The following is a 277,840-nucleotide window of genomic DNA, read 5'->3' as shown; positions in this document are numbered from 1 at the left end:
ACCCTCTTTAATTCTGCAGAAATGTTGAACTATCATCTGGGTGCCTTTCCTTAATAGGTTAACTACTCTGAGACCAGAAACTACTTCTCCACTAGTTGATACTGGCCTTCTGTGTTTCTAGAAAGCAAAATAAACTTTTGTATTTCACTCTTTTCATCTGGTTGATAACATGAATGTAAAAAAGTGACTTTTTTTTGCGTAAAGTCCTGTTAAGCTGGATATGAAACTATGGACCAGACTGAGGAGAGAGAACAAAGGATCAGAACAAATGTTCTTGAAGAAATGGAAAGCTCAATGTTGGACTGTTCTGTTGTGAAGCCAGTATGAATGAGGTGTCTGAAATGGTGAGCTTGCAATCAAATTGCTAGCAACACAATTGCTTGGGAATAGTGAATTCTAATAAGAAACTCCTGGTCACTCTTTGTGAGTTCTCCTCGTTGGTGATTACAGATTTTTAACACTGAAGGGACACGCTTTTATTAAAAGTGTTTTTACTTACTTTGATGTTTGGACTTTTCTACAGTAAACTTTCAGTGATTTGAAATAATGAAATGTGCATATTGTGGGCTGTTTAAATGTGATAGGGGTCTTGATTAACCTTGTGTTGCTTTTTGAGGGAAATAGGTAGACTGACCTACTGTGAAGAGAGGTTGTTTCCAAGTGGAGGATTGCTTAATATTCTGATACAATGCTTCTAAAGCTGTTCCTTGTATGCTGGGTTTCTGATCTGACATTCCAGATGTTTCTTTTATCACATTTTCATATATGTCCCTAGTATGCTGCCTAAAAAGGCTAAAATTTCTCTATGGTTCATGTTTTCTTGTACTGCTTACAGTTAAGAGAGCTTTTCCTATCTTTTGTTTGTGACTCCTATCTGCTGGAAAGTAAACTTACCTCTGCATATAGCTGTCAGCAGATACTACTCTATTCCTCAAAGTTAAGACAAAGTAAGAACCATAGAGAAGTCACATATTCCTAAACTACCCCTGTGATGGAAAATGTGTGTGCGCGCATGTGTAAGCCTACAAAACTGCTTCCCTGAATGTATATAGAAATCCTCATGTACTTTCTCTGTTCCATGACACTCTTAAATAGTAGCTGAGTTCATTAAAAGTCAGTTCTGGTTCTTTTAAGTATTGGGTTTTTATCTGAACAGACTCTGTTCAAAGAAATATGTGCTAATACGGAAAATAGGTGCTTTTGTTATCACAGAGTGCACTAAGGAAGTCAAGGGTCAGCCAACATTCAGTGATTGCAAGACTAATGCCACGATCAGTAACACCTGATTTTACTACATCAACTATTAAAATAAAATTAAATCTGACTTTGGGCAAGACTTCAAATTAGCCGGGGGGTGGCATGTGAGCCAGAAACACTTGGATTTTCTTCAGCCCAAGCTAAAACTTTATAGTTCTTGCTGCTTTCTCTAACATTTTGCTGCTCTTCAGAATTTACATGATGAACTATCTTTTTTCTCATAGTTTTAGTTTGGGAGAAAGAAAATCCAAGAAAAAGCTGTTTATTACCTTTAAAAGGCTCTGGACTACAGAAACTTAAATACGTATTTTCCCCTCCACCAAATATACTACCTCAGTTGACAGGATTCCACCTTCTAGGGCTTCTTTTGACTCTTAAGTCTTTAACTTGTTTTTGGTAGCATCTTGCTGTTTATGTAAATTAGTGTGGCATGACAGGGCAGTAAGTATTTACAGATGTGTTGTTAGGCATCTTTAGGGCATGTTTCTGTTTTTATTTTAATAGGATGAAAAATTATATGAATGTACAGATGTGTTTAAAATTGATAATGTAGCTTAATTTTCAAATATTCCAAAGTTGGCTTTATCAGTATTATGTATTTTTTTGTAAACTTAAATACATACTTTCTTGGTTAAGTGGGAATGCACAGTCTTTCCAAAATCCCACGTAAGTGCAGTTTACACAGTGCAATTTAAAGAATGTATGCTTTTGTTCCAGGCAAGGCTAAACCTTCATACACAGAGGCAAGGAGTAACTGCTAAACCATAGTGTTTAATCTAAATGAATTTTTTGACCCCAAATGATACCAAGATCTAAACATCTTAATTATCTAGGTACTCTCAGAACTAATTCATACAACTTTCATCTGCCCAAAATAAACATATAGACACTGGTTCTGTAATTCACATTTCTTATGGCATTCTCCAGAGTTATAGATGATCTTCCCCATTCCCTACTACATGCCTTTTTACTATTAAAGTCAAAAACCCTTTTCAGACACACCAAATTCTTGTATATAAAGTTTACACAAAATGATCATTTATCCCTCAAAGACACAAATCAAAATTGAGTCTGAACTGCTGAATATACTCTAGACTGGGGGTGGTTTTCAGGTCAGGTGGGCTAATTTGACATACATAGCAGGTTTTCCATAGTAGAAAAAAAAAAAAAAAAAAGTGTGTTGTTATTGCATGTTTGGAGCGCATAGGCTTTTTTAGGAATGACTGAATACCAATGTCGAGCTACGTGGATTTTTTTCTTATAGTTGTTTATGTACGCTATCATTTTGATCTATTTCTTTGCGGCATTTGGTGCAATAAACTTTCTGAAATGAACATAAATGGTATTTGGTATGTTCCTTTTTAAAACGTCTCAAGTAAGTGTTCTAGTTGTTGTAGATGTGATCTAATAGTGCATGGACATCCGATAACCGAGTAGTGGAGTAAGTAAATGTTGCAAGAAATCCCTTAACAGGAAGTCTTTTCAACATTTGGAACATAATTGAGCACTATTCCCATCGTTGGAAGTCTTACCCCACTCTACCTGTGAAAACAAGAGCTCTTATAGTGTGAAAACTGCAAAAAATAATGGAAAGGGAAGACACTGACTGCTGAAATAGGTCCTGCAGAGGTTCTGCACACCTGTGTGGCTGGCATTTAACTCAAATGCATATGAAAAGAGCTCTCTGAAAAATGTGTATATCCCATTTTGAAAATTACTCAGCCTAACAGGAATGCGTAACACTTTATGCCTGCTAGGTTATTAATTGGTTGATGGACTTGACATGAACGAGTTCAAAATAAAGAGGTGTTCATTTTATGTCCAACTCCATGACTTCAACTTATACTTAGTGTTCTGCAGCTTACTGGAAAGTCCTTATTTGTGGAACAGAAATGGAGAAGAGATGATCAACTGTAATTATGCTGAACACCTTTGAATGCATCTGAGGTATAACCCTATTTGTAGGGTGTAAGCGCTAACCTGTAGACTGAAACGTTTGAAGTTTGCTTGTTTGTTAGGCAAACAGAGATTGGAAAGAAAGAAAAAAAACAAACCCAAAAACAAACAACAAACCAAAACCAGAAAGTTATGCTCAAAGGTGCTAAATGCTTGCAGTCACACTACTTGAAATAAAGGGAAATGGCTGTTGCGTTGTCTACTATGACTCCTGTGTAATTTGTGCTCCTGTTACTGCTCCTGCAGAAATGGTGGCCTGTTAACAGAGGTTAACAAGATTTGGTGTTCATGAGAATGAGGTTTTTCAGTGAGAAAAGTTCATCAAGTGATGGTGCTGGTAAGCTGTAAACTCACCTCAGCTCTCTTCTTGCAAAATTGTGTAGCTGCCTCCTTCTTTCTAATTCTGTGATTTCATAAGAGGGCTTGAAACAATTTAATGGCAAATCCCTGTAACAAAGGGAAGATCCCATTGCCCTGTCCAGTTGCTCCCTCTGTCATGGTAGCTGCATCTGCAAGTCACTTCTGCTGTGGCTTGTTCTGTTGCTCATTGAATCGCTCGTAGAGTGGTGCAGCCTAAGTCTGGGGGGAAAAGAGCTGCTGATAGTTGCCTGCTGGGTTAACAAGTTTAATTTGGCTCCTGTCATTCCTAGTGTAAGGGCAAGGGAAGAGGTCTCCCGTAGCTAGGAACAAGAGAGAAAGGAGTAAGATTGTTCCAGTTCCTGCTGTCTTCCATACTTGTATGCTGTTGGGCTGTCTTAGCGGTTTGTACAACCTGGGCTTTCACCCAGGCTTTGTAAGACTCCATGAAGCTCCTCTGCTCTGACTTCACTACTTCTAAAAAACTGTAGTGAAGCAGTTCAGTTCAGTTGGTCATATCTACTGGTTTTGTCCTTTTCTGAAGGACACTTGCCCAGTCTCTGCCAGAATTCTTATGACTGGGACTGTGCAGATAAGCAAGAGGCAGATGCACAGGCTGACCAGTATGAAATGGCCAAGCCCTGGGAAAGACTGGAGACTTGTATTAATAAATCCTTATGTGGTATGGCTGAGAGGGCTGCCAAGGAGTTTTTGGAACTGACAGCTGCAAAGAAGAAAATAATACCTAGGTTTGAAAATATGAAACTCTGCAGTCAAATTTTGTGATTTGATCAAAAGATGTGACTTGAAATAATACAAATATTAATAGTGAGCAACTGGTTTAGCCATTTTCATTCCTACTTAAATGGCAACAAGGATCACCGAATTGAGGAAGAGATTTGCCCTGTATGTAATGAGGAGTTCAAGGCTACAGCAGATGTAAGTAATCATTAACTATATCACAAACTAAGTCTTGCATCAAAATTCTGCTAGTCTTCCTCACTCCTTTTCATATCAAAGCCTTCTGATAATCATCCATGCACCATATTCTTTGGTTTTCTGTATACATACAGTTGGAGAGGGCCTGACTGAACATAGGATGCAGGATTGTGGACATAAAGGACATGCAGCTGAGTGACAAACCATGAGACTGTGACCTATAAGGCTTCTGATCCCATATAAAATTAGCTTAAGTGGCCACATGCTAGTAATCCACATGCTGGAAAATGACTCTTATAATAGTTGCAGTCAGTTGTCTGTCTGGCACAATCCCAAAGCTAAAACTGTTTAAGCAGTACAAGCAGAATAGCATTTTGTCTTGAAACCCTAAAGGTCAATATGAGGCCAAAGGGCTTAGGAGTGACAGTCAATCAGTTAAAAATAAATATAATCTCATAAACTGGATTTCTTCCTTTGGGGGCTACAAGAGATTCCACTGTGATTGGACAAAATGCTGTTTGAGGCAGAGTAAAATGCCCTGAGGAAGAAGTTTCCCACCAAGGAAGAAAGCTCCCACTCCTACAAGCAGAGAAATATTGGTTGATGTGGAAATAGGAAGTGGTACTTAGGTTTGCTTGAGAACTTCCCAGGGAGTGCTTGTGCTGTCTGATAAGATTGCCGTGGGACCAAGGGCTGGGATATTTGGCACACAAAAAATGTTTTACCTTCAATTGAGTTGAATATCAGCCCTGTATATAACCCAAATAGGTCCTTACCTATCATTTTAGCTTTTACTACCTCATCTCTTTTTCCCTAGGCAAAATTAGCTTGGGGAGTTTTAAACTACTATTTTAGCTTTATTCTGCTACTTCATCTCTTTTTCCCTAGGCAAAATGAGCCTGGGGAGTTTTCTCCTCTTTTCTGTGTGTTATTGTCACATAAATGTTTTCATTTTTCATTTCCCACAGTATTGTATAACTTTTTTTTCTTTTTAAGATCTGCACAGGCTCTGTTAGCCTTAAGATGAACAAGTCTTCTAAAGTTGTTCACTTCAGCTTTGAAAATGCAGGGGTTTTGAACTGAGAATTTTTTGTTGAACTAGTTATGATTACCTAGAACATACAACTTTTTGGACCTAGAAACACAGGTATCACAGTATCACAGTATGTTAGAGATTGGAAGGGACCTCAAAAGATCATCTAGTCCAATCCCCCTGCCAGAGCAGGAACACCTAGATAAGGTTACATAGGAATGTGTCAAGGCGGGTTTTGAATGTCTCCAGAGAAGGAGACTCCACAACCCCCCTGGGCAGCCTGTTCCAGTGTTCCGTCACCCTCACTGAGAAGAAGTTTCTTCTCAAGTTTAAGTGGAACCTCTTGTGTTCCAGTTTATACCCATTACCCCTTGTCCTATCATTGTTTGCCACTGAGAAGAGCCTGGCTCCATCCTCGTGACACTCCCTCTTTATATATTTATATACACTGATAAGGTCACCCCTCAGTCTCCTCCAAACTATAGAGACCCAGCTCCCTCAGCCTTTCCTCATAAGGGAGATGCTCCACTCCCTTAATCATCTTAGTTGCCCTGCGCTGGACTCTCTCCAGCAGGTCCCTGTCCTTCTTGAACTGAGGGGCCCAGAACTGGACACAATATTCCAGATGCAGTCTCACCAGGGCAGAGTAGAGGGGAAGGAGGACCTCTCTCGACCTACTGACCACCCCCCTTCTAATACACCCCAGGATGCCATTGGCCTTCTTGGCCACAAGGGCACAGCGCTGGCTCATGGTCATCCTGCCATCCACTAGGACCCCCAGGTCCCTCTCCCCTACACTACTCTCTAACAGGTCGTTCCCCAACCTATACTGGAACCTGGGGTTGTTCCTACCCAGATGCAGGACTCTACACTTGCCCTTGTTATATTTCATCAAGTTTCTCCCTGCCCAACTCTCCAGCCTGTCCAGGTCTCGCTGGATGGCAGCACAGCCTTCTGGCGTGTCAGCCACTCCTCCCAGCTTAGTGTCATCAGCAAACTTGCTGACAGTACACTCAATTCCCTCATCTAAATCATTGATGAATATATTAAATAATACTGGTCCCAATACTGACCCTTGAGGCACTCCACTAGATACAGGCCTCCAACTGGACTCCGCCCCATAGACTACAACTCTCTGGCTTCTCTCCTTCAGCCAGTTCGCAGTCCATCTCACTACCTGATCATCCAGGCCACACTTCCTCAATTTAGCTATGAGGATGCTGTGGGAGACTGTGTCAAATGCTTTGCTGAAGTCAAGGTAGACCACATCCACCGCTCTGCCATCATCCATCCACAATGTTATTTCCTCATAAAAGGCTATGGGGTTGGTCAAGCATGACTTCCCCTTGGTAAAGCCATGTTGACTGCCCCTCATAACCCTCTTATCCTTGACATGCCTTAAGATGGCACCAAGGATAAGGTGTTCCATCACTTTCCCAGGGATGGAGGTGAGGCTGACCGGTCTATAGTTACCCGGGTCCTCCTTCTTGCCCTTTTTGAAGACTGGAGTGACATTTGCTTTCCTCCAGTCCTCAGGCACCTCTCCCGTTTCCCAAGACTTGGTAAAGATGATGGAGAGTGGTCTAGCAATGACTTCTGCCAGTTCCCTCAGCACCCGCGGGTGCATCCCATCTGGACCCATGGATTTATGGATGTCCAGATTGCTCAGCTGGTCTCTAACCCATTCCTCATCGACTAAGGCAAACTGCTCCAGTGACCTGACTTCATCTGCGGTCTCAGGGGTACAGGGCTCTTCAGGACTGCCTCCGGCAGAGTAGACAGAGACAAAGAAGGCACTCAATAACTCTGCCATCTCAGTATCTTCTGTCACCAGGGCACCCATCCCATTCACCAGTGGGCCAACCTTGCCTCTGGTGTTAGTTTTATCAGCTATGTATTTGAAAAAGCTCTTTCTGTTGTCCTTGACCCCTCTGGCCAGATTTAATTCTAAGGAGGCCTTAGCCATCCTAGCTGCCTTCCTACATCCTCTAGCAGCAGCCTTATATTCCTCTCGAGTGACCAGCCCCTCCTTCCATGACCTGTAAACTCTCCTCTTCCACTTGAGCATACCCAGCAGTTCCTTATTTAGCCACGCAGGTCTCCTGGCCCTCTTCCTTGACTTCCTACGTGTCGGGATGCTCTGCTCTTGAGCTCGGAATAAGCAATTCTTGAATGTCAACCAACTATCTTGGGCCCCTTTACCTTCAAGCAGCCTTGCCCATGGGATTTCTCCTAGCAATTGCTTGAAAAGGCCAAAGTTTGCCCTGCTAAAGTCCAGGGTTGCAATTCTACTTGCTATTGTACTGGTCCTACCACACAAGATCCTGAATTCCACCATCTCGTGGTCGCTGCAACCAAGGCAGCCCTCAACCTTTACTGCTTCGACCAGCCCCTCCTTGTTAGTGAGGATGAGATCCAGCAGCGCTCCTCTCCTGGTTGGCTCATCCACCATTTGCATGAGGAAGTTATCATCCATACACTGGAGGAACCTCCTGGACTGTGGCTGGGTTGCTGAGTAGTCCTTCCAGCAAACATCAGGGAAGTTAAAATCCCCCACGACGACCACGTCCTGTGACTGTGAGGCCGCTCTCAGCTGCCTGTAGAAGGCCTCGTCAACTTCCTCACCCTGATCTGGTGGCCTGTAACAGACACCCACAACAGTATCGCCCCTGCCAGCCTGCCCCTTAATTCTCACCCACAGACTCTCAACTCGCTCATCCCCTGTCCCTGGACAGAACTCAGTACATTGCAGCTGCTCTCACACATAAAGAGCAACCCCACCACCCCGCCTGGCTGGCCTGTCTTTCCTGAAAAGGACATAGCCCTCCATGACTATATTCCAGTCATGCGAGCTGTCCCACCACCTCTCTGTAATTGCCACCAGATCATAATCTCCTGACTTAACACAGGTCTCCAACTCCTCCTGCTTATTTCCCATGCTGCACGCATTGGTGTACAGGCATTTCAAGGAGCGAGCTGAGCTCACCGATTCCATCCTAGGATTATAGGAGGCCTCCCAGTCTTCATCAATCCTAGAGTGCTGCCCCACTGGTGCCAGCCCAGTTACAACCCCATCCCAGGTGCATCATTAAAAATCACATTTCTAGATCATCAGCTTGTGCCCTCTGGAAGGGACTGGTTCGTGTAAGGGCACTACAGTTGTGGTACAAGCACTTTTATTCTTAATGTTTATTTTTAGTAGGGAAAATAGATCACAGAATGGTTTGGATTGGAAAGGGCATTGAGATCATCTAATCCCAACCCCCCTGCCATGGGCAGGGACATCTCCCACTAGACCATGTCACCCAAGACTCTGTCCAGCCTGGCTTTGAATGTACCTTACCTTTTGATTTGGAAGGCAGAGGTGCCTGGGATGCCTGAATCATTGCGGCCCATTTGCAGTGTGGGTGAAGGCAACCCTCCTGGCTGCCTGAGTTGCAAGCCTGCCTGGCCCTCATACCGTGGCCTTGCTGTTCAAGAAGACAGAGAACAGGGGGGTAAAACACAAATGGAAGTAGTGCTGAGGGTAAACAAGCTTTTATCCTTTGCTCTACTGTTTACCATAATTGTGCTTCTGTATTCTCCTGTAAGGGTTTTATGTTCCTAACATGAAAAGATGACTGAATCCAAAGGTGCATTGAGCTGGGCCTTTTCATGCCTTCCTGATGTCATTGCCAGAGTGGGCAATGGTCTGACCTGTTTCAGTGCAATACAGCTGGGGACGTAACTCAGACACCAATGTTCCAAGTGAGTTTGTCAGGCCTCTGCTATTTAAAGCATTTGTGTTAGACCTAACTATGGCTATACCCCAAGGCAGACAGCTGCCTCTGGTTTTCCATGTGCCATTTTCTTCCCACAGGAATGCAGAAGTCTCCCCTGTTGCTCAGCAGTGAATAAACACCAAAAGCAAAAGATGCAAAGCCCAGTTGTAATGTTGCTAAATAAATTCTGAGTGTTGTAGGTAACTCACTGGTTAGAGGGAGTGGTTGTGCATTATTATATGTTTGCATTAAATAAGCTGTGAAGAATACCTGGTGGCTTCCCAGGTGTGAGTGGCTATGCTTTTGATAAACAAGGAAGCTAGTAATTCAGGGACACTGTCCTCACCTTCAGAAGGCTTCCTGTCCCAAGCCTAGTGATGTTTAATCTACAAGCTGCCAAGGGCCTAGTCTAACTAGTTCATCTCTGGGATCATACTAAACCTTTCAGAGAAGCTGGCTTGCCTCTTCCCCCACCCCCTTGCTTCTTTTCAAATTAGTATTGTCTTTTCTTCTAAACACATGAAGCTTTTTCTGCATGTCTGTTTTTGTGGCCAGCAACTGCCCTGTCGGTCTGGAGAAAGCTGGTATGGACTTTGTGATCTGTGCTGAGGAGATTTCAAACCTCAGTCTGGTCAGAGAGTGAAGAGCTGAGTGGCCTTACCCTGGGAGGCAAAACAGTTGAAGCAGGGATTGCTAGAAATCGCTGTCCCGATGAAGCCAAGTGGCAAACTGCGCCTGCAGGTTGCTTTGCTGCTGGTGGCCGAGTATCATGAAGTGTCACTCTGTCAGGGGGCTATGCTAAAAACCATGTAACTACCATTTTGTACATAGAAGAGGTTGTTAATGGTCTGGAGCACAGACTCTAGCATCATCAGACTGCCCTTTGCATTGTAACACTTCTAATAGTTTGATGATGGTTGGCTGCCAATGTGCCTTTTTTGTCAGAGCTGTGATGTTGAGCTGGGTTGTGTTGTAGTTGAGATTGAAACGAGACTGTGGAGGACTTGCTTAAGTTAAATGTGTTTATATGTGCTCTGAGATGATATGTAGCATACAGCTTCCTAATAGCACAGCTTGTCAGCATCATACAGCGCTGTGCAACAATACTGAGATCATCTCTGGATTCACTAAACCTGTCTCTAGTCACTCTGTAACACATCTTAATCCCAGCACCATGGCGAATTAAACACACTGATTAACCATTCCTAATGGTTAGGAATTCTTGACTAAGCTTCTTGACTAAGCTTGGCTGGTGGCAGGTCAGGAATTTTCACCTTGTGTCTGTGGCTCAGCATAAAATCAGCTTCTGTTTGTTTTCTCAGCATTCTGGTAATTACCACTGTTCATTACAGAGGGATGAGGCAGTTGGCCAAAGGTATGCGAGGAGGCTGCGGCAAAGGCTACTATCTGATCTTCTGAGTCCCAAAATAATCCCTTTGTCATTGAACAGGCCTACTGGCCAAGCTGGGGTGGAGGTGTGCATACACCTCCCTTTTCCCTTCCTGGCAATTGCTTTAAAGAGTCAGAGACAAGTGTCTGGCATCCAGACCCGTGTTTTGGGAAAGAAAAGAGAGTTCTCTCATTCATATATACTGCCCCAATGTTTATTGTGTATAATGACAATTGGGCCTATAGTTTAGCTGAAAGTATCTGCTGTGCAGATGCTGCCAAAGAAATGTATTTTGGCTTTCTAAACACCTGCTTCTTTGCTCTTATGCATCTTTATTTTTTGCTTGGGATGCATGAATGATGTGGGAAAAAGTAACTCATGACAAGCTGCTAAGCAACACAGTGAGAAAAAGCAGGAGTCAGTAATCAAGAGAAGCGCTAGTTTTCAGAAAAATGAAGGCAGAAGTGAAAGATCAAACTTGTCTCAGTGAGTTTCTTGTTTGAGGCAGTGGGAAGGTGTTACAGGCAAGCATGTGGAGTGTAGAAGATGTTAACTTACTGCTTCACAGAAACAGCTTATGCGCGAGATTTTGCACATTGGCCTGCAGGTATCTGTAATGACTGTTCTGCCATGGTGATGCAGTATCTTTATTCTGACTGCAGAAAATAATGCTGCGAAGTATGAGCTGAAATTCTGTAACCAGTGGCATGGCTTTAATCTCCGTGAAAGGACAGGGGCAGGAGGAAAGGTAAGAATGAGCAAAACATTATAATTATGGGTGATAAATGCCACTTGACTCTGTACCAGTGCCTGTTATGAGTTCCTGATTCACTCTTGGTGCTGCTTATTTTAATCCATGTGGTGGGAATCAGATGATGAAAATCAACCATGACCAAACAAGATGTGACTGTCATTCTCTGAGAGGATAAATTGCTATGGTAATCCTGCCCTTTGTTGGTGGGGAGCTGGCTGATTTTGGCCAGCTGTTGGGTAGCTGGAGATGGTGGGTCCCCTTTGGGATAAGGTGCCTTTTGGGTAATTAGACAAATGTACAAACTGTGTCTCAAAAGATATTAAATGATTCTGCTGCTTGAGATTTAGAGGTGGCTCTTATTGTAAAAATGAGTTATTGAGTGGCAAATGCCAAACCCAGCTGGGGTCTGAGTTTTTGCTACATGCCAAGGGGAAGAAATGCAAGGTTCGACAGCAAGAGAAAGAGAAGGCTGGGCACTTGCTATGAGAAGGAATACTGCTTATAGAATCACAAAATATTTAGGGTTGAAAGTGACCTTCAAAGGCCAACCAGTCCAACCCCCTGCAGTGAGCAGGGACATCTTCACCTAGATCAGGCTGCTCAGAGCCCCATCCAACCAAATAAGCACATTTATTTTGATCTTTGTGCTCATCAGATAAGATTGGGTCACCCAAGTGTGTGGATGCTACTGGCATTGCAAGGGAAGTGGCTGTGGCAGGTGAAGAGAGAAGATAACAGGTCTGTCTCTTTCAGGATAGTCTGCTTTAAAGCAATGATGAAATGGGCATTTTGGGCAGTGGGTTTCACATTAGTTAAGCCAATCTGATCGCCTGTGCTTGCTGGTGGAAATCTACCCTTACCTACCTGCTTGCAGTAGGGGTCAGATGAGAGCTGCTACTGATACCTTGAGAATCCGTAGCCAGGTGTGGAGGTTAAGAAGCACAACTCCCCTTTCCAGCATTACCTACCCATTCCTTCAGCTGAGCTGTAACATAAAAACTGTACTCTGAAGGACTGGTGAGCTAACAGAGCTACAGCTGGCTATAATGCCAAAACATGTGTTCTGTGGGACCGACGCCAGTTCAGTTCTTCTTTTCCCCAACTGCAGCTAGTGTAAAAGCTGGTTTCAGATGGCTTGCCTAGCTCTAGATTGACATCAAATAGCTCAGCTCTGCAGACCCTATTACCCTTCGCATTATGTCCTATTGGACCCGATTGCTATTCCACCAGATACTTAAGGTAACCTACTGAAATATATCCTAATTGTTTCCTTCCTCACTGCTAAAGCCCCATGTGAGGGTAGCTGATGCTATTTCTGACCTTAATACCACTCTAAGAAGGGAAGTAACTCCTGGGGAAGTGCAGAATATATTCAGTCTGTTTCCTGTTTGTGACTCTACACCCTTACCATTACAGAGCATTGGCACAGACATGGGGCTGGTGGTGGGCATCAGTGAGTAATCCAGCTGAGCATGTCCCTCAGCTGTGAAAGCTGTAGAAGTGCATTGTGTCGTTCCTGTTCCCTTCAAGAACGGAGTCCTGGTTTTGTGTGAATTACGACCATGATTGTCACTGCTCTGAGCACCAGCAAAGGCAGCTGCAGATAAATTAGGTGCAGAAGCAGCAGCTGCAAAATCACTGTCCTGCCTGCTGGGGTAAGGCAAAGTTATCAGAGAATTATGATGAACTGCTAAGCATATTTTGCACTCAGAAGGCATTTTTGAAGGCATTATAATGAACACAACACCATATGAAAGGTTTTCTAGCTTCTGCTGGAGCTACCCCTGTTGTTCTTCAAGCCTAATATTGCTGCACAGAATGAACCACCCCCACTCAGCTTCTCCAAATAGGATCAAAAGGGTCAGCTGGAAAAATCCATAACGAGGTGGAACAACTCAAAGAAGAATGCAAAGTCTTTGACCAGTGGTTGCTCAGAAATCAAGGTCAAATCATGCCTTAATCTCTAAGAGTACAGTCAGGAGTTCAGACATCTGAAATCAGACCTAACAATCATGACTGGGCAGAACACAAGAGTTCATATCTCTTTTTAAACTCCCATCTTGTGCAAGGAAAAATGGCTGTATGCTGCCAACAGAGAATAAGAAAATGTTGTTTTCCTCTTTCAAAGCTTTGTGCTCACGTGAGGTTGGGACTTCACACTAGCCATCCTATTAAAAAAAAAAAGTCACTAGGGAACCCCAGTGTATTAGTAACCACAAGCTGTGCTGTGTTCGGAGTCCCATTGGAACTGGCGTACTGACAATACCAACTTTTAAATGGCTTTTCAAACTTGTACTTCTGTGTAGCTTGTCCTCAGTTACTTTGCGTCTCTCCAGCTCACTACCTGTGACCACTATAGTGCTATTTGCACCTTTTCCAGTGCATTATTTCAGTTATACATTAAATGTAGCAAACCTGAAGGTTCTGTAATTTACTTTGCAGCTAGCTTCCTTTGCCCAGGCTAACTGGAAGCTATTGAAAACTTGCTCTAAAACTACCAACAGAAATAAAGTTGCCTTCTGTTTTTCACTGTTGCTGGGACCCAATGCTTCCTGATGCAGTAAAAATTCAACTTAAAATTACCTGTAAATGTGACTAACTGAACTTTGAAACACTAAAACTTTGAATTAAAAGCATTTTATTAACATGGCTCTGATACTGTGCAGTCTTCAGAAATAGCCCACACAGCCTGGCAAAAGTCTGTTTTTCTGAGCAGCTGACTTTTACCTGGTCAACACGAAGTAGGCTTAAGTAGACCTTTAAGACTAGGTCTTTAAGACCTAGCAGAACTTTAAGACTTATTCATTTCTCACTCTAGACGTCATGAGCGGGACTGGAACCCCCAGGCTCTGAAATCAAAAGACGGGACTCTTCCATATCAGCTACAAAAGCCTCTGCATCAGGTAGGACACAGTTTTCTCTTGCATGTTGCGTTGGTGTCTGCCGGGTTTCAACAGAGCTCTGGGATTAGGCTGAGTCTTTCTCCCTCAGGTCTAAAACCAGACCGCAGCTACCAGCGCATGGCCTGTTGTAAGGGTGTGCATGCTTCCCCTCTCTGAAGCCCTAGATGAATCCTGCTCTCTTTCATTTGCAACACTGCTCTCATAGCATAGAAAAAGGCAACCCAACTGCAGGCAAGCAGGTGGTGGCTGCCAGAGGCAGCTGCCAGAGGCACGTGACCGGAGCAGTGATTTACTCCGTTAACTTGACAGATCGAGGCTCTTTCACCATCTCCGGCTGCCCTGGGATTGTGAAACCTCTTAGCACACTGCAAAATTCCTCACAATAGTAATTCCTCTTTCCCAAAGGTATAATAAGGTAAAAAGCTGGCCTGTGGTTCAACATAGCTTCTGTGAGGCTACAGGGCAGAGTACGTGGCGGATTAATTTCTCTTTCACAAGACTGCCTGTGCCTGCCGCAATAAGAAACTGTGTTATTCCCAGGGGCTGGGCTTGCTGAAGTTAAAGACATGCCTCCTTTATCAAACTGCTTTCTGTGATTCCTGCACATTTCACAAGACAGTTGAGTTACTGGTGAGTAAAATTTACAATCAGAAATGGTGTTCCCTTTAGAAAACCCAAGAGGAGTTGCAAGGCATTGTATGCATTTCAAAAATCATTTTTTAGGTGTTCTGACACACAAGTGTAACTGATGCTAATGTCAATGGCCCTTTTTAATAAACTCCCTGCAGATGAAAAATGTGAAACTCTAACAAAACGAAAAGCTTAACCTGCAGAAATGAAGTGTCTGCAGCCAGCAGTTTGGCTGTTTAATAAACTCCCTCGGCAAGCAGCCTGTATCCGTTCTGCCTTAGTATGTGAAAAATGTGCTTGGTGCCACAGTGATGTCATGAGCTCCGGGCTGATAGCTTCTTATGGCTTCCAGCTGGGCTGCTGAGTGCTGGGAGGCACTGTGAGCCAAGCTGATCCCTGTTTAGGGTGGAAGCAGCATCCAAAACCTACCTCATTTCCAGCGTCTCCTGACCCAGATTCCTGATTAGACAGGAAAACATTGACCTTTTCTCCTATAGCTCAAAAGCAGCAGCTTTCTGTTCATTTTTCTGAGCACGCACAAGCCCACCCCCGTCCCTTGCTGACTGCTGCTGTTGGCTCAGCTCAGGTAACCTTTCTGTGGTGACTCAGAGTTGGTGTCCACTGCTGCAACTGCAATCTGTATTGTTGGAAAAGGTCTAATGCGAAGCTGGCTAAGAGAGAGGGGCCAAATTCAGGAAGAATTCCTGTTCTGATGAGAGGACAAACCCCAGGGAGATGCTGAATCACTGCAGATCGAGTGATATTAGTAGTAAAGTTCTTCATCTTTTGGGTTAGTATCTAAATGTCATGCTGCTTGGATGTCCGCTGATCGAGTTACTCAGTTCTCTTACTGGCCAGAATTCTTTCTTTGCTAACCCTACTTTCTCTATAACATTTTTTTTCCTCCTGTTCATCTTGGCATATCTAAAATTAGATGACCAGCTTTCCCAGGCAGACACCTGTCCATGCTCATAAAGTTTCTGGTGTAGTATTTGAAGGCCACGAATAGATTAGCTAGCTCTTTCCCTTACTGTACAGTCTTAAAAGGGAAACTGCTGAGACAAGATCTCGCAGGAATGTAAATGGCTCCCTTTGTCTATGCTACAAACGAAAAACAAAGATAAATGTTACCCAAGGCTGACTCCATTGGAGACTACTCAAGTTCAGCCAGATTGCTTTGGTTCAGGCATTCCAAACCGACACTGCTTTCATGCCTGAATTAGGAAATCGGGAACTTAACTGATGAATGCGATGCAGGTATTTTCAACAAATCACGTATGTATTTGGAGTTCATCTACAGTACAAGGTTCAGGGATTACTGGAGTGCTTCTCCCTGGTCAGGAGGATGGGCTGGAAGGCAGAAGAGCCTGACAGTGAAATTCAGTTTTGCAGGCTGGATGATGTGGAAAGGGCAGTGTGCTCTGTGACCTGCCCATGAGCAGGGCATGCAGGAGAGCAGGGCTTAGCATACGTGTGTGCACGCTAAAGCTGTCACGGTTTCTGACTCTTCTCCTGTGGTGGATGCTCTTCATTCACCTCTATCACTTCAGACAGAAAGATCCCCAATGTTTGTGGGTTTCTTCCTCTGAGATAGGCAATACACACACTGCGGTTGCGCATCCAGGCTGCAGCCTCACAAAAATTGCTCGAGTTTCATGTAGATGAAAATCTGATGTTCCAACTTTGAGTCAACGCGTCATGTGTCAGGCTTTCAGCAGCATTAACTTGCCAATACCTATAATAAAATCCTTATCCATCTGGCTATCCTTAGCCATAAAACCAACAAAAAAAACCCCTCAGCTACTATCCAACCCTGAACCTGTTTTCTTACTGAACCAATCTGGATGTGTCATATGCCATCTAAAAGCTCATCTCAATAACAGAGTTATAATCAGTGCTTTTATTTGAACATTTTGCCATTTTGAGCACTAATTTTCTCTGAGAACTTGCCTTGAGAAAGAGAGGACCAATTATGATAGTTTTAAGTTTCATGGATAATTGGTGTTTAAGATTTATATAGGCAAAAAAGTCTGTATGTAACTGATACGAGGAAGATTTTATACCCACGCAGCAGTTATTCTGTAAGGGGACCAGAATTTCTAGGTTGTCAACTTTTTGTTGGTTATTTGCATTCCTCCTGTGCTTTGGCCAACAGTCAAATCTGATTCTCTTCTAACGCTGCTACTGTTAGGATTTTTTATTACATTGAAAAAAAAAGAAATTAAAATAAAGTCAGTGTTGCAGATGGCAACATTGAAAGGTAGGATGTGAGGGGAATTAGAAAGCATGGTTTTCTCCATTGGGTATTGCAGCTGTTTGCTAGACAGCAGAGGTATGTGGAGGCCTAAGAGTTGTCTGTTCATTGTCAAATTCTGAAACAAAGTGTGAGAGGACTGACTGGAGACCTCTTCAGCTCCCACCTCTGCCTTTGTCTCCTCCTGGCTTGCTGACTTCGCCCCTGTCCTCTGCTTCTCCTGTTGGCTTTGGGATCCTCTGCTCTCATCTTTTCCCATCTTCACAGCCACTTTCTCTCACTTCATGTTATTTTCATACCTTCTTATCTTTAGACCTGTCCTGTCTTTTCCCTGTGTCCTGGTTTAGCAGTAGCAGTCATTTTTTCTACTGGTGCAGTGCTGTGTTTTGACTTTCGACCTTGGGAATAATACTGATAAAGCTGATGTTTTCAGTTGCTGGTCAGAATGTTTAGACTGACCAAGGACTTTGTGAGTCTCATGCTCTGCCAGGGAGGAGGAGAAGCTGGGAGGAAGCAGGGACAGGACACCTGACCCAAACTAGCCAAAGAGGTATTCCATACCACAGCACGTCATGCCCAGGATGTAGAACTGAGAGTCCCCGGAAGGGCTGGATCATGGCAGGGTGGGGGTGAGGTACCGGTTGGTGAGCGGTTGTATTCTCTTCCTTGTTATTTCCCTTATCATTATTATTATTGGTGGTAGCAGTAGTGATTTGTGTTATACCTTAGTTATTAAACTGTTCTTATCTCAACCCGTGGGAGCTGCATTCTTTCGATTCTCCTCCCCGTCCCTCCAGGAGCGGAGGGAAGAAAGGTGTGTGTGGGGGGGAAGTGGACTGCGTGGTTCTGATTTACGGCCTGGGCTTAAACCACGACACCCTGTTCAAAGGGCATGTAGCACATACAGTGCTGGGGATATTCACTGAACATAGGTGAAAAATTCTTATAGATTGCTTCTGAGCATGATGAACTGCTCGCCCCAAGCTGTAAGGCTTGATCAGGTGGAAACTGCAGAACTCGTCATGATGGCAAACTTGAGGAATTTCAAGTGTCCTTTCTGGAGTTACTAGGTGTAAGAACTAACAAAACCCATTCCCCTTATTTGTTTTTTTTATAATAGGAGGAAAGCAATGTACTTTTTCATTCCCATTATAGCTGAATCTTTAAAAAAAAATGAGACAGCTCATTCATCATCAACCATTTTAATTGATAGGTTTCTATGAAAAATACATAAACCACAAAAAAGCAGTTCCTTAAAAAGGAATAGTAATTACAGGTGCTTCTTCCTGTAATACTTGACATACAGAAACCTGACTTACTTTAAAATATCACTTCAGACAAAAAAAGAATGGATAAGATAGGCAGTACTATATTTCTCCCCATCTATCTGGGCTGATGAGTATTCATCTTTTTACTTGGACAACATTTAAAAAAGACAAAAATTTAGCCAATACAATCAGCAAAATTTTCCTCTTCCATTAGCCAAGTGTCCAAGAGACAAATGGACAAAGAGCGATGCTTTGCTATTCAAGAGGAGGTTGCAGATTAAATAGTGCAATAAATGTAGCCCTGAGTTAAAAGTGAATTTTCCTCTAGCATAAAAATCACCTTTCAAAGATGTTGGAAACTTTACAGGATGCAGACTAAAATGATAGGAAATAGCACTTCAGAGCTATGGATGAGATAATGCCGAAGTGGTGTGTATCTATGGTAGTATCCTTTACAGCGTCACTGGAATCACACTGCCATGACTGCAGTCATTTAGGTGGAGACAAGAAACTCCCTGAAATGGCAGTTTGTCTTTAAATATTTAAAGTTTAGTATTAAGTAGCTGTCTTCTAAATAAGTGCTGCGGTACACTGTGCACAATTATGTAAACTGCTAAAGCCCATAGTTTCCCTTTTTTCCAAGATTACTGTTTTTCACAGCAAGACTCTTAACGGTGCATTTCGCATATGTTATCCACTTTATGGAACTGTATGTCTTATTTCACATGTGCCTCATTATAAATATTCAGTAGTATGTATTTTTAGTTTATGACCAAATATTTCATCACCTGAGAAGGTAGGCAAATACTATTTTTCTCATTTTTGTAGCAAAGGCGGCTAGGGAACAGACAAGTCAATGCTTTGTGATATGATATATTGGCATTTTGCTTGTGACTAGTAGTCTTCTCAAAACTGAAAGCATGACCTTTTGTGAAATGGCGTTCTTCTCTTGAACAAATGTGTTTTTAATGTATTTTGTTATAGCTGCTTGCTGTTGTGATTATGTGAAATTGAACTGCCTTTTGCAACAGTGAAAACAGCAGTGGGAACAAAGGGACTGAGCTGGTTTTGACTTTATTCTCCTCTGCAAATCTGCGAAAGGATTTTTTTGTAGCCTGAGCAAATCAGTTGCTGCAAATATTAGATGGCAACTTCCAGCTTTGCTGCGGGGTAGCCTGAAGCCGTGAGTTAGTGACACGAGAAATGAGAGAAACCTGAGCTGCAGTGTTTCCCTTTTTTTTCCTTTAAAGTAGAAATGTCTAGTCGAGTCAAGCAAATCCTTACTCATTTGCTTACGATTTTAACTCTAAATACAGACCAGCAGCGGCTGAGAACAGGTTATGTGAGTTCTTTGTGAAGCCCCTTTATGCAAGGGACAACATCCTCTTTCCCTCAGCTGAAGACTGAGAAAATGGCAGGTCAGATTTCTGCTTATACCAAAGCCCCACTTCCCAGTACTCCTGCAGCAAGCACAGTGTCAGCAATTGTAATTCCTGACATTTCTAACTTGGAGGAGGGGAGTGAGAAGGGTAGATAAAATCTATGTATTTTAGAAAGAAATAGCAGATATGTTCATCACTGAGAAGGCATCAGCAGGGGGCACAGACAAGGAAATAATTGTAGTTTGTCTCTTAAAACAATAATATATTCTAGGTCTGGTACATAAAGAAAACCTTTCAGATTTAATCAGTGTGCAGCTGACAGTGTGAAGGTAGAAAAACTAACTTCTCTATTGGGAACAGCACCGTGTACAGTGAGACATGACAGCTATGAGCTGGAATACCACCTTAATCTCTGAACATGTCTGTGTTTCGAACTATTTTGCTGCTGCTCACTTTGATAGATATAGTTAAGTACATAGGCAGATATCAGAAGAGTATCACCATAGCCTTAGCACTAGCCTTGCTTGTATCCATGGAGGAAGAAGCTGCTGAGAATGTACATGACCGCTTCATTACAAAGAACTGTGAGATATTAATAATTGAGATATTTGTTACTCCTTTTTGTCTAAAAGGAAGATACCAGGAAAAGGACATTAACAAACACTGGGAGGAGAAGGACTGTCACTAGTAACTTCTGGATTAAAAAATTGAGGTAATCTATTCTGTTAGTACATGTGGAGGGAAACTGAAGGCCAAACAGACCCAGCAGGGGCTCCCAAAAGTGTATATGACTTGAGATCCACTTAGGACATAGCTTGGGTTGGTGGTTCCTGGGTCTGCTTGTGAGGATGTGTCTCCAGAACGTGTCTGGCTTTGACGGATCCTTTCTCTTCCTTTTCCAGAATAACTCACAGCTCATCCGGGGAGTATGCAGTCATAACTGACTTCTGCATAGCAAGGCAACTGCCAGCATTTCCTACAGCAACCAACCGTGTGATGGCTGGATATAGTTTGGCAGCTTTGTGTGTCTGACTCATGGTGGATCTGGGCCTGAGTTTTTCTTTCTTTTGTTTTGTTGCCTTCTTATGTCTTCATCTAAATTGAACACTGAGGAGTAAGGAAGAAGGATGGTCTTGTGGTTAAATGTATTCAAGTGGAACTGGTAACTATTTCTAGCTTCACTACATCTATAACAAAGGACAAATAATTTAAGTTTTCTGGGTGTCAGGGTTTTCCCATTGATGAGGATAAGGATGAAAGCCCTCTGTGAATGACTGAAAGACTTGAGTGCTTTGATTGCCAGCAGAAAAAGCTAGAGAAAATAATAAAAAAAAAGGATTTCCAAAATGATAGTAGCAATAACTAGCAGATAATTATTCTGTTACAGGCCCCTCTCCTCTCTGTCAGAACAGTTCTGGTCCTCAGTGAGGAAGAGGATGTCCTGCACTATCCATCCCACAGCCAGTTTGCCACAGTTGGTCTACTGCATGGAGAGACAGGCAGGTGCTGATTTATGTGCCCGTGAGATCCGAGTCAGAAAGTAGTATACGCGTAAAAGTTCTTACCTCACTCTTTAGGTGTATCTGAACAAGTAGTTTATCCTGTCATACCCTTGGGAACAGTGCCAAACAAGAACAAAGCAAGAGTACATCTCCCGTTTCCTCTGACTACTTCAGCAGGCTTTATAGCACTAACAGTGAATAGCAGAGAAATGGCATACTTATTCATTCTGATTTCACTTTCTCTAATGGGAAGTAATTCCCCTGAAGGCAATGGGATTGCAGTGGTGTAAGAGCTGTATCAATTTCTGTGCCTCAGGCTGATGAGAAAAATAATGTGTGACCATACCACAGCTTCAGGGCAGAGAAACATTCTGTAAATGCTATAAAAGCAACCTATTTAGCAGAGGAGCATTTAAAAAGTAGGAGCCTAAGGAAGGTTTGCTGCTTGGCCAGTGTACAGGGCTCTCCTCAGTATTTTACCTTCCCACCTCAGCAAGAAGAGCTTTAGCTCTTCTAGAAGCAAGTCTCCTTCACCAGCCATCACTGACAGGCCAAAATACCCCACAATAAGGCAAAAATGTTCAATCCCCATAAACGATGAATGTGTAGGAGAGGTAACTGGAAAATGTGAGCAGTTGTCTTTCTGGCTACTCCAGTTTCATGCCAGTGTGGGAAGGCAGACCAAACGTGGGGGGAAAAAGAGGAAGAAGGCTGAGGAACTGAGGAAGAAAAACCCATTGCTGTGGCAGAGGGTGATTCCCTCATACAGTAAACTCACAAGATCCAGCTGTGGCCCATGAACTTCCCCTCCCTGCAGCCACAGCCCCACATGGTGACCTCCCACCATGACCCTCCTGCTCTGCACCAGCATCAGCTCTGGTGCCCTAGCAGCTGGAGGTGATCGAGCAATGGGTAGGGAACCAAAGTGAGGGTAGATGGAAGCTGAGAAACAGAAGAGTCATTCAATAACTTGGGGTTATGTGATAAGGATGAAATGGGGAAGGTAACAGTGTTGTTTTCTTGGCTTCAAGAATGTGGTGTGTGTCATTATTCCTTACAAAATAAAAAAGAGATTTGATCCAGCTTCCCCAGGGAGACATGGCTGTGGTTATTCAGAGGAATTGAAGAAGCCACAGCTCACTAGGAGCAACCAGGATGATGCTTGTGTCAGGCAAGTGATGAAGCACAGGGTGGGCAGTGGGGGAAGCAGTTAGGAGACCATGAAGAAAGGTTTGCAGCACATACAGAACAGCCAGGTGATCAGACTCAGTCAGAATGGGTTTATGAAAGGCACGAACTGCTTGACTAACCCGATGTCCTTTGACAAGGTCCCCTGCTTAGTAAGTGAGGAAAAGGCTGTGGGTACTCTCTACCGAGACTTTAGTAAAGCCTTTGACAGCGTTTCCCACAGCATTCTACTGGACAAACCGGCTGCTCATGGCTTGGATGGGTGTACTGTTCACTGGATAAAAATCTGGCTGAGTGATGGTGGATGGAGTTAAATCCAGCTGGTGGCTGGTCACAAGTGGTGTTCCCCAGGGCTCAGTACTGGGGCCAGTTCTGTTGAATGTCTTTATCAGTGACTGGGACAGGGGATCGAGTGCATCCCCAGTAAGTTTGCAGATGACACCAAGTTGAGCAGGAGTGCTGATCTGCTTGAGGGAAGGAAGGTTCTACAAGGGGATTTGGACAGGCTGGTTTGATCGGTAAAGGCCAGCTGTAGGAGGTTCAGCAAGGCTCAGCGCTGTGTCCTGTACCTGGGCCACAACAACCCCATGCGGTGCTGCAGGATGGGGGAAGAGTGGCTGGAAATCTGCCTGGTGTAACAGGATTTGGGGGTGTTGTTCAACAGCAGCTGAACATGAGCCAGATTGTGCCCAGGCAGGCAGGAAGGCCAGTGACATCGTGGCCTGTGTCAGCAACAGTGTGGCCAGCAGGACCAGGGCAGTGGTCATCCCCCTGCACTGGGCACCAGTGAGGCTGCACCTCGAATCCTGTATTCAGTTCTGGGCCCCTCACTACAAGAGAGACATTGAGGTGCTGGAGTGGGTCCAGAAAAGGACAATGAAACTGGTGTAGGGATTAAAGCACAAGTCTGCTGAAGAATGGCTGAGGGAACTGCGGTTGTTTAGTCTGGAGAAAAGGAGGCTGAGAGGAGAACTTATCACTCTCTGCAGCTACCTGGAAGGAGGTTATAGTGAGGTGAGGGTTAGTCTCTTCTCTCAGATAGCAAGCAATAGGACAAGAGGAAATGGCCTCACGTTGTGCCGGGGGAGATTTAGTTTGGATATTAGGAAAATTTCTTCATGTAAAGAGTTGTCAAGCAGTGGAACAGGCTGGCCGGTGAAGTGGTGGAGTCACCACTCCTGGAGGTATTTAAAAGACATGTAGATGTGGCACTTAGGGACATGGTTTAGTGGTGGACTCGGCAGTGGTAGGTTAGCAGTTGGACTGGAGGATTTTAAGCGTCTTTTCCAGCCTAAAGTGTTCTAGGATTCTTCTACGCTGTCCATGCTCTAGTGCAGTAGGGTCTGCTTTGGTTCTGAGGGGGTGGGAGGTTTGAGAGTAAAAAAAGAAGGCAGAGTTCACATATCCTTTTCTTTGCAGCTGATCACTATTTTTTTTCTATTGGAGAGGATTTGGGTATATTCCACAGATAACTCACAGCTGACTAGTTAAAGGTCATTATATTAATGCAACTTTGACTGTAGGAAGTCTTAAATCAACTTTAACTTTACAGGAGCATATTCACCGCAGTGATTTTTAGTTTTATTTTATATATGTATCACTACAAGCATGTCCTCAGAGAAGGTTCCAGCAGTTTTACTGCAGTGGCTGAAACTTTTGTGAACGCAAACTGTGTTGGCCAGTTCCACACCCCACTCAGGAGAGTCCCTTTTAACTTCTTAAGCCCAGTGAGACTCACCCAGTAAATGACAGTAAGAAACAGGCTATTCTGAGTGGTGGCTGTGGGAGGAAGGGACAGCTTGCTCCAAGGAGCTGCGCGTGGAAGTTCTTCATTGGAAAATCACCGGGAAAAATACCAGTGCTGGGCTGAGAAAGCATGACTGGGAGATGGGGGAAGCATTTTTACGGTATTGAGGAAATAAGGAGAGCAAGCCCAGAGAAGTGGTTGATCTGTGGGATGGTGGTGATGGTGGATATTTAAGCACCAACATCACCGGTCCAAAATATCGCAGTTACTAAAAGCTGACTACAACTTAATTATTTGCTTTTTCCAGCAAGGAAAATATTATGTCTTGTGGGAAGTCAGGAGGATGACATATCCAAGAACATTGCATATTTGATCACTAATAATATAAAGTAAACATCTTTTAAATATTTCTAGCAACATCTGTCCTAGTTTAACTACTGGTTCATGTTGCATTCCTTTATGGGATAATATCCCAGAGAGCAGAGTGTGTGTCACTGCCACACAGAAGAATTAAACTTGCAGGCATCTTCCTGTTCATTGAAGCTGAATTCCTTTCCACCTTTAAAAGACGTTTTCTTCTCCTCATTTTCCACTATTGCATAATCCTGAATCTCCAAAAGTTTCAGTGCTTGACTATGATCTTATATATTTAACATTTGGCTTGCATAAAAAGGGAGCACAGTGAGATAGTGATTTCACTCATTGGGGGAAACATCCAGAAAAAGGAGCTGCACCAGTTTAATGGGAATATAAGCTAATTTTCTGAGGAAAAAAAAAATAGGTGTTAGCATTTTGAAGGAAAATGTTTCATTTTTTACTGGCAGGCACTGCCTTCCTGGTAGATTTACCATTTCTGCCAGAAAACTATATTTTTTGCAGCAGAATTGACAATACATTCTGTACAGTACTACATTTTCTGAGCAAAAGTGTAGGTACATATCACAAATAAATCTTTTTTTGGGGGGTGAACAACCTTTCTATCAGTGAAGAGACAACTTTTTGTTAGGATAAGAAAAACAGAAAAACTTCTTCTGTTACTAAAGCAGTAAAATTCCAGCAATTTAAAGAAATTCTGGATGTGAAGTCTCTGTGGCTTTAATTATGCACAAAAGACTTTGGAGGCCAGGGATTGCAGACATGTATTGGTCTTTGAACTGCCTTCGAAAAAGTAAAAGTTTTCTCTTCCAATGTACAAAGTGAGTGAGAAAAAGCACACCAAAGAAATGCAGTTATCTTATGTCTCCATCAGTGCTATGAAGAAACCAAGGTGTGTCAACCAGTTTCCTTACAGGGATGTCTACCTCTCTCGTATCATCCTGGGAATGTCACTGATCCGATTTTGAGTAAACTGTAAGACAATGGTAGCTGAAGATGTGGAGAAGGAGAAATGTTGGGAGGCAGAGAAAAAAACCAAATTTTGCAATAAGGCAGATGTCCTGCCATAAGATGGGGCCAGTCTGTTTTACTGAGATGGTACCAGATCAGTCACTCCTGTGGCAGCAGTGCTGCTTGTCCATGCTGTGGTAAATCCTCCCACTGCCAATCCACGGATCAGAAAAGAGTTGTTCACATTTAGAGCACTGGTGAGCATTTTGGCTCACTCACCCAATCAAGAGAGAAACAAGGAGAGGACAGCTATATGAGGCCAACTTTCCCTATGGGGTGATCTACCCCCAGATGAGGCTGGCTTGCCTGCTGATGCTCGTATGTCGATTGTCAGTACTATCAGCGTAAATCCCCTCACTTCTCATCGGCATTGAAACCAGTAACCTGGCTTTAGACTGCTGCTATCACAACCTCTGTTGGACTTTGCTTTTGGCTGCAGAAGTGAGACAAAGGGTAGCTGGCAGTGGGACTGAAAGACCACATAAACATTTCTCTCCTTCTTTCTTTCCTTCCTTTTTTTCCTTTTTTTTTGTTTTTCTTTTTAATTTTCATTTTTTTTAAGGTTAGATGTGGACTCTGCAAATCAGCAATAACAAGACTGACCTAAAGATACAGAGTTAGTTGCCATAGCAATGAGACCTATGAGTTCTCAAAATATTCAAGTCTCTATTAGGCTAGAAGCAGATAAAAATAATTTGCTTACATAAGGGCATGTCAGATCTCATCCAGCAAAGCGCTCAGTTTCAAGCACATGACTATCAATATAATGGATCTCCATATGTACCTGACTCTTTTGCTTGCCTGAAAAAAAAATACTTTTGTTGAAAAGTGCCCTTTTGTCTGTAGCTGACTCTCTTTCAACCCTGACCCTCCTGCCCAGGATCTTTGTGCTTTCTACTGTCTTTAATGCATACTCTGGGTTTTTTCCATGGGACAGATTGGTTCCTCTCCACTGAGAACAAGCAGAACCGGGCACTGATCCTTCCTTCAGCCGCCTCTCTAGCTCAGCTGGGGGGCACCTTGAACCTTCCACCTCGTGATTTGGGTGAGATCAGGTACACTTGTAAAGAGGAAGGACCACACTCTGAAAGTATGTGTACTAATAGGTATGTACTCACAGGAAAACTCCTTGTCCCTGCCCCTCCTGTCTCTTCAGCAAGGTCTAGGTGGGGTTATGAAGTCGTGACTGATCTTGTTCTGCATTTCCTAACCACAGACCCTGCAGCACCTGAACCAGGATGGCATGCGGGAAATGGAAAGTCTCTCCCACCACACCACACAGAGTACACCGCTGTGGTAGTGCATCAAGGAGGTATGTCTAGCCACTGTGTAGCTGCCTCCAGCAAACACCATACTGCTGTTAACTAACCTAATGTAAGCTGGATGGGACTCACCCAGAACAACATTGCAAGGGCAGAACCACAAATTCAAAATACTTACATTTTCAGTTGTTTTGCTGTGACAAGTCTTAAGAAGCCACCAGTGAACATGTTTGAGTTTAGTCTTTTGTAACCAGTGGTACTAAATCATATAATAGCTCGTGAAACTGACCTCTGAGAACACCGTGTTCTATTAGAAAAATCTGAAATATGTTCTTCGTACTCATGAACTGGCACTGGAGTTATTTAGCTTAGAAAGGCTTTTCACAAATTAGCACTGATTATAGGACTGAAGAGAATCAGGACTGAAAGGTATGGTAGAGAAAGCAAAAAGCCTTGAGTGAAAACTAATCTCCTGAATATTTCAGTTTCTAAAAAAAAAAAAGTGTTAATGGCTTAAAGAATCTCAGCATATTAGGAAGAATTAATTTAATTTCCTAATAGTGCAAGCTTTTGTGAGACACTCCATTAGCTAATTGAATGCATTTCATTTACTTGGTTTCAACTTGGGTGACTGTTTTCCTATCCCCATCTTCTTATGGTGAAAAGAAAATAAAACAGTCCCCAACAGCAAATTGCTGCTTCTTTGTTCAACAATCAATTTAAATTTGAACTAGGATTAGTTTCCAAGCGCTTAATAAGGTGCATGTTTTATGTATGCTTTACAGAAATGACAAAGCTGTAGCGCTGCCTGATGGTGCTGGCTGCCTTCCAGCGATGGACTGAGGACACCACGGGATCACAGGTTTTGTGAAAGGAATTCTTTATGTTGTAACTTGTCACCAGGCTACAGAAGCCTCAACAACACACTGCTGTAATAACCAAAATAAGCACTAAGTTGATAATGACTTCCGACTCCTGGCACACTAGGAAGCATACCCATGCCGTAGCTTAGAGTGCGACTGTAGCTTTTGAAGACCAGCTGGCCCATCTGTTCTCTGTACTGTTGCTACTACCAGCACTGTGGAGTTCAGCCTGGAGGAGCTCCTCAGGCTTTTCATGGGTCTGTTGCACTCAGTTGAGCCCTTAGCAGCTGCGGCAGCACTTCTGCTGCTCCAGGCTGTAGAAACAGGCAAGGGAAAAGAAAGAAACTACTAAATAAGCTGTGAAAGCTCCTTGAACTATGGGGTGCTGTGCAGGGAAGCAGTGTCTAAAGAGCAGCAGCTCCCATTTGCAGCGCATGGAGGTGAGAGTAAAAGGGAGGGAGGAAGGGGCTGAGCAGAGCTGTGTCCTTGCCTGCGTGGCCTTGGCCTCCTGCAGCACATCTGAGGCAATGCAGGGATGTGGTTACATCTGCTGAGCAGCGGCAGGACACAGACCTGGGAGCAGGTGGGCATGGTTGGAGACCCACTGTGACTGTGAATGCATTTCAGTCATCACCTGCTGTTTCCCAGGCAAGTTCTAGGGAATTTAGGCATTTCCATTTTCCAGGGGAGGTCATTATATATACTCATTAATATACTTTATTTCCTAGTAGTTTTTCTTGGGGGAAGGGAAGTACAACAAAACTCCTTGGATGGTCTTTCTCCATAAATACCCTTAACCCTTTCCACTGCTTTGTCTTTTACCTGGGTCTCCATAATGAATGCCTATGTAGTCAGAGCTCCTGGTTGTCGTGAACCTCTTCATGTCTCATATTGCTGATATGGTTATTTTCCCATACATGGTTTTGCTGGAAGAGCTCTATTGGTCTCATAAGGGCTTTTTCTACTGTCACTCTCCAACTTCTGTAACACATTCCTAGCTGAAGATGGTTATTGGTAATTGTTGCTTTATAAACCAAAATCTTCTTTCAAGATACATTAATCAATATAACTGAGAAAATTCTCACTCAAAACTAAATGGGGTTCTGTGAAACAGGGCTCTTTCTTCAAAGGGGATTAAATATTCCCTAGAGAAGTCTTCTAGCTGCTTGAAAAGCATTGTAGTTTAGCTCTGGAATTCTTCTGCTGATTTATGACAAAATAAAAGCTAAATATTCTATTCTCAATGGTTTTCTGCAGCAGTGGGTGCCAGCAGTGGGTGCCATTCATTAGATCTTCAACAGGCTTTCATTAGATCTGTTATGGCAATAATCTGCCTATTCCAGGAATCCTCAGAGAACTTCATCATAGTACACTGATTAAAACAAGTTAGAAAAATTAGTGTTTACCATGGACTTAGGTACCAATGTGTTGCTTTATCTTAAGCAGCTTATTGAACTGGTCCTCTCTGCCAAAGAGAAACGGAAACAAACTGTGGTACAAGGTTAACCTTAAGGCATACGTGCCACTCTCAAATAGTACTGGGAAGGAAGAGTAGGTCCCTTTCCACCTGGAAGATTTAGGTGGAGATATGACACTGAATCTGGAAAATGTGAAAAATAAAAATCTCTACTTGCATCCACATCGTTGCAGGGGTTGCAGAGACAGTGGGCTTGGCAGCTCTCTTGCTTCTTTAAAATTATGTAAGGAGGTAATAAAATGTCACTTAGAGAAATACCGTCCTGCAGATGTTTCAAGTGGAGGAAGATTTGTCGGAAGGTAAGGGTTTATTTACAACGCATCTAAAGGTCACATATGGAAAAGAGAAAAAGGATAAACCCGAAGTCCATGACAGACTGCAATTCTGAGATCATGCGACACAATGCAGCCAGGATAGCAAATATCACTGTAAACAAGTCAAGATTCAGCCTCCAGTAGTAGGCTGGTTTTCAATCTTAACTTGCCTCAGTGAAATAACCACATGTATTACATTTGTCTTGGGCAGAGAAGCAATAGTGGGGCGTATGTTTGTCAGCAACACCTACACCCTGAGTAGTCTTTAGCTGAATTCCTGTCATGCTGCTCTGCAGGCAAGACTTGGACCATATGCTGGGAGAAGAATTGATACGAATAGCTGAACCAGAGCTCCTTCGAGGCTCAGCAAAATAGGGCGGCTTAATTGGCCTCCTCGACTTCTTTGCTGCTTCATCCTATTTGCTCAGTGCCATTGTCCAGGTCCTGTGCAATCAAAAAACAAAAATATCAGACAGATTAAGCGGTGAGTGTTGCTTAGGCAATGTCTTTGTCCTTAGCCCACAGAATATCCAAGTAGTTCTGCAGTAGCTCGTGATTTGCTTGAGCTGTACTTGGACTGGTTCAAAGCTGGACAAAGGCTTTGAACTGGCCCATGTCCTCCAATTTGCCTCCTCTCTCACAACTGTCCTTTTCTTCAACCTCGCTGTTCTGTTCTCTCATTCTCTTTGTCTTCCTTAGGACTGTACTAAACCAATTGTGTCTGTCTTGTGGCCTCCTTCAACTGCTGAAGAATTTTAGACATGAACTTGAAAAAATAAGCATCCCCATTCCCAGCCAAGGGCTGAAAAGGACATTTTACATCCAAACCTGTGCTTAGTTGCAGTATTAGTGAGTCCGAGCATTGGGGAACAACTGCTCTAAAGGAAAAATGAATTTCTCTCATGTGGGTGTCACAGCCCAGTTAGTCAGAGGCATTATGAGGAGGCCCCTGGGTAGACACAGGTGCTTGGATTCAGGCACAGGGGTTTACCCTCTTTTCTCAGATGGAGAAAGTCTTGCCAGCACTCTTGTGGCTGTCACAGCACAGAAGAGGACACAAACACTCCTTCTTGCTCCGGGCACTGCAGGCTGGGCCGAGGTAGGGTGCAGGTGGCTCCCCCACAGCAGCCCCCTGAGCTGTCTCTGCTGACATCCTTGGGGACAGCCCCCACAGCGACATCCATCACAGCAGTCACTGAGAGTTATGTTTTTGTGTTTGTTTTTTATCCTGATAAGGCATGTTGAGAGATCAGGGAGCACATAGCAGCTCTGTTTCTCAGAGATGTCAGAGGAGATAAACTGAAGTTCTGTGGTTTTTCTGTGGTTTTCTCTGGCAGACATGAGCAATTCAGTGTACGAGCTCTAGTAAAAGGAGCAGCAGCAAACTGCTCCTAAAAACGTTAATTGGGCTTGACTCCACTGTACCATTTGCAGAAAAGGGAGATGATTCCTGCTTTGGAGAGTTTTAAGCTCCCAGGTCACTTTTGCAGCGTACTGTCACTAGTACAGCTTGTGAAACAGAACTCCCCCTCTGTACCAGCTGTATGTATTCAGGCTCCATTTTACAGACTCAAATGCCTCACATCAGTTGAATCCATATTGCCTTCAGGGGCAAAAGCACAAGTCTCTGACACTACTTACTCTATGCTTGCTTTTCCTTGTGTGGACAGGCAGCCTGGCTATTTCTAGAAAGTGCAAGCAACATTAAGGACTGAGTGATTTAGGCCAAGCGTGAGGTCAAAGCCAACATGACCAAGCAATTAGATAATCAGTTTCTGAAATCAGTGGCTATTAAGCATATGCAGCCCAGACATCATGGTGATTGGCACGTAGCAGTGTTGATGCTGAGGCTCTATTAGCTGAGCCAGCAGCTCCTTGCTCCAAATGCAGGCAGTCTTCGGGAAGAGCAGATGATCTGTCTTCAGTCCCTCTCCTGCTGCATGGTCATTAGGGGTGGCAGGGTGGTGGATTTTCCTCTGGGTAGGATTTGGACCACAGGTTACAGTGCAAAGGTTTCTGTGTTAGGAGAGGGCTTGTCGCTGCAGAAGCACTCAGATTGTCATCATTTGATAATAGCTTAATCAAATTGGTATTTTAAGGGGTTTTGTTTTTATGGCCCTAGCTGTCATGGAAACAAACGCAATTAAGAAAGAATAACCTAGAGTAAAAGCCAGAAAACAGAGGCAAAACTGTTTTGATGAGTACCTTAGGAAATGCTGCTCCTTGGGTCTAGCGTGGAGTTTTTTCAGGAGTAAGGCTGGGGAGGCCAACTGCACTTACACACAGCAAACCAGACTCCACTCACATGTTGCTGACCAGCAGAGGTGTCCCACAGTGAATAACCTGGTCAGGCTCAAATGTGCTCAGTCCAGAGACACAAGCTTTGTGTTGAAGTCCCTTTTTGTGCTAAAATAAAATATGGCCTTTGCTGTCATATATAATTTTCCTTGCTCTTAGTAAGCACTTATGCAGACTTATGAATGTGCATGGCACTTCACCAATCAGGGAAATTGCTTCCCTGCAGTGATTGCTCAACAGGGGGTGGGGGCAAGGTCTTCTTGTGGTAAGATTGCATAGCACGAAAGCCAGCTAGCTTCAGAATTTCAGCCCTTCTGCACTGCATTGATTTTCACTCTTCAGCTATTGCAAAATAGGGTTGGGTAGTTATTTTTGTAATTATTTTATTTACTGGAAAGCAGCTAACTGTATTTATGAATTTGAGCTCAATTTTGCAAAACTTTCTACTGGAGAAAAAAAGAAAAATGATATAAAATCAGTTTCTTTTTTTTTTTTTTTTTTTTTTTTTTTTTTTTTTTTTTTTTTGTAAGGAAAAAAAAATCATTTCGGTTTTCCAGTCCTAGAAAAATATTTTTGGTTTGATCTACCCAAAATATTTTTCTTTCCTGTGTTTTCAAGTTCATTGGCCAAATGCAAATAATAGATTCTTTCAACCTTTTCTGTGGAGACAAAGAGAGTGTCTGTTCTGTCTGTCATTTTAACTAAGGAATCTTCAAACTGATGGTTGTCTTCCTTCTATCTGAAGGGTTACTGTATTCTTTACCATGAAAAATTCATCATACTACAAAATAGTATTTATGTCTCCACCAAGGCATTATTTAAAACCTCATCTAGAGAAATCATCCTCAAGAAATCAAAAGCGTTTGTCTCTAGAGAGAGTATTTTTTTGGTGCAATCAAGAAGACATAAATAAGGGTTGTGAAGTGTCATCTCTATGGTGACAGCATTAAGGCCCTTTTTCAGCATGCAATGTGCTTTCACTTTCAGAAATTTGGGGGTGTTAACACTGGCAGAAACACTACGAGTTAAGGATCACCACTTTGTACAATGTGTTTGAAAGCATTATTCTAATAAGTCAGGATGTCTTAAACACGCTTGGTTAGAATATCTCAACAGTGAATCTATGGTGTAAAGGAGAGTAAATGTAAGCACTGCATTTTATTTAGCCTCTAACTTGTTAAAAATCATATGATAAATTATGAGCTAAAAGCTTTATTTTTCTAATAAATTGTTCTAAAAGCTATTCAGTTTAACTTCATGAAGCAGCTTAAATTGCTTTTATTTTAATCTGTGTTGAGAGCAATATCTGCAGATCAGAAATGGGAATAGTGAAATTATTTATTGATGCTTAGATGTTTAAGACAGAGACTTGAAATCCATGTCTGCTATTGATTTCACATGAAGAAAATGGTTCAGATCCATTTTAGTACCAGAAATAGCCCACTTAGAAATACAAAGTAGACCATAAAATCTGTACACAATAAGAAAGAAATCCCATTGAATACTGAACGTTCATTCTATATTGGAGAGCTCATTTATGAATAGATAGCTCATAATGGAAAGAAACCTGTGGTATTATGCTAAATTTAACTGCCCTTTGCCACACAGGGGACCAGGGGCAAGGCAAGAGAATCTCTGGTCACCTACAAAGACCTCAGCTTTTGCTGGCCGGAGCTGCAGAATGTGTCAGGTGCTGATAGCACATTTTAAACAGCAGCTGCTTGTGCAATTGACAGAGACCTAACATCTCGTTAGGTCTGGTGTATGCGTTGGCACATTTCAGTGCTCCTGGGATTTTTGTATCTGCTCACATTGGACAAGCAGCGTGACTGCTGCTTCCTATGAGCACACAGCTCCGCGCAAATGTACCAAAGTGCCCCTTAGTATGGCACATTGTTGCCTTTTTGTTAAGAGGGAAAAGAATTCAGGTGCACATCGTGAAATTCAAAGCAGCAGTATTGCAAATCTAGTGTATAGATATAACACACACACCCCTACACGTGGAGGTTATCTATATGTGTAATATAGATGCACAACCTTATTTGTGTTTTCACAAGTTTAGACTTATACCAGATTTGTTTCTGCAGAAGAGGTTTTTTTTGAGTAATGGCAGGAGATGTTAGTCAATATAATTCTTTCCAGGACCACATTCTATTCAGATTTTACAGAGAAATGATCAATGAAGATTCAGAGCTCGACCTAGAAAGGTGGTGTATACTGGGAAAAAAAAGCGCATGTCCTCAGGGATCAAATGAGGCTTGCAGAGTGTCTAAATGTTACTGACTTTCATCTTCCTGCATCATTGTCACGAAGGATCAGCTGCCAGAAACTAAAGATTTATAAGTTTTATACCAGATATCAGTTCCTTTCAGATAGATCTGGTACAGTTAGGCTTCTTATTTTCCAGTGCCTAGTTAACTCAGACAAAGAGCTCCATCCACTTATTACACTTCCACCTGCAGCTACATTCTTACTGTGAAACTGAATATATTCCTTTGCTTGTGAATAGTGGTCAGTAGGGGAAAACAAGCAGTTCTTTCTCTTCCTCTTCCCTGTATCCAGGTGGGAGGATCAAATAGGAACGTTATCCCTCTGTCTTGCTTTTCTCAACCCTGGGGAAGAGAGAAATAGCATATTGTGTATTTGGGAAGAAAACACCAGATCCCCAGGACCAGAAAGGGGCAACTGCTCGGAGCTGATAATCCAGGGGCTGGTCTTTAATACTTGAGGAGACTCCCAGTTAGCTGCAGATTCGAGGTAGCCCTACAACTTTTCTTCAAAGGTCTTCAAGAAGCACAAAAGGCCCTCTAAGCTCAAAAGCTGGCTTCACATGAGCAGACATTAAGTCAAATTTTATAACTGCAGAAAATTGGGCCTGAATCCAGACCCTGGAAGGTCTGCACACACACACCTAGCCCTGCTCACTTGGTCCATGAGGCATGGCTCCTCTCTTCTAAGTTCACTCCTGCTCTAATAACCTTTCACCAGCTTCCTAGGTTACAGCAAATGTTATGCACTGTCCTTTGGCTCCTTCAAATTATTTTTCTTCCCTTCAGGAGCCTGTGCATCTGCTATTCCCAGTATTTTTCTAATCTCAATTATGCCACAGCTTTCCAGTTCCCAAGAGTTCTCATTTCTACTTGTTTTTTCTAGCTGCCTTGCTCTGTCCTTGGGAAGCTTCCTCCTGGCCAAGCAGGCTCATTTGCTCCCAGGAGGGACCAGTCTCCCTTCCTCTTAGTGTGTCCACTTGATGAGTTACATCTATTTTCAACATGGTGTATAACAGACAAAACCCAGGAGTAACATACTTTCTCTACTTTTGGTGTTTTAAGAAGGGTGTACTTGGACAGATACACAGCATTCAATGTAGACACACTGCAGCACACCACAAGAGCACCTTCACTATTGAAAAATCTTATTTTAGGAAAAAAACGGATTGTAGTATTTTTTCATAGAACCCTAAAAAAATCAAACCCCTCATCTATTTGGGGCTTCCTGAAACTGCTATGCAATAAACATAGCAATGTTAAATATACCTATATCATCACATGTGAATTTGCATTTGTATGTATAAGAAAAATGTGATGTATATCAAATCTACATATATAAATCTAAACTGTATCAGGAATCAAGCTCTATGACTTTTTATTATAATGTAATGCAAATACTAATTCAGCAGTAAGTAGATGTGTAAGTAAAAAGGTTCAAAATGAGGCCTCAGAACAAGTGGAAAGAGGGGCAAATTCAGGTGTCTGAAGCTTGTTACCTACTTCTGCACCCATGCACTGCATGAGACTAAGAAACATGCAGGTTTGCAGAATTGCAGGGGGTCTTAAAGCATGTGTGAGTGCATAAACACATTGCTAGGTTCTGGTCACACAGAGGCTGCCAACCTGATGCTTTTGGTCTTTCTGCAGCATGTGGGAGTCGGGCAGGCTTGATGGCTTTGATCACTTGATGGCTCATGTCCTGCTAGACCTTGCTCCCTCAAACATCTCCTCCTGCATTTCTGTCTACTCCTAATCATGTAGGAAAATCCAGCCCACAACCACTCAGTTCTTAAAAGGCAGCTGTTGTATTATGTTAAGTAAGATGCTTTAGTCACATTATTTTTCAGGCAGCTTCATCCACCTGAGAGCCTGACTTCTGGCAAAATACTACACAAATATTTCTTGAAACTTCTCTAAGCCTGGGTGATATTTTTTAGCATAGTCTTTAATCTAACATCTGTATTCTCTTGTTCCTTCCTTAGTCCATGATTAGTCTTTACCTAACGATAACTGAGAATGAAAGTGCAAAGCAGAGCACAACTGTCTTCTGCCTTCTGCAACTCAGGTAATTTCATATATGAAATCTTCCTCATCTTAATCTGCACTCCACTCTGGAGATGTTTCCTGGTGAAATGGCTGAGCTCTGTCACGCTCCACCATATTTCACCAGGGAAGTGAGGTCTGCGAGGTGACACATATGAAGGACAGGGGTCTGGGTGCCACAAGTAGTTAGCATCGCTGGTAGCTTCTACTGCTGCCGCTTCTATGTAGAGAGGCTTCCTTGTTCTATAACCATGTATAGCATTTGGGCCTTATAGACAGAAAAGACAGAAACTCATTATTTAAATTATTTTTGCAACTGACCTATTTCAGTGCTCTTTATTTCCTTTTATCTTACTTATAATGCAACAATTTTATATAGCTGTTCCACTTTGCAGGAACATTGTACTTGTTCTACCTTTTGTTAGAGTCTGTCTCCTGGAGTGGGGCTTTTTCACGGAAATGTTCCTTTTCCCTGCTCTGAAAATCTGGCTATTGAAAAACAGCATGACATGAATCAAAATTAGCCACATTTTTCTGGTAAAAAGCAATCTCTTTTTATTTTTGATTGGGTGCCTACCTGTTAAAATGGTGCTTTCAGTTTTATTTATATAAACATGTTCAAGAAATAAATACATATTAGCCAAAGACATGAATTTAAAGTGGCTTTGATTTACTAATTTAAGTCAATATAGGTATTCTAATACAGAATTAAAGTGGCTTTAATTCATTTTAATTGATTTCAGTGTCAAGTTAAAATATTGTTAAATGCAAAGTCACTTGAAATAACTAGTCTAGTGATTTTGAGAGACTTTTCAGGTCATTCAGACCTGAATGTGTCTACAAGAAATTTTAGTACAGAATTACACAAGAGTCTGGATTTATGGAGTAAGATGCTGTCCCAGCTGATCAGGTACACATCGCGAAGGCACAGTACAAGAACAGCAAAGTGAAACCATATTCCCCGTTGCTGGTCTACCGAGCCTTCAGGTAGGACATCTGGCTGGAAAGCCTTGCAGCTCCCACCCAGACTGGGCACCTGAGTTTTCTTTGGTTGAAGTGCAAGACGATGGAAGGTGGAAGCTAAGGCACAGAGCTAATATCATTTTCACTCATGCTGAGGTTCACCAGTAGGCTCCACACTGCTGTTTCACAGTCAATAAACCACAGGCAATGGTGTTCTCTGCAAGGAGCCCTGTGCTTCTATGGTCTGCATGGACCATAGGTAAATAAGTAAATCAAGTCCTCAGAAAACTGCTTTTGCAACACAGACAGCTGGAAGCTTAACCTGAGGGCTCGTAATTGCAAGCTGTGTCTCTCATCTGTGCAGACAGGGCAAGAGTGTTATGAGAACTCATAAATCACCAAAGTCTCTGTAGCATCAATTTACAGCTTGAGATTAATATTGATATTTTTACTGCCAAAACTGAGAGTTGTTAGAGCTTGACAGCATATGAAGTCAGATTTTGCCTTAATGGTTATTCCAAGGCACTTGGATAATAGCTGCAAAAAAGATAGCCCAAATTTAGTATGACTAAGTTGTTAAGATCACAGTTGCCTGAGAGGGACAGTCTTGTTACCATTTCCATCATCACCCATGTGACTGGGAGTTCAGTTGTATGTATTCAGTCATCAAATATCATTTAGCCCAACAAACCCCAGCAGAGGAGGTAATATCTGTGGTCCACATTTGTGGGAAGGAAATTAAAAAAGGAAAACTCTAGAAATATTTCATCATTATAGTGAAAGACAAGTCTTTAGGCATCAACCAGAGTTCCTTCTGCACCAGGCTCAGCCCTAGAGCTTTGTCATACAGGAATATTATAAAGCATAGGGTGCGTTCAGGCCTCTGGAAAAGCCACAAGCCATATTTTTAGTTAAAAGGACAAACCATTAGAAGTGTGCTGACAAAGTCACCCACTGAAGAAGCACCTGATGATGCCAGATGACTTCATTGCTGGTATGGATTTAAATCAATTCTCTGCTGGTCTACTGATATTTATACTATTACTTTAGCCAGTACAGCTATATTGATCCAGGCTGAGGAGGAAGAAAAATAAATCATCCCTGAAATTATCATAGTTATCAGAAAATAAAAACTAAAGTTCCAAACAGGAGGGTGAGTTTTCAAATGCAGCAGCTTTTGAAAAAGGGTTGAGCAAAACAGGAACAGAAAGGAACTTTGTGAAACACTTGGATTAAATGTTAATCCAACTGAACTTTTAAGTGCAGATAATACTTGACTATTCCTGTTCCTAGGCAAGGGTTTTATTTCCAATCCATTTGTCTTCCCATTATCTATATTAACTGAAAATAGATCATTATGTAAAAATATAATTAAACCAAAGATGATTCCAGTTCAGTTCAAAATGAGGTTAGCCTCTCAGTAAAGGCTAGTGATTTTGTTTTGACTGTATTCCATTAACCCTTTAAAACTGGTTTCAGTCCTATTCAGCATGGGGCTACATTTTAAGCGTGGGTAGCCCATGCAATGCTTCCTTTAACATCATATCTGTATTTCCAGTATCCTGTAATCAGCAGCTAAGCTCTGAGGAGCAAGTGGTAACTGAGCCTGCTTCTCTGAGTTAATACCTCTTGCACAGTATGGTTCAAAGACCTCTGCATGATGGGGTCCTACTAGTTTGTAACATTTTTGACTGTTAATTACAAGTGATGAGGAAATTTTCCTAAGATTATTTCACTAATCCAGTTTACCGCACAGCCTTAAGACAGTCTCATCGGCACAATTGCAGAAGCAGTGGACTGCACCATAGGTGCAAAAAAGTAAAAATCCTCTTAAATCAACTTTGCTGTCAGAGAAAATACAGCTTGGAACTATGTCCTGATTTTTCCATCAGCTTTATTATTTTTCAACTCCATATTATGGACTTTCATGTCACTGTTCATTCCCTTTTCCAGAAAAGAATCTTCACTAATTACATGCGTTATTGTTCTGTCTGGGCTCCAGAAGAAACAATGTATTTGAATAATCAGTAAAAGTTGAATTGTAATTTAATAGAAAGTCAAGCAGTCTCTCAGTGCTTCCCACTGTGTGATTAACATTCTGTAAGGAATGCCTTCATGTATGTCATACAGAAAGCAAAGTTTAGACTTTCTTTATTCCTTGAAGAATAAAGGAAAGGGTAAACAAAGAAAATCAATTATAAATGTTCCATTAATACGGATGAAGATGGAATATATCTGTCACTGGGAAAAACCCTGGCTTGATTCCCAAAGGACTGCCTCTCAACAGTTTTGGCTTAGCAAAGGCGTTTTTGAGCAGGCTATTCTTGGTCAGATAAAGAGAGGTGCTGCTGGCAGTGCACACGCTGTGGAGACTTGAAATCTCTGCAGTGTGCTCCCTGGTTTGGTTCAGATGCACTGATTCTCTAGCACAGTAAAAGACATATTTATTTGATCAAGGTTTTGGAGAAAGCTGTGGGTATATTCCCAGAGTGATGAATTGGGGAAGAGATTATGGTAAGAATGACAATTATTTAAATAACACTAAGACTGGTTTTCCTTTTGTTTCACTGTTACTGCTAAAATATTAATTATAAGCCAGGGCGTTACATTTTATTTATACTAGTGTAAATAAATGATTACGTAAATTCCAGCAGTCTTATTCCCCAGAAAGCACATGTGCTAGTAAGGTATATTTAAAAGCACAGAACCAAATCAGTGTTAAATACAAAAACATTGCTTGAAGTTACACCATCATTTAGGGAATCAGTGTCCTCCCACTCCCTCAACAACAACAGAAATAGCTCATCCTACTGGCCAAACAGTAACTTCCAGATGATAATAGTTTGACCAGCTGAAGCTGTTGGTTAGGATCACTACTCATGGGGGGTATGGTAAAGCATATTTTATGCAAGGTTTCAGAGAATCAAGACCAAAATTGGCCTTGTTGTCTGTGTGATGAACAACTTTAACTTGATTTAAACTGTATAAACTGTATAAACATACAGCAAATGCTATGAGTTGTGCTTGGTGTTGCTCAGATTAATTCTTTTCAAATTAATTCCATGTGTGGACTTCTTTTTTTTTTTTTTCTGGAGTTCCTGGTTCCAGTTTAACTGGAACATCCCGATTGCTTTCCAGTATAAAATGGCCACAGCTGGCGTTATCTAGGAATAGCTATTTCATGATGGCTTAATGAAAAGCATAAGCAGGAGCAAGATGTGTATTTACCACAGAACCTATTAATTTCCACATGAGCTTGAGGTATTTTGTGATTTGCAGGAGTGAGCTGCTCAGAAAACAGAGCCCCAGGCCACATGATTCTAAATCAGCCATAAGGTTTTCTATTCTGTTTTATAACTGTAAATCAAGCCAGACACAGTGCTAAATATTAATTTGGGAATGAGAACTGGAGAAATAATGATAGGCTTAAGCTCTGTTACAGTCTATGACTTCAGACATTACTCCAAATGTAAGTATGTCTCTCTGGCTTATTTTACTTCTGCTATTTTCTTCAAAAGATGGAGGCAGAGTTTCAGCACCAGAAACTGCTTTCCACTTTTCATCTATTAACTATATCTGCTCTTGAAAAGCACCAGAAACTGCTTTCCACTTTTCATCCCTTAACTATATCTGCTCTTGAAAAGCACCAAATGACAGTCCGTAAACAAAGGGAACCACTTTTCAGCAGTTTCTGCATCTCACTGCTAGTTTTTTGCTCTTTTTTTTCCTGCCTATTTTTAGAGAAAAGGAGGTCTTGGATATCTCAGCCTCCTGTGTTTACCCATGCAAATGGCAATCGTAGCCTTCATCTGCTTGGTGCAGGAATCCACCTTCTGAGAACCACCCTGAGATCATCATCTAATAGGAGCCACCAGCACTGGGTGGGATGCCTCATGCCATTTGTTTTCAGCACTGTGAGCTGCAGCTCCTGTGCCTACCTGCCCAGGGCTGCCCACGGCACTAAAACAGCTGCTTCTTAACCCCATGGTAAAAAGTTTTAGTTTTATCCCTGGTTATTTTTGACACAGATCAGTTCACTAATCTTATTTGCCATGTGGCCTCAAGGGCGGCTTGGTGAGAAACAGTCATGCCAAAACAAGCAGTGTTAGATGGGAACAAGTGGCTGAAGGTCAGAACGGCTGAACTGGCATCATCCTGAGGAGAACTACCTCTGGAGTGGTGCTTCCACCCTGGCACGCACACCAATGTAAATGTCTTTGGGTCTCTAAGGGGATTGCATGCAAACTAGGGATGCAGCAACCAGCAGACGAAGGCTGGTGCAAAAAGATGGTATAAGTCTTTCAATCAGAGCCCTCTAGAGACTCTGAAATCACAAAAAGCCCATGAGTTGGGGAACTTGTGTAGGCCATGGAAGTTCAGACTCTTGTATAGTCATGGTTCTCCTTTGTCACTTTCCTTCTTTACCTATATGCCATGAAGACAGAGATAGCAGGGCCCATAGACACAAGAAGTTTCATTTTAGTACCTTAAGTATCTTCAAAAGCTAACATGTATCACCTACACAATAGTATTTAACTCTGCTTTTATTTGCTTAGCTTTTTCTCCTACATTTGATGAAGAGTCTGAGGCTGGAAGAAAGCAGAAGAAATAAAAGCAAGCTCTACCTTCCTGTCACCTGCTAACAGTCATTCAAGCAGCTGATCAGGATTCTCTGTGAGAATGACTGAAATGATATAGTAAAGAAGTCCTGCTAGGTGAGGTTTATAATTCAGTTTATCGTCTTTGCTTCCTTGAGAAGGTGGTTTCTGAGTCTATATGAGAAGGTCAACCCCCCTTTTGACCTTTTGCCAGTTGGATCAGGAGATTGGCAGAAATTCTAGGATGCAGCTGTGGAGGTATGTGAGTGCACTATCTTTAAGAAAATTGGATCATGAAAATAGAGTAATATATATTCTTGAAATCGGAACCAAGAAGCTTACAAGATACTATTACATAATTAAGAAATCCTATTTTATTTTTAAGGAACTTAAAAGATTTAAAAGAAGAATAATCTTCTAATCTTGAAACCACTGGAAATGGAACCATAATCGTAGGCCTATCTAGGATTTTAGGAAATTGAAACAAAAATGCTTAGCTCTTTATCTTAAGAATCCTGGAATGTATGTGAATAATATGCTAATTGTGAACCAATCTGCTAACTTGTAAATCTGCAATAACACACTTGCTCCATTACATGCAACAGAACTCTATAAATAATCAGGTGAATTTTACTTTTCCTTTTACAAGATATCAGTGTCACTAATAGCAAGCTGTGCATTCTTGATTAGTGATTATGTTGCTGCGATTAAGTTACTTCTGGTGCTTTAAAAATAACCTTGGCTATTCCTCTTGTCTCAGAATTGCCATGCAGAAATCATTCACAGGAGCAATGCCTGTGTCACACAATACCATTGCGACGTTACTGGATTAAGGACAGTCAGGAGGAAGGATTCAAAGCACTTCCCAAGATTAGTTTCTCAGGAAAAGTGCTTTCACCAGAAAACCTAAGCTCCTAAGGGAGTGTAATCCACCATCTACTGAGAGTAACAGCAATCTTACCGTGATATTAGTTAAAAGACAGGGTAGAAACGCTCTTTGGTAGAAAAACCTCTTAGGACAGCATGTAGCACAGTAGTTGGATCAAAACGGGTTTATGCAACTTGACATTTTTCTGAGACTTGCTCTATTTTTTAATGGTATTAGCAGACCTGCAGAAGAGTTGAGCAGGTAAACTGACAGGCTGGTTTTCTCACTGGTTGCTACTTATACAACTTACACTGTGCAATTTTACAGCTGTGTGCTCCTCCTAACAACGACTGGGGATGGTAACATGTTGGCTTGTATAGAACAGGAAACTAAACAAGCCTCCAGATATTATGCCACTGAATATGTTAGTGCTGCATCTGTATCTTGAATACTGTGTGCTGTTCTGTTATTCTTACCAATTTCATAAAATAATCTGTTAAAATGAGAAAAGATACTGAAAGTCGTTCATGTGAATGTACTTATCTACCCATGCCATTCTGTTAATCTTAGCAACTGAAAGGCAGCAGTAATCTGGAATTAAAGTCAATATATTTGAATTTATTTTTTTCAGGAAGTCTAAATAATTTTGCGTTCTGTCTTTCTGAAATGACTGAAGAGGCTGTAGTAGAGAGCTGTTAAACAATTACTTTTCTGAAGAAGATGAATAAGGAGCAGTTGCAACACTTCGTAAGTCATAACCTGGAATTAAGTTGCTAGAAGTAGATTTAAAACATCAAAGAAAATTCTTTTTCATGCAGTTCATAGCTAAATTTAATCACTTTTTTGCTGCAAAGCAGTTGCATGGCAAAACTGTGAATGAGATTTAAGAGCAGTTCTGGCAAGGATATTAGAAGGCATGAATCCTCAATCTGATCCCCAAAGGCAGTTTTTGCGTTCCTGTGACTTGTACCCCAACAGCAGAAACTACTGCTGCATGTAACTTGCAGAGCACATCCTCATATATTCAGTGCTACTAGAGTGCATATATTGTACTGTAATATGATTTATAGCATCCAGATATTGTTACTGGTATCTTGGCATTTAGGGAAAAAATAGAATATTGAAGTACATTTTGTACAAATCTTGTTTAATTATTGCAAGAGACAAGTGCACTGAAATGTATCAGCCTCTAAATCTGTACTATTAAAAAAAAAATCATTATTAGTGTGAATCTATATACAGACCATCACTATAATTTAAAAGCAGGCTTCAAGACAAATTCAGATTCATTTAATACAGGTACATAGATTTTAGTCCATCAATTTTATTTTTGAGTCTGCTCTTTTATACTGGTGCATTTGAAATTCAAATGAAGCTGTAGTAGAATTACATTTCTGTAACTGCTGATAACTAGAAACACTGAGAAATCCTTGCTGTCACTCAGCAGGAGGTTTTCATTCAGCCTCTGGACCAGAACCTTATTCTTTCCTTGAATAGTGCCAGGGTTTTTTCTTCAATATGCAGGTGTAGGGCACACTTCTTAAGTAATGAATGAGAATTGCTGAGCAGGGCACAAAAGCGTTCAAATTGAGAAGTACCTAGCTCACGTTACTGTCTCTGGGAGTATTTATTGTGCACCTAGCACACAATAAATAATCCTTTGTGGTTGAAAAATACCTAGATACTTGGTATGAAACATGTAAACAATGGAAGTAGGGGTTTTTTTTCTATATAGGCACCAAACTGTTCAATGAAACAAAAACAATGGTACCGTTTGACGTGCTTTTTTCTTTTTTGCCGCTAGTTAATCTTTCTTATCCGAGCTGCTTGTACTCCAGTCACCAATCTATCATGTTAAACAAGAGTTCACTGGACAGACACCAGCAGTGCAGATACGCAGTGCCTGCCTTTTCCCTGTCCTTTTAGAACCTGCAGTCCTGCTCCAGGCTGAAGCAGCATCCCTGCTGCGCAAGGGGCCCCAGTGCCATCACCTACTCAAGAGTAACACCCTTGCCTTCATGAATGCATCTGTGGTGGGAGGAGGGCATGGTGCAGGCTCTCTTTGCTGGGGAAGGATCCAGCCCCTGCTGCACCTGGGCTCCTGTGCCCACCACCATGATGGCTGCAGGCTGTTCCCCCTACCCCAGGTGCTGAGGACTGATGCACTGTGACCTATTGTCCCCTCGGCTCTGGCCTGATCCCCCACCAGCAGGGAGGTAGCCCTAGGAAGCAGTCCTTGGAGACCTGACTCCAAGTGAGGCCCACATCTGTTTCCATGGGTGCAACAAGTCTGCTGGAGACTGCCCACTGACAAGTAGATGATTTGTCTTTAGGAAACTAGAGTTGTAGACGCCCTCACTTTCTGGGTTTCAGATGCTGTTTGCTGCTTCAAGGGGTCTTTATCCAAAAAGGTGGCTCCTGGGAAACACTTGTAGGTCTTCAGGGTCCTTCACACCATGGAAGTCATCTGAGGACATGCAGGTCTTTTTGGAGAGTTACTTTTTCTGCGGTTCACCCAGTAATTTTGTTGAGATCTTGTGGGTATTTTTGGTGCTGGCAAAAGATACAGAATAAGAGAGCCCCAGACAAAAGTCTGGCTGCCGTGCCTGTCGGAGCTGTCTTGATTTCTGTGGATCCTCCAGCTGCTGGTTCCATCTGCTGTCTCCTGCTTTTTCTTTCACTTGTAAACACCTTAGGGCACAAGCAGTTTCTACGTGTGCAAATCCTAGGGGACTGGTATGGTGCAATACAAATCCTCAGTGCTTCAGCAATACATACAATCTTAAAAATGCTCAGCAAGAGGTTTCTGTACATTTCCAACTGCATCTGAAAGAAACTTCTAATTAATGAATAATCAAGGGTGGCACAGTGTTCATTAATACTCTGGTTAAACACATGTGGCAGCTCTGATTTGTGTACTGAGGATTTTTCTATTGTCACTTTAATAGTTTTTTTTTTCCCCAACCATCCCCAAAAGGCAGTATCTGAGTGTTTGATTGGCGATGCTTGCCTGTGCGTGCTTGCTGATGCATGCTGATCTTCTGAGTAAGAACTGAGCTGGTGGACACTGGCTCTGAATCACCAAGGGTTACTTGTTCAACAACATTTTGCTCCTGGCTCCTCCTCTTGACCTGCCAGCTGCTCCTCCTAGTGTGACTTGTCACCATCTCTCTTCCCTTCCCAGTCTGGAGTCCCATTTTTCACTCCTCCTCCCTTGTCTTTCCCAACATTCTTTCAGCCAGATTGTTTTGTGCTCTGTCATGCCGGTGTGGGAGCACACCCAGCCTCTGACACGCATCTCTAGGGCCTGGGTACAGCCTCTTGCTGTTGTCATCTGCAGTGGTGTGACATGCTACCTTGCAACTGGGAGGCAGCTCACACAGGCAGGCTCAGAGACTGGCTTCATCCTTATGCCATTGTCTTCACGGAAAAGTGTGGCTGTTTGGAATTGCCAGTGTGTCTGAAAAGGTGTTACACTTACATAGGTGGTGCTTGTTAGATGTGCTTATGTATTGTTTTTCATACAAGAAAGGGAATGAGCTTTTTCTTGCCTATCCTTACGCTACACAAAGTTCTTCCACGATTAACGGTACATTGTCTAATTATGAAACACTCTTCTAACTGGCATGGTTATATTTTGTGCAGAAAAAGCCTAATATGCTACAGAAAGATTAAAGTTGGGAAAATATGACTGCAGTGTCATTGGGTTACAGATTAAATTGTGTGGTTTTGACATTTTCAGCAGCACCAGAAACAGTAATGTTGTTAAAAAGGTTTGCAAAAGCACATCCAGTTTTGAAGCATCCACATGGTGGACATCAGGACTTCCTCAGGCCTTGCAAACAATGTCTCTTGCTAGCGGAGGCTCTTTTTGAGATGGAGGGAGATAAGAGGGCAACACTGCAGCTGCAATACATGTTCTGTTTTTTATCTACCTGCTTAGGCCTAGTAGCTTGTTTTATTTTAAAACTGGGTTTCTAAATGAACAGCTTTGATAGCTGGGTGCAACAGACTATGAATACAAGAACATAGGAACTTACTGCCAAGTTTTGCTGAAAGGCTGAGGAAAAAAAAACTTATGTTTTGCTTGGGATTTATTGGTAGCAGTGTTAATGATGCTATTTACTTGGTAGCAATGGCATTGCAGGTGGTGTGAAGATGTAAGACATGGTAAAGACTTCATTCTTAGCATGTGATTTTCATGCTTCCCAAGGTTTGAGTCTAAAGATTGTGCTTGGTCTGTCACTCTGTTTTTGTTTTGTTTTGTTGTTTTTTTGTTGGTTTTTTTTTTTTTGCTACAAGAAAGAATATGTTTGTTGGTACTTATGGCAGGTCTGAATTTGGTTAAAAAATGCCCTGGAGATCTCAGCCAAGTTATTGTTTCACTGGAGCATTTATTAGCTTTGTCTACATTTGAATCACTTCCTTCAAGGTCAAATTAGGGCAACTACACTGCAAAACGCATCCAAAATAACAGCCATTTGAGCATTAGTACTAAGTTCTCTTTTGCATGATACAGACCTCCAACACCACTGTTTCCAGTTGCCAGCCTCTCTGCTGCAGGTTGCCATCCTTGTAGTGACTGGATGCCATATATCCCCACTTAAGTGAATAGTGTTTACTTCAGTCCACAGCGTGGCATGTCAGTTTCAGCTGCAAAGACTTTGGCTTAGGATGCCAGGCTGTGGACTGGAACAACTGAGGCACAGACACATGCTCTTCTGCCATCCCTGCTGTGGAGAGGGGGAGGTAAGGAAATCAAATGCTGGGGTTAGTAACATGATGCACCATGGCAGGAAAATTCACCAGGGCTCATCTATTGGATCCTGAACACTCCCGAGATCATATTCAAAGTCTTTTGCTTTGATGTGGGGTTTTGAGTCCTTAAGATTGTGTTTTGTTTTGGTTTTTTTTCTATTATCAGTATTAATAGTACTAGTATTATTTCAGTTGACTGAGCTCCTTTATGAATTTTCCTCCACTGAGCCAGGGCAGAGCTGGCCTGTTCTCCCTGGGATTGTGGAATGAACTGCAGGAAGATGTTAAGAGGACTAACGGAACTCTGAAGTAGATAACCTGAAGCCATATTAATTATTGATCATGTTAGCAGTTGATGAGCTGTGCTAAATTGATCTGTGGTAAGGTATCGTGAATTAAAAGCTGCTTAAATATTTAATTGCAAGCTCTTTCTTTCTCTATGGCAGAAATTTGAATGAAAGGCTACACATGAGTCATGACTGGAATCAACTTTTCAGTAAAGACAAGCTCCCAGAATAAAATGTACTATCTAAATGTAAATCATGATTTATTACAGGAGAGATCTCTTGCATGTAAACATTGTAATAGAGGACTGGAAAGTTTTCCAGATGAAATTCTCTAAATATAAGATGATAGATGAGGATTTTCTTGTTATTGGTTCAACCCCTGCATGCTTCACTGTAATTAAACCTTCTATATCTGAGGTAGTGCATGAGGCACTGTAGGGAGGGAGAGAGAGACTGAAAGCCTGTAGGAAGTGAAGGAGGACTATTGGCTGAAACTCTGTATGTATGCCGCAGCATTGCAATGCTGTGCAGCTGGAGCACAGCTTGACTGAAATGAATCCGTAGATGACTGGTGAGAGGAAGTAAGGGGGCTAGTTCTGACACTGGAGATACATATATGCGTATATATATGTCAGGCAAAAGACTTTGCTGATGATTCTGCACAGGGGCTTGTAATAGTAGGAGAGGTCTCGGGGAGCCAGTGATGTGCATGTCAGCAGTACCAGCTGAAGTGCCTTCGACAGCAAGATAAGTCCCATTGAATAAAAAGGTCAGCATCGCTCCAGCTAAAGAAGAGCCACTCAGATCTCCTCAGCATGCTCGGGTTGTACTACATTGTCCCACACACTTTTTTGAAGGACTTTGTGGTCTCATTAATACAGTTTTGAAGGTGGCACACATTCTTGGTTAGCTTAGGTGCCACAGTTCCACATAAATCCTTCCAGCCTCTCCACAGAGGAACATCCTTAATGTAAAGCAGGCCTGGTCCTGAAGCAGAAACATGTTTTGTTTCAGCATTATAGCACATACAGGCTAGAGTTATCTTTAGTGAGGAGACTCCTGGCTACTGCAGTTTCTTCCTTCCTTTTCGTCTCACTTCATTCCTCCATGTACCAGAGAGTACTTTGGCAGTTGAGGGTATTTGTCTTGGTTTTTCTCACCCTTCACAAAGGCTGTCCTGTGCTTAACATGCACATTTTCTCCTTCAGAGCCATTTTCCTCTGTAGGCTTTCTGAACTGGCCAGCTGCCAAACAGTAGGGTGAGCTGCATGAAAAAGCCTTGATCATTGACAGGCTGTCTTACAATTTCTTTCTTGTATTCAAGATGCAGATGGATGTTATTAGAAAGGTTTTTATTTCGAATGTGCGCGGCTTGTCCACATGCCCGAGATTAGTGCTCAATACTCATATAATGCTTTTCATCCTCAAAAGGAGTTTAAAAGCACCAGCCCCTGAGAGGTAGGTGCGTGTGCTTTGTTATGTGCTTTGCAACAAGGAGGGACACATGTTAGTGACTTGTTCAAAGATGTGTCACACAGCAAGCATTATAAAGGAAGGAATTCTTTACATTTTCCTAATGTTCTTTTGTGATGTTTTCCTGTCTACAAAAAAAAAACCAACAAACCACCACCATAAGATTTCACCATGGCAACATGTTTTTCCATACAAAAGAAGTGATTAATGACTTCAAAAATTAAAATTCGTCTCAGGTTAAAGTGCTACTAGATGAATATGCAGCATTTCTAAAATTTATTTTAGGCCAAATTTCCTTCTGCACTGAGCTAAAATTAATACAGTGGAACAGGAGCCTATGGGGATTATCAAAAGAGACCCAAGTTTGATGAAAGTTTTGGAGCGCTTGCCTCAAACCATACTTAAAACAGGGTGAAATTATTTCAGGAGGAGTGATGAAAAATGCCCATCTTATTTGAAAGGACAGTGCAAGATTTTTAACCCTCTGCTTTAACTGCGTGGTTATGATTAAAACAGCTACAGTAACAGCAACAGTCCGAGTAAGAAGTCTCTTCTATTGAAAGTTCTTGTAATATTGCATCTCATCTTGGTGAGGAGGGCTGAAATAAGCTGTAGCTGTGAAAGACATCTTTATAATTGCGTGCTCTCACTGAGCATTTACTGGCATGACTATTCTGGCATGCTTCACCTTGCACAGACAAGCCAATGAAAGTTTCAAGCGTTGACCAGCATGCATAATCTGTCTAGGGCCAAGATCACTCTGTGAGATGTGGTTTCTCAACTGGGTTGGCAAGTCCTTGAAGGGTGTCTAATAATCGGCATTAAGGGTCTTTGTAGCCTTGGTGAACCTCAGGGCCTGTGTAGGTAGCTGGAGGAAATTGGTTTGGAAGACAATATTCAACTTAGACCCATAAGGGATAGTTACTAAGGATGCAAGATGATGAGGCACTTGTCCTGAATAAACGAGCAGGGGTTGGCTGGGAGGAGACTATAAGCACAAGGATTTGCTTGATAGACATACACCTACTTTATGCTTTCTGCGTAAATAGGTTGAGAATAGCCTGTCTTGCTCAAGTCACAAGGAGGGTAAAAGCTAGATAGGCTAAAGCAAGTGTTTATTTTAGTTCTGCTCCATCTTCCTTATTTTCTTTCTTTTTTTTTTTCTCCTCCAGGGAGTAAATAATCACATAGTTATGTCCAGGCAAAAAAAGGGCTCAGCAGCTTCTCAGGAAAAATGTTGAGAATTAGTTACTGAACTTTCAGGTGTGGCAGAGAGGACTGCATGTTCATGCTGCACAGAGGAGGGTGAAGGAGTGGACTGGTATAAACTAATCATGCTTCTTTAACCCCCAAAATCAGATCCTTTCTTTTTTCCGGATTAATTCTATGTTTGGATCTTAGCTACCTCTTCTAGCTCTAGAAAAGGTATCTGGCACCACAAATTACTCCGGAGAAAAGTGAAATGTGAGTTCTTTTCTGGTTCAAGAATTTAGAAACCAAAGATTTTCAAGCACTGTGGAATGGGTTCATGCCACCTGTTCACCAGTTTTTTTCAAATGCCATCACATCTCTATCCACCTACAAATCCTGTTTTTATTTCCCACAAAACTACCCTTGGAACCGTTGGGTTTGAAGCTCCTGTCAAGTACAACTTGACTCCCACATGTACAGATCTTTTAAGATCTAGCCACAGTAGAAAAATACTTCCCCTCACTTCAGTGTTGGTCTCCAAGTTCAAATCAACTGAATGTTTGTACTGTTATTGCTGGTTTCCAAAAAAAAAAAAAGTGATTTCTTTTTTTTTTTTTTTGCTTGAAAGGCCCCTCTTTGCACTTTGAAGATGTGTTGATGTGTGTTTTTAAGTGATTGTATTTACATTGCCCAGGAGTATCAACCCACTATCTGGCTCACAGATTTACATATATGGTGAGCGGAACCCTTACTGAAAGAATGTTAGTGATGAGTGTGGGATAAGAATTACAGATACTTCAAATAAAACTTCAGAAAGTCTATTTGAATATATCAAAACATCCATGCAAAAACTTAACTTCTGGAGCATTGGCATCATTTTTGGAACACAAGGGACCAAGAAAAATTAATTAAAGATGAAATTTTCTCTTCTATTTCCAACTACTCCCTTCCACACAAGAGGAATCTAACTTCATACCTGAACGCAATGGTAATGCGAAGGCTTGAGGCAAAATTGTTAGCTGTTCACATCAATGGAATGAGGTTATACTGCTCACTTCCCACCTGAGAGGTGATCCATTTTAAAAGCTGGTGTGTTCCTAACCAGACACAGATGTTGCCATTGGGCAAACAGGGGCAAGATAATTTTGTTAATTGTCATGAACCCTTTCCCAGGGGCACGGCTGAGCGTGTGTTAGAGAGGTCTCTTTTTCTGGGGGTTTAGAACAGTGCATCAGGTTTTCAGCTAGAGACCAAAAGGGGCATATCCATCCTCTGCCACAGCACTGCAACAGCTCCCTGCAACCCTGACAGGGATCAGAGACAAGAAGCTGTTTTAAACTGAAAGGATTTTGTTGATCTCAATGAAATACATGGTTTTTAATCAGCTGAGGACCTGGGCTGTAACATGAGGATACACCGAAGCAGGAGAAATGATCCACTCTAGCTCTTCTCCTGCTGAAGAATCTGCTTCCTCACATGGATCCTGTTTGCACATGAACAAGCATATGTGGGTGCCAATCCCCACCCTCCAGTTTATTTGCAGGAGGGTGCTTCTGAAGTATTTCAAGACTTCCTTATTCCGAGGACTAAGTACACTGAGCTGTCTCCATTCCAGCTAGCTTTGAGCTGAAAGAAGAGAAATGAAAATTAAATATGGATAACATGAGTGTGCTTATTGTGGCAGCATACAGGGCTCTCGTCATGCCGATCAGATGCCAGCATATGTCTGCAGTCTTTTAAGTTGCTAATAGCACAAAAAAGGGAAAATTTCTACCAAGAGCTTTCCCCTGACAGAGTTGAAGAGTTTAAGAGTTACTGTGTTTCAAAAATGTACATTTTCAGAAGTCACTTGTTTTCCCACAAAACACTGATCTCATTCTGTACAATTCTGTACAATCTGTATAATTGCTTCTTACTTTTCAGTTTCTCTTCCTGACTTAAAAAACACATTTGCAAATACACTTGGTTGGCTACAGATCTTCACTGGCAACTTCCCTGTGGTAGTTGCTCTGCTAAGCACAGCAACAAAAAGAGAGCTCATTTTTAACAGTTTTTTGCTTAATTTGTCCTGGAAAAGTGAGCCAGACCACAGGTTTCCATGTTTTTCCAACAGTGGTACAACAAGGCAATGGTGGATGTTCTCAGCAGAAATCAGTTGTTACAAGCTAGGAAAATAGTGTTTATCACAGCTAGCTGCTGAATTTTCAAAAAGTACTGTAAGTATCTGCTTCATAAATGAAATGAATAGCAAAATTAACACAAAAATAATGAGGGAAAAGGATAATTTATTACTGTCTGTCTTAAATAGACGTAACACAAGGAATACATTGTGGAAATTTCTACCACACAGTTAGTGACTTCCTAGCTGTGCAGTACTGCTTATTTTTGTCTGTTCCTTCATGCGTCTGTTTTTGTATTAGTCAAGGATTTCTTGCTTCAACTTAATTTAATGCTTGAATTTGTCATTGTGTATTTGTACAGAAGCTGAAGGTCCTAGTGGGAATAGAGATCTCTTTGTAGTTTGTTCTTTACAAATAGAAAGGAACAGAAGTCTTAATTTTCACTGCTGACATTACTGGTGATTGTAGAGTCTGTGTGAAACAAGCTTGGTCATAACGATGCTTTGAACACAAACTGTATATGTGTTTTCTTTGATCTTTCTAGTAAGAGTGTTCTTGGACTAGGAATGCAGTGAGCAGCTCTGAACACACAAGGTTAGGCATAACGTCGCTAAACTGTCCAGAACGAACATGGCTGATTCTATGATAAGCTTACTGGCAGCTCATCTCCGTGTTGATCTGTTTGGAATATGCTTTTGTGGGATAAGGTAAAATTAGATTTTAATGCCATTTTATTCCAGATGCTGGATGTTTTTTTCTTGGAAAATGAATGGAATGTAAACACATGGAGTGTGGTATCACTGATTTGTAAGTAATAAAAATACTAACTTTCCTAGCATTTTCTGAACTCAAGGTTGATTCTAGCCATTTAAATTGGTACCTAGTAGTTGTCACATTATGATATAGGTGTGAATATGCTTTGCCAGGATATGTATGCACAGCACAGAAACATTCACTTCAGTTCACACCCACACATCCCCATATGCTTTGAACAGATCTAAACGGTGACTGAAGGATGAAGAATGCTGAACCGCATAAGCATTATCCACAATGACTATTAATTTCAAAGCAAGGGAATAATTTATAAAGGTTGTTAGGAAGCAATGTAAATGCAAATGCTCTTCTAATAAGTACCAGTAGTATCATGTTGGAACATATTTGTGATGCAGTATGTAGCGTGTTAAAGCAAGTGAGAAAGAGCATGGATGATTTCCGCGGAAGATGGTGACTAAAGAGGTGGAAGCTGACGGGAATGTAGCACTCGGGGACTCAGCCCAAGGAATAGTTGTAGCATGAGCTGACTTAGCAGTGCAGCAAGCAGTGCCTGGTGGCTGAGCCAGGACAGGCAATATCTGGAATAATTAATCAATAATTCATTACAGAAAAATGCTACCAGCTGTAAACTTAATTTGTAGAATAATGGCCTGTGGTAATGCCAAAAGTTATAAATATAGTCATATTTTTTGAAACAGTTAGGACAGACTGAAGCCAAACACTTCAATCATATATAATAAAGCTCACTTTAATAAAAAAAAGAGTTTCTGATGGTAGGCAGTGAAAATCAGTCAATCAGTATAGAATCCTAATACTGAAAATAGCACATTTGGAATGAAAGGTCTTAATAACAATATTAACAACAATCTTTTCTCTTATAAATATTTCATATCTTTGTGCAGGAATAAAATTCCTACCTCCTATGTAGGAGGTATTATTTTCCTTGCAGAGCTTTACATGTTTTATTTATCATTTTGCATGATCTGTTAGATAACTTCATCATCTTCTAGTGTTTTATGAAAAGCACTATCGCTGGATATTAATAATTATCTGGCTATTTATCATTAATAAGTATGAGTTAAATTCTTTTAAAGATTTGGCCAGCTTTGAATAAATAATAATCCTGCCTGGACTGACTTTTAGACAATTTCCCCTTTTCATACTTTGGCACAATCACTTTACATTAAAATAATCAAAAGATTATTTTAAACAAGTCAGTTATAGTTATTTTAGTAGAAGTTTGCATTTTCTTTTAGGAAATATATTGGTTTAAAAGCAAACCATCAAAATATAAATTTGGGCTTTAATCTGTTCCATAAGGAAAACTTCAAAGGCAGATAATAAGAATGAAATATTTTTTCCTTATTTAGGATGATATTTTCTGAAATAGAATATTAGAAATATATGTGACAGTGAATATATGGTTCACAAAACTGTGTCATGATATACTTTGGGCAGTTGAAATCTCTCCTATGTATATTTTACCTGTATTAGATCATGCATGACTATTTGGACAGTAGTGGAGTGCATGATTTAACTTATTTATCATTCAGAAAGTGTTGTCTATCTAAAAAGATCCTGTTTTTAGCCTGTCTGATACTTTTGCACTGTGTAGTGGGCACCTCTCCTTGTTGGCAGCCTGTCACAGAGTGCACCAGCATGGAAGCACAGACTTATTGCTGTGAGCTTTGCGCCATTTCACTGTAACAACCTCTTTTACTAAATGTCCTGATAATGACAGAAGATGTTATTTGACTGTTTCTATGTCTGTGATTAATTTTCTTTTTTAAAAACTCAAAATGCTGTTTGTTAGTGTTATTAGTAACTGCACTTTGCAGTGCTTTTCTTTTGTCTCAGGATACCTAAGAAGTATCTTTGTGCCTCCTTTCACAGGAGAAGCTGGAGCAGATGATTGCTGAAGCAACACAAATTTTGGCCACCTTTCCTTTTTTCTGGGCACCTTTATCAGTGCAGCTGAAGGGAATACTGTACGGGCTGTGACTTTCTCTTCAAAGGCCATGTAAATACTTGGACAGTTAGCTTATTCTGGTCCCTAAGCTGCCACTGTTAGTATTAAACCAACTAGCTAAAGCCGGTTTGCATACATTTGCAGCTACAGCAGGAGTCAAACGATAAATATTCCCAAATGTGGCTATGCAAAGAGTGGCAAATTCTGAACAAATGTATAAAATGCATTATAGTAGTCACAAATTCATCCTGGTTTTCTTAAAAAAAAAAAAGCAAAAACAAAAAAAAACCAAACACACAAATTTGCTTTATGGCACAGGCCAAGTTCTCCTTTATAACCTTCTGAATGTTGTATTGCCTTACAAGTACAAAAGGACCATAAATCTATAGTAAAGGTTACTATATTCAAGGATTATTTTAGCATGGACTTCGTTAAGGCACTGACATCTTTCTATCCTACCCTCTGGTTCAGGGACACAGAATGATTGTTATATACTGTGCCTGTACATTAGTGATTGCTAACTGACAAATTGCCACATAACTAGAGGATATTGTGTAAAAAACCCTAACAAAGCAAACAAACAGCCCCACATGCCCTTCATCATGTTGTAAATGACAATAAAAGCTGGAGCTACAAATGGTAATAATCCCTTCCGTGTATAAATCCCAGAAGATGAGAGGCAGCATTCTTGGAAACGTTGCCATTGCAAAAGACAAGAGCATAGAGGCTAATCTTGTTCGAAGGAGATAGTCTCCACTTGGTAGTAGCCTTACTTGTACCTGAAATCATTCCTCTTCGACTTAAAATCCAACAAGATTGGCTTCTGCCCAGACAAGTGGGAATAGCTACTGCTCTCAAGGTCAGCTCTGGAGTGGTTTGCCAGGCCAGAATCTCTGTTCCCTCCTGCTGTCCACCACCACAAGTGGTTATGTAAGTAACTTGGTTGCTGAGAAGGTGCTGGGTGAGAGCTGGGAAACAGACGTGCAGTTTTTAGGGCTGGAGCTCAGCTGCTTGTATCTGCTTCATTTGCCATGCTAGCTCCAAAAGATAGATGAGAACAAGTATTTATCCAAAGAAGGGACAAAAGGACATCCATGGGTTTATATCCATACTGACTCTATCTAATTTGCTAAACTCCCCAAAAAGGCAACGTTCTCTTTCCCCACCAGGGCGGATTGGCCTCTCCTGAGCAAACCAAGTGTTTAACTGTGGGTGACTTATAACCGTTGTCATGAACTAAAAGCCATGTGGCTAAGTCAAGTGCAAGACTTTCAAAGTGTGAACATCCTTCTAAAAATGAGGGTTAGCAATTGAACAAAGAGCTTCCAGAAATGCTGAATTTGTTTCCTTGGCATTTTAGCAGCTGTTTGACCTGACCACTTCAATTTATCTCTTAAAAGAAGCGGAGATATTCAGGAAGCGAGAAACTGCATTTCTAAGGCAAAATATTTTTCTAAAATACTTTAACACGGTGTTTAGTTACAGCTATCTGAAGAGATATTATGCTGAGCTGTCATATTTTGAGTTGCAGCCTTTTCATATTGCCAAAATATCAATATTCTATGTACTGCATGTAATGTATATGCTTAACTCTTTGTTTCCTAGTGTAATATGGGGTAGGAAACCCATTAATGCAACAATATGATGACCAGTGCAAATAACCGCCTCCAAAAATGCATTGTAAATCAGGCTGGATAATGTGGACTGAGGAATAACCGAAAAGCAAATGTAAAATGAATGGCAGGTCCTGGTGCATGTGTGCATTCTAAAGCATGCTGATTTAGTATTGAAGCTAGGAAATGGGAAACTCAGCTAGACTAAGAGAATGTGAAAGTTGCAAAAGCATTGTAAATTTTATTTTATTGAATATTTTCATGAAAAATAGAGGTTTTCAGAGCTAATTTCATGTGTTCTGTAATAATTATTGTCCTTACTCTGTATGTCGATGATTATTTGCAGGGTTTTTCTGTGTTTCTATTCAGATGCAAGAACTATTCTGATTTTAGCTAGAAAAAAATAGCATAAAGGACAGACTTGTATCCACCATGGAGAATATAAACAATCAGAAGCATCTACACTATACAGTTACGACACTAAAAAGGTTTTGATGTGACATGTCCTTAAATATTACTAAGAAATTGCTGAGTGTATTTGTACAGAGTTCTCTAGCTTTCATTCACCCCCATTTCTAACAATTAACATAGTGTGTGATAGGCCTTTGACATATGTCTATAACCATCAAGATTTGTTACACTACTCAGCGTACAACTGCAGCCCCCCGAAATCCGATTGGCTGAAGTGAAACATCGCTGTGAATCACAGGTATTGTGTTACCAGCTAGCACAATAAAAAATTAATTGGAGAGAAACACTTCACTTGATGCTGTTATAGCTAATAGCTCTGAAATGAAAGATAATTGCATATTAAAATAGAGTGGGTAGCTCTGTTTTGATGTAGAGATATGAAGATGTCAGGCAAGCAGAAGGGAATGGGTGCCCTGAAGTGATTGAGGAGTGGAGCCCAGGAGAGCATTCCTTGCATTCCTGCGGCACTGCCCTATACATATGCCCCACAAAAATCAGGGAATTTTAGCACTCTGTGTTGGTAAGCTGAGCTTCAGTAAAGCTGGCACTTCCCTATAGCTGCAGGCCTGATTAATTTGAAGAAATTATACTCTCTGGATGATGAGTGCGAGGCGTATTTAACACTGTTATTTTTTAGGGCAAAGGATGGTACATTTTCAATCTGTTAGTTAAAAAAAAGTCCCTCGTAAGGACTACTAATAAGCACGGGCAAGCAAGATGTAGCTGGGATACGGAACCCTCCCTAGTCTTTTTCCATGGTCTGCCCAGAATTATAGGTATTAGCTGAAAAAATATTTTGCTGACACATACGAGTGGGATTAGCCCAATGAGTTATCTTTGTTAATGAGCCATACCTACAAATTCAGTAGGTTTAGTAGATTACTGTCTGACAACACAGCCTGAGAGCCGTGTGCCTCTAAAAGCGTAAGATTTTGTCTCCTGAGACCAGCAGTGTGTGTTTTGTGAGGGAAAAAATGGTTATCCCTGTGACTTTTCACAAATAAAAAATACAAATCTAAAATTACACTACCTTATTTGTGATTAAAATGTGTAAACCCCTGCTAGTGACTGGAAATCAAACAGATTTCTTACTGTGGACATTATTTGCATTGTGTGATCTGTATCAGCAAAGGGTACACATCTCTTGGAAAAGCAAATACATTAATAGTGTTACACGGCTGTTAATGGCACATTTAATAATACTTCCATAATGCGCATTTGTCAAGCTGCTGTTGAGACACGCTCAGTGTGGTGGTAAATAAAGAAAATCAGCCATGTTGCAAGACCTTTATCCTTTACAAACTTCAGTTCGTGTGAGAAGAATGCTTAGAGGGGACCTTTTTGCTCTCTACAGCTACCTCAGAGGAGATTGGTGTCAGTCTCTTCTCCCAGGTGACAGATGGGACAAGAGGAAACTGCCTCAAGCTGCACCAGGGGAGGTTTAGACTGGATATGAGGAAACATTTCTTCACCAAAAGGGTGATCAGGCGTTGGAACAGGCTGCCCAGGGAGGTGGTGGAATGACCATCCCTGGAAGTGTTCACAAACCGTGTAGACGCTGCCCTTAGTGACATGGTTTAGTGGTGGACTTGGCAGTGCTGGGGTAATGATTGGATTTGATGATCTTAAAGGTCTTTTCCAACCTAGTTGACTAAATTCTGTTCTATTCTAGTCTAATCTAGTTTAGTCCCTTCTACTCTCCCCAGAAAAGTGTTGAGCTAAGGGTTTCAAGCTCTTCCTTTTCTCATTTTCATCCCATATAGCAACGAGCGATGGGACAGCCGGATGGTGGCGATTACTTTTGAGGACAACAGGTGGCCTTCGTAAAGCGCTAGATACAGCCGATCAAGTCTTTATTGTTTGTTTTTTTTTTTCCACGTCCTCATCAATACCCACAGGATGCATCACCGGAGCTGTGCTGATGCGCGTCTCTCGGGGCGGTGGCCACGGCCCGTCAGTCTGCTTTATTTTGGGGTTAAAAACGACACGGATGCCTTCGGTTTGGGGGGAAGGATGCTGAGGCATTGCTGTCTTGGGGGGGGGCGGGTCGCTGGGGGACGCGCCCGGCGGGGGTCCCCCCGCCGGGCGCGTCCCCCAGCGACCCGCCCCCCCGTCCCGCTCCGCCCCGTCGCCGCTCCGCCTCCCCGAGCCAGCAACTTCCCCGTTGCCGAGGCGGGCGCGGAGCCCCCCATCAGCCCGGATGGGAGGAGGAGGAGGAGGAAGCGGCGAGAGGCGGCGACGGTGCCCGGGGGGATGCGGCGGAGCGGGCCGGCGGGGCGCGTAGAGCCGGTTACAGAGGGAGCGCCGAGCTGTTGTCGCCTCCGCCGCTGCTACCGGCGGGGCTCGGCCGCCGCCTCTTAGTCCAGGCGGCGGCGCTGCTGAGCCCGCGGAGCCTCCGCGCCGCCCCTTCGCCCAGCGCTCCGGCCGCGCAGCCCGTAGCGCCAGGCCGCGGCTGGCCCTCCCCCATCACCTCCCCGGGCGGCGGCGCCGGCAGCGGAGCCCGGGCAGGCGGCGGCGGGAGGCAGGAGGGGCGCGATGGCGTCCTACGTGGATAACAGCTTCCGCCAGGCAGTGATGAAGAACCCGGCGGAGAGGAGCCCCCAGGTAGGCGGACCCTTCCCGCGGACCCCGCGGCGCCCTCCCGCCAGGGGGGTGCGTGTGTGTTTAAGCCCAGGAGCCCCGTGGCCCCGTGGAACAGAGCGGCCCCGTCGCGGGTTTCACCGCCGAGCCCCCAGCGCTGAATTCCCGGGCGGCAAGCTCCCGTTTAGGGGAGGGAGACAGTAATGCCAACAACTTTCCTTCAGCTCCCAAATTTTTTTTGGGGGGAAGGGAGAGAGGGAAACGCCAGCTGAGTCGATTTTTAAGGTTGCTTCCGGTAAAAGGGAAAATGTGCCCAGAGTATGATTTTTGGGGTATTTTTTTTGTTGCTGTTGTTGTTTTGTTTTGTTATTACCCCGCAGAACGCTGCGGCTCTGGGTTTGAATTCAATGCCTACTTTTACATAGCTGGCTGGAGCTGGCAGCGCTGTTTCATAATGTTGGGACTGAGGTCAGTGGTATTCTTGGCAAGCTCTTGCTCTTCAAAGTAGGGTGAAATCCTTACACAATGGCACCAGGCAGAGATTTTTTAGATACCTGCGCTGGGCTCTTGGAGCCCTCTTTGTCGGAGGAGTGCATGAGTCGAAGCTGTTTGTAAGTGTAATCGCGCTCTGAGGGACTAAGAAAGGTTAAATTGGGGACTGGAGTGTGTACAGAGACGTTTTGACTTAACATGACCTGAAAAACAACCAAACTGAATGAGTTCCTTCTGCTCCCGAATGGTTGCTGCAGTGGCTGCTGCTGCCAACTGTCTAAAGACTAATAAGCTTTACACTGATCCCCGCATCAAGCCGCGGTTCAATAGCTAATGATACAAGGAGTTACTTTGCTTGGAGTTGTAATGCCATCTGGCCTATTTTCTAAAGGCTTGTCCTGCTCTCTGAGCAGTGGCTCTGTTCTGGTTTTGGGGAAGAGATGGCTTTACTGATTATTTTGGCAGGCGGCTGATTGGTTGGTGGCGTTTTCAAACTGGGGGCAAAGAGGAAACCTTGACTTTCCGTCGGCACCCATAAGTCATTCCTTCTACTATGGATACGTCATTGTGGTAATGTTATTTTTATCCTCATGCTCATGGAATATGTGTGAGAAAATAAAAACTCCCATAGACAAATATACTGACTGCATAGGCATTGTATTTAGTGTGTCTTTTTTGCATTTCTTCCCTTTTTTCTATTTTTATTTTTTAAATGTAAAAAAAAAAAAAGAAAGGATCTGCTTCTGGCATGTGTTTTGTGGTGCTAAAGTTGTTTCTCTGTCCTTGATTGACCCTTTCCAAATGTCTGTTTGCCTTCAGTGCTGGACCCAGCCCTTTTGTGTGTTGTGAAAGCTGAAGGAAGCCAAGTGTGCTCTCCTGGGAAGCGCAGTCTCTGCAAACTTGTAGCTAGGTGCCTTGCTTTGGTGAAGCAGTAAATTACAACTAGGGGAGCCTGCCAGCAGTGTCCGGCCTCGGCCTCGGGAGATGGTTATCAAAGGATGGCTGGGGGTTTGGGAGGAGTGACACTGACAGATGCTCAGGAACCAGTTGATCAGGTAGTGGGGCCACCAGGCTGGGCTTAGGGGATGACAATTCTCCCATGACGTGATATGTGCCATGTGAACTGTTAAAAGTTTCTCCTGTCTTTGCCAGTCGGCCCTGCTCTTTAGCAGGGATGACAAAATGAGAAAGGGGGCAGAAAGTAAGAAATGACGCAGTGAAGAAACTGGCCCAAATGCAGGGATAAAGCCAGTGTGGAGGGCATGGAGCAGAGAGCTAAATCAGGAACACTAGGAGCTGCGTTAATGCTGTAAAACTTCCTGAATCAGCAGACTGGAAGCCTGCTGTGGCAATTGCCACAGGAAAAGAAACCCACCCTTAAATCCACGAAGCACAGAGTGGCCAAAATAATTTGCAAATAAGACCAGATTTGTGGGAAACATAACGTGTTGTTAGCACTGGAAATACTTGAAACCAGTGGTCAGGCGTGCCCTCCTGTTGCTGCTGGGAGAGCAGGGCTTGCAGCAGAGAACTTGGTTGGCATTTTTGTGAACGGCTCATAGTGGATTGTGTGCATTCAGGAGTTTTCTGACATGCTGGTTCTCTGTTCTGGAAATTCAGTTTTACTTTACAACAGTGATGGAATTTGAAAGAAATGTGCTTGTGCATATCTTCTTTCAGTCATTAAGTAAAATTAAAAAAGATGTTTATGTAGAAAGACGCAAAGACTTTGTTTATCCTGCCTCCCTTAAAGTAACATTTTATTGTCTTTTTACTTGTATTTTCCTTTCCTTGCTATGCTATCTCATAAAAATATTTCTTAATTCTGGCTTTTGAGAAGTCATGAGATATCTTTAAAGTTGAGAGAGTCAACTTTAAAGTTGGAAAGAGAAAATATATTTATCATATTCATGTCAGTGCAGGAGATAAAAAGAGAAGTATGTTAGTAGTGTATTTGCTGCTTACTTGTGTTAACAGAGTCATTGGGGCTCAGCTTCTCCCAAATCACAAGAAGGCGAATACGCATGTAACATTACTATTCACCCTGGATTGTCATGGTGCAAATTTGGCAAAATGACTTCACTGCAGGCTCAAGAAGAGGAGTGACAGTAGGGAAGCAAGCCTGTATTTGTATGTACAGCTTTGAGGAGTGCCAGATCTGATGCTCATTGTCAAAGAAAGGACACCTAGCTTTGCATGAATTTCTGCAGTGCAAGAGCCTCTCAGTGATTTTGGGCTGGACTGATTTTTATTTTTTGGGGGGGTGGTGGGAGGTAAACAGCGTGTTCTGCAGTTGCTGTGGAAAATCTTCGGCTCCGTGTCTCTTTGGTGTGCACTGGCTTACAGAGTTTTTCTGAGTTCTGTGAATTACAGCTCAACATTCCACCGACTAAAGAAGCTCAAAAATAAAAAAGAATATGGCCTGTACTTTAACATGCCTGTTGTGTAAGAGAGCTCTGCTCTTTAATTGCTTTATTAAACTATTCATTTTCTCTTTGAAGACATGAACTAGGAAGTTAATTTAACTACTTTGGGGAATCTAACTTCTATGTGTTCATAAATTACAAATGGTTTTATGCCCTTAAGCTGTGACTAGTAGCATTGTATTTTTCTTTTCCTCCAAACATCATCTTATATGAACTATTACAGCTTTAAGTCTTTTCAAAACAAATTCTTATTGGTGTCATAGGCCATCTTAGAAAGTGTGCAGTTTTATACTGGTGTAGCTTAATCTGGGAGGAAAAAGAAAGTAGGGCCGCTTTTGTTTTCAAACAAGAGAAACTGAGCCCTAATCTCTTTCTTTATCCTAACAACTCATTTGCATGGCATGGTATGCGAATAACTAGTTACCTCAGAAACTCCGCATACTGGCTCACTGTTTTCATGCCACGTAGTGACGTCTGCAGGAAGAAATTTTTTTAATGCATGCTCTATATGTGTTACGTGCCTAAGGTTTTCTTCTGGAAACTGCTGGTGTGTTGCGTCAAGGCAGTTCAGTTCAGTAGTAATGAGTAGCAGAGAGGCAACAGCACCGGACCACATCTTAAGGGGAGAAATGTACAGTAGCCCTTAGTTTGATACTAATGCGTCATTTAATGGCAGAACACATCTAAACAGGATGCTACTGTTGAGCAGATATTCCCTTCTCAAGCACTTGAGAGGAACAATGGTTTAATTATAGGATGTACCTATGCTTTTTCCAAATAAACTTTCAGCTTGTTCCCCAGTTGTGTTCTTTTTATACTTGTAACCACTGATGGTGTAATTGTGTGCAGTCTTCAGATAAGCCAGAAATGAACATTTCCTTCTTGCTATAGTGATCTCTTAGTAAATAAATACCAGGATGTCTATTTTCATGGGATCATAGAAAATCAGCATTTTTCATGTGTAAAGATTTATACTTAGTCTTTAAATTCAGGCTTATTGTGTGTTTGTGTATCAAATAAACCAGAAGACTACAGTTATCTTTCAAAAGAGCTTATTTGCGATTTCTTTCATTTAGAAAACAAATATATATTGGAGCTTTCAGATTTTCTTCACTGTTGGCATGCTACCATGTTACCATCTTTTTGATACTAGTATTTAAAGAGGAAGCTAACACCTGCTATGCTGCTTCTAATAGCAGTATAATGCTGAGAAGTGTTTCTGTTGCTAAATTCTCCTGCTGGTTTTCCACAGCCCTGAAAAGTGAAGGACTGTGACAGCTGATGCCTGGTATTTGGCTGTGTTACATGGTTATAATGGTCTTTCCATCGTGCATCTCAGGGCTTTGTAATGTGGTTATTCAGGAGTAGCTTTAGTTTGTGAGGTTTGATGTTCTGTTTGTTGGGGGAAAGCCTATTTGGCCAATGAAATGAGATTCCAAACTGCACTTCCCATGGTGGTGTTCAGGCTTTCTGCTGTAATTCTGAGTGAGGGCATGAGCCTGTTAAGGTTTTGTGTTAGCATTGTGAGCATGGTTAGTAACACAACTTAATGAAGAAAGGCTGTTGTAAGTTCTTGGTTCAGACAGTTTTCTCTTGCTTGGCAGCTGGCTTGAGGTAAAGTGCTGCCATGGAGTTAGCTGTAAGGATAGCTGGTCTGAGCAAAACTAGCCATCCAGATGCTTTGGGGCTTTGAAAACTTGTTCAGAATAATTAACATCCCCACGATGTGTCTGATGAACTGTAAGTTAAGTGGTGTCTTTTGAGGTCTCTTGGGCTGTAAATGGGGAGATGCAACGGAACTAGTTCTAATAGACACGTATATGTAAATGTTTGGCCATAGGGGTTGGTTTTTCTTGCTGTGTTTCAGCACTTAACTGGGAGCGTAAAAAATGAGAATAACTGTTTGGAAAAGGTGAGACCTTTATCTGACAAAGCAAGTAATGTATTTGTTTAGAACAAAAATAATATTGGAGAATGTATTTTTGAAGTAAATATGCTTTTTTTTTCTCTTATTTTTTCTCAAGCTAGTATTACTATGCAGCATAATTCCATGCCCAGCAAACTTAATTGCATAATGTATCTTTTTGTGGCTGATAACTAAAACCAAAACCCCTTGAGTAGCTGAGCCTTACTCTGTTGGAAGAGCCCTGGAATGTCATATTCTGAACTTCTACCATCAATTTTCGTGTTCTTCCCAAAACTAAGGGTATGTATTGCAACAGGCTGCTTAGGATCCTGTTTGTTTTGAAAGAAACCATGTTTATTTCCCAGTCCTTCTGTCGGAGGGTGCATTTTCCCATAGCAGTTCATATCTTCGTCGCTAAGAGCTTTGAGAATGGAAAGAACATTGAATTTTTTTCTGCAGTAGCTCTCCCCTGTGATAGAGCTAGTACTTTCTGCACTGTTAATAATATGAGTTTCACCAACACTTGCAAAGACCTTGGTGTGATCAAGAAGCCTTCACCTATAGAGTAGAAATAGCTGATTTGAAACCTTGCCTTTAACACTTGCCTGCTTTCTCATGATGTCAGAACATTGCAGCTTGGTTAGCTGTATGTGTCTGAGCCAATTTGAAACTAGGTAACTTAGCACTGATAAACTCTGTAATTTCCTACTTGATTAATTATCTGTTTGGTAGAGTTTGCTTTTGATTTCTGCTCTGCTGTGGCTGCAGAAGTGTTTGCACTAGGTTCAGGGTGGGTAAGTTCCTGTGAGCTGTGAGCATGTTTTTGACAGCCTTGTGGACATACACTTTTGCACCTAAAAGTTGGGAGCGTAATGATACTGCCTTGCTATGCCATGGCAATCTTGCCTAGGAAAGTTGCTGAAGGGAGCAGTGCTGAGCCTGAAGTCCAGGGATCTTCTGCTCAGCCCAAGCTTTTGTATTTTGTCTACTTGCCTCTTAATGTGCTGTTCTGATGTGAGAGTGTGTGCCTTAACCCTCAGTGGTGCAGAAGGGACATTACCACCCCACCTGTCCTCATGCACTCCTCTGAGCCAGGGGGTAGCCAGTGATGCTGCTGAGGAGTCAGAAGTAGAGGAGAGTTATTGCAAGGCAAAACTGATTGCCATGGCTAGGCTTTTGCTTACACTAATGCCAGAAATAAGCAAAGTAATCTGTTGAACTTCTGATACAAAAAAGATTGTTAGTTTGTTCTTGTCTTGGGTATGAAAGTGTAGACCCGCAAATGTAAGTGACATACAAGCATTTTCCCAAAGTCATGTTTTTCTTTAGTAGAAGGATGCAGTGTTCCATATGTTTTCAGGTTGTTAATGGAAAACATTTTGTACCTGAAAAAAAAAAAAAAAAATTAAATATAATATCTGAAGATGCTTCATTTATGTCCTGCTTGCTACCACACAGGTTAGCAAAGGTTTTGTGAAAACAGTTATTGTTTCTTGAATTCTGTTATATTTTGTGTATGCTTAAAAGTCTTTAAAAGCGTGTGTGCTTATGCATTTTATTGAGTTGTAGCTACTAATTCACTCTGATGAATTGCTGATCTGAGTTTGGTAACTCTTTTTCCCCTAGATCAGAATGTGGTACTTAATCTGTTGGCGTGTTTCAAGAATAACCATATGTATACTGAACAGTCATTGTAAGAACTTTGACTTCCTCATTGAGGGTTTTTTTTGTATCCTCCTGAGAAAATATATTTTGGCTTGTGTTTTGGGAACTTTCCCACAGTAGGAGATCTAATTTTTGCGAGGTATTGTTTGGGAATTGAAAAGGAGCGCTGGCAGAAAGATAGCTCTACAAAGATTCTTTGTGAAGGGCAGCTGAGCCTGTGCGCCTTGTTCGCTGCAGCCAGTGTTGCAGATTTAATTTGCTGGATATATTTTGCTTGAAGGGGTACATTTGAATAAGTCTGGAAATGGAAGTGGTGCTCTGCTTCCCTTTTTCTGAAGTTGGTGAAGTTGACCACTTTTCTTGAAAAGGGAGAGAGAGGAGCCCTACTGCAGTGCTTTTCTTACAGCTTCGGTTTGGAGTTAAAATTAGCTATTTGTTCTCTCTGCGTATCTCTGGTATGCCCGTATATCTGTAGATGTATTTCTTTGTGTACCTCTGTCTTGTCTGGCCTGGGTAAAAGTGAATTGATATTTGATTTTGAGCAGTTCTAAGGAATTTTGGCCAGCAGTAATGAGCAGCCTCGTTACCTGATCAAAACACTGAAGAAATAAGATAAGGTTAAAACATGTAGGGGTTCTTAGGGAAACAAAAACAAAAAGAAAAACAAAAAAAAAATCATGAGCTTACTTTTCAGCACTGATAAAAATTGAAGGAATTTTCTTGTATTACTATTTCTATGGATAGCAAGGTTTCTTCATTTTACTCTTATTTGTGTGTACTCTGATAAACACAAGCCACACTATGAAATTGTATCTGGTATCAGTGTAAATTACCTGGGAAAGGATATTAAGTTTCATAGAAGACACATTGGTCGAGCATGCCTGTTGTTGACTGTCTTTATCAGGCTGTTTGTTTCTGTGTGCTTGCTTTTTTGTATGTCTTAAAGTGAAAATAATCTTGGCTTAATAAATAAAAACATTTATTTCAGTTATTTAAAGTTTCCAAAGGGAAAGATGGATCCTGTTCCCCGTGGGATGATGCTTTGAAATTTTTGATTCTGTTTGTTTTGGGTTTGTTTGTATTTTTTAGTTTATATTTGCAGTTCTGTATTTTGAAGGATACTCTTGTGCCCCATCTTTATTTTACTTTTTCTATAACTGGGGGGAAAAATATTGGTAAAGTCTTTTCCATTTGAAGTTAGCCATTCGGACTACTGGTCCTGTTAACCAAAACTTAAGAGGGTTGAGATAGGATGTTATGCAAATGTGATTTGTAAGCTGTAAGGCTGTACCACCAATATAGTTGGTTGAAGCTTCTCTTGATATTTGATCTGCTGAAACTGAAGGCTAAATTTTTTTTGTGGTAGATTGTATTTTTCTAGCAGCAAAGCTCATTTAAGAGCTTTGTTTCCTATGCTGATGTTCTCTGCTGCCTCATTGTGCTGATCCAACTGTTTGTGAGGCTACAATGTAAACAGGATAAGTGATAGAATCTTGTTAGCTGAACCAAAGTAAAGTGACTTATTTTCAAGATGTAGTATGTGAGGGTTTTTTCTTTCTGAAAATCAAAGTGAGTCAGTCTGGCTTAGATTATGACTCCAAATGTCAACGTTGGTACAGCTGAAGGTGTGAAGACTTGTGCTACAAGATTGAGAATAAATGCTTATGATTGTGTGTAGGAACCTTTGAAACAGCTTAACCTCCCCCAGAGAGTATGTGGTGCTCCATTTTCAAACACTATCTTGAAGTATAAAAAAAAAACCCTAGATGGGTTTTTTTCCCCTGATGCATTTCCTAAAGTGAGGATTCTTGAGAGAGGAGTCTTCTATTTTTGTTTGTTTTGAGGATTAACATCAAAGGAAAATTTTGTAATAAGTATCTAGCTCTAAGGTTTTTTTCTCCATTATAATACAGTAATGGTAAGAAACCTGGGTAGTAACGCTACCTTTGCAAGCACTGAAGTGGGTGGATCAGAGATGCTAAGGCCTGATGTATTTTTGTATTGCCAATACAAATTCTTGACTGTATTTATGTTGTACGGTAGCTGAAAAATGGATGCTGGTGGGCTCTCTTCCTTGGGGCTGGGGGAAGCAAGGATGAGAAGTGAAACTTAATGTTGCTGAGATATGCAAATCTTGTTGAGGTATCTGAAATCTATTGGGACATACCTAAAATATGTACCCTAAAATGTTTTTGTTTTGACTGAGGTAAGTGCTTAATATTGTCAGGAAACTGTTCCCCCACCCGCACAGGACATTTTCTCAAAATACGTAATCTTGCTGAAATCGGTAGCATGCTGCAATTGTGTGATTAGGCAGTGCTTGCTTCAATGGCTGCGTGGCTTTCCACTGCTTGTCAAAAGATATATCAGAATACACAACACATGCAGTAGTAAATATTTAGATACGTTTTGAAGGGAGAGTTCAATATTACAGATTCCTTTGTGTCTATTGTCAGTGTTACTGTGGGTGTTTAAACTGTCCTCCCTGGACTGTGCAGCAGGCAGAACAGTGATGCTGAGACAGACGGTACCCAGTCACTTACTTTTACCCATCTGTGTGCTGTAGCTCCTTCAGTTTTTGAAGGTGGCATAGCTATAGTAATAAAAGTGCACTTTTATTTTGACAGCTGCATCAATACGTTGAAGTCATGGTATTTTACTACGTTTATGTAGGATGGTATGTATGATAGTGTTGAAATAGCTTTGAACTTTCTAAGTTAACATCTGCAAAATCAGTGTTGTTAAAACGTATTGAGTTGTACTGAGGATGAGCTGGCCCCACAGTGGAGGAGATGATACTGTTAAAATGTCTTTGGATTCTGTGACAGCTGATTACAAATTGTTGCTATTAAAAAATAAGAGGAAAGGGGCTGACTGCACCCCTGCTGACAGTCCTGATGGAGAGCTCTGCCTGTGGAATCGTTCCTTGACTCAGGAGGAACCAGTGTCCAAAAAGATTAAAAAACTAGAGGAAAAATACAGGTGCAGGTGCTGCTGAAGCAGAGTGTGTGACAAAGATGTTCTGTGTGTTTGGGCTTTTTATCCCGGTTGCTAAAGTCATAAGATGCTGAAAGCTGAAGTGGTATAGTCAGTCTTGATGCGTGCTGTCATTTGCTGTTGAGGGTGGTTAACGACTGGAAGCTTCTTTAGTGAAGGCAGTAAGTGGCCCATCAATTTAAATTACATTAGTACTGTTGCTTGTTAAATACTAATTTAGCTTGTGGATGAAACAGGGTTTGATTGTATAGGTTCCTTTTTGGCTGTAGTCTCAAAGAAACAAGTAGTAAATGTATCTTAGGAAAACAAATAAATGGTATAGTTCATGGCGGATTCTCTCTCTGAGTATGAAGAAAGAAATGAGATTTTTTGCACTGGCTAATGATGGGTCCTGGTCAGGTGGACTGTCTCTAAACTCTTCTTTATTAGTGCAGTAGCTAAGTAGTTTGAATATATTCCCTGCTAAGGAGGTAGTAGTGAGCAGATGGTAAACACAGTGAGGCAGTTTTCACTCTGAATTACGGAAAGGTACTTGTGAGGGTCCCAGTCTGAGTTGCATTTCATGTTCTCTGTCAATCTATGGTATTCATTACTAGATAGTACATCAAATTGGTTGAGGGTCTGCAATGTATTTATTACATAAAGCACAAAAAATTGGACCTCTGGGTGAATGGCACACAGTGGTCTGATCTGAAGACTGAAGTATTTCACATGCACCATAGGTATGGAAATACAAGCGGCTTTGCCAGCTACATGCTGACCAGGAACAGGCGCTTGCTGGAATGAGGGTAATTGAGTTTCCATCTTTGTCATGGCTTCTCTGTTACTTTTGAAAGCTGCTAATTGGTGCTGATGCCTTGTTTTAATTTGCAATGATTTAGTTCAAAAATGCCAACTCCTTGGTCATAGGCCACTGAACAACTATCAGATGGCAGCACAACGCCAGCTCAGCTATTAAAAATGATCTGAGGTAACAACACCAAGGGAAGGATGATAGGTGTTATTGTTGTTGTTGTAGATATTTGCCAAGGTGGAGGAGAGGAGTGTAATCCATTTCAGCTGTATTTCAAGTAGCTGTCTTTTTTAGTGCTATTAGATTGTATTGAGTATTGATGGATAGCTGGTCTCCACTATTCCTAAATACTCTTTAAGAAGCTTGTAAGGCTGTCTTATTTAAGATGACTTTCTGAATATTGCTTTAGTAGTCAGAAAACTTCTAGACTATTGGATATTGCTAGAAAATATGATTATGTATGTGACATGGTGGTGTATAAATGCTTCGTTAGCTTTGTAAAGCAGTTCCAAGTACCTGGAGTAAAGAAATCTGAGGTCTGAGGTAGGATACTTCATTTCGATCCATGTGGGAAGATGATACTTTTCTGAATGTCCAGGTGAATTATTAATCCTCTTAGCATTCCTCCCTTCTTGTACTTGTTTTTTGTACCTAGCCTTGTGTTGTTGTTTAACCTCTGTCTTACTAATTTGATGTCTTGTAATTTCTCCTTTCTAAACCTCCATTGGTAGTGCTTTTTGAATTTTGTGCCTTAAAGTAATCTCTTCAGGTATTTTTCTTATTAGCAAAGCACTTTGAAAAAAATAGCAGGGTGGTCTTGGCTAATACTTTCATTCACGTGTCAATTTCTTCATACAAATGAAGAAGTAAACTCTTAATTTATAAATTGCAGTGCAGTTTACGTTATACAAGTTATTGTCCACTTACAAAACAAAAAGTACAAATACTCTCAGTATGTCCTCACTGGAATTGATGTATGTCAAATTTCTAACTTTTAGGTCAATAAATTAGCATTGCTGTTTAAGGTCTAATGTTCTTATGTGAATGAATATGCTATGTGAATTCAAATGTAAAAAGAAAATAATGGCGCTTTCTTACAGTCCACTTTGGCTTGATAGTTAACGAACATTTAGCCATGACGAAAGTAATATGGTTTTTAGTGACATAACCTACATTAACCCAGTTGGATTTGCTGTTGACATTGGCCCACATTCCAGTGTACTAGTTACCTTACATTTCTTTTGAACAAAGGAGGTTTGTTTGAAGCAGGTGCTCTAATGGTTACTCCAGCCTTCATGAATAGCTTTTAGGTGAAGTATTACTTGTGTTAGCTGTAGGTAATTTCACAAGGCATCTTAGTTTATTATGTGAGGTTTCTATTAAAAAAGTGCCATCTTGGCTATAGCTTCACAATGTTTACTGCCTTTTATGTTGCTGTTAATTTTTAGAGTGTGATTGTCACAATTTGTCAGCCAAAAACTGGCCTGTCACCTCTGCTGTTAGCTGATGAAGCGCTGCTCCCTAGATGACTTTTTTAAACTACATGTAATGAATTAGTATATATCCTCTTTGTTCTAGGGTAATCTTAGTTTCAGTAGTAAGTAATACATCTAGAACTTGCCAACTTTGCAAAATTCATAAGGAAACTGGTGGAAAAAAATTAGACTCTCTTATTAAGTATTGCAATCATAGCATAATGTTTTAAACTCAGTTAACGTGCTAAAATGTTTTTGAGACTCTGGTAAGTTGCCTGAGTGTATCAAAAGGTTTGAGTGCTATTTATGAATATTAGTGAAGAATATTTCCAAATAGGTTGTAAAATGAGCCAGGACATAACGAAGAAATAGCAGGACCACCATCTGGGCTGGTAAGACATGGCTGCTTACTTCGCGTTGCTTTAGGAAAACAATATCAGGATTTATTTTAAGGAAGAAGGAAAGTTCTGCTTTAGACAAGTGATATCTGATATCTTACTTGATTTCTTTTCCTGTTTCTTCTATTTATAGACGCCTTGAGTTTGGGATTTATCTGAAAGCTAAGGTCAGGAAGTGCCGTCCTCCAAAAAATGCTACTTGTTGTGGTTTTCTGGCATGTTCTCTCCCCTCTCCTTCCCAAAAGGCACTGTACAGAAAGTATTTTTCCACAGTGAAACACAGATCCTCAGCTCTGCAGATTTCATACTCTGGCTGGTTCACCTCTACAAAATGGAACCTTTAAGTCATCTCTCGATGTTTATATCGGTTATACGACTGCTTAATATGCAAAAGCCAGTAACCACTTTAGTTTGAATTATTACTGCTTTGAATAGAGTCTGTGTGGGTTGGGATGTGGAGGCAGAGGAACATAGGCTGCATCCTATTTGGTTGGACTTACTTCCCATGTGGATTTTTAGGTGACCTTAATGACTTTGTTTCAGACAGGAGTACTCGCACATGTCAGGGAGATGCTCATCCATTCCCTGTGCTTCCCTCAGCCGTTTAAGTTCATGGAGGACCTTAAATGTGAAAGGTCTCTCAGACCTTGGAGGTGATAAGAATAACGTGCACATGGTCATGAAACGCATCATACTTTTTGAGAGTTCTGGTATATGGAAGAGGTTCTCCCCAACTTGCAAACAAAAGGCAATTACTTAAATCAGTCCTCTGAGAAAGCATGGCAATTCTGAGGGCAGCAAAAATGTGGGAGTGCAATGGGTGCTTTTGGCTAAATAAGTGGTTTTGTTGTAGTCAGGGTTCAATGCAAGGTTTTAAATTCAGGATTGATCTCTCACAAACAGCGTGTTTAGTTATTAAAGTTCACTGTATTGTTTATGCAGAAGAGCAACTGAACTTGTATGCTTGTGCTATGACCACTTATAGCAAGTACTTTTGAGGAATAGCTATATGCAGTAAACTAAATTGCATTTAGAATTAGGACTGTCAACAGTAGTTTAACATTTTGTTTAACTTCAGATTCATGTATCTGGCTGTTGTATAACTTTTTATAATGGGTCTGATTTGTGTTTAGTACTTCGCATTTAGTTTGAGAGACTTTGCAATCTGTTGTCTTGAACATGTTTCAAGAAAACAGATTGAGTTTAATTGTCACTGTTTAACGATCTCATCCTCAGTGTGCAGTGTCAGTTGAAAGAAGCTTATGAAACCAGCTCTGTATGTCTGATATTTTCTTAGCTGTTGAAATTCAAAGTACTGACCAGACTGTTTTAAATTTATTCCAAAAAGTAGTGTGGCATTTGTTAAGAAACAACTACAAACAAAATCCTTTTCTATGTTCACCTTCTATCTAGCCTTCTTGGTGCCCTGAGAATTGGTTATAAACTTTTAATTCTGTATTTAACTAAGAGATGGGATAAAAACCCAAGTGCCATTTTGAGATAAGTCCCAGTGCTCAGAAGGCTTGTGAAGTGTTGGGACCTTGCTCATTTTTTCTTGGCCAAAATCTTCCATAAACTCTGCAGAAGGAGAGTAGCTTGTATGTTTGCAGAACTTTTCATTTGCTTTCTAACAGTCACCATAATAATTAGGTTTCTTTTATGTTTTTCTTTTCTTCCTGATGGCTTACCCTGTAAAGTAACAGGGACTTACAGTTAAGACAGAAAAAGCCCTTAACATCTACTGACTTCTGTGTCTTCCAGTGGTAAAATGTAGAGGGGTGGTAAGCATCTTTTCAGGTGCTTTGCTGTCTGCTGAAAGCTAACCTTGAAACCTTTGGAATCAGATTGCCTGTTAAAACGAATACTTTTGTGCTTAGCTGAATGAGTGGAATTGGTAGCTGTAAGGTAAGGCAAGAGGACATGTGTTGAGTGCAGAAGACGATCCTTTTTGCATCCACTATCTCAGTTTCTTAGTTTAGTATCTAAATGCTCTCTAAATGTCAAAATGGACATGTACATTTCAAGATGGATGGGGGTTTTTTTCGTCTTAGATTTTTTTTTTTTTTTTTTTTTTTTCCTCAGGAGAAAATGACAAAGTAGTGGCTGTAAGAAGTTATAAAAGCAAGATCTAGTTGTGTAGGGGAGCTGTGACTGCTTCTAGTGGCAGGCCATCAAATGTGCTGTTCTGCAGGCAGCACAATGGTGTGCAGCAGCTGCTTCTTGATGTTGAGGCATTTCAGCCAATTCCAGCTTTAGGGATAGGATAGCCCTTGTGCTACCTGCATTGCAGCTGCTCTGGAAGGAGAACCTGCTCAGAGTATGCTTGCAAAACTTGCAGATGCTGCAGCCATGAGTCATTTAGAAAATTTTAGTTAGGAGCCTGCTGTTCAGGAGCGTACATTCACATACAGTAGCTTTTCAAACAGATTCCAACTTAATTCACTTATGACTGTTTAATTTGAGAATATTTAATGGAAATTATTCCCTGAGATTTAATTCACCATTTTAGTTAATCTCCTGAGATCTGTGAAGAACTTGTTAAAGGCTTTTCCTGTAATAAAGGGGAGGAAAAGAAAGAGGAGAAGGTGGGGGTGAGTAAATAAGTGTGAGAGCACCTGCTAACCAGAATATTGTCTTTCGATCTGAGATAGATACAGAAGATTGAGTGAGGTGCTTCTAGGTAGGGGCAAGATAATGACCTGATAAAAAGCCAAATACAGAAAATACACTGGACTTGCACATTATGCTGCCATCATCTAATTCTGTTTCCTGGATGAGCAGGAGGCTTTTTCCCTTTCTCTATTTGAGAATATCCTGGTTAGTGTCAACTGTGATTTTATTTGTGCTTCTTTTTTTTTTTTTTTTCCCGCACCCCTTTTTTTTTTTTTTTTTTAATTTTTTATTTTATTTTGTGTGTGTTTGTTTTTAATTCTTTTGGCTACTCTTCTAATTCTACTGTTTATTCTCTCTGCTCATTCTTTTTGCAATTGAGGGCTTTTCTCTGTGTGGATCTTTATTTCTGATTGGTTTGTGCTGCCAGGATTCAGCTTTCTGAAATTCCAAAAGTATTCACTTTGGTAATGAATAATAGAAGAAAAATGCTTTAGGGGTAAAAGGGAATTCACTTTGTCATAAGCACTAAAGTGTCCTTGCTGTTTATGGACAGATTCCTTCCGCAACCTCAAAAAAAGCCCTGTTATAAATCCCGAATAGTGTTAAAATCCAAAGGATGAGAGAGCAGTTGCCCTGACATCTCTTAGTATGCTGAAATCTAAAAAACCCCACAAAGCACTAGGGTTATTTTTTTTCCTTTTTAGTTATGAAATTTCTATTTTAATCAATAGTCTATGATTTACATTTGCTTTTTATTGAAAAATTCCCAATGACAACTACACGATACCAAAATGACACGCATTAGAAATGATTTCTGACTGTGTTTATGTTGAAAAAATTCTATTCAAACATCTGTTTACAGTTGGATAAAATCAAGAAAATGTCCTTGCTCTCCTGTGGGGTGTGTGCGGTTTCTTTGGTTTTGTTTTATTTTACATTAAGGATAAATGAGTTATGGCAACTGAAACCAGCATAGCTACACAGAAATTGTATTGATTGGTAGCATGAAATGTTTGAAACAAAAGGAATATGCTCCAAATGTTCAGTTGTGGAGTGTTTTTTTTTTTGTTACTTTGTTCTCATTTTGATGTCATTCTCTAGTTAAAGTGAGTTACAGTGATTTAATTTAGATCAACATTTCATAGTTATCCTCAGTTTCAACAAATAAGGAAAAAGGAAAGAAAACTTCTCAACTTTGTGTAGGAGGACTGTAAAATATTATAAATGAGTGTAAGAATGGAGACATACTTTCCAAGTCAGTGTTTCGTATTTGGGGTTGTGGGTAGCCATTTGTCAGTCTTTCCTCTGGTCTGTTAAGGATGTAATCTGGAAAATCAGCTGGCAAGTACATTATTCAAATGTTAATCCAGCTTTAAAAATACTGATGTCATCCAGAATTAAGTACTAATTAATAACTTTTAGTGGAATCCTGAAGGTGTTTGGTTGGATTTTTATATAGTTTTGAGAAATAAGCTTTCTCATGCGTTTTCTGTTAGCTGCTACTTGTTTAGCACTTGACAAAGTAGTGGTGGGAAAAATTGTGGGTCTGGATACAAAGAAATACTTTTACAGTCAATGTAAACTTAGAGTCAGAGGTATATTTTTTTATGTGTGACTATTTTAATACTAGGCTATTTGCTCTCTGTTGTCACTAGAGCTGGGACAACAAGCAGAAGACTTGAGTGCCTTTTTTTCCCAGCCAATTTAACTTCTTATAAATAAACTTTTTGGCATGGATTTTTGTGTCCAGCTCCTTTGAGCAGCACTGGAGGTTACAGTACTTCCAATGATAGTAATGTAGAGCAAAAACCTTTGCGGTGTTTTACGACTGTACTGCACTTCTGTAATTGCTACCCTGTGGACAGCTAAAAGACATTGCCTTTTTCACATGGCAGATTTTAAGGCTTTTCTGTTGATGGGATTGGTGGTAGGCTGCTGTTTGGAGGGACCTGAGAGGCATTTAAATTAGCTGGGTCATTAAAAAGTTAATTTTACCACAATAGCTTTATCTCTCAGGAAAGAATGATTTTTGTGTATCTTCCAGTTATTTATGGATGATGAAAGCTGTTTCTGATACCCTGCAGTTGACTTGGTAGATGAACGTGTAAGCATCATGCAATCTTCAGTAGCTAATTCATTTAGAATGCATCTGTATGTTGGTTCTTAGATCTCCATAATTAGCTTATGAAAATATTCAAAATTACAGAGATGTGATAAAAGCTTTCACCAGTCAAACTGAATAGTGCCAAAATTGTTATTACTGAAACTATCTTTGCAGTCTGGAAGACTTAAGCAGACTTTTTGTTAGGGAGCCTGCTACAGTTTCAAGTCACTTTGACTCTCTTTCCTAACTACAGGAGGGGAGAGTTTTATCATGATTAGGCTGGTTGAGTCAAGGTGTGTTTGTAGACTTGGGTATTGCTAATGGAAGTGGATGTTTTTTGTCTTGCCCAGATGAGATGCTTTGTGTCAAGTGAGCACTGCTGCTGTCTGTGTAAGGCTTTTATTGAAAGAAACATCTGTATTTTATTTGTTTTCCTTCAAAATGAAGAGAGCATCCCAAAATTCTGTAGAATGCATTTTGTGTACAATTAGTGTTTTTCCATGTTAATATAACTTTTTCTTTCTAATGGAATATCCTCCAGTATCCAAACCCAAGAAGGACAATTTGGTATCAGTATTTTGTCCTATTTGTCTTAAAAGAAACTTAATGTAGTTTTACTGGGGGGCAGGAAGTGTTTGTATGCAAAAGAAATGTAATGGCTTCTTGAAAGTGTACTTTAGATCATATCTTGTGAACAGGTGCTAATAGTTAAGAATAATATGGGCAATAATTACTGTCTCGGACAACTTGGAAATATTAGCTGCAGGCATTTTGAAATGTTAATAACCTTCAGCCCACTAGTCCAGATGGTTCCTGAAGACCGAGGAAGCTGTTAAATAATGAAGTGCAGTGATGTTCACCAGAAGCAGCCTAACAGCCAACAGAGTAGGTACTACTTTGTGTGACATTTTAACATGTAGTAGATGAACATTAACCACTTTACCAGAATAATGTCTTTCTAAGAGCTTGGTATTTTTTTTAAAGGCTAAGCCCCAGATGGGTAATACAGGAAAAGGAATGAAATAGAAGAGGATAGGAGGTCAGAGTATGTGGTGCATGTTTCCAGGTAGCTACTTTTTTCCCCACTGTTAACTGTCCCCTCCAGCCACTTGGCACTTGATTTGTGGTTCTTTAGAAAACATATTGTTTCATTTATCACAGTGGCTGGAGAAAGTAAGTTTCAGAGGAAGGTTATATGAGGAGAAACTGGTGGACTTGAGCTTATAGAAACTCAGACTTTTTTTTTTTTTTTTTTGTTTTTGCTTAAATACAACTGAGATAAGTTTTAAGGTAACCTCATTAATTTTAATTTACAGAAGCAAGTATGTGACTGTCTTATTGCTAAATAGCAGGAAGGGATTTTTCAGTGTGACCAGATTTTTAACTTCCACTTTTTTTGGTATTTTTAATCTTCCGCTCTGCTATTTGTTGCTTTCATTGAGATTCAGGTAAAAATATGCTTTGATTGGAATCAGATTTTAGCACCTCTGTGATTTAAATGAACTGCTTTGGCAAAGCTGTTCAGCCACTGACTTAATGCCTCTAATGTCATACATAAATTCCATACATTTCTCTGTGTGCGGGAGTTTCTCATGTCTGGACTGGGATGCTCAGAAGGAAGTTAAATGTCAGCGATGCTTTTCTTTACAGTGCTATCAGCCTAACCTACGCTCTGATCAGTTTTTGCACCACCAAAAATGCTTTTGATCCTGTCAAATACTCATTTTGTTCTGAGCAGTGGCATAAGCTGTACTAGCAAAGCAGCTTTTGCAGTTGTCTCTGCTCGTGTCAGCTACGTTTGACTGCCTTTGCGGGCTGTTCTTTTTATAGACCTGTCTGGGGAGAGAGGGAGTGTAGGAGTGATAATAACAGCTTTCATTTTCATTAAATTTAGTGAAGTGTTTGCAGTCTCCCTGATACCTTCCTGTAAAAAATTACTTCACCAACGAATTAAATGACAGCTAAGCTAACTGATCTACAGGTGTTCCTAAATTTTTGGATGTCTGATGTAGAAAGGTGTGTGTCGTTTCACTGTGCTGCTATTCATAACAGAAATGGAGACAGATCTTTTCCCAATAGGTTAAAAAAATAAGGTGCAACTCATTACTAACCCTATTTGGAGAGCAAAAATGGTGAGAGAAAATGCTAAGATAATAAACACTGCTGTATGAAGCCGTTGGGCAGATTGACTTAAAGGTTGGACTACTGACTGCATTGCCTATTTCAGGAGGAAGAGCAGGGGCATGGGATGGCTGGGTCTTTTGTAGCATTTCTGATTTCGCTAGTCTGGCATATCTTTCAAAAAGAAAGTGCTGTTATTGTAAAGGTGGGGAGGAATCCATATGTTTGTGGTTGTATGGTTTGACAGGGAAGATAAAATTTTCCTGTGGGAAGACCAGATATACTTTTACTAAATGAATGAGACGAGCAAACTTTCCGTACTTTTATGCTTGGCTACAAAGCAGTGCTTACACGGGGAAAATCAAGTCACTTTTCATTGATGATACAGTCTCTGTAAATACAAGTCTGATACTTCTGTTTTTTGTTGCTTAAAAAATTGGCTGGGACAATTTGGACTTGAAAGCAACACTGCTAATATCAATTAAAACAAGCAACAGCTTAAAATTTTGATCCAGCATAGTTGCATGGAAGACCTATGCTTGTACTTTCTTTGCTTAAAAACAGGCAAAGAAAAAGGATGGAAGTTATCCATGCTGGCATTGGTGGATACACTGCTAGCACTGCTTCAAAACAGAAGCAATATCCAAAATTAATACATGAAAGAAAACTTGAAAGTGTGAAGACAGTAAATAACACTTCAAGATCTCCGTTAACTCCCAATTTATTCTTTTACAGTAAAGCTTATAGTCTCTTATTTTCTTTCCAGTAAAGCTTATAGTCTCTGTATAGAAACATAGTCTAAAACCGGACAAAGACTCAACCTCTTGTTACCATTAGAAATGAAATATCTTCATACATTTAGGACAGCTAAGCATTTCTCTGCCTTTAAATGATCTTGAAATGTTAAGAGTAGGATTTGTATTTGTGTTTGGGGTGCTCCTGTTTTCTCAAAGACTGTATTGTATACAAGGGGTTGAAATAAAAATCATGGCATGAAGTTCATAAATACCTTAAATAAAGTTTTCTTAATTCTTGGTTCCAAACTGTACTGGAAAGAGAGGTTGTATTTTGGTAATCTGAAAACAGATCTGTTTCCATCATAGCTAAACAGTAATTTTAGAGACAATGCTGCTTGTGTAAACTATAGTGGTAAAAAATAGACTTCCAGTAGTTGTAAGACTTGCTTGTTTTTCATAGCTGCATTGTTGCTCATAGGAAGGTTTGCAATTTGTTTGTTTAAAGCTTGCTCTGCAAACAGTGGGAAAAGGTATCACTTTTTTTCCTGATGATTCTTTTCATATCCTTTGAAAACTGGCACTCCAAATCTGACAGGAAAATTGACAGTGTGCTTTGAATGTTTGCTTGTTTTCCAGGTCTGAAGTTAAGAAGGAACTTCTTTAAGTAGTCATAATCTAGATTTACCAAACTCAAAAGTGAATCATTTTAGCACTTTTGACAGGATACATTTAACAGCACGTGTTGTGGGTAGCAAAGAGGGAGCAGCAAGTAGATGGAGTGGTCCTTCAGCAGCTGCCAAAACTGTACACTGGATTTAAGCCATAACTATTAATCAGTTCTGCTATGAACAGGAAAAAAAATGCATCCAAAGCCTTCAGGGCGTTGGGAGGGGAAATTCCTTCACTCTGCTAAGCAGAGAATTATACTTTATTTAGTCATACAGCAGCTTCTTAAGTTGTCTGAACTAGAAGAGTTGCCTTTAAACCATGTTTCTCTTTTGTGAGTTCTTTTGTTGCAAATGTGCTAATAAAAGGTTTTTCTGAAAATGCAGCTGACACAGTCAGGATTAATTGATTATCTTTTAAACAAAGCTGCAAAGATTTCATCTATTAAAGTCTCTTTCTGTGTTGCACAGAACAGAGAAGGGAGGACATGAACCTAAACTGCTTCTGCTGCTGCTTTCAGGCAAAGTAGGCATCTAACCACCTCTTCAGGCAACCCGTTCCAGTGTTTCACCACCCGCATCATAAAAAAGTTTCTTCCTTATATCTAGAAGATAATGCTGTAGTATTTCTAATTTCTAAATTGTGCAACATGGAAAATTACTGAGACAACATCCTTATGCTGTCATTAACAGAGCATGAGTTGTGCTGGATTTTGAAAGTAGAGCTCTAGAAATGGGTACGTTGGTGGAACCCGAAGTAAATGTTTTCTTTCAGATTTATATAAGCTACCCATACCGCATGACTTGCTGAGATTTAAAGGGATGTATCTGGCAAAACCCCCACAGTGAGTCACAAACTTTTTTTCTCTCAGGAAACTTTGAATTTCCATTTCAGGAAGTGGAATATAAATAACTGTTTGCAAGAAGACCAAAAGATCTTTAGTTAATATAAAATTGAAATAGTAGATGTTAGATCACTGATATTTTCAAGGTCCAGAATTAATCAAGTGCAAGTCAATAGTATTTGTGTAGCTTTCAAAATAACTTTTTTTAATGTCTAAGGTTTTTCTAGTTCCCTAATGCAAAAATAGTTGCGGAGATTGGAGATGGATGTAGCTATAGCAAGTCTCTGTTTTGGTTTCCTTTTTTTATAATTCTGAATTGGGAATTTGGAGCAGGGAATAAAGCTATTAAAAAACCATAACAAATGGCCTAATAGGCACAGTATTTCTTAGTCATATTTTTGTTGGTGAAGCTTGATTTTTTTTTTTTTCTCCTCATAAAACCATTCTGCATAGATAGAAGATTAAAGCTACTCTTGGGTGCTGTAAGGAATGGCTGGCTGCCGTTCAGTAGTCAAAATGTCACTTCTGTTGCATCATGATTTAAAGAATTCTCTGGATCTGCAATACAGATCACAACTTCAGAAAAATACCTATTATGCTGTGGTGTGCAGCTGTTGAATCACTTACATGTGCTTACATATTTGCTTGAGTGCTACAAGGGGTGGTATTATTTCACATGAGGCATGCAACTTAAAATTTCTCAAATAAATTTTGTAGCTAGAATACTGATGCTTTTGCTTTTCTACGTAAACTTTTTCTAAAATGTGCCCTCAATGTGAAAATAAATCTGATTACAGGTATTGTATACTGCTGCTAATTTGGAAGGAGCCTTGGGCAACATGGTCTAGTGTGAGGCATCCCTGCTTATGGCAGGGGGGTTGGAACTAGACGGTCTTAAGGTCCTTTCCAACCCTAACTATTCTGTGATTCTGTGATTCTAAGTCAGAATTTTCCAGTTATTACTACAGTATCTTAAAAGTTGTCTACAAAAGGGAATTTCGGATTGCGTTTTTGAAGGTAACTAGTAACGCTTAACAAGTTAAGGGGTTTTTATTATTATTCTGTGTTGTCACAGCCTCAGCATTTCTGCTGCTGCATAAACTCTCACAGCATAAGAGAAAAATGACTTGGCAGCAGCAAAATAAGAAGATACCATTCCTTCAATGAGATGCAGTTTTGTTAGGCATCCACAGAGGAAAACCTGCACATGTGTTTAGGTTGAGGGAGGGGAGTGTGGACCAGATAAGAAGTTAGAAAATAGATCTTGGAGCTAGTTGGAAAAGGTAAACCTGTTCTTGAAGGAAGAGGAGCCTATTAGTGAATGATGCTACTGCTTGGTTTTTAAATGAATAGGAATGGTACAAAACTAACTTATTTGACAGCACTGGCTTTCAAGGCCTTCTCAACATTCTACAGTTTGCTTTTTTTGCTGCAACAGGGGCTGGAGGGGAATCTTAATCAAGGGGAATCCTAAATTAGTACTAAGGTGAGCAAGGAGCAGTGTTGCTAGTATATCTTTAGTCCTGACTCTCCTCACGTTTTTCATGTTCAGCAATTATGCTGTCAGGGATGCTAACTGATTGACAGCTATGCTTTGCATTTTGGACAGTGAATGATAGAAAAAAAAAAGGATCTTTGTGGCTTTGAAAGGGGCCTGATTTGTGTTGGGAGGAATATATGCAATTTTATGTCGTTATTTAAAACACAGGATTTAATTGAAAGAGCTAATGCCAGCTCACTTGTGAGACAAATAGGAGGGAAGTAAACACTGTAAAATAAATATGCAGATATATTCTTGTGTTCTAGGCTTATTAACTTTCTGTGGTGTCTTTATGGTACTGCCTAGTAATAGCAAAATTATCACAGTATCACAGTATCACAGTATGTTAGAGATTGGAAGGGACCTCAAAAGATCATCTAGTCCAATCCCCCTGCCAGAGCAGGAACACCTAGATAAGGTTACACAGGAATGTGTCCAGGCGGGTTTTGAATGTCTCCAGAGAAGGAGACTCCACAACCTCCCTGGGCAGCCTGTTCCAGTGTTCCGTCACCCTCACTGAGAAGAAGTTTCTTCTCAAGTTTAAGTGGAACCTCTTGTGTTCCAGTTTATACCAATTACCCCTTGTCCTATCATTGTTAGCCATTGAGAAGAGCCTGGCTCCATCCTCGTGACACTCCCCCTTTTTATATTTATATACACTAATAAGGTCCCCCCCGAACCCCGTTCCCTCGGCCAGGAGCCCCTCGACGGGGCCACTCCGTACAGTGCCATGCCGTGTCGTGTCGTGCCGCCCCTCACTATCAGTCCTAGTGATCTCATTGAGATGGATTTTTTTGGCAATTCTTCCATTGTCTCAACTCATAAAGAATCTAGAGGGTAATGACATTGTGGGAGAAAAATTAGTAAAAGTTTAATATCATACTGTAATAAAATATCAAGTTAACACATGTCTCAATGGAAGACAAAGTACTACTTGCCTGCAAAGTTCAAAGATATGGCGCTGTCCTTGCTGATACTGACCTGATGAGAAAAGACTTTCTTATGGCAGCTTCCTTACTTTATAGTTTTAGGAGGCTTATTTGAAATTTCTGTAGTACTGAAATATTTTGTTGTATGTATATGTTGTATATGTAGTGGTTGGCATTTAGCATCAATCACCTTAACCCCTGAGCTGCTCTTTTCCCGAAAGCTTTTTTTTAGGGAGTATGTTTTCCCTCTGCTTCAGTCCGTTGTGGATATTGTGGGCCATGACAAGTTATAAAAAGTTGCTTAAAGCCTGTAGCTTGATTTCATGGCCTTGCTTTATGCCAAATGTTATAAAAACATAGATTTGATATGTGCTGAAAGTGAGGTATTTTACCCCAAAGCAAATATGTAAGTAATTCACACTGTCCAAGGGAACTTGGAGTTCATTAGAGGTCATTAGTCAAATATCTATGAAAATATTTCCATGTTGCTGTGATGTGTCTAAAAATAGTGACCATATCCCCATATTTTTGTGCAGTTTCAAACAAAAATACATCCTGTTGATCACGTAAAAAATATCCAGTGGATATCTACTTTAAAAAAAGAGCTGTGTTTTTCCTTGAAGACAAGGATGGGGTCACTGAGCAAGAAGAGAGATGTTTGCAAATGGAAACTCAAGTTTTTTGAAAACAAAGACCTATCTTTCAAGAAGGGTGAATTCTTTTATTCTGTTCTTAAAGTTTATATGAGCCTCAGGATGCTACACAATCCAAATGGAGAATAATATGATGGAAGACATTTTCTCATGGTGCTTTCTATCTGAAAACAAACAGAAATGGCGCACACTTCTCCTTTCTCAGGAGAAACCCAACAGTCCAGGAATCTAATGTGCTTAGACAAATTGCAGCTCATTACAGGAATGTGGCTATTCAAGAAGCTGTAACTTGCTTTAGGGTATGTTTATGCTCAGTCTTATACTTAGGGCTTCATCTTTGCTGAAATCATATTTTTTTTTGTTCCAACACTAAATCCAAAACTACAAGTTTATTATACCAGGGGTACTTGTTGGTTTTGTGTTTTGGGTGGTTTTTTTTTTTTTTTCCATAAAGGCTGATTTCTTGTATGACTTGACTTTTTTAGGAATAAGACGGGTTAACTTTTACTTGATACCAATGAGTCTTACAGAAAATATAGAAGGGTGGATTGATATTTCCCAAGGAATAAATAATGTTACGGTCAAGAATTGACTATCAAATATACATTATGATTGAGGAAGACTGGGATGGCATGAGTGTTGGCAAAAGATGTAAGCCTGAAATATTTTGGAAAACTTGACTGTAGCATCAGGACGGCACAGGGTGTGATGAGACATTAGGTTTGCACTGAAATATCCAAGTATTAGAAAACCATCAGTATGTGTTGGTGAGTAGTAAAGAATGTGAAATGAACACTTCTAACAGTACATTTTGGTATATCAAAGCATATCTCTTACAGTATGTGAGTTTGATAACCCTATGGGAACAGCATGGGTGGAGAGAAATGAATTTCTATGGAGTAAACCAAAAATGACCACTGATTCTTGTCTCACTTGAATAAGTTGCTGTCAAAGGTAGTTCTGCTGATGTGTAACCGTTCCTGGAGGTAGCCTTCAGGGGTTTGTCTAGCTCTTTTTCACCTAGCTTCTGTAATAATTTTTTTTGCTTCTCACCTTCTTATCATGATCCCTCACTTGCTTTGACTCCATAACTTAACATTTGCTATAACCTAGCTGATAGTTCTTGTAAGACATCCATAACCCCTCCTATTGAGTTTGAAATTAAAGGAGTTAGATAACTTCTGGATGCTTAAGCTTGACTTAGTGCTGGGAGGGAAAGAAGAGATGGTTGTGATGACTTGCAAGGTTTTTGACCTGGAATTGAGAAAGCCCTAGACATGGCAGTGGTGGGGAGAAGGGTGTTCATAGAAGTAATAAAAAAAGGGGAGTGTTGGGGGGAGACAAAATAGAATCAGAATGTTCAGAAAACATGTTTTTTAGCGAGGTACTGCACAGAGAAAGTTTCCTGCAGAAGGACACCAGAAACCACACTGAGTCAGGCACTGTTTGGTTGCACACAGTGGCCAAGGATGTGCTATAGAGGAAACTGCTGTCCATGTGCTGGCGGAGGATGTGCCGGTTGATGGGGTAGTAATCTTTTTGGCTCTTAATTTCTCTGATTCAGTTTTGCAGCACAGCTGCTGTGTGGTACCAGCTCCTACATGTGACTGTTGCAGTATTTATGAAGTGCAAATGAACAGGATTTGTCTTTGTTTGTGGCAAGGCAGGTTAGAGATAATAAATGATAATTGTTTGATAATGAGAGAGGTGTCACTTCTCAAATGAGCTCAAGCTATGCTTTTCTTTTAAGCAATTGTAGTCTTTTGTTTGCTATAGCAAATGACAACTTTTATGTAAAAGAAAAAGAATGTGCACAGAAGTTATCCTAACACTGAATAAATCTGTTCAAGTATGATCTCATTCCGTTCTCTAAATGGGTTTTGTCCTTACCTAAAGCTGGAGCTAGGAAGGTGGGAAGTGCGATAGCACAGAATACTGACCTTCCAGCAAGTGAGGCTAGTGAAGTTTTTGCTTGTAGCAGGTGGTGTTATTTTTAAATGAATCAAACAAAAACATGGGATTTTTTCAGATTATAGTGAAACTTGGGAAAAAATTGGATAATACATTTCTTTTAGAAGCACTAATTCTGGGTAGTTTTATACTCACCACTCAATGCCTATGCAACGGATAAACACTATTGCTCTTTATGTCAATATTTTTAAAGCTGGTTTCACTGTGCAGACTTCTCTACTGCTGAAAAATGAGTTTAATACAGGAAAGTTTGGGTGCCACTGGGAGGATGACAAAGGAATGTATTTCAGAAACAAACTCATTTGTCGGAACTAAGAGCTGGTTTTGAGCCCTGTTGGCAGACATTGATAGCTTTGGCTGTCTGGGTTTATTTTCTTTTCTTGTTAATGTTGTGGCTACTGTTTTCCTGTTACCTTTCTTGTATTGGCTTTCTTCTTTTTGAATACCATCTTTAGTTGGAACATCACAGCACATTTATGGAATTGCCCCTTTACATTCCAGATCATAGACTCTTATGAAATTAGAATAATGTCATTGGACAATTTTGAGCTGGCATTTTCCTTTCTGTACTCAGACCAGGGAGTGATTATTTAGTACATTAATTGGGGCATATGAAGAAAACATATGGAGGAAGCTGAGGTTCTGTTGAAATTATGCTGGAGTATACTGCATGCCTGACATATAGGCCTAAAAAGGACTACCCAAAAGGCATTCAAGGGAGCCACCTGAGTGATTTGAACTTTGGTAAGAGAAGTGGATTTTGTTTTTTCCCCTAAACGTTTACTTTGAGGTGAGATCGCTGATTAGCAGAAGCCTGTGGTCTAGTACATTGAGTATGAGGAGACCACAAGTGAAACGAAAGAAATTCATAATCTGAATAACCATGAAAATGTTAATTGTCGTGAGTGCTCGAGGCAGGGACTCTTGGGGTCTGAGTAGATTCTCTGGCTTGAAATCGTAGGTTGAATACTCTTCTGGATTAGTAGGTGTAGAAGTGAGTATGCTTCTGCATGTGCTGGTATGTGATCTGCTGCCTATGGGAGATTGGACTGGTGGTTCTGATGAATGGCAAGTACACTGCAAATTCCAGCTGTTACTCTTTTCTGGAATGCTTTGAGGTAGTTGGCATGATTTAATTGCAGTCCAGCTTTTTGTCATTAAAATGTGTGATGAAGATGGGCGATTTGTACTTGGTGTAGATTATTCTGATGTTCTCTAGTTTAAATAATTTCATAAACTAGTAGAATCTCTAAACTTGTCTGCATCAGCTGGCATCTGGATTTAGTGGCTGACTGTGAATTATATTCCTTCTAAATTATTAACTTTGGATCAATAGACTGAGTGCTTATAACAAATCAGAGCTTTTATTTAGCAGCTTAGTATTTAAATATAACTTTACGTTAGCTTTTCTAAGTTTATCATTGTGTGCAAGGCACAGAACTATGAATTTGCAGCTTCATCTCCCCTTCTCCATTCTTTCAACAAAGCAAACAACCTGCCATGTTGATTTCTTTTGAACTGTATAGCTGCTGCAAAGCATGAGAACTTAACATGAGCCGGCAGTGTGCGCGAGCAGCCCAGAAAACCAACCGTATCCTGGGCTGCGTCAAAAGGAGCGTGACCAGCAGGTCGAAGGAGGTGATCCTGCCCCTCTTCTCTCGTGAGACCTCACTTGGAGTATTGTGTGCAGTTCTGGTGTCTTCAACATAAAAAGGACATGGAACTGTTGGAACAAGTCCAGAGGAGGGCCACGAGGATGATCAGGGGACTGGAGCACCTCCCGTATGAAGATAGGATGAGAAAGTTGGGGCTGTTCAGCCTGGAGAAGAGAAGGCTGCGTGGAGACCTCGTAGCAGCCTTCCAGTATCTGAAGGGGGTTTATAAGGATGCTGGAGAGGGACTCTTCATTAGGGACTGTAGTGATAGGACATGGGGTAACGGGTTCAAACTGTAACAGGGAAAGTTTAGATTGGATCTAAGGAGGAAGTTCTTTACTGTTAGGGTGGTGAGGCACTGGAATGGGTTGCCCAGGGAAGTTGTGAATGTTCCATCCCTGGTGGTGTTCAAGGTCTTGGTTGGACAGAGCCTTGGGTGACTATTCTATGATTCTAAGGCGCTGAGAAAATGCTTAAAGTGGCTATTCTCATAACTTTAATTGGTTTTTCCCTTCTCATTCACCTCTTAGGAATGAGAGGACTAAATTGAAAGCTTAATTTACAGTAAGTATATTCAATAGCAAAAAGATTAAAGGATAAATTGGGGATGTAATTTTTCACCTTTAAAAGAAGAATTGAGGCTTTTCCTGTCTTGTTGATTGTGGTGGTTCATTGAATGTGAAACTGTGCTGTATTTGTATGTGAGACAACTGTATTTCCTCATTATCTCAGTGCTGATCAAAAAGGATGCAACTAAGGATGTAAGTTGGGTTTGATTTAGTTTTGAACTAATGTTGCTAAGTAATGTTTATGAACAAATTGATACCAAGTGTTATTCTTCTGTGTCTGAGAAAGGTAATTGTTACTGGGGCATCTTAATTTTTTTCTCAGGATTGGAGGCCTGCCCAGATACGTAGTTTTTTCCTGGTCCAATCCTCTAACTTTCATTTTTCTTGAGGAAGCTGAGTGTCTTCAGTGTGCTTTAAGCTAGCAAACATGAGTTAAATACGACTGTCACTTTTCTAAACTCTTATGAGTCATCTTAAAGAAGCCTAGTGCTGATGGGAGTAGAGAAACCAGGAGAAACAATAGTTTGTACCACCCAAATTGAGCAATAAGTTATTGCTGCATGTGGTTTCTGAGAAATCAAAATTGTGTTGGTCTCCAGAAGATGGAGCTTTAATTATACCCTCAGAAATATTGCCTGGCCTTATTTATTTGTTTGAAATTCTGGTCAGGGTTTTCTGTCCATCATTATTCCAATTTGAACCAAAAGAACATGCTCTTCTTTCACTAGTGTGAGTGAACTTTTATATTAAATATCTTGTAGAATCGGTGGTAGTTCAGAGTTGTAGGAAAAGGAGAATAATATGCTTGCCACCCAGACAGAGTGAATCTTGACACTGGCAGTTGATGAGTACTGGGGGGGGAGTGAGGAAGGGCATTTTAAGCTTAAAATTACACTCATTAGAAGAATCTTCTAATCGGCATTGTAAAGTGGAACACACACACCCCCCCCCCCACTTATCAGCTTTAGTCTTGACAGCTCTACTTCATGCAGTGAAGTTTTTGCTTCTTTCAACTGTTTTAATTCAGTAATCAGTGTAGTCTATGTAACTCTGTTTATGCTAGCAGCATTGGGTAGGCACAGTTTATTTAAAATGGGACATTTTAATTAATGGCAAGAAGAGATCATTCACCTATTTGTAATTTGTGGCTATCAGGGTGTAAAGAAAGGCTGAAAAAAGACTCTCAAAGCTATGCAAGACCTACAATTTCCCTGATTCAAATTGTGGAAGAAAATGATTTACGGTTAATCTTGTCACCTTCATTCTCCTAATTTAGATGCCAAAAGGTGTGAAAGATAATAGGGAAGGATGTGTGCCAGAGCTGAGATGAATATCAAAGACAGATTCAAGGGAACTCAACTTACTGGTTTGAGAGTCCTGAAACCAATTACGCTGTCTGGGCTGGTACTAAAGAATGAGGAACTGGGAATACCACTCTTCTTAGTAATATTGACTTCATAAGTGTCAAACTGACACACTTGAATATAATCCTAAGCGTCTGTCACTCATTCATCTGCTTGTCCTATTTCTTAAGCTGATACAAATAGCTTAGCTTGGGACAGACGGTGGGCAGGGACTTGTGAAGAGTGAGTGGTATCATTGGTAGGTGGTATTACCCTGGGTGAGTTATACAGACTTCCTATCTGTTAAATTCTGATTACTGTTCCAAACAGTAAAGTATGCATCCATAAACCTTACCTTAAACTGCCCCATGTAAAGCAGGGTACTAGTCTGCCTGCTAATAGGAACTGACTAGATTTTTTCCCCCCCTCTCGTCTCCTCCATAAATTGCAGTTCTAAAGTGGGCTGGAACATTAAACTTGAAGGAAAAAACCCTTGCTAGTATTTCAGTTGTGTTTTTTTATATGTTTTGTAAGCTTTTAAGTAATGCTCCTCAGTACTACAGAGAGTTGAATAACATTTCTTGGTAACCATAGGAGTTGAATTCACTGTGCTTGCTACTCTTTGATTTGGTAAAATGCATACATGCTCCCTATCTTCCTTTTCATTTCATGGTGAGAATAATCATCATCTTAAAAGCTAAGCATCCTAATTATTGAGGTAATAAATGGTTGAAGGAGCCATAACTCAGAGATGCATAGTCTTTGTACCATCTCCTACAGGTGTTTTCTCATAAAGGGCAGATGGCTCATATGTTACTGACTCCTTAGGGACAGCAAATTAGGAGAAGGCACATATTGCATACTGCTTCTAGAAAATAGGTTGGATGTATGTAATTTTATTCTTTTAAAGGTTTTTCCATGTTTCTGTCCTTGCTAGAAACTTTTAATAGTTTATGTAGCTTTTCTTAAAAGGAAAATTAAGAAAAATACAGAATTTTGATCTTGCTGTTTAAGTTACAAGTCTTTAGGAATTGTTTATGTGGGTAAGCATGTGTAAATTATTATAGTTTTTATACATAATTTATAGTGTAAGTATTACTAAATCTAAGCAATCAGAAATCGCATAGTGGGCCTCAACTATGAAACTGGCTTATTAATGAAATGAGAAGAGACTTTGCTTTGTTTTCCTAACGTGATACACTTCAGTCTTTTTTTAGGACTGAAACTGAAGAACCTCCTGGGTGACTGAATCCCTCATTTGCAGTTAGTTACAGGCTGTAATATATCAGAGTATTTCCTAAACTGTTTGTATTCCTTCCCAAATTCCTGTTGTGGTGGTGCTTATGTTACTAGGTTGGGTTTGTCTTTTAATCATCTTCTGTATGTTCTAGTTAACTTTATTTCTAGAGATGCAGTTGCATGTGACCTCTTCTGTCTCTTAATGGTCAGCTTTTTGGGAGTACTGTCTTGTAGAACAGTCTCTTTTCTTCAGGTCTCCTGGTTTTGAATGAATTTGAAGGAAATGACTACATGGGGTCTTGAGACCACTTTGCAGAAAGCCTTAAATAGTTCTGCTATCATATAACTTACCTCTCTTATGGCTACATTATGGCCTCCTAAAACTATCATGTTATTAAGTAGCATGCAAATGTTTTCTATTAGCTCATAAGTGGTTTTGCATCATATATGACTGATTTTTTTTTTAAAGTGATTAAGATCTGTTTGTTTATGTATGTATACTTTGTTTGTCCCCTGACTGTATCCTCCCAGTTTTGTACCTTTGTATATGTTTTTTGTCATAGGCATAAATTTGGAAAAGAAGTTTAATAGTTAAAAGATTGGCTTTAAAATCAGCTCACAAAGGTATTCTGGTAATGCCTTTCTACACTACTTTGCCATATTTCCTTTTAACTAAATCCTTTGGTTTTGTGTTCCTCTATAAATACCAGATTCTTCAGCTTTAGAAGTTTTCTATATGGCACTGTATTCAATGTGGTGTTCATTAAAACTATCTAATCTTTCTGGATCCTAAGAAAAAAAAGAAAAAAAATATATAACCAAAAAGTAACTAAAATGGTTTTGGTTATATTGTTGCCAGTGTGTTCTCATGGCTTATATTTTTCTGTCTGTGACATTTAAATTTGTTCAAAATCCCTGTATGCTTGGATATGAGAATAACAGTTGAGAGAATTACATGTCCTGTTTAAATTAAGTTACTACGTGTATTCTGTTGCCCTCTGTGTACGTGCCCATCACCTGGCAGACACACGGGGAAGTGTAGCATGGGCAAGCTCATGTTTGAGTGTTACAGGCTGAAAGTGATCCAACCCTTAGATTTAGCACATTAACCTTTTTGCCTTTTCCTTGCATTTTGTGTATGGTAGTTTACACTTCCATATTCCTCCCTCCTCCCGTGCCCCCCCTTAATGATTCTTGTTTTGCCCCTTGTGCTATGGTTTTTTTTTTTCCCCTCAGCTATTTGTAAAAATACAGTTAATTCTGAAGAATCTCCCTTTACACATTGCAGAATAGCTCCATTTCTTCTTTGTTTGCTCTCTTCTAAGGTGCTTGAAGAAGCTTTGGATGTTTAATTTGCCTTGTGAGCTTCAGCTCCGTTTGATTTGTGATGATTCTACTTTATGTCACAGCACATGTAACAGACTGCTGTTATGGAGCAAGTAACACAGTATTGAGAATACATGCAGGCTGCTGCTTAGCAAAGAGAGAGGAGATGAGTGTGGTGGGGTAGTAAAGATACACAGTTTTCAAAAATATCTGTGAAGGTTTGTTGTTGCTGTTTTTAAGGCATTGCTATAGCAGAATGAGTTATTAAACTGTATTGGTAACATCTGAGCAGCAAAACATCTTCAAATGGATATAAACACACGTAGTCTGAAAGTAAAGCAATTCTGCCAAAAGAGGTATACCAAAAGTATGGTGTCTTATTTTATTCTTGGTATCCAACAAACTCTTTCCTTTTGCCTGAGGGATAAATAAATGATCAGTCTGCATCTGTATGCTCCTTGAGTGATTGCAGACCAAATTTTTCAATAGGCTCCATTGATTGTATCAGGGTTCTTTTTCCCCAAACTATTGTTATCTAGAACATATAGGCAAAGTGATGCCAGTGTCACATAACAAATGTTGTAGGCTAAGCACTGGTGGTGCCAGATAAGGAGAAAAGTGTAGACTTGTTCACACAAATACTCGGTTTAGTGTAAAATGATTTCTGATGAATTAATCTGTTAATTATCCAGCGTCTGGCTGGGTAGGTAAAAGTAACAGTATGAGAATTGTTAAAATTATGATTATTCTTGAAGAAATTGAAAAACATTTAAATCTTTCATGCTGAAAAATTATGATTAACCACATTTCAATTAACAAGGTGAATGTAATGCATCTGTAATATTCAGGGTTCCAGGCTCATTGCAAAACCTTGAATTAGTTGAGCAGGCAGATTTCCTTTATATTGATTGTGTTGATCACCTTTGAGCATTGAGTTGATCACCACTGTGCACGTTGATCACCTTTATCCAACCCCCTTTCCTCAGAGTGCGCTCCTGCAAAATAATAGCAAATATTAAATCCTAATAGTCTGCACTTGCAAATCTGTGTTGCAGAAGATGAATGGAAGGAGAAAATTTTGAAGATCTGCAAAAGTCTGCTCAGGAGATAATGTCCCTTCTGCTCAAAAATAAAGAAAATAAGTTATTTTTATACACAAGGAATGAAAAAGTTGTGGGTTTTATTCCCATTCTGGAATAACAGGTTTTCTTTTTCATCTTAGGAGGCTGTGCCTATTCAGTGTGCAGCTCTTGTTAAATGATAAGTGTACAAAGAAGTATAGAAATTACAAATGCTTATTTATTCACCACAAATACAGTGAAAGGCTGTGGGACTAGTAACTATCTGTATGTTGTATGCACAGTTTTGGCATCCAAATCTCAGATGCATGTACGAAGTAAACTTCATCTTAAATGTTGGTGCTATCTGAAAGCCTATTAAATGATGACTTCTTAAAACAAAACAAAAGCAACAAAAAAAAAGTAGAAGCAATAACAATATATAAATGCAGAAGGTTGATTGCACGTAAACATTTGGATAGTAAGTGCCTGGGGGCTGGGAGCCATGCAGAAGAGAAGGAAGGAAAGCTGTGGCTCCCATAATTTGTGGGTACTGTTATACCTTTGGGAAATAAAAAGCAGAGAGAACAGTATAGGTCATGATCTTTCCTGATCAGATCTTTGCTGTGACGGAAATGCTCAGATGGGTTGCACTGCTATAGGTGTTCTTCCAGAGAGTTTGTTTTGCTGGGAAGAAGGGGATATTTCCTTATGCAGAAAGGAAGGTGCTTCCTTTTACTCCTGTGTCTTTGTGTTTGTGCTGCAGCTGATTTGCTTAAATTCCTGTCCCATTTTCAGTAGTTCTTTTTTTTACTAATATGGTGATGCTTTCTGTTGTCAGTAGCTCATACTTCACAATGCTTCTTCTATGTGTATGATATGTAGTTTTGCCTATTTTACTCAAATATTGGTTGGATTAGAAAAACAAAATCAAAACTGGAGAAGGAGCTGCTTTGTGCCGGTTCATGAGAAATACCTACATTAAATCTTCTCAGGAGTCACCTGGCAGCTTTAGTTTTGGACAGCAGATAATATTTCTTTCTAATGAGAATTTGGTGCATTGCCTCGTTGCAGGGAACAGTCATACAAAAAGACATCTAGATATTCAGCTCAGTCATATATGGTACCTAATACAGATAATAAATTGTGTGTTGCTATGGCTTATCTGGTATTCAGTTTAAGTAGACCTAGTATACTGTTACTGTGCTTTGAGCATATGCTAAAGAAATAATGTTGTTTCTTTTTTCCTTTGGTCTAATACAACTGCTGTCAACTCAATCACAAACTAGAAAAATACCTCTTTGTTGTTGTATGGTGTATGATGCTTCATAAACCTCATAGCATTGTTTTTTTAGTTGGTGAAATGTGTGCAGAGGGCAGTTGGAGAAAAACCAACATTATTAGACCAAAAAAATGCCGTTTTGAACTTTTTGTCCGAGTTTTTTTTTCCAAAAATAAAAATTCATTTTCCAGGAAAAAAAAAAAAGTGGCAGATAAGTATCACATTAAGGTAACTTTCTAATGTCAAGACTCTTATTGCTGTAAAAGTTAATGTGTTTGACTACACAGTTGTCTCTCTAATGAGCTTGTATAGCTACTGTATGCTAGTTTTTAATATGTCTGGAAGCTATTCCAAGTAGTTGAAATCCTTTGATTGATTGGTGCTCTGTTTTTTTATTTTTTTTTAAGAAGAATTGGAGAAAAATAGTTATTTCTGTAACATGGTTTGAGGACTTAATTCCTTGTTGCATCATGTAAATGTATATAGCATGTCCTCTTACAAGCTAGTAAGTGACTTAGCCTGTTTTCAAATGGGATTTTTTTATTATAGTTCCAGATGTTTGTAGACTTATGTGTTTTGACACAGAAATGAGTTTCAAGTGATTCTGGCTGTGACTGAAAGGGAACTAGATTATCAGTAGTCTGGGGCCATGTGAATTGGTGCAGAGTTTATTTAACTTTGAATCTACGCTTGTTTCTTAATTTGAGCATTTGTCAGAGGGATGAATGTGTGTGGAGGCAGCACAAGTTGCTGTAAATGGTCTCTAATGGTTTTTTTTTAATAAAAACATGTAAGTTAGTTATCTGAAGAATAGTGTGAGGCACTTGGTGAATACTGAGTTTCACTTTGTTACCCTTGATGGAAGTCACATTCTTCTGCTAGACACAAAGAAAGAGACACTAATTGATGCTGGAAACTTGTGGCAGTATTGAGTATAAAAATAGAGGTTTTCTGCTAGGGAGCACAGAAGAGAAAGTTCCTATGTGTTATGTTGGAGGAAACTTCTGAGATTAAAAAGCAAAACAGAGTTGTGTACTTAACTGTTCTTCATTTATTTATGACAACTCCGCTAAATTTTAAGCACATTCTAGTTTCTGTTGGGTTGTGCTTTTACTGTGCTTTTGTCAGGAATGTTTATGGTTTTCGTTCTGAGTACAACTTGTTTCCTTTTGAAGTGCTTCTGGCAATTCTTCTCCCTACCCTCCCCCCCTTTTCTTTTTTTTTTTGGCATAGTGGTATGAAGCTGAGTACAGAGAAACCACCAAAGATTGTCAGTAGTATCTGTGTATGTATTTCCTTATATGCATATATAAAAATATATATAATCATAGAATCATAGAATAGTTAGGGTTGGAAAGGACCTTAAGATCATCCAGTTCCAACCCCCCTGCCATGGGCAGGGACACCTCACACTAAACCATGTCACCCAAGGCTTCATCCAACCTGGCCTTGAACACCGCCAGGGATGGAGCATTCACAACCTCCCTGGGCAACCCATTCCAGTGCCTCACTACCCTAAAATATAAAGATATAATACAAATCTTAATTTTAGGCTGTGTAGGACACAGTTTTTTTCAGCTTGGGTATCCCTGAATTTGGAGCCTGTGGGAATGTCTTTGCCAGTCTGGCAAACCGTGTGTTGTAGATACGCAGCCTTGAGAGACGGAAACGCTTTTTCTGCAGGGTGCAGTTTCTCTGTAGACTCGGGACGCACCCCTTCAGTAGTAGCCTGGCTGATAGGAGCTGCTGGTGAAAGAGAGCTACAAGACACCTTGGCACAGAGTCTGTGAGTCTTTGGAGAATGAAAACATGCTCTTCTCCCACAGCAGAACAGTCGTCTGCTACCAGGAGCTGTTGAGTATCACACCAAGCAGCTGGGTCCCAATAGTGGACTTACTATGTAGCCATTGCAATAGTGTTGTCTTAATACTTTCTCAAGGAAAACTTAAATTATACTTTAATGAACTAAAGGTCCTGATGAAGTATCTGAGTCTTTCTAATGTAATTTAACTGATAATAGTGCAAATTTCGATTAGTAAATGGCATAACTTAATGTAATTGGTGTCATCAGGAGAAAAAGCACATCAGAGAGGAAATCTTTGACATGGATCAGTGAAGTTTTAGTATCAGATGAAGGTTAGTGTAGTGGCTTTCTCTTTTTCCTTTCCTTTTTTGTGGGTGCCCTACTGCTCATGACACTGGGATCCATCTTTGTCTCCTTGAGATGCAGGTTCACAAACCAGTGCTGAAGGCACTTGAATTTCCTTATCTTCCCTTACTCAAGTCTCCCGTGTTCTTTTGGTTGCTGAGGGGTGAGCTCAAAGTACTGGGTACCTACAGATTCGTTTGGAGTGTTATACATGTCAAATGCTTCTAAACTCATGTTCCTAATAAAGTGTACTACTATCTTCTGTTGGCTGGTAATATGGGCTTTTGTACTATGTTGTTTGTATGTCCTCCTTGAAAACCAGAGGTATGATTAAAACACAAGTAAATATGTACTGATAGACCTTCCGGCTATAAAAATCTAATGAAAGCTCAGATTTACTTTTTTTTTTTTTTTTACCCCAGAGGTGTTTTAAAGTATTGCTGGTTGTACAGAGTATGACAGCTCCATAATCTGATAAATGAGTGTTAAAATACAGAACCAGTTCCACTGTTTAGTGGTTTCTGTCATTACTGTTTGGGTTTGTCATGTGTCAAGAAGCTAGAGTGCATGTAGGTGACTTGCACACACTATTGTATTTCTCTTCTGTTCACCTTTTTGGTACTTTTTTAAGATAGTGGTCCTCTCAATTCACAGAGAGGGGGAAAAAAATTACACCTTGACCCTTACTTCTAATCTTCTCATGTAACCAATGGACTGCTGAAACAATAGCAGTCACATCTGATACAACAACATCTTATTTATAGATGGAAGCAGCTGCATCCTCTGTCTTCCCATGCAAGAAGTCCTATTGTTTTCAAATCACCAGGTTAATGAGACTGTGGGAAAACAAAGGCCAACTATAAAAGCATTATTAAAGATAATTTTTTTTAACAGTAAAAGGAAGGGAGTATGTGGCTGGTACAGCTTGCTCTTAAACTTGTGTTAGATGTTATGTAAACGTAGAAGTTACCAGTGCTGACAATTTAGGCTATAGTATAGCTTTGAGTTTACTCGTGGATTCTTGTATTGCATTTAGTGTTTGGCTACATTACAAAGATCTATTTCCACATGCCTCCAATTTCTGATGACTGAGGGCTGAACATTAAGTTCGGTATGTAGGGAAACGTCCCTGCCCTGTTATACGCCTCCTCCACCACTGAATCCTTTATACTTGCACACTCCCCTCAGGCAGATTATCTGCCTGGGGGTGCCCTGGTGTGCAGTGTAGTCTATCAGCAGGTACTTTGCACTGTCTTCACCGGGTCACTGGGGCAGGGGATTGCTGAGGAAGCAGCAGGGAGTGGGCGGCACTGTCTGGTGGTACAGTTCTCTTTAGGAAATGCTCCTCTGGGATCTGTGACCAGCTGGCTGGCCTCTGAAACTGGAGCATGGAATTTGGGAGCTGTAATAGGTTGCTAATCCCTCTGTTATCATCCTCCTTTTTTCCTCTCTGTTGGATGCCCTAGAAGGAAGGAAGGATTTCTGCCTTCATGGGAGTGCTCTCCCAGGCTTAGGAGAACATCTCAAGCTTCGTTACGGGTCCCTGAAAGTCTGTGGATGAGCATCCAGGATCTTTCCCCATCCTGTTTTGGTCAGGTGTTCAGTGGTGTCAGTTTAAAGACCATAGCCTGTGAAGCAGAGAATACAGCTCAGTGCAGCATATGCTCCCCTTGTGCCTTGTGTAGTGCATGCTCTTAGGAGCTGTGTGATGTTTCCCGTCTGGTTCATGCTGTGTAAATAAAAAAGAAATAATAATTACTAAATGGAAAATATGAGATAACAGGAGTATTAAGAGTGAGCATTTGTTTTTGAGTGCAAGCTCAAGTGATAACAGTGTAGGTTGTTTTAAAGTCTTTCACGTGAAGTACTCTTTTTCTTCAGACTGTACATTTAAAATTTGTGCAAGTAGAAGCCTTTGACTAAATAATTTAGTGTGTGTTAAGATCAGTCAACATACAGGAACTCCTCTGGGTGTCTTCTGTATCGTACCTGTGACTTACAGTGAAATGTATCTTTTGAAAGCTATCTGGTCTTGGTGTCAGTGATCCAGTTTCCTGAATCCTATGGGTAAGCTGACTGAATGTTTGTTTTTTACTGATCGACAAGAAAAAGAAGGAAGGCTTCAACAGCTCCTGAAATTTCTATTGTCTTGTTCCAGGTTCTAGGTTATTAAATTTCACTGTACCGCCTTCTGTTGAACTGGGATTTGGAAGTCTGACATGTGATGTTTACTTGCAGGTGGTCATCAAGTCAGGGTACCTCAGAGCCACCTTTTGCTTCAGCTAGCTTGAGCTGATTGGCTTTTTTTTCTTGAGCTTAGTAAAAAGTTTATGTTCTAACACTGGTTGTTTTCCCTTCCTTATGAAGCAGTTATAATAGTTTTTGGAGAGAATTCCATCTCTGAATAGTAGAATATACTGAATGGATAATGTTTTTACAATTAGAGGTTTGGATTTTTTCTTTCTTTCTTTCTAATTTCAGTTAATATTTTGCTTTAGTTTACTGATTTGAAACAATATGCTGTTCCAAAATAGGGGATGGGGGGGGGGGGGGGGAGGGAGGGAAGTGGTGGGGAAGTTGGGTAAGGCTGTATTTTTTTTAATCCGTTCTTGAACTTTAAAAGTAATGAAAAACAAAGAACTTATTTTTCTGGTTGGCTTGTTACTTGGCTTGTGTTGTAATGTGTTTATAGTGAGTTCGGCTCTTGACTTAGCCTATTGAGAAAGTTTGGACTTTTTTTAAATGAGATTTTTTTTTTAATTTTTAAATTATTATTAAAAGTGAGCAAGGGGATATCTTTTTCCTATGGAACGTATTTTTATTTTTAGAATAAACCATTATTAGTGAGGCGTTTTGCATTGTTTAAGTCACTTGACCCTTCTTGTTGAAAATCTAGCTTCAGTCGTCTTTTAGTATTAGACTGCTTTGTTGCATGGGGTCTTTGGTAAATAGATTAATCTCTAGGTCTTGTGACTGTATTAATCTTGCTCTGGTGCTTAGGTTTGTTGAGGGATTTCTAATAATTAGGACATCTTTGTGCTTAGTCTCAAAACAGTGACTGTTCTCCCCAGGTTTCTAATGGTGAAATAGGAAACAGTGGAGATAACCACTGTATTAGCAGTAAGAAGTTATTTGGTTACTTTTGCTTTTCATGTTGCATAAAAAGCTTATAAATATTTAAGTAGTTTTAGCAAGATACTGTCCTGAAACAGGACCTTCTAAAGCCATATAAACTGTGGGATTTGGTGTTGATGTGTTCATGTAGAAGATGTTAAAAGAAAAAAAGTGGACTTTTAAAGTGCAGGTACTTTATTGCATCTTCTGATACTTCTCTATGGGTGCTTGTAAACTGTTGTAAACTGTGAACTACTGTCAGGCTAAATCAAGGGCAAAATGTATTCTACAGTAGTGTAATTCTTCCTGAATGGCATATAGGTCTTTGGACAAGCACATGGTGTCACTTTTGGTGAAAAATTTGTACTTATCAAAAGATCTTGTTTGATTTGCCTCCTCATGCCTTTTATTGATAAAAGATTCTGGAGAAAAATGTTGTCGTCGGAGCCAGGTACTAAGAGGCAGTGGAATATTTCTGGTGAAGAAATCTTGTGTATGTTTTGTGCAAGTCTGTTTCAGTATATTGCTTCCAATTATTTAATTTTCAACATTTTACTGTTGCTTCCAACTATTTTAGGTTGCTTTTTAGTATCAAGTGAGTAGTGAATACAGGGTTCCTTTGTTTTACATCATGCTGCTTGTCCAGGATTTCTGCGTTCTTTGGGTAAACAGTCTACCCATAACCTTTTTTCTGTATGCAGTGTACGTTGTTGTTTTTAGTAAAGCCTGAACTTGCCAACAAAGCACACTCCAGGAGTCAACCTGGACATATGTGAGCCATCTCAGCATTGTGAGTGCATTCTTAAACTTTCCTCTGCTGGCTTGAGGTCAGAAATAAAACTTATTCTTGGTAATAGTCATATTAAGCACTCAAACAGCAGGCTCTTCAAGTGAATGAAATGCCTTTAGCCGGAAGGGCAATAAGAGCATTTTTTTTTTCTTTGTTTTAATTTGCTTAAGAGAATGAGATTACAGCCAGAAAATTGTCTTGTCACACAGCCAGATATTGACTTCTTGGTCTTCCATTGCCAAATGCTCGAGCTTCTCCAGCTCACCCCCTGAGCCCTCTGCCAGCTCTCGCCATGAGAGCCAAGAGTGAAAGCTTGGGCTAGTTCTTTCCTTGTTTGTTGGCAAAATGTTACCTATCAGAGATCTAAGCATTGTTTTTTTACAGGATCTGAAAATTTGGATAAGCTGTGTTTACTTAAAAACTAATAAAGCTCCTTTTTTTCTTGATGTCACCTTTTATTTGTAACTGGTTATAGAAGCATATTTTATAACTTGAAAGTGAGTAGAGTGCTCTGATTTGCTAACGTAGAACTCACTTTCAATAACAGAACTAAGGGAAACTCAGTATTAAATATTAACTTTAATGTAGAAAGCCTGGAAAAGCTGAACTTCTGTTTCAGGTCACTTGTCTTGGTAAGAAGTACTTGACAGATTTTTTAATTTTTGAAAAGACGATATTCTGTGAGCATGAGAATGTGTATAAATATTTGTGTTTTCAAGTGTTTGATGTTCCCAAGTTGTGCCTTCTGTGTGCTTCCAAGTACTTTAGCTCATTGCTTCCAGTTTCTTTGTGTTTCTTGATTTCTTCCCTTCCTGTTACAAATCTTTCGTATCATAAAATATGTTTAAAACTAGCTAGCAGGCTCAAAAGTGACAAAAATTGAGACACATACAGGTTGTGTGCGAAAGCCTTTTTTCTTCAAATGAAAGAATAAATGTATTGAAATAAAAGATGGCGCCCTTGACTCACTTGTTTGATGTGTACCTTTGAAAAACAAGGCCTTTGTGTCCATCTTAGCTGTTGCTATCTCTTTTCTTTTAATTATCTTTCACTTTTTTTGATCAGGCTTGCAAGTTTAATCAGTTTCTGTAAAGGTGTTAGCATACTACTGGACTTTTTCTGCCAGGGTATAGAATCAAGCTTAAAACCAGGTTTTCTTTGCTGATAAATGTCTATAATTCCACTAAAATTACTTCTGTAAAATGATTTTTTTTTTTTAAGACTTCTTAGGTTTAATTGAATGAAAAAGAAAACATTAACTTTTGAAAAGTGTCTGTGAAATCAGGCCTGCTGCAATTTGATTAGTTTATTGTTGGAACTTGAGCTTTCTTCTTCAGGTATGTCCCTGGATTAGTACTGAATACAGTGTTTGTTCCCCTTGCACTGTTCCTTGGAAATTCTAGTTCATTCACAGCACGAGTAAGACTGGTTGGCCTTTCATAAAATCCGGTAGTTACCAAGTGAGACCATACCGATGCCACAAGATGCTCAGCTAGAGCCAAAGCCTAAAAAGAAGAAGTGTTTAAGGATGTATTATACAACATTGCTGCTGAAAAAAATTCCATTATTCCACTGTTTAAAATATGAGAATGGTATCATTAATTCTCAAAGCACTTAATATTTTTAAGGTAATTCCAGAAAGCTCTATTACATAGCACAGTACAAAATTAACTGTAGATTTCCTTGCAATAGCCTGAGCATAGTGTTGTCTTCTTGCACCCTCACTGTTGTGACCATTCCTGCAAATGCCTGACACCTCCACGATCCCCATGGTACAGTTAAGGACATGTTGTTGACCCTAAACTACCTGGAGTTATCAGCTAGTTCACTGAAGGGCAAATAGTCTTTGCATATACTTTTGTGGCTAGCTGTGCCCCATATGTGCACTGTGTGTGACTGTAACCTTAACCTAGTAAATAGCTAACCTGTGATAGCCAACCTCTTACTTCTTACTCAGCTTGTACTTTCTGTAAGTTCACAGTGCAAGTTAATAATTTCAGAGAGTATGCGTTCTTGCATTCAATCTTGAGCTTAGATTTTTTTCATGTGCCATTGGAAAGAAAATGAAGATATCCTTCGGAAGGAAACTGCTCTGTAATTTCAGGTAATTTGGGTAGAAATCCGTGATTTCTTGATATTGTAAAGTGAAAATGTAGTATTTCAATGCTTAATAAACAAACAAAACAACAACAAAGAAAAACAAACAAAAACACTCAAAACAATAAAACACCAAGAAAACCCCCGACAAAACAAAGCATTTGCTGTTCTTGACTTTAAAATTAATTCGTAAGTGTTCAAAAAAAAAAAACCAAACCAAGGGAGAGTGCAAGTGCAGAACTGACCCCTGGGTGAGACAACTGCAGAGCCAGCTAAATCATGACTGTAACGTTGGAGAATCTCCTCTGGCAAGACTTGCTGTGGAAACTTGAGGAGCAACTGTCTCTGTCTGTCAGTGTGGTCTTTCATCGGTACAGTACCCACCCGAGCAGAGCTGGCGGGAGGGAGCATATAGTACATGTGCTGTGTCAGTACACAGCTTGTGATCGTAAAGCAGTCTCTGGGAAGTTGCAAAAAGGCCTTCCCAGTCCTCCGGGGCAGAATTCCAATTTAGCAGGGCACTAGAATGCAGGTTCCCCCAAATGGTATGCTTTTTCAAGCCAAGTTTTGGGCCACTGTATGTACTAAATGGAAGTGAGCAACTAGGATTTGGCCAAAGCGGAGTCAAGGTGTTACGTGAACTGCAGACCCCTGAAATCTGTTGCTTGTGACAGTGATCCACAGCCAAATCTGGCTTTAATTCTAGTTGTTCAGTTGTGGGAGAAAAAATAACAAGGATAAGCAGTGTAGTCTTGGCGTTCTGCACTCAAAGTGAAGAAGGGAAGGAGGCTGTGGGATCCCCTATTTGAGAACAGCCATAAACCATATGCAAAACTTTGAAGAAAATGCTTGCATCGCTGGTTATTTTCATAGATACATTCAGCTGATGTGCTTGTTCTAGAGCTTCTGGCTGCTTCCCATACATTCGTGATTGCCAAAAAGCTTTAGTTGAAAGTACAGCTGGAACCTACATAGAACTTTTACCAGATTTTGCAGGATTTGGCTGGCCATAAAATGTGTGGGGTCTTGGAGCCGCTGTTGCATTCATTCAGTCTTTTTCTAGCCTCTGAGACTGCCAAGAGAGGTGACAAGTTCTTTCCTCCCCTGGTAGTTTTTTAGGGCTGTTGGCCCTGTAGCAGCTGCTTTGATACCTCTAATTCGTTTTTGTGCTGGCCATCAACCATGTATCTTCCCGTGGTGGCTAAATGTTAGTATTAATGAAACTCAAGAAATTTAATCAATTTCTTTGAATTACAGATGAGGAAAAAGCCAAATGATAGATGTATTTGCCAGTCCACAGCAACTGTTAGGCCCGTGAAGGAGCAAAAAGCCTCAGATCTTTCTGAAAATGTAGAACTGGTGAAATGGGTTAAAAATGCTGGTGAAGGAGGGAAGGTGAAGGAGCTAATGTGATAAGGTAGAAGCCTTTTTTTTTTTTTTTTTAATCAGAAGCCCTTGGGTGTGATGCATGGGTCCTGCACGTAGAAGCAATAACTTTGTAACCTGAAAGCACTGTAGTTATATCCCTCATTGTGGATCAAAAGTTTACAAACTCCTTTTTCTTGAGCCGGACAATTTACCTGAGACTACTAACCACCTGCAGATTAAATAGATAAAATCTGGCAGACAAAACCATCCTTTGATATGTTGGACACTAGAAATAATAGTCATCATCTGTGTCAAATGTAACTCAGGATGTTGTTTGGTTGAGAAGGTCTCAGTGCTTACAGGCTTCTCTGTCGGTTGTCATCTGGATTACACATGCTGTGATAGTCTTTCAAAGAAAAGCCAGGTCCCACTAGATGCTTTAGTCAAGACGCAGCACTGTCTGGAGGCAGCAGGAATGCTTTGAGGAAAGCTTGTCATGATGCAGGAACCATGTGAATAACTCCTGAGCTATGTTTCTAGACCTGGGGGCAGTGGACAGGATGCAGAGACACCTTGGGCTTCCACAGTGCTAGTTTTGATCCAGCCATATTTTTTCTGAGCCTATTCACTGTGGATCTACCTTCTGCACCTCACTCTCCAGGGTTTCTGTTGCTTATTTCTGCAGCAGAGAAGAGAGTGTCTACATGTACTGGGACTGTGGTGGGTATTGTCAGGCTCCCTGACTTAATAAGCCCTTCCCATCGGGGTTGGAGAGCAGAGAGCAGAAACAGTAATTAGCTCTACTGGTACCAGCAGAAGGCCAGTGAAGGCCAAAGCTGTTAACAAGGTTGTCTGGATCTAGGTGCCTTGTGCCACGGGTGCAGTGTCCTTGTGTGTTTCCTTCCCTGCTTTGCAGCCTGAGAGCCGATTTATCTCAGTCAGCATGGCCAGCCTTTGTAGGAGTCCTCTGCTTTTAGTCACGCTGTCACTAATAATCCATCTTCCTCTGTGCCCAGAGCTCACGGTGAGCATGCTACAGCCACAAGTTCGTGCAGATGCTTCTGGAATAAGGGCCCAGGCTACCACTTGGCTCCTGGAGACCTTCCAGGAGTGCGTCTGCAGTGCTTCTGCACAGGTCTCTCATTTCTTGTCATCCAGCATCATCCAAGGCCATTGTATCTTTAGGAAATGTTTGCTGCTCTTTGATTCCTATGTATGCTGCATATTTGTCATTCCTATGTTCTTGTGCCAGGCTCAGGAAAAGGAGTGGAAACCTGTTTGTGCCTTTTCCATGTTTTAGGATATTTTGAGTCTGTGCAAGCAGGTAATTAATGTTGGTCGTATTTGTTAGTATGAGATTAGGAATGTTTAGATACTGATGTGGTGCTCAATCCTGTTTACAGTTGGGTTTCTAATAGCATTGCAAGTGCTTTTGTGGGACATTGATGGGACAGATCACACCTATTGTCAATCAGAGTGCTTTGGGGAAGGATGTGATGTTTCACTGCTGTGCTTTTACTGAGCTCTGTTTGGAGTTGCTTTTAGTGTTAAAAGTGAATCACCGGACTCAGCAGTAAATTACTAACTCAGGAGATAAGCAGTAATCTCTAACGAGGAATGTGCATGCTTTTAATGTCCAAGTTTAGAGTTCAAACACATGATTTTAAATTGCTGTGAAGGTATGCATTCAGTGTTTAAGAGCAAGTGTTGATTGCTCATCAGTGGATAAGCAGTATCTTGTTAAGATTTGGTAGATTGGTGGCTCTCATATGCTCAGTCTAAATTAGTTTGCAAAACAGCCTGTAAACTTTTCCATATCAAGACTGAGTTTAAAAGTTTGTAAATAATGGTTCTTAAGATCTGGGCCAAAATACTCTTGTTAGGAAACCAAAGGTATGTATTTTATTATGCACACGGAATTCAGTATTATATCTCTAACTCTTTTTTTAAGTTACACTGAGCAAAGCGTGTGACATGGTACCACTCTGGAAAGTCTATGGAGGTTGAAAAACCCGTTTCCCTTTAATATGGATTGGATTAAGATTCTGAGAGGCTGCCTGCTGCTGTCCTGCGGACAGGCTTTTCATGTGTCCATGTGTTTGGTTTCTCCATACCACAACACTTGCTGTTGGTCATTTGGCAGCTGCACTGCAAACCACCTTGTAAATGTCTTCGTTGGGGCCAGTGAGGGGGAGAAACTAGTCTGACAAATGGAGGGACATTCTCGAACATCAGTAAATAAATAAATAATCAGCGGTGATGTGACAGATATCTTGTTAGCAGTTAATGGAAATTAAACTAGTTCAGCAGGCAGTTTGTGGACCAGTTGTAAGCAGTCACTGCTATTTGGGTTGTCTTGTATTATTAACTATGGAGCCCCTGGTTGCAAAGAAATAGTTGGCAGTATCTCTGTCTCTTCACAGGTGTTGGTAAGGTAATTGAACAAAAAATACAGAGCCAGCAAAGTGAGGGAACAGAGTAAGCAAATAGATGCTTTAAATTCACAATTTCTAGCCTTTTCAGGGTCTTGTGTAACTGCAATAGAGTGGAAATCATGTTCCTATGACCACTTCTGTAACCCGTGGTACAAATTCAGTGTTTTAAGCCATTGAGTTGGAGATTTGACAAACAATATAGGTCTTTGTGTTGAGCTGTCTGATACCTGGAAGTGGATTTAGGTCTAATAGATCCCTTCAGCAGGTGTGATGAGATGAAAGGGATTTCAAAGTGCTGAGAGAAAGCTATCTAGAGCTGCTAATGAGGGATGTTAAAGAGAAGGGTGTTTCCAGATTGCCTCAAGTACTGTTTAACAGTTCAGCCAACCCAGTTTCAATGGCTTGTTTGCTCCAGAAGGGATTTTTTTTTAGGGGCTGGCAGTGTTCCAGTCAGGTTTCACCATGTGACTTCTATCTTACTTTAAGCTTCTGTGCTGTGCCTGATGGTTTTTCCTTGGGGGTGCCGTGCTGGGTAAGGACTGAATCAAAAGAGTCAAGTCCTTCCCTGTAAGGGCAGTGATCCATTACATCAGCTGAAGCTGCTTTGTGTCACTTCATCTTAAAGGCAGAGCAGATGGGCTGAACCCAGCTCATGTGCCTGCTCTGCCACCAAGCCAGGGTGGTCCCACGTGCCCTTCGTGCCACCAGGACAGCCTCATGTGGGCTGGCTGCGGGTACACGCGTGACCTCTGCTTGTTGGACTTGGACCATTAAAGGGTTGGTGCTTTAGCCTGAGTCGGAGAGAAGGTGGCTTTGGCAAGTGGGGTTGGCTCACTGAGGCATCAGATACTCTCCCAGGGCCTGAGAGAAGGTCCATCCCATTTGGCAATGGAAAGCTGTTTGTTTTTTTGCCGTGTTTTATGATACTCAGAGCTGCATTTAGGTTGCAGAGGGTGTCACCTGAGAGAGGCCATACTTCACCATCACCATAACCCTAGAGAAGCTTGACATTTATGGGTGTTTTACCCATTTGACGTGAAAACTTCTTAGGTGGTTCTGCTCCTAAGAGTGCAAAAATCTGCTCAAGTTGGATCAGAGCAGGGTTCCCTAGTAGGCCCATCTGAGAGATGGAAGTCGATTCATCCCCAAGTGTTTTAAAGAAACCCATAAAACAACACTGCTCACAGGAAGAGGAGGAAAAACCCCACCAAACCAACCCCCAAATATAAACATTTGGAGATACTTAAATGCAGCCTCTGTTTTGGGAAATACCTAGGTTAACAAATAAATTCAGGCTTGAGATTATTCTGTGGAAAGTACTTTAGCTTTTTTTTGATGTTTGCCTCCTTTACACAGAGGAGCCATCCCAGCTCTGGGAGGATGTGACCACCAGCAGCTTTTGAGATGAATTTTTTGGGTGAGGATTGATTTGCCATGCAAATACATACTTCAGTATGATCATTTGCCTGATAGTCTGAGAATAATTTTCATGTGACCTACTGTTAATGCTTGAATTAAGATTAGTGTCTGTTGCAAGAAATGCTCTGAGATATGCTGCTGTAAGTTCAGCTGCTCCAAAAAAATAAATGAATGTGATTTTTTTGCTAATATCTTTTAAAACATGAAATCAAATGGCAAAGCTTTTGTTTAAAGTGTGAGCTGAACTAAGAAGGGTTGTGTGTTTGAATGGTAGGAAAGTTGTGTCTATCTAAATGAATCTTAATGCTTTATTCAAACACATGAATATAAAAGATGTATATCAGGGTATAAGCCTTTGAAATTAGTTGTATTATAATATTGCCCCCCCCCCCGCTTTTATTGTATCAGCTTTTTTTAAAAAATTGATAAAGAAATTGAGCCACACGATTTTTCTTAATCAAAACTAAAATTGTCCAAAGCAAACAGGAACAGTGCAGTTTTACTTTAGCAAATACCCGCTGCTGCCTCAGTGGTTGGAAAGGCAAACTTATTTTTGTTTTGTTTTGTGTTTTTGCTTTGCTTGGCTGTAAGCCAGCACTAGAAAATGGTTGTAGGCCAGCCACAGAAAATAACTCACTGTATTTTCTGTTGATTATAGTACTACTGAGATATTTCTGTTCAAATCCTGGCAGGCGCGTGCTGGTTCCTTTTGTTTCTGGATACAAGTTGTCATGGTAATAAGCCAGTGAGCTTCAGGAGCTCCTCACTGGCTCAACCCTCAGTTGGTGGTGGTCATTTGCAACAAGTAACCTCTGGAAGGGGTGGTCAGGGTCTCCCCTGCACTGGGGGCTTCTGGAAGACTCCAGTTTGCAAACTGGAGGTAGCTCTAATGCTCTGGGTGATTCTGGAAATGAGCATGTGGCTGGCAGGGTTGGGATTGAATTGTGCTTGAGAACTGATTTTTCTCAAACAGAGCATGAGGTTTGTGCTTCTGGGGTGGTTTTGGGTTTGTTTTTTTTTTTTGTTGTTTTGTGATGTTATGGGGTTTTATTTTTGCTTGACAAGGGGAAAAATGCAGTAAGCAGAGGTTGGAGTGCGATGACATTCAGCACTTGGGACAGTGCTGAAACCCCCTGTTCATTGCTTGGCTTCTTGGTGCCAGTGACACAAGGAGGTCTATTCCAAGGTCTTGTTTTAACAGCAAGGTAAAACACCAGTATGTCTGAGAAGTTAGATGAAATGTGAGCAGTGGGGGCCGTTACAAGTTCAGGTACAGACAGATGGGCACAGGTGATTGTGTAGTGGTGGCTTACTGGGATACCCCTTCATCAACTGAACAACACTGCTGCCTTAGCCCATTAGGAAATTCACAAAGTTTCTTTGCAGTGGAAACTTAAATTTTTCATATGAGCAGTTACTGCAGATTAGTTGACAAAAGACAGCTCTTTAATCTCACAGTGACTTATTTGCTTGTGATTTGGAATAGCTTCCACATTTAACAAATCTGGTATGCTGTGAATACATCAGTGTACTACAAAATGTGTATCACTGGGAATTTTTTAATGGTCACAGAATTGTTAGGGTTGGAAGGGACCTCTCAAGTCTAATCCAACTCTGTAGTCCAAATAGCCCATTTCCAGTACAATAGCCCTTGACCAGTCTAGTCCAAATCATGCATTATGAAAAAGGAATACTTGAAGCTGTGGTTACTACTTGGCTATGATTTTGGATTACCAGGACCTAGGCTTTCCAGAAATGAATGTTTTTTTCGGACAATAGATTGCTCTTGCCCACTATAAGGAAAATTGTATGAAGATTTCATTTAGGCCAAATCTGGAGTGATGTACTTCCTTCATGACAATTCAACTGGTTTAGTTACGCCTAGAGTGTCTGGACTACAGTCCTTGCGCCTAAACTGGTATTACGGATATTAACCCTGGCTGCTTTAAAACCTGTAGACTAATTAAACGCTCTAAAAACCTCACCCGCAGCAAAAGTATCTGAGAGTTGTCATATCTTAATCTTGTTCTGATAGCTCTTGGGGAATCCCCCAAGCACAGCTAACTGCCAACCCTATTTTTAGTAGGTAGCCCTACCTGATATACTGTGGTCTCCTTTTTCTTGCCAGCCTTGTTGCACTTCCTGATGTTCTCCAGGCTGAGGTCCTTTAAAGTGCTTTGTGTGTCACGTTATTTTCCCTGTTTGGTTCATTGTTTCTGATTTATTTATTTTAAACAAATTTTGTTATTTAAAAGCTGCCAATCGTTATGGTCCTCTGTATTTGGATAAATTTACATAAAACTCATCTCTGCTATATGTAGTTGTTTAAAAATAAGTCCCACTGTATTTAGTAACTGATATATTTGTTAGCACAAGATTGATTTTCATGTAGTAGGATATTGAGTCTTATTTCGTATAGCTAGGGGAAAACATGGGAAAAATAACACACTGCTTCAAGACAATTTGAGACTCTCCTCAGCATTACCAAAAAAAAGACAAGGAAAAGCCCTAGGAACTGGCATAACTCTGCAACAAAAGATGTGAATGTTTGCGAAATGAATGTGAAAATGGGTAGAACAGATTTAATACAAGCTTCCAACTGTTGGCTATAAATATTGAAAAGGCAATTACATATTTTTAATGGTGGGTAACTTAAGTGCCTTTCATAATTATGGACTCTGCAGTCAGTAGGAGAGATCTTTTGTGGTGAAACCATTTTGTTTGCATTTGGATATGCGAGCATCTTTTGGATTTTTGACTGCAGAACTTGGGCTTTTGTGTTATGCATTTAATTGTCTGATTTCTGAGAGTCTGGAAAGCAGAAGAGAAATGCATAGCACTACCCTGTAATTTGCTATGCTCATTAGTTTGTTCACTGACTTCTACAAGATGGCAGGCTTTAATTTCCCATCTAACATTTCCACGTTTATCCCCATCTTATGGGATGATTGCAATCATGAATGTCTTAATTTCTTTAGTTTATTCTGCTAAAAGCTTTATGACCAGCAGGATATGCTGAATCAGTTGTACTAATCTTGAGCCAGTGTTAAAAGTCTGTTAGTGTGGGTGGGTCATTGAACCTTCCCACTCATTTTTATACATTTGAGAAGGTTCTCCTGACAAGATTGAAAACCAAAGCCTGTTTCTATTATTACAGGTGAATCTGTGAGGCATTACAAGGAAGAAGAGGTTTTTAACCCTCTTCCAATTAGAAAAAGAATCTAAAATGCAAAAATAAACATGTAATGTGAATGTAAAATGTAATTTTCTTTTGAGGGAGGCTTTTTTTTTTTTTTTTTTTAATTCACAAAACAAAGTTAATTTGAAAGACAGGAAGGCTGATTTAAGTATTGCATTGAAACATCTTGTTTCTCTGCAGCTATTTTACTGTGATCCTATGTTGTTTCTCCAGGCTCTGACTTCGAGGCAGTAATGCAGTTGAAGTCTTTGGAGAAGCAGATTTCTGTCTGTACTGAGACAAACCAGGAAAATGGGATTTCTCCTTTTTTCTTTACAAGGTTTTGGAGTTGATCCCGATTACCTTCATGTGCAGATACTTCAGTTCCAGACTAACATTGCTTGTTTCTCCTGTTTCTAATGAAGTTTTAAAATTCCACCCATCGCCCAGCACAAATGTCGCTATCCTCCCCACAGTGGAGCTAAAAATAATGATTTTTGTGTGTCAGCAAGTCTTAACAAGATTGAGACAAGCTGAAGCAGAGGATGGAAGACGTGGGTGGGTTTGGTGACCTGTCAGTTCCCCTTCTGATGAAGGCTGATTCCCAAGCAACTAAATGCTTGATTACTGTGGAGTAATGTTTTGTCATGAATTTCCTGAAATAGAATGCATGTTAGTCAAGACAAATTCATACAGGTTTAAGATGGTGATTTTTTTTCAGAACCTTAGTGGCCACTGATATATTTGGCTGAAGTTCAGGTAACCAGTTTGGTGTATGAGAGCTTGAACAGGCCTTTAGGTTCAAAAATTGCCTTTAAATCCTAGTCATCTGTTTGGAGCATGAGTAAGAAGGTACTTGTTTTTAGAAACTCCTCAGTTCCAAACTGTCTTATCATTTCATGGAGAGCTGCGGTGTTGAGGTAAGCCAAGCCTGGAAGTTTATGGAAAGGTAGACTAGGCTGGTGGATGGCAAACTGGGGATAGCAAAGCTACTCTACTACAGTAGTTGTCTTCCTACCCATGTACATGGCCTTGCTCCCCACCTGTCTCCAACATTACTTGTTATTGCTTCCCACCCCTTCACTTCTTACATTTTTCCTGTGCCAGGCAAAAGGAAAGGAAGCAATGATAACGGCAATGTGGTGTGATAGATGGTGCCTATCAGAACAACTCTGCTGAGCTAAGTCCCCTTGAATCTGTGTCATGAATTTTGAGTTTTCAGGCTTGCAGCTTGTCTGGGAGCTGATGCCTGTTCTCCTTGGAAAGGGGAGGGCTGTGTTGGGATGAGTGGTGGCTTGATAGGTCTGGCTTGCCTTTGGATGGAAAACAGGAGTTCCACAGCAGTAGAGAAGGGTAAATTGGATCTGAAATTGCTAAGTGTGGTTGATGAACAGGATAGGAATTTCTTCAACCCTACTGTGAGGTCATTGAAAAGGGTAGTGTCACCTGATTCTGCAAGTTTTCTGTCATTCCTAAAAAATGTCAAGCTTGGCTAAAGGAAATGCTAATTGATAGCTTGCAAAACTGACAGACCTAGCTTTACACCTTAGGCTATGCTTAGAAACTGAATGCATTAAGAATTGGGAGTTTTTTCTGTGTTCTGGAATGAACTTCCAGTCTTCGGTAGCTTACAGTTTTTTGTATGCTACAAAATAGGCTGATTTAAAGGAAATAGTTGTTTCAGGTAAATTTACAAAAGTATATTACATAATCTGTATTCATCCTTAAAATATGGCCTGTGGGATTTCATTCATAGAATACCAATTTGAGTCATTTGACATGTAATTTCACATGCTTAAATATTTCATTTATATCTGTGTAGCTGCCAGTTCAACACTGAGTCAATAAATCGTTTCTTATAACTTTGCCTTAGTGTTGTTAAGCCACAGATCTGTATGTAATCTACTAAGAATGGCTTGCAGGAAAATGTTGTGGTAGCTTACAGCAAAGTTAGAAAGAATAATTTATCTTAAATTATAATGTTGATAGGTTGGATTCTGGCAGGATTCCTGTGTGGCAGCACCCCCCACCTGAATATGAAGGTCCTGATGCGAGAAAAAGAATGTAAAAAATTTGTAGTACATGACAAATACTTCATTTTAATCTCTTCAACAAATTAGTCTTGGTATGGCTCACTGATAAGTTCACACATACCTGGGCATGCTCCTGCACAGCAGCTGTGAGTGTGTTTTGTTGTTTTCTCAGTGCTGGGAAACTGGAGGTGAAGATGAATACTTCACATGTGCATGGCAGGGATTTTGGTATCTGCAATACTGGATTTGTCACAGTCTAAGTCAGTTTTTGTGGGTTTGCTGCTGTCCTTTGGCAGGTTAATATTTGCGAGATGAGAGCTCACCCTTAGGGTAAGATATTGCCTTGGGATATAGGTTTAACTGGTATAACTGATGTAGCTTCCCCCACCTCATCTGCCCTGCCTTTGCTTTGGAGGTTGCTGTCTCTGAAGGCAGTAACTTGTATGTCTCCCGAGTAGCTGTTGATGACAGCCTGGCATATTAGTGTGAATCAGATGTGAACAAACCTACTCGGGAGCGGGCACAGCTCTTCTGTGGACACAGAAATTTCTGTTTAAGCCAGATGAGATTGATGTTGCTCTAGTCCAGTCTGTTTCTTTTAGTGATGCGGGCGTTGCTTTGACCTCAATGAGTTATACAGGCAGCCAGATGGGCAGGTGCTAAATCAGTGCTAGAGGGTAAAAAAAGAAAATGTAAATGCTTGGTACAGCTTCCGAAGTGGCTGAGAGTCAAATTATTTCAGTTGCTGCATATGAGAAGAAAACAGTTTAAAAAGACTGGATACTGCAGCCACAAGGAAACAGGCAGGACTTCAGCATCCTGGGTTTGGATTGTGGCTTCATTGCTCACTAGGAAGAAAAAATTGCCACTGTTGTTCTTAGTATATTATGATTTGGGGCAAAAAACATTAAAATAGTTGATGAGAAAAGGGAGTTTCACTTGGAGCTAAAATAACTGTTTAGTCAGCCATATAGAAATGACAAATGCCTCCCTTCCTGCCAGTGTTTTCACGGTCTTGTTTAAACCCATCAAGGAGTTTAAGGTTCCACCTTCTCCCCATTGCATGAGCTGTTGCCTCCATGACCCTGGTGCTGGACCTCATGGGTCAGATGCTGCCAACAGAGAGGCTTGAAGTTTGGTCCCTGTGAGCAGGTATTTGTCCTGGGGCCAGGGAGGTGGCAGGGACGCAGGCAGTGGGGAGGGACAGGGTGGGACCTCCTGTTTTGACAACAGTGAAACCTGGGCTTGGGCTGGGGTCTGGAGCTGCCAGGCATGGTGGGGAGTGGCTGTGCACCCCCTCTTCACAGAGCCTTGTGCCACTGGTGGGTGGCTGCAGGGGACCTAAGGAATGGGTTAGTTACCGAAGATCAGCCTTTCAAAACCTGCTTTAGACTTAGCAGGCAGATCTTTTTGAGCCGAAGGTGAATATTAGCTGCTTTGAAAAGATCCTTTTTTTTATCCTTCAAGGCAGTGAATTAAAGAATTAGCTTGTATTTTATTTTTACCCTTTGATTTATAATACACCAAACTATAATAAGATGAAAGCTTCTCTTCGCTTGTTTGCTACTTCACAGAAATGAGTGAATTTCTAAGACAGCAATGAATTTCTCAGCTCAGCATTTTGCTTTTTAGCTGTGGCAAGGATGAATAGTTGAATTTGGCCTGTAGTTTCACACCTTAATGCAAACCAGGACTGAAACAAGTGTTAAGTCTGCGATTTTTAGAGGCTTAACTTTTTCAGTCCAAAGAAGTAAATTTTCACATCTCTATCACTTTATTAAAGTAAAAAATTCTTCATTAAGCTAATACGAATTTGAGCCAACATTCTGGTTTGTGTTTGTCTGGTTTGTGCAACTGGCATTGCCAAATACGTTTGAAGCACAAATGAAATGAATAGAAATGTCTGGGCATAAACATGTGCAGATTTTTATTAGACTGGATAGCAGAGGTAAGGTTGCAGACCGATGTGTTTCTACAGATCTAATTGAAGTTGAGCTGTGTTAAAACTTGAGTCTCTCCATTTTATTTCAAAGTACGGTCAGAACTTTAAACTGGGGCAGCTGACACTGCCGAAAAAAAACAATTAAGAAATAACAGTGAATTAAACAAATTTCAGGCTGCTTCATACACAGCAACCCAAGCATATGACTCTGGCTGCAGCACAAATTTAAGCATAGATTAGATTTCAGTCTTCTAGCCTTAATTTAAATGAAAACATGCTTTGAAACCTGCACTAATTTGTGCTTTGCATTTAATTTTTGGTTCTGGAGTTTCCATTGAGATGTTTTTTAAATCTGTTGCCACAGCCTGTGTGTAAGAACTTGATTCTTGTGGCAGGATCAGCTACTTTGCATTGCTTTTGCTAAATTTATTGGTTTTTAAGTTCTGCTGGTTGGATAAAACAGAAAAGCAAGAAGCTGGTGGTTCCTCTGTGCTTTTGTATAAATAGTCCTTCCTGGAGCAGAACATTTAACCAGTTGTATTGTGATGTTTAGCTTTGTTCCTCTTGACTTTAATAAACTGTTATGATGTTGTATTTTAAAGAATAAAGGGAAAAAACTAAATAATGGTTCTCTGAAGTTCTGATGTCTCAGCCTGCCACCTTGTGGTAATTTGAGTCCGTGTGTTTAGTACAAACCCCCATCAAACTGCTGCTGTCACCTGCATGCTTTTATGTACTCCGTGGACTAATTGGAGGCAGCTTTCAGGAACACTGCGAGCTAGCAGAAATGTTTGCGTAAGTCACACTGTGGTTGAATTTGCTCAACTAGCTGGCATAAATCATACAGGCAGGCCACGTCCTTCTCAAAAGGCAAGCTTCTTTTCCTGCGAATTTCAGAAGTGTAGCTTTTTGTCAAGTGTATAGAATATCAAAATTAACAAACTGTCATAGCTTACATGCCTTAGTTTTATGTGTCTGTTATTTTTGTGAAATAGCTTTCATTAAACCATCATTTCAAGCATTTGGAATCTGTTTAGGATTTTACACCACGTGGCACAAATATTTCGGAAGGACTCTCCCATTCCATTAACTCATTTGTAATTTAGAAATTGAAAAAGCTACTTATGTTTGATAATGAATGTTTGTTAAGTAAGCAAAGCGTAGGTTTTCCTGAGATAAATGGAAAATGGAGGTGACCTAATGACAATGACTTGATACTATGATTATTTTTTGTCAAATTGCTTTCCTGCTCTTCAGTGCTACAGACTGACGAGAAGAGTGTATCGTCTACTGACAATATATGAAAATGTATTCAGCTCTTTTGACTCTTACTGTAGTTTTCTGTACATTGCAGTGTTACAGAGAATTTCATTGGAAGAAGTAGTGCTGGTTGTTACTTAAATTTCAATGCCATACTTTTGATGCTAGGGGGAGCTGTTCTCTGCTAGACACCTTCTGGGAAGATACAGCTTGAAGAACGACCTGCGGCACTTTCCAATGCACAGCAGCTGCAGTGTTATAATGATTTTGTTTTGGTAGGACCCCACTGCCTGGACTCTTGTTTTCTTGCTGCTTTTTTTGCAAATCAAAACCACCACCTTAATTTTCTCTGTGATAAGATGTCTTCAAATTTATCTTCCCTGTGTGGCTGCAGCCAGTAACCGTGGTGGAAGCACAGGCAGAGATGTGTTTTGGTTTGGATTTTTTAAATTATTTTTTCCCCTTACCTTCTGGTTTTTTTAGATCGCTCTGGATTTCTTTCTTTAAAAGATTTTTTTAGATCTATTTTTTTTTTTTTTTGCCTTTCTTTTTTTTTTTTTTTTTTTTTTTTTTTTAAGTCAAACATCCCCACTACCTGCAGTTCCTGGTGCAGGCACCTATGGAACGTTGTGTTTGCAGTATTTGACAAGTATGCTTGTATTCTGAATAAAGATTATTTTGTAAGAAGTGTTTGCTAATGTTACCTTTCCAGTTGCTTGTGAAACTGGTCAGAATGACTCCCTTCAATGATTTCATGCACCCCCCTCCTGTTTTGAGTCAGTTCAGCTGCATTTCTCTAGAAGAACACTCGTAACCTGTGTTCTTGATTGCTTTGTACATCTGCAAGGTTGGTCACTAGGTTTTGGAAACCGGATGTCCATGGGTGCCTTTTATGACACACTTCCACTTTAAGGTCTGTAGATCCCTGTAAGCCAGCATCCTTAGTGGTTCTTCATTCATCTGGGAATCCTTCACTGCAGCTAAAACTGCAGTGCAAGCTGGTGGCAGAAGGTTACTCTCCCAGTCTTCTGTCTGCTTGTTGGAAATGAATTACAATAGTATCTTGTGGCCAGACTTGTTTCCACGTAATCCACTGCTATAGGGATCTGATCCTCAGTGGTCCACACCCAGCTTCCTATGGCAGCTGATGGCTTGTGCCTCATAGTCCAGCACACCTGGTGAGCAGCAGCGGTGCATGGGGTCTGTTGGGGTGCATCTTCCCTGACGCTGCTCCTGGGAGCCTCTGCTCACCCCTAGCCTGTGTGACAAGTGAGCAGGTCACTGACTGTGGCAGACAAGTCCTTTAGCGTGCTTTGATTAGTATTTAACAAAAAAGGATGTGTGTGTGTGTAGAGTGCATGGGCAGAAAGCAAGCAACTACTGTATTTTCTCTTCAAAGCCTTCTATGTGCAAGGTCCCTCCATCCTAAACCATGAGTAATTACTTTTATCCTCCATGTGTCCTCTGCTCCTCACAGGAGGACCAGAGCCTCTAGAGAGCACGGGCACAGAAGGACCAGAACAGAAGTGAAATCTCAGTGTTTTGGCTTGTGCTTTTCTTCTACATTTTCCAAACTATTTGCGTTTTTTCAGTGTGAGTGAACGACGTTCTTTTCAATACTGAATGAAAGACACCTATATAGTCTTAACCATTGAGTGTAACTCCTGGTATATTTTCTGATCTGTATCATGATTTAAACAAGCACAGTATTTAACTAGATTTTATTTTTATTTTTCTTACTTAAATTCAAGTTCTCTGTGTGACTCCACTCCTAACATTTTTGCCCAATTTTTTGGGCCTTTTTTTGAGGATCCCAAGAGTTGACTGTACTGGAGGCTGAGATCAGCCTGACTGGAAGGAAATGGCAAAAGCATCCCATTGTGACTGGTCCAGAGGCTCCATGCATCCTCGGCATAGATTACCTCAGGAGAGGGTACTTCAAAGACCCAAAAGGGTACCGATGGGCTTTTGGTATTGCTGCTTTGGAGACTGAGGAAAATGAGCAGCTGTCCACCTTGCCTGGTCTCTCAGAGGATCCTTCTGTTGTGGGGTTGCTGAAGGTCGAAGAACAACAAGTGCCAATCGCGACCACAACAGTGCACCGGCGGCAGTATCGCACCAACCGAGACTCCCTGATTCCCATCCATAAACTGATCTGTAGTCTGGAGAGTCAGGGAGTGATCAGCAGGACCCGCTCACCCTTTAATAGCCCCATATGGCCAGTGCAAAAGTCTAATGGAGAGTGGAGACTAACAGTAGACTATCGTGGCCTGAATGAAGTCACACCACCATTGAGTGCTGCTGTACCGGACATGCTAGACCTTCAGTATGAACTGGAGTCAAAGGCAGCCAAGTGGTATGCCACGACTGATATTGCCAATGCATTCTTCTCAATTCCTTTGGCAGCAGAGTGCAGGCCACAGTTTGCTTTTACTTGGAGGGGCGTCCAGTACACTTGGAACCGACTGCCCCAGGGGTGGAAACACAGCCCTACCATCTGCCATGGACTGATCCAGAATGCACTGGAACAGGGGCAAGCTCCAGAACACCTGCAGTACATTGATGACATTATTGTGTGGGGTGATACAGCGGAAGAAGTCTTTGAGAAAGGGAGGGAAATAATCCAAATCCTGCTGAAAGCTGGTTTTGCCATAAAACGGAGTAAGGTCAAGGGACCTGCACAGGAGATTCAATTTTTGAGAATAAAATGGCAAGATGGACGTCGCCAGATCCCTACAGATGTGATCAACAAAATAACAGCAATGTCTCCACCAACTAATAAGAAAGAAACACAAGCTTTCTTGGGTGCTGTGGGGTTCTGGAGAATGCACATCCCAAATTACAGTTCGATTGTAAGCCCTCTCTATCACGTGACCCGGAAGAAGAACGATTTTAAATGGGGCCCTGAGCAGCAACAAGCCTTTGAGCAAATTAAACGTGAGATAGTTCATGCAGTAAAGGAATGATCAGCATCAGCAGGCAACGATCCAACACTGCACACAGCTTCTCCTGCCCTGAAAGACTGTTACAAGAGATGGAGCCCAACATCATGGACCGAATGGACTCAGTAGCTTTATAAGAATTGGTCCGTGCACTAAGATAACAGTGCGCTGAAATGAGAGTGAGGGTATATGGAAAATGTGGGATCTGAGCATGACGTGAATGGTATGGAATAAGGGGTGGATACTGTCCTGGGTTCAGCAGTAGCAGTCAGTTTTTTTCTCCTTCTTAGTAGCTGTTGCAGCACTGTGTTTTTGACTTTTGGCCTGGGAACAAAGCTGATAACACCGATGTTTAGACTGACCAAGGACTTTGTGAGTCTCATGCTCTGCCAGGGAGGAGGAGGCGCCGGGAGGGAGCGGGGACAGGACACCTGACCCAAACTAGCCAAAGAGGTATTCCATACCACAGCACGTCATGCCGGGGGGTGTAACTGGGAGCTACCCGGAAGGGCACGTTCTCTTTTCGGTCAGGCTTTCTTTTCCGGCGAGCGGTATCATGTTCTTTTCCCTTGTTATTTCTCTTATCATTGTTGTTGTTGTTGGTAGCAGTAGTGATTTGTTATACCTTAGTTATTAAACTGTTCTTATCTCAACCCGTGGGAGCTGCATTCTTTTGATTCTCCTCCCCGTCCCTCCAGAAGCGGAGGGAAGAAAGGTGGGGGGGGAAAGTGGACTTCGTGGTTCTGATTTACGGCCTGGGCTTAAACCACGACAATACCACATCTAGCATTGTTTCATTGTGTCTGAAAACAGTATTTCTGTACTTCTTGATCAATTTTATATATACAAATATTTTTCAGTGGCCAGATCTTTTATAAATATATAACTTTGATATATTCCATTACATACATTGATATATACCATTACATTTGATATATTCCATTCCGTCATCTTACAGTAGGTTATGAGAGTGATATTGAGAATGGTGTTAGCTTATTCTCAACTTTGTCAGCATCGACTGCTGGTTGCAAGCCACTACTCTTGATTTTCAGTGAAATAGGGATAATACGTTGTCTCTTAACTAGCATGTTTGAAAAAACTGGTGATGAAACAGCATGAAATCCATAAGCAAAAGTGAAATCACTCTAGAAGTTGTGGGCTGTACTGCAGTTTTCTCTTAAGTGCTGTATAACATTAGCAAAGCCTTTAGACTGACATTAGTGTTTCCATAGTTGCATCTTAGGAAGTTTTAGTCTTGGATGTTGTTTTCATGTCTTTATTAATATTGTTTTGTGAGGTGGATATTGGAGGCTTGCAATGGTTGAATGTAATACTTCATGTAACTAGGATTGTCTTTATGATTTTCTTATTATCTCATGCCAAGAATTTTCTGTTCATGCCAACTTTTCTTCTTGGCAAAGCTTGTGGTTTACCTTCTATTTGAAGAGGATACAATTTTATAAATGTTTATGTAAATGTGGTATTTTGTTAGGCTATTTTGTACTTCTTTTATTCTCAACATGAAAAGACAAATTTCTATGAGGTTGCTTTATGCAAAAAAGGTTTTTGGGTATGTTGGCATTGAGAAGCAGGACAGTGGTAGTTGCAAAGTAGCTCACTGGAATTCTGGACCAGACTTGTTTCCTGGATGTAGTGACAGCAAAAGCAGAAAGGTTTCTGTGTTTGTATTTTCTGATGTGGACATACCATAATTCTTTTCCATGTCAGGTTCCAAGGTAGAATCAAAGGCGTTCCTGCAACTTGTCTTTAATCTCTTGTAAATGTGTTATTTCAAATATTTCTCCTGTCCCTATTAGGCGAGCTCTGAATGCTCTGCAGAAACTATTTTAACAGCCTGTACCAAATTGAGAATCCTAATAATGTTTTCTTTATGTTTGTAGGATTTGGAGATCGTGTATTCCTATTTACATGGAATGGAAGCTTTGTCTAATCTGAGGGAGCATCAGCTAAGGTATGGTACTTTTAGCACTGAATGCACATGCACATATATATATATATTAATGCACTAACAAAGCAAAGGAACAGTAGGTTTGGTAGCTATACAGTACTCTTGTGTACCCAATCTCAAACTGAAAAGCTGGCTATCACTGCATCAAATTCTTCCCTTCTTTATTGTCCTAAGACTTGGTGCTTGTATGTGTGCATATGTGTATGCCTATTTGTTTCTTTTGATTTCTGTTATGAATGTGTCTGATTTTTTTCAAACTTCTGGGCTAGAAGTAAATGCTTTACATAAAGCGTACAAGTTCCAGTTCTGAATGAAAGTCCATACGTAGTCCAAATTGTTTATGTAGCATAATAATCACAAGAACAGGGTCTGTTATTCAGCTTCTGTTTCAGTTTATATTTGCTTTCATGTGGATGTTTTGACAAATTATGTATGCAAATGATACTTAGTAAAAGATTACTAATAAATGTCACCACTTTGTTTAATTGAAATGCTTCATGAAGCAAATAAATTGAAGTAAGAACTTCCAGATGAACTTCCTGGTTTTTTTTGTGAAGACTTGTGTTTGCTTGATTTTTAAGTTACTGTTTCAGTTGTTGTCACATAGACATCTACAGCAGAGGTTTCTAAGGGTACTGGGACATTGGTGTAAGGCTGGCAGGTAGAGGAGAAGGCCAGTGCATCTCCTGTATGCTCTACAGGGAGAGAGGGTGAATTACTGTTATTTTGCATCCTGGAGTTGCCAACATTTGCCACATCTGAAGATGCTGAAGCAACTTTGACTTGACTAATGCTGGTTTAGGTTCCAATTTCTGGTCTCTTGCTTCATCATTCTGTCAGCGTCCACATTCCCAAGCCAGTATTCTGTAATTTAGAGAAAATAAAAGGCGAGGGTTTTTTTTTCCCCGAAGTGCTCAAGACACATGGCAACGTGAAATGGGAATTGTCGACTTCAAAGGGGTTTCTGTAATTACTTTTGCTTTGGAAGAAGGCCACAATCCCATTCAGTTAAACTATTTTGTGCCATGCTATTGTATGCAAGTCTTTTAGCACATCAAGTTTTGTGCAGCTGAGTTGAACTGATGTTAACTTGTTTACAAAGATCAAAGTGTGCACATATGGTTGCATGGTATGTGCGTCTTGGCTTCCTGCGCAGAATGAGGTTCTTGCTGAGGAATGTGTGGAACTCGCTCTCGGAGCACTGTGAATTCCTAGAAGAGAGCTTCTGTTTACAGTACCATACATGGAAAAGGCTGGGCTCCCAGCAGATGTGGGACAGACAGCTTTTATAGTATCCTTTAGGATACAACATTTCTGTTGACGGTGGGATGCCACAAAACCCTCTGAGATGCATTAAAAACTAATGTATTAAATATAGCCTCTAGTAGTGAATAACTTATAGCTTGCTGATGATCTCATTTTGAATTTATTACGTTTGTTTAGGAAGCAGACAAAGATCATGTTTGAGCAAAAATCGGGCACCAGTATTAACCAGAACTAATTAAACTTTTCAAGTATTTGAGGAAGCAATCTAGTTTGTACTACTTGGTCACTGTTACATCTAACTTTTAACACAAGAATTGAAACACTTGGCTACATTCTGTAAGAGGAATTTTCTCCCCTATTGCTGTCCTCGTAACAGGACCAAAATGCTGTAAAGCTCGGGCAATGTCAGTGGTCAACTTGCATGACTTTATCAAGAATGTACTTCCTTCATTCTTGATTCAAGAGGGACAAAACTTGCTTGTTAAAGTGACTCTGTTTCCTGTAACTCCTACTCTTACATGGCCCATTGCCCAGTATCATTTCAGACCAGCAGGGCACAAACTGTCCGTCAGCAGCATTTTGATTTTTAAATCTTACTTCTAGCAGTGACTTCTCTTCTGATATTGTCTCACCAGTAACCTCATGACCGTCTCCTGCTTCCTTCTCAAAACACAGGATCAGAGAGAGAAGATGAGAACCCAGGAGGTAGAAGCAGGCAGTAGCTTTTGGTGTCTGTAAAGAATTTTGGCAAGATCCGATTTTATGGTGGGGACCAGTGTCTGAAAAAGAAAAGACTCTGTGGTTCAGAAAGTTTTTTTGCTGCACCAGGATGCAAGATGTTGCTTCATTAGGTGAAATTGATCTACAAAACATAATACTTAATTATAAACAGTATAGACATTGCCTATAAGAAAAGATCTCACAGATGGTCTGAAGAGTAGATCTAAAATACAGAGACAGGGGAAAGGCCATGTTAGGGTTTTTTTAATCAAGATACCACTATAAGCCTGCCACTTCTGGACAGAAAAAGCATCATTTCTTGGGCTGAATTAATAAGCAAAATCCTGAAAGAAATGAGTGCTAAGGTAACTTTTATAGCAGCCTCTTGGCTATTGAAATGCATGATCTAGGAAATGATGAGAGATAGCAGTAAGAAGCCTTTTAAAAGTCACATCAAACCCAGACCAACTCTTCCAGGCCTCAGATAAATGTTTTGGGGATTTTTGCCTGAGCAGGAATTCTTGGGCACATTTGTCTGCTGAGAGTATCATTGCAGGCAGCCATTCATTGATGTGCTAAGGTTCTGATGATTGATCCTGTGAGGAATGAGAATTTCTTTCCCAAATTTAAGTACAGTTCCTCATTTGAATGTTCACATGAGCCTCTTAGGCAAATCTCTGTCTGACTGTCTGTCAAATAGCCTTGGTGTTTGCAGCCTGTTTTAGAGCCAGAGAAAGTCCAAGGGAAGCAGTGGGGTTTGTTTCTTTCCCACCCCTCTTCCCCAGCAATTTACAGGCTCCATTTCCTTAATAGACAGAAATGGCATGTTGATTTTTTTGTGCCAAGTTAACATGTATTTCCTAATATTGGTAAGTTATATTATAGTTGCTCTCTGTTATGGCACATTTGTCAGGCAGACCATGAATGCAAAAGTGCTTTAATCCTCCCCTGTCGACAGAGGATTTTCCTGCAGGAAATTCTTTCTGCTTTGAGCCCTCTGGGGTTTCAGCATTAAAATCTCATGGAAATTTTTTAAGTTGCTGAATTTTAGCAAAATGAGAAGCATCAGTTTACCATGCAATATAATTCTTTGTTTCATCTGTTGATAAATAGATAGTCAGATTTATCTGACTTGAAAAAGGGAGCAGTTTTATATCCTATTATATCTGATTAGTGTCACATATCGTAGATTTCCATCCATTTTCTAAAATTCTGAATTGTTTCCTTATACAGCAACTTAATTTTATCAGATCACTTTATAAAATGAGACCAATATCACTTTACCCATTTTCCAGCCTTTTTTTTTATGGGAGCAATTACATCTACAGTCCTAAATCAAATCTGATCTTGGATGAGCTAATAACTTAAATGCTTAGATTTAACAATTTGTTCTCTTAAGTTAAAAATCAGCTTAGCTTTAAATTGATGGTTAGTTTCTGCAAGAGCTAGAGGCATGGTGGAAATGCTGACTAACTTCAGAAAGTGAAGTTTTTGTGACACTTGATAGGAATCGTAATTAAAAATGACTTGTTTCCTTCTCTTTCAGACTGATGTGTGAAACTGTTAGATATGAAAGGCATGAAGCAAATGAAGTTCTATACTAGTAAGTATTTTTGCTTCCTTTTGTAGAGACGTTCAAAGAATTAATTCATTTGAACTGTGCTAAGGACAGTGTTTAATGCCAACTCTCTCACCCAGCTCACAGTCTGTAAACATAAATGAGCCACTTTGTTTTCGTCGTCAAACAGTGCAGAAATTTTCTGGTGCCAGGGAGGGAGCTAGCAGTGACTCTTGCTTGGTGATGTGTGTTGTGTTAATTTTTTTAACCAGTGAGACTATATAGAATTATGGTACATGGCATGTCTTCTCATTAGAATATGTTGTCATTTAGTCTCACTTCAATTTTGTCAAACTAGTAGCGACCAGCTTTTTGTGCCAGAGGTGCCAAATTGACATATTTAACACGGCTTGTAATTAGCAGGGATGGGATCTAATGTCAGCCCAGATTTACAGTAGAGATCTGAGGACTCCAATTGCTGCATTTATGAAGGCCACTTATTGAAACAAAAGGTTAATCAGACTTTCACTTACTGCCTCTAGACATGCAGATTTGTCTGTGTTATCTGGCATTATTTGAACATTTAATTGTACAAAGAATGCACCTGTGTGCCTTCTTTTATACATGTGTATTTTTTCCTGCACTGACCATCAGGAGGAAGATGTGATTGAATAAATTTTAATGCTAAACCTTGACCATTCAGCAAAGTAAAACTAATTTCTAATGAAACCCAGTAATCATTCATGTATGGAAATTGCACAGGGTCAAAATCTGTAGATAACTTCATTTAGCCAAATTTAATATTCACTCATTTTGCAGACTAATTTGCTAGTGAGCATTGTGCTGGTTTGTCCTTTTCTAAGCAGTTGGTTTGTGTCCATTAGGTGTACTGAATTTTTGTTTAAATCCAATATCTTGGATTATTCTAACTCTTGGCTTAATTTAAATTACATGCTGAAAGGATCAAGGCTGCTAGTTGTGGATATACTCAAGGCAGGCAAAAGTTGCCAGGAAATAAAATGCACTAACAGAAAATTGTGAAATCTGAGTTAACTTGAAGTGTTTTTTGCAATTCTTTTGCACTGATTTCCTTTGTCACTCCTTTCATGTGACTTCATCTTCACTTCGGTTGTTTGCCTGTCGTTCCTATTTACTCACTTCTTGACACTTTTTTCCTCATGATTTATTCAGTATATTTAATGGGCAGTTTGGCAGTTTCTGGATATAGATGCTAATGCAAAATGTGCTTGTTCTAGCATTTCACATTTCCGATTTAATGTTTAATGGGCTAAACCTGAAAGTTGACATTGAATTTTTAAAAAAATTAGTATTATGAAGCCAGAAATATATGTTCTGTTACTCTTGAGTTAGAGCTTTACATTTTATTGTAATGAACAATTTAAGATCTACTTGGTAAGAAAATCCCATGGAACCTGCAGCCCAATTTCATTGCTCTGTTTTTCAGGATAATGAACTAAGAGGAATCCTTTGTTTTGTCTCACAAATTCAGCATGTGTATTGAAGATGTATTCCCCTAAAAAAACCCCCAGGATTCCAATTTTACAGTGTACACATTGGAAAAAATTCTTTGAGTACTACAGGAAATAAGCAATATGATAGCCAGTTTAGAATCAATCCACTCAGTTATAAGCTATAGGAAATAAACTTATAGCACACAACCTAGGTTTTTTCTGTTGCACATGCAGCATTTATCACTTGAGTCTCTTATTTTAATCATGAAGGCTTAGGTTTTAAAAAGCATTAAATTTGGGCTCTAAGATACAACTTTTCCTTTCCTTTTTTTTCTCCCAACAATGGCATGACTTGCCTTGAAATCTGAAATTGGGTGCTAATCTATTAAAATAGCTGCAGCTGTTGGAGCTGTTAATTGACCTGTGCGTGTGACATCCCTATGGCACAACTTAATGTCTCAATGTGGATAAGCTAAAACTTCATCCCTACATGCTAACATGAAAACTAACATAGATGCTTTGTTTATTTGATCAAAACTTTTTCATTGTGAAAATTTTCTGCATATCTGCACTGTCAGCTGTGCTTATAGAAAGCTGATTTTATATTGCATGTATGCAATGCTGAAAAGAATTATCTGTGCTCTGTACAAACACAATATTTTTTCTCTGTTTTTTAAAATAAATTTTTAATTTTCATAATATCTCTATGGATTTGTTTTTTCATGACCAAAGGGAAAAAATAGAGCACGTTGTTTAAATTGGGCTCATCTCATCTGCCTTTGCTTTACTATCAGCGGGTGTACATGGTAGTGACAAATTCTCAAACCCTACGGCCATCTCGCTGTTTAAATGGAAACTGGGTTATTAAAAGTGGCAGTTCAGCTTGAGTTATTCTTCATTTGCCAGTCATCCTACTACTTTAATTTGATGTGAAGTTAATGATAAAAGGGCTTAAAATCTACTCGGCAAAATTTCTGAATTGAGTTTTACTTGACACACATACCTGATATTTTTTTTTACCTGCTATCTTTTATTCAAATCTATTTAAAGATACCATTTAAAAAAATATTTAGTTCAGTTGCTTGATATATATATATACACACATACATATAGATATATGTATTATCAGTGGTTCAAAGAAGAAATATGGTTATTTTTTCATCTCTGCATGAATAGTAATTGTTGACATTTCCAACAGTAAGTTTCTAATTAGCATTTTCTTTGGAAACCAAAGTTTTAGCAGATTTGTAAAGAGTACGTATACCTCATGACAGTCAAACAAAATTTTTCAGATCAAAATTGAAATGTTTGCTGTGAGGGCAGAGAGGAATCTTTAGCACTAAACATTTCGCATCTAAGCAGATGAATATGCCTCCTTTAAAAGAAGCACCCCTTTTTTTCTCTTACATTGTCATACAGGGACTGTATGTGGTCCCTGTCTCTATGCGTCAGTGGTGTTTGGCTTACTATTTCTGTAAGAAAGTCTTGTATGTCCTTAAGCTTCTCTTATTTTCTTCTCTAAAGATACTGGATTTGGCAGTAGAAATTTTAAGTTTTGATAACCTGCTGTCCAGAAAAATTTGGTAATAAAATGTCTTGTGCTTCTGAATGCCATGTTGTAGCATAACATGTTTTTGTGACTGCATTCCTTTTAGTTTCTGAGCAGCCGAACCTGGAACCAACTTAGTTGTTGTTTATAATGTAGTTTTAGTTTGGTTTGTTTTGATTTTTGGTTTTGTGTGGTTTTCTTTTCTTGGTGTTTTTTTGTTTTGGTTTGGTTTGGTTTTTTTAATACAAAGCAAACTCCAACCCAGGTTATTGTGAAGTAAAGTGTGTTTTGGATTTTAGAGAACCTTCTAATAAAAGCCTGATAGGAAATAAAGTGCTACCTCCCACATGTCTGGCAGCTGTAATATCACTATTCAGTCTTAGCCAAGGTTTCTGAATTACATCACCATGGCAAATCACAAGACCCAAACCCATTTGTTTTGGGCTAGCCATGTGGTCTCCTCCAGAGCTGGCTTGTCCCAGCTGCCAAAGCCTGAAACAAATGAAATCTGGAAAGGAAATAAGGGAACACGACTTTTTCGTTGCTACTCAAATGCTTACAGTTTTCCTAGATGAAAACGAATGTCTGAAAAATGCTGGAGGGCATCAGCTTTGCATAGCTTTGGGACATGTTGCATTAAAGGATTGCCTAAAGGCACTGGGGAGGTGGACGTGGGACAGCGACTGGCAGGGACCTTGCAGAGCTTCCTCAGGAGGATGCTCTTTCCAGGAAGGAGATGTGCTGTCATCAGTCCAGATACCATGCATTACACAAAAAGTCAAGTAAGCATTTTGGATATAGCTGTAAAGCATCTGAATGTGTCTCTGTGACCAAGCTGTACTTTTATTTGCAGCCTCAGGTCTATGTAATTAATGTACACTAGTTCTGCACAAGGACAGATGAGAAATAGATCTATAGGTAGTCTTTAAGAATGGATATCTAAGGGTTAAACTTTAAGTCCTATAATAAGTATGACATTTAGTGAATTTAGTGTTCTTTCACAGTAGAATATTGCCCTGAACACCCTTAGGAAGATAGAAGCAGTGCATACAAAACAACAAATAGTGATGCCAAAGTTGCTGCACATTTCTGCATAGCCTGGTTTAACTGTGCAATGAAATGTGTCAAAAATGAGCTAAAAGATTCTTCTTCAGCTCTGCTGAGACCACTTCACTGAAATTTGTCTTCTGATGCATACATTTATGTTGTGAGGAAGTGCTTTTATGTTCTGTGCATGCTCAAGAAGTTTTATGATGGTGGTATCATAAAAATATATGATATATGAGATCTACAGATATATATGTTTGTATCTTATAGACATAAAACTTAAAACCTAAAACACTACAGAAAGTAATTGCTAGAAAAGTGTCTGAAGACCAAATGATGTTTCCACTAGTGATATTCGGAGTTATCAATAAAATTATTCTCTTGTATACTTTAATACTTTCAATCAGAATTTCTGTCTTAGACAGGATACATCTGTTTGTGGAGATCTGGGTCACATTTCTGTATTTACTGTCCTTGTTTACTGGATGCTCTTGATTTCAGAGAGCCCTTATGAAAGATTGCTTCCTTGGTCTTATAGAAATATGAGACACTTTGAAAATTACTGGAAATGCTCTGAATACACAGTAAATTCTGAATATGTCTGCTGGAAGCATCTGGAAATACAACACAACAGAGAGGAAACAGTCCAGGAGGTTTGTGTAAGATATTTCCTGACACAGATGGTGCGTGAGCCAGCTAGGGAAGGTGCCCCACTGGACCTGCTGTTTGTGAACAGAGAAGAACTTGTGGGTGATCTGATGGTTGGAGGCTGTCTTGGGCACAGTGATCATGAAATGGTAGAATTTTTGATTCTCAGAAAAGTAAGGAGGGAAGTCAACAGAACTGCTACCTTGGACTTGCGTAGAGCAGACCTTGGCCTGTTTAGGAGCCTCATTGACTGCCCTTGGGAGGCAGTCCTGACGGGCTAAGGAGTCCAGGAAGGCTGAACATTTTTGAAGAAGAGAATCTTAAAGGCACAAGGGAGCAGGTCATCCCCATGTGCCAAAAGATGGCCAGTGGTGAGGTGACTGGCCTGGCTGAACAGAGAGCTTTGGCTGGAACTCAGGAAAGAAAAGAGAGTTTATGACCTTTGGAAGAAGGGGCAGGCCACTCAGGAGGTCTACAAGGATGTCGTGGGATTATGCAGGGAGAAAATTAGAAGGGCCAGAGCTGAACAGAACTATCAGCGAGCCTGACCTCACTGCTGGGCAGGATTATGGAGAAGATCATCTTAGAATCATAGAATATTTGGGTTGGAAGGGACTTTCAAAGGTCATTCAGTCCAACCCCCCTGCAATGAACAGGGACATCTTCATCTAGATAAGGTTGCCCAGAGCAACATCCAGCCTGGCCCTGAATATCTCCATGGATGGCGCATCCATCACCTCCCTGGGCAAACTGTGTCAGTGTTTTATCACCCTCATTGTAAAGAATTATTTCCTTGCATGCAGCCCTCTTTCAGTCTAAAACCGTCAGCCCTTGTTCTGTTGCAATAAGCCCTGTGAAAAAGTCTTTTCCCATCTTTCGTGCAGGCACTTGGTTGGACTTGATGATCTTAAAGGTCTCTTCCAACCTAAATGATTCTATTTTTTCTCTGGGTCAGTATCCAAATTGTCAGGTAGACCTCTTCAGGCAATATATATTCATTCTGCTTGTGCATCCATAGGTTTTTGTGGAAGTTATGCAGCAGTATATTTAATAATGCAAAGACCTGCTGCATCAGGGCTGGTTTTTTGGTGGGGTATTTTTTTTTTTTTTTTTTTTGGTCTTACAGTATTCCTAGAGGTGTATTCCACCTTCCGATAGCTGCACAGTTGCCAATCTAGTGTTGGGATACTGCCAGTTCTGCGGTGCAATAGATCAGGAATCTGAATTCATATGTTGTGTTGTGGATACATGTTCCATGAGGAATTTCTTAAGCAATGTGTATCATTAAAACAGATACATTCAAGGACTTGGCAGACAGCTCTATATAAGCAGACACTGAATCAGAGCTTCTTAATAGTGTCAGTGATCAATGCTATAGTCTGTTGGCTTTGCACAGCCAATTCTAAGTTTCTGTTCTTTGACCTGGTTTTGAGGCTTTTTTGAATGAAGACTGAAGTAAGGTTTACTTGAGGAGATTTCAATTTGCACCTCTTTTGCTGTAAATGTTTCACTAAAACCTATCATGTCTTTGTTGTAATTTTGAGAATAAAGGCTTTGATGTTAGAATCATAGAATCATAGAATAGTTAGGGTTGGAAAGGACCTTGAGATCATCTAGCTCCAACCCCCCTGCCATGGGCAGGGACACCCCACACTAAACCATGTCACCCCAGGCCTCATCCAATCTGGCCTTGAACACCGCCAAGGATGGAGCATTCACAACCTCCCTGGGCAACCCATTCCAGTGCCTCACCACCCTCTCAGTAAAGAATTTCTTCCTTAGATCCAATCTAAACTTCCCCTGTTTAAGTTTGAACCCGTTACCCCTTGTCCTGTCACTACAGTCCCTGATGAAGAGTCCATCCCCAGCATCCTTGTAGGCCCCCTTCAGATACTAGAAGGTTGCTCTGAGGTCTCCACGCAGCCTTCTCTTCTCCAGGCTGAACAGCCCCAACTTCCTCAGCCTGTCTTCATACGGGAGGTGCTGCAGTCCCCTGATCATCCTCGTGGCCCTCCTCTGGACTTGTTCCAACAGTTCCATGTCCTTTTTATGTTGAGGACACCAGAACTGTACGCAATACTCCAAGTGAGGTCTCACGAGAGCAGAGCAGAGGGGCAGGATCACCTCTTTCGACCTGCTGGTCACACTTCTTTTGATGCAGCCCAGGATATGGTTGGCTTTCTGGGCTGTGAGCGCACACTGAAGCTGGCTCATGTTCATTTTTTCATCGACCAACACCCCCAAGTCCTTCTCTGCAGGGCTGCTCTGAATCTCTTCTCTGCCCAACCTATAGCTGTGCCTGGGATTGCTCCGACCCAGGTGTAGGACCTTGCACTTGGCATGGTTAAACTTCATAAGGTTGGCATCAGCCCACCTCACAAGCGTGTCAAGGTCCCTCTGGATGGCATCCCTTCCCTCTAGCATATCAACCGAACCACACAGCTTGGTGTCATTGACAAACTTGCTGAGGGCGCACTCAATCCCACTGTCCATGTCACTGACAAAGATGTTGAACAAGACCGGTCGCAACACCGATCCCTGAGGGACACCACTCGTTACCGGTCTCCAGCTGGACATCGAGCCATTGACCACAACTCTTTGCGTGCGGCCATCCAGCCAGTTCTTTATCCACCAAGTGGTCCACCCATCAAATTGATGTCTCTCCAATTTAGAGACAAGGATGTCATGTGGGACAGTGTCAAATGCTTTGCACAAGTCCAGATAGATGATGTCAACTGCTCTGCCCCGTCCATCAGTTCTGTAGCCCCATCATAGAAGGCCACCAAATTGGTCAGGCAGGATTTCCCCTTAGTGAAGCCTTGCTGACTGTCACCAAGCACCTTGTTGTTTTTTGTGTGCCTTAGCATGCCTTCCAGGAGAATGTGCTCCAAGATTTTGCCAGGCACAGAGGTGAGACTGACTGGTCTGTAATTCCCCGGGTCATCCATTTTCCCCTTATTGAAAATGGGGGTTATATTTCCCTTTTTCCAGTCGTCGGGAACTTCACCTGACTGCCATGATTTTTCAAATATGATGGCCAGTGGCTTAGCAACTTCATTCGCCAGCTCCTTCAGGACCCGCGGATGGATGTCGTCAGGTCCCATGGACTTGTGTACGTTTAGGTTTTTAAGATGGCCTCGAACCAGATCCTCTCCTACAGTGGGCCTAGGGTCTTCATTCTTACAGTCCCTGCGTTCGCCTTCCAAGACTTGGGTGGTGTTGTCAGAGACTTTGCCAGTGAAGACCGAGGCAAAGAAGTCATTAAGAACCTCAGCCTTCTCCAAATCCCGGGTAGCCAGTTCTCCTGATATCTTCCAAAGGGGGCCTACGTTGTCCCTAGTCTGTCTTTTATTCGCTACGTACCTATAGCATCCCTTCCTGTTATCCTTAACATCCCTAGCCAAGTTCAATTCTAACTGGGCCTTAGCCTTCCTCACCTGGTCCCTAGCTTCCCGAACAGCATCCCTGTAATCTTCCCAGGCCGCCTGTCCCTGCTTCCACCTTCTGTAAGCCTCTTTTTTCCTTTGAATTTTCCTGAGCAGCTCCTTATCCATCCAAGGAGGTCTCCTGGCCCTCCTGCTGCCTTTCCTTCTAGTTGGGATGCAACACTCCTGAGCTTGGAGCAGATGATCCTTGAATATCAACCAAGAGTCTTGGGCCCCCTGCCCTCTAGGGCTATATCCCATGGAACCTTACTAAGCAGGTTCCTGAAGAGGCCAAAGTCTGCTCTCTTGAAGTCCAGCGCAGTGAGCTTGGAGAAACGTTAGAAAGACATAAGGTATAATAGCAGAACTTTCTGTCTTGATTGTCCTCAGAGTGTTTTGGATTCCAGATAATTTTACTTTGCTAATACTTTGTTTTCCTGATGATTTAGGAGGCTATGATTTTTTTGTGTTCCATATTTCTCCTCTTCTTATATTAAGGGCTAATTCACTGTGCAAGTTTAATACCAAGACTTCAATGACATTAGGTCAATTAGCTTGCCTATGAATATTTGCATGATGCGTTTACTGATTGCTTTTTTAACCAGCTGTCTTAGACTGACATACATTACCAACACTGCAGTAATTTCTGATACCTGTTTTGGCTGAATTTTCTGTTTTTTATTTTACTGTTTTTATTTCAGAAGTGGAAAAATTCAAATAAATCGAGTACTCTAAAGAAAAAATATACTTCTGATTATTTGTTTTCATGAATACTGAGGATTTGTTTCCTGTGGTTCATTCTTTATTTCCTACTCTTGGTACCAAAAGATAAGACACCAGTTTTCATCTTGTGTTCATTCATAAAAGATAATATTGGAGTAAGAATAAATGTTCAATATTGACAGTAGTGTGTGGCTGGTGCAGTAAGTACCCAATCTGTTTTGCTTCTGTGTTTGGGATATGCCTCTTAATCGAGAGCATCTAAAGCTCATTACGAGCATTTAAAACGCTCTGGCAGCTGTCCGGTGACTGCTTAACTAGGTTATTAAGCAGGGTTATAGACAGCGCTGACAGTGTAAGTAAGCAAGTTCCTGATTATTCTGAGTGTTACAACAATACAGTACTAGTGGGCAGGATCTTCAGGCAATGAGATGTCTACCTGAGAGAATCATTACACTTAGAGATGTTTGACATCCCAAGATACTTCAGGGCTAATATGTAATTGCGACAATAGTTATTCAATTAAAACAATAAACAACCTATAGATTTTAGCATACAGGTAATAACCGAAACATGCAAAGGGAGACAGATTAATCTGCTGAAATAACATCCTGTGGAGCATAAGCTTGCAGAGCAATGTTCTTTCCAGTTTCTTCTTGTGTAGTGCTTAAAGTGCCTGAATGAGGTCCCAGTTCTGACCTGTCAAATTTTCATTGTTTCTGTTCCTCTCTGTTCTGAATTACTCTGTGTTTACTTTCTGAAATTTATACAGCTTTCAATAACATTGAGTATGATTTCATGAAAATGTAATTTGCTAGGTTCATAGAATCATAGAATAGTTAGGGTTGGAAAGTTCCTTAAGATCATCCAGTTCCAACCCCCCTGCCATGGGCAGGGACACCTCACACTAAACCATGTCACCCCAGGCCTCATCCAATCTGGCCTTGAACACCGCCAAGGATGGAGCATTCGCAACCTCCCTGGGCAACCCATTCCAGTGCCTCACCACCCCAACAGTAAGGAACTTCCTCCTTACATCCAATCTAAACTTCCTCTGTTTAAGTTTGAACCCATTACTCCTTGTCCTATCTCTGCAGTTCTTAATGAAGAATCCCTCCCCAGCACCCTTGTAGGCCCCCTTCAGATACTGGAAGGGGGCTATGAGGTCTCCTGATCATCCTCGTGGCCCTCCTCTGGACTTGTTCCAACAGTTCCATGTCCTTTTTATGTTGAGGACACCAGAACTGTACGCAATACTCCAAGTGAAGTCTCACGAGAGCAGAGTAGAGGGGCAGGATCACCTCCTTCAACCTGCTGGTCATGCTCGTTTTGATATAGAGGGAGACACTAGATATGGTGTAGATATTTGATATTTATTGGGTCTTTTAGAAGATGGACTTAAATCTGTCTTGTAGCTGAATATTTTGGAAGGTTTTTGAGCATCTTAAGTGATCAGGAAATTTGAAATGTAAAACTGGAACACCTGGGCTACCATAGACAAATGCTGTGAAGAGCCAGTATGCGTGAGAGACATGTATAGAAACAAGTTATTTTTCATGCATATTTTCTTTGATGTGCTGTTAATTTTGATTCAGATTTATAGTTTCAAACATGGTGTACAAGGGCTGCAGATTGCTTTAAATAAAAAAAATTAATTATTTTCAGAAAATAAAACTTCAGTTTTAAGTAGTATGTATGTAGTTACTTGGGGATCTGGGAATAAGAAGCTGCCCCTTCTAGTGGAATAAATAGCATGAAGATTTTAATACAAGTGCTGAAGACTCTGAGAAAACCTGCAAACTCACTGGATCTTGGCAGTTCAGAGACTTATAAATGCTTCCTGATGTTTGAACTTTGAATACCTCTGAAGTATCAAAGAACAGTCAGAAACATGCTAGAAAATGTGAAGTCTTAAGTCTGAAAATACTGTCTACCCTTATCAACAGTGACAGCCTAGTGATGTCGTCACAGGCTACCGCATAATTATGTAACTGAATTTTCCAAACAAAACAGTCTGTGACGGCTATGAAGTTACTTTGCTGAGTTCTGCCTTCAGCTGTTTGTGTCATTTTCAAAGTGGAGAGGTGTGCTGTCTGGCTGCAAGTTGTAATTGCGTAAAAGGACTACGTCAAGGAAGCTGGGGAGGGAAACATGATGGGAAGGCATTGCAATCCAGTCTCTGAATTTCCGTTTCTACCTTCTGAATTCCCGTAAATCAAGGTCTCTTGCATTCTGGGAAATTAAATATAGATTCCCCAGGAAATCCCCTGCTCTCAAAGGTGTGATAATACAAGAGTCAAGATTTATAGTAGCTTTCTTAAAATCTTGTGCAACTAATTTCAGTGCAATTATGAATAAGGTCTGCACATTGGTTACTGTTTTGGCACTGGCTTTCAGTTTTGCACCACATTAAGGCTGGTGCTAGAACCTGAGTATTCTGAAAACTTTATTAGTAGGTAGGTCTATCTTAGTAGCTGTAAGAAAAGAATGTTAAATCTTGATACCCAAGTCCTTTTGTTGTTGTCTTCACAGAATACGAATCCTATCTTCTGCTTACAATCTCTTGCTTTTTGTAAGATTTAGGCTCTTTCCTTTGCACTGCAGTCGCCTGCACATAGATACACAGGCATTAATCTAGTCCTAGTGCACTAACACAAAATACACTGTAGTGCAGCCAGTGTCTTGAATCTGATCATAGTCCTGTAGGCTCTGTAAAGGATGGGTGGAAGTTTGTGTCACCAAGGTTTCACTGGCTTTCATATATCTAGGACAGAATGACTACATGTATTAATTTTTTTTCGTTTTCTGACTGCCTCTTAGTGTGACTTCTGGGTTGACTTAGTTCTGATTCTTTGCAGGATAAATTGCCTGTGTCATCTTACTTTCTTCATAATAAATCTTGCTTTCTGTAACTTGGGAAAGTGGATAGCTGTGCTGCATTTGGTATGCGATATAACTTTAACAGTCCTGAGTTTTTTTCAGATGAATATCCAGAGCATGGATAAACCAAGCCAAAACCAAGTTTATTTACTTTCTACATCAAATTGACTGACAGGTGCTACTGGCCCCTCACCCCAACTGTCCCTAGGCCAAAAAAACTCCAATCTACCTCTAAGGATGCCTTTGGGAGAAAGTCAGTATCTATCCTACTTCAGCTAATTCTGGATGAAGTGCTTGTATGGACTAAAGACCCTTCTGCAGACCCAATCACGGCTGTGTCCTGTCCACAAAAGAACCCTTTTAAGCACAATTTGCTGTTATCTCTTTGACAGAAGTATCTTTAGGAGGACAAATATTGTTTCTAGATAGCACTTTGGGCTGCAAGAGGTAGGCAATATTCTAGCAATGAAAGAAAACTCCTTAATTAGGCTTAGATTTATTCTCTAGAACTCAGTTTTGATGTTTAAAAACAAAGTGTAAAATGGGATTGCAAAGAAAACCTTTCAAATGTGAGTATTCTACATTGGGTAAAATAATATTTGCATTAGTTAATGCTCACGTGGCTCGAAGAAATGTTTTGTAGTTCAGTATAGACTTCTTCTGTAGTTCCTTCTGTCATTTATTACAGGCACAAAAGTACTGAAGAATGCAAATGCATTGTTGATGAACAAATGTCAAACGTAGTACAGAAAACACGGGAATTTGATTGAAAGCCACCTGATGTTTAAATAGGATTGTGGAAAGCCAAGATCCTTAAAACGAAAGAATTGCATGTGTTTTTTGTAACAGCACTGTCTAGCAAAAGCTGGCTGCCAAATGGTTTTTTTGAGCCTTAATTCTAAACAACTGAAAGCGTAGCAAGTGTTGAGAAGTGCAGGAGTTACATATATTTTCATATGAAAGGAATAGATCAGTCTTTCATTTGTTTGTGGGTTTTTTTTGAGGGAAGCATGTGTGTTCTTGAGGAAGGAATATGTTTGCTATATGTGTGGGGTTGGTTTTTTTTTTTTCCCAGATGTTTTGTTCAAGACTATATTTAAATACTAGTAGTTGTAAAAACAAAGAGAATGAAAATCCATGAACATTATTGTTCTTGAAGACTGTTTTGGAAATACGATGTTTTGGTTGCAGTGAAAGCTTAAAAGAAGTGTTTTTAAAAATAGCGTGTTTTGGGAAAGATACCTTGAATACAGACATATTTTGTAGTAACGTTATGCTGTTGTGACACAGCAATATTGAACTAGGTTTTTGGATAATTAAGGAGTTGAGTTCAGTATTCAGTAGATATTCATGATGCAAGTACCTTAGAAATTCTCTGACTGTAAAAACAAAAACAGTTATCAAAGTACACATAAGCACAAGGAAATAAGAATAATATTATTTATTATTATTATATTGTTATAAGAAAATAAGATAGTATTCCTAAAGTCTAATTTATTTTTTTAATCAGCACTTTCAGCTGTGAAATTAGCAGATGCCTCTTGATTATATACAAAGTGGGTAAAATATGATGTTCATGACAGATAAGTGAGAAGGAACAACAGTTGAAGGGCTAACTTGCAGAGAAAGTGAATAAACTTGTGAACTGACAAAAAAGGATTAAACTGAGTGAAAAGTAATGCTGTGAGTGATCAAATAAGAAAAAACCCTAAACTATTGCAGTTAAATATATAAGCATTATAGTTGTTTGTTAAATGATTCGAAGGTAGATTCAAGAGTAGCATTAAGAATTTGAATATTAAGCATATTGACTGGTGCCTGTGAAAGCCAGTGGCTGCCTTTCTTTTTGGAGATAAAAGATCTCCAATTTGAAAAGCAGACTCAAGCCCTTTACAAATAGGTGATTTGACAGTGTTCATCAACTCTTAAAGAAAGGAAGTAAATTTTACAAATCTAGTAATGTGCAAGCTTTTAAAATATTTGCTGTTGATTAAGTAATTTTTTATATTTGCTTCAATTATGCTTGGAAATGGCTTTTTGTAAAAGTATAAACATATCTTCTAGATTATTTTTGCTTTAAAGTTATAAAGCCTTTGACTCCAGATGAGGTTCTTTTCTGTCAACCTACACTTACATACTTAATCAAAATGCCAGGTTTTTTTTTGTTTTGTTTTGTTTTGGTTTGGTTTTTTTTGGGAAAACCCCTCAAAAACCAGCAGAAAACTCCAAACCCACAAAAAACCCCGCACCCACAAAACTTCTTATGTAGTAATACAATATGGTGTAATCCATATGGCAAAAATACCATTGACATCCTAATAGAGTTACTTTGCAGCAATGTGGGAAACCATGAAGTCTATAGCCATTGCTGAAAACATTGTTTTAAAACCTTTCAACTCTGCTAAATAATGCATATTTATTTATATTTAGAATAGCACCTATTAAAAACCAGAAACAGTAAAAAACCCAGCAGACTTTCAGCTCAGTAGCAATGCTGGTGGTATGCCTATCAACTTAGTACTCATTCTGGGGGGAAGAGTGTTTAATAGATCATAGAATTGTAGATGTGTAACTTAGGTGCATGTTTATGCTTTTGAAGTGATATTTTCTTTTGAAGTGATGGTTTTCTTGAGTTTATTTGCTTTAACTGAGTCCTCTGTACTAATGTACAGTGTTGATTTTTCTAGACTAACAGATTTAAAGGTATATAGGTCCATGTGAGAAGCAAGCATGTGAAGTGCACTTCAGAAAAGGCAGCTTACTGCACTTCAAGTATGTACATCAAAATGGTTTGTTGTTTTAGCTGTGATAGTGTATATCAGTGTAAAGAAGTATTTCCTGATGACTTCCTTTTGAAGATGTTAATTCTACACTGGTGGCTCTGGCTGACCAGTGTGGCTTCGCTGGTCAGGTCAGAGGCTGGTAGAAAAGAAATATTGGGTGTATCATCTTAATCAGTTCTTGTGTTCTTGGTCATAGGTAGTGTCCTCACTTTCCTCTGTTAATTCTTCATATTTCTGATGCTTGTCCTTTCTGTCATGGTTGTATTACATAGTGCAAAATGGAAATGGAGCATGTTTTTAGACTGACTGGTTTGCTGCTTTGCTCTCAGCTGTTTTAGGCCATCTCCCTCCCCTTCGTCCTGACTTCAGCTTTTCTTTTAGAAAGCCTAATGCACTGATTGCTGAGGAAATGGCACTCTTTGTTTTGAGGACCCCGCTGTGTAGGTACTTCTTAAATTGAAGTTCTTCAAATGAAAACCACGCTGCTAGCATGTACATAGCGTACTTAGATTTAAGATTGGGTTTTAATACTATGCTGTCATTGTCATTAAAAGATGTGGGCTGTTCTTGCTTGAAGTTAAACTAATTGTTGTTAAAGACTTGAGACGTGTAATTTTAAAAATGAAGGTGCTACAGATTAATTAAGTAATCTGCAACTCTTAGTGTTGCTAGGGATGTGGTTTTCAGATAAGAATGCTTGTACAGTTCATAACAGCGTACTTGAATCCAATTAGTGAGTTTCTTTGGAAGAAGTAGGAGTAGCAAAAATTGAAGTAAAGTACAGATTTCGTAGTGTTGACTGTCGAAATGGCACAAGACTTCTATTGCAGCTATTTCTAGTAACCTTAAACCATTTTATTTTCCTGTCTAAACATTGTTTGAACTTATCCAAGAGCAGTCTAAGTGTATGAAAATGATTTTGTGTTACTCAAGGAGCAAGATCTGAATCTACAGTGGAGTTAACTGGGTCTAGTTGACGAAGTGCTCATCTAGTTCCTCTATAGGATGAAGAGAGGAGAAAATAAGCTCTTTCTCTCTTTTACTGGGAATTTATTCTTGTGCCAGGAAAAGCCATGAAAGGGGCAGTGCATAACGTCAAAAGATAAACTTAACTAACAAGTCTAGGTTTAGTCTAGGTTTACCATCTGCAGATGCAGCCAGTGCTGCCTTACCTTATGAGAAAGCAAACTGATGCTGAAAGGCAAGTTTCTGTCTTGAAGAAAGGGTGAATGAGATGTCTAGAATTAGGAAAGGAAGCCTCAATTATAGTGGGGAAGATGCTGCAGTCTCTTCAGCAAGAGGAAAGTAATGTATTCAGCAGAATATAATACAGTATATTTGCTGTAGCTTGACTTCATTTTAATCACTTTCAATTATATTTAATTGGATTTATGCTGTTACCAAATGGATAGATATATGCTTTTACAAAAGTGAAGGACATGAATGAGGCATTCTAATAATGTATATATTTTTAGGTGGAAATTAGGATAGTTTGACAGAATTGTTTTGTAAATGATTGAACTGTGGCTTTCTTCCCTAATGTTGAGCATTTTTGCTTCTTTGTTCCTAATACAGCAAATTTGCTAGTGTTGTGGGTAACTTAAATCAAGTGTCTTAAATTGTGTCCTCTTTTCTTTTTTTTTGTCTTCCAGCCCTGATGATATTGGTACCTGTTGGTATATCCTGCTCTCTGGTTCAGTCTTCATTAAAGAATCTATGTTTCTTCCAAGAAGCAGGTATGTCAGTTATGAATGTACTGTATTCTGTATTTTAAACATAAATCATGAAATGTAGAAAATTTTTAGAATTGAAAGGCAATGTCTTGTGCTTAGTGAAACAGAGAAGTACACACATAAACACGCTCTGCCTAACTTTACTAGCTAGTTGTGGTAATAGTTGTATGCCCATAGCTAGAACTGAAAGTACATCGTTGTGGATGGTGTACAAACATCCAAAGTGTCATGCAGATGCTGTCAATTTAAGAATAAAACCACCAAATACCTAACAAATGGAGTGAAGTACCATGTAATCTATTCCTGTGAGTAATCAAACTTTGAATTGTAGGATGTAATAGAGCTTGTGATGTTTTCGTGAGGCTTTACTTACTGTGTATAAGTCTTCAATACGTGTTTTAGCATATGCTTAAGTTTTGCTACTTCTGTCTGAGGTTGTGTTTCACGTGAATGGATTTGCAACAAAGTGATATTTTACATGATAAAAAGTTTGAGTGCAAGATGCTCAAAATTCATATTGCTACAGTAAAAAATTTAATTATTTTGAGCTATGGAGTAAATACAAATGACTGCAAGGATTTTAGACTAAGGTGGCTGAGCTTGCTCATTTTAGTGAAAGCAGAGCAGAATCACTTTAAAATGTTGGTTACATGCATATTCATTCAGACTGCTATAAAAGGCTCCTTTGAAGTAAATGGCATGTATTACAATTTGTGAAAGGCGGAATGAAAGAATGACCTGTCTCTGTATGGTATGATGGGAATGAAAGCGCTAGAAACTTCCTTACAGTTTTAAACAGTGGGAAACCACTTCAGAGCTAGTGTTGGTGGGCATATGAACAATTAGATGTTCAGATATGCCTTTCAGTGGGAGGGCAATGCTGGTCCTGTGACTTCCGTTTGATGGGCATGTTCTTGGTGTAAGTGAGTATCTTGTGTCTGTGAGAGGACAGGCATTGCTGATAAAATGGTATATTTGATGCACCTTCAAACAGTATATGCTAAAGGTGCAAAACCGGCTATTGTAAAAAGTAGAACAACTACGGATTATAGGATCCCTGCTGCTGGCAGATGGAAGAAAATTGTCCCGTATGTCACCCATGAACAGGCAACATGTCAGGAAAAAAGCTGGCAGAAAGTTCTATCTTGAGATGCCAGGGGAGGGGATATATGATATCTGAATTAATGTAGGGTGATTGTATATAGTCTGTGGCAGGAATATTCTGTTCCTTTGAATTGCAGCAGTGGTTGTGCTTCAGACATCTTTTGACACTTGATGAGAAGTGAGATTTAATAAGGTAAATGATGAGCTTGAGATTCTTCCTGGAAGAATGAACAGAAAATTGCAGGTTCTGTGACTCTAAGCAGAGAATTTCAGGGCTGTTCACCTGGAGACATTCAGAAATAATATCTGTGACAGTGTCTGAGATCTTGGTGAACTGCAAGTGTGGAATTAGGCATTGGAAAAAGTTTCATAGTTGTGGATGGAGACAAGCAGCTGTCAAATCTGCTATCTTGGGAACCACATGCAAGAGAGACAATCTGTTAATCAACAAAGATAACATAAGTCTGTGAAAGCAAAATTAAGAAAGTTTAATTTAAAGATGCAAGTTTTTCTGGAGATCAAGCCCAGAGTCATTCTAGTGAAAGGCTTTGTGCTCAAAAGCTATAGTTATTGAAGGGTAGTTGAGGACCTTATTTAAATTTAAGGCAAGGCTAATGAGGAGTTTTACTTTGTAAATGAGAAAGCTGCAATATCTGGGCCTTGGGCTCATCTACAAATAGGAAACCTGGGAAAAGTGAGAGGGCACCCAGGCTGAATTTCTGATTTGGAATACTGGTAATAAATGATAACCAAGGAGGTTGGAACTAGATGATCTTTAAGGTCCCTTCCAACCCAAACCATTGTATGATTCAGTCAGTGGCTTTTTTTACTGTGTTTTTTTTTTTTTTTTCTTGATGCTGAGACTGATTAGCAGCAACACTAATGCAAAATTTTACAGTGCCCTATTAAAAAGGGAGTAAGATCTTGTGAAAGGCTGCGGTCTGGAAAGAACTGATAGTGGTATTTTGAAATCTAGAGAGTAGAGTCAGAAGTGGGCAAAAGGCAGCTACTAGATAACTGTTTGCTTAAACTGAATATTTACATTATGGGGAGTAATAATTTCAAGAGCCTTTTTGAGCATTGTGTAATTTGGGAGTCTTGATGTCTTATTGCTGTTAAAATGAATTTGCTGTGCTTCAGCAAATGGATCAATGCATCATTAACTTCAGGTAAAGAGGAAGAGATCTAAACATTGCCAGGTAGAGATCATCTAATTTTGATCTCGTTTGGCCAAAATATTGTCGTTTGAGTAAGCTTATTGTAAATTCATATTTAAACTATTTTAGTGGTAGTTTGTTTTGGGTTTTTTTCCACTTTAATCCATTTTGTCTTTGTGCATCTAGAACACCACTAGGAAATAATTTTGCCACATGTAAAGCTTGTGAGTAAGAGAGCAGGATGGAGCTCTAAAGTCTGTGTAGGAGCAGAAAGCAGGAAGTATGTTGCTTTCTCCAAGTCTGAGTGACTCAGAAAATTCTTGTTTCCCTCACTTTTATTTTCCCAGAGCTTTTAAGTAATCCAACCTTACTATTCCCAAATGTCTTGCCATCCAAAACTCCTAATTTTTTTTTCCCTACCTTAAAATTATTCTTGCTTTTTTGGCAGCCTACCCCATGTACCTGCAGTAAATCCCTTTGCACAGGCTCTCTGAGCTGCATCCAGCCCTCCCAGCGGGACTTAGGGAGCTGCTGGTACTGCCTGTCCTTCTGGCTTTGTCAAGCTCAGCTTTATTGAATGATGGCTGGGCAGTAGCTGGTGAAATTTAAAATAAAATATATGTTTCCCCCCCACCCTCCAAATTTCAAGAGCAATTTCAATCTGCCTCCATTCTTGCAGGTGTTTTCAGAGTCCTGTGCTGATTTCTGTCCTACTCTAAACTTCATGGCTGTTGGCATGTGAGCCTATAAGGAAAAGGATGGAGTGCTATTATCAGATTTATAGCTGAAATGTAGAAGTACCTTAGTGTATTTGACTGCAAATATTCAACATATTACTTGTATTTGGGTATTGCATTAGCCTCTATTGGCTAATTTAGCTGCATTAGTTTCAGATACAGCATCATCAGACTGGCTGGTGGATAACACTGCAAATGCTCCTTTGTTATGTATTATGTCAGGTAAACTTTTCTTTTTTTTCCCCAAATCCATTGTCTCCACATCTTTGATTCCAAGTGTTAGATGCCATTTAAAATTCTCTGGGGAGAGGCAGTGATGACGAGGTTTGGCAGACAGATAATATATAGTTGGGGAAGAAGAATGTCTTAAAATAACAAAGAACCCCCAAACAACCAAGCTGTCTGAAAACATAAGAAATGACCACTCTCCTGCGTTCCTACTCAGACAGAAATAAATAATAGTATGGCTGTAAAAAACTAAGCAGCTTTGTAATGTACTATATAGAGTCAAATAGTTGGCAGTTGCAATAGTTTGAAATGAGTGCCGTAGCTGTCAATTTTGCTGTTACGTAATCTACTGAGTGACTTGTAGAACTGCTTTTAACCAGTTATTTGACAAGTCTTTAAGTCAAAACTAAAAAAAAATATAGTGTTCAAGATGGAATATTGGAATAAGTGAAGTCCTAAATTGAGTATCTTGCTTTGGAAACCTTAACATCTAAACTATGTCTGTTTTGTGAAAATAGCATGAGTACTGTTTTATTTCCCTTCTGAAATATAGTTTAGCTAGAATTTGTTTAAATGCCAAGCCTTCAGCTAGCAAATAGTGTTCCAAAGGTAAGGCTTGATTTTATTCAGTTAACTTATTGTTTTTGGAAAACTTGGAATTCGGAGTTTTAAAGAATTTTGACCTGAACATTTAAAGCTAACATATTTTTTTGAGACATAAAGTAAAGCTTAATCTTGTTCTCCTATTTAATTTTCGTGCATTGCAACAGTGAAATTTATTCTGACAGTTTAATGTGAGGAAGATTTTCTTCTACCCCCATATCTTACTATTAACAATTTCCATACTTATTCTTTTTCTTTAACATATCAGGCACATATTATGGTGAAACTAAGCATTCCTGAGTTCCCCACTCCCACCACAACCACCAAGCTAGCACAAATTAACTCTTGCTCCCATCGCTGTTTTCCTTGAGTATCTGTACCCTGAAGCAGTTCACATGGTAAAATGAGGTTTATTTATGAAGTCTAGAAAATAAATTAGTAGAAAATACAATTCCCAGAAGGTTGTCCTGGCTCTCCTGTGTTTTCATGTGATCACTGACAGCAGTAATGCGACAGTTCCTCAGAGTATCTTTTGGAATTGCCTCCAGCATCTCTTGGTCTGCTGCATGCTCTCATCACATTTGCTCAGCTGCTCGGACTTTCCGTGTGGTTTTAGTTCCAGGAATTTGCTTCCAGTGTAAAATTTACCATGGTCTTTCCTTTTATTTGACTTGGAGCTGCACTACAAAAACGTCTCCTAGATCTCCCACAGCAAACTTTCTGCTTGTCTGTGGCCTCCACAACTGAAGGATGAACTAACTTAGCAGCAACAAAATACAGAATTGCTGAGCAGTTTTTGTCAGACCAGTAGGCTCTGAAAAGTGCCTGTTTTTTTCTGCTTTTCTCCTAGAATTCTTCCCAGGTTGTCTGGGTGGTGTGTACTGTGCTGCTCGGGCATGCTGTGGTACCAACTTGCCATGTGCAAACCTGGTTTTGCTCGTCTTTAACTACTCAGTCATCTATACTCTTTCCTTCTGTAGGCACCCAACCAGTTCTCCCCTCATCACTTCATGTGGTGATGGAGAGCTGTTCTCCCTTTAGCAAGTTCACAGATTTTACATAGGGGAGCAATTATTTAAGCTTTTTCCTCAAATTAAAAGATCAAGTTTTGAAGTTAAGAGAACATCTGTTTTTCTGTCTTCAAAATTAAAAGGAATGTATCTCTTTAAATATTGATGATTTAGCCCTCTGGTCTTTCCTATACTAAAACAACTTGAAAAATGGAATGAAATATCAAATTCTCTTGGAGAGCCATTGAAGAAATTATGGACTTGTTTTGAATGCGTATAAAGCAATAACAGAATTCAATTTGTGCAGAAATTATTTGTCCTTGTCCAAGTGTGTCTGATTAACTTAAAGTAGCTTCTCTCAGAAGAAAGCTTAAGGATTTTGGCTTGGATGTGTTTCTTTTTTTGGTGGTGGTTTTTGGTTTGTTTTTATGCTTTTGTTGTTTTATTTCTTTTTTTTTGTTTTACATTTTGACAGATAATGCATGTGAGTATAATGGTGCAGGAGCAGAGCTTTTGGCTATGTACATGCATTTATACAGTTTTATATCCTGAAACAGACATCCTAATTTTTTCTGATGCCTGGGACATGCTGTTTGGTGTGGTTTACATATATATAACTAATTATATGTTTATATTTTTAACAGAGAACTGTCTTTGGTTGATCTTTCAGTAAGTAAAGTTATATTGATAGCTTTAATTACAATGATAACAAACATTTCTCAGTGTATGACCCTAATATATTTGCAAGTTAGTGTTTATTAATAATGGCTATTCCTGGCTGAAACTTACAGCATAACTGGTGTAACCAATGTATACAAATATTTAAAGCAAAATCCCCTAGAAAGTTTTTTTGGTTTTGTTTTTTTCCCTTAAGAAGGAAACTGAGAGTTTTAGAACAATGAATTTGAAAGAGACTTAGGATTGTATTTTTGGGAGCTGCTAGCTGAGTTATTTAAGCTGCAGAGGGAGCTGATCAAGAGCTGTGCCAAGCTTATTCAACTTTTCCCTGTTTCCGAGTTTTGCTTATGGCTAAGGAATAACATCATCATGATGGAAATATGAAGACCATACATGGGATCTTTGTAAAGAAAACTAACTCCCCAGGCTATGTTTTCAAGTGTATTTAAGAAATTGCTTGAAACTGTATGCTTTGGATTTATTTTGCTTTCAGAACTCTTGCTCTTTAATATAAAACTCTATTTATTTATTTATCTATCTTTTTATTTATTTATTTGTTTATTTGTGCTGCTTGCTGCTGCTGCTGGATTTTACCATGACCTATATGTTGCTTTTTATTTCTGTATCCAGCTAGTGCTGTTCTGAAGCCATGCTCACCACTGTTGCCATGGTATTATGGTCTTGTTGTGGGCTGACCCCTGGTGTTGTCTTCTCTTCTGTCCGGTTTGAATGCCTCAATTAAGCATTTCAGTCGGTCAGTTGAAGCTGAAGCATGAAGGAGTGTGATGTGACAGTCTAATCTGGGAAAGACTGAGATCATAAACTGAAGAGGGGAGTTGGGAGAAGTAGTGGAGATGTCAGTCCATTTATGACTGAGTGTACGTCTACCATGAACTTCTAATGGATTTTAAATAGACATTGAGAAAGTAACACTAATTGCTTTGTACCATCTGAATCTACCTAAAGACTCTGTATGTTCTCTTGGGTAGAAATGTTTCCTTTTACCTGCAAGCACAAAATTAGACTATCACAGTGCATGCAGCTGTGATTACTTTTTTAGACTTAAACTCCTGGAGAAAATAAAAGCTTGTTTACAAGATTGACCATTCTGTTGGGTGTGCCTGATCTGGCCATCTGCTTTGAACTTGTTCATCTCCTGTTGGTATCGTGGCCAGTGTTATTAGTGAAGCCCGGAGCTCACCGATAGTGGCATTGCCTTCTTCTTTGCGAGGTACTGGAGGAACTGGAGCTGCCATGGGTCTATCCCTGACCTTAGCTCCCTGAGAGCTGGCTAGCAGGGAGGGTTTCGAGATCGCTGAGTCTGGCTTCCTCACTTAGACACAGTTACAGACAGCTCTGGCTGTAGCTGAATTAGCTGAGCCATAAATTAACAGGTCCTTGTCTTGTCACTTCACCTGCTGTTACAGCAAAGTTCATGACGCAGAGCACATGCTACTTGTACCAGCAATGTCATCTGAAACTTTTTTAACTGTTTGCTAAGAAGTTGGTGTACAGTTTTTTTAAAATATGAATACTTACTTTTACAGCTAAATGAATTTGGTATTACATACATTTTGCTTTGTCCCACTCAGTTTGTCTTCTGCTGAATAATATAAGAGTTCATCGGGGTTTGAATTTGATCATCTTCCACATGTGCTGCCAGTATCTGGGGTATTGGGAAATAGAAGAGGACACATTTCCTGAATGATGAGATTGGGTTGTGTCTGGCATTATTCCTGTCAAAACAATTATTTCAACACTACTGGAATTTTGCTCTTACCCAGCTGATAAAATGTTAAGGGCTTAATCTATTACACTGGCATCTTTTGAAAATAAAAATAGAAATCTAGTGTAGTGGGTCTAGTGCTACCAGGCTTTCTTCCAAGTTTATAATGGGAGATAGAGGGTAACAACAAAGCAGAAAGTGTCAAATGACCTGAATAATTTCTAAGTGAGCCTGAATATTTCTGATCCCTCTTAAGGTGGGGGAGGTTTTCAGGGATGGAAATACTCATGTTAGGAGAAAAGTCAACTTCAGAAGCCCTCACAAATGCAAGCATTGTGCTAGTTTGTAGGCGTATATCCCAGAGTTACAGATTTCTTTTTCCATATGGAAGACCTGGTGATGGACTGGATATGGTTTGGATATGGTCTGGATCACCTTCTCATGCTCAGGTGTGTTGGTAGAATGTTCAGAAAAACTTCATACATTGTCTGTTCTTATATTGTGCTTTATTCAAGTCAGTATCTTCCCTGTTGAAACTGCAGTTGTCTAAAAATACTAAAAAGCTAAATGCATGTATTTTAATGACAAAATTATGTTTAGGAATTTGTGATATGGAACATAGAAACAATGTAACTGTATAAATCCAAATCACTGCTTTTAAGACAAGTCTTGTCTGTGAACCAACTTATTTTTTGCACTTGCTGTACAGATTAAGTATACTCAAAACTTTTCAGTATGATGTAAGTATGGGATAGAGCCAATGCTAAAGGAAAACAAAATCTGTGTAAGCATGGATAGTAGAATTTTTATGTGTAAGCAGGAATATATCTTAATAGATTGGAGTAACTGAAAAAGACCTTAAGGAAAAATTAAAATTAAGTAGAGTGGTTTAGCAGACTAGATTCATGGGGGTTAATCTTTTAGGAGAAAGAAACCAGAGAAAGGAGAGAATCCATTAAGGTAGCTGATAGAGGAATCTATGACATCTGTGAATGATACCAACTCTGGCATCCCAGGTTTTTAAATGTTAGAAAGCTAGGGTTAAAATTATGACTAATTAGTGTTGAAAAAGGTGCTGAAATTGAGATGGGGGGGGGAGGTTGCCTTTTTCTGAAGGGGTGGGTTCTGTTGATTTCTTTTTTCCTAGGAATGTTTTAGAATGCTCTCTAGGATGGACAGGATGGGAAACACATTCATTCCACTGAAACGTGTTTTTCCTAAAGATATTCTTATTGAAAAATTTTGTGCTGCTTAGCTGATACGTTTCTAAAATGTGCTCAAACAAAAGCCGTCCTTGAAAACATATGTTTTTTTATTGCTGACTCCACTCTTTAATGTATTTTGTGTTTCATTGGTTTGAGACACCTTTCTAATCCCGGCATTAGAGTTTCAAATGGAGCATGTCACAATTTAAAGTAATTGAGAACAGCAAGTAATCAGTCTTGTAAGCACTTTTCATCTTTGCTTTTTGCTGTTATTGTGCCTCTGTACATTATAATTGTGATATTTATTTAATTTTAACAGTTCTCACACTGATATCTTTCTTCTAAAATTTCAGGCTTGAGTTTAGTATTGCAAATGTGTCATCTGAAATGATAATGAATTACTTGAATACTATGAGGGTGTGGAAAAAAAAAAGTGAGAGCTGTTTCTGAGAAGTTGAGGGGAAAATTCTCTGTAATGAAGTTCGTGGTTGTTTCAAAGTTAAATGCGAGACCTGTTATACCTGGATATTCACTACTACTTACATGTTTAATTAAAAATATCTATCAGAAGAAAACTTACTCTTTCACAGTTGATACTGCAGTTGGTGAGATAATCGGTTCTACAATCTGGTCTGATTGAAGGCTCCTTCTGATTATTAGTATCGAAGGTTTTGAGCTTTTGTACGAATTGCAAAATATCAAAAAACTCCTGGGTTACCTTAGAAAACTACATTATGAGATTCCTGATGAGGGCAAAAGAAAGATCGTGCTTGTTTTACATGCTGTCAGGGTCTCTGGGCAAGTTTTATGAGTGTAATGAACTGAGAAATTCTGGTCATTACTTACCCCAAAACAGCAACAAAACGAACTATATGCAAAAATCAAAATTATTATTTTGATTGTTAGAATGATTCTGCTACTCTAATTCTTCAACAAATGGTGTTTTTAACAAAATGTTTTTCCATACTGTAGAAAACTAAAATGTCTGAGAGGCTTTTTCTTTTCAAGTGACACTACAATTTTTGAATGCTTCTGAAAGATAAATGCAGGGACAGTAGGCATAAAATAGCACGTTAAATGAGGGATAACTTATTTTAACATTATAATCTAAATAGCTAAAAATTATAACTATTACTTCACTATTTTGGTTTTTTTTTTACTCCTTTACAGTTATAGGGAAATTATTGCAAAGATATCTTAAAAATATGTACTAATAAGATTTATGGAAACTAGTTATTGAGGGTGTGTTTAACCCTCCATGTGAATGAACTGCTTGTATTGAATGAGTTAGGAGTGTAAGTGGGGTGGAAAATGTCAATATATATGGTCTTATTTTACTACTACAACCCTGGTTGATATGTCAAATCATTCATTTTTAATATTTGTAAAAAATGTGTCAATTTCTAATTATCAAAATCTATAGGAGGATTTTAAAAAGCTTACTATATATTTTTACAGGAGGGAAAAAAAGTCTTCATTTAAGATTTAGCATCTAAAGGCTTTATATGAGGTTAGAAAAATACTCCTCTGTTTTAATGAATTTCATGAATGTTAATAAGCCACACTGTGCTCAGACAAGGTCTTGCCCCTGAAGTAATGTTTTCCTACTATTTCTCCTTCTTTGAGACCATTATGTAGATCTTGTGATGTCAGAGTAATCTCCATGGCAACACAGACATCATTAAGATGAAGCATAAGCATAAGCAAAGCTGTCTTTATTGAAACCATTTATGAAAACACATTTTTTAAAAAAACGAATATTAAAAAAGAAAAAAAAGAGGTTAGGAAAAAAGCTTTCACCTTTGAATGTTTTCCAAGATAAAAAGAGAACTTCGAATTTAAAAACAGGGAGATTTTTATTTTTTTTTCCAAGTAAGGATCTTTTCTGTCAGTTGTTCCAATGAGGTACCTGGCTTCTTGCTTTCTGTACTAGAGAGGCTGCAAAGTTGAACTGCTGCAACAAGCTAAATTTTGTTAATGCCACTGCTACATCCAGCTTTGTTTGTTTATATATGTGTTTACAAACACCGATCTTGATTTTCATAAACACATTTCTCTTGTTCATGAAAGGGTCATAAAGGACCCTAAGTTCTGCCATACTCAGTTTTGCAACTCACTATGATGTTAAAATTAATAACACTTTTCAAAACAGTAGTCTCTACTAAGAGAAAATGAAGATCGCAAGGCATATGCTTCAGGGGCTGACTGACAGGACCTTCTCTGGGAGCAAGCCTCCAGAATCTGCCCAATTTCAAATTATTCACTGGGGGGTTTCAGGAACTTCTTTTGAAGTGCTTTCAGTAGTCAGCTGTAGATTACCAGATTAATGCAACATCTGATCTGGGTTGCATTTACATAAGAAACAAAGAAATCCCTACAAGTATTGCGTAGGTAAAGTACTCCAGTCTGTCATCTCTAAGGATGCTAACTAAACGTGTTCAAAATACTGAAGAAGTTTACTAAAGCTTTCAGCTGGACTGCAAATTAACTTTCACACATTTTTAGCAGGAATTATGTAAAGCATTAATATGCTATAAATGTGCTTATCATGTAATTTTTGTGTCCTTCACATGGACTGGTTAGTTGTCAGGTATTCTGTCTAGCGTGCTGGGTTCTTCCTGCTAGAGCAGTGGAGTTATTGCCCTTGACACTGTGGTCCCTGTTCTGGCAGAGGGTAGTTGGGTCCCAGGTTAAGCAAGGAGCTGCAGTGACCATTGAGGCTTTTTTTTATTTCTCTTGAGAAACATCCCCCCCAAAGTATTATTAAGTGGCGTGTACTTAGCTGTGATGTTGTGAGTCCCTTCCCTGACACATGAGCTGTTGTATCTGAGACTGTAAACATCTAAGCTATCATATGACACTGGATAAGTCTAATCATCCTTATCCATGGTATGTAGTGAGCTCATGTCTCCAGGATTTGCAAACAGTGACAGGTCTGCAAATGCCTCTTCAACTCAGATTCCAGCTGCCAGCATTTCAGTTTTCCTTTCAGCTGAAGAGCATTTCTATAAAGTAGCTATTTGCTATTGCTGGGGAAAAAAAAAAAAAAAGAAAGAAAGAAAAGGAAAAAGGTGGTATGTATAATAACATTGTGAAAATTCAATATATTAAAAGGAAAAAAAAAGATGAATCTACTGATTATTTTGATTTGCAGATGACCTCCAATTTTAATTAAAAGTAATATTTAATACATGTCAAAAGCATCTTGGGCTTCACTTGAATATTTCACGTGAATATTCACTTGAATATTCACTTGAATATTCACTTTTCCTAAAAGACAGGCACTAATTCAGTGAGAATCGAAGAAGCCAGCCTATATTTTGCAGAAGATCAAATTATCTGATAATGATCCTCTGTCTTTTAGCTGACAAACCCCTGCTTTCATAGTTTCCAGTGTGCAGCTCTAAGTGTGGGGAGGTCTGCTGCTACCTTCCCTCCTTGCATCATCCCCAGTGGAGGGCTGTTTGCGTCAGAGCTGCTCTGCATGCATGAAGGGCTCTGTCTGTTTTTTTCTGAGGGGTCAGAAAATGGCCATGCCAAACTTAGTTTTCATCAGAACGCTTAAGCCTCCCCCTAGGGATGGCTTGTGCATGTATACACACTTCTGAATGGTAGCTTTCTTTAAAAAATACCTGGCAAGGGCAAGTTGGGTGGAGGAACAGTCTGGCTTTCACAGCCCATTCCTGTGAAACCCTGCTAAACCTAGCTTGGTTAGAATAAGCCATTAAGAGGGATTGATGTTTTTCATTCTAATGTGGAGGTACCAAAATGAAATGTGGTGGGGTTTAGTCAAAAAGATGGAGGAGGAGGAACTTGACTGAATCCCTTACTATCTCTGGAAGTGGCAGATAGAAGATAGTCCCCATTTTGTGTCCATCTAGACATCTACTAACTACTGCTCTATAGTATTTCATTTGGGAATTCAGCATGACTGGCTTGCTTTAGAACTAGATCTAACATGTTTTAGTGTTGTTGCAAGTTAAATGTTGTATACTGCATTAAGATCTGACTTTGGGATTTGTGAGAGACCAGACATTCTGCTCATATTTGTTTCTGTATCATCAAAGAATAATTGATGCAGTGATGGAGAGCAGCTGCTAGTCATGGCTAAGGTCATGGAACTGTAAGGAGGAAGCAGTGCCACGCAGCATGTGCGGCAAATAATCTGTCTAGAGGAATGGTGACTCCACTCTGCTCTGAGTTTGGGAAGCACGATTTGGAAGTGGAGGGTAGAGAGAAGATGGGAAACATGTAAGAGAGCACTTGAATATAAGTAGTGATCGTAGTAATAGTATTTGCAAGGTGAGGGCTATCTAAAAGCAAATGAAGACTCACTGGCTTACATAACTTCACATTCTAAGTATGCTTAATGCAGTACCTCTGTATTTCATTTTGGTAGTTCCTGTGATTCTCCTAAATGTAGATGTCAACTGAAGCTATGTAATGTAAACTCGAGAAGAGTTTGGAATATTTGGTTTATGCACTGGCAAATATTCCAGTGGTGATGTTAAACCTATTGCATGTCCCATTTGAAAACCTCAGAGCAAAGAATGTTTTTGAGTATCCGACTTTCTAGTGTTTTGACATAAATCATTGCAATACTCATCCATAGTATTTCTACTTTTAATATATTGTAGTTTGATTTTTTTTTTTTTAAGCAAAATTTACATGGAATTTATTTCCCTGTAGAAATGTACCACAGAAAACTCTAAGAACTTGCGAAACAAGAAACTCTGTTACTTTTATTGTTTCTTGTGTTAGAGCATATGCAAATGCAATAAGGTTTTTGACTTAGAGGAAATGACAATTAAATAGAGTTTATTCTAAACTAAACTTCGTTGCAAATACTGCATTAAAAAATACAAAAAACAGTAACAGTATCTTGCATTTTAAAATGGACTGAAGAATGTGCATCCTATGGATGACCATAATTTGTGGAAGGTTTTTTGTGAGACTTAGATGTAGTTTTATTATAGACTTGTAGTTTAATTACAGACTTGGTTATAGACTTTATTATGTAGACTTGTAATTCAACTGTGAATTAATTATCACTTTAAGCTAATCAAGGTAGTGAATAGCAAAAGAAATAAAGGCTAAAATCACATTATAGAGGAAGCCCCTAAGTTTTGTATGTCCTTTTTGAAAAATAGCTGTCACAAGTGAAATTGGGCTTTCTGTGAGAGATCTTTGAGGAAGGAATAAAAGGACTTCTTACTGAGAAACCTTTTCTCAGTTTTCATTGTCAGTGGAGTTGACTTCAGATTCTGCATCACTTTTGATGAATGCATTCACATTCCAGTGCTGAGAAATGGCTTTCCATTTGGGAGCTGGGCCGACGTGAAAACAGGAATGTGGAGGCCCAAGGCAAGGGGACAGGGCTGAATGCTGATAGGGAAATATTCCCTCCTCAGTAGCTGCTGCCTTTCCTGCGAGCTTTGGAAAGAGCATCTGTGTGTGCATGTACAACTATGTCTTGGGACCTGGGGAAATGGACGGGTCACGTCTGGAGAAAACTGAGTTGTCCTTCAGTGTCACGATGATAATAGAAAGGGTAGAACAAGTCACCCTCAATACCTGGAAGTTTTCGGCTGTCTCTGTGTAAGTGCTCATAAAAATTAATGTGTTGCTTGTAGCTTTAGGTGTTTCATTTAATTGAGGTACTTTGTTGTTTTGTTTTATTAGTACATCTATTAAATTTGAAGGGTCTTAAAGTATTCTCATTTTGCTGTCTGTGAGCTACTGACAAGCCAATTGTAGTTTTATAATTGCAAAGGATTTTCTGATGAAAACTGAAAGTGTAAACTTGGGGAAACATGGAAACCCTTAGCTTTCACTTAAAACTTATCTTCTATTAACTAGTCAATGTAAACTGAATTTTAAAATGTATTAGAATGAAAATGAAGTTGTAAATTACTTATATGGGTTAAAATACATATTTTGAAAACAGGTAGTGAGCAAAAGGTTTTCCTACTACTAATGAATTTATTTGGAAATAATGCTTTTGAATAGTGAAGTGGGAAATTAAACTTTTGTCACTTGCTGTAGGCAATGGTACAGTTATGGAACAGTTGCTTGGGAAGAACATATAACCTTCCAAGAGTGGATTTTTTTTTATTGTTGGTTTTCAAAATTGCTACTGTAAAGTGGATTCCTGCAAATCAAATTGCTTTGTATATCTTTAAGGTTGTGGGTTTTTTAAGTAGTTTTATATGCACATCATAGGTTCAGTAGGTTTATGGGGAATAAATGTTACTGTGATAGAAAATGACTCCAGAAGTGAAGTGCCTTTAGGACAGGTGCTGAGGGAGAGCATCTGTGAAGTTTAATACTTGGTAGCAAGAAAAAACAAGCGTTGGAAAAGCTGCTGCAAAACAAGGCTCTTTGGGGATTTTAGGTGAGGCAGCAATATCCTAACCTGGCAGCCTTCTGGCTATCTAAATTGCTGCTATAACCTCTACATCCCATATTGACAGCCACCATTGCAAAGATAACTTTAAACTACCTTAGTTTCCTTTGATGGAATTTCCTGACGCACATCATTGCTTTAGAGAAAATAGTTGCAAAGCTGGGATCCTCAGGTGTGTTGCTGACTTAATAGTTGCAAATGAGCTATTTTTAGGAGTTGAAATTAATAAGGCTTAGGTAGGAAAAGAAGATTTGTATCTTAGTGTACTAAGATAATTTTAATTGAAATTATTAAGGAATGATATGATACAACCAAAAGTGAAGTGTTCATTCTGTAAAATTCTCTACTGCATTTTAGAATAAAAAGTGTGATTTAACCTTAAGCTCCATACTGAAATCATATATCCACGGGCTTACTTCACAGGGGAGGAAATAAGTTTATCAAATCCTTCATACATTGAAACCTGCTCATACGTTTTACTTTAGCTAACCACTGCTCATGTAGACTGTATTTTGTGATAAATCTGAGTAGTCAAACCAATTTTCTATGGGAAATCTGTCATCAAAATTTGGAAAGAATAGTGTCTAGCAAAAGTTACTGAAATAGAGCTGCTATTATGAAGATATGTCAGCCCTTCCACTGAAACTTTATTTGCTGCTACTGTTTGCGTGCTTGCATGCCAGCTTGTGGTCCCTTGTATGAAGTTCCTCTCCTGCTATGTTATAAAAGGCTTTACCGCTTGGGCTTTTGATCAGCTCCATAAACAAACTGTATTATGTGTCGGGTATTTGCTTCTTTTTACTGCTTACTAGTGTTTTAAATAACTTCCTTTCATTTAAATCAAGTGTGTTTGGTAGCTTCTTCTACCTAGTGTCTGGTTGCTGCAGCTAAGGATTTCAGGTAGACAAGACTGTCATTGAAGTCCTTATTTTTCTCTTTTTTTTTTGTGGGTTTTGCTCTTGGGCAAAACTCTGACAGATTAATTTTGATAAAGCTTACTGACTTTGATATCAGTCTTCTGAACTGAAACCATAGGATTGTCAGTGCCCTAAGCTCCCAGTAGTTTCTCAAAGTTGCATGTCAACAAGAGTTTGTATGACTATCTAGGTATCAAAGCGTGGTTCTGCAACAGATAGTATTGCAGTATCACAGTGGTTGTTCTACCGTAGTCAGAGTTTGGACACTTCTGAAGTGTCGCGACATAGTGGACACTCACAAGAGTTTCCTAATTTTCCCTGGTTGCATGAATTCCACGCTGATGATGAATTTGCAGCAGCAGATTGGAAGTCAGGAAGTTTAGCTGATGTGGCATATTTGAGAAAAGAACTGCAATATCTGAAAGGTCATTTAACTTTCTTCCATATTGATTTACTTGTCTTCTTGTCTACAATGCTTCACAAAGATAAGAGAGTTTCTTTGCAGCCTGAAGTGCCTTGCCATCTTTGGTCAAAGATAATATATACGTGTGATGTGCTGTCTGCTCTGATAAATTCCGCACTGTCATAGGAATCTGAGCAGTGCAGCAATGACATGGTTGTTTGCTGTGAGAACCAGTGTGTTAGTAGGATCAGAAATAAAGAATTGTCTTTATAGTAATTTAGTACATGCCTTTTGTCTTATTATGTTGACTACGTTTTCCTTTGTGCTGAATCCAAATAAGTTATGCAAGAATAGAAAGGCACATCCAAAACAGTTTTTAGTTTTTACTGTGCTTGCTAAACTTGAAACTTTTGGATGTCAGCAGCGATTAGCAATGGGCAGAAGTTCAAAGTTGATACTTGTAGACAGTAATAGAGGAATTAAAAAATGGTGGAGTGTAAAGTGTATATGCAATTTCTGTTGAAATTAGTGCTTGCTGTGAGGCTAGAAAATGGGCTGTCAAAAAAATACAACAATAGTATGTTCTAGACCAAAACCAATGGTTGCAAAGAGCGGACAAGGATCTGCAAGAAGAAAGGGAACATTTCTGTCTGTTTTCAATTAGAATATCAAATAAGTTGACTTCCTAAACAACATTTTTTACATTGTTATTTTTCAATCAATGAATTGATTTACTTTCTCTTTTCCCTTCCACCTTTCCTTTTTCTTATGGAAAAACTGTGCATGGATCAAGATAATAAAAGTCACTTTTGTAACAGTCTAGGGAATCAAGATAATGGTTTCATTTGCTAGTATCTTTAAGAGTAGTTGAAATTATATAAAATTCAAGATGGCATTGTAGAGTAAAGCACTCTGTGTTTTGTTGCTGGACTATAGGAGGAAGCATATGTTTGCCTCTAGGAAAATAAGCATTTTGCCAAGAGACTTCTTCATTGAATGTTTCTTTTCAAGAGGCCTAGTATTCTGGAGATTTTTTTTTCTATTGTGGAACTCCCATGTACCATTAAATGCGATTATTATTTTGATGAATAAGCACAGCTGGCATTTCTTTTCAATATCTGATTGCCGCCTTTTTGAGCTGTAAACGTGCTGTTGTCAAGAGATTAGCCTTTGGGGTAGCAAGTTAAATTGTTCATTTGTACTAATCGCCAGACAGGACAGAAGAATAGAGATAAACTGGTTAGATAGACTGTTCCAAATGGTGTATGAACTTCTTCAGTTTGCTTGTTACGAAATAAAGCTTAAAAAAGTTGCTTTCACAAGCATCGAAGCTTAAGCATGTCACTGTGACTGTGCATTAGAGGATTGGTTAAAATTCAGATTTTACAATTTTAAAGAGTCTGGTTTGTTTTTCAAAAACTGATTTAATAGCTGTTGCCCTGTGACCTTCAGATATGAAGGTTTCACATGCCTGTGTCAAAGTGCCTGGTTGAAGACAGGGAAAGGCTAGGTAGTTACGTTGGCTTTGGCAAATTTTCAGGCAGGCTACAAGAGGGGTCCTGGTGTTCCAGCTATTTAATCTGTCCTGCCTTCCTCTCTGCAGTGGGAAAAGTCTGGCATTGACCAGACAGGTTTAAATATGAACTACCTGGAGGGGGACAAACATAACCAGAAACAAACTTCAGCTGGTTGTCTCTTCTTCCACTCTGACAGTGTACAATTAAGGATCCAATAACCGTGAGGTCTTGTATTTCACTGAATTATGTACGGGTTCTCTGCATTCCACCCTTACTGCTGGCATTTTGAGGATTCTTTGCAGTTAACTTGTGGAGACACATTCTTTTAATACAGGCAGAGCACTTCAGAAACTGAAACTAAAATAGCTTTCTATTTTATAGTACATGAAACAAATTAGTACCAAGCTTAATTACAGCACTGAGGTGGGAATGTGTCATGAAAGGCAGAACAAACTTTTGTCCTCATCAGTTCAATTTGGGAATACTCTAATGTTAAGCATCCTTATTTTATTAATTTATTGAAGTAATTAAAGTTGATCAGCCTTTTCATTCTTTCCTTCATATGCTAGTTAGCTTTCTTTATAGAAATGCAGATAGCTTAGGAAACTTAATACTGTAATGTCAGAAGATACTTGATCAAACTCTGTAATGTAGTTCAGAATCAACCGTGCATCTTCAGTAGACAGCACTTGATTGACACTTATTTTAATGTTAATAGAATTATTTAGCAAATATTCTTAGAAAAGTATGTAAATGCAAATTACACAGCTCTTGGTGTCCTCGGGTATCGTTTACTTGTTGAAGGACATATGCATGAAACTTATATTGTTCAGAGGTATGTACATTTTTTCTGTGCTTTACAGTATCAGGAGAAGATGTAAATATGCTCACAGGTTGTGTTATAGTCTGGATATATTGTTCTGATTCAAGTGTTTTTCTTCTTCAGCTTTGGCAAGCGTTCTGCAGGAAGCTTCAGGCGTGGCTGTGAATGCATTGTTTTGGAGCCATCTGAAATGATTGTGGTAAGAATTTCATTCAGTTGCTTTCAAATTTTACAGACCAGCTTTGGTAATATTTCAACTTCCAATAAAACCTGGAGTCTTCAGTTTTGCACATTATCTTTTTATAAATCTAAGATGTCATACGTAACTTTCTTGCATTCTTTGCACACATACTTGCATTATTTGAGTGATAAAGGCATCTTGTAATGTTTACAATATTTCTTGTCAAATTGAAGCTTTCTTGTGCTAGGAAAGTAACAGAACAGTTTGTGGGTTTTTATTTTTGTTTTGTTTTTGTTTTCTTAAAGCGGCTTTATTATTAAAGGTAGGCATAGGTGCTTTAAAGTATTAACCTCAGGTTACCTTGAGTAATTAGTGTTTGATTGAATTAAATTTATTCTCAGCTGCCTGAGGTTTAGGAAGCACTGTGAACGTTTTAAAATTCTACCCGCTTTCTGCGTGAAGGTTATTTTGTTAGCGGTATCTGCTTTAGTCCAGTGGCAGAACAGCATCGTCTCTGATCTTCATCTCTATCTAAAAACCTAAAACTTCGGTTTGGTTTTTCCTCTGTCACTGGGATAGCAATCAGCTCATAATACAGGCATGACAATTATCTAAGCCATATATAGGTCATAGTCCAGATATAGGCTGTGACACTAAACACTTTTTTTCCTAAAAAGTGACTGTTTCTGTAAAACTTGCATAAGCGCAGGAGATTGTGGCACAGCTTTAGGCTTGTGGAAGAGATCAGGTTGCTTGTTTAAAGTTGATTGCTATAAAAAAAAAGAAGTAGCTGTTTAACTTACCTTCATGCAAATGCAAGACTTGCTTTTGTGGGCTCTAAGCTCTTCGTGATTTCACTGTAAACAAAAAAAGATGGCTGTGTAATGGTAGCTTTTTCTGTGAGATGTTTGATGATGTATCTCCCCCTTCCAATTCTAAGTAAAAAAGACATTTTACAAAGCTAATACTACATAGTAGGAGACAGAGAAGGCATATGTGAGAAATGCCAGTTGCCTTTTTTTACTATCACTAACTAAAGCTTTCTGTAACTTTACTTCGTTTACATCTGGACTGATGGATAATGTTGGGTCAGGGCCAGGTGCACCCACATGTGCTTCTTCAGTCTTAAAAAAACCCCGCAAAAACTACCTCTGGAGTTTTGGGAAAGCTGAAATGAAAAACTTCAGGGAAGATACCAAGTGACAAATAGAGACTAGTATGGAAGCTACCAAGTACTTTCTCATGCCACTTTTTGCAATGAGTGGCGAAATGTTTGTATTTTTAAAGAGTAAGAATGGAAGGAAGGGATAATTTTGAAACGTGGTTGTTTTAAATTATTCAGTGGTGCAGTTCATACCAATGTGTATTTATATATTTATTTATTTATAGTAGTGGCTTCACTCAGTGCTAAAAATGCAGGAAATTCAAAGCTAACTGTTGTGTTTTGAAAAATAGGATTTAGCATCATAGAATGGTTTGGGTTGGAAAGGACCTTAGGATCACTAGTTCCAACTCCCAGGCAATAGGCAGGAACACCTCCCGCTATATCAGGCTGCTGAAGGTCTTGTCCAGCCTGTCCTTGAACACTCTCAGGGATGGAGAACTTGCAGCTTTGTTGGACAGCCTGTCAGTGCCTCCCCACCTTCAAAGTAAAGAAATTCTTCCTTATATCCAACCTTAATCTCCCATGTTGAAGTTTAAACACATTACCCCTTACAGTCCCTGATGTAAGAGAGTCCCTCTCTTCTTGTGTTTCTTATAAGAAGAAACATTTCTTTGGGGAAATGACACTCTTTTGCATTTATTGTAGGTTGATTATATGGATGAAAATGAGGAGTATTTTCAGCGTCAAGCTTCTCATAGGCAGTCTCGAAGAAGATTTAGGAAAATCAACCAAAAAGGAGAGCGACAAACGATTATTGATACTGTTGACCCTTATCCCGTGGGGAAGCCACCTCTACCTAGAGGCTACCATACGGTAAGCTGTTTGTATTTATGGTTTCCCAGAACATAAACAGGAAAATTACTGAAAATAAACCAAGCAGAATGGCTAAACTTGCAGGTATCTTTAAAAAGTGTGCTTCTGTAGGGAGGTTTACCCTTAAAATGGTATAAATTTGACTTCATCAGTATATGAACATGTGTGCACCTTAAATCTTAGTTCAGAGTTGAAAGCATGTTTCTTATGGTGTGAACGTCATGTATGATTTCTTAATGTTCCAGTCATTATTTGAAATTGTGAAAGAAACTATGTTCTCATTTCCTTTTTCTATTAAGTTACAGTACAAATAGTTCAGTGTACAGTGTTAAAATGTCAGTTAGTGAAGCATTCTTTGACATATAACAGTTGTTGCCTGAAAAGCACTGTGCTGCATTGCAGCAGGCCAAAATCTTAGATTAAATATGTTATTTATTTCTGGAATCCAGAATTTAAATGTCAAATTACTTTTACTGGTGTCTGCCTCAAGAGCCTTTTTCACTTGATTTCAGTGAGCTGCATAGTTTGCCCATCATCAAGGAGATCATTTGGTCATTTCACTTGATATCTTCTTTTGGGGTAATCTTCAGTGTTGAAAGTTTTCAGGCTTTCTCTTGAGATTAAAATAAAATGCTAATTAAGATTAATTCTATGAAACATTTTATATGGCTTTTAAATTGAGAAAAGCTCTATTAGATTAATGTATTTGTTTGGTATTGATTTCAACTGTAAGCAAAAGACTAGAAAGGCTGTTTGTCTTTGGCTCTCGTTTATTTGTTTAGTTCTGCAAACCTTCTAGAACCATAAAGGCATGCGCATAAATAACTTTGTGCATATTTAATCTAATTGAGGTTATTGGGCTGAAATTTTGCACAGTATAAGCCACATGCATGTGAATTTGCAGGATTAAAGCTTTAGTGTTCTTAAAATGCTGTCTTTGATCCAATGCAGTTGTAGGTTTTCTCCATTTTTCCTTCTTTTTTGATATTCCTTGACTTGTTTGCCGGTTCCCTGTATATTCAGTGTGTGTCTCTAAGTGTGTAGATGTTTGATTACATCTGTTAATTATACAGGCTTTTCCTCATGAGCTGAATAATTACATTTTATGCCAACAATTTGTTTTTGTTTATACAACAGATTTTAATAGTTTAATTTTCAGTGCAGTTTTAATTGCCTCTAAACTTAAACTGAATTGAGCCAGTTCACTTGGTTTGAAGATGAAACACTTGTCTGTTTTTTGAAAAAGTAAATATGCAGTACTGACTTTGTAGGAATTACAGGAAGAATTACTTTTATTCATATTATTTATATGCGTATATTGTGCTTAGCGAACAGTTCTAGTGTGATTTTAATCTAACTTTAGAAGGGCAATATTTAGATTACAGACAGTGCCATTTGCATTTGTAGGTCCTTGCCTGTTGTATAAATTTCACTTTAGGTATGCTTAATGAGTTTTTGTAAACTTAACTGGTACTAAGAGCAAAAGTCCATTGTGTGCCATTCTGTTGTGCGAGTTTATAATGATTTTGTTTATGTGTTGGGAAATTCATTGCAAGCAAGATTTCATATTGAGTTGGAAGAGATTGCCAAATAAACTGTAAAATTTGCAATATTTACAGACAAATGCTGCTTTAAAAAGTGTAATATAATGCATATGACTGAATTTCCCCCCTCCCAAAGGAAATTGAATCAAATATGCTTGAATGAGTTTTACAATGTAGTCAAGACTCTCTGGTCCATTCCCTCCTATTTTTGCAGTATTTGGTGATCTTGTGTACGTTGCTTTTTCATACACAAGTAATAATATTTCAGCTGTTTTAACCATACATGTTAAAGGCTGCATTGTCTGTTCGCTCTTCTTATTTTATGTCCCTTGACCTCATTTTTTTTGATCTTATTTTCTTAAAAATTCACTGAAGAAAGCAGGGTTTTTTGAAACACATAGCTATTCAAAACATATTACATAGCACAGATCTTGTGGACTTTTTGCCCATCCATTCTTTGGTCAGTATCTGTAAAGGTCTCACTTTTGGTTCTACTTCTTCATTTTGGATAAAGAAAGAAGCATCTAAAACCAAGCAGATGTTCAGATATTGCGCTGAATAATGTGCTAAAGTAAAATGGGAAAAGAATTAATATGATGCATTTGTTTTCAAGTTTGCTCTTCCTTGTGAATGTGTTCTGGTTTAGTGTTAGGTACATGAGATTCAAAGTAAGAAAGCTGCTTTGATAGCACCCTCAAAAATCTTCACATATTTTCTTATATTTTGTTTTCTCTAAATCCATAGCTACCGGGTAGAATGATTTTTTTTTTTTTTTTTTTTTTTTGGTAATTTGTTCATGCTTTATTTGCAGTGGTCTCTGAATGCTTTCCTTCAGAAAGTTCAGACAGCCTTTTCTGAAGAAAACGTAGAGCATAACATAGAACTTACATGAAGATGCATGGCTGTGCTTCTCAAGAGTTAAATACAGTGCTCTCAGTTGTGGCATGGCTTTCTGCAACAGAGTCAACTTGTAGGGAGGATGATGGACCTTCATTAACATAATTTTAACATTATCTTCATAGTGGTGGAATGTACTATGGCATGTCTGATAATGTTCATCTTTTCCTTTCCTCCTTTATGGCATTCATTTCATTTTGGCTCACAGGAATGCACTAAACCTCAGGTATTGTAACTTACTGTGTATGGTCCACTAACAATTTACTTGTGGGTTTGCGGTGTGATATCATAATGCTGATGCAATGTTATGACTAAAATTGCCTTCTAGCCTTTGCTTTGATACTTCATCAGTCTCACTGTGATATAAAAATACTAATGTAAATGTGGAATTTGGTGACAGCTCAATGTCCCTTGCCCAGCTTGTCTGATCCTTGCTTTGATGTCTGTGATTTAGAGAAAATGGAGAACAATAAGCAAAAGGTATATTTAAAATACTTAGTGTTTGTCAGACTCTTTACTCAAGCATCTCTTCCATGACACAAAGGACTTAATTTTTGATTTTGATTTTGAAAGTAGTCCCCCTGTTGCTCTTTAGTTACCTTTATATAAGTAGAACAGGTGAATTATAGTGTGACAAGATGAGCACCAAAAGAGCAACAGAAAGATTCTGTTTGCTGGAAACTTGCAAGAGTGCTTCTTGTTTGTCTTCCATTATGATTATGTGCATAAAGAAGCTGGATTTTATAGACCCCAACGAAGTATGTGTAGTTGACCATTATTTGAAACACGCTTGTCAAGTTAGGGAGAAAAGTGTGCCCAGGTGTCTTTTGAATGGTATCAAGCCAAACAAAATACAGAAGTTTTGCCTGACATCTGTTCTCAAATGCAAAGTAATCTGAAGATCTGAGTGACATCTTTTAAAGTTAACTTGTATTTGTAGTTGCATTTGTCAATGCCACTACTGAGCATCCACCAAATACAACGCTTGATAAGAATGTGTCTTGTCAAACTTTTAAATGTCCACACTCTTATGTCTGAGAAATCTCTTGTGATAGAACTGAAAACAAATTAAAACTATTGTTTAGCTTCAAAATTCTTCTTTTTCTCAAACATTATTTTGGCCAATTCTGATATTTTATTAGGAAATGTGTTTATTTTAAAAGTTCCTTCTGTATCACATTGTGCTGTTCACTTCTTTATCTAAAAGACTTAGAGGGTTGAAATTTCAGTATGGTTCCAGTGTCACAGGCAAGTGACTTCTCTGCTGAAGTTCACCCTTTCTTCAATATGTATGGTGCAGTTGTTCTAGGAATCCAGTTCCTTATCTTCAGATCAGTGCTCACCAGTTTTCAATGGAATGATCCCAAGTAACCTATAGCTAAAACATTATGTCTAAGAGTAATAATGTGCTTCTCAAATTCTGATAGGAATTTGAAATACTTTGTAGCATTTTGATGTGTATCGCACTTAGGCATGTGACTTTTGGAACAAGTGTTGCTGATTTCTAGGGTAAGGAAATTAGAAACTTGATGTATGGGAATAAAATCAGTGTGCTTTATCAGACTGATAAAGTTGCATCCTTTTTGCCACCATTCCTATTTTGGTAAAATGGATCTGTTCTTTTTCAGGGAAGGAAAAGAAATCCTGATAAGTTTAGGTTGAGCTGATCTTACTTGAATCTGGAAAACCTTGCTTAGGTTTTTTTGACAGCAAATTTTTGCCTCTGCTTCTGATGTGTCAGAAACTGCCTTTAACAAGATTAATGTTAACACCTTCTTACTTAACAATAGAAATTGAATTTAACTTCTGAATATGAATGTTCTTTCAGTGTGTATCTATACTTGAGGCTACTTAATGTTTTCAATGAAAAGCACTTGTTTTGAGTGACTTGACTGAAAGAGTGTGGACCCATTTTTCTGGGTCCATGCTTTTTTCTGAGTACCTACATGGCTTTTCTGCTACTTTAGGCTGCTTGCACTTGTTTTGTTTTGTTTTGTTTTGTTTAAACCATAAAGTAGGATATTCATCAATGGAGTGAATTTAAATAAGGATAGACTTCTTTGTAGTATCTTTGTGCTAATAGACTTTGTAGCTGTTTCAGTGGGTCTGTGAGGTCATACCCAGCCTGAGTGTTGGTGAGCTGGTTATTTGGTATATAATGCATGACATATTTAGTGTAAATTGCAGAAGTTCGTAAAAGAAAAATAACTTTGTCTAAAATAAGATGTTGTTATTTAGTGGCATAGAGGTTATGAGTAGTAATTTATAACTCCCTGTTTTGTTATAGTCTGTATCTCCTGTGACTTAGACTTGGTATGTAAACTAAGATGCAAGCTTTTACTAGTCTGTACCATAGCCTTTTCTTTGCAAAAGGCAAAATATCAAAGCTTACTGGGGAATATTTATAGAGATGCAGGTAGGTTTGTAAAGAAAACACTGAAGCACCAGTGAATAGACCTGAACAAAAAGTATAGTGTGTGGTGCTTTACTCTATCCAAATCTGAATTAGTGAGAATCTTTCCAGATTTGAATTAGTTAACAGGCTTATGAAAATTGCTGCTTAGTGCATCCTCAGCCGATCTTTTTAAAGCCAGCTGCTGAAATCCCTGCAGAAGGTCTCTCTGCCTTTCAGTAGCCTCTTTTTATCCTATTCAGCTTGAGATTCACATGAGGTGACAATCCGTTTATCTGGTGTTGGAAGGAAATGAGCAGTGGGTATGGAGCCGTCAATAACTCCAGCTTCTTCCCCAAGTTACAGGCATGTAACAATTTTATCCTCATACACTGTGCTATAGAGCCAGTCATCATGCTGATGTGTTAAGGGTAGACAAGTATTGTCCTGGACTTTATTTGAAGGGAGTGACTGAAAATTTACATGAGAAGAGGGATGGAAATGAAACCATGTCTAATGTTGCTGAGTCAAGTCCCATCTGCAACCATGAATTCCTGAAAAAAAAAAATTAGTTCTTTTCTAGCTTTTTTTATATTATGTTTTAAAAAGTATTTAAACCTGCTCATGTAGTACTGAACTGTAGAAACCTTGCTTGCTGCCTTGGTCTTCTCTTATAGCTAATAGTTAGAGCAAAGCATTGGCAAAGTATCCTTTTTCCCTAGTAAAATTTGCATGCACGTTGTCTGCTGAGAGTCTAAAATTCCAGGATCGAAAATTTCTGTTCAGAATGTTCTGTTTTATGAAACAAATTTGCCTTTTCCTTTGTCTGCAAAATTACGTTTTAACAATCAACAAAGCTGTTATATGTCATATTTTTACGTTTAGGAAGGATTTAAAAAAATCTGAATTTTTTTCCTGTCTGAATTTCATGCCAAAGCCTAGTTGTTTTCCTTTATTCAGTGGATGTGGCTACTGAAGCGATGTGGAAGTTTACAAGATGAAAAGAAGTGGTTTCTTGTGGCTAATATAGTTGATGAAAATTCAAAAAAGCTAATTCTATTTTAGACTTTTATATATGTCCAGTACAATTTCAGATGGCACTTAATGTTAAAAACATTAAGCTCAATACAATTGCTTCTCTGCATGTATATTTATGTTTGTTATAAAATACATATTGCTGGATGTATTCCTATGGACCACTACAAATGATCATGAAATACCTTATGTGTGCTTGCTTCTCAACCGTGTAGACTTTACAGTTTTGTGTTATATCTTGATAGCAGCCTTCTAATATCTGTGGGGGGCCTACAAGAATGCTGAAGAGGGATTCTTCATCGGGGACTGTAGTGACAGGAAAAGGGGTGATGGTCAAACTTAAACAGAGGAAGTTCAGGTTAGATACAAGGAAGAAGTTCTTTACTGTTAGGGTGGTGAGGCACTGGAATGGGCTGCCCAGGGAAGTTGTGAATGCTCCATCCCTGGCAGTGTTCAAGGCCAGGTTGGACAGAGCTTTGGGCGACATGTTCCAGGGTGAGGTATCGCTGCCCATAGCAGGGGTTTGGAATTAGATGATCTTAAGGGCTTTTCCAACCCTAACCGTTCTATAATTCTATGATAAAATTTGTTCTTGTTAGTGCATTGTATTCTACACAGTAAACTGATGCCAAGAGAGTATTGTACTTAGTCATCTTTATTACATATAGAATTTTAGTTATTTTAGTTTGGATCAGTAGGAACAGTTTTCAGATAATCTACAAGAAATCAGTTTAAAAGAATGCTGTCAATCTTTCAAACCTGTAAATAGCTGCAGCTTTTAATGTTCCTGATGATTATTAGGATTACCTAGAACTTTCATTCCAATATAACTTCACTTAATAAAACAAAAAGCAACCCACAGAATCAATCTTGAATATTCACATTAAAAAAAAAAAAAAAAAAATAAAAGAAAAAAAAAAGCTTTCTTTTGGGAAGGAAGAATCAAATCTGAGTTTTCACCAACTCTAGGACAATTTGATACGGCAATGAAAAAGGAAATGTGGACACACTGAAAGCTTGACTTTATACAAGGATGTAAAGAATATGGAGAGATCATGGGGAAAAAGACCAATTTTTTTTAACATCCTTTATCTTGGAAGTATTAAGCAAGTCTTACTTAACGGAAGAAAGCTACAAACAGAAAAACTACTGGGTATCCTAATCAGGTACACTTGGTCATCAAAAACATTTGGGGAAGCAGGATGTTTAAGGGGTTTTGCTTTAGAGGCTTGCATGAGTTGTAGCAGCTGAACCTATTCAAATATATTTAATTTTTGAGCTCGATGCTAATTTAGTGTTCCCTCAGATAGTCCCTTTAGTCCCCCTCAGGAGAGGGGAAAAATATGAAGAGCAAAGAGAAAGGAAGCCAAGAAGGATCTGTTAAGTGGCATATGCAGAATGAAAGCAAAAAGGTCATCTCACTTGCATTCTGTTCTTGTTTCTGAAACAAATTAATGTAAGCAAAAGAAATGGTAATTCAGAACATAATTGTACACACACCTAAATTTACGTTGTATTGTATGGGAAGTAGCATGGTATGCCAGGGTGTTTTAATCACACTTTTACACAAAGAATGTGTCTCTTTGCTCAAACAGATTTCTTTAGTGATAACAAATTCAGTATAAAATAATTTATCTATTATTTATTTCTAGTGTTTATATTTGACATAAAATATACTGTACTGATTGTTCCATTAATAAAAAAAGGGGCTAGTTCTTAATGTCAAATGTGAGTGTCCTTTCACCAGGAATATTTGTTTAGTTGCTTTTGTTAATTTACAAAATTCAGTCTGCAGTTTCAAAAGTGACTGTTTTTATTATTGCATGATGGTGATAATATATTCATGATGTGGAATGAGATTGGTGCATACATCATACTAGGAAGTAGTACAAAATACTAAATATACGTAGGCTGTGTATATAATACTTGAACAGATGCAGTAATGCTAATTCCTGAAGTGTGTAACTATGTTATATTACATAAAACAGGTGTATTTTGAATTGAGACCCTGCAAGAATTGTGGGGTAATTTTGTCTGAAATGTGAAATTCCTGAGATGACTTGGACGGTTCCTATTAACCATTTTTTTGCATAGAAGTTGGGTGTTTCCGTGTGGGAACATCCACTCGTAATGTAATAATGACAATACATAATTCTTGCCCCTATGTTCTGTGTTTTGTGGCAAAAAACAACCTTTCAGCCTTTTTTCTTTCATTTGTGTTGTACTGTTTAAAGTTATGTATTATGTTATGTATTATAGTTAATATATGAGCAATGCTATCATTTTATTTTGTGTAGCACCCGAAGCAAAACAAAACTGTTAGTTCATAATCCTTTCAGTAATGTCTTCTGGCAAGCTAATGCAAAATTAATGACATGCAGTGTGTTATTTACTCAACTTGCAGCTTCTGTCAGAGGATGTCTATTTTTATGTATTACATCATCCCTGCTGCAGAACTCATATATCCATTGGGATTTACTGTTCTCCCGTTCCCTTTGGAAGGGCTCACATTGATGTCATAACTGTATTTGTAATTGTGATTAGATTTGGAAATTCAAAGAGAAACATTGAATCTATACAGTATTTTCTGCAACTGAAGTGTCAGTAATACTACCAAGTTTCTTGATTTTTAGATATATTGCTGGCACTAGGTCCTGTTTACAGCTTGTAGGGTTGCTAGTACTTTATGACCACACATATGTGAAACTTTGGTTAATGATAGCATAGATTTTCCAGAGTAGCATGATTTCTTTTGCTGTTACTGACTTGTGATATACTCTTTTATATTATATAAAAGATTGCATTTCAGAGATGTAGGGCATAAAACTAAATGTGAAGCTTGTCATCAAAGCAGAGAGTTATTCATGCAGAAGAAAATGAATTTTTCATAACTCTTTTCTAAACTGATCGTTGCATAATGTAACTAAATACAAATATTGGATTTCTACCACTTGAAGTTCTTGAGGAAGATTAAAAGTCACATACTCATGTTCTTAATTTTTTTTTTTAAATAGGATATGCTCATTAGTGTAAGGTTGTTCATTTAGAGACATTTTTGCCTATAAAGTGCGTATGGGAAAAGGGATCTGCCTATGCATTACGTTTGTGGAATACCAATAAAGGTCCTTTCAACACTGGCATTTCTATACAGATAAGCATCATGAGAGATAGCCCTAATGTAGACATTTGCCCACTAAAGCATATAAAGCAGCTATCAGTTTGTTTTTTCCAAGCATCTGAGCCACTTTTCTGTAAGCTGTGCTTGATGTACTGACTTAAAGATAAAATGATTAGCATTAGGTGTCAATCTTTCCACAAAAGGTTTTCGTTAATTTTAATAGTGCTTTTGTATTTCATTTGAATCATTTAAATGATTATTTTTCTGAGTGAATTGCAAAGCTCTAAAAAATTAAGTAGTACTTTAAATATCCTGAGCAGCTAGGGAAGTATGTATAGAATTAAAATGTGGAAAGATGGAAAGTTTGAAGAAGAAAAACAGCATCCTGGCTTGCATCAGAATAATATGATCAGCAGGGCTAGGGAGGTGATTGTCCCCTCCCTGTACTCAGCACTGGTGAGTCCACACCTTGAAATACTGTGTTCAGTTTTGGGCCCCTCACCACAAGAAAGACACTGAGATTCTGGGGCATGTCCAAAGAAGAGCAAAGAAGCTGATGAAGGGTCTAAAGCACAAGTTTGATGAGGAACAGCTGAGGGACCTGGGGTTGTTTAGCCTGGGGAAGAGAAGGCTTAAGGGGGGGCCTTACCACTCAACAACTACCTGAAAGGAGGTTGTGGTGAGGTGTGTGTTTGTCTCTTCTCCCGAGTAAAGCATAGGACAAGAGGAAATGGCTTCAAGTTGTGCCAGGGGAGGCTGAGATTGGATATTAGGAAACATTTCTTTATGTAAAGGGTTGTCAAGCATTGGAATGGGCTGCCCAGGGAAGAGATGGATTTACCACCCCTGGAGGTATTTAAAGAATGTGTTGTATATGTAGTGCTTAGGACATAGTTTGTTGGTGGACTTGTCAGTGCTAGGTTAATAGTTGGACTTCATGATCTTAAAGGTCTTTTCCAACCTAAATGGTTCTATGATTCTAGGTCCAGAAGGCCATTCTTACACTTTTGATTTCGTATTTGCAAATACTTTTTTTTTTTTTCCCTTGGACAGCTGACATATGTTTGTTCCTTACTGTTGTAGTTATCAAGTATGAAGGGGTGAAGTGGAAGGGAGAAAGGCAAGACTGTTTCCTATGTATTTTGATATATTGATGTTATAGTCATGCATAATGGTTCTAGTAAAAACTGGAACCTATTCCAACACATTTAAACATGACCCTTCCATGATGAGTTTTAATGCATGAGTATCAAAAAAGTTTGATATAAGGAAGGAGATGATTAGAGGCAATGGAAGTATTTAGTAACAACACAAGAATGGTAACCTGCAACTCCTGGCTTCTGGTCTGATGTCATGATCTTAAACAGTAAATTGTGGAAGTAATTAGAATGGTGATAGTAAATTAAAAGTAAATTGTATAAACTTAGTTTATCATAGCTTGGATTTTCATTTGTTAGAAGCTTTGTGCTACTTGTAACTTTTTCAATGTGGAAATAATGGCATAATTCCTATTTGTGAATTCTTTTTTTATAATTTTTTATTAAGGTGCCCCAATTCCTTAAAACTTCAGATATTGAAAAATTTCAGATATTGAAAACATGCTTAAGGAGTAAGGGAGTTGACCAACGTCTCAGAGATAGACCTCTGAGGTTGTGTCTGGAATGCTAATTTAGTGGTGGTGGGTTTCTTGGGGTGAAAGAGAATGAGGTTCTTTGGTTTCTTTCATAGCTGGGTTTGTTTAAAGTGAAGGAAATGCATTTGTTACAATGGTAATTGCACGTTCGACATGGTTCTGCTTTTAAGCTTTTAGGTGAGACTCAGTAGCCCAAGTTGCATATACCAGGCTTCTCTCAAAGTGCTGTCACAGCTGTCAATGAAGATGCAGCAATGTCCATCATACTTTTCAGGTAGTTTTAGTCTTAAAATTTAAACAAAGATTTGTCTTGGCCAAGGGTGCTGGTTAGGAAAAAAGGTGGAATGATTTGCTTTACGTAAACACTAAGTAATCTGAGATAAAACCTTCGAATGTGTAAACCCTTTTTACTTTATTGGGTAGATGTGTATATTACAGTGCCCTAGCTTGTCCTGTTAAGTATGAGTGCCATTGTCCATGCTTGCGTCTTCCAGTAGGTGACAGTTAGGTTCAGGGAAGCTATCAAATCCTGAGTAAAGCAAGGTAGTTACCTTGGATTTACCACAAGGTTTGTATGTAAATTCTTTCCCTCTCTTTCACTGCCCTGTTAAGCTGCTTATTTAGCCATACTCAGGTTGCTGTGAAGCAAAGTTGTTCTTGGATGTGAGGTTAAGAATTCTTGAGCACTTTTAAAATTCATGGTATTTGCACATCTCTGATGGGAAGATTTTATTTTATTTTTTTTTCATTTTTCATAAGAAAGGCGTTTGTTGTTTTATGTAAAGTGTAGTCAAAGTGTTAGCGTTCTGTTGTATGAGTAATGGGTATGGGGAACTGGGCTTCAGTTTTGAACTATTAGCCTTAATTATCTTTGATTTTTCAGATAGAAAAGTTTCTACAGGCACCTGGAACAGCCGACAGATGTTATGGGTGTTGTTGAGGTGGCTGGCATAAAAAACTACACAGATTGTGCTCTTCCTCTGTTTTGCATTGTTTGTATCTGCCTCTGTGTGTTTATGCACACAGTGCTAAAATGTAAAATATTTTTCCTTCTTTTCATATCACTAAATTACATTCTCTGTGTCACTCTTGAATGCTGCAATTTGGAGAGTATAAGGGTCTGTAGCTAACTGGTTTTAAAGTCTGCAAATGATGCACTAAAAATACTGCAAAATGGTGCACTAAAGATCATCTTCAAAGTAAGCACACTGACAGCTTTTTCAGTAGTAAACTTGGAACACAAAACAGTGTAAAATCAAAGTATTAGGGAGACTCAATCTAGGAGGTGCACTTCCGCCTAATTTTATTTAGCACTTCTATATCTAGGTAACTGATCTTATAAATGCAAGGGGAAAATGTAGTGTTAAATTTACAGAATGGGACATCCATTAATTGATGGTACTTGGCTCCCTAATTTATTTGACTGGGGAAGAGGAGAGGGAAAAGGCATTTCTTAGAATTTTGTATTAAGGTCTCTCTACTCGAATGATGTAATGTTGTGTTCTGACTTTTTTTCCTATCTAAAAAAAAAATTGGCTCATTTTGCATCCTAATTATTTCTCAAAGCAAAAGACAAGCGAAGTTGCATGAGGTTTGTTACTGATAAAAGTAAAAGGTCTGGATAAATGTTTTCTATACAGTTGTTAGAGCCAGAGCACAAAGCTTTCAAGGTATATTAGTGAATGGTGCATTACACAAGGGAGGATATGCAGGGCATGAGGTAAGAGTTCTCCAAAAAGAAAATGATCTTATACTGGTAAACAGTTTTAGTGTTGAGTTTAATTTGCAGCCCCTAGAGTATGCTCTTTGGAGAGTCTCCTTGGATAAGACTGTGGCTGGAGACAAAAACAAAAGTTACTTCCTTACAACATATAATTGAATTGAATGAAAACCCTCTGTAACAGCAACCAGCCCTTTCTAAGTTAAGCTTCCCCAAAATACCAGAGATAAGTAGTTAGTTACCCCAGGACATGTCCAAATAAACATTCAAAAAGATGGACAGAAAGGTCTCAATGTCAGATATGGTAGTAAAAATGACATTCAGTTTCCACCATTGTTTGGGGAATCTGGAAACCTAACTGGCAAACTGGAGGCTTCCTGTCTGTCCTGTCTATGTCTGCATCTTGAACATAGTGATGAGTTTCAGATACTCCTTGAAGTTTCTAAATAAGTTCAAGAAAAGCTGTTAGAAAGTATATTGCACTCTCTTCAAATAAATACTCCCCCTCCACTGCTGCCAAAATCTCCCAATGAACAAATGAGCAATACAAAGCAACAGAAAACCAGCTAGCATTTAGAGAAGTTTGGAAAAATCTGGTTTTTGTTTGGTTTTAATCCATTAATATTTAAAAATGAAACATTAAATATTTGTTCCCCTGCTTTGAGTGGTGTCAGATTCATTCAGTTCCGTACCAGAACAGTCATCCTTGCAATTCAAACATGTTAGAGTATTTCAGGTAACAGGATTCCATGGGGCTGGTAAAGAATATAACAGTCTTGAATGTGGGCAGTTGGTAAAAGTCAGGGAGTTTTCTGAGGTAAATTCTTGCCTTTAACAGTGCAGCAGTAGAATGCACATGAAAAAGGTATGCATTTATCCAGCTTCCGTGAAATTTTCCTGCATTATTATCCCGTATTTTGGGATGCCTCGCTAAGTGAAGAACTTGTGTCTCTGGATTCCTGCTGTGAAATTATTATGGCACAATGATAAGTGGGGTATTTTGTGAGTATTTTTTTGTTTTGTTTTTCCTCCAAGATAGCGAGGTGATTTGTATCTCAGTAGTGAACCTTGTCCCAGCAGGTATGGATGTCAAGGTATCATTTACATCTCGTAAAGCAGCCTTGCTTGTCCTTTATGCCCAATATCCTCGTTCTTGACCTTGAAAGAGTGTTCCCTTTTTTGCTTTCAGGCTTGCTTTCACATTTTAAAAGCAGAAAGCACATTCTCATGTTCTCTGATTAATTAGGACGTTATCTTTATCTCTTGTCCTTACACCAAAATGAGAAAATGTTATGAAAATTGGGGAAAACTTCATTTATCTTGACAGTCTGCATTTTTTTCCACTCCTGCAGTACTGAAACAGTTAAAGAAATTAAAGAAATCTGTGACTGTTCTGCCAGTTGAAGTCATTAAGATCTCAAATTTTAATGTCTAATTTTTAATATTTAATAATGAAAATACATACTTTTAAAGCCATGTTATATATGTTAAGGTTTAGGCTTATGTAAGTGATAACCCTTTGCTTTATCTAAAATCTCAGGTAAATCAGCTAAGCATCACATGAAATGACTTCACAACCATATGAATTAAACATGATTTTGATCTTGCAAGTAAAATTTAATAAGTAACACCTTATAAGTGTTGCAGGAACACAAAAGTTGTGTTGATATTTAATAGTTTGTTTATATTAAAAGCAATGTTATGTTTAAAGCATAAATAAGTACATTGTCCAGAGAGAAGTTTGTGTGCTCTGCTACTGTAGTGAGCCTTTGCTGAAGTTTCTCAAGCTAAATTAGATCCACTAGGAATGGGACATCTTGTCACATTTGGGATGAGTATCCATCAGTTATAGGTTTTCTTCATGTCTGTTGTAACATAATTTTAAGATAATTCAATGACAAGTATTTTAAATTAATACTATAACTTGCTCCTATTTTAAGTTGGATGGCAGGCAAACAGAAAGTTAGCTGTACTGAAAACAGAGCTGTGCACAGAAGGTGACAAATGAGTCTGCCATCAAAGGAAAGATTGGCAGCCTATGGCACATCCACCCAGCTGAGGCAACAGCATGACTGCTCTGGGCTTGTCATTATTTTAAATATCTGGATTATAGATTCATTTGCAGCATCAGCTCAACAGAAGGGCATTTGTTCAAATGGTCTGTAACATTAGTAAATGTGTTATCAAACCATTGCACACCGCTCCATTGTAACTGTTGCTTTGGTGTTATGCATGGTGCAGTGAACATCTCTATAATGATAACGCCACAGATTTATGAATAAAATTAAATTGGCAAATACTGTTGTTTTATCCATGCATTTTGCAAAGCTCTTGAGAAAATGAAAATGTGACAGGTGTGCGTGAACCATCCTCTTTTTGTGTTACCCTGATAAATAAGAAATTGCTTGCACGTGATTGGGTCATATGGCCAGAGATTTTAATTACTGGCAGTAAATTTGCCTAAATACATGAGAATAAAACTTTTGGACTGTATGGGACATTTAAATGTACTGTAGCATTTGGAGTGAATTATTGTTCCAGATTTTTAGTGGTTTCAATTGGTGTTTTTAAAGCTGATGTGCGCATCAGATCCTATTTAGCAATCTCTCTCACAAGGCCAGTGGGAAAGGGATAAAATGATAAAATTTAGAAGTATTCTCCGGGGAGTTTAAGTTTTATGTCTATAGCCCTGAACTGAAAATTAAGTCTTAAACCTCCATTTCTTTCCAAGTGAGGAGGATGGGAGGAAGCGAAGATACTTCTGCTTTACTTTCTGTAAAATTACGTACTCCATTCCTGCACTTTTCAATTTAACTGTCTATATTCCACCTACAGAACTGTGTAATATTCATGTAATAGTCCCTTTTCTGTGAATGGGTTTGGGACATGTAGTGGTTGTGGGGTTTTTGCCTTATTCCTTCGTCTTTTCTTCTATTTCTTTGACTTCCTACCACCCCCCAATTTTCTAGCTGCTGGAGTCATGCAGTGGCAGTAAATTTGGTGACCTTACAGTGTTCTGTTGCCTTTTGTCTAAGTTTTTTAACATGAAGGAAATGATACTTTAGAATGCCTTTAAAGGGAAGGAGAAAATGTGCTGATAACTTCTGGTTTTGAGTTACTTCTGGAAAAGAATGGGTTTTGAGTACTCCTGTAAATAGTTACGAGTTAAGCGGACTGCTTAAAGTTGAAGATTTGAGGTAATCTGTTGTTGCAGTATTTGTCATTAACCTAAAAAGGTTTAATGCTCCAGTTGGTGTTGACACTATTTAGGAGAATAGTATCAGGGAGAGATTATGTTCTAGCAAGTAAAATAGTTGAGAGGCATTGCAGTCAGATGATACATGGTGCTGAGATCTCTGCCAATTCTTACCTGGGATTCAGAATTACAGTTCATGAATCCTGAATCCTGTGGGTAGTCCAAGGATGCCCTAGCATTTGTAGTTACTTTCGAAAGGTAATTTTTAACATTCTTAACTGTGGCTTGCAAAGAGCTGCCACCTTTCTTCTAAGTGCATTATTTTGAAAGCAGCTGGGTATAGTCCATCATGTCCAGTTGTTGCACATCAGGTTTACTAACATTTCACATTAATAGCCTAAAAATATTTGCAAAAAGTTCTTGCTTTTTTTCAAAAGTTAAGTCTAAGCATGGAGTCCTTACATGGGTTTTGAAATACACATGAACACAAAGTTGCAGTTAGATTTTGTATGAACTATTCATACTTGTTTATGATAGAAACTTTCCAGGACACATTGTTCTGGCATCTTACACTGATTTAAATTCCATTCATTCTTCACTGAAATGTCTTACAGTTCGCTGAACTTGTGTTTTAGTTATCTTTCTATGAAATATAATTTATATGGAATTATTTCCTGTACTGAGAATGGACAGTACATAGTATTACAGTGCACCACTGAACCTGGAAAGTGGTGGCATTTGACGAGGAAGGAATAGGGAAATAGAATCAACCATTATTTCTTGCAATTATTTTGATTCACAAATTGCCTGTGAGTTGTGTTTTCTTCACCTAATTACATAAATAGCACTTTTTACATTTTTTTTTAATATAAAGAGGCTTTTTTCTGTTTCGGAAGCCACCAAGTTTTTGTTGGTCTGATGCATATGAACATCCATTAGGCTTTCAGGTTAATTTAAATTTTGTATTAGTGTATGACATTCTGACTTAATTTCCCGACAGGCAAGTAGGGGTGTATAGTAGTGACCAGCATAAATAGTAAGGGAAGTATTTCATGGCATTGTCATCTGGAAGTTTTGACTTTTACTACTGTTTTAGTGGTTTTATTTGTGGTTTTGTGTTACTCTTCAAGACTTACACCACAGAAACCTAGGCTAGATTTTGGTTAAATGATGCAGACCAACACAAGCTGATGCAGAGTAAGATGCATGTTGATAGTTATGTCTGTAATGAAGTTCAGAAAGTGGTGTGCTCCCTTCCTATGCTGGGGAGTTTCTGTCTTGGCAGAACTTAATTTTTCCTGACATGAGTGTAAAACACCACCCTCAAACTCTGCTCACGGTGTTAACTGCAAGGCCACCAAATCAGATTCAAGAGGGTTTTAATTGCTTTGTCAAGTAGTATTTTTTATTTCTGTACTGGAGAGGGTTTGAGCTTCCTAGAATGAATAACTTCCGCTGTTTCTGGTCAGCACTTCATCAGAAAATTGATTATGCTCAGCATTAGACTGTTTTACAAGGCTTAAGCATAACTTAACATTTTTAAATCAGCTGTTGGTTGCCCTGGCACAATACAATTGCAACAATTCTAAGCTAATTTTTGTAATTCAATTGTTTGAAGAGTAACTTATCATTTAGCATATACTAGAAGACCAAGGGCACAAGAGTCATTAAACTCTCATAAGTTTAAATATATTACATTTCAAATGTGGTGTGTACGAAATGGTGTCCTTAGAATAACTGTGCAAAAAATAGACCAGATATTTCATGACCTTTTCTTGCCTTACTAGATCATTTCTATTAATTTTTATGGCCTCATTTACTAGCAGTCATTGCTAGTACCAAAAGAAATCACTGTGCAACAAACTAAACTCATTATCAGTGGACAGGCTATTTTGGTGGAAGGCAGCTGCAGATTGTATGACATAGTAATCTGTAGTATTAATTTTTTTTCCTGCGTGTTTATGCCTGCGTAACAACTGTTAAGTCTTTTTTTATCCTTTGTGTTCTTAAAAGAAAAAACAAACAAACAAAACCCAACTTTGAAGTTACTTAAAGCACAGATGATCTCTGATTTTAAAGAATGTGTTATAAACAACTGTCCTGAAGTGGAAGCCTAATGGAAGATTGGCATGTCCATGTATATCCTGGCATGGTTTCCCCTGTGTCAAGTGACGCGAATTCATGGCATTTAAGATGTACATTGTATAGGGCCGACAATTAGTTTATTGCTTGAGCATGTTTCAGCTCCTCTGCAGTTGCTGGTATAACATGAGAAGTGGCATAGTGTAAATGGGAGTGACTGGGGAAATTTCTGAGTTCAAGATATAATTACAGTCAGTGAAGGAAATTATAAAAGCCATATGTATGCCTATCTCTTCTAGCTCTTGCTTCCCCATTTGTTTTTAGTGGAATTTGTGTATTCAGTGTGCAGGGAAAAGCAGGAGCTATATTCAGGAAGACTTCAAATGATGTGTTAAAGAGTTTTGGACTTTTACCTGCCACAGCCCATGGGTACTGTGGCCTGCATAGTGGCAAAGCTGCTGAAAATCTGAGAGCTCAAGTGCACTGTTTATAAATACTCAATAACAATGTTTACAGCTCTGCAGCAGCACTCTTTTGGGTGGGGGGAAAAAGAAGGTGATGTCAAACCCTCTGCTTTATCCTCATCTTCATGAAAAGTCTTGTTCAGCTCAGGATTTGGCGAGGTAAACGTGAGTCTTTATTTCCACCCTGACTTCAGTGATATTCTTAGGAGCCAGCAGCAAACGGATCCCTCCCCTCTGGGGCTGCCTTGATCTTCAGAGGCTGATACCAGATACAGGCAAGAGCTTGCTGTTTTATCTGCATTGTCCATCTCTACCTTAATGAGTGAAATGGTTAAGTATCCGAGTGGGTGAGCCTCAAGGAATGTGTCTTCCATTTGACTTGAATATTTTGGTGGATAAAGGGAGAGGGAGGGAGAGGAGAGAGAGAGAGAGAAATCCACTTACATCACTCGAACTGCGTTGAGTGTGTGCCTGTGTGCAGGTTAAGAGACAGACTACAGTGTCTTTGCTTTCTGCAGGAAGCAGCAATGCCGTTTGTATCCTAAGAGGAATTTTTTATTTAGAAAAGGAAGCATTCTTTCTACCCAGGAAATGGCTTTCCTTGTGCGTTGCTATGCCAACTGCCTGCAGCCATGGTCTTCCAAAGTAAGCACAATAACGTAATTATATTGGCGTATTGCATTCAGACTCATGATTCTCTGGGTTTTTGTGTGTGTGTAACTGTGTTGTATTTTTGTTGCTGACTCTTTGGGCAGTAGACATGCTTGTCTTGATTGCGGGGAACAGGCATCATAAAATTAAATGTCCATCAATGTCATGCTGCTGAGATTAATTGTGCAAACTTGGTTAGCTGAGTGGAACAGAGATCACTGGTCACTACTCTATCAGCATCATTAGCAGCCAGGGGAGGAGGTCCCTATTTGCGTGCTCTGCCCAGATTTTGGGGGAGTGGAGGGTAGTGGTGGAGCGGGGGGAGGCTGCGTGTGTGAGTGTGTGTGATTGCAAATGAAACAGGAGTATTAACAATGCTTGGCTGAATGCTGGAGGCTGGTTCCTGCACCCTGACTAATATAATACTGTATTAAGCCTTTTTGAGGGAGTCTCTGTGCAGTCAGCCATTTTAGCTTTTTTCCTCCTTTTTCTTTCCATTCCTCAGGCTCAGGGAATGGTTTTGTTCCCCTGGGTGAATGCTGGATAATGTAGGGTTTCATCAGGCTCTGTATGTCCTGACACGCTTAGACTTTGTGTCACAAAAATGGAGACTAACGCTGTCGTTTGGATTGCTGCTCTGCACTACAAGTGTGAGGGGGGTTTTGAGCTTACCAGTAGTGACACTTTTAGCTCCAGTGTGGTTTCACCCCCTCCTCCTCTTTTTAATTTAATGCTGTAGAGAGTGACTTGCCATCTGTAAGAAATTGGTACATGATGTGTAAATTCAGTTCAGTTTATGTTTCTTCATTATGAAACCACTTGCAATCCCAGCTAACCATGGAGTTATGGGCCAGCAGGAGAAACACTCAGTAAGTATTGCAAATTCTGCTTGTTCTATCAATAACCTGTCATGGGCAAACTGCATGGAGGTTGAAATTGCTTGTCGTCCTGCTTGTGGGCTTTCCTGCTTGTGAGTTTAACAGTGGGTTTCGAGGGAAAGCTGTACCTGCTGTGGCATTAGAGTCGGTGGCTGTATTTAAGATTGTTTTTAGCTTAGAAAAGGCAAGTCTGTAGGTTCATTTTGAATGTTAAAAATTGATTGAAAAAATGCTGGCATACCTCCATTGGGCAAGAAGCTATGAGCATTCTGTTAAAATCAGTATGCGTTTGTTAAAACTTTAAAGAAATATGCAAGCTGTATAACAAGTGATATAATTGTAGGTGGTGATAAGAATAGATTTATCCTGCCTAGTGTATGGTACTTGTGTGCTGTTGCCTTGTAGCATGGCGTTTAACATCTGTGATACACTTATGCTGAAAATGCAGAAACTGTTGGTAAAACATGGAATGAACAAAAGGCATAAGTACTGCTGCTTTCTAATTGATCCCATGAGTCAGCTACACCTTTGTCATGCTTTAATCCCATAGGCTGCCTGTGTTTATTGTTTGGGAAAAATGCATTCATAAGCAGAAGAGCAAACATTATTTAAAAAGGCCTCAGGTGTCAGGAATTAGATATTTAGGTTTTACTCGATAAAAAGATTGTAGAAGTGTAGATTCTTACTGCTTAGTTAACATGCTTAAATCTTCACTCCAGATTTTACATAGTTCAATATAATTTTCAATCTTACAATTTGCTTCTTGGAAAGATATTTTTATATGTTATGTGCATACTGTGTGTGTTTAGAATGTGCATGGGAGTGTGTACAGTATGTTCAGCATATACAGCTAAGAATTGTAAATATTGGGAAGATGTGATAGGAGGAACTTTTTAAAGGAGGAACATTTTCTTCAAGTTAGATTGTGTAGAAATATGGAAACTAACCTAGAAACATTTCAGAATGTGTCTAGTGGATTTTTCTTATGCATGCAACAGACATATCACATTTTCTTGTACACTGTTCCTTCCTCCCCTTTCTTAATTACATTCTGAGTATAAAAGGAGTTCATGTTACCAAATCATTTGGTGCTCATGAAATATTTAAAACTGAATCTAAAAAATAAATAAATAAAATTAATTTCCTCCTGAACTCAAGTACTGAAGAACCTGAAATAGAATAAGATACCTTGAATTTGCAAATAGGAATAAAATGAGAAAGCTGCATAATTGTTGGTTTTTCCTTCTCTTTGTACTCTCTAAAGAATGTTGATGAAAAGTTCTAGATTGATTCTGGTAAGCCAGCAAGTCTAACTGATGTAAACTAATTGCTTATAGATAAAGGAAAAAATATTAACCTGGCATTTTAGAGCTCTATGTTACATGCTCTGTCATATTTCAGTTGTATTACTTTGAGTTAATTAAATTGTAGAGATGTAGGACTAATAAAAGGAAAAAGATCAAAGTATTGCTTTACAAGAAAATTAGTTTACCTTAGAAATGTCCACACATATGTAAGAGAAAGAAATGTTTAACACAGGGCTGGCATGCAATTGCAGAATTTGCATGAGCAAAAGACATAGTTTAGAGTTTATATAGAAGTTTAAGATGAAACTGTTAGAACACAACAACATAGCTCAGTGAAAAACACCATTTTGGCAATGAAACTTTCTGTGCTTGTTCTCCAGGTAGAAGTTATTTTGCTTGGAAACTGGGACCAAAAGATGTGAATTTTTGATAGAGAGGAAAGGCAGTCTTGGAGTTTCAATATATACAGACATTGTCTAGCTTTGTCTAAAAGGTAAACTTACTGAATTAGTACTTTTTGGTGATGTGTTATTTTCATTTTAGTATGTTCCCAGAATCCTAAATCTTTTCTTGGTATCTGACTTATTTCAAGGAGAAAGCCTTAATTACTTCTGTGACATCCCCACCTAGTCTCACAGCTTGATTTGCTGGGACAATCTGGAATTGGATGCAAAAATCTCTTGTGCAAGGCTTCACAAAATTCCGTGAATTAATTTTAGTTAATGCCGTTAAATCTTAATTTCACATTAGTTTAGTTAGGGAATGAGGGACGTGGCTTATATCTACTGTTCTGTGAAAATGGCATGCAAACTGGCCATTATGTTCATCATGGTGAAAATGAAGAGAGGAAAAGTAAGGAATTGTATTGTGTTTCCTACATTATTTAATATAAGAAATAAAATCAGCAGCATCAGTCAGGTGTGCTGGTCCTACATGCCTCATGTTTTATAAATGGGAAGAGTCTGAAGCAGTGCTACAGGCACCTATTTGAAGGTCGTGTTGATCTATTGGTGGTGTTCTTTCATAAACAGCTGGTCATTCGCTGGACAGGGAGTATGCTTTGGGTGAAAGATGGCAAAGAACTGTAAGCTGGATTGTTGCAAAAGTTGTTCTGCTTAGTTCTTGTATTTAGTGTATTTAATTAGATTTTGTGTATTTCACTAGGTTCATTCTATTTGCCTCTGTCCTTGCTGGTTTTTAGAGTCTTCTCAACAAGCTTTGTAGTGCTTTCATTATAATTTTCCTTATCTTAGATGTTAGGAGGCTGAGTGATATTTAAAAAAAAAAAAAAAAATGTTGCTGTGTAGATGTTGAAACAACCACCTCTTGAAAAGCTTCACACATTGCATCTTATACCTGCTTTATTATGTGAAAAAAAGTCACATGAAAGTCTAGCACAAGAAGGTTCCCACGGTAGGTTTGGGCCTTCTAAAATGTTATCTTTCTATCTCATTTCTCCTGTGCCCTTGCATGTGGGGTTTGTAGGAACTTTAGTCAAGGTCATTAAAAAAAAAAATAAAATTGACAGGTATAATGGTTTTTAAAAATGTGACTTGAGATGTGTAGTTCTTTCATGACTGTATAATGATTAACAACTCATGAATTGCAGAGTACTTTGGAGTGACTTACGCGCAACCTTTAAGAAAGTTTAAGTTACATTTTTACTCTGTTATTGAAATAAAGTTTGCTAATAAAGGATATTTTTCACTGCCAGCCCAGTGACTGTCCTTTAGTGATCATGTGGGTACTGCAGTCTTTTGGTGTACTTGACCTGTCTTGAATTACTGGAAAATATTAAATGCAGCAAGTCAAATCCTTGGCTTGTCGTTACTCTATTTTAGTTCATGAAGATTTGTGGCGCAGTGCTAGGTGCTCCCTCACACCCAGGAATGAGAAGGAAGTGAGTGGTATTTTGAGGAACAGTCCTGAGTCGGAATTGTTCAAATAAACTTGTTCTAGTTTGATGTGTAGTAGGGTACTGGCTAGCTTGCTTTCCTAAGAAATCTAGGACTATACAGAATAAGCATAATTTTCTGTTACTGGAAGAGATCATCAGTGTTATTTTATAACTCAGACAATAAATGTAACCTGGGATGGTTATTTGTCCTTTGAGTGAGCTTTGCACAGTACTAATAACACATGGGAAAGAGGTGTGATTTTGTGATCAGGTGGCTACACTTGGTAGGCTTTTATGTGTTTATATATATCTCTGGAAAAAAATAGATGTAAAAAAAAGAATTCCAACTAGGTAGTAACCTGTTAGCTGCTGCAGCTGCTGATGGTTGTGATTTTCTTCAGTTTAATGAATTACATTGCACTGGGACTTGATACAGGTTTTTTTTCTGATTTTGTCAGGCACCTTTATTTTTATTGTTTATTGAAGCCAGTTTTCTGGTTTGGCCCCTTCTGATTATTCCTTTCCTTTTAATTTATATATTTTGAAAGAAGTATCCTCTCTGAAAGCCAATAAAGGAGTTGTGGATTTTTCATATGATTAGGAATAGTGTTTCACCTCTTCATAGATGCATTTTAATTACATAACCATGTGTTTCCACAAGATTCTTCTCAAGATGAATAGCTCTGGTTTAATGAGCAGCTGTTTGATACTTTGGGCTAGCTTCGTTGCTCAAAAGGCCATGTTGTGTTTTTGGCATACTAGTCAAGTTCTACTCAGAAGATGAAAATATTATCTTTTCTTTTTTCTTTTGTGGCTTTTTAAGGTGTTTGTCACCACAGTGTTAATGTGATTCATTAAAGTAGTGGAGGGGTGGCCTTGTCTTAATTTTTCAGATAGCTCTGCGGAAGCAAATATTTGGCAAAAAATAAGGACAGAATTTTGAGAACTTAAGATGCTTATTCCTCAGCATAGCTAGGCCTAAGTAAGTGTTTAAGGTATGGATTTTTAGTAGTTTAATTTCTGTGTATTGGCCCAGTTCAGGCACCCACGGCCTAATGATCATTTGAAAGGTTGATTTTAAGTGATTTGCCTGGCATCCTACCAGAGATCTGTGGTGAAGCCTGGCTAAATTCCTGTTCTCCAAGGCAACATTTAACTGCAGATTTTTCTCAAAAGCTTATAAATGGCAAAATTTGGGTCATTTCATAGGAATGACAGTGAAAGCATTACTTGCCTGCAGAGATGGCAATGAAAGCATCCTTGGCTCATAGGACATGTCCTGCCATCTTTCTGTTACTGTTTCAAGGCCTGGGGATTGCACAACATATTTAAGAGAAAGGAGGAAAAGAAGGGAAAAAAAAAAAAAGAAACCATACCAAAAAAAGCTACCACCTCTATATATATATTGTGTGTGTGTGTGTGTGTGTGTGTGTGTGTGTGTGCACAAAAGTGCTTCCTGTACCTTCTTAAGAAGTAGCTGAATTTTTTCAGGTCAGCATAGGTAGTTGACATAGATGATCTCACAGTAGGGCATTTGTTCAGCAAGTTTATGAAGTAGGAAAAGTTCAGGCCCCATAATGAGAATTGTGACTAACATAATCACTATTGTTGATTCTGGTTTACATACCAAAGTGCCCAAATCTAGTGGTGGTATTGGAGTGGTATTTATGATGGAGCACCTGGAAACGTGTCATTTGTAGTCACAATACAGGTGTGAACCTGAAAAGGAGAGTCAGCTTTTTCCAAAATGCTATTTTGAGACCAGCAGACAAATGCTGTTTATCATTACTGAGTTCTTGGCACTCCTTCCTGATTTTCAGCTGAAAATCCAGCTGAAATTGAGAGCTGATGATACCCAACAAGTAAAAAAACTATTGAGGAAAAAAAAAACTCATTAAAAAAACCCCCGAAAAACCAACAAAAAACCCCCATGCAATCAAAAAGCCAAACATCAAAAGAAACAAAAAATATCGTAAGTGCTTTAAGGTCCTGTTGATTTGCTCCTGATCGTACAAGTTAATGAAGACACAGGAATAATAGAAGCTATAAAAAAGCAGAAGATAATGGATTGTGTTGTGCTAAGTAGCATAGGTTAAAAATATCAGGGAATTAGCAATGTGTACATAGAGTAACATGAAGTCCATTGTAACTAGAAGCAAGCACAGTCACGTAAGGAAATCCTGTGCCTCAGTATCTCAAGTTGATTCTTTCACCTCTAAAATATTTGCACTCCCTTGTAGAATACTGGCTCAGGAATTTTAACAGTGGTACGTATGCTTGCACTTTAAACAATTTCCAAGTGACATAAACCTGACAGTTTAGCAAATGGACCTCTAAAAATATCCCAATAAGATGAAGTAAATTAGGTTTTTTGAAACTTCATTTTTAGTTATTTAAGGCAGGGAATCTCAGATAGTGATATGCAAAGACATATTTGTGGCTTGTCAGTGGATTAGAAACCACTGTCAATAGTCTTGCTTGGTTTTGCAGTTGTGATTGTTGCTGCTGGTACTACTCCAGTATGCAAAAGCAAGGGGAAGTGTGTCATGTTCTGTATCTGCTGCTGAAATGACCTGAAGTTCATCTGTAAAATAATTCTATACTTGATAGCTTTACAGATTGTCTGTAAAATCAGTGAAATATCAAAATATAACTGTGCATATGAGCATTAGGAACCATGGTTTCTAATTTCTAAGCTAGAATTTTATAAACAAACTGTGTTCAGACCATCAGCTCTCTGGGATAATGAATGAAGTTGGCACTGGAAACTCTTAAGTATAATTCATTTAAGCTTACTGAAAGTTTGTTTTTGTTCAGCTATCTTAGGTAATTTTTTATTCCTCGGTGTATTCTAGGCTTTGGATTGCTACAAATTGGCTCTTAACAACATCCTTGATGTTTGAAAAGCTGAACTAATTTTACTAACCCTTTCATGAATACATAGTGGTGTGATTTTCGTCTAAATGAAATAAATACATACTTTTCAGGACCTCAGGATTATTTTATTTAAGTCCGATTTAGATTTTTGATACCTTAGTTGCAATAGCAGATGCATAACCAGAGTTATTGATTCTTTTCACTTACTATTGCGAATGCATTCTTGTTAGCATTCTATGCATTTAAAAATTAATAGAAGTGATACTAGTAGAAAGGAAAAAAACCCCTTGGATTGTAGGGTTTTTCAGGAATTCATGCAAGCAAGGGTAATTCTGAAGCAGTGTTTCCAGTGTTCTTATTGCCAGTGGATGAAAAGTACTACTGATTGTGAAGACCCTACATGATAAGTATAGTTAATGTTAAGGATTTGAGAAAAATGACGTATTAATTTCTCAAGATTTACCTTTGATGAAAGAACCATGCACCTGCCACACTTCATTTTCATATTGTAATTAAGAGAGCTTGGTAGCTGTGGTGCTAGAGAAGGGTGGGATGTCCCTGCATGTCTGCAGGAGTTTTAGGATTCTAACCTCTGCGTGCTGAATCTGTCAATCTGCTACTGAAATTTAATTGCACTCGTAGGGTATCCCAGTGCTGGCTGGTTGGTGGTTCTTCCAATTTTGTCAGCTTGCCAGTAGTCTTTTTTGCTGTTCATTTTGAGACGGTGATGATTCAGCTGAGAACCACAGGGAAAATAAACTCTACTGAAGGGGTCCCTGCTCAGTGGGTTGCTTGTGAAAGTTGATCATACGCCCAGGAGCTGGAGTTTATGATTGTTTGTCATTCCTTCCCAAACCTGTATTTGTATGGTGATGCTAGAAGGGCAGATAAAGGACAACAGATTGCAGTGCTTTTCTGTAGGTTTTTGCTGAAGGTAAATAGCCTTATGTTAACATAGCACCTGACCCAAATAGTGCTGCTACTTTGTCCCTAATACAGCTGAGATACAGGGATGGAGATGAGCTATTGACTTTTTTCTTTTTTCTTGGAAAAGATGAAGGATTACAGTCAATTGCATTTGATGAAATAACTGGAAAATAGGATGAAATTTTGTGTGTTGCTTGTAATTTACACTTACGATGCTGGACTTGCTTCTTAGGCTGGTGCAGTATGCAAGAACGTGAGTCCAGCCTTTGGCCGAATGCCTTTAGCTGTCTTTTGGGGTTGATATCACTGCAGATGTGAAGTATTTAGCTAACCCAGCATTCTCTACTTAGCCTAACCTTAAGTTGGTCAAAAAGCTAAAAATAAGGGCAGCAATCTTCATGTGATCCATGGTTTCCATTGCAAACATTGGAGCACAAAATCTGAGCATGTTTAGTTCCCTTTCCATGAAAAGTGAAAGAAGATTTTCCTTATTGGGGGAGTAGTCTGATCATAAAGCTTGGACTGGCTGGTTTTCTGGCCTCTCCTGAATCCTGTGTCTAGGCAGACAGATTGATGTCTTGTGTAATATGCCATTTCTACAAAAGCCTGTCTGGATTGCCTTAAAGAGGCATACAGTAGTTTGATCTGCTGCAAACTCCATAGTTCCCGTGCTTTGCGGTCCCTGTGCGGGTTAGTCGATGGGGGTGTGAGTGCCTCTCCTTTAAATAAGAAAGGCTTTCTGATTTTTCCTTACATGTTGCTCAAGTTCCAGTTTAGTGACAACTGTAAATGACAATAGATATCTCTGAACCATTTGACATAACGTGAAGTTTTTTGCCTTGAATATAAAGCTGGTTGTGACTCTCTACAGTCAAATATATGCATACCTGTGTGGCATTTGCAGCTTGTAAGGGAAATGACACTTCTCCTTTGGACCAGGAATATGAAAACTTGTTTAACGCCAGCCTTCTCTTTCAGTCCCAGCTTTTTAGCTTGAATCAAGAGCCAACTGCATTTAAAAAATAGAAGAAAAGCATGTGAGTTAGGATGCAAAGAAATGCTAAGTATTACATTAGAGCTGCATTTAGTATCTGTTAATAAGCTAACAGGTGCTACAGCAATCATAAAATGTAGCTCCATGTAGCACTTGTAACTTTCTACCTGCAGATAACTTGTTTCAACTGAGCCAGAGTTGGCTGGAGACCAAAATGCTGATGTTTGGTAGCAGTAATGCATCTCATGGTACCTACAGTCACCCGATCTTCAGAGCCGTGTGGACAACCAGGAGCCACATTGTAAGCCCAGACAATAGCCCAGTGGTCAAATTCCTCAACCTGTGATTTCTTTCACTCAGTCTATAAATATTGCCTCATTTTATCTGAGTGCAGCCTGTCAGCTTGCTTGCTGACAAGCACAGGCGCTGTGCGCTGGGTCATTTGGACACACCAGCTGGGTAGGATTTATTAGTTTACAGCTTGACTCCAAACTGTGACTTTGCAAGTAAGAAAAATGGATTAAAGCTGCTTTTTTTTTTTTTTTTTTCTCCTCTAAAAAATGATTTCATAAAAATGACGTCGTGGTATTTTGTAGGTCTGCTCCCATTGTGTATTTAGTCATGTTGGCTTGCTTTATAGTTAAAAATAGGCTTTTACTGTTCTCTGCTGGTGTTACCCCTGCAGAGCCAGGAGAATGGAAACTGGGTTGTGCTCTTAGGAGTCCATCCACAGCATTGTTTCTTAAATGCCTATCTACTGTTGCCTGCCTGCCAACCTAACGAATACTGTGGAGTTACATTAGTGTCAGGAAGGTGGGTCAAATCATCTAATGTGGAGTGATTTGAAAGGGCATGGTAATGCCTGAAAGAGAGTATGTGGCTGCAGAATTAGACCATAAATTTAATATTGGTAGTGGGATTGACGGCTTGAAAATGGGGTGATGACAGACATTGTACCTGGGGCGGGGGTGTGGGGGGTTGGGGAGAAAGTCAGAATCCTTTGCAGATTTTGGGGAAATTTAAACTGAATTGTGGGAATTATTTCTTAGTTAGCTGTATTTTAGCTTTGCTGAACTATCATCACTGTTCTCATTTTAACCCAACTACATTTTCTGTGCTCTTGACTTGTTTTATTCTTGTACATAAGTAGTTAAAAGTTCTTCAAAGCCTGCATTGTACACTGTTTGCCTCTGCTGCTTCCCCATTCAAGGTACAGCTTGACCTCTAAATCTTAATGTATTCGTGATAACAAGCTAGGAAAATAAAATATTCCAAATACTTGGCAGGCAATAGCTCTTTACTCTTCTGGATTGCTCAGGAAAGAGCCAGATGTCAGACTTGGATGTATCTCCCTGATGTGCTTGCCTTTTCAGTTTTGACCCACATCACCAGTGGATTTTTTTACTTAGGTTTTTTGGCCTTTGAATTAGCAGCTGACTGTGGAGGGATTTTGTTTGAAAGATGCATAAATAATATAGAAGGTCTTTTTTTCTGTTGTCCTTGCTTTTAAGGAGCCATGAGGAAAAGGAAATGCATGAATTTATGGATTTCAGAGCCTTTGTAAAGTGTCCTACTTAAATAATTAACTTTGCATCTGGAAATGGTGGTCCACTGGATTTTTTTTTTAAGGCAACAGGGAAGACTCGTACTGAGTTTTTTAGAAGTGAAGCTGTTCACAGCTGTAGGAGCAGAATGAAAAGCAAACCAAAATTAAAGCATTGTTACTTCCTGTTAGTAACTGTGGAAGTCGATATGCTAAGTGTTCCCCTCCTTACCTGTTGGTGTGTGACTTCTGTGGTCTGACCCCTGTTTCTGTCCTGTTCAGTCTTGCTTGTTCTCAAAACAGACAGTTCTTTTAGTTGATAATGGGATTTTTTCAGCTTCATGGGAACACGAGTGATTTCTTGCAATTCAGTGAAAAGGATTTCGGATATTTCTGTTCAGCAGAGATTCAAGGTCCCCAACTACAGCTGCTATTCCTAAATAAATGGATAGTAAAGCACACTTTCACAAACAGTGGCATGCATGTCGGCAGTAGTATACAGAAAATCTAGTTATCTGCCTCTTTCCTGTTGAAGGAAGAGGTTGTTTAGACAGCTCAATGTTACTCCTACACCTGCCACTTCCACTAGTATTGTACATTCCTATTCTTTCTCTGATGATGGTACCCAGGGAAAACTAAATTTAGGAATTCCTGAGTTACAGTAATATGATTTTTTTGTCTTTAACTGAAGGTTCAGTGTTCCAGCTGGGGTTTTATTTGTTAAGCACACAGAGATAACATGCTTAATGCAGTAAATAACTAAACCGTCTACCCCTTATATGAAAGAAATTAGCCTTAATCTCTGGCACCATGGAGAGTTATAGCAAAGACTGTTCTAGTGCTGCCATAAATCAGCAGTTAAGTTTTGACTCTCAAATTTTCCGGTTATTACAAGGTGACCTTTTGCAGTAGGTGATGCAAGTGCACACATCCTGGGTCTCTCTAGTTTATATTCTGGTAGATGAGAGAAAAAAAGATGAAGTTCACTAATTGTATCTGTAGAACAGGCTTCCAGTATTGGTCCTAGTATTTCCAGCTGATTTCTGTGCTGTTTATTTTTGGCAATTTTGCAATCTCTGATGTAAAATCTCTTCCTAAATACATTTCATGGTGTCAGTAGAACATAGAAGTTGCTACGTGGATTGTGTTTTTTAGTATGCTGTTGACCAAAAGCAGGAAAATGAGGGATGATTTAAACTCTTATGTGCACACCTACAAAGACACAAATAGATATGTTGCGGGAGATCATATCTGAATGTCAGCATTTTAAGCAGAATAACATGTTTCAATTGGCGATGTCTCCTTGCTCTAAAGCAGCCTTGGTTTTAGCTGGCTCCAGGTCTTGTTTTACTTATCTTTTAAATATATAGTGGACATTTGTAGCAATTAGGTGATTTTAGAAAAGGGGGTGAGGAAGGGAGGGCTCATTGAGCTTAGCACTTGATATACAGTTTTGAATAACTGCCACATAGACTACAGAGGAAAGCTCTGCAGATTGTTTCAGAATTAAATGGAAATTTTATTAATATAAAATATGGTTCTGTGTTGATCTGTGTCAGTAATTGTAAATGGCTTTGCACAGGTGTTGCTGCACTGTGCTTCAGAATTTAGGGGACATCTTCGTGCTTCCTAAAGACTCTGATGAAATTGCAAAAAATAGTCCTTTACATTTTCCCTTCCTATGATCACAGTGAGCACATACAAGTAGGTCATTTGCCCAAACTAGTAAATATATGTAGTAGTTCAAAGAAGTTGGAATTTTGTTCTGTGTGACAGAATAGAAACTCTGGAGGTATTAGGAATGCATGATACCACATAGAGTTTTAAAAGCTTATGTCAGTGTGAAAAATCTTCATTAATTTTCTTTGGCTACCATATGAGGGAAAATGTGAAATACTGAGCAAGCAAAGCTGGGGAGTTTTACAGCAACATCCACTGCTGTTATATTGCCATGGCATGAGTACAGTTGCACTTTCAAAACTCATAAAATAAGAGAGCTATTTGGCTACTAGCATGTTAGTACGACATTAAAAATAGATAACGTAAAATCATACTATTTTAGATTTTGCAACATTGGTCACTTATAAAGGGAAATACCTGTCATTTTAAAATATTTTGAGTTGCCTTGTTGCTGTGCTATTTTTACATTATCCAGAGAAACAGTGAGATACTACCTTCATTACTCTATAATGCTAATACAAAACCTTTTAGCATTTGTCTCAGAAGTAGTATTCACAAACTTTAAGATGTTCTTAAGTAACACCTCTTTTCAAGTTTGCCTTATTTCGAAAATAACATCCCCATGTTTAAGCAAAATTATTTGCCTTTTCTTTGGACCAGCGCTTTAAAATTTTTATTGTTGGTAATTGCATAATAGTGAGCATTTAAAAATCTGAAACCAATGATTATGGTAATACACATTTTGGACTTATATTAAAGAGTGCTACAATCAGAACATTCTTTAAAACAAGGTTTAGCAAGTACCCTGATGTCTACTTGTGTGTCGAGATACACATCTTGTAATATTGCAGTTCTTCAATTTTTTTTTTTTTTTTATTTTCTTTTTTTTTTGAGGATGAAGCAGAGCATGCATCTTTCATTGTCAGACAAGGAAAAAGGAGGAAACTTCCATCGTAGAGCAAGCACATAGAACAAGTACATGATTTCTTATTTGGAGCCAGTTATTAGCTGAGAATTATGCATTTCTCTTCTACTGCTTAAGTTACTGAAAACCAAAGTTGTCGTATTGGAAAAGAACCACCCACTTTTCTCATTAACTATTCCTTGATACTATAACACAAAGATAATCCTTTAGTTAAAGCTCCAAGGGTGGCATTGGCATGGCTACAGCCATCACACTTCAAACAAAATTTTCGATCAATTGCTTCTGAATAGCTGTGTCTATTTAAATTTTCATCACATTTCTTTCAATTAACCTGGTATTTTGTAGAGGTAAGACTCAGTATAAAAAAGGAAATTGCTAGGTTTTGCATCTGTCCACGGCAACTCCTTGCATATTTATATATTTTAAAAGCATTTTCCTTGGAAGTATACAGAATACTTAGGTCTTTACTAAGAAGCTACCAGTAAGAAACTCTAAAATGTTACTATGTTAATCATGTTGATTTTTTGTCTTTTTTTCCTCCTTTGGTTAGTCTGCTTCTGAATGATACCAGATTTATCTGTTTGAAGGAGTGACATGGATCTCGAAGTGATTTTCTGGGTCAGTGCCATTAAACGCTGTTGTACAGCACATTCATAGCTTTGTTTAGCTTTGGTTTGAAAGCCTTCTCTAACACAGCTATTGTGGAGTCTGCTTTTGAGACTGTCTGTGGTTTATAAGGTAGCAGTGTTCTTTCAGCTTGACACTGAGTTGACATTCATTGCCTTTTATTGGAAATACTTTTTTCCTCCTTCCTATTTCTTGATAGTGATCATACCTTTTCTCAGCTCAGGCTAAATAAACCATGCTTCTCTTGCACTTTATCAAATACTAGTTTTTATTCTGTTAATTCTGATAGTTCTCTGACTCTATCCACGTGGCTTTAAGTCTATCTTTATTGAAAACATGAAGTTGGGAAAGTGTTTAACATTTCCAAGTAAAGTCTCTGCTGGGGCCATGGAGAAGAGCTCAGAATTTCTGTATTTCTGTATGATGAGTGCTGTGATCTCATTGGGTTCTCCCTCTGCTGCATCAGCTGAACAGTTCAGTCACCTTCTGATAAGCTGATACACTGAAAGTCTTATGGCAGTAATTTCTGACAGATAAGTTCCCAGGTTCTTGGGTTTTGTTTGTTTCAAAATGCATGATCTCACATCTTTGCATACTGTACTGTATTTCTTTAACTGCAAGTAGCAGTGAATGTATGCTCACAGAAGAGTGTCCTGCTCATCCCTTATACTAACAATGATACAAGCAGGATTTACCAGCACATTGTGGTTTTCTTTTGGTTTATTTCCCTCCACTTGCAAGAGAGGAATTTTAAGATCTTTCCTATACCTATCATTTTTCATATACCATCTTTAAATAATAAACATCACCTGGTAGCGCTTAATTTTTTTTCAGTTCCTTTTACTATTGTAAGTTAGTTCCGTGCAGTAGAATTCAGTGCTCCAGTTTAGTAGTACACTGCAGTAGTTCAGTTTAAACGGCTGCAGTTCAAAACTGAGAATATCCCCTCATGAGTGTCTGAAAAACTTAAGTAAGCTTAGTTAGATTGGCTAGAGTGCTGTACCCATGAAATTAAATATTCCATGATTAGGTATAAAACAAAAAGGCAACACATGGTGTAAAAGCACCCTACTGTTGGATGCTTCAACACTTCGAATTGTATACATATCATAGGTCTTTGGTGTAACCATTTAAAATGTGCCCGGGATAGATGTTTTCATGTTTGGGCTAGACTCTTTACTTGTCTGTAGTGGTTTCCAATGCTGAGTGGTGCTTTAAAGCTGAAAATAAAATGTGGATGCAGGTGCTACCAGTTTTATCCCTGCTGGTGTAATTGCTCTTCAGCATCTCCTATGTCCACCTGGTATTTTGTGTAAACCCAAAATGAGTCTGTACGTGAGGTATATGTGAGCATCCCCTTATTTGTTAAAATGTTCTGTGGGATTTAAAACATCTCACTTAAAATGTCTCAATTCACATTTCCTGTAAACATACGTGGCCGCATAAAGTGTTCTTGAACTTTTTTTGCTTTTACATCCTTAGACATAAATCTTTTGTCTGGTTTCCTGTGGAAGCAAAGTTTCTGACCAGGTTCTCTGTTCCTTCCTCTCTCAGAGTTTCTTGTAACAGGCCAAAGAGTTCAAAATTTAACCTTATAAGCCTCTAGAAGTCCTGAAATTAGAACATTCAGTTTCCAGCCCAGCAGTTCTCAGCATACTAAACACCTGAATAGCCATGAGAGGAAGTATTTAGAAATATCTAATTGTGGGAAAAACATCAACTAGAACATACATTATGTTAATATGAAAATTAGTTATTCCCAAGAGAGATCTCTGCAAAACCAGACTTTATTATTTATTTTTTTTTTTTTGTCCTCCAAGTCTATTGGTATTAAATAATGGGGAGCTTTTACTGAAGTTCAGTGGTTGAGCTCAATTTTCTGCACTCTTACCCTAGAGATATTCCAGAAGTCAATTGAAATGCCTCAGAATGGTCTTTCCTTCAGCCTGAATGGCAATGGTCGTTGTGTGCCTGTCCCTAGTTGTCAGTTTTCATCAGGTATATTTCCACAATACTAATTCCCTTCCCAATTTTATTCAGTGTCTTTGGGAAGTTGTTAATTTGTATGCTGGTGTAGGCTGTGCAGGCTCTGTTAAAGCTCTAATGCCGCTTGGTAGTGGCATGCTACCAAGAGTGATATGTTAGGTTCTTGTGAATGTGCAGACGTAATACACTGGAATAGAGATTCTGCTTTTCATAGTACTTGAAAGTGACAAAGAATGGGATCTCATCTAAATCTGATCACTTTATGAAACAAACCAAACTGATTAATGTAAAATACCAGATACTTAATGAAAAAAGAGGAGGAAGACCTGAAAATCCTGCATGCTCCCCTCTGCAAGGTTTCACTTCTGCTGCACTGTTTGGGAAAAATTTTAGCAGATTATGGTTCTCCATGTGATTAATGTCATCAGAGATTTGTCAGTACTCAGATGCTTACCTACAGTCAAAACAGTTGTAGAACAGTCTCTTTAGTTTGATCCCTGGAGCAGAACTGCTCTAACTTTAAACCCATCACAGATACCATGTTTCAAAAGTACTAAATTATCCTTTGTTGCCCAGCAAAGAAGTTATACTTTCACCAGGTGTTTTCTGACTGATGCAGATTTCTGAGTAAAGTTCTAAATAGAAATATTCTGATCTTGCAGGTTTGTTCTGTTCATTGTAAATATGTTAATAATGGTTTGAGTTCAGAATTTCGGACAACTGAGAAGAGCTTTGGGAAATTGTTTAGAAGGATTTAGTTCAGTTTAGTGTGATTTAGTTCAAATCCATTCTGCATTTTTTTCATTTCTATTCTTGGTTCATAGGCACTGTAAATACCTGTGTGATGCAATTCTCAAGTCCTTTTTTTTAGTTTTGATACGTAATTTCAGTTGTTGCCAATACACTGGCATCTGTGTTTGCTCAAGGAATAATGTTTATGCAGATTTCCTGAAGAAGACACTTTTGAATATAAAATGCTGAATTGAACCTGTGACACAAACATTGTCAAAGAAAAAGCAGGTAACAGATCTGGTCCTACAATAGAGAAGTTAAATAACGATGGGTGTGTGTCAGAGGTGCATTTCATACTTTTCCATTGAAAATGGTTGCCTCTGAGAGCTTTTGTTAATTCCCCAGACACCCATTTAAATTTCCGCACCTCTGTCCCTCTGCAGAAGTCAGTAATCCTTTCAAGCAAAGGATAATTATGTTCGATGCATGAAATGCTCATAGGATTAGCTGCTGAGAGCTACAAGATGTCCAGTAAGTGGCAGTTGTTGCGTGTTTTGGGAAACAAAATGAAGTTACAGTGCGCTCGCTCTGTCTCAGTCTTTCCCTGAGACCAGCAGCTCATGTTGTATTAGCTTAAACCTCTAAATAGTTTGAGGGGGGGCTACCTATAGCAAAGTAGAGGTAGAGGAAAATATGAAGAGCTTGCCAGAAAAGATCCTTATCATGTGTATTTTTGTTAAAGGTATTCTGCTGTGGGCTTTGTATATAAACAACTGTTGTAACAGCAATAGTACTCAAATGCACTATTTTCAGACCATGGGTTGTGCGTTGTGTTGTACTCAAGATGAAGAATGTTTTTAAGAGTAGGTCTTCATGAAATTTGAGCCATGGTTTCTCACATATGCATGTCTATTTGAGGAAAATTTGGAGATTCAAAATAAGATGCTATTGTATAAAGTGAATGATATAGAGAAGACATAATTTAAGTTGGAAGGTTTTTATTTCACTCTTGCTTGAGTTTTCAGAGAAAATACGTAGATACTCCTGATATTTTCCATCCCACCACTACTTCCATGGGAATTGTGTTCTATGTTGAACTGTATATAGTTTAAACTTTTATTTAAAATTTAACTCTGCACTGAACATGTCAGGCTGCATCATGTCTGTAGACAGAATCGATAGAAATTAGTTTATTATTCTGTAATTACTTACATTGACTGTTGTGTTTTAAATCAGTGAACCATGAAAATGTTTTTCTTGATGTCTCTCTTGGTTAGCAAAAGAATTATGTTGAAATAACATGTTGGTGAATACCCACCATTATTAGAAGTATTTCTTCCTTCAGTCATTAAATAACATGAATCTGAGTGCATTCTTAAAGCACACACAACAGACTTGCAAACATTTAATATAAAAATGAACATTTAGATAAAATAGTGAAATAAAATGTTACTGAATTTACAGGATACTGAAGAATACTAGGTTGGTGATCAACACTCTTATAGTGCAATTAAAAAATTTACAATTACTGTCTTGGTGAGGAAAAAAGTGGGAAAGACTAAGACGTAGTATTTGTTTTATTTGGCTGCTGCTGTTCTTCCTACGAAAACATACAGAATACCAAAATAACTTTGTTCCAATTTACTTATTTAGATTTGTTGGACTGTGTCATCTATAAAAGAAATAAACAACTTTCAGTTTTAATTATGGTGTCTTTTATCATATTATTAGTGAAGAGGTACTATAGAATATGCACTTGGATGCATGTGGTTAGAGGCTGAAGAATCAGAGTTTGCTTGCATTTCTTTAATTTCAGAAAGTGGAGATAGAGGCTATAAAGGTGATATTTTTGTTGTCTTAAGTCTACTGTACTTGGCCTGTCTCAGTGGCACTTAGTTACTTACATGATCATTCGTTGGGAAATGCATAGCAATGTTACACCTTTGTTCTCTATAATTACATCTTTCTGCAGATTTACTTCAATCACTTTGCAGGCTCGATAAATATTACATGAAGTGCTGACTGGCCTTTGGTAGAAAACATTGTTTGAAAAATGCTTGTTGTTTGCTCTAAAATTAGTGGTATATTGGAACTCTCCAACCAGAATTCCTCTTGTATTTTAGAATTCCATTATTGTGTCCATCTTTCCCATAGTTGCTTTTATACTTGTTTTCACATATTAACTGCATTTGAAAAACAAATCATACAAGCCCCTGCACAACAACAACAAAAATAAAACCTAACTACAGAGGTATTTAGGTTTTATTTAGATTTATTTATTTAGATTTTGTATTTAGATATTTAGAGCTATTTAAATGAAGAAAAGTTTTGGCATAATTTTGCTGATTTTTTTTTTTTCTGTTTTCATACCTTTTTATACTTTTTTTATATTTAATTTCTTGTCCAGTAAATATGCTGAAAATATATTCTGTTTTTAAAATGCTGTTAGAGGAGGAGAAGCTGAAGGATTTCTTGAGTTGCAATAGAGACTGTCTTTTGTTGTACAGAAAGACACACTGTAGGGCAGGAGAAAATCATGATGTTCTTAAAATAAGAGGAACATATTCAGAGCAAAGTAATTGTTAACTTTGCATGCATAAAGTGGTGACTCACTTTGAGGGTGGAAGTAATAAAATGCTGCTTTTAAGATAGGAAGATGTGATAAAATTTAAGGTATCATACGGTTCAAAATGGAGATAAGTCTTTGTCCTTTAGTTTCACATAATTGTTTAAGTTTTCATTTGTTTCAGGGTTTTCAAGAAGTAAAAACTTGGAGTTTTGAGATGTACTGTTTTTCCTCTTGTTTCTATCCGTGTGTGTAAACTGTTTAAATGTGCGTATACACACGTGCTGCTTACTTAATAACAGCTACATGTATTGTTATAAAATGCTGTTTTGACCTCTGTCAAAGTTAGGGCTTTGGTGTTATCTATTTTATCAGCTTGTGTTTTGTATTAAAAACTTCTGTTCCCGTGTTATACTTCATTAGATCTATATGTATGCAGCCTTAATGTTTCTCACTTATGAAAGTTATCTGAAAACAGGTTATCAGGGCAGCTATCTGAACTTTATAATGAATATTAATTATTTAATGTAATGTATGTATAATGTATTTTGAAACTGTATTTTCTTAAGAACAAATCATGCATTAATTTGTCTTAATTACCCTTCTATGTTTTTACTGTGTCTCCTAGTCCTTTCTGATGCTGTGACTCCCAAGTGTTCAGTTATAAAGTTAAGAAATACTGTAGTTGCTTCTGACTTCAGCAAAGCTGTAGTTTATTGTTGCAGAAAACTAAATGCTTGTTATGTAAAAAGTACAAGTTGCTTTTGATCCTTAGTACTTTGAACGACTCCTTAAAACCAGTCATCATTTAATGAAAATGGTAAACGAGTATAACATGGCTCTTCAGTTCTGATGCCACTTGTATTGTCTTCAGTCTGTGATAGGTGACGTTACTGAGGCAAAGGGTATGTCCTTAGACTTTGTCATATTGCTGCATGATCTGGAGGATAAAGGATGTGCAAGATTTAGCCTATATACACTTTAAAACAGTGCAAGAAAACCCTTGTTTTTGCTTTTATACTAAATACTAAAGTTAGTGCTGAACTGTTAGATGGAATGATAGCTGAATACAGGCACAGAAAAGTTTTTTACAAAGTGAAATTCAGTAGCAAGGCAAATATACCTGTTGTGGTGAAATTAACTGTCATGTTTCTTGCAAGTAGAGGTTATTGTTCCTAGCCCTTTTTTCAGTGGGTACAGTAGCGTGATTTCATTCTGGTATTTTTTTTAATTGTGTTCCACTGCAAGTAAGAAATAGGATATAAATATCATGGTTTGGTGTAGACACTTTTGTGGTGGTTGCTTGCACCACTGAGGTTGTTGAATGTTGCATTTTATTCTTGCTCTGCATACCTGAAACCATTTACCAAACATTTGTGCTCCTTGAGTGACAAGGGTAGCCTCTATTGGGTTTGCCTTGCAAGGTTTTGATAGCAGGGGGTACAAGGGGTAGCTTCTGTGAGAAGCTGCCAGAAGCTTCCCCTGTGTCCAATAGAGCCAATGCCAGCCGGCTCCAAGACAAACACAGTTTGTTGAAGAACTGCATCCTGTGGGAAGGATCCACACTGGAGAAGTTCATGAAGAACTGTTGCTTGTGGGAGGCACCCCATGTTAGAGCAGGGGAGAGCGGGAGGAGTCTTCCCCCTTAGGAGGAAGGAGCAGCATAGGCAACACGTAATGAAGTGACCAAACCCCCATTCCCTGTTCCACTGCACTGCTCGGGGAAAGCAGGTAGAAAAAATTGGGAGTGAAGATAAGCCCAGGAAGAAGGGAAGGGTTGATGAAAGGGTTTTCATGAGGTTTGGCGTTATTTCTCATTATCTTACTCTGATTTGATTAGTAATAAATTAAACTAATTTCCCAAGTCCTTTTTGCCTGTGAGGGTAATTGGTGAGTGATCTTGTCCTTATCTTGACCCACGAGCCTTTTGTTATGTATTCTCTCCCCTGTCCAGCTGAGTAGGGGAGAGAGAGTGCAGCTTTGGTGGCATGCAGCATCCAGCCAGGGTCAGCCCACCACACTTACACAGAAGACTTATGCACATGTGGTTTTTCATGTCATCCGTGCTTTACTTTTTCTCCCTGTTGTGTACAACTCTGTATGTGAAATGTTTTAAACAGCAGTTTGTGCCAAGATAGAAATGCGTGTATTTCTCACACACACTTTTCACTAAGCTCATAATTCAAATGTTTCAGCTTACTTAATTTTTGTAATTTTTCTTTTCCTCACACAACTTCTCACCTTAACTTACTGGGGGTGGGGCAGTCGAAGTGGATGCTGCTTTCAGGCATATAGCACAGAGACATAGTATTCTGCAAAGATGTGAGCATGTGCTTTCTGCTTGTAAATAGTCGTATTTGATTAGGATCAAAGTGGCTAGTTAAGTTGCCTTAAGTAAAATGCCTGCTTCTGATATTGTGCTGTCACCACTTGGTAAGTCCAGCTCATGCATCATGGCTTTGACTTGAGAAGTTATTCTAAAATCAATAATAATCAAACATTCAGCTGATTGTCTACAGCCAAAAAAGAAAAAGAGAAGTCTTGCTTTTATTAGCAATCTATTGAATCAGTTATTGTTGAATCCACTGCCTCTTCCTATTGCCTGTGTAATAACAAAACCTAAATCCTTGCTGTTCATTTAAAACACTAATTGCAGTCATTATATTAAATGTAGTTTGACTTCATTTTTTGGATTTGTTGTGAGGTTCTTAAGAATTGTAATTGTAATTATAAAATACATGTAATTATATTATACATAATTATAAAATAAATGTAATTGTTAATGACATGGAGATATTTGAAGGGCACTATGAAAAAATTGGCTTGGTGCAAGACTGTCTTGACATGCACCTCCCTATGGAGTTAATATTTATTTGTGTTTATAAAGTAATTACTTTATAAAATGTAAACCCCTTGAAATACTGTATCTTTGCAAGCTACCGTTAAATGTGTGAATCTTAAATAATTTGTACATGCATCTAAAATAATATATAGGATTTCTACTTGGAAATTAGCCTGGAGTGCTTTAAGAGATTGTACTCCTGGGATTAATCATTGAAACATTGCAAAAGCTGTGGTGGTTCACTTACTATACATTCTTCCTACAAAATGTATACTTATTTGTAGAATGACTCAAGTAATGATAAAAAATTGAAGTAGTGGCTTGAATATCAATATATACTTTTCATTTTTGTGATAATTCAAATTTACAGGTTGTAAAGGGAAATAGCATTAGTAGTCTGCTGCTATCCTAATGTAGATACTATTCTAAACAGGTACTGTGACTAATGCACTCCTTCATGCTGTATTTTCTCCTTTTGGTATATCATCATCAGTGGTGAGCATAACTAGATTTTTCTGGAGGCAGCATCCATGGCTGCATGTGTTAGGCTATTGCTTTTATTAATTGCCCACCCTTTGTTGATTAGTATATGAAGGTCAACTCTAGCTCTTTGGTTACTGAAGCTTTTTAGGGTTATTAATGTCTGGTTCATGGTTTTAGCTCCTCTTTTGTGAAATATTAAGAAAGAATTGTTTAAAATGTAGCCATTTTTGCTGTTGTTGCAGTCATTACTGCACTGGTTCGGTGTAATAAGGAAGGAATAATTTCCAGGTGTTCTAGAACGTAGGAAATGCCAGTCAGTCTAAGTAAGACTAAGGTTTCCAATTGTCTGCTTTCACCACAAATCCTAAAGCCAAGGTTCTTTTAGGGCATGTTCCATAAACAAACAAATGTAAACCAGGCAAACAGCAGTAAAATCAGTCAGTATCTTTATTTGTATAGAGCTAATAATTTCCTCAAGCACACTGTCTTGTGACTTGTAGATTTCTCATAACCTTTTATACCAATTGATGACTTATGTGTTAATGCTGAATGAGGTCTTATTTTCATTTCCATCCAGGGAGAATGGTAATAGTGCCAAGGTAGCATTCGTAACTGACATGGGTGAATACACTGTGTGTGACATTCCTGGTACAAACACACTCTGTAGAGAGTATCTACCTGGCCTGAGTTGAAACAAATAAAAAAGAAATTAATGAGGAAAGGTTTTGTTTAATTATTGAGACCTTTATTGCATACCAAACTTGATACATTAATATACTTTATTAACTAGTGGTGAGATGCAAGCTTCTTAGGGAAGCTCTTAGGAAGAGGAGCAATTTGCCCCTTAAATAGCATTCAAATATTTCTTCAGACAGAAAATACCTTACTTTATCCAAGTTCATTTTGCAGTCCAACAATGTTTACTTAAAACACTTTCCTGGCAGCTGTGTGCATAAAGCGGTAGTAAAAATATACATCACAAATCTTGGTGCATCAAATAGATTGTCCCGATTTATCCTTTCAGCACTGTGTGTAAGCAAACGCATTTCAGGATTGTAGCTCTTTGCAATTGTGTCAGTCTTCCCACATTTCCTATTTGGCATCCTATTATTTCGCTCAAAGTATAACAGATAGGTCAGTGGCTTGGATTTTACTTGACTCTACTTTAACTTCAGAGGCAAAGGAGTTAGCCAAGCCCAGAACAGTGCTTGTTTACTTGCTGTTAATCCCCTTACAGGAAGCCATTGATATTGAAACTAGTGCAATATTTATCTGCACTTTAATTCTATCAAACCCCATAGCAAGATACTGAAGAGTTTTGGTATAAGGGTGATTGCTTTGCTGTTGCTTGTCCTCAGATACATTGTTTTTAAAAATCTTGTATTTGCAGCAATTTGGTGGTATTTTGCTGACCTCTGCATGAATTAAAAAACCCGCAAAACTCAAAATTTTATGCAGCATTCTCAAGCCCCATTAGTTTTCTTAATTTATTTGGTATTGGCACAGAGTAAAGTGTGATGTAAATCTATTTTAATTCCTTTTGCTGTGTTATTTACCTCAAATTGTAATGATGCTTTTTCTGCTCCACCTATAGCTTCCTGCAGATTTCACAAAGCTGCACCTTACTGACAGTCTCCACCCACAGGTGACCCACGTTTCATCTAGTCACTCAGGATGTAGCATCACTAGTGATTCAGGAAGCAGCAGCCTTTCTGATATCTACCAGGTAAGACTGGGATGGATACTGATGTGAAGTGCAAATGCCAACAGTTTTGATGTTTATAGCTAAACCCTGTGCTATTGTCTATTCTCAGTTTTTGTCTGAAGAACCACTCAATAGACTTAAAAAGATCTAATTTTTATCTCAATCGTAATAATTTCAGGATTTTATTATCCGTGGGTCCTGAGAGAACTGGTGGATAAAGTTGCTAAGTCATTATCCATCATATTTGAAAAGTCTTGGCAGTCTGGTGAGGTCCTATCTTTAAACTGAAAAAGGGAAGATTTAGATTAGATATTAGGAAGAAATTCTTTACTATGAGGGTGGTGAGACAGTAGAACAGGTTGCCCAGAGAAGTTGTAGCTGCTCCATCTCTGGAAGTGTTCAAGACCAGGTTGGATGGGGCTTTGAGCAACCTGGTCTAGTGGAAGGTGTCCCTGACCATGGCAGGGGGATTGGAACTAGATGACCCTTAGGGTCCTTTTCAACCCAAACCACTCTATGATTCTATGTTTGAAAACTTGGCAAGTAATCTGTGGCACAGTGACATGGCTTGTGTTGCCATAGATTGTCAGGATATGAGTTGGCAATGTAGAGAGATAGCATTTTGCAACGTATCAGGATTGCGCTTGATGATTTTTTTGTTTGTTTGTTTGTAATTTGTGATTTTTGGATGAGGAAATCTTCCTGAATGTTAGCATAGACAGCCAGTGTGGCCTCTCCAACAGATGTCTGTGGTGGGACCTAGGAGGTGAAGTGGTTCAGTTCCTGACTCTAGCACTTCAATTTGTCTTTCTCTGTCTGATTTGCCATATGTATAGCAGCAGCTGTGGTCAGAATTTCAAAACTATAGGTTTAGGACCTTGTCATGTCAGGGACTTTTCTTCCTGATGCTGTATTTCACAGTTCTTAGATGTGTTGGCTTCAAAACAGAGAACCTCTTCAGTGTCAAGGAGAAAGCAATACACAGTGAGCAGCTTGTGCTGGCCTGACTTGAGGGGCATGTTCCAGTTTCCCCACCATGCAGAGGTCTGGTGCCAGCCCCTCAGTAGTGATTTCTCCCCTGGCTGTTCTGGGAGAGATAGGGACATTGAACTGGTGACGCTTACTTTAAGTTGTTTTTCTGAGAGGGCTTCTTGTTGTAGAGTTCTGTGCTCTTCATTTGGAGCAGCTTGAGTCTGGAGAGTTACCATGAAACTGGTCCAGAGGGTGTCCCTAGAGCACTTGGAGGTTTGTGTGCTTCCTCTAAATATAAATCGGAAAAAAAAAATCAAAATTAAATAAAATGAGGAAGTCTCCATCCTTCACTTAATATACACAGTTTTTGCAATGTCAAAGGAGGATTTGCCCTGATAGGAAATACAGCAATCTGTTATTCTGGAAAAAAAAAAAAAAAAAAGGAATCAAACCTAATTAAAATGTTGTTCTATCAAAATGCTAATTAAAAATTAAAAAGACCACTTCTACATGAGGTACTGTTTACTAAAAGACAAGTAATGTTTGTTTGGGGTACTAAAAAAATGCAAATTTAATGGCAAATAGCCATTTTAACAATGGGGAAAGCATCATTTATATGAATACACACAAATTCAGTTGTAAGCATAGCTGTAGCATGCAGCTTGCTTCAGGGAATAAGCTTGTAGGCTTTTCTGTGGAAGAAGAGAGGCTATAAAAAGGTCCCAGTTCAATTTAGACAGTAATTGCAGTAATGCAAAGGTTTATTTTTGTGAAAAATGTCAAAGTAATTGAATACTTTAGACATAGCGTATGCCAGTCAAGTATGTTTGTCAGAATTTGTTCTAAAGAGAGGACGATTACTTTGAAGCAGGAGTCAGGTTTATACTGTGAGGGTGAAGAAGATGTAAAATCAGCTTTGTTCTTCAAGTGTTACAGATTTTCATACCTTTCCTTCCAAAGACCTTAACATAAAAATAACAAGTATCTCTAGAGACACAGTTGTAGGTGGCATGTAGTTATAGTTATACAGCTACTCGCTCGATAAGTTGAAAATAGGGGGTTTTTGCAAAGATTTTCAGCAAAACTTTCATAACTGTGGAAAAAGATCACTAAATTTCTGGGAAATTAAAACCAAACAGTTGTACAGTTCTGTAGATTTGTACAGAAACTTCAGAGAAATACGTTCAACCTGGTGTATGATTACAATGATAAATTTTGTTTGCAATAATGGAATCAACAGAATAGTTGGTGTTTGGAGAGAGTTAATGGTTTTCTGAAGTATTTACATGGAATAATTTACTTCTAAAGTATTCTTTCGTATTTAATTTAAAAATATTCCATTCCTGTCGATCTTAAGTATTATGTAGTTTCTGCAATTTATCTACAATTAATACCTCATTTAAAGATGTCTTGAAGATGTATTGACAACTGTGTAATTGTACAATGCCAAAATAATTGTTAAATAATCAATGCCCATATCAACATCAAGAAATATGGGAATGTATTGTGGAATGTAACCCCATGTTTTTGTGTTAGTACACATATTTAAAGAAAATTAATTGACAAGTGCGGGTATGGAAACTGATAAGGTTCTTAAATTACTGAATTTAACCAAATGGTACCAAGTGTTGTTTGACTTAATGATTTCTGTTATTGGGTAAATCATTAATTTTTGACTTCAATTTCAGTCATTGAGGAATGTAATGTAAGAACATTAAGTTAGGTTAAAGTACTGCCAAAAAAGCCAGCAACAAAATAAAATGGCTGCAGTTTGAATTCAAGTCAAGGATGAAATAAGCAGAAATACTTTTTGAAACCAAGAGATTGGTTCAGTCATTCTCTCTCAATTGTTTGCCTTTTAATTCTCTCACACGTGTTCATTGAGAAACAGTAAGCCATAACCCAGTCATCTACATGTCATTTTTTTACTTCAAATTTAGTAAAACTTAGACAAAGCTCATTGTCATTTTTCCTCTGATTCTTATGATCTGTATATAATAGTATTTTTCTGTTCAGTAGGGTGGGTTTCTGTCTATTATGGCTAAGTAGGCAACAAGGATTTAGAAAGATTGCCATCTTATCTTGCAGTTGATAAATAAATATTTTTTTTTTTTAAGTTATACTATTAATTAGATCTTTACTGGTGAAATCTGAGGTAATGATATGTCATGTTTTGCAGCCTAGGAAGCTTTAGTTCTGTAGCCTTAAAAACAGCTGTTTGCAGTGAAACTGTGTTCATGGCCTTTTAAAGATTTTTTTTTTAATAAATCATGAAGCTGAATCTTCAGATGCTTTCAGCATTGAGCTGAGAATATTTCCTTTTAAATATTAATGCTGTAACTATATTTGTTTATCAGATGTTGCACATGAAAGAACTCCTTTTAGGATAGGAACAACTTAGCAAAATAAAATAAGCCTTGATGTTTACCCCACCCAAGTTTCAAAAATATTTCAGGTGCCAATTAGTAAGGTCCTTAAGTGTTGTTACTTTTATTTTAGGAAATAAGTTGATAAAGTGACTAACTCTGCAATGTGACTGTAGAGAAGGGGATGCTGAATGTTAATAGATTGTGTGCTGGCTTGTTTTGCCAAGAACAATACTTTGCTTTTGTCTTGTGTTGACTTGGCAAAGCAAATCATTCACTCATGTATGACTGCTCGCTCTTGCTTCTCATGCTTAATTAATGCTTCCTATATGGAAGCATATACCTGTTCCTATATGCTCCTAAATGCTTCCTATACCTGTCCCATATATTACCAGATGATGATCCCAGTTTGAGAGCAAGGATATTTAAGCCTGTGAATGTGTGTTATTCCCCCTCCTTGTTTTGGGAAGGTGGTGTTGTGTTGGCTCAGCTCTTTCGTTTGCCAGCCTTTCTTTGCCTTATCCTGTCCTCAGCCTGATGGCTTCCTGCCAGCCCTACTTGCCCTCTGGTGTCTGCCCAGATACTCCCAGCAGTGCAGGAAACCAGGAACATCCTTTCTGAGACCCTCCCAGGATGTGTGTATTGCTTGGAAATTTTCAATATGTCAACTTTGTTTCTCACGGGTCTGATACGGTAACTCTTAAAAGAAAGGTCCACCATCCAGAAAGCCTTCCTGAGGGAGCCCAGACTTTTATCTCTCAAACCAGAGTGTCTGTGCAGCCTGCCCCTAAGTCACTGTATGCAAAAAATAAAGAGATTATTTTTTACTACATTAAGATTAAGTCATTCTTTTTTGACTTTATCAGCCTCTGCAGTGCAGTGCTTTGGGTAACACAAGGCCATCTGAAATGGCTCAGGTAAACTATGTCCTACTGAACTCCTTCCACAGTTTTGGCCAAGTCCTGTGCCGTACCTTAATACTGCTGGTGAGTTCAGGTCCTCTAATCTGTTCTGTAGTTTGTAGCCTAGGAGTAACTTCCAGAGTCCTTGTTCTGTATGTCTGTGATCTCAGCAAACATCGCTCTGCTTAGTGAAAGCAGCAGTTAGTTGGTGATAGGGGAGGATGCTGTTCCTGGTGTGCATTGTCTGGATTTGTTACATCTTTCCATCTCTAGGGAGGAAAACTGCTCAGACTGACTCATGTGAGATGTGGGCTGCCGTGTTGTAAATTTTGTTGTAGATTAGGAAAGAACAAATATGAAGAGAGAGTGCAGTAAAGATCTTAGACTGAAGGAGTTTAAGGTATTTCATGGCCATTTGCACTCATATCAGCAGAGTATGAAAAAATTACTACTTTAGATTTATTATTTGTGTATATAATAACTATAATGGATTGTAGTATAAATAAATATTTAATAAATACGTATTATAATTACATGGATTGAATTTTGTAGTCATTTACTGATATTATAAATTTTATCCAGTGAGTTGAAAGCTAATATAAAACAAACCCCCAGACATTATTTCAGTCTGTGAAGACACTGGATCTGATGTTTCTGTATGACAGGAGGAAATACTTCAAGCTAATAAATCAGTCATGGAGCCAAAGGCTAACTGAGAACTTACAGAAGGCTCCTTTACATCCTTTCCTAGTTATTTCACTGTATTGGCTTGATTAGCTGTTTTCACTCAAATCTAGAAGTGATTTTGGCCTGAGAGATACTTAGCAGTTGCAGCATCTGTTTTTATATTAGTACAATATTAGCCTTTATAGACACTGCTTAAAATTGGGCAGGTTCTCCTTAGGTACCGAATGTGAAATAACTCTTCACCTCAGGCTTGAAAATGTCTGTCTTAGCCTGACTTTCTTGTTAGTGATGGGACAAATAAAAATTAGGCTGTCACTATTATGTGGTTCCTTTGATGCTTCAGCAAATTTCTCTTGCCATCTCTCCAACTGTGAAGAAAATTTTTATCACAGCTGGTATTCAGACTCTGGAGAGACATTGTTTCGTACTTCAAGCTGCATCCAGCATTTTTCTTACATGCAGTCTCTTTAGGTTTATTTAAGTGAAGCTAATTTCTCTTATTACTCAAGAAACAAAGACAACATGCACCTATGAAAGCACTGATTTCTGAGGTTTATTTAATCCTTAATTGCATGCCCTGAGAAACTCTGAGCCTCATGGTTGATTGTCATACAAATTCTGTTGGGTATTCATCTTGTGTTCTGGATTTTCCACTCTGAGGTTTAGAAGGAATCCCCTATGCTCAAAGGAGCTAATTGAGGTTTTCCTTTTAGTGTTACTCAAATGTGTGGCTATTGCTTCATAACTAAGGGTTCCTTTGTGACATGCTTGATTTTTTCCAACATGAAGAAGTACAAAAGTACTCAAACTGGGTGGGTTATAAAGTTTAATATGTCAGCAAGATGACCTTGAATACTTACTGTCATACTTGATGCTAGTAATCCTAAAGAAGCTTTTTGCAATAGTTATGTAGATAAATTGGTCTGTGCTTTTACCATGAAGACAGATCCAGTTATTATTATCCTTAATGATGTAACAAAGCTGATGAACAACCTTTTTGCATGTGTTATCAGAAGGAGTCTTTCTGGGATGAACTGTTTGATTCTTCACTGCTATGAAGGCATATTGTCTAAGTGGAAAAGCTACGTTTGTGTTCCTTTGCTAACTTTTGCGTAATCGTAACATTTTGAGAAAGCTGCTTGAATTTGTTTTCCCCCCCGAAAGATAAGGTGTGTTTTTAAAGGTGTCCTACATTATAACTTTTCTTAGCACTCTGTGGATTGTTGCATTAATGTCTGAGTTCCTTTGTTGCAGTGGTTTGTATTTTTTGATATGTAAGTTAGAAATAGTTGCTTTATCATTCAGGTTTCTACAAATAACTTCAGTTATTGAAAAGATTTAATTAGCTCTATAAAAAGTGATCATCTTAGGAAATGATTCTAGCCTTTAGTATTATTTTTAAAGTATTTTCTGTATACAAAGTTGCATTTAATTCAAGTCTAAGAGTTGTTTTTAAAATAGTATCAGCTTTTCTGGATAATAGGGCTTCAACTTCTGCCCCTTTTTATCATTTAAAGACAGCCAAATAACTTTTAATAAGCAGATTTTGTACAGTATGTGGAATTTTCTTATGCATGATAGCATTTTATGACTAAATTTAGTTCTGTATTCATTTTACTAATGTGCTTTTGAGAAAGCTTAATCTGGGAAGGTTTTCAAAATTGACTGTGAATTAGTCAGTCCCACTTCATTGGAATTGTCGCCATTGGAGACGTCTGATTCTGACAGATTGGTGTCATAAGCTGTGTGTCTACTGTCTCATAGTCACCAAATTTTCCACCAGTCACTTTTGATGAAGGCTATTTTGAAAGAGTAGTTACAGCAGCTCTTTCAAATGCATCATAGGGAACATGCATGTTAAACACAATAAGACTGCTAATGAAAATACTGCTGTCAGTGCTATCACTTTTGTGATTTGTTTGTATGCCAGTAACATCTTTCTTTACCCTGCTTAAGAAGCATTCAGCATTTTTTTCTTAAAAAGACAATACAAAAAATCCCAAGCAGCACCAATAAAAGACGAAGCAACACAAAGTGAGAATGATTTGAATACTGTGAAGGTGCTTTCTATATTGACAAGACTCTGTTACAAAGCTTGTGTTGTGCTGTAGGACAGAAGCATCTAAGAATGACATTAGCTGCCCTGATCCGTCTCCAGCCATATGGTACTATTCATAAGGTGGCTGTATATGATGGCATTAAAGTAACAGATGTCAGCCACATCTAGTGAGGCAGGCACAGGGAAGATGATTCTATGAAAATACCAAAGTAATTTGTCTTATCTTCTCTGTGTTTGGAGGGTGACTTAGTTTTGTGTGATTGTTTTTTTTTACACCAGTGTGAGAGACAGATCAATAAAACAGGCTTTAGTAGCTGTGTTTTCCCCATGTAGCATTTTAAAAGTAGAATACATGGTGTGTTTCCAGAGTCTCAGAAACAAACCATCCCTATAAGGCACATGAAACTCGATTTCTCAAGCCATGGCTTAAATCTTGCTCATTAGAAACCTATATTTCCTTAAAAATGGTTGTAGCTGAGTCTTGGCAGCTGCTGTGGTATTAAATCAGGTTCCAAGAAAAATGATCTTTATCAGCTGTGACAGACAAACGTTTGTGGGATTTATTAAGTGTTTGGCCTTAAAACTGAATTACTAAAATGTATTTACTTATAGGTGCTGTATTAATGATCTCAGGCTATATATGGACCAGGTTTTCCTTTCTTTTAATGCAATTTAAAGGAGGTTAAGTTTGGCAGATATTCTCTGTAGTCCATTTGTGGTGCTTAAGCAGTTACTTCATATTTTTTAGGTGTCTGTAAATTTTTGTACAGTTTATCAGCAAATGAAAGACATATTTAACATACGTACAACTGGAATTGTGAAAGAAAAATACAGTCGTAGGTTACTGGGAGATAGCAAAATTCCTGTAGTATTTTGATGCTGTACTTATTTCCCAAAACTGTTTACTTAAAACTACATTGCATTCCTAAGTGTCTGAAAATAAAAAGTTGGGGCAGGAACAGAAACTGTTTTAAATGAACTGTTGGTTTAAAAAAAAAATACATTTAGCTAATATTCCAAGAAATTGTTCCTTGAAAGGTAACTGCCTTCAGTTCCCCCCAAACCTCCTGATTAAATAATGTCTGTTGAATTCTGTTTATGTGTGACTGATTGATTGAAACAAGTGTTAGAAGTCCTGTTTAAACAATAGTTTTGAGTTGATTAATTGTTAGGTGTTTTTAAAAGATATGCAAAAAAGAAAGCGATATAAAAAAAGCATGAATTTGAGTGGTGTGTTAGGTGATAGAATTCATTTCTATAAACTTAACTGATAAACTGTAGCAGTGAAGAACACATTTGAATGTTTTCTTTTTTTTTTTTTTTTTATTGTTTATACATTAATTTAGGCTACAGAAAGTGAGGCTGGTGATATGGATCTCAGTGGGTTGCCAGAGACAGCAGTGGATTCTGAGGATGATGATGATGAAGAAGACATTGAAAGGGCATCAGATCCTTTGATGAGTAGGGATATTGTTAGAGACTGCTTGGAGAAAGACCCAATAGATAGGACAGATGATGACATTGGTAAGTGTTGCAATGTAGTAAAATACTGTTAAACTTGTTCTCCACCAAAAAACCATGAAAACCCAAAAACCTTTTGAGCTTGAGGTTTTATTTTAATCATTGGCTTTTGTAGTCAGTAAGTTTAGTGTTTATTCTGTAAAGTGATTCATAAATGCCATAAATACAGCCAGTGAATTGAGTACAGCCAAAGAGGAGGAAAGCACATGTAATATGGGTGGTAGAAAGGTCTTCCTTCTTGGAGATATTCAAAAACTGTCTGGAGATAGTCCTAGGCATGCAATTGGCTGTAGGTGGCCCTGCCTGAGCAGGTGGGTTTGACCAAATGACCTCCAGAGGTTCCTTCCAACCTCAACCATTCTGTGATTTTGCATAAACAAAAACTTAGGAAACAAATACTTTCAGATCAAGCTGAATGCAAAAATGCCTAGCATTTAGGGCATATAATCCATCAGCAGGACTACTAAAAAAAATTGAATTCTGTAGTTATGGACCACATAAAAAATGAAAATACAGGAGAAGTTCACTGTTGAGTACAAGTGCAACTCCAGTGCACACATAAGACAGAGCAGCAGTAGTCACCTTTAAGACAATAATCCTGTCTGGTTCATCCAAAGGGAATTTTCTGAATCTGCTGGATGATGATCAAGTGCAATTTACTGTTAAGTCGAGCCTAGGAAGGGATGGCTTTACCAAGGAACTTGCTGTTTTGTGAAATTTTCCTTCTTAGTGTCTTTCTGTGTTTTATTTAGGCCTGTCATAGTCTTAAGGGAGTTATTGCTGTGGCTGGAGTATTACAAATATCATTGATTGTATTCAAAGCTCTCAGTTACATTACAGTTCTTCCATTATGCTGACTTTTACTTAGCAGAGCTTCTATTGATGATATGACCAGCCAGTCTGTGTCTACAGAATACCCAGTAATTACAACAGGCCACTGTATATGATTTATTAGTATACAGAAACGATTGTGCAGCATTTTAGCTTAAGTAGCCTCAGGCATCTTGCTGAAGAACTGTCTTTACTGCTCTTTGTTGTTTTGACATGCATGACTCAGTGGGCTTTTTCTCCTTCAGAACAACTACTGGAATTCATGCATCAATTGCCTGCTTTTGCCAACATGACAATGTCAGTGAGGAGAGAGCTCTGTGCTGTAATGGTGTTTGCAGTTGTGGAGAGGGCAGGAACTATTGTACTAAACGATGGGGAAGAGGTCAGTAGAAGTGGCTTTTGACTCTCCTATTATACCAAACATCTCCGATTCCACAGAGTTAAGGTCCCCTTTTGTTGCCTAAAAAAAAAAAAAAAAAGTAACATTGAGCAGGTACATTAAACCTGTTTCTGTTCTGGATTATTTGAAAGCTTTTGTTTAAGCACTCACACAACATTTCTTATGCAATAAAAACATAAGAAAATATTCCTTATGATGTAAAAAATGGTTCCTGCCTAATGGAGCTGATTCTGAGAGTTTATTATTTCAGTGTTTAAGTGGTGTTTTAAAACTTTTATTTTTATTCTTTTACAGTCTTACATAAACTCTTAAAGATAAACTTAAGATCCCAATTTTTGTAAACTGGAAATAGCTGCACATTGAAGGCAAACTAGCTTATAAATGTTTTTAATAGGTACTAAAAAGTAACTTTTCCTTTGGAAAAATGGTGAGGGTATTATCTATATACTACGATACTACAATGTTAGGTGGTTCAGTCTTCATGTATCCTGTGACATTTAATTTGTAGCTGGATTCCTGGTCAGTCATTTTGAATGGCTCTGTGGAGGTGACGTACCCTGATGGAAGAACAGAGATACTCTGCATGGGGAACAGTTTTGGAGTTTCCCCTACCATGGAAAAGGAATATATGAAAGGAGTGATGAGAACCAAAGTGGATGACTGCCAGGTAGAGTGTTGTGCTGTAATATGTGCAAAATCACAAACATGTAGTCATATTGCGACTCGATATCCAGATGCAGTTTTATTTTAAACTGCATATATGTAAAATCTCCAGTATATAACCCTGAACAATACCTGGAAGTATGGCACCTGAATACCCAGTCTGGGAAATTGAATTCTCTTCATCTGGATAAGGATCATTTTGGATGAAGAGGTTTGTCGACGTGCTTTCTCCAGAACTTGAGGTCCAGAAGCCTGATGCATACATTCATATTCAGTCAGAAGAAACACTGTTATTTCCTTTCAATTAAATATCTAAGTTCACATAAAAAGACAGTTCACTGTTGCCCAAAAACGGAGACAAAGGTTTAAAATTTTTAATAAGTTATAGAAGTCAATTTATAGTTTGTACAGTATTTTCTTTTTCTAAATTGTAGTGGGTGCTTTTAATTATATCTGCACAGTGCAGGTGCTAGGAATATTCATTTATTTTTGCACTTTTTCTTGGCTGAACAGATGATCATAGAAAATATTTTTCCTGCTCTATGCTTTAATCCAGAAATAATTTGTTTCTGTGTGCCTGCACTTATGTAATTGAATAAGTGTTAGTTTTCTTAATGACTGACTTTACAAGAAAAACAAAAATTTTTTACAGTAGCAATAAATGCATAGGTTTTCTCTTCAGTGTCTTTAACCCTTCTAGATACCACACAAAAGCTTGCATGGAGAAAAAAAGTACCAGTTAGGATACTGAGCTTCATCTCCAGCAGAGGGGAGGTCAAAGCTGCTAAACAAAAATGGCTGATAATGCTAAATCATTCTGCTCTGATGAATCTTGGTCTCTTCTAACTGGAAGATTGTAGTGGAAGTACTGTGGTTGTGTATTTATCTGCTTACTACAGCTGAACTGCTGTAAAGACAAATTTGGCTCACTGAAACTACTTTATCTTGTCTATTAATAGAGTACTTGCATCTTAAATCTAAATGCTTTTTGGAAGATTTTACATTTTAATACTGGTGCGCGATGATTCTTTCCAGTTTGTTTGTATAGCCCAGCAAGATTATTGTCGCATCCTCAATCAAGTGGAGAAGAATATGCAGAAGGTAGAAGAGGAAGGGGAGATTGTGATGGTGAAGGAGCACAGGGAGCTTGATCGCACTGGAACAAGAAAAGGTCACATTGTCATCAAGGTAAAAGCAAAAGAGAGAGTGTCTTGCAAAAGTCTGTGTTCTAGAAGCTTAACTTGGCAAGTTAGGTTCAGGGTTTGGTCATATATAGGTATATTGTAAAATATATATTTGAAAATAGTTAATAATTATGCACGTTGATAACCACATGATTTCTATAGAAATTAATTACATAATTTTTTTACATTTCTTATCACAATGGCTAGGCTGTTACATTTGCTTATCTATAGGTCAGCGTATGCCAGGATTCTTTCTAGTGTAATACCTCTTAGGTATAAGAAACCAAATTTGCATTTGTTGAAAATCTGCTTTAATAACTAAGATTTTTTTTTTTATTTATTTTTTTTTTTATAATAGGGAACAGCTGAAAGGTTAACAATGCATTTGGTGGAAGAGCACTCTGTGGTAGACCCAACATTTATAGAAGACTTCCTGTTGACATATCGGACCTTTCTTTCCAGCCCAATGGAAGTGGGCAAAAAGTTGTTGGAGTGGTTCAATGACCCCAGCCTCAGGGATAAGGTTGAAATCCCCTGAATTACATACTTGTTACCATTTGCATTGAAATATAGGCTATTTGTATCCCTTTTTGTGTCTTCAAATTTGAGCATCTAAGTTCTGTGTTTTCCATATATAATACCACTTGACACAATTTGGCAAATACTTTATGACCTTTTATAAAAAGAGACAAGGAAATATAGTTAATATATTGTTAAGAATGTGTTGAGCCTTACAGAGCATTAAAAATTCCCAAACACAACCCAGATACAACAGAGCAATCTTTCCTAAACAGAACTGCCATGATGGAAGAATAAGGCCTTGTATATCCAGTTTTGGCACCCTCTCTGTTGAGGCTGTACTGGGCTTCAGTTTTGCAGTGTAAATGCTTTATTTTCACTCATATACAACTTTCTCACATGTAAAAAAAAAAACCTGGTAAAAATTTCAATTTCCAGATACTTTTTTAAAATTTGAAACAAATGGAAATATATGAATAAGTTTTAAAAAAATCAACTTTTATTTAAATCTGAGTATTTATTCTAGAAATGCTGGTATATCTGCGCCTCGGAGGAAGGCTTTTACATTTGGCAGAGAGGATGGGCTTTGCAGCTAATATTGTTTAGCATGGACTTGTTACAGATTCAGAGCTGTAATGTTGTGGTTCATCTTTAACTTATTTTTCTTGCCCTCCAATGGATAATCCCCTCAGCCTCTGTAAAACCATGAGCCAGCACAGTTGCTGGCATCAGGTCTGAAAACCTGCAACTAACAAAGAGTGACTCTTTGTTCTGCCATCTCAATAACTAGCCCTTTTTTTGTCATCCGGTAGCACTAACAGAAAAGCAAGAGTCAAAGAACAGCTTGGGACAAGTGCAGATAAGCAAGTGGGGAGGAAGGACTCTGGAAGATTTTTGCTCCTTTGTGTTAGGGGCTGATAGGCAGTGAGGAGAGGGAAAGGATAAAACTATCTGAGAATGATCAGTAATCAGACTGGGACCTTTGAGACCCACCCTTGCTGATTATTTTGCCCCGCAGCAGGGTACTTTACAGCTTTAATCCTCTTCTAATGCTGTTCCTGGTTATGACATAGTAGCATTCCTCTGTAAGTCACCATTCAAGCCTTTCCAGTGCAGTGTCATTTGGGTGTACGTTAGTGAATTCCAACTTTGAAAGCAGCATTGATACTGAAGCTGTCACTGTAGTGATTTAAAATATATTACATAGTACAGCTTGTAACTTCCCAGCCAATTTTGGAAATGAGCCTAAATTTAACCAGTCAGTGCCTGGATTTTCCAGGGTCATCCACATTAATGAAAAACGCCACAGATGTTTAGGAGAAAGGAAGTTCATCTTCAATTTCAGAGGTGGAAAAATCTCAAATATGTCAGAAATGCTCCCCCTAGCCTACATCGCTGTGGCTGGGAGCTGCAGTGTGTAGTGCTGTGCAGTTGCCTTCTGTTAGAACTCTCGGAGTGCTTGATTAGTTAGGTCAATAAATTTGATATTTCGTCTGAATTCACTTGCTTTTCTGGGGTAAAAGGCAAACTATGAGAGTGTATCTAAGGGTGGCAGGGTTTGGTTTTGGATGCCTGGTGTCAGACCTTTAGCATAAGAGGCTGCAGAGGTTTAGATTTTGTGCAGATGCAAAGAACAGACAGGGGTTAGCTTTAGCTTATTAAAATTTGCATGAGATCTTGTTCTTAAGCTCATTTTTAAATTTTTAGAGGTTTTCTCTTGCTAATTTGCTTGCCCAGCATAACAGAAGAAATGCAGCTGTATTTTTAGAGAGAACTTTGAGTGGCACAACTGCTTTGGATTCATTTTTAAAATAGCGTGAATCAGTATTAATTCAAGATATAAAAATTTGTATTTTGTCAGGACAAGTGCTGCTGATGTTCCAGGTCAAATTGCATATGAAGCTAAAATTTAATGGTGCAAGCATGTAGTTTTTAAAAATACAGCTCTTATTTTGTGGCTTTACCTTCAATTGATAGTATTCTTCTAAGGTGTTTTCCTAACAGATACCAGCTAAGATCCTTCTGAACTTGGTAATTATAGTTGCTTGGGAGGTAGTAGGGGTGGAGAGAAGGGAAGAGTAGTAAACTGAAAGATTGACTGTAAGGAAAAGAATTGCATTTATTCATTGTTAAAACTTCTGCTTCTCACAATATCTTCTTTTTCCTGTTTCTAAACATACAATAGCTCTTTTACAAAGGTAACTGCTTAATAAAGTTAGCAGTGGCTTATCTAAAGATTTGTGAGATTCAGAAACCAATATAAAGCAGTATCAGAAGCTTTATGATCGTGTGCTTGAAGAATTAAGCAGATTTGGAAATGTACATGAACAGGAAATTGTTGTAATAAGTCAGAAATTGGTCAAACTTGTGGCCTTGTACCTGTGTGTCCTGTTCTGTAATCAGATTTGATACAGCTAGTGTTAATTTTCTAACTCACAGTATTCTTGATGGAGTACAATATACAATTGCTTATAGAAGTGAGAGCAACTTTAATACATAATTCATTCTGCCCTCAATTGCATATTAGTAAAGTTAAGTTGAGGGAGAGGGGAGGGGAGGGGGAGGGTGTGTGTATACATAAAAAATATTTAGGATTCCAATGGAAATTTACAGGGACTTTAAGGAGCAGTATAAAAAAATCAAAACCTTGGCACTAGTGCTGTTCTGGTTATTCCTACAAAATATTTATATTCTTGATTAATTTCCAGGTTACACGGGTAGTATTGTTGTGGGTGAACAATCACTTCAATGATTTTGAAGGAGATCCTGCTATGACTCGATTTCTGGAAGAATTTGAGAACAATTTGGAGAGGGAGGTAAGTGAGGGGTTTGTTTTCTGACAATGTGGAATGGCAGGGAGTAGACAGGCTGTTGTTATATATAACCCAATTTGCTTTTCTCTTGTAGAAAATGGGTGGACATTTGAGGCTGTTAAATATTGCTTGTGCTGCTAAAGCTAAGAGAAGATTGATAACCTTAACAAAGCCATCTCGAGAAGCCCCTTTGCCTTTTATCTTGCTGGGAGGGTCGGAAAAGGGATTTGGAATCTTTGTTGACAGTGTAGATTTTGGTAGCAAAGCTACAGAAGCAGGCTTGAAACGTGGAGACCAGGTATGTAGTATTTTAAAATGTCTTCCCTCCCCCCGCCCCCCTCCCCCTGCCCCTTCACTAAATAAAAGTAACATTACCTCTTTGTGGTTTTAGATACTGGAAGTGAATGGTCAAAACTTTGAAAACATTCAGCTGTCGAAAGCCATGGAAATCCTTAGAAATAACACTCATCTGTCTATCACTGTGAAAACAAATTTATTTGGTAAGCTTGTGTGCACTTTTTATTCTAATTTCTGTTCTAATTTAGATGGAGTCTTAAATTATTATTTTCAATAGTTTAAAATAGTTTTGTTTGAGACAGTTTTGTACTGGGGAGAATAGAAAAAAAGCACCTTGCAGGTCCTGAAATACCTTAGTTCATATTTGAAGAGAAAAAAATTTATAAATAGGGTCTGACATGAAGTGACCTAACTCTCACAAGTGCATGTTTCTGGTTTAAGAGGAACTATTGTGACCATTTAGCTCAAATTTATAAAACATGCTTGTAGATGGAACAAGCCTTTCCTGAGAAAGAAGCCTCTTGGAATTTCAGCTTGTCAGTGATCTCAATCTGTCTGCTGAATTTGCTCATAGTTTTTCAGTCTATGCCGCAAGATTAATAAAAACTTTCTTGTTAGCTAGGTAAAAACAATCTTGCTACCCTCTGATTCTATTCGCTTCACTTCTTCCTCTAACAAGTACTAAAGCAGTCATGAAGGAGCCTTTAAGGAGGTCAGGACCTCAGCATCATAACAAGTAATAGTTTGTGGGTTTTCTTTGCTTTTTACCACAGAATACTTGAGTTTATTTATATAATTTAGTGATTTGTTCTCCAAATATCTTTTTCAGGATCAGGTTCTTCATTGCAAATAAGTAGGGCAGAACATTACCACAGGATGTCACTTCACTAACTGATGGTTAAATATGCTTAGGCTATTTCTGAAAGTCATTTGTCAAAGCTTTTTCCTGGGGATTTTTTTTCTTTGCATTGAAGATTCTAATATTTCAATTGTCTTTAATGATTAAGGCATTTCTTAGTATATCTATATACACTTGTTTCACCATGCTTGTTTCTCTGTGTGTAAGTTCTGTGTTAGCATCCTTCACACACTAGATTTTTGAATCTTATACTGCTTTTGTTGCTTTATGTATTATTTATATTTAAGTATATTTAAGATATTAAGATAAGTGACAATTGCTTCAAAAGTTGTTTTTTTTCTAAGTTTTTAACCTTGTTGTTCTACTGCAAATACTGAAATCACAACACAGTAGAATCTTAAAACAGATAACTTTCAGTGTTTCAAGTATTCCTTAATCCTAAACAGAGTTTCATTTTCTTTTAACAGGAATCTGTGTCTAATTTGTCTCTCCAGCCTATTTGACAGTAGTTATTGGCTCAGATTACTCTCCTCCACTTTTATTTGCATGTCATATTTGAAGCTTTTGAATTCTCTTGGTTATTTGTTGTGTACCTTTAGAGATAAGTGAATATTAAGAACAAAATTAATAAACACATCATAGTAAAACCTAGCTCATAATACTCATCCTTAGCTAATTGCACTTGTTCCCCACTTCTGCAATTCCTTGGGTTTAATTATCAGTTTTCATTTATTATTACAAATCATCAGATGAGTTTTCCATTTATATATGGAGGCTTGATCTCCAGCTGAGTGTTGTATGATTTATTTAAATATATCAACACTTCCTTGAAGGTAAAAGTTTTAGTAGAAGAAATACTTCACAAATTCCTCAGATATTTCTGCTTCAGAAATGCCTTTTTGCTATGAAGCTATGGGGAGCTTGAGAGGTTTTTTTGTATATCTGGCAAATGAACACAACAGCCCTGTCAAACGTGCAGGATGTCTCAATAGTCTCATACTTCCTTATATTTTCCTTATGACTATTGCAGTTTCCCCTCTGATTTCTGATTTTTTTTTTCTTTTGGTCCTTAATAACTTATTTTGTTGCTAGTTAGCTGTTTAAGGCCTCCTTAAACAGAACATTTCCTATCTTGTTTTGATCTAGTGTGCTCTTTTTACATGTACTACTATTCTGCAGAAGCCAATATCCTTAGCTTGAAAAGTCAGTCCTTCTGTTGGCACTGTCCATGCAACCATGTGGTCATCTAGTGTATTTCTATTCTGGGCTGGGCTGATTTATTGATATACTGATTCATACTACAGAAAATGAATGTCCTTTTAAAAATTTAAATGTTTTTTTAAGTCTTGCATCTAAATTAATTTAATACTTGAATTGACAGAATATCCTAATTGATTTTTTTTTTTTTTTAATGTTTAATATTGAACTGGTCTGTTGTGCAGAGCTTTCTTTTACGTTTTTGTTCTTCTTTCTGCCCTTTTTCTGTATTATGTAGTTTTTAAAGAACTCTTAACACGGTTGTCAGAGGAAAAAAGAAATGGAGCTCCCCACCTGCCTAAAATTGGTGACATTAAAAAAGCAAGTCGTTATTCCATCCCAGACCTTGCTGTTGATGTGGAGCAGGTAATAGGATTAGAAAAAGTAAATAAGAAAAGTAAAGCCAACACAGTTGGGGGAAGAAATAAATTAAAGAAGATACTTGACAAGACTCGAATCAGTATTCTGCCTCAGAAACCTTACAAGTGAGTTTTCTATTTCCTCTTAAATGTGCTTTGTGTTAAATTTTAATAATTTGACATGATACTTGTAATTTGTCATGATGCTTTTTAATTTATTAATGCAAACCATTCTTGCACCTAAAAAAATATACTAGAAAATACTAATCTGGTTATTTAAATGATCATAGACAACTAATAATGCAGCTCCTGACATCAGTATGGACATATTTTACTTCTTATGAAGTGATAACACAAATACTTTTTAATGTAATTTACTGTTTTCTTTTAAGGGGTCTGAAAGCATCCCAAGCACTTAATTTCAAAGTAACTCTGCAAGCAGGTTTACTTGCAAATGGTTGATAGGAGAAATTATTTCAATTTATCCACATTCCAGTGATTTGTCAGAATTTTGTGTACTGCCATAAGGGAGACTGAAGTTTAACTTGGATTCATTGATAGATTTGAGTATTTTTTTAATGAAAGCTAAATATTGTATCTGATATCTTTTATTCTATGAACGCATTTTAGAAATCGCGTTCTGGTAAGGATTGTTGAAAATAATAGAAGAAAGAGTTTTATGATTTTATGGGAATCTGATTCTTGGCCAAGGCAGATGGCATCAATTGGAAAAGTTAATTGTAGAGGGTAATTGATGTGTAAATCTGTTTCTTTTTCATGTCCCATTGAGGAAGAAATCTATTCTATGTAAATTCACTAAAAGACACTTGTGCTGAAAATCTAGGACTTTTTCCTGGTATTACTTTAAAAAAAAGTTTGTTTAACTAATGTTAGGTAATGTTAGGTATTCCCAACTAAAGCAATACTGTTCTGAAACATTATAAATAGAATACTAGTAATAAAAAGGTTAAATTGGATATGAATTATTATATCCAAGTAATGGATATTTCTTAAATTGACAGAGATACCTTTCAGTAGAGGAGAATATGTAAATCTTCTCTTTGTATTGTTTGTCTTTAGAAAGTTTTATTTCACTGGTTTTATGTTTGTTCCTCTGATGGGACATGCATACTGTTAGGTGTGATTTTTTTTGCTTTGTTCACCACTGTGCACAGCTTTGGCATAAAATTCTCTTGTTGGTTTTCTTTTTTTTTTTTTCTTTGATTCCCTTCATTTTTGCACTTTTTCTGTGCAGGGACCTCTTTGGGTAAGACTTAGAAAAACAATACACTTGACCTATTTTCTTCTCCTCTTGCTAGCTTTACTTCATGTGTTACGTATAGTAATTTGTCTGCAAAGCTTGTTGACATTCAGTTGTTTGTGTCTATGGTTTCTTCATAGAGATGTGTAGCTGTATGTAGACTGTCATCTTTATGCTTTTTTTCCCTATTGTGTAGAAAATTCTGTCGTGTTTTTCCTAATAATTAATGGTATTGCATATATTAAGGGGTATCACCTATTCTCATGTGTATTTAAATACCAAAAATCAAGACAGATAAAAAAGCTGATTTACTCATAATTAAAGTAGGAATTTAAAGACTTCATTTCATAAGCTAGCTGACTCATGAAACTGTCCACCTTTTCTTGAATGTGAGTACTGCGGGTCTCCAGTGCCTTCAGAATGTATCCACATAAAACCAATCTTTAAACTAGAATTAGGTCACTCTTAGATGGAGCTTGTCTCTTTGTGAGACACTAAATCAGTATCAGGTGAATCAGTTTGAGCAGGACATATAATGCCTTCCTTCAATCTTGCTTTTTAGTCAAATAATGTCAAGTAACTTCCTGACCTGAGCAAAGAGCACCATTTACTCTGCATCTACTGGGAAATGTTCTCTCCACCAGCTATGAGGCAGCTCTTGAAGTGTTCTTTTGGTTACAGACTCCACTTGAGCTCTCTTCATTCTTTACTCTTCTAATGCATTGTGGTTTTGTGGGCTATAGGCTCAGTTGCTCCAAATAAGGATTAAACACAACCTCCACCTCCATCTCTAGCAGAGTTCTTGGTCTATAGTGCCACATCCCAAACAAAGAAGCAGCCCCCCTCTCTCCTCTCTCTTTGCAGCCCTGCAGTGGGGTGCACAGTATACTGCATTTTGAAGGAATAAGCATTCAGTGACCTCTGCCTCTCTGTTATCTCTTCTGTCCTTTTGCAGGAAACTTAGTTCTTAGTTAATGCTATCTCCCTGCATGGCAAATGCATGCAGGAAGGAATGGAAATGCCTTTCCTTTTAAACCATAATCTCCTGTCACCAGCATAATCACAGAATCACAGAATCCGGAGGGTTGGAAGGGACCTCAAAAGATCATCTAGTCCAACCCCCCTGCAAAAGCAGAGTAACCTAGAGTACATCACACAGGAACTTGTCCAGCCGGGCCTTGAATATTTCCAACGTAGGAGGCTCCACAACCCCCCTGGGCAGCGTGTTCCAGTGCTCTGTCACTCTCACAGTAAAGAAGTTTTTCCTGATGTTCACATGGAACCTCTTATGCTCCAGTTTACACCCATTACCCCTTGTCCTATCACTGGACATCACTGAGAAAAGCCTAGCTCCATCATCCTGACACTCACCCTTTACATATTTGTAAACACTGATGAGGTCACCCCTCAGCCTCCTCTTCTCCAAGCTAAAGAGACCCAGCTCCCTCAGCCTCTCCTCATAAGGGAGATGCTCCACTCCCTTAATCATCTTAGTTGCCCTGCGCTGGACTCTCTCCAGCAGGTCCCTGTCCTTCTTGAACTGAGGGGCCCAGAACTGGACACAATATTCCAGATGCGGTCTCACCAGGGCAGAGTAGAGGGGAAGGAGAACCTCTCTTGACCTACTGACCACACCCTTTCTAATGCACCCTAGGATGCCACTGGCCTTCTTGGCCACAAGGGCACATTGCTGGCTCATTTTACCTAAGAGCAGGGGCAAGTCCCTTATGGGACTTGAGGTTTTCTAGTGTTGCTATTTGTGTCTGAAATTTTTGGGGTTCATTTCTTGTTTGCATAAGTTAGAACTTGCTCAGATTCTGATTTAAGTTTTTAAAATAGTGTAAAGTGAGTGTTACATAAATACTTTCCAATCTAGGATAAGAATGCTTGGAATCAAGAAGAACTTTAGAAACATTGCTTTCTGTTTTAAACTAGCATTTGTCAGTTGATCCACTTTACTGAAGCTGCCTTGGTAATGATGCACAGGATAGAGATAAGGTCATATAAAACTGACAAACAGTGAGAGGAATACATAATGCAAATGAAACTATTAATATAAGGGGGAGGGTCACATTGTCTTAATTTGGTTTTAATTTAGAGAAAATTCTGGTGCTGGCACATTTATGAAATATGCAAGAAAGTTGTTTAGAGCCACCAGAAAGCACTTTGAGGTTCAGGGGCTTTGGGAGGTTTTGTTTACTTGGGTTTTTTTTGCATGTGGAATGGTTCCTACTTGAAAGACAAGATATCAATTCCTGGGAATGCTTATAGTTGTAGTGAAGACTTATTTGCTTGTGGCTTAAAATAAAAGTGCTGTGTGCTGAGTTGATCATCACTGCTTGTCACAGTATTTTGTGCTTTATGTGGAAGTACAAAAATACAGATGTTCAGATTCAACTTAACTGCTGATTGAGAATGAATCCAAGAACCTTTTTCCAGTGGACTTAAGTGTTTATCACTCACATGGCTTGGAGTGTACGCTTTGTAATTGTCAAAAAATGGGCCTAGCAGCTCCTCAGAGCTTAGTGGTGAGCATGAGGATCTTCTGGCAGTGTGAGCAGGCAGATCTCATCACTTTGGACATTCAGGTGCTACTGGCAAAGCGAGACAGCAAGCACTGTTGTCTGGAGAATTTTAACTTCTAAATAGTGATTACTGTACTAATAATTGGAAGTGTGAAAATGTAGTGATATAGATGTCCCTACATCTCTAGTATAGACCAAGCTCTGGATGTCTGTAAATCCTGACTGTATTTCTTTCTGGACACAGTGACATTGGAATTGGCCAGTCTCAAGATGACAGCATTGTGGGACTGAGGCAAACAAAGCACATTCCTCCTGCTTTACCTGTCAGCGGAACCCTGTCATCCAGTAATCCTGATCTACTGCAGTCTCATCACCGCATCTTAGACTTCAATACTACTCCAGGTAAAGATCTGTTTCTGTTGTTGCCCTTGACCTTATAATTTCCTTTCATTGATCTCATAGTTTTGGTTTTTCTTTATGGACTTCCAGAGTCTGCAGATGCATGTGAGTTTTTATTAACTGTATGTTGTAACCCCCTGATTAGCCAGATAGATACTAATGCATTAGGGTTTATTGCATTTGCTCCAATATACTTTACGCAAATATATTAGACGTCTATTATTTAAATATGTTGTATACAGAGTGCCTCTTACTGATGGAATACTCTTGGCCATAAAACTTGCTTTGCTTGGTATTTTATAATTTCCCTGATAGATCAGTCTTTGCAAGACTGCAGTATTTTCAAATAGCGCAGTAGATTGTTAGCTTACAGTAAAGCAAGAGGGCACTGGACTGGGACCTGCATTTCAATCTTTTTCTGAACAGACTTACATGATCTTGTACCACATCTGTAAGGGGCAGAGTTTCAAAGTTCCCTGTTAGTCACCCTGTCTTACATCTTTATGCTGATTTTTTTTTTTTATATAAAGTGATTTAAAATCCCATTCAGAAATGGATTAAAAATGAACACATTTAGCAGACAAGAACAAAGCATGGGGGGAGAGTGATGGAGAAAAAGGGGGGAGAATTCAAGAAACTTGAGAGTGTTATCTTTTAAGAAGGATTTAGCTGAAGATCCTGGTGGGGTTAGGATTTGGGCTTTTATCTGACTGCAGGAAGGTTCTTAGTGGGAAACCTCTGAGTTAAGTATCCAAATCTTTGCTGTTAAAATGTAGCTGCTGGAGGAGGATACGGTGATGGTAGCTGTACAGATACTTGGCTATTTTAGTCTAATCTTTAAAGTATTTCTCAAAAGTAGAGCTGAAAATTTAGTGCCCTCCTGAGCCTGAGGGATTTCAAACCTTACCTAAAGTGACAGTGCTTAAACATCAGCCTACATACAAGCCATACATACAATACGTGCAATCATCATTCTCGAAACTGTGATGCTGAGTATCACCTCCGTTATTTTAGGGCTAGAGAACACTACAAGAAGGTGGTGTATGATTTTTGTACTAGTGCCTAAGACTGATCCTGAGAGAGTCTAACTTCTCATCATCACTTTAGCTATTAATGAGTGAAGATTCTTTTCTCCAGCTTGCCATTTACCTAGACCAGACAGTTCTAGGTAATTAATGTACCCCTAATGCTGAGTACAACACTACAGCTAATTTCCAGAGCTGTGTGCATCACTGTCTCCCACAGCTTGAACAAACTCCATTAATTGATAAGGAAAGCCATTATGGTCTGAAGATCCTTCAGTCACAGATGGAGTTTGGATAAATTTAATAAATGAATGATGTTCTACTGTTTGCTTTGAGGAAAGGAGATAAATAATGGTGTAATGCTGTTGCTCCAGTGTTAATAGCTGCTTTCACATTGTCTTTATAGAAAATGTATTAAGTAATTCGAGCTTTATCATTTAAAAAAAAAGTTTGATTTTTTTAATTTTGCTTAAAATTTGGCAAATTTCCACACACTGAATATTTTTAAAGCAATTCACAAGTATAATTTTTCCTTAAGGAGGGGAAAGCAGGACTAAAATAAAAGACATATACCTTAACGTGCCTTAGGGATGGTTGCATTGTAGATAGAAGAGTTGAATTACATATTCAACTTTGTATACTTTACGACCTGGAAAACAATTAAAGCCTTCAATTTTAATTTCTTTTATTACTTTGGTCTAAATTAAAGATGGAGGCAGCTCGTAAGAAATTGAATGCACTGGAGAAGAAAGGGAGAAGTGGTATAACAGCTGTCCTTTGAGGCTTTGGGGAATATCCCTCAGGACAGAAAATACAACTTGGTATTTTGGAAGGGTATTTTATGAGGAGAAAATAAAAACAGCTTAAAATATGCAAAAAGTCTTTTTAGTTTCTCTTCTGATTTGCTCAGGCTTTTTCAAATATACTTTTTAAGGTTTATTTTTAAATGCTCAAAAAGTCAATAGCAGTTTGATTTCTCTTGTGCTGTCTTTGCTGTTCGATTGGAAGTCAAAATAATAGAGTAATGATGAGCAGCCTGTCACTGTTACTTTTTTTGGTTTTTCTTCACCACACAAGCTTTCTGAGGGACTAGATGCTTATGATACAGCATTGCATTATTCAGCCTGCCACTCCAGTTTCCTTCTTTGAAAAGTAGTGAAGGGAGGTGATTACAGTTCTAAAGTGCTGCTTTATTTTAGAATTATTGTGCTGAATTTCTTGCTACCATTGCTATAGCTGTAATCATTTCAATTGCTAGCAGACTTCTCTGTGTTCTCTATAATGCTTTTGCTACCAGCTTTGATAGGTATGCAGCCTGAGAAATTGGATGGTAAAATATAGCGCAAAGATAATACTTTTCTATTTGCTGTTCTCTGCGTTTCTTCATGCTGACTTCAGTGATCCAGCAGAGCAGGTTATTTTCTCCTTACACAAAGCACTTCTTTCTTGGGAGCGTTAAGCAAGTTCTCACCTTGGTATTGTTTACAGTAGCTTCCCACCTTCATAGCATTTCTTTGAGTGGCAAGTATTTTGGTAAGGGCAAGAGGCAATAAGAGACCACTGGAGAGTAGTTTCTCTGGTTTTTATTAACATCTCTGAAAGGCTGTGTCTTTGGAGTCTGCCTTCTTCAAGATGTCAAAGAATGTAGGAATTATTTCAGGTGCTGCTTTGTATCCCTCTTCAACTAATTACTGAAGGAAGATGCGTCAATGTAGAGGTGGTGATAAAAGGCAAAATTAGCTTGCTGGTTATAAGCTATTTGTACATTTGACTCAAAAACTTACAAAAAGACTAAAAACTGGCCTGTATTGATACCTCTTATCTGTAGCTGATGATGTAATCATCAATGTCATTCTAATGTGTTTCAGTATTAGTGCTTCTCAAGCTGCAAAAATACTACTGTAAGCTTAAAAGTTACAGGCTTAGTTGTGTGAAATGTGTAAACTAATATATTTAAACTTAAGCAGCCGTTGTGGCATGTAAATCAATTCCTATCTGAGAGATTAATTTTAATGCTTTCCAAATGATTATTTTGGAGACATGCAGCAGCAGTGGGAAGACGCTAATTTTTGTTCTTTTGCCACAAGATATCTGTTTCTGAATAGATTTTCTGTAGTAACTTGAATACATGGTATGCACAGTCAGGTCTTGTAAGAAAAGACTGTGGTTGTATCAGACAGCATGTTTTCATTGTTTTTTCAGTGATTTTTTTCAGAATGATAATTCTTTGGCTGTAGATTCAGAAGACTTTCTGTTCTTCTCTATTTTCTTGTTTGTATGACCTTTATGATCTAAAAAAAAAGGAAATATTTTTTCAAAATATATTTATTAAAGAAAGAATAATGGCTAGATGTCATGCCACACAAAACTAGAAAAGGTTATTTGTAACAGAGTGAAGAAATTGAATTAATTGAAAGTATTTGTCAGTTAAAAATACCTTACAGTAAAAAATCCAGTGGTGGGTAGCTGTACAATTTTAGCTCTATGTATTTATTATTAAATAATACAACTATAACAATCAACTTCAGTTGGTTAATGGGTCTTGATTTCCATACATTAATGGAAATATCAAAATATATGTGGATTTGGTATTTCGTTATCGCTTATGGAAATGCCAAATCCAACAGGTAGAGTTAGGCTGTTAATTTCCCAGATTTCCTAAAAGCAGCTGCCTTGTAGGTGGGTGTTCACTGAAAGTTTCTTGTCATCAGACACTTGGAGAAATAAAGAGCAAGTTTTCAGTCTGTTACTTACATTGAAATCATAATAATAAAAGTGTATCAAGGATAGAATATTTTTGATGATTAAATGCTTGCATGAAGTAATACTGTTGCAGTTTATCTGTGTATACATGCATGCTGGCCATTATACATGCACATTTCTAGCTACTTACATGTACATGCCTTCCCCTTTGTATGTGGCACAATGGTTGAGTGTCAGATTTAGGCAAATGAGTCTATTGTCTTAAGAACACCCTTAGGAAGATTGACACTCCTATCACCTAATTTGCTTAAGGTTCTTACATGTCAGTCTATAGGGTAGAGTCCTTGATTTTCCTCAGACTTAAATGGAATTTACCAGGACTCAATATGTGTGAAAATCAGAGTACTCATGAGTTTTTCTGTCCATACTTTGTAAACATTAACATATTTTTGTTTTGCCCCATCAATAGCCTATTTTCTTTTCCTGTTTGTTAATAGAACTAGTCTTTACTTAAAAAACCCCAGTTAATCGAAAAAGGTGTTTTATAAGGAGAGATGTGAAACAATGTGAAACAATGACACCGAAGTAAAAACTGATAGCACTAGTAATTAGACTGAACTAGACTCAATGTAACTGATACTGTTGCTTCTTCTTGTAACAACCTTTTTTTCCTTTGTGCTTTACTAAACTGCATACCTTGAATGTAATTTTTTTCCCAGACTTGCCAGATCAAGTTCTGAGGGTTTTCAAGGCAGATCAGCAAAGTCGCTACATCATGATCAGTAAAGACACAACAGCAAAAGAAGTGGTCATCCAGGCTATCAGGGAATTTGCTCTCACTGCAACCCCTGATGCGTATTCACTATGCGAAGTTTCTGTCACACCTGAGGGTGTAATCAAGCAAAGGAGGCTTCCGGATCAGTTGTCCAAGCTTGCTGACAGGATACAACTGAGTGGCAGGTGGGACTGGAGACTGTGAGCTCAAGATGATGATGCCAGTTTATTAAGTCAAAATTCCATTAATAGAAATGTTATGTAATTATTAACATTCTGTTACAAGAAATTGATCTTCATGCAACTTCTTGCACAGTGAAATTCCATTTATTCTGTGATTCCAACTTGATCATTACTGTGACTTTCACTAGTATTTGAGTATATCATATTTAGCATCTTTTTGAATTCTGTTTTTACAGGTATTACTTGAAGAACAACATGGAAACAGAAACTCTTTGTTCAGATGAAGATGCTCAAGAGTTACTAAGGGAAAGTCAAATTTCCCTACTACAGCTCAGTACTGTTGAGGTGGCTACCCAACTGTCCATGAGAAACTTTGAGCTATTCCGTAATATTGAACCCACGGAATACATAGATGACTTGTTTAAACTGAAATCAAAAACAGGTTGCACTAATCTAAAAAAGTTTGAAGAGGTGATAAATCAAGAAACATTCTGGGTAGCTTCTGAGATTCTAAGAGAAACCAACCAGCTGAAAAGGATGAAGATCATTAAGCATTTCATTAAGATAGCACTACACTGCAGAGAATGCAAGAACTTCAACTCGATGTTTGCCATCATTAGGTATTGCCCCTTAATAACTTTACTTCTGAGTGAAAAGCAAAGTCTTATTTATGTCAGTCTAAACCAAAAAGTGTATTTAACAGAGTAAATCTATTGATACTGCTAACATCAACACTTGGCAATCCAATAAAGATGGCATTTACCAGTAATCTGATCTTGACATCAAAATGTTTGCTGAAATATTATTTGGAATGCTACTGTTATGTACTTACTGCTGAAGACGGTGAAGCAAGAGTCATTGGTGAACATGACATTAGAGAAACTACTGCACTTATTTAAAGATCAAAAGAAACAGCAGTTATATGAAGAAAAATTCTAACATCGTCATATATGAGTGGGTTAATTTCCTAAAGAGAGCTCATCATTTTCTACATAGTTCCCAGTATCTTGAATTATTGAGCTATGATATGTTGACCTTGGTTTTCTTTGTATCAACAGTTTCTTGGATGGAACTCTGATAGTAGCAGATTATGATGCCATATAATAAGCTGTAAATAAAGCTCTTTTAGTAAGAATAAAAAAAAGCACTGCCAATTGCAGGCAGAAAACCTTTCTTAGTTTTGGAATGAAAAGGAGGATAATGTGTGTTTATGCACATTTTTTAAAGCATTCACATTTCCTTTAAGAGCCTTCTAAATTAGGCAGAAAGAACCTAACAAAAAAACAAAATCAACCAAACACCACCTCAAAACACACCACTAAATATTGTTTCTTATGAAAAAGCTTGAGTAAGTTGCATTAAAATGACAATTGTATCACTGTCTCTCATATAAGCCTGTGTCACATTTAATCAGCAGATTGAATGTGATTATTTTTTTCTAAAGACCTCTAGTTTTGATCCATTCAATCAAAAGTGTCAGGTTCCAAAGTCAAGGAACTATGCTGATAATCAGTCAGTCTCTTTGAGACATGAAAATCTCAAGATTTAGCTCTGTTATTTCATAAATAAAAGCAGCCTGCCTGCTAGGAAAAATGTGAGGGAAAGATTCTAGAAGCCAAACTTTCCCATAGGTAGAAATGAATAGCAATACAGGCAATGCCATGAAAGGTGGTGGCGGGGAAGTTGTACCAGCTACAGCTTCAAAATAACCTCAGATATATAGAATCTGTTATAACAATTTGATCTAGACACAACAAAGTCAGGTGGATTATTGCAGCAAGAAGGTGGATCACTGTACTATCACCACCTAAATATCACGTAGGTGGAAGATGTTTTTTCTTTCAGTCTGGTAATTTGGAAATAAGTGGTGATCCTGAGGTGCTCCTAGATTATGATATCATTATCAATTTAAAACACTGTTCCAAAGTAGTAAGAGTAAATACATGCTCTCTATAGTCACTCATCCATACAGGTATCTCCAGTATTGCTAGCTTTTATAAAAATAATCTTCACTGTTCCATAATGCATGCTGGCAAAAGGAAGTTTTCACTTTCTGTTCCTTTATTGACATTGTTCTGCTATGCTATTCTGGCTATATGGTATTTATCCCATACAAAATTTAGCATGTTATTTTCTATGTATTTTTTGTTGTTGTTTCTTTCAATTGTTGAACTTTTTTGCATTGTTTGTTTGTTTCAAGTGGCCTGAATTTGGCACCAGTTGCGAGGCTCCGAACTACTTGGGAAAAGCTTCCAAGCAAGTATGAAAAACTGTTTCAAGATCTACAGGACTTGTTTGATCCATCTAGGAATATGGCAAAATATCGTAATGTCCTTAACAGCCAAAACCTACAGCCCCCCATTATCCCCCTGTTTCCTGTTATCAAAAAAGACCTTACATTCCTTCATGAAGGTAAATGCACAAGTACGTCATCTTTTACCAGCTAACTAACTAGCTTTGCTACCTGATAACTGATGTTGATAATTGTTGATTGTAGGAAATGATTCAAAAGTGGAGGGCTTGGTCAATTTTGAGAAGCTGAGAATGATTGCGAAGGAGATACGCCATGTCGGTCGTATGGCGTCTGTGAACATGGATCCTGCTTTAATGTTTAGAACGAGGTAAGTGGGATTCATTAGAGCTTTTCCAAACTGAGAGAAGGCTAGGTATCAACAAGAGGTGCTTTTCAAGTGTCCCTTGTTGTACTGGAGCCGCATGAGTTGTTTTGCTTATTGTAAACAATTTACTGAAATTATGTGGTGTTCTGAAACTGGAGAAATAATTACATTTTGTGTTTATCAATGTATATTAAGATGTTTTATATTATTCCTTAGCTGCCAGTTACTCCATAAAAATGAAATTCTATTAGTGGGAAGGAGGGGAAGATACTGTCTTGAAGGCTACGTATTAATCCGTTTGAAATGTTAACATTGATGTGTGCCAGCCATAAGGCTTTAGTAGAAGTGGGAATGTATCTGAAACAGTGTCAGCTAGTAGTGTTAGAAAACGTGGGAGTGAATGCTCTTTGGCTTCATGTTAGACCAGCTTATTGCATACTCTTTTTCTTAATTTGAGCTGGAAGAGTTTGTAATATCTGACTGTATGCCCAAATCAATGCTCTTTTCAATATCTGTGGGCTTCCAGAGCTGCTTGTCCTGAGATCTGGTCTTTTTCTTTCTGAGCTTGTGATCTTTCTCTGTCTCTTCTTAAACCCATGCTTTACTCTTCCTGGCTCTCACTTGCAGGAAGAAGAAATGGAGGAGTTTGGGGTAAGTGGTTGGAGACAACGTGCACAGACATTCATTCTTCCCTTACCATTTGCATTGTTTCCTACTTGCTACCTAATTTGCTGGTGCTTTGATATTTTTTCTTTTGTTAACCCTTTTTTACTGACAATACATTTTCATCCAGGAGTGCTTTTGCTTTTGATGTTAAAAAACAAACATTGTAAATTATAAGTGATTGTAGGTAGGAGCGGGGTGCTCTCCTTCCACACCTCCAGATTAAATTCCCAAAGGAAGTGACTTTTGGTAAAAGAGAAATTGTAAAATGGCAAGGTTACAACAGCTGAAAATTGCTTTTAAACTTTCTTATCCCCAATAAGCAACTGTCACAAATACAAAAGTTAAAACTTACAGTAGCTGCTAAATTAACTTATTTTCAAGTTACAATTCACCCATCGTTTTTACTCTTAACAATTCAGGAGCAATGCATAGCTTTCATATAGGTGTACATACATTGAAATGTGCATGACATTTGTTTCATCATAAACTAGCTGATCGTTTTATTTAACAAAAAGCTGCCTTCAATCTAGCAAGTCACAAGGAAGTTCTGTAAAACTGGGCTGCATATTTTGTATACAGTCTGATTTTAAAAGTATTTAGAGAGTTTTCAAAATGCCTTCTGTATATGTATTGAAATTCAAATCTCAGCTATAGTGTTCTGTCAGCATTGTCTTTCTGCATGAGCTTTTTCTAATGCTCCAATCTTCTCAGTAGCTGGCTTACGTGAGAGAGCTAGCTGGAATGCTTTTCTAGATGTGTGAAGTGATATTGCCTAGTTGGAGCAGAATAGGTTAAAATATTTGTGTAATTAAAATAGTGCCTGTAACCAAGTAAAATTCCTGACCCTCATCTTTCTATCTGTTATAGCTGTTTGACTTACTGGAATGAGGCATGTAAGCTTTGACCATAGACTGACATTCATGCAATCTTTTGCACGTTTCATGCTTACCAAGTGATACTGTGTTGGACTAAGTCATACTTTTCCCCTCTTTTCTCTCCCTCCTGCACCCCTTCACTGCAGATCTCTCAGCCAGGGCAGTACGAATGCAGCTGTGCTGGATGTCGCACAAACGGGGGGTCATAAAAAGCGGGTCCGTCGCAGCTCCTTCCTTAATGCTAAAAAACTGTATGAGGATGCTCAGATGGCCCGGAAAGTAAAGCAGTATCTCTCGAACTTGGATCTGGAAATGGACGAAGAGAGCCTCCAGACACTGTCTCTGCAGTGTGAGCCAGCCACCAACACATGTGAGCATTGTCATTTGTTACGTATTCTTCTCTAAGGAAGTAATTGGGAACAGTAAGTAGACAATGAGGTAGCAAATGATGTGTCTAGTTATTTTGAAGTACTAAACATCTCTGAATCTTAAGGAAATCATCTTGCAGATTAATAATACAGAGGCGTAGCATTTATATAGGAGATAAGGCTTTCAGATGATGTCATGACGAAATGCAAAAGGGTTCTTTAGATTTTTCATACAGAGGGTATGGAAGACCCACACAGTTCTGATGTACCCAGGCTATTGGTGTGAATACAGCTGGTTATCCAGGATATCTTGGCCTTGGGAGGGAACAGGGGATTTCTTTACATCCAGGTGTTTCAGAAACACCTGAAGGGCTGCAGCTGGCTGCAGCAAGAGAGGGACCTTATATGGGATATTGGTTTCATTTTGATTGAGGGAATGCTGTATCTTATGCCCTTCTCTTCCTTCAGGGTAGCAAAAAATAGTAATTGGAGTCCTTATGATAGCCCGGTATAACTTCCAGTCATGCTTTTGGTAACTATAACAATAGTCATTTATGAGAGTTTTATTCTGAGAAAGAGAGTTAAATACATTTGATAATGTACATATTTAAAATATGAACATTAAGAGGGAAAGGATTTAAATCTCCCCCTCTTTCCCTCTTCATCTTTTCTCTGTAAAGCTGTCCTACTGCATTAACTGTGCAATTTAAGCACCTTTTAATTATTAGTTGAGGGCTTTACACTGCTCAGATTGAAACTCCCACAATATTTTAACTGCTATTCATTCTGCACTTTCTCCCATTTCTTGCCAAGTGCCGAAGAACACAGGAGACAAGCGATCTGGAAAATCTGAAACATCACCAGTGGCTCCCCGGGCAGGCATCCAGCAGAAAGTGCAGCAACAGCAGCAACATAAAGTAAACCAAGCATTGCAGGTCCCTGCTGTATCTCTCTATCCTTCCCGCAAGAAAGTGCCAGTCAAAGACCTCCCACCATTCGGTAAGTGGAACAATGAAGCATTCGGTTTAATACTCTGAAGTTTGTTTGTTTATGTCAGAGAGGCCTTTTGAATCAAATAAGATTCAGACATTTATTTCTGGTAGTTTTATAAGCAGGTTATGCCACTTCATGCAGTGTGTATGCTTAGTTCTTTTCTCTAAAAATGGAAAAAAAGAAATTGAGGAAAGCACACTGTCAGTTTAATCAGTGTAAGTATTTACCCATTACTAGCAGCTGGAAAGTGAATGTTTCTGACTGCCTACCCTGGGATTTTGCTTAACTTTTCCAAAGGGATTAGTGAATTGGAGCTTTTGAGTGGTCCATCTGAGATGTGTCAGAAGTTTTGGTGTTTCTTTCAGAAGCTAAACGTTTAATGTGAAATTCAAGCTTGCTGAAATTGGTAGGCCTGAAGATTCACGTTGAGAATTGTCCCTTTGTCTTCTGCTCCCTAGTGCTTTTTTTATTGTTGTTATTCGGTCATTGCTACCTGTATCTCACTCATAGGTACTGGACTATAGGAATTTCTTCTAATCTGATTTCCAAATCTGTCCCAGCATGTGTACATAGCATAAATGCATTATTAAAGAACTTCTTACATATCACTTGCAGTATGGTAATATTCCTAATAAGTATATGTAGCATAAGTGGCCCTTCCAGTTGGTAAGGTAATTTCAGAATGGTGGTGATTTCAGAAAAGCTTAATTCTGATTTCCCTTTTTGTTAGTTTTACTTGTGCTCTGCTTAGGCTGCTAGTGAAACATTAGAAGCAGCAAAATAAGTAAGAAACAATTCAATATTCGTCTAGCTCTTGTTGATTTTAACATTAAACTTTAATCTTAAGAGGAGTTTGAACCTCCATAGACTTTGTTATTACTCATTGTGGGAATGTTTTAGAAAACTGCTAGGTTATGTTGATGAAGCAGCTGTAAATTATTGCTAGCAGGATTCTGATCCAGCAGATCAAAGATAAATTCTGTAGAATTCCTGAAAATAACCTGTACCACAAAAACTGTCAGGGAAGCTCCATCTTCACTCTAAAGACTGTCCCAGGGTGAATTTTTGAGGGGAAGGAAAGAGAAAAATGGATAAATGTTGCCTGAGGAAAAACAGTTCTTGATGCCCTAGATCTCTACATCATACGTCATCTTTAGGATGTTTTTACTCTTTAGTTTCCAAAAATAAGCTGGTGCAGAGATAGTTCTCAAAAATGGAAGGCAGAAGGGCAGCTGCAGGATGGCCTTGTTTTGTAAACCTGGTCTTATGAATCTTCTTTCCATCTTTCTTTGACCTTCTAGGCTACTCTGAATAGAAAAGAAACAAGAGAACAGTTTCAATTCTTACTATGTAAACCTTCACTAAACAATGAGATTTGTGTGTGTTTGTAGTCAACATAATTTAGTTCAAGTTTCTCAGTAACTGTTACTATGCATATCCTTGTTTTGTGTAATTATATAGGCAGCATCCTGCAACACCAAATCTGCATTGTGTTTTCTCTGACAAAGTATCTCTTTCGGGTGGCCAGAATGAAAGACCAGCTGCATTAATAATGCAGCACTATAAATTACTATATTAAACCAGGAATAGGTTTAAACATTTTGCTTCATTTAATCTGGTGTCAGAAACTCACAAATATCCAGGAAAAGAAAAATGATTTCTTTTCCTGTGTGCTGTCTGCTCTATAAATGCATTGTGAAACAAAAAGATGTATTTCTACTGGACTTCATATCTACCTACATTAATTCTATTTAAAGGCATTAACTCCCCGCAAGCTTTAAAGAAAATTCTTTCGTTATCTGAAGAAGGAAGTTTGGATCGTCACAAGAAACAATCTGAAGACACAGTCTCAAGTGCATCTTCACAGCTGTCTTCACCTCCCACTTCACCACAGAGCTCTCCAAGGAAAGGTATTAAGCATTCAATATTTCTCATTCTGTTTCCTGTTGAAGCTCATAGACTTTGGAAACTTCTGAGAAAGCATTTGGACGCTCAGGATAAATTATTGCTGCCGCTCCTATTTTTGTCACATGTGTTCAGTGACAGTACGGAACGTTTAGTGCAGAGTGGGATACGTGAAAGAATACGTAGGAACCTGATTTCAGGGATACCTGAAAGCTCTCTGGTTAACAAATGCCATGAAAGCCTGATCTAATACAGGATTTGATGGAGAAGGTCACTCCCACTGCAGCTGCTTCTGACAAAAATATCCCCATCATCAGTATTTCCTGCCAGTGGAAGGATGGGTGGACTGAAAATCTTTGTACAGCATACTAGCCTATTAGAGGAATTATTTGCTGTGTCATGCATCTGGATGGGATGTGACCTGTATATGATAGGCAGGTTTAAGATATTCAGGATTCCAATAACTAATACACAACATTGTACTAGCAGCCTCATTATTCAAACACTGGATATTTAGAATCATAGAATAGTTAGGGTTGGAAAGGACCTTAAGATCATCTAGTTCCAACCCTCCTGCCGTGGGCAAGGGCACCTCACACTAAACCATGTCACCCAAGGCTATATCCAACCTGGCCTTGAACACTGCCAGGAATGAAGCATTCACAGCTTCCCTGGGCAACCCATTCCAGTGCCTCACCACCCTCTCAGTAAAGAATTTCTTCCTTATATCCAATCTAAACTTCCCCTGTTTAAGTTTGAATCCGTTACCCCTTGTCCTGTCACTACAGTCCCTGATGAAGAGTCCGTCCCCAGCATCCTTGTAGGCTCCTTTCAGATACTGGAAGGCTGCTCTGAGGTCTCCACGCAGCCTTCTCTTCTCCAGGCTGAACAAAAGCCCCAACTTCCTCAGCCTGTCTTCATACGTGAGGTGCTGCAGTCCCCTGATCATCCTCGTGGCCCTCCTCTGGACTTGTTCCAACACTTCCATGTCCTTTTTATGTTGAGGACACCAGAACTGCACACAATACTCCAAGTGAGGTCTCACGAGAGCAGAGTAGAGGGCAGGATCACCTCCTTCGACCTGCTGGTCACGATCCTTTTGATGCAGCCCAGGATACGGTTGGCTTTCTGGGCTGCGAGCACACACTGAAGCCAGCTCCTGTTCATTTTCTCATCGACCAGCACCCCCAAGTCCTTCTCCGCAGGGCTGCTCTGAATCTCTTCTCTGCCCAACCTGTAGCTGTGCCTGGGATTGCTCCGATCCAGGTGTAGGACCTTGCACTTGGCATGGTTAAACTTCATAATGTTGGCATCAGCCCACCTCACAAGTGTGTCGAGGTCCCTCTGGATGGCATCCCTTCCCTCCGGCATATCAACCAAATCACACAGCTTGGTGTCATCGGCAAACTTGCTCTCAATCCCACTGTCCATGTCACTGACAAAGATGTTGAACAAGACTGGTCCCAACACTGATTACTGAGGGACACCACTTGTTACTGGTCTGCACCTGGACATCGAGCCATTGACCACGACTCTTTGCGTGCGTCCATCCAGCCAGTTCTTTATCTACTGAGTGGTCCACCCATCAAATTGATGTCTCTCCAATTTAGGGACAAGGATGTCATGGGGGACAGTGTCAAATGCTTTGCAGAAGTCCAGGTAGATGACGTCAACTGCTCTACCCCTGTCCATCAGTTCTGTAGCCCCATCATAGAAGGCCACCAAATTGGTCAGGTAGGATTTCCCCTTAGTGAAGCCTTGCTGACTGTCACCAATCACCTTGTTGTTTTTTGTGTGCCTTAGCATTTCTTCCAGGAGAATCTGCTCGAAGAGTTTGCCAGGCACAGAGGTGAGACTGACTGGTCTGTAATTCCCTGGGTCATCCATTTTCCCCTTATTGAAAATGGGGGTTATATTTTCCTTTTTCCAGTCAGGAACTTCTCCTGGCTGCTGTGACTTTTCAAATATGATGGCCAGTGGCTTAGCAGCTTAATTCGCCAGCTCCTTCAGGACCCATGGATGGATTTCATCAGGTCCCATAGACTTGTGCACATTGAGGTTCTTAAGATGGTCTCTAACCAGATCCTCTCCTACAGTGGGCCCAAGGTCTTCATTCTCATGCTCCCTTGCATCTGCCTTCCAAGACTTGGGTGGTGTTGTCAGAGCCTTTGCCAGTGAAGACTGAGGCAAAGAAGCCATTAAGAACCTCAACCTTCTCCAAATCCTGGGTAGCCAGTTCTCCCGATATCTTCCAGAGAGGGCCTACGTTGTCCCTAGTCTGTCTTTTATTCACAATGTACCTATAGAATCCCTTCCTGTTATCTTTCACATCCCTAGACAAGTTTAATTCTAACTGGGCCTTAGCTTTCCTAACCTGGTCCCCAGCTTCCCGGACAACATCCCTGTATTCTTCCCAGGCCACCTGTCCTTGCTTCCACCGTTTGTAGGCCTCTTTTTTTCTTCGAAGTTTCCTCAGCAGCTCCTTATCCATCCAAGGAGGTCTCCTGGCCCTCTTGCTGCACTTCCTTCTAGTTGGGATGCAACACTCCTGAGCTTGTAGTAGGTGATCCTTGAATAACAACCAACAGTCTTGGGCCCCCCTGCCCTCTAGGTCTGTATCCCATGGAACCTTACTAAGCAGGTTCCTGAAGAGGCCAAAGTCTGCTCTCTTGAAGTCCAGGGCAGTGAGCTTGCTGCACGCTCTTCTCACTGTCCTGAGGATCTCGAATTCAACCATCTCATGACCGCTACAACCAAGGCTGCCCTGGAGCATCACATTTCCAACCAGCCCTTCCCTGTTGGTGAGCACGAGATCAAGCATGGCCCCTCTTCTTGTTGGCTCCTCTATTACTTGCAGAAGGAAGTTGTCTTCCACACAATCGAGGAATCTCCTGGATTGCTTTTGCCAGGCCGTACCATCCCTCCAACAGATATCAGGGTGGTTGAAGTCCCCCATGAGAGCAAGCGCCTGTGAGCGTGAGGCTGTTCCTATCTGTCTATAGAGCGCTTCATCCACAGATTCCTCTTGATCAGGTGGTCTGTAACAGATCCCCACAGTAATGTCTCCCATTGCTGTTCTCTCTTTAACCCTGACCCACAAACTCTCTGTCAACTGCTCACCCATCCCCAGACAGAGTTCCATACTCCTCAGCCTATCCCTAACATAAATAGCAATTCCACCTCCCTGCCTGCCAGGCCTGTCTTTTCTAAAGAACCTATAACCTTCCATTTCAGCACTCCAGTCATAGGAGCCATCCCACCATGTTTCTGTGATGCCTATTATATCATACCCCTGTAGATGTGCAGACATCTCTAATTCCTCTTGTTTTTTCCCCATTCTACAGGCGTTTGTATAGAGGCATCTGAGCCGAGCTCCAAATGAAGCTGGCTCATTGGCTGGAGTGACTGGAATATCTCTGCATTGCTCCGAGCATTTATTGTAGGTGCTGGCAGCTGACTGGGTGTGTTGGGATGGAATGATGCCCCCTTCCCCCAAGACATCTCGTTTAAAGCATCTTTGACCAGCCTGGCAAGCCTCCTACCAAAACTGTCCTTCCCCTTCGTTGTCAGACCAGCTCCACCAGCCTCTAGTAGACCTGGCCTCCCAGATCGAGTCCCATGGTCTAAAAATCGAGTCTCATGGTCTAAATTTGGGTATTTGAGGAATGTTATTACACATTGGAGCTTTTTTCATTGAGGTTTTTTTTAAGTGACTTCATCAGGTATTTTTTTAATTGAATTTAGGACTTTAAAAGTTGGGGGTTTTTTTGCTTTTTTTTTAAACCTGTTTTTTCATTGTACATGTTCTGGTTATGAATAGACAAAACAGAGAACAGAGATATTTTCCTATTGTTTAAACAACAAGTCCCCTTGAAATTATGATAACCTAGTTGTACTGCACATAACTTCTAAATTATCTTTTAAGAATATAATAAAGTTCAGTTTAATAGTTGCATGATATAATGGATGGTAGAAGGCATATGTTGAGGTTGAGTTCTCATAATAGAAGTTCAGAATGCTAGAGATGAGTGTGTTGGAGACTTTCGTGTAGCAATAGCTGTCCCTAAACTGCACAGGGATCATAAGGATTTGGAACTCATGTATACTGCTTTTCCTTCTTTCATATCAAATGGATAGCTAAGCCCTTTTCTTAAGATGGTAGATGGCAGTGCCAATCACTTGAAGCCTTATGGCTCCAGACTGATGGACCTAACCAGTTCCTCTCATTTCTTGGAAGTGAGAACAGTAACACGAACAACAGTTCATCAATGGCCTCTGGGATAGGTGGAGCTTATGGAAACAAAAGGGGGAAAAAATAAGTCCAATTTGATTAGCAGAGATCTGAAAATAGGTGAGATGAATATCGCAAGAAAGTGTGAATACCTATCCAAAATCTCTATTGGAGTGATTTTTAATAAGATCAAATGGAGGTGGATGTTATGTAGAGAAGACATAGATTATCACCTCCAGTCCTTGTAAGCTAGCATCATGATTTCTCTCAAATACTACATGAACAAATAGTGAATTTCTGTAAATATAGTAATGCCTGTGCATTCCTTGAAAAACAAGTTGGGATTCTGTACTTGGCTCATAGTAGGGAAAGTAATTGTTTTTTGCAAAAAGCAAATCATAAACATGATTATGGAAAAAAAACCAACCTTGGTTTGGTGGTGATGTGAAGCTAATGGTATGTTCTTTCAGACAAAAATGACAATATTAATTCCATGTTCTTAGCAAATGAATTGAGATGGCTCAATTGAAGTCATCTTGACACTTGTAGGCTGAAAGCAGAAAATGAAAACTGCAGTTACTTGTTGGAAGCATATTGTTTAATGATCTTTAACTTAACTGGCAAGAGCATTCAGCACAACTTGTTTAATACTAAAACAAAAGCTGAATTTGCTGAATTTGTCTCTGACATGGTTTGCAGATTTTATCTCAGTCTGGCAGTGTTAGTGCTACCTCCAAATTACAGTATAATTCTGGTAATATATGCCATTTGGAATGCAATTAGTTAGCAAAGAACCACAAAGAAAGCTTAAAAATCTGGCCCATCTTAGCCAAGATACATAATAAGCAATCAGCCCTGACATCTGGGCTTTATGTTGTACCTGCTGTTCATCTCTGAAGTATAGCTTTGCAGAACACAAAAACTGTATAAGAAGGTCCCTTGGAGTACTTTAAGCAGTAATATTGTCCAGGGCACCTCTTTCATTCCAGTCTTGGAGGCAATGTTTACATACAGGCAGTTGTTTGAGAAGCGAGATCTAATAATGTGGGGATACAGTATAATGATATATTTGAAAATTATTTGGGAGAGGAGGGCAGAGAAGGAGGAAGGTGAACCACTGGTTTCTCAGTAAGTAGTGCTTGTTCCCACAATCTTAAATCTCTTCATAAGAGACAGAATAGACAGTGTTACGTAGTTCTGCTACCTATCTATATCTTCTGCTTCTGTGTAAATGTAATTTTGATTTACTATGGTAGCAGTATTGCCAGCTGCCTGGCAAGGACTGAGTAGTCTTCTCGGAGAGTCTGACTAACTTGATGTTCCCTTTGCAGGCTATACTTTGGCTCCTAGCAGCACGGTGGATAACTTCTCAGATTCTGGTCACAGCGAAATTTCTTCCAGATCTAGTATTGTCAGCAATTCCTCTTTTGACTCTATGCCAGTCTCTCTGCATGATGAGAGGAGACAGAGGCATTCTGTCAGCATTGTGGAGACAAATCTTGGTGTGGGAAGGATTGATAGAAGAATCATGATTGAACCAGATCAATACAGCTTAGGGTAGGAATTTTATTTGTGCTTACTTACTTTATACTTTCATACTTATGTGGCATGTATGTCTATATTTTTTCATGCATCTTTCTGTGTATCTCTCCCAAATACTGTTTTTTTCTCTACTGCATTTAAAAATTGGTATTTCAATGCCATGTTTTGTGATAATGTTCCTTTTTCTGACAAGAAAAGGTTTTGCACTCTTGAGTATGTGATGAGGTCTATAGAAGTAAGAGTTTATCTCAGTAGACCTTATCATCTGAGTATTTAGTAGTGCTGTAGATTATCCTCTTTATGGCACACTAGTATCATAGCCTGTTTTCTAGATGGGGAATCAACTGAATTAGGTGAGAAATTATTCATACAGTTATTCAGTGATCAAGCTAGTAATTTTGCGGTTTATTTCATACAAAAGTATGTATTTATCTAACTCAAAAATGTTTTACCCTGAATATCTCTTTTAGTCAACAATAATCGGAAGCTAAAATTTACATTAGGCTGCTGGATTTCTAGGTAATATTCTAGGTAATTAAGTTCTGTAATGATGGGGAGGCTAGTGCTGTGAGGAGTTCTCTAAATCTCTAGTAGTGAGCCTTGGTCTGAAAATAACTGGAGGTCTGGATCCTATTTAGTCTCCATTTACTTTTCTGACCTGTTATTTGGATGCTTCAGTCCTCTAAATGATTTCAAAGTTTTTAACCCTGTGGGGTCTTGTGCATGGTAAGCCTGTTCTAAGGCTGGTATAGTTCAGTTTTGGGAATACCATGCTATGCAAACTCTTTAATCAGCTGTCTTAAATATGTGGAAGAGCAGGCTTCCAGTCTGCATAGCAAGCTGCCCTGGAAGGACAAATCCCAGGAGCCTGGGTAGCTGCTGAACAAAAGTGACAATATTGGTTTTCTCTAGTACTATGTAAAGTGATAGTGTCAGGCTTTTTTACTTGCTGAAAGGCTGTAGAGAACATACTTGCTTCACGAAGTAGCATGTGTTTCCAAATGAAGGTTAAAATAAGTTTCTGTTTGCAAGAACTATTGAAAAGTTGGCTTTCAGAGTTTCCTAAGCAGAAAACAAATTCTGAAAAGCTGAAACTTAAACCTGAATATCAGCTGCCTCCTGCTAAAACTCCTTGACTTATGATTCTTTGCTTTGCATGGCTGGGAAAGCAGAAGGAACCTATCTATCGGTCTGTCCCCCTTTATATATGTCAAAGGGCTGCTGCAAAGTTGAGGGTTTACCTTTTGAAATTACTCTACTGAAGTCAGGTTGTCTGTCTAGTAATTGTTTTGTTGAGGACAAACTTGAAAGGGAAGTGTTCTGTTCTCAAAAATGGAATTAGTCATTAATGCAAATAATACTTACTATGAATTGCATCATAACCTTCAATCATAGAATCTTAGAACAGTTTGGGTTGAAGGGACCTTTTAAAGGTCATCTAGTCCAACCCTCACCTTCCCCCCAGTATGTTTGCTTTTCTCTTGATTGTTGAATTCTCCATGTGTTGTAAATGATCTCCAATTCCAATGCTGGATTTATTTATTTTTATTATTTTTTCCCCCTTGTCAATGTGCATCTAGCTCATATGCACCACTGTCAGAGACTAGAGGCCTGTATGCTGGAGCAACTGTGCTTTCTTCTCCTAGTACAGAAGAGCTGTCACAGGATCAGGGGGACAGAGCTTCGCTTGATGCAGCTGACAGTGGCCGTGGTAGTTGGACTTCTTGTTCGAGTGGTTCTCATGACAACATACAAACAATACAGCACCAGAGAAGCTGGGAGACTCTGCCTTTTGGACATGCTCATTTCGATAGTTCAGGCGATGGGGCAGGACTGTGGGCCTCGGGCAGTCATATGGACCAGCTGATGTTCCCTGATCACACCACAAAGTATGGCAGGCAAAGCCAAGGCAGGGAGGGCCTTGATCAAGCACAGTCCAGAGCAAGCTGGGCATCCTCAACAGGATACTGGGGAGAGGACTCGGAAGGTGATACAGGTACCATAAAGCGGAGGGGTGGGAAGGATGTTTCAAGTGAAGCTGAAACCAGTAGCATAACATCCGTACCAGCAGAGGAGTCAAAGCCAGCTCCCATGCCCACTCATATAGCAGTATCATCAAGTAGTACAAAGGGGCTTATTGGTAAGTTAAGTTTTGTTTATCATGAAGTATTTTAATTAATTTGCTTATGGTTCTTCATATTGTTCTAAAACTGCATTTGTTTTGTCTGGATTTATTTTATTTTATTTAATTTTCAAAGCAAAACTGAACATTTTTCAGTCTCTCTCAGATTTTGCTCTCTAAGTGTGCATTTATTGCTAGGGAAAATATCACTTACTGTTAAGTCTCAGCACCTTTGTGTTTCTAGAGAGCCTGCCGTACATCAAAAAACTAGCTCAGCTGCTGGACAGTGTATTGAGAGGCTGATGGCTGATGTATTTAGATGTCTGTTCTGAAATGTGAATTTTTCTTCACAGTAAGACTCCACATTCTGTATTTAGGAATCTTAATAAATGTGACCTCTTTTTTTTTTTTAGAAGTGTTTTACTTTATGTATCTGTATGACATGCCTGATAATTGTGAATATCCTTACTTCTGAAAATGGGATCACTTTGTGTTTAAATACCAACGAAAGAGTTTATTTGGAATGTTGAATCTGAAGAGGTTCTTAAGAAGTTAGAGCTGTTGAATGATTTATAATCATTTAACAAAAGAAAGATCAAATAATATATAAATTAATATATGAAGGTATCTTTGGCAGTGGTTAACATTTTTCTCATACTGTTCCTTCTGTGCATCCCAGTCCTTAGGCCATGCAAGCCCTCTACATCTTGGTCTCTTGCCTTCCTTTCATTCCCCTTCAGTTTTCCTTTCTTCAGGTTAATATGAAGAACTTTTTAAATCCATTTTGCACTGACACAGCTGAAAAACTCTGCCAGATTGAGGTCATGCTGAGACCACTGTGATAAACTGCTTTTCTATTTTCTGTTCCAGTATATTGCTTAGCAAAGGCCCATTGCCTCAGAGCTTGGGTACAGATCTGAATCCTTGAACTATGAAGAGAAGGAAGCTGTTCAGTTCAAGACTTTGGGTTCAGATTCACACCACTCACTAATTTTACTCTCTGATACCCCTGGTTTCCACCAAAATGTGGAACAAGCATGCTTCCAACCTTGCCTCTCAAGGCAGTGCTTGCCACATTTTTGGAGACTTGAAAGAATGGAAGACTTGAAAATTCAAACCACCCATTCCATGCACTTCAGTACTATTAATTAATTATCCTGCAAATATAACTGCTTATCATTGTCCAACATAAGCCACTATTTTCACATGGTTCTTTTGCATTGAATAGGCATTTATCTCTTGAGTATTTCAATAACATTTTTCTACAGAATTTCTTCTGCATCAGTTACATTTCAGAAATATTTGAATACAATTTCTCAGAAACGTCTTCATGCTGCTTTGTTCCATTAAAACAGGTTGTCCAAGAAAAATACTTATTTTCGATTCGAAATAACTTGGTTTTGTTACAATACCAAAACACTATTTTTAGTCTATAAAAACTTGCATCCAAGTAGCACTGGTCCATTTTAAGCTCGTACTTTCAGTCAGTTCCATGCTGCCTAATGCAGGGTGATGTTGTCATCACCACTTGTGCAAGAATATACAGTGTATGACAAGCTGTGGAGAGTAAATTGTCTATGTCAGTGTTTTTTCATGCCGGGTTTGCCTTTGCATTCTGAGTTAAGTGGTCATGTACTGAAGGGCTAGACTCACACAAAGTGTTCAGTATCAAAGTCCCAGCTGACTTCTTTAACCAAACATAACTCCAAAATAGTCACACCTATTTGCTGTTCATCCCTGCAGATGCTTAACTTTCTTAATCACTGTTTCCTCCTTAGAAGTTCTCTGCAGGGCAGAATTCTAAGTATGCCCAGAATTAAGCCTTTTTCAGGTAAACAGTTATGCCTCTATGAGATCCACAAACTAGGTGGTGATCTTTCCATCACTTATATAAAATCATATTTAATCATTGTTCTTAAAGGCATACTTTCAAGTTTTAATTTTGGAGATAATACTGCCATAAGAGCAGTGGGCAGTACTGCATACAGAAGTATGCACTTCTTTACATTTTGGAGCTGTAGCTTATGTCTCATTAAGTAGTAAGATCTGTAGAAACAAATAATATGCCGGGTGCCTTCCCTCCCCCTGCAAGATGCTAAAAACAAAAGAGATGTTAGGTACAAATCCCAGCTTCAGGATTAAGATAGTCATGTGTTTGGAGACATGTCAGTATTCCTGATGTTTGCCACTTATGTGGACTTCTGAGTCTTGCACATTACTTATATCAGTGTATGTTTTACTCTATATGGTTCATAGAAAATCAGTTGCTAAGTTTGAGCAAATTCGCTGTGTAATTTGGTGAATTTTATTAGACTAGTGCTTCACTACTGGAAGAATAGCTAAGTCCTGTCTATGTTGGTTTATTTTTCAAGACCTTATTGTCTACTGTATATTAGTTAACTTTTGTCCTTCAGATTTTCACCTCCTCGGGTGTTGAGTTCATTGATGTTTATTTAACTTTCACTGTTTGTTTTCCTTTGAGCAGTTTTCTTCTTACTATCTCTTATAATAGTCTGTTGTTTTTCCTGCAGCACGAAAAGAGGGTCGATACCGGGAACCACCTCCAACTCCTCCTGGATATGTAGGAATACCTATTGCTGAGTTTGCAGAAGGGGGTTCCCATCCAACCAGAAAGCCTCCAGATTACAACATAGCACTTCAGAGGTCTAGAATGGTGGCACGGACATGTGAGACTCATGGGACATCAACTCCGCAGCAGCAGTCACATGGCCATTCAACTAGCAGGCCTGTGAACAAACCTCAGTGGCATAAACCAAATGAGTCAGATCCACGTCTTGCTCACTATCCATCTCAAGGGTTTTCCGCAGAGGAAGATGGTAAATTTCTGATTGTTAGATTTTGAGTGACTTGCATGCAAAACTGGTCAGTGCTTTCACAAACACAAAGCAAATTACACAAATGCGTTCAGACATTGAAATTCTTGCCATAATTTGGCTCTCTTTCATCTTTCAAAACTTGCTATTAACTTTTTTGAAAGGGAGGAATTCAGTTAATTCTTAATACAATTTCAAATTTGGAATGTAGGTCCACCTGAATTTTGGTCAACCAAGCAGTTGGCTTAGTTGACTTCTCTGGCAGTACCTATGTTCACCAGGTACAGGCCTGCCTGCCCTTAAAGTTTCCAGCATACCTAGTGTTTGACACTAGCCATATATTTAATGGTCAAAAATTATCCTGGTCTGTAGAATATCTGCCCGTCTGTCCCATAGAGCATTGTTGGTCAGGCTTATATGGATAATCACTCACATTCTATCTGAAACTCTTACGCTGTGGACACTGGCTCTTCTATACCAACTGCTTCATATAATGAGCCCACTACTCTTTTGCTACCTTGCTTGCCCAAGTTTGTCTGCTTCTTTATGCTTTAGCTCAGCTATAATGATAGAAAGACTATATAGACATAGTCTTTCTGTATTTCTACAGAGTGCAAGCATAGCTAGATTGCATCTTTAGGCCTAAGTGCTCAAAATTTAGGCAGCCAGTGCCCAAATTATGCACTTGAATGCTTTATTTTGCTAATGAAAGAAAGGCTAACATTCCCCTTCCCTCCCTAATGCTTAGTTAGTAAGGCTTTATATGCAGGATGAACTCTGCAGTTGAACCTGATGGAAAAAAGTGAAGTCTACCTTAATCAAATTGCCACAAACTTTGAAAATTACCATGTCAGAGACATTTAATTGTTCCTATAAATGCTGACTAAAGCTGCACTCAGGTTTGATGCAATCTTAAGTTAAAAAATTACAGATATATATTCAGGGAAAAATGTAAGATGGCTTTATGAAGCGATTGGATGTCTAGGCGTAGCTGTTATGTTCCTCAGGCTGAGGAACTGCACCGAGTTCAGTTATACCAATTGTCTTATTTCCTCAGAGAACAAAATTATGAAGGGATACTTCTCATGAGACCTGAAATGTACAGATATTTAGATTGGTTTAAATTATATACCTAATACAACGAAATGGAAAAAACATGAGCACCATACAGGGTTTTTTTCATTCAGTAGCAATCTTGTTCTGTATGAACTAAATTCTATTTTCCCCTATCCTATTGTGTTTGCAGAAGATGAACAAGTTTCTGCTGTCTAAGACTTGGGCTTTTCTGGATCCAGAGTGAGCCACCTTAAAGGAGAGCACAAGACGACGTCCCTAGAATAGGAGCCTTGGAACTATAGTTAAAGGATGGTGGACCTATTTGCCTCCTTCCCTGCCTTAAAGCAGCATGGGGCTTCTTCCTCTGCCCCTCCCCCTTCTGTCCCCTCTCCCCTTGCATGTGAAATACTGTGAAGAAATCGCCCTGGCACTTTTCAAACTGTGTTGCTTGAAATGCACAGTGCAGCAATCTCCAAGCTACCACTGTCGCTGTCTGCCACATCACACAGTATCATTCCAAATTCCAAGATCATCACATCAGGATGATTAACTCTGGCTGCACTTCCCAATGCCTGGAAGGGTTTCTTTTTTAAATCTTCCATTTAGATTTTAATTACAATCCTAGCACTTAGTCTCATTGGGATAATGAGATAAGCTAGTTGTCAAATTACAATTGGCCTTTAACCTACAAAGAGAGAGATGCATTGAAATCTTTCAAGGAGCAGTGCTTATTTGCTTGTTTACAATGCCTGTTACGGTTTTGTATGTTTGCGTTTTGGAGATCAGCTACCGCATCTGCATAGTGGTTACAGTATTATTTCATAGTTGTAAGTAGGGTTGCCAGCCTGAGCTCCTGGAAAAAATGTTGCTGTCACATGGCTGAGCAGGGCAGAAGGGAAGGCAAAGGTTATGGGATGCAGCCGTTCCTTGACCGTCTCACTTCACTCTTAATGTGCCCCACCCTGGAATCTTCAAAAGTTTGGACATGTTAGCAGGAATGGCATCCTCAGCTAGGGCTAAATGTAGAAACAGGTTCTTGCAACTGGCTGGTGATGGAAAGGACACAGTGTGTCTCATACCTGTGCCTTGTGGAATACAGGATGGCAGACTAGAAACGAAAGTGTCCCATTCTGATGAGACAGATGGCAACCCCACCTTTAAGTTATATTTTTTTTTTTTTTTTTTTTTTATGATATAGTAGTAATATTGAAAGAAAAATTAACTGGATAACATTGCAGTGAAGGAAGTTGGGATGTCACAGCTCATGTCAGCTGTTAACACTGATCTAATAACCTCCATCTATTGACTTTGGCATTAGGGGATAAACGAGCCTTTAAGTAACGAAAAATAACATGGTTAGATTTGCCAGCCTTTGCAATGCAGAAATAGTCACAACTGTTAATGGCTTCATGGAACACTGCATGTGTAGAGAAGGCCAATGTGTAGCAACCACCTGCTCACAGCTGCTATTAACCCTATAATGACTGAAATGACCCTCCCCTCTATTTTTGTGTTGTTTTTGCACAGACTCCGGAGAAGTGAAGGCTGCCAATCCGAGTAGTACTCAAATGTGAGGAACTGCTGGTCTTGGATATTTTTTTTTTTCCATTGAACTCAGCTGATCATATTGATCAGTAGATAAACGTAAATAGCTTCAACTTTTAAAGATCAAATTGCAGTGTTTTTTCACTGTATCAAACAAATGTCAGTGCTTTATTTAATTCTCTCTCCTGAAATCATAGCTTTTGTCTATTTGCTTATATATCCCATTGTCAATTATGCATTTGTAATTTTACATGTAATATGCATTATTTGCCAGTTTTATTCTCAAGGCTATGGACCTCATGTGCATATAGAAATACAAAATCCTAGCTCTATCACAAGTTGCACAAATGTTATATAAGCATTAAGTAATTGTAGACCATAGGACTGCTAATCTCAGTTCGCTCTGTGATGTCAAGTGCAGAATGTACAATTAACTGGTGATTTCCTCATACTTTTGATACTACTTGTACCTGTATGTCTTTTAGAAAGACATTGGTGGAGTCTGTATCCCTTTTGTATTTTTAATACAATAATTGTACATATTGGTTATATTTTTGTTGAAAATGGTAGAAATGTACTATGTTTATGCTTCTACATCCAGTTTGTATGAAGCTGGAAAATAAATAAATATAACATTAATGAAGTCCATATTGATTCTTATGCATTTTACATGTTCCACATACTTGAACAAATTTATGAAAAAATTTTACTTCTCTGTGTATTAATATTAAAGGGAAATTGCCAAGTGATGTGGGCAAACCATTGGTGTGGAGTTTTTCTTGATATATCCTTGTGCTGCTGATAACTCCTGGAAAGTTTGGGGTGTGTACTGCTGAATGAGAATGACTGATGTGTTACGTGTCCCCAGCAGGAACATTTGAGGTGCCAAGAGAGGACTATAGGTATGGTCTTAGGTATATACTGAATGTAAATAATATTAAAGGAATGATTGTGGTGATTTTATGTTCTGAATGGTGTGAAAGTAAGGAATACGTGTTTTAACATTTCAAAATGATCCATTTGACTTTTTTTACCAAAGAAGGTATTTCAAGCAATGAAGATCACCCGATACCATCCCCAGTAATAAAAGTTGACATTAATTCAATGTTAAATCTGTAGATTTTTTTTGCCAGAGGTTAAAGTCATTATATTCAGTAGAATGCAGAAGACTGAGTTAAAATGTCACTGCTAAAGCTATTATCAACTGTATCCCATTTAGCTTTAAAGTGCTTGACAGGTGGTGTTTCCATATCTAAAATTGGTTCATTGCAAAGAGAAGCAACAAAATGCTCTGTCTAGATTTAAGTCTTCCTAGCATAACCCTAGAAACATTCCACACTGAATACAATCAGAAGAAAGTTAAAAATCATTGAAAATACAGGACTTGTCAAGATTCTCTGTCATTGGAATCCCTAGAAGGGTAAGGAAAGAAGTTATGGAGATGCAGATTTTTATGGTATGCGTGTGAATGGAACTACTTTTTGTGAATCTGTGGTTGTACTTGTTGGGTATGTTTCAAGAAGCTAGAGAACCGCCGTTACTAGTGGCTGACATTACTAGAATGAAAGTACATTTTTGCATGTCTTACCTGCAAGTTTCTCCTTTGGTAATACTAAAGGTAATTCCTCTTAGCGACTTGTAAAGTATATGAACTGTTTGCAAATTTGTAAATTTTTTTTCAATATACTTGATACAGTATTGAATTCCCTATCCTCCCGTTCATGCCTCCCTTCTGAACGCATTATGTGCAGACATCCACAACACTCATGATCCAATACACGTAGCTTATTGTGGGTTGGGAGATAAAGAACACTAAACGCAGCAACCGATTCAGTTGAAATAAAGGCCTTGCTAAGGTATACCTTCTTGTGAAACAGATTTGATAGTTGTTCTTGCACACGTAATATGAATTTTGTACTTACTGTGTGGCTGCAGCAAGATGCAGACAAGTAAACTACCAGTTGCTGGGATTTAGTGTTGCATTTGACAGAATCACATGGAACACTGAAATCTAAGGAAATTTCTTTTTTTGTTTGAAGAAACATCATTCAACTATCTATATTCTTCTATGAAGTATTTTTTTAATAAAACTTATTGAGCCAAAGGCTGCTTCTTTATGAAGTATATTACACACTGGAGACAACATAAAAGAAAAGCTAAGGTACTGAAGGTACTGCTTTGGTGGTTTAACTGTGGTCATCTGGAGAAGCATGTGTGTTTTACATCTGTATATCTAAGATTAAAATATTTGGTCCACCTAAAGTGGGGGACTGTGTTGCTATTTCAAAACAAAGCAAAAAACCCTGAAAGCCTTCTGTTTGCTTCAAGACTCTGCGTGTTATGATGATCATTATTAATTAGTAAATTTAGTCCCAACTTGATCATCAAGAACTCCAGCAGCAGTCCCTCTCCAAACTGCTACTTCCTCTTCTTACAGCACAGTTTAAGCACAGGTTTTTCCCACCTCCCATGCAGGTATGTAGTTTCTTTTACTTGATGCCATCTCTACCTTCATTTTATTCTTTTGTGTGTTTAGTCCAGGATCTATAAAGAATTTTCTGTTCTGAGACTTGTTCTTAAGGTTTTATGAGGTCGGGCTGGTAGACTGCTTGTTTCCCCCACTTTTCTCATGTTTGTTACTCTTCAGTCACCTGCTATAGCTCCTCACATGGTAGCTTCACCATATCTTGGTATTTAGTCTCTGATAGCCAATACTCATTCTTTCAAAATTTCTGGGCAGGATACTCTGACCATTTTTGTTAGTCTCTGTATTTAATGACATTTTCCATATTGAAGAAGAATGTTTCACTTTCTTAGGTAGCTATAGATGGATTATTCCTGAGCTCTATTCTTTCCTGGCCACACAGCGGCCTTGATGACTCATTTTGGTTTTGAGGTATTTGTTTGGTTGAAGAATCTTTTGCTTTTCGTGTCAATGAAAATGTCTAATTCAGCCTGACTTCTGTCAATTTTGATTTTCATCTCCATCCTTGAAAATACTACTGTGTTAATCTTTGTTTACTTTCCTGATTTTGGTTTGGGTTAGAGGATTAGGTTTTTCTAGTTAGTCTAAAAAATTGTTTTGCTCTGTTCTTCTGTTATCCTGTAACTTTGTCCCACATGTTTCTCCCCCTTGTTGATAACACACATTTTGGACACCTTTTGTATCTTGGGTAACTTACGATATAAGTGAATCTTTCACCCTGTGTAATGTTAGCTGAGACCTTGGCTCAAGACTTTTATTCATGGTTTTGTGCTTTGAGAAAGTCTGTACCTTCTAGAAAAGGTTACAGGAGAATAAGAAAGCTTAAAGGTCTGTGAAACACAACTTCCACGGAAAACTGGAATCCTGTTTCCTATGACTCCCTGAGCTAAAAAGCTTGGCTGTCCCAGGGCTCTACATAATGCCTCTGAATCTGTATGCTGTAAGTGGAGATATTAGCACAGTGCAACTGTTTAAACCTAACAAACAGACCTGAAAACTGATGGAGGTTCCTCTGTGATTAAGGCTGAACATAAAAGTTGCTAAAGAACTTTGAAATATTTTTTATGTTCAAATGATAATTTTGGCAAAATCACAAAACTGAAATTTTGCATGCTCTGTGTGTCTCAGTCCATGGGAAGTTCATTTGGCAAGTCAGTCACTGGTGAAAAACTCATAGCAAATTCACCTTAATAAGGCTTGTGTATTTATTGCTCTTGAACATGATTCAAGAAATAATTCATGTTTTAAGTGCTTTATTGACTAAGAAAGGGTGTACTTAGCTGTTTCTTTTCCCAGCACATATGTGCTTTTCCTCCTTCTCATGCCTCAGTTGTTGTTCTTTAGATGCACAATTCTCCCTCCCTGTTAACCTCTTCCTGTTGCTTGTATTAGCTGGTTTCTCACACAGCTCCTCTTTGCTCCTTTGTAGAACACAGTACCACCCATTTCCTTCCTCCCAAAGTGTGTTTTGTATGCAGTCTTCAGAAACAATGGAAGGAGGCAGCACTTCAGTGCTCAAAAAGCTTGAAAAGGCATGTACCCAGGCAGGGCAAATTCAGACTTCAGTTCTTTGTCTGCATATACATAGCCCTTTTCTCAATTGTTTCCTGAAAGCTGGTTTGTTCAGGTTTCTGTGCAGTACCCTCTGTGTATCTGTAGCACACCGCTTACTTTGGTGTACTTGAAATAGTTGTGATCTGATGAATACAGAATGTTTTTTTAATTTGCTGAAATCTTTTGTTAGACACAGAGTGCGGCTTAAGACCAGCACAGGGAGTTGGGGAGGGGACAGGAAACAAGGGACTTGCCACGGATGGTGGTTCTGGCTTGTCTTCTCAAATCCAAACAGTCTCACAAGGTAGAGGCATCTGGTGTGTAATTAAAAAGGTCTAGTTTTTCCGACTTTTTAAAATCACATTTCTGCTGCTTTTAATCACATTTGACCAATTCTCTATGAAAACATGTTTCTTTCCAAAATAATGTCATTAATGACCTGTACAGGACTGAACTATGTCTCCTTTCTGTATTACAACATTTGGTTGGTTGGGACATCTCCATTCTGGTGCTTGCTCTTCAAGCAGGTGGCTCTTCAGAGTGGTGAGCATAAGCACTCTTTTTTTGGTGTAATTTTGTGTTTGATCTTTTCCATGCTTTTCATGGGAACTGGCATGACACAGGTTGGGGTTTTTTACTTGTTTAACTACTGTCTTGAATTTTTTGTTTCAGATTTAGGGTCATTGTGGTTTCTGAAATTTGTATGCTTGCATTGAAATTGGGAGTATAAGGTGGTTTTATACTACCTGCAGTGTTAGCCTTTCTTCCTTCCTAAGTTGTAAACTTGTCCTTAATTGTGGTGTTGTCCTGATGAAATTTCACTTTCTTCCTCTGCATATTGCTAAAGAAATCATTGCAGCTGAACGCATTTGCTGCCTGATGATGGGCTGATATTAAGCCTCTCTTTGCATCTGGTGCTAGTTCAAGCATCACTGTCTCTTTCTCTTGCTTTGAAGCACATTAATTCTATAGGCACTAGACACACTTGACACTTATGATGAGCTTTTCTTGGGCAGACTTTCATTTGCAGAAGTCTGTGTCTTTGGCCAGCAAGCAGGACATTTTGTCTTGCGGATGCATCTCAGCATGCAGACAGATGGCTATGAATGAAAATGTTGATTTTTCTGTGTCCTGAGGAGTCCTAGCTTGTACTGTTAGAACTCTTAATTCTCCAAGCAGTTCACAGGTGCCTGAAGAACTTACAGTTTCTTATGGTAGCTTGTACTGTAATGTCTTGTTTGCTGATTATATTCTTAAAACAGTCTTACTTACTGTCTAATAATATACTGGGTGTCCTGACAAGATGTTCCTAAAGGAATAGTTTTTGTGGTTGGGAAACTGAGTAGCAGATTTACAACTATTTCTACTACCAGGGCATGCTTAGTCCTGACTTCCAGACTTTGCCAAATGGAGAAGTGCATAAATATCTAGTATGCAGTTTGCATTCACAACACTTCAAACCCTGAAGAAAAATGCTTATTTCTAATCAGTGGAAAACCAATAATGCTATGTTTTTAACAAGATTGCTATAAGCAGAAGTTTTACTCTTTTCTATTAGTTAATCTTCCTTTGATTCTCCCTTTCTGCTCCCTGATATTGCAGCTATATAAGCAATATCTTCAGAAGTGAAGCACTGCAGTGCTTCAGTTTTATTGAGGTGTAGACCTAACACTGTTTTATTGAGTAGACCTGGATCACATTTTGCTCTAGTGAGCTATCCCAATGGCTACATGCTTTGCTACATGTTTTCTCCACAGCAGAAAGTCCCAGTTTAGTTCACTCCGGAGAATCTGCGCTCTGTAGCTGAGAAGGCCCTGCCCTCAGTTCCTATCAGCGTTTATGAAGGTTTCCTATTGGCATGGGCCACCACAAAACAGCATTGTGGTTGAAGCACAAGCTTCTGCAGATTTCTGATGCTCTAAAAGAGTGCATAAATGAAAGGCACACGTAAATATAAGGGGAAGAATGCAAATTGGTGAAAGTGGTCATGTCCCCCTTTCATCCAAATGAGCTGTAGTTCAAGTTCCTGTGGCATGATGGGCTGAAGGCTCTCCTGTGGGCTGGCCCACTTTCAGAGCCTTGTTGAATCACTCCCTGCCTTGTGTCCTTGTGGAGACAAGGGCCTAAAGCTGACTTAGCTGAGTGGTCAGTGATGTCCTTTTGATTATTCACCTATGATTGTCTAATAAATTGCTGTTGCTGCTGTTTGGGAGTTTGGGGTTTGTAGGTTAATGATTTATACATTATTTTACTGCCTTCCTCCTCCCTTCAGCTGTGTATTTTGCAGTCTTTGTAAATTTAGCCTATAGCAATATTTGTTTCACATTTGAGCTTTCACTGTCTTGTAACAGCAGAATCTGCCCTTCATTCCAGACCCTATCCGCTTTTACCTTTGCTTACTACATCAAATTTGGATGCTAAATTTAGACTGCAGACCCTTTGAGAAAGCCAGCATACGTTTATAAAATAATATCAGCGAGTAACTCTTGTTTCCTAACTACTTTCTTTTTCTTTGTCAAAGCTTGCTCTGCATTGCCAAGGTTAAAATCTGTTTCTCTGCAGATTTCTTAAATTATGCATGCACACTTAAATAGTTTTAAAACCACTGCTTGTTCAGTGAAGGTCACCTTCTTTCACCTGAAATATTATTTTGTAAATGAAATGTGCTGGGATTTTAGAAACATGGAATTGGCCAGATGCACCAAATCAATACCTTTCATAAATCTGCTAAAAAGATGTACTTACAGAATGCTGCATGTTGATGACATAGCATTTATTTGTGCTACAATGAACTGTGTTCTTCAAAGATGAGAGTTCAGTTAAATTTATTGACCTCTTCATCCAGGAAGAAAAACAGTGATGGAATGACTAAGACTGGTATTGTTATAATGGTCTGGAGAATATGAACAAATGTAATACTTATTTCAATCTTTACTATTTACCTGTCACAAACAGTGACCTTAGTGCTTCCAACTTTTCATTGCAAAATGGCATGTTTCATTCCAAGGAGAAAAGTGTACAAGGGAGGTAATTAGTCCAAACCACAGAATGGACATCACACTAATCTGACCTTCTCTCAGGAATCTTTCTAGGTACACTCACATTCTGGCCAAACCACAAGCATGCAGAGCATGGGTAATGCACGCAAAAAAATCTTGAATGCACTTAGGTTTGCAAAACATGGTGGCGGCAGTTCTTTTGCTGGCCATTAGTATTAGAAACATCCATCAGATGAGATTAGTTCTCTTTAGTTTACAGATCTCATTTCTTGTCATGAATCAGTGATAAATGTAATCCAAACAATGAAAAAAAGTACAATTCAGAGAAGAGGGTGTAAAAAAATACTGTGAGAAAAATACTACCTCAAAATATGCCATGGGAATTAATACCCAAAGAAAACAGTTGTGAAATATTGTGCTTTAAAATCAAATTACCTGCATTCATAAAGCTAACTTATGTTTATAGTTTGATAGACTAATTCTGCCTGCTGATTATTGCTTTGAGCTCTTTTTGGGTCTTCCTTTCATCTAAAATGCAGTAAGTAATAATCCATCTATGCCTACAACATGTTTACAGGTGAGTAGAGTGCAGGGGCAAACAAGACTCAAGGCAAGCTCAGTATGTTTGGCATGTTTGTTGCCTGCTCTGTAATCTACATCAGAGGTGTTGCCAGGCTCAGAAAGCCCATTATTGAAACTTGGTAGGACAAATTCCGTGACTGGAGTGAGGCTATCAGTGACTGCAAGCTGTTCAGAAGGGGCAGGTGAGGAAAGAGGAGTGGAGGGGTTGCCCTCTACAGCAAGAAATAGAATGTTAAGACCCATCTCTGAAGAATAGCCATGAGCAGATTGAATGTTTACGGATAAGAAGTAGAGACCTAGGCAACAAAGGAAACCTTGTGATTGGCGTCTACTAAAGGCTGCCTGATCGAGGGGAGCCTATTGACAAAGCTGCCTTAGTCCTGGCATCATGCTCACAGGTTTTTGTCCTATGGGGAGACTTCAACCACCTAGACATCTGCTGGAAAAGTAGCATGGCGAGGTCTAGGCTATCCAGGAGTCTCGTAGAATGCACCAAGGATAAATTCTTAAGCTAGGCAACACACAGCTGTACCAGAAGGGATGAAATATTGGACCTGATGGTCACCAATGCAAATGGGCTAACTGGTGATGTCAAAATTGGAGGCTGCCTGGTCTTCAGGGATCATGAACTGATGGAGTTTGCAGTCCTGAGGGATATGGGTCAGGCAAAGTGTAAAGTCAGGACCCTGAATTTTAGGAAAGCAAACTTCCAGCTCTTCAAGAAATTAGTTAATAGGACCTTAGGAAATTGCCCTCAGGGTCAAGGAAGCAGAACAGAGCTGGCAGATCTTTAAGGATGCTTTCCATGGAGCAAAAGAGCTCTCAATCCCTACATGCAAAAAATCAGGAGAGGAAGGCAAGAGGTCATCATGGCTGAGTAGAGACATGCTGGTCAAACTAAAGGGCAAGAAGGAGATGCACAGGCAGTGGAAGCAGGTACAGGTATCTTGGGAATACTATAGGGAAGCTGCCCAGTTTGGTAGGAATGGGATCTGAAAGGCCAAGGCGTGGACGGAGCTGACCTTGGCAAGGGATGCAAAGAATAATAACAAGGGCTTCTATTAGGTATGTCAGCTGGAAAAGGAAGGTCAAAGAAAGTGTATCCCCCCTGACGAGCAAGACTGGGATCAAGTACACACCCAGTAAGTTTGCAGACACAAAGCTGAACGGTGCGATTGACATGCCTGAGGGAAGGGATGCCATGCAGAGGGACCTGCATGAGCTGAGAAGTGGGCCCATGTGAACCTCATGAAGTTCAACGAGGCCAAGTACAAGGTCCTGCACCTGGGCTGGGATTGCCTGGTATCAATAAAGGTTAGGGTATTACGGGACTGAGAGCCACCCTGCAGAGAAGGACTTGGGGGTACTGGTGGATGAAAAGCTAGACATGAGCTAACAATGTGCACTCACAGCCAAGAAGGCCAACAACATCCTGGGCTGCATCAAAAGAAGCGTGGTATCTTGCTTATTTGGGCCTAGCTGTTTTTGGGGAGAGGTCCGAGAGTTCAAAGCTAACCTGAGAAATGTTATTCTTAATGAACGACGTACAAGGCAAGGATGAGGGATTAGTTTCTGGGTGTGCTAGAGACCTCATGTGCTGACTGTGCAGTACTGCACTTCTGGGGATAACAAAAGCTTATTTCAGTTTCTCTAGTTTTGTAAGTGTTTCATACGTCTGCCTAAGAATCCTGAGATGACTTCTTAGCTTTTCTTTCTTTTTTTTTTTTTTGATTGTTTGTTTGTTTTTTAGTGTTTTTTAGTGTTTTGGATGTGGTACTTGGTGATATGGTTTAGTCGAGGTGTAAGGCATGGGCTGGACTCGATGATCTTGAAGGTCCCTTCCAACCTGGTAATTCTGATTCTGATTCTGGGTTTTTTTTTTTTTGGTTTTTTTTTTTTTTTTTTTTTTTTTTTTTGTTTTGGTTTTTTTTTTTGTTTTTTTTTTTTTTTTTTCCCTAAAGGTGCTGCTGCAAAATTCTTTGATTTTAAATTAATATTTTCATAAAGAAAATTGAATCTTCTCCTAAGGTAGGAACAAGGCTAGGATCCATCTGGGTTTTTTGAAAATGGTATGTTATCCACACATGGTGAGCACTTGTATGTTAAAGAGGTACCATTTACTGTAGTGTAAATTTCAGAGATGTTAGAATTGGAGTGGATTTTTTGGTATTTTTTTTCTTTGTTCCTGTTGGGTTGTTTTTTCCTTAAAGTGGTGATCATGAGCCAGCCCTGAGTTCTTGGCAGTGGTTTGCATGTCCAAGGAGAATGGAAGAGCTGGGAATGAGATGCTCTAAACTGTGTATTCCTATTTAAGCTGTTATAAATAATGAATCCAATGTTAGCATCTTTATTATTCTATTTGGAGTAGTTTGCCTTCAAGCCCAGGTTTTGGAAGCATATGTATCCTGTTTACATTTGGAGATTGTTGCTCTAAAGATAGAGCCCATGACCTGAGATGAGTTAGTGAAATTGCTCTTTATAAGGGTTTAAAGGAACATGTGTCTGTGTGTCCAAGCCTTATTGCATCAAAAATGCACTCCTATCACAGGAAAACATAGCCACTAGCTTATAAGTAATCTCTAGAATTGAGGCCTTTTTTCTAGAACAAAGTACTTGTCTCTCTAAACATATACCAGTTACATTGACTTTCCATTATGGATTCAATAGTGTGCCACTGCAAGCCATATGCAGTTTGACCTTTTTGGTCATGGCAGGGAAATATGTCAAGTGCTGTTGCTGCGCTAGTATCAAAAGGCAACTTAAAAATGGGACAGCTCAGAAGAACACTAATTACAGGTTTGAGGGATGCTGTCACATTTAAAAGAGACAGAAGCTGTATGTGAGTACAGTGGAGCATAGAAAATTCTGGTTATTGAGGACTGTAGAGTAGTATCTTAAACACATTCTTAGGATTATCAAAATTTATGGATTTTCTTCAGTACTAACTAAATGCTTGGGGGAGCGGTTGCCTTCTGCAAAACATGTTGCTAAGAAGCCTGTTTCAAGCTGCTTTATTATAGTATCAGAACTGGGAAGCAAAAATCTGGGTATGAAGCTTTTTGGAGAAAACACGCACCAAATGCTGTGAGCCATGTTTAGAAAAACAAATCATGCAAGCTGACAGCAGGTGACTGTTTTGAACTTGATCTATCAGCAACAAGTGTGCCACTGAATTCTTGGCAGTTTCTTGGTGGTCAGCAGGCTATCTTGGATCAAAGCTGGTATGCAGACATTTGGCAGACAGGCCAATGTTCCCACTAGTTCTGCTCCCAAGCTGGTGTTCCACTTGACTACTTGGACATTGCCTTTAGAAATAAAAAGTCGATTTGCAAATACTTTTCAGTAGTAGGAGACACATAGGAACAGTGACCTGTTAAGTATTGCCTATAGAAAGACAAAACCCATTTTGCTCTGGAAGGGACCAACAGCTATGGCTAAACAGGCAACTTCAAAATCTGTCAGAAAACTAAAATAGCTCTGAAGATCTCAAAATCAAGTGTAAATGCTGCTCAGCAGAATGGCTTTTGGAAAGCTTAGAGATGAAATAAATTCAGCTCAGCGATTTAAACAAAAACTTTCCTTGTCAAATAATTTAAACTGTTTGAATTTATGCTCATTGCTGAACACAGATCTGCCTCTAAGCTGCTTGACATTTGGAATGGCTTTCTGCAGCTCTGCTCGCCAACTCCTTGTGCATGATGTTTAGCTTTGTCTGTGTACATGTTCTTGCCTACTAAAAGTATGTAGCATTTTCAAGGCACAGCTTGTCTAAGTTTTCACAGAATCACAGAATGGCTGAGGTTGGTAGGGACTTCTGGAGGTCATCTGGTACAACCCCCTGCTGAAGCAGGGCCACCTACAGCCAGTTGCCCAGGGCTTTGTCCAGCCAGCTTTTGAATATCTACAAGGAGGACAACCTCTGCCAATGCTCAGTCATGCTCACAGTAAAAAAGCATTTCTCTGTGTTCAGATGGAGCCTCCTGTGTTTCTGCGTGTGCCCATTGCCTCTGGTCCTGTGACTGGGCAACAATGGAAAGAGCCTCCTGGCTCTCTCATCTTTACACCCTCCCTCCAGGCATGTACACATGAATAAGATCCACCCTGAGCCTTCTCCAGGTTGAATCACAGAATCATAAAAAACTGGCCAAGCTCTCTCATCCCTTCCTCACCGGAAAGATGCTCCATTCCCTTAAGCATCTTAGTGACCCTTCACTGGACTTTCTCCAGTACGTCCATGCCTCTCTTGTGCTGGGAAGCCCAGAAGTGGACACAGTGCTCCAGGTGTGGCCTCACCAGTGCTGAGCAGAGGGGAAATGGCAAGACTTTTAATGCATCCCAGGAATCCGTTATCCTTCTCTACTGCAAGTACACACTGCTTGCTCATTGTCTGCTTGGCATCCTCCAGGGTCTTTTCTGTAAAGCTGCTTCCCACCTGGCTAGCCCTTAGAATATATTGGTACATGTGGTTGTTCATGCCCAAGTGCAGGACTTCACACCTACCCTTACTGAACTTGATGAGATTCCTGTCACCGCATTTCTCCAGCCTGTCCAGGTCCTTCTGAATGGCAGCATTACCCACTGGCGTATCACCCACTCCTCACAGTTCTGTGACACGAGCAAACTTTCTGAGAGAGTGCTCCTGTTCACTTTCCAGGATTAGCTGCTCTATCACTTTCCCAGGGACTGAGGTAAGGCTGGCTGGCCTATAGTTCTCTGGGTCCTCCTTCTTGAAGACAGGAGGGGTATTTGCTTTCCTTCAGTCTTCCGGCATTTCTTCCACTTGCCTTGATCGATCAGAGATTGCCTGTAGTGGCCTCATGATGACATGTGCCTGCTCCCTCAGCACTTGTGGGTGCATCCCGTCAGGGCCCATGGACTTAAGTAAGTCCAGTTCACCTAAGTATTCTCTGATCTGATTCTCTTCTACCAAAGGTACATCTTCCTTGCTCCAGATTTCCCCCCTTGGTTTCTTGGACCTGATGGCTCTTGAAGGATGGAATTACGATAAAATGCTGAGGTGAAGAAGACATTTGGTACCTCAGCCTGTCCTATATCACCAGGGGCCCCACTTCATTCAGCACTGGGCCCACGTTTTCCCACATTTGCATGTGTAATCAAGCTCCTAAAAATGTTCATAGGCAGTATTTTCAGAGAATTTACCTTTGAAATAATTTATTAACATAAGGGCCTTGCTACAAGCATTGTGTACAAGCAAAACTCTCTCTTCTGTCACTGTATTAACATAAGGGCCTTATTACAAGTGAAATCATCTCTTCTGTCTCACAATCTGTTACATTATAATCATGCTCTACATGCTGTTATTGCTGTTGGGGATAAATCCAGCTGGTACTTATTATCTCAACAGATTCATTGTATAATAGGAAACTTCATGTACTTGTATCAGTTGACTATAACCTACTTTAAGAATAGAAAAATATAGTTTATCTTAGTGAGATAGCTATCCATAAAAAATGTTCTGAGAAGATGAGATGTTTTTCTTGGTCTCTCCCTCTCTTTCTCTTTTTCTTTCCCTCTCTCTCTCTCTAAGTCTGGGTTTTTCTCCTCATCTGTATTCCTACAATTTATTCAGGAATTTTATTATCATGCATTTTCTTTGAATTGTGAACTGATAATTGTTTGGGCATATATCCAAGGAATAGATTTGTGGAATAACGTCAGCCAAATTTCAAGTGTCTTCAGCACACATTGTATGTCTCATCATATGCACAGCTTGTGATGTATACATGGAAGCTGAGAATGTGTGCAGCTGCAAAACTGCCACATCTAGGTTTAAAATACAGTGCTGTAGTTCTGTTTCAAAGTAATGTGTGTTAGCAGATTCATTCACAAGCCTGAGAAAGCTTCCATCTTTGAACAATATCCTTCCTATAGTCATCATCTTAATCTTGGATAGTGTAATAATACATCTTCAACCCTTAAATATGAGGGTATTAAATAATTGAAGAGAAATTGGTCTATTTTAAGAAGAAAGGACTTCTCAGATGACAAGTTTCACACATCCAAAATAGGGCTTAAAGCAGTGCACTCTTTCTGCAGTTGTAAATATTTTAAATAGAAAATGTGAGTTTCTTTTTCATTAGCAAAATTATCTTTCTCCGCTTCCTTATGTCTGCATTCCCCTTCCCACCCCAAGTGGGCAGCTCCACAGTGTTACTGAAGCCTATTCAAGCATCAGCTGCCTTTGAAATGGGCAGCCCCCTCTGGCAAGCTGTTCCCACTCTGTGTTAGCACAGAGCTTGATATGCCAGATACAGAAACCGATATGGCTGGAAACAAGTTCAGGGGGAAAAAAAAATGTAGTTGGATCAGTTTCCCAGAGCGAAAAGTGACACAGAAGAAGAAAAAGCAACATGTGGCCAGGAAGGGGAGCCGTGCAGAACAGAATAATCCCATTTTGGCAACTGCAGCTTTTACTCATTCTGTAATTCCTTATCATCCCAGCTTCTGTTACCTTTTGTCGTGGTTTAAGCCCAGGCCGTAAATTAGAACCACGCAGTTTCTACTCCCCCCCCCCACCCCAGAGGGATGGGGAGGAGAATTGAAAGAATGTAACTCCCACAGGTTGAGATAAAAACAGTCCAGTAACTAAGGTATAACACAAATCACTACTGCTGCCACCAATAATAGTAATGATAAGAGAAATAACAAGGGAAGAGAATACGATACCACCTGCCGGAAATGAGCCCGACAGAGAAAAGGGACGTGCCCTTCCGGGTAGCTCCCAGTTACATCCCCGGGCATGATGTGCTGTGGTATGGAGTACCTCTTTGGCTAGTTTGGGTCAGGTGTCCTGTCCATGCTTCCTCCCGGCTTCTCCTCCTCCCTGGCAGAGCATGAGACTCACAAAGTCCTTGGTCAGGGTAAACATTCTGACCAGCAACTGAAAACAGTGGCTTTATCAGTATTATCCCCAGGCCGAAAGTCAAAACCACAGCACTGCACCAGCTACTAAGAAGGAGAAAAACTGACTGCTGCTGCTGAACCCAGGACACCTTTGTAAGGTGTTGGCTGATTCCTTATGTATGGAAATGTGCAGCGATTCACTGGTCCTGCCACCTTATGCAGTTTTCTGCTCTGTTCCGAGGCCCAGGCCTCCAAGCCCAAGGTGGAGGATCTGTGTTTTCTTTTGCTGGGCCTAAGGAGATCCAGCTGAAGGATTGTTGCAGTTATGCTAGAGCGAGGTGGGTGATAACTAGATTTAGTATTTTACAGAAGTGCTATGGTGGGAATAGGCTACTTTTCTAACACTTAACATTGTGGTTGCCTGAACTAGGAAGGATGAAGAATTTAATGCTTCTGAGCTGGATTTGTGTACTGTTGAAATTTATTATCCTTCAACAGAGCCTTTGAGTTTTCAAAAGGTGAAGTTACAATGTTTTTTTTCCTATCTGTGTGTGTACCCATGTATGTATGTACAAATGCATGTATGAGTTCCAAGTTTGAGCTTAACTAACATGTCTCCTCTAATGTTGCAAGTAATTCACCCTTAAAATGCTTGGGTTTGTTATCTTTATATAAACATAAAGACTTTTAGGCAGAATGTGGAATGTTTTTACTGCAACACAAACGAACCACAATACACAACCTCACTTTAAAGACCAGCTAATATAGTGTTGAAAACTCTTCTTGGCATATGAAACTTAGTAATGTTTGTAACATAAACAGAGCCAGAATTCAAGTCTGAAGATAATTGTATTTGGAAATAGTTCTGGCCCATTGTTTTCTATTGGTTTTGACTGTCCCAAGAGGAGGAGGGCAGCTTTTCGGTTTCAGAATTTGAAGCATAATGACATGTTATAGGAATGTGGTGATGATTGAGAAAGTTGGTTTATTTTTATTTCAGTTTCTCTAAGGCTTTAGTAATTCTCCTTCTCTCTCTAGCTGCTCTGTCTGTTAGCAGCCGCTTTGTCGGGAGTGTGCTGGTGGTTAACAGTCTCCCCAGAGTGGTGACTTGCAGGAACTGCAGATCAACTGCTGACAGAAATTTAGGTGCAGAAGCCGCTACAATCCAAATATAGTCTAAGGATGCATATTCAAGGAGTGTGCTGTTCTATAGATCACTACTTATTACTACTTATGCAATCTAAACTTTACTTTCACTTAGCATGGAGCATACGGTGGAGTGCCTAGTATACGATCTCTAGCTCTTTTTGAGCTAAGTTTAAAATAAATCTCATCTAGTTTTGGGTTATTTTTGCTTATATTATCTAATGGGGCAATAATATTACAGGATCACAGGCTCACATTCCTCACAGAGATGGTGTCAATGCATTATTTGAGTTTTAGTATAAAATAATGATATATCTAAACTCCGAATAGTTAACCACAGAGATCAGGTTATTCACTATTAACATTATTGTTTCCTGAGTCTTGCCTGTGTCTGCTCTTCATTCAGACAGTTGATTCAAGCCCCTGTTTTCAATAATGTAAGCTTAGACAGCTAACTTTTGGAGAACTGTATAAGCTTAGAACTAGGATGTAAGCTTAGACAACTAACCTATATTCAGGACCTCTGTCTGCAAGACAGGATCTCAGTTCAACTGTGCATGCATCAGTATCTATTGGAGGTGCCATAAGATATTCTATCTGGCCTCCAAAATGGCATGGATCTAAGATAGGTGTCTGACACTGCGATGAGCATGTGTAGGCTGTCTCTGGACACAAGGTAGGGACAACTAAACTGAGTTCTAAAAATTTTTCCATCCAAAATAGCTGCCTCAAATACCAGCTGTTCTGTGACATTAACCTCTTTCTTTTTCTGGTCTTTTCTGAAATTGTTCCTTCCAGCCAAGAAACCTTTCCTGACTGATCTTTTGTTATGCCTGTTCTAATATTCTAAATCAAGTTTTGATTTTAGAATACTGAAATACCAAATGCTACACTGGCTGAGCTCTGTTGCTATGATATTACAACACTACAAGTTCTATTGTTTCCATGGGCTTTACCACATGATGTGTCCAAGGTGACCTAGAAACCTTTGATAACTGAGCTAAATAACCGACCTGAACAGCCCAGTTGTGCTGCATTGGAAAGAATGATTGACTGCAGTGAAATAGTGTTTCTGTAGACAGAGACTGAGTTGACTACACATGCAGGCTATTAATATAGAGATACATTTTCCCGAGTTATGCAAGCATAACATTCCACAGAAAAATGGCGTAAGTATCCTTATGTTGTCATGAATCATCGACTGGCAGTGATTTAACTTAGATTTCCCTTTTGAAAAAGGATCTCTAGAGTGAAACTGCTAAATGCTTATTATCTAATATTTATCGCATGCCAGCATCCCAAAGACCCAATTCAAAAAGGACTCCTTTGTAGCTTGTATTGTTATAAAAATATATGCATAAAAAGACAATGCCTGACTGAAAGGGAATTTAATATTAAGTTCTGGACTTAAAAGTTAGTTGGCAGAAGAATAAATGCATCTGAGTAAGAGGAAGTTCAGCATCCAAGTGCCAAGCGGATGTTCGTGTGTTTGTGCATATCGGGGTGTGCTTTTTAAATTCACCTGCTGACTGTCCCCATCTACTATTCTTTGGTTTGCATCCCGGAGCAGTGTCAAAGTTAGTCAACTGAATTCTTCTGGGGTGAAACACCAGCAGAAATTCTCAAGAGTTGCCTAATGCTCATCAGCCACAGATGGGTGTTTTGTTAATGGGGAAGAAGACAAGCTAGTCCAACTGGAATAAGCAGATAAACCCTAACCATGTCTGGTGTGGATGTCAGGTCCTCAGGATCAAGTATTTTTCATTACAAATATATCCTATTTGCCTACAATGCTTCCTAGTAGTCTACAACATCATGCTGCCACAGCTGTAATGTGCCATTGGTAGGCTGTGACTCCACAAAGTGCTGTCATAGATGATAGACAACTACAGCAGTGCTTGGTAAAATGTGAGCTTACTTGAAACCGGTATAGGTAACCAGTGTGAAGTCTGAAGTTGAAGTGGAAGGCAGGGGAGGTATAGTGAGTGGGAAACAGGACCCTTGTCAAACACTCTTTTTAGATTCAGCAGTGCCTCCTCATCTCAAATGAAAGCACTCAAATGAAAGGGTTTAAAGTAGTGTATACGGTAACATAAACTACTGTCTGTAGTTAATCAGAAGTCCCTGCTGTTTCTACAAGCAAATCAGACATTAATTTTTATTTTTTTTATTTTTTGAAAGATTTTACGTATGCATTCAGTGTTCAATTACCAAATCCCAATGTTGGTTTTGTTTCTTTTTTACTTGATTCAAGCAAACTGATTTGCACATGAATGATATTCTGTGACACAATTACAATACATTAATAGTATCTTCTGTGTTACTAGCAAGAATGTCATTATAGCATAATAGGAAATTGTAGTTATGACTGAAGGCATACATTTACTATAAGTTTAGTTATCATATTAAAAATTAATATCTGAGAGATGTTACACTTCTTCGATTCTATGTATTGATTCCTGCAATGTTTCAGTATAGAGTATAATACTTATTTCCACAGATACCTAAATAAAGGACCAACATGCTGCAAGTCTAGAAAAATAAGAACAAAAGCTTAGAACAGTGGCTGCTGACAAATTCTGCAGTAACACAGACAATGAGATAAAATATTAGATATCTGTATTTGTTGTGAAATCCAGCTCTCGGACCTTACGGAGATGACAGGGAGCAGCAGTACTCTGGTGTGTGGCTATACAAGTCAACAATTATTCACTGTACCTAAATGCTGCTGCTACTCTGTGGTCCGTGGACCTATCTGGGATACACCCAGAGTCATTCTCAACCTTTCAATGCTTGCAAAATCAGTAGAGACTAGCCAAATGCATTTGGATTCTGTCACATAATATGAAAATACAGTCATAGTAGGGACTGTTCCCTATGCGTGCCAATAATGGCACATTGCCACTGGTAATGTAAAGCAGTCTATATTTTAACAGACATGTCCATGAATGATTCTTTTAAGCAACCAGTACTATCACCTCAAACATCTTTAATCTATGAATCCTGTTCCACCATTAAGTTCCATAATCCACCTCCTTTAAAGTATCCTTGCAGTGGAAGCAAAGGATGTCTCACTGCTACCAGCTGCTGACAGTTAAATTAACACTGTTCTGTCTGCCTCCATTGTGCAGAAAAAGGCTAACTTGGTGGGTGATTTATAGTATGTCACACTTATATGCTCTGAATTGCACAAGGAAGGACTTTGTTTCTTTTAGATTTTCTGACTACAAAAAGACGTTAGATCAGCTAAACTAGGTGCTTATTTTAGGTAATATGAATTACTTTTTGTGCTGATAATGCTGCCTTCAAGTTAATTATTTCAGATACCTACTAATTAATGTTATCTTTTCATATGATCATACACTTTTTTTCTCATTATTTCCAATAGTCCCTTCCCCTACACGGGAAGATTGTTTCTCTAATATCACCAGAGAAGCTGATATCCACTGACTGAGCACCAAGTGACACTGGAACATGAAGAGAACAAGGAAAGTTCAAGGACGTGAAAATGACGCAGCTAAAATTTCTGCTGTGTTGAGATTCCCTAGAATCTGGTGGGGGACAACAGGACGAAGAGTTGTAAGTACTTATAGCTACAAAATAAGAAGATTGTTGGATGGCTTTATTTTAACAACAGCTGGCTTTAAGCCATTTAGTCTTTCCGACTGTTGACAGTCAAATTTAGCAGTGGATTTAGCAGCAGTGAATTACAAAGGCTCCAAAGTCCTGTTTGTTATGTAAAAAGAAAGAAATAAGAAATGTTTTGAAAAGGAGTGGCCTTTGCCTCCCCCACGGTAGAGAAATTATTTTGTCCAGTTGCAGACAGGATTTGTAAGGGGAACATGAGTCTTAGAGAAAAAAAAGTGGTTGCAAGGAGTTAATGAAAGGCCACTGGAACATGTTTCAAAGCTAGATACCTACCTGACCAAAAAAGCCCCAAGCCTCACTCCAAAAAATCCTGACACAAAAGGTGTCCTGTGATTGTTAAGCTGATAGCTGAGAAACTATATGAAATTATTAGGTAAACATAAGTTAAGGTGAGTATTTAAAAGTATGAGTAAAGGAACTGTGTTTTTTATTACAAACAATGCTGAATGTTAAGTGTCACTCCTTGCATGTTCAGCAGGCGGCAGTCATATATCTGTACAGATTGCCTGCCTCTGCCAAGGACAGCATGGTGGGTGGTATAGAAAGGTTATTTGGGGATTGGAAAATTTAATCAAAAGGCCAGAATTATATCAAGTTAAGGCTAATTATGGCATTGAAAAGATTCTTTAGACTTTCACACAAGCCAAAATACAGATGAAATCAAATATACCACATTTGGTGCTACAGTGAAAAAATGTTGCCAGCAATAATGTAGGCAGATACGTCTATACATGTGTGTGTGTGTATATATATATATATATATTTTTTTCCTTTGAGAGAAGGGAAAAAAGACCGTAAGTGACATACTTGCTGTGAAGGCCAGGCTGGATGAGGTTCTGAGCAACCTGAGAGTTGAAGATTTTTCCCTGCTTATTGCAGGGGAGTTGGACTCAACCTTTGAAGGGCCCTTCCAACCCAAACTATTCAAAGATTTCTATGATTTCTATATAGCTTTTATTTCCTTGAGATAAACTCATGAGAGAATGTTGCAACTAAATAAGTGATCATGCTTAGTAATTGTTTGGGTGTTTTTTTTTCTTACCATATGTTAACCATTCTTCAGATGCAGTGATCTCTAACAACAGGACAGAGTTTGCTGAGACCTAATGTAGTAAATTGGTAGAAGAGTAGGGGTTTAGACATGAAGTTGCTAGAGCCAATTATCTCCAGTATAACAGGGTACTGGGAACTGGTATCAGAATAATTCAGGTAATGCTAGAAAAGACAAGATAACCACTCTGATTCACATTTAACATTGTTAAATTGAAAAGTAATGTTTATGAAGCATAAGTTGTTATGAGCTAATAATCTGGATGCTACTTAGAAGGATATCTGTTGGGATTTGCAGGTATATGAAGACCCAGAGAAGGAAAAAATCCCCCAAACTCCCTAACAAAGCTTGTTATGATTTAACATGAAGAGAATTCTCCCTATTTTGTGAAAATAACAATGTGAATGAATCCACACTGTGCAATGAAGAACTGTGCAATTGCCAAGTTGGTTGTAGAGAGACAACCTCCTGTAATTATTAAAGTTTGCATACCAAGATTAAAAATATTCAGTGCTTTTACTAACCCTTCTAAAAAGAGGTAAGAATAGGAAGTTATGAGTCTTCTATTTACCTGAGAAGCATTTACCACAGATGCTATGTCAGCATGACTCCTCTTTGCAGCCAGACTGGATCTGGAAAGACTTGAACTAGCTTCTGAGTAAACTGGCGTCTACCTGTCTATGCAAAGGTACCTGCCTGATTTCTGGACGTGTACCCACGTTATGGTGGCTGTTTCTGTGCTGTTTAGCCATCATGACAAAGCTAGTTAGTCTGGGAGCATGCTGTGAGGTCGTTACTGCATTGCTTCTGAAGCTGGGCCTGATTCAGGGATGCATTCATTGCACTGTTTTGTATCGTGTAGATGTGCCTTGTGTATTACAGCTGGGGAAGAAAGACCAGGGCTGTCACAAGAAATAACCTTCAAAATCATATGACTTTGGCATTCCAAATAGCTACATACTTTGGAGAAGCAGGCAATGCTTATTGAACTTGAGATGGGAGTGAGGTAAGTGGATCAGACTTGGGCATTTTGCCTGAAAGGGCATCACCTTTGTCTAGGCAGTATTGACAGAAAAAGATTACAGCCGGTTCAATTACTGAACCAGCAAGTGCTGCAGCCAAGGTCTGGGAGAAACCATCCTTGCTGTGACAGGCAAGTCTGCTGTAAGTTTGTGTTTCAAGGTGATATGCAAAATGCACTCATCTCTCTCAGATAATTAAAAAAACTCCTGTATAAGGGTTGCTGAATGGTTATATCCAGCAAGCATTAATTTAACTTCAAGCAACACTATAGCTATTGATGTAGTTTTGGACCACTGAGGTTTGTTTATCAGCACTGCTACTTTTTAGATTTGTAGATGTGTTTAGCCTCACAGTTATCTTTCTTCTAACACGATCTTTGGAATAGCTGCATATATCCATCCATTTGTGTTTTCATTTGCATATGGGCATGCAATTGTCTCAACCTTATTAACATATTTTACTCTGGTTTTCTGGGCCATATATTTAAAGAACTCTGAAGTGGTATCAAAAGTGCTATGTGAGATAGCATCATAAGGAGATAACCCCAAAGTGTTACCTGCAATAGGTGTGTGATATGAAACAACCTTCTCATCAGTTGGAAGAGATGACTTTACCGCACCTACAGTTTTGGGAAAAAAACACAGCTGTAATCTGAAGGTATTTTATTTTTAGCTGAGTGCCACACTTTCTAGAAATGTATTAGAGAAAGGTCAATGAAGCCACTGTGCAATTTTGAAGAGAGGTTCTTTTCCCAATGCATTTCTAGGGAGACACTGAAATAAATATTTGCAATCCATCTTGGATTGCACCACTGTAAGCACCACTGTATCGCTCGTCAAAATGTTCACTTATGCAAGGCCTCTGTAAAAACATGTGTTATTGCAAGGCAGTTTATAAAGCAAACAATAGCTAATGTCAATGTACAGTTCTGCACACTAAATCAGTGAGAGGGGCTTTTGACTTCGGGTTTGCACAGGTTCACAAAAGAATCTGTTCACTTCAGTCTCAGCAGACGGCTGTGAGATGTGTTAGCCTCCTGGTGAATTCATTCTCATTTCTTTGTTTTAGGACCTGTAGGTGCCTTGCTGACTGAGGATGCTATTGATTAAAGTAACTACATGCTTTTTCTTTATTCTTTGCTTCTTTTCAAGTGCTGTAGAGGTAAATTACCAAGATGGTATTCCCACTGAAAACCTTCAAATAATTCCAGTATGCATCATGAGGAAATACGGTTGATTCGGCATATTACTCCCTGTTCAGTTAGCTAATAATTTTGTTGTAATGAGAGAGGGCATTATTACTTATGAAAATCACTGTTTGGTACAAAAGGCTCATAACACTTTTAGCAGGGTAAACTTACATACTCAAGTCGCCTTGACAACAGCAAATTTGGTACTGATCTCTCCAAAAGTCCCCACTTCCTGTTAAAAACTAATAGAGCAAAATGTGGGGGAAAAACCCTTGCAAGATATTAGATAGAGATGAGTAATTTGGATAGCAAAGCTTCACAAACTTTTTGCCTTGGAATTACATGAATAAAATATTCCTAATCATACCTCAAAGACATTTAAAAAAAATATGCTTGTGAATCTGTCTCTTTTGCCTGTGTGCTCATACACAAAGATGATCACAAAGAATGGTTAAATGTGTCCAATAATAATTTCATCTTGACATACCATTTAAACCATGTCTCCTCTCTACCTGCTGAGCTGCTGCTTTTTCCTTCATTCCCCTTTCCCAGCAGGTTTATGGCTTTGCACCATCCCAGCTGTACCTACTGCAAACAGACGGGATGTGAACACTCAGCTCCCTTGCTGCAGAAGGGTGTTGCTCCGATGTGTATTGCTGACACTGTTTTGCTGCAAGTAGCTGGCTGGTGTATAGGAGAGGCGGTGAAAAGCGTATTGATGCAAAAGGTGAGCTATACAAGAAGGAATCCAAGAGAGGAATTTTGGATTAGTGTGATTTGTCCAGGAGAGGACTTGCCACCAGATTACAAAATCATAGAATCAGTTAGGTTGGAAAAGACCTTTAAGATCAAGTCCAACCATTACTTGGACTGTCAAGACCACTGCTAAACCATGTCACCTAAGAGCCTTGTCTACACGTTTTCTGTTACAGCAGGGCATGCTAACTGGGTTGTGATGAAAAAAGCCTGATGCCACCATTTATATTTGTGGAAAAAGAATTAAAATTGTTCAACTTTTTTTTTTTTTTTTTTTTTTTTTTTTTTTTTTTTTCATCCATTATTTTCCTTCCCCGGCAGCCAGCCCCAGGCACTGAGGTGAAAGAACGAATTCACCCAGGGAAACATGCGTCCTGAGGCGGATGCAGTGGCAGGGATGAGCAGGCAGCCGCGCTGTGCGGGGCGAATGCCGAAAGGACACAGGGCTAGTACCGACCTCCTCACCAGCAGCGGTGGTTCAGCCGCGGTCGGTTTGCCGGCGGGTGAAAGGCAGGGCTGTGGCTCGGACCGAAAAGCGCAGAGCCGCCAGCCGCCAGCCGCGTGTCATCCTCGCCTTCCGCCCTTCTCTGCCCGCCTTGGGCCTGACCCCTGAGGGCCAAGGTGCTCGTGTTTGGATGAGTTTAAAAGAACCCCAGACATCTTTTGCAGGCTCTGCTGTCATGCTGCAGATTACGCTGTGCCTCTGCTAGGTGGCAGTGTGTCTTCAGGAAAAGCGGGCAGCGGCAGTGCAGGGATGGAGGCCGTGCTGGGGTCTCACCAGCGGCTCCCGCCCGGCAGCCCCCCCGAGATGTCGGAGGTAGCTGCCTCCCTGTGACGGGGGGAAAAAGGGAGGGTCTGCATCAAACCACATGGAGCTATGTAGTTTTGTTAACTGATCAAAAGCTTTTTTAATTACACGATTGTTTGATTTGGGGAGGAGAATGGGGACCCAAATCCCTGCTCTGCTTTAATTCAACACTAAGGGAATAATACAGGTGTCGGGAGCCAGGCAGCAGCAAGTGCCCCTGCAGTCAGGGTGCTGCAGAGCCACCCTCCTGCTACCCCAGCCCCAGCCTGCGAGAGGTGCTGCACATTGGTGTGGTTAGGAGCTAATGGGAAAGTGCTTGCTGCCAAACTTCAGTATAAAATTTTATGTGACTTAAAGTGACTGTCGTCAGGGGTGAGCTGCTGCTTTAGAGGCTGATAAGTATTCTTGGTTTCTTTCTTTTCTTTTTTGAAATAGGAACATGCTGGAGGATGTGAACCAAAGATGTCTCAATATCTGCCTGCAACCTTTGCATGCTCAAGACTGCATCACCTTGAGACTGCCTTTCCTTTTGGCTCTTATCCTTTTTGTAAGAAGACCGTATGTTAACTTGGCTGAACATAAATTAAATTACCCTGTGCTAATTGATGTGCTGGAAGTAGCTTTTTCTCAAGAGAAAGACACAGTTCTGGGTTCAGAAAGCTTTGCTCTGTGTAAACAAATGCTGTTTGGTATAGATGGTATAATGTGTTCCAGATTTATTTGTTCTGAGCAAGATGTGCCAAGGATACATCCAGTATTTTTTTTTTATACTGGTAATTGGGGGTGGAAGGGAAAATTATTTTCATCCATCTGATCCTGGTTGTTATTTACTCAGAAATGACAATTATTTTAAAGAGAATTTATTATGAGCCAGTCATAGAACTCTAGTTTAGTGTAGCTGGCTGGCAAAGACTGATTCAAAAGTGGCAATTATTACAGGTTTGGAAAGAGAGCTGAAATGACCCAGATGGTTAGCCTGATTAAACTGATCCAAAAGTCACCAGAAGTAGTGCTGATCTTCTATTTCTACTGGGTACAGCAGTGCATAAAGACCTGCAATAGCAGGGGACAGGTGCTAGTGTATCAGGTTGAGGCAACTGAGAGCTGTACTATAGACATCCTGCCATAAGCCAGCTGGATAGACTTTTGAAGCAGAGGCCCTGGTGGTGAAAAGCTGAGAGGTTAAAACACAGACACTGAATGAAATAAACCCCCTCTGCCAGTCTCTGGCTGAATGTTATTGGCCTATAGACAATAAAGGGATAAAACAAACTAAGAAAATCATCTGAGAAGGAGAATGAGAGCAAGAAAAACCCCTTTCAGAGTTGAAGCTTTCTGGAAAATTATCAGGCCAGAGTTTAAGTAGTGTTTTGTTTTCTGTCATATCTGCAAGTGTGATACTCCAACAAAAAAAAATAAGATTGTCTGGCATTAGTCTTATATGTGACTGGTTTTGGAGCATTTAATGTACTCTGGCAGTAATAGCTGTACAAATGTGTTAGTGGAATCTGCTTCTCTGTGATAAAAACAAACACATGACAGAAATGTTTAAAACAAGTGAGGAAAAAGGCAAAGAAAAAAAGTGTTGATGTGAGAATGTATTCATGACTGCTAAATCTGGTAATGTTGAGGGATTAGAATAATAGGTGAAAAAGAATGCAAGGACCCTTAAGATTGAAAAAATGAGAAAAGGATCATAGGTGCTATATGCTTTCTTCAGCTAAAGAATGACAATAAGGAAGCTTTTAAAGTTTGGCAAGTTGTTTCCAAGATTACATATGTATATTTCTGACATTCCAAATTATATATAGGCTGCTGGTTAATTGTTGTTCTCTTTGCATGGGAAGGT

General features: G+C 39.0%; 1 protein-coding gene across 1 annotated transcript; it reads left to right on the top strand.

Moving 5' to 3' along the window:
* Nucleotides 1–59,854: 59,854 nt before the first annotated feature.
* RAPGEF2 (Rap guanine nucleotide exchange factor 2) lies at nucleotides 59,855–250,557 on the top strand (the record flags this gene model as incomplete). The annotated part of the gene is given in 32 exon segments (XM_080620366.1): nucleotides 59,855–59,923; nucleotides 121,330–121,400; nucleotides 124,930–124,986; nucleotides 141,118–141,201; nucleotides 159,836–159,911; nucleotides 161,704–161,871; nucleotides 164,521–164,538; nucleotides 204,462–204,593; nucleotides 212,905–213,082; nucleotides 214,156–214,292; nucleotides 214,819–214,977; nucleotides 216,009–216,161; nucleotides 216,516–216,680; nucleotides 219,385–219,492; nucleotides 219,584–219,787; nucleotides 219,881–219,989; nucleotides 222,141–222,387; nucleotides 226,292–226,449; nucleotides 230,894–231,134; nucleotides 231,368–231,751; nucleotides 233,332–233,543; nucleotides 233,629–233,752; nucleotides 234,377–234,400; nucleotides 235,437–235,660; nucleotides 236,472–236,657; nucleotides 238,409–238,561; nucleotides 242,719–242,781; nucleotides 242,784–242,792; nucleotides 244,119–244,344; nucleotides 245,910–246,469; nucleotides 248,983–249,288; nucleotides 250,532–250,557. Coding segments are annotated over 32 exon segments (5,031 nt in total).
* Between the last annotated feature and the right edge of the window lie 27,283 nt (nucleotides 250,558–277,840).

The sequence above is a fragment of the Psittacula echo genome, assembly GCF_963264785.1.
Source record: "Psittacula echo genome assembly, chromosome: 1".
Taxonomy (NCBI): domain Eukaryota; kingdom Metazoa; phylum Chordata; class Aves; order Psittaciformes; family Psittacidae; genus Psittacula; species Psittacula echo.
This window is presented reverse-complemented; position numbering and strand designations above follow the sequence as displayed.